The 288,358-nt window shown below is 37.8% G+C and overlaps 7 protein-coding genes across 27 annotated transcripts; 3 read left to right on the top strand and 4 right to left on the bottom strand.

Moving 5' to 3' along the window:
• Positions 1-11,313: 11,313 nt before the first annotated feature.
• Positions 11,314-18,116, top strand: LOC139962789 (D(1) dopamine receptor-like). 2 transcript variants are annotated; one of them, XM_071963116.1, is made up of 2 exons: positions 11,314-11,616; positions 15,357-18,116. In XM_071963116.1, the coding sequence occupies exon 2, from the start codon at positions 15,377-15,379 to the stop codon at positions 16,073-16,075; it is 699 nt and encodes a 232-aa protein (XP_071819217.1). In that variant the 5' UTR covers positions 11,314-11,616; positions 15,357-15,376; the 3' UTR covers positions 16,076-18,116. The 2 variants fall into 2 exon arrangements, with proteins under 2 accessions (XP_071819217.1, XP_071819216.1); XM_071963115.1 differs by having other exon boundaries at positions 14,413-18,115.
• Positions 18,117-20,698: 2,582 nt separating this feature from the next.
• On the bottom strand, positions 20,699-106,241 carry LOC139962676 (protein lin-28 homolog A-like). 6 transcript variants are annotated; one of them, XM_071962850.1, is made up of 5 exons: positions 105,657-106,241; positions 71,748-71,828; positions 40,717-40,961; positions 31,594-31,766; positions 20,699-30,480 (listed from the first exon to the last, which is right to left on the bottom strand). In XM_071962850.1, exons 2-5 carry the CDS (start codon positions 71,776-71,778, stop codon positions 30,276-30,278), a joined length of 654 nt encoding a protein of 217 aa, XP_071818951.1. In that variant the 5' UTR covers positions 71,779-71,828; positions 105,657-106,241; the 3' UTR covers positions 20,699-30,275. The 6 variants fall into 6 exon arrangements, with proteins under 6 accessions (XP_071818951.1, XP_071818952.1, XP_071818954.1 ...); XM_071962851.1 differs by lacking the exons at positions 71,748-71,828; positions 105,657-106,241 and adding exons at positions 61,637-61,790; positions 63,611-65,143; XM_071962853.1 differs by lacking the exon at positions 71,748-71,828 and having other exon boundaries at positions 105,657-106,239.
• Positions 106,242-125,785: 19,544 nt separating this feature from the next.
• On the top strand, positions 125,786-135,744 carry LOC139962893 (vesicle transport protein SFT2B-like). Its single transcript, XM_071963280.1, has 6 exons — positions 125,786-125,991; positions 127,535-127,621; positions 128,228-128,316; positions 129,349-129,466; positions 132,765-132,823; positions 133,909-135,744. The coding sequence occupies exons 1-6, from the start codon at positions 125,920-125,922 to the stop codon at positions 133,976-133,978; spliced, it is 495 nt and encodes a 164-aa protein (XP_071819381.1). The 5' UTR covers positions 125,786-125,919; the 3' UTR covers positions 133,979-135,744.
• Positions 135,745-135,892: 148 nt separating this feature from the next.
• On the bottom strand, positions 135,893-144,627 carry LOC139962567 (WD repeat and coiled-coil-containing protein-like). Its single transcript, XM_071962680.1, has 11 exons — positions 144,411-144,627; positions 143,791-143,908; positions 142,403-142,507; positions 141,352-141,410; positions 140,955-141,127; positions 140,479-140,555; positions 139,151-139,775; positions 138,312-138,428; positions 137,266-137,364; positions 136,525-136,696; positions 135,893-136,091 (listed from the first exon to the last, which is right to left on the bottom strand). Coding segments are annotated over exons 1-11 (1,611 nt in total). The 5' UTR covers positions 144,475-144,627; the 3' UTR covers positions 135,893-136,089.
• A 2,734-nt stretch (positions 144,628-147,361) lies between these two features.
• On the top strand, positions 147,362-209,802 carry LOC139962740 (androglobin-like). Of its 14 annotated transcripts, none has more exons than XM_071962998.1 (43): positions 147,362-147,534; positions 165,445-165,550; positions 166,333-166,386; positions 167,351-167,530; positions 168,170-168,388; positions 168,907-169,046; positions 169,847-169,936; positions 171,860-172,042; positions 175,185-175,384; positions 176,031-176,123; positions 178,013-178,122; positions 178,642-178,819; positions 179,270-179,360; positions 179,981-180,134; positions 180,532-180,654; positions 181,222-181,363; positions 182,962-183,154; positions 183,474-183,537; positions 185,115-185,168; positions 185,627-185,743; positions 186,261-186,294; positions 188,599-188,766; positions 189,003-189,159; positions 189,281-189,395; positions 190,136-190,300; positions 191,095-191,239; positions 191,821-191,859; positions 192,554-192,581; positions 193,136-193,230; positions 194,149-194,242; positions 194,582-194,716; positions 195,582-195,735; positions 196,658-196,845; positions 197,734-197,939; positions 198,547-198,632; positions 199,484-199,552; positions 200,415-200,526; positions 202,727-202,801; positions 205,807-206,000; positions 206,874-207,078; positions 207,693-207,825; positions 208,336-208,525; positions 209,094-209,802. In XM_071962998.1, exons 1-43 carry the CDS (start codon positions 147,377-147,379, stop codon positions 209,304-209,306), a joined length of 5,649 nt encoding a protein of 1,882 aa, XP_071819099.1. In that variant the 5' UTR covers positions 147,362-147,376; the 3' UTR covers positions 209,307-209,802. The 14 variants fall into 14 exon arrangements, with proteins under 14 accessions (XP_071819099.1, XP_071819098.1, XP_071819100.1 ...); XM_071962997.1 differs by lacking the exon at positions 147,362-147,534 and adding an exon at positions 148,353-148,531; XM_071962999.1 differs by lacking the exon at positions 147,362-147,534 and adding an exon at positions 151,246-151,362.
• A 4,681-nt stretch (positions 209,803-214,483) lies between these two features.
• Positions 214,484-225,650, bottom strand: LOC139963094 (uncharacterized). The gene is made up of 10 exons (XM_071963607.1): positions 225,461-225,650; positions 223,415-223,468; positions 222,639-222,731; positions 221,452-221,577; positions 221,069-221,259; positions 220,622-220,700; positions 219,362-219,581; positions 218,027-218,429; positions 217,216-217,323; positions 214,484-216,800 (listed from the first exon to the last, which is right to left on the bottom strand). The coding sequence occupies exons 1-10, from the start codon at positions 225,489-225,491 to the stop codon at positions 216,528-216,530; spliced, it is 1,578 nt and encodes a 525-aa protein (XP_071819708.1). The 5' UTR covers positions 225,492-225,650; the 3' UTR covers positions 214,484-216,527.
• Positions 225,651-226,679: 1,029 nt separating this feature from the next.
• Positions 226,680-280,557, bottom strand: LOC139963093 (uncharacterized). 2 transcript variants are annotated; one of them, XM_071963604.1, is made up of 17 exons: positions 279,171-280,557; positions 267,805-267,993; positions 265,817-266,440; positions 264,893-265,072; positions 252,071-252,368; positions 250,544-250,663; positions 249,891-250,067; positions 245,952-246,722; positions 242,665-242,819; positions 240,411-240,635; positions 237,893-238,069; positions 236,845-237,052; positions 236,040-236,643; positions 235,106-235,511; positions 234,280-234,505; positions 233,712-234,035; positions 226,680-232,935 (listed from the first exon to the last, which is right to left on the bottom strand). In XM_071963604.1, the coding sequence occupies exons 1-17, from the start codon at positions 280,080-280,082 to the stop codon at positions 231,188-231,190; spliced, it is 7,344 nt and encodes a 2,447-aa protein (XP_071819705.1). In that variant the 5' UTR covers positions 280,083-280,557; the 3' UTR covers positions 226,680-231,187. The 2 variants fall into 2 exon arrangements, with proteins under 2 accessions (XP_071819705.1, XP_071819706.1); XM_071963605.1 differs by lacking the exon at positions 249,891-250,067 and having other exon boundaries at positions 279,171-280,556.
• Between the last annotated feature and the right edge of the window lie 7,801 nt (positions 280,558-288,358).

Genomic DNA, 288,358 nt, shown 5'->3' with positions numbered 1-288,358 from the left:
TTTGTGCGTGGAAGGACACCGGCGAATTTCGCCTTCTCTTTTCGAATAGTGCCCTGAAGTAACGAGGCAGGGGTGTATAATCCTGCTCCCGGGACCGCAATTTAACGTCCCCTCCGAAGGACGTGAGTACCGCTTCCACGTGTAGCCACTTTCCTACCACGAGAAAGGAGCGGGGTGAAAATTGGTGTCAGTGTCGACACCGAGGTTTGAACCAGGGACCTCAGGTACTGCAGACGTGCACTCTCCCGTTCTGCCACCTCACCGCTCCTTGGTAGCTTCAAGATGATATGATATGATACACCTCGTATTACGCTTCCACCCGAAGGTGCTTCAGCAGACTAAGGAAATCCTTAGTCGGAAATTATTGAGGTTCCAAGTTTTTGTGCGTGGAAGGACACCGGCGAAACTCGCCTTCTCTTTTTCGAATAGTGCCCTGAAGTAACGAGGCAGGGGTGTGTAGTCCTGCTCCCGGGACCGCAATTTAACGTCCCCTCCGAAGGACGTGAGTACCGCTTTCCACGTGTAGCCACTTTCCTACCACGAGAAAGGAGCGGGGTGAAAATTGGTGTCAGTGTCGACACCGAGGTTTGAACCAGGGACCTCAGGTACTGCAGACGTGTACTCTCCCGTTCTGCCACCTCACCGCTCTGGTAGCTTCAAGTTATGCTCCATGAATATATAGGATCCTCGTCGGGATTACCGGGGATTATGCGGTTGTTGGTGTATTGTTCTGCCGGTGTATTCTCTTTTGCGTCCGTTCTGTTGGTGGGTTTGTAAGACTTTCTTCGGTGTTCGGCTGTTGGTGTATTCTCTTTTGCGTCATTATCAACGCAGACAAACGGACCCTCCTGAACAAACGCCCAGAGCTCATATCGAAGTGTCGCCACGAAAACAAGTTCTACATAAACAACTCCAGTCCAACCACCAAACACCGTCAAGAGAACCACACACACCTAAGGAGCGAGCACCGAAGGAAGGCAAAAAACCCCACCAACAGAACGGACGCAAAAGAGAATACACCGGCAGAACAATACACCAACAACCGCATAATCCCCGGTAATCCCGACGAGGATCCGATATATTCATGGAGCATAACTTGAAGCTACCAGTTGTCTGAAGATCGCTATAACGCGTGAAACTCCGAGTAACAACTACTAGTGTTCCACTAGTCTCATCTAGTATTAACATATATGTATATGTAAATATACGAAAAAGGGATGTACAACACCGAGATTTTTCAAAGAGCATATATATTTCAGACACGCCTTTGTCCTTCTTCAGCGCAAGAGGTGAAGTGAAAATAGAAGAAAAAAACAGTACAGTGAACTTACAAACATAGAAGAGTGAACTTAAAAATCAATACACATTGGAAGCACAGTCCTTAGAAAAAGGGAAATGCACTTAAGACTACCTTATTAGTCCTTTGTGTTAGTAATCAGTTTAAGCATCCATTTGAGTGTAAAGTGGGAAGTAGGCATCATCACCACCACCCCACCATCATAAAAGCATCACACTTAACAACCAACACTAATGAAATAGAAGTACTCCCTCTCTTTACACACAAACATACAGACGCACACTTACACACAGACTCACACACACAAGATGGATATTTTTGTGAAAGTGCATTTTATGGTCGTATGGTGAAATAAGAAAAAGCCACTTTACTTTCATCACGATATATAGATACGGAAGGGCATAAATGGCATCTCGTCATAAAGTAATAAATTCTCCATTGGCAGACAAGTTTTATTTTGTATAATACTCCATAATAGTCCATATATTCCATATAGGTCATGTAGTCCATATAGTCCATAAAGTCCATACTGTCCATATAGTCATATAGTCCATATAGTCCATATAGTTCAAAGACCATGTAGTACATATAGTCCATACTGTCCATATAGTCATATAGTCCATACAGTTCATATAGTCCATATAGTTCATAGACCATATAGTCCATATAGTCCATATATTCCATATAGGTCATGTACTCCATATAGTCCATATGGTTCATATAGTCCATCTAGTCCATCCAGTCCATACTGTCCATACTGTCCATATAGTCATATAGTCCATATAGTCCATATAGTTCATAGACCATATAGTCCATATAGTCCATATATTCCATATAGGTCATGTACTCCATATAGTCCATATGGTTCATATAGTCCATCTAGTCCATCCAGTCCATACTGTCCATACTGTCCATATAGTCATATAGTCCATATAGTTCATATATGTCTACGTCACATGACCAAGTATATACATTCTGATAACCTACATCCTACGGTAATTTATGTCTGATAAGTAATAAACTTATGTTTCGTATTGCTCTAGTTTCCAGAAAAGGGGTGCAAACTTTTTTTTTCTCCAAAATACTGCATATGGCTGTCGAACACCATGCAGGTCGGACAAGTGGGACAATTTACTCTCACATAATTCTCTTTTTGCAGCCTTTCGCGATGATGTGAAAGGAAATCAACTTATTTTGTCATAGGAATTTATAGTATCATAATACGAGCAGTTGACCAAACTGACGGACAAATGTGTTTTGGAAATTAAAATATTACAACCTAGATTTACCAACCACCATGCACCATTATCCCCTTCCTTTACTCTCCTATACTCAAGATCAAGGGCGGCGGAAGCACTTTTAATCTGGGGGGGCACCAACGTCGAAGGGCACTTTGCAGAAATTCGATTGGACTGATGCAGCCTGATATTTAGTACCCTTTATAACTCTTATTGTATTATCTTATTTGCGTATACACATCACTCCATCAACGCCACCCCCCCCCCTCAAGGAAACAATGCATACTAGCACTGCAGTATCTAATGTGCAACTTGGGAAACAAGGAAAAAGACAAAATGAGGTGAAATCATTATAAAGTCCAAGTCCCTGCACACGCGATCGATACATGCATGAAAGCAAATGAAATATTTGAAAATACTGAAAGAAAATAATTTTCTATATGTTTTTCAATGGTTAAACTGATATTATTATGATGATTATTATTGTAACGACTTTCCCAATAAGTATATCCAATTTGGAAGGGTTATAACACGGCAAATGATTGCATGTTATTGGCATGCGATGTATTAACCAACGCATGCCTATATGATATGCACATTAAGATGTTGAACGCGCGCGTAGCGCGCGAAAAATTTTGGTAATATTTTTCGGGCAAGTCGTTACAGCCCCCCCCCCCCCCCCAAATCAAATTGGGCTCCTACGCCTGTGGTAGTAAACATTTAAAACTTCCCGAAATATTTCATTCGACGTGGGTTTCGCTTTGTAAACTCTTTTTTTATTTCGAAATGTTTATGTAGAAAAAGGGCACATTTTTAATCTGAGGAAAAGTGGGGGGGCACGTGCCCCCTGTGCCCCCCGGTTCCGCCGCCCTTGCTCAAGATTCATTAGTTTGTCACTATATACTGAGTGTTAGCTCAGTTGTTAACGCCGGTGCCTTTCAATCATAAGGTCCCCGGTTCGAGTCACTCCCAGATTAATGTACAAGGGCGGCGGAACCGGGGGGGCACAGGGGGCACGTGCCCCCCCCCCCCCACTTTTCCTCAGGTTCAAAATGTGCCCTTTTTTACATAAAAATTGAGGTGTCTCAAGTTAGAAAGAGGCCAGGGAACCAGAATGAACACTCGGGAAGGGCCGTTTCCGGCCATCTGAGGGGTTTGTAAAACCAAACATTTTCTTGTACGCTCCGCGCCAACCGATGGTGGCGCTTCGCTCAGATAGTCGAGCATACAACTTTGCAAATCCTGGCTACGCCCCTGACCTTTATGAATTTCTGTGGGTCAAACTCAAAGCTATTTCGAATGGAAAAAATTGTTAAGATATTAATAAGAAATAAACTCTAATTCGGAAGATTCCTACCTTAGCAACTAGCATGATTTCACCTCATTTGGTCTCAAAAGAAAACTTGTTCCTTGTTTCCCAATTTGCACATTGGATATTGTTGCAGTGCTAGTATGCATATTTTCCTTGAGGGGGGGGGGGCGTTGATGGAGTGATGTGTATACGCAAATAAGATAATACAATAAGAGTTATAAAGGGTACTAAATATAAGGCTGCATCAGTCTAATCGAATTTCTGCAAAGTGCCCTTTGATGTCGGTGCCCCCCCCCCCCCAGATTTAAAGTGCTTCCGCCGCCCTTGTTAATGTATGTCGTCCATTTACAGAGTTGTTGACAATTAACAATTCATAATCATGGACGTTAAAATATGAATGTAAGAGACAGACTTTGGTCAGCTTGCGGCTTTGATAAGCCAATGAGGCTTCTTCGCGAGTTCCTGCTTGCAGGGGGATCTCATATATATATATATATATATATATATATATATATATATATATATATATATATATATAAACATATATACTGCATACAACTGTAGTGCATTGAACTATTTGTGAGCGCTAACAGTATGGTTCAACCAGATAGCGTCTTGTGTGTACAGTATGTAACGTGAATGATAGCAACAATTGGTTGATCAAGTGTGACAACAGACCTGACTAGGGGAGGGGGTGGTTATGATGGATAGGGGTTTAAGCCCAGGGACCCGTGTTCACTAAGTAATCCCTGGTAAATATGGGATAAATAAGAATATATGTATTCTCGTTTTTCAAGATATAATTAAAGTTAATACTTCCAAAAGGGTACTCGGTGACGTAATAATTTTTTGCAGTCAAGTCTTGGCTCTCGACACCACTGTGTATAGTGATGTAAATTTTAGTCTTTCGTTGAGTAAAGTAGACAGTAGCAGACTATTGTAGGGGGGGGGGGGCGAGTTCGGGATCTGCTCTCACGATATATATAGTATAACATATATGTAAGCACTATCTGTGTAACCAAGGGAGACTTAACCATCATGGCAATACACAACCAACTTAATCAGGATAATTCAGATGTAATTTGATTTTGGCATATGAAAGAGGAGGAAGTTAATCTATATACGTGCTCTGGTGAAATTGATTGAATTACTTCTTGCTGTCTTCGAGATTTGTTCATTTGTAGTTTCTTGACACAATCAGCTGAAAATACTGACAGAAACACTCATTGGCAATTTTAAATTATTGAATACATTCTACCGATAAAGATTATAAGGACAACATAGCATGCTGTGTTCCAGCAGACTGTTTTTATCACGCAACAATCAAACTTTGGTAAACAATGCATTTCCCTCAATGCCGTATTCTGTCTGATGGATTTATTCACCTCCAAAATAAGATGATAATGAAATATTTCTACCCCCTAAAAAAAAAGGATAATGAAATGGTATCTGTATTATTCATACAGGTTCTGATGAAGTTCTCATAAAGAGCAGCATCGGTAAATAAATTATTACGGTTAGTTGTCATCAGCTCAAGACAAAATTTTGAAAACCAACTATTCTTTAATTCTGGCCTGTATTTGTGAGGGATTATGGACCATAATAAGTTGTACATCAGAGTTGCTAATACGACATTACCATCCGATTTATTTATCTTGTATGGTAAAAAGAAAACAAGAATATATATATATATATACATGGGCGGCGATCCTGGGGGGGGGGGGGGGAAGGGGGGATATATCCCCCCATGAAAATGGGTGGAGGGGATGTAATACACCATATCCCCCCACCAAATGCCAGGGATAAGAATTTTTTCATGCCTACATTTATGCATCATCGTGAATGTACGGATCTTTTTTAGCTTCATTTCTCGCCTACCATAAACGCAGTGCGTTCTTCTTCAAATATACCGTCTTTATAAAGCAAGAATAGTTGACTGTAGGCTTCATTGGCCCTATAACAACAAAATGTATTATTGCGCCCACGGTATTGATATAGTACATATATGCACCCTCATAGTATTCATATAGGCCCTATAGTAGGCCTACACACGTACATGTTCCCTCGAACAGCTGAGAATCTCATTTTATCAGGGTAATGCTTAATACACGTTTCACCTGGATGCCCTAGCAATCGGTACCTAGGAATGTAACTATGTGTAATTGTGTATTGCATGTTTATAGGCCTATAATAGCCTGCATGAGGCCATTTTCTTCATCGAATAATATAAAAGAGCTCTCCAACATTCTAACGTAGCGCCTGAAACAAGATTGATTTGGGCAATTTTCCCAAAATAACACCCGAAATTAAAAAAAAAGTATTTTGGATCCTGATTATGAGATATTTCGGACATGATATCCCTATTTTAAAGTTGGGTATATGCCGCTTGGAAACCTCGGGAAGTGCCGTTTCCGGCCATCTAGAGGGTTTGTAAATCCCAAAATTTTCTTCTACGCTTCGCGCCAACCCACGCTACGCTTAGATAGTCAACAAGGTCATATCCCCCACTCGGAAGTACGGATCGCCGCCCATGTATATATATATCATATATATATATATATATATATATATATATATATATATATATATATATATATATATATATATTATATATATATGTATGTATATATATTATATATATATATGTATATATATATATATATATATATATATATATATATATATATAAATATATATATATATATATAAATATATATATATAAATAAATATATATATATAAATATATATAAATAAATATATATATATATATATATATATGTTGTTGTTGTTGTTGTTTTGAAGTGAGTCAAGTTACGAAAAAAAACCTTCAATGGCTGAAAATAGGTACACACAATTTTACCTAAGACAGACTAGACCAACAAAAAACCAGCTAAAAGAAATAAGGAAAGTACACTGACATGTAAAGAAGCGGACGAATATTCCCTTAAGATAAAAGAGTACCAAAGTCAGCCAAACGACACACTTATATATATGCATTTACAACTAAAAGTACAACTACCCCCGTTCTGTATAGAGGAAGCTTATGCTGGTTGTGAAGAAGAATTAAAATTAATAAATGAAGCAGCTTCAAGGAACTGGGTAAGAAATAAACAGTTAAAATTCATAGTATATGTACAACACGATCGTTTTGCAAACAAGAGATATTTTTGTATGATCCTGGTTAAACCTCAAATTACAGTATTGTAGTAGTCAGGTTTTTATTATACAGTTTTAATTTGTATAGTATAAACAAATCGCAAGTCCCATGGAAAAGAGGAACTTTTCAGGTTTTCCACAAAATGTGACGAGGAGCAGGAACCGCCGCCCAACTATATATTCATTACTGTTAAATATGTATTTTGCATTATATTAATGTACATATATAAGTTAGTCATTACTAGAGAAATATTTAATTCATTTTGGTAATCTTTGTCTGTTCCTTTCGCTTAGGATTAACATTCACAATACATTTTATATATGGGGACACTTGGATCTTCTTTAATATATATCTATATATATATATATCTACATATATATATATATTATATATATATATCTATATATATATCTATATATATATCTATATATATATCTATATATATATATATATATCTATATATATATATATATATATATATATATGTGTGTGTGTGGGTGTGTGTGTGTGTGTGCTGACGACTCGCGTATAGTTAAATTTGGTCATTTCTGGGGTTATATGACTGGTTCGTACATTTGGTTATATCTTTATAAAATGCTAGTTTTTCCGAATATTTTGGATAATGAATCCAAAAAGTGTTCACTAGAGCGTTTGATTACACCGAAAATCAATTTCCATGCATTTTGGTGGTAAATCATCTCTTAATCATGAACCATTGCAATAGAATATTGTTTGGATTATTAAAACATATTCAGATGTGTGTATTTCTTGATTTTTTGTTACCTTCTGATGTTACTATAACAGTTTTGGCATTGTTAATGGAGAAAAGTGTTATCGATGTCAAGGTTTTCTTCTTTTAATTGTATTTTTTTGTTCTATTCTTATATATTCTTAATCTTGATGTACTTCAGTAAGGACATGAGTGTTTTTTTTTAATTATGTCATTGTCAAAATTATGTGAAAATTTCTAGGTGCATTTGTTACAACAACAAGAAAAGAAGAAAGTATATTGAACCACTGCACAAACTATAAGATTATTTAATTGATGAGACGTCATCTTTAACACAGGCCTCGTTTGTATTCTTGACCTCTCAAAGAACTTTTTCTGTTCAACGATACTAACGTGACAAAAAATAATTGACCGTTACTCTGAATCAGCATCTACATGTCTGTCATGGTAGGCTAGTTAGCCTAACCGGTTCAGAACGATATATATATATATATATATATATATATATATATATATATATATATATATATATATATATATATATATGTTGATACTAGATGAGACTAGTGGAACACTAGTAGTTGTAACTCGGAGTTTCACGCGTTATAGCGATCGTCAGACAACTCTATATATTCCGCTCTGTCCAATGGACATAGAGCACTCTGCGCCAAGATAGACGCCAACCTACTCTCTCCACCTCTCTCTCTCTCTCTATATATATATATATATATATATATGATGTGAAGAACGCGTCATGAAATTAGACACTATTTTTTTTAACTTTTTGACTTCCATTTGCAAATATGTCCATATGACACATGATGTAGTGCATTGTGGGCATATCAGAAAATTGAAACCGACTTGGTTGCACCTTAATTGTTTCATAATTCATGCTGAAATTAATTGTAAACGAATAGCTGTCTGAAAATGCAATTTCCATAAACGAAGGAATGTATTTCATTAGCATGATATATCCTTCACACACACTAGAACATTTTCCTATGGGTATTTGCTATAGCGGCGACGTGGATAATTTTGGTGGACCTTATATAAAATCATGAATATTCATAAATTTACGTATTTGAACGCCACGAGAAGACCTTTTCCATATCGTCCTGTATTATATTGATACTCACAGTACAAGTCCGTTTGTACTCTATAGAAGTATATGACAATGTATACAAACTTAAATATTAAACGCAAAATACTATGAATTTTGTCCCAAAAAAAAATATATAAACAAAATTTAAACAACTTTCCACTCCACCTCTATACCCGACCAAAAGAAGACGTACCATAAAGTCCAGAATATTCATGGTTGTACAGCGGCAAGTTCACTTTCATTGTAGTAGTATGGCAGAGTATAAGTGAGTATGGATATCCTTCAAACTCCGACCCGAAATAAGAGGATGATACATGCATGACAAAACTGTCACGATTTGCTATAGTTATTTGCAAACATTGTTCGGGACGAATGCTGAACGGTTAGACGTCACTTTACGCATGCGTGCAGCAACGCCCGTCGCGTCGAATAGTGTATAATATACGTCTCTGCAAAAAGACAGTCTAGAATATGTACAAAAATACACAACAATATACAACATTTGGCTTGCAGGATGGACACGTATAGTAAAACCATTTTTGGATGCCACATTCTCAACATCATATTTCATCGATAAACGATTGCGCCATGTAACGTGACGTCACTATCAATCTATGCATTGAGTTTGATACAGTTTTATACTCTGTTTGATACGAACATCCCCTTAATGATAATAATAAAGGTCATTAGCATGACAATAGACAAGTATCATTCAAATCATGAAGAAACAATTTATATACAGTTGGGACGTTTTTTTTTTTTTTTATTATTTTATTATGTATATCATTACTAGTTAGAACCTTTTTTTTAACATTTAACGTGGAGTACTTATTGCTTCCTAATTTATGAAGATTGTTGTTTAAAAATGTAGTATTTTAAGCAATAGTTTTCAGACTGTTAAGGTTTCAGCAACGTTAATGTGATTAATATGCGGTGCAGGGTATGGTGAAATTCTTGAAACTTATATACGAGCTAACGCCAAAACCAAATGATTTAAGTTAGCATTAATAATAATTAATTGGTCTTTGATAGAACTAAAACTGGCGTCGGACGTTATGACCTTGGAAAGTGTTACGATGTAGGAAATTCTGAGAATTAACTTAGGCTACGTCATTTGAATTAAAATGGTGTTTGAAATGACACTTTCTGACGTATACATTATTTTTAATATTCTGAGTAAAGCGTGGCGTGACCGTGCAACCTCACTTCCAAATTTCTGTCTGCAGCCATAATTTAATCATTTATTTATCGTATAGGTCTCATTAGTTTATGAAGCACGGACAAAAAAAGGAAAGCACCCACCCCCCCCCCACCAAAAAAAAAAAAACGTTCGTTGTAGCGGAAATGACAATATCAAGGCATATACATGAAGACAGGCTTATACACAAAACATGTTGGTTTTTGCTGCATAGGCGTTTTATCATTTTAGTGGATATAGGAGCCAATTTAAATACCTGAATTTCGAACGGTATTTTTTCGTTTTTTCTTATGTTTCTTCTTTTCGTCCGTTATTTTAGGTTTCCAGCTGTGAAAGATGATAAATCCGGGTTATTAATTCACTCACAATCATTGGTATTTTATAAAGTTTACAAGCCCTATTTAACAAATCGGACTAGTAAATTGATAGTAACGATAACGTATAAATGTGACGACGTATGGGTTTATCAACATGATCTATAATACCAAAATGGTATTTACTATGTACGTGTCCATCAAGCAAGGCAATGGTTGCTTTAAGTTTGTATTATTTTGCCCACATGATCACAATGCCTTTTTGTTTAGTTTAGGGTTGGGGGGGGGGGGGTGGTATAGGTCTTCTTGGTAAGGGCTTTATTATCATGCCCATATCCTTTATACGTGTTATCTTTATTTTTGGTGGGCTTCTTGTACAAGCTACGGCTTCCAAGCCCTTCCACCATTTTCTCTCCGTAATTTCCATTATTTTTCTTTTATATGATTTATTTCTTATTATTCTCTTTGCATGGTATTGTCTTCACCGTCTTATTATTATCTATAAACATTGTGAGGAAATGGAAAAAAATAAATTAAATTAAATTAAATTAAACTAAAACTAGCCTTAACGTACGTAATGTAACATTCGAAGTGGAAAGAACTTCATCACTCCTGTCAAAAGATAAAAAGCTTTAATTGGCACCAAGGAGTATCAATTTATGTGTAAATATTACATGGTTTTGTCAAAAGTACCACAAGTCACGATCCGTCAACACCAGAACAGATATAGAGCAAGGGTTCAGTTTGATTATATTTGAAATTGAGAATTGTAAAATTTACTGTCATAAGTATGACATACATAAAAAAAAATAATATAAATAAATAAATTAAAAATTAAAAAATAAATGAAATTTCAAAACCTACTTCTGGCACACTAAGGTTTCCGTAACTTTTTTTTCACTCCTGTCTTACTATTATTATTTTCCTATCTAATTCCGTAAAGCTTTCGTTTGAACACAAGAAGTTATTAGCAAAATGCGAGGTTGAATTATTTCCGTTTTAGTATGAACTACTGGTCGGACGTGGAATCGTGTTAGGCTCATATAGCCTATACCGCACAGCAAAGTTATATTCATACAGGCATATAAATATGTTGGTATTGTGCACTATTTCTCCTATTTGGAGTGCACTTTCCGAAAGCTGCTAACGTTTATCACTGAGCGGAGCAAAGATTAGGCTATATATAGGCTTGTACAGTCCGATCGTGAAGTTTGATCTTGTAGGACCGTTTTTGAAACCGGTACAAACGAGAGATATGAGTTATGAGGTAAGTCTTAAAGTAGCTTAAGGAGCGTTGAATTTTTGCGCCAAATGTTTTATTTATTGTTTTTATATATGTTATATGTTTTCATAGTTATCGTGAATTAAATAAAGACCACTTTCAAGGTATATTCCACGTGAAATAAGTCAATCAAGAAATAACGTACAGTACTGAATACAAACGACCCCAAACAATGGGACATTAATTTTTCTTATCAATAAAAGTAGGATAATATTAAAATACGGTTCCAAACATTAAAGTGCACTAACAGAAAACCGACATATCTATATGGTCCCGTCTATACTGCATCTCCACGAAAGATGGATATAGATGTGGGGGGAAGGAGGGGGGGGGGGCATTTCCACGCATTTTGCGATTCCAACTTTTAAAAGTCTTCGGTAGCAAAGCCACAATTAAGCGTCCTCAAAATGGCTAAAATTGATCAAAAACACTTTCTTTTTTTTTGACAGTTGATCGACTCAATACGTTTTATGGGCAATATTATGATCATTCTATCATACAATACTTTCTTAAATATAATACCACTCACACCAAGAGGTATATATTTCACGCAAATAAACTCAAACTCAAATAGAAAGTATACTCGTTCTTAAAGACAGCTTAAAACAAATTGGCAAAGAATTATTATATTTTCAAAAGAGTAAATGTATAATCGATTCTTTTTTTTCTCTATATCGGTATATTTAAATATGATTTTCAACAGATGACTCATGGACTCAGTGTTCTGTATGTGTTTCATTTATAAAATGGAATTAAGTTCTTGAGAGTTTAAAGCAGGGTAAATTACCGTATCTCTCTATAACCTGCATAAACTGAATAGTTGTTATATGATCTTGACGTGTATAGCAAGTAAAATGATAGATGAATTTGTTACCGTAATTATGATTTTTAAAAAAACCTATTTTTTCCTTCATTTTAGTAAATTTTCATAAAAGAACATGAAGGAATATTGCGTCTATGATACATTAGCTGACTTAATGAATGCATTTATTTTAACAATAAATTTAATATTTGCTCTGTCGACAAGAGCTGACTTATATTAACCCGTAAAACATTAAGTTTATGTTTTAAGACTTGGATATGTAAAGGAATAAAGTAATAATATATATATACAAATGAATACTAATTTCCGCAAAACTGCCTGATGCTTTCAATCTGGAAAGCATAAGACCTCTTTAATATACTTTAATACAGTAGATATCATTCAAATAGAGTAGTGATACTTTCAAAGTACTTTAAATAATTAGTGTCTACGAATAAGTGCGATAGATTCGAACTTGAAATTTTACTGGCAACAAAAGAGCAAAAGCTCTCTTTTTTATTGCTATTAATGGACCTGAGTTATAAATTTATTTATTTATATATATATATATATATATATATATATATATATATATATATATATATATATATATATATATATATATAAATATATATATATATATTTATATATATATAAATGAAAATCGTAATGAGTTGGAAAATCAAGAACAGTGAAGAAACTTTCAGCCTCCACCGGGATTCGAACCACGGGCCTTCCGCTCTGTACGCGGACACCCTAACACCCTAATGTATATATATATATATATATATATATATATATATATATATATATATATATATATATATATAAATATATATATATATATATATATATATATATAAATATATATATATATTTATTTATATATGTGTGTAATTCGTGTTGTAATTCGTGGGGTTGATCTGCCTGATGGTCACTCAATTCGCTTCGTTAGTGTCGCCAAAAACCTCGGTGTTCATGTTAACCAAAATCTAGCTTTTAATACTCAGGTCAATTCAACAATCAATCTCTCATTGCTTTACTATGATCCGTTATATTTCTAAAGTCAAATATTTTCGTCCCCGTGACCTTGTGAGAAATCTTCAAATTTCCCTTGTTATTAAGAGAATTGACATGTGCAACTCTCTTTATTATGGTACTAACTCGAATCTTATTGCGAAACTTCAGTCTCTGCAGAATAGCGCAGCAATGATTATTTATGGTCGTAACAGGCACGAAGGTGTATCTGACATTTTTAATGAATTACACTGGCTCCCAGTCAAAGATCAGATTTACTTTAAAATCATCTTATTTGTCCATTATTGTATTCACAATGCTGCACCTTATTACTTGAGAGAACTTATTGGGTTTTTTTCTCGTCCTGACAAGTTACTCCTTGTTATCCCGAGTGTCCACACAAATTATAGCACCAGGGCCTTTGCTTTCAGTGGTCCAAAGCTTTGGTGTGCGCTCCCTACCAACATTCGCCTAATTGTAGGCCATGACCCCTTCAAACGCCAATTATAACATATGTTCTTCACAAATAGTCTGCGATTTTACAATGAGATTGATATGGTCTTATTTGTTTGTCTTCTAGCCCATCTGTGCAAGTCTGTGTCGTTGTGGCACTGATAGAAGCTGAGCTTTATAAATACTATCCGTCCGTGCGTCCGTGCGTCCGTCCGTCCGTCCGTCCGTCCGTTCGTCCGTCCGTCCGTCCGTCCGTCCGTCCGTCCGTCCGTCCGTCCGTCCGTCCGTCCGTCCGTCCGTCCGTCCGTCCGTCCGTCCGTCCGTCCGTCCGTCCGTCCGTCCGTCCGTCCGTCCGTCCGTCCGTCCGTCCGTCCGTCCGTCCGTCCGTCCGTCCGTCCGTCCGTCCGTCCGTCTGTCTGTCTGTCTATCTATATATATATCTATCTATCTATATATATCTATCTATCTAAATATCTATCTTTTACTATTTTTTTTATTAATATTTTTAGATATGATGACCGTTTCGTGGGGATAACAAGAACCAAATATCTCAGTGTGAATCGATTTGAGTCATTTATAATAAATGAATTATTAAATGATATATTCACGAAGCGTGCAATGGCTCCTATCAATTAATGATTGCCTACCAAGGCAACCATCAACCAACAACTTAAAAAGCAACGAGTCACCTCTTATGAATAAAAAACATTTAATTATGCATCAGCTCAACAAAATTGACGGATACAAAACATAGATGCATACACGTCCATAAAATGTATACAAACGGTAAATCATAAGTGAATACATTGACTTTTGTAGTACAGCAGAAGCAGTGTGAATAATAAGGGTGAAGTTAATATCTTTGTGACTCTATATACATGATGCATTTGTGATGAATCAGGACGATGAAATAGTATCAAATATCATTCCGTGAATCGATAAAACAATGAAGTCGAATTACTCACTGTAAGGAGACAAAACCTATTTCAATCGCTCCTCACAGCTACATCAGGAAACTATACTTAATGGTGGCACCGCGTTAAGTATAACTACTCAACCACCGGGAATGAATTATATACAGAAGACTGGTATCTTTAATGAAGTTTATTAGCAAGCATATATTCTCTACACAAAATGGCAGTTTCTACAATTGCAAATACAACACTGGTTGACATGGAAACCGGTTTCCAAGGATATACATCGGTTGCGGTAGTCTGCATGGCCAGTATTGTACTTATCATTGGAGTTCCAACCAACTTGGGATTATTGGCAGCCATATTGTTCACTCCGAAATTGCATAATTTAAACAACTTTATCATTGCTAACATAACTGCTTCCGGTTTGTTTCAATTGGTAGCAGTCATACCATGGCAATTTTCATCCATTATAACCGGTGTTTGGCCATTCCCGTTGTGGTTTTGTCACTGCACATTTTTGTTCGCATTATTTACAGTTGACGCTCTAGTGAACAACATGGTGGTGTTGGCCATTTACCGATATTTTGTCGTCGTTCGGAGACAGAACTACTTCCTCAAAACGAAAAGGGTCGTCGTGACAATGGTCGTCATTGCTTGGTCAATTTCGATCCTAAGCAGTTTGATTTTGATCTTGGGCTTTTCTAAAACGGAATTCGTTCCGCGGTATGGACGGTGCATCCAGCAACAAACAGACGTCCAAACGGCTAAGGTATATAAACTTGTAACGGTAGGCGGGATATCTAAAGGCCTAATTCCAATCATATTTGTCTACGTTAGAATATTTTACGAAGTTCGCAAGAAGTCGTTGGTCACCGCCCATACAACAAATGATACCAGGGGAGGTCGAGAGATGGCAGAAACGGCGGCCCAAGGCGGCTATAAAAGACCAGCAACGGCTGGTAGCCTTAGATACCGATCACTTACACAAAGAGAAGTTACAATTACCTTAGTGTGTGTTGTTAATTTTCTTCTTTTCAGTTGTTGCTATGGACCTATCGTAACTGTTTTGGCATTGTATGATAGCAAAGGCATGCCAGTTCCCGGTAATTTGCATAAAGTCTGCACTTTGATGTACTGGATCGGAAACACATTAAATCCTTTAGCATACGCAGTTCTTCAAAAGGAAACACGTGACGTGCTGTTAGGGTACTTAAGAATTTTGTGCAAAGGCCGTAACGCCTGCCATCAATTCTAATACTTAAAAGTTAACAGCAGATATATATATATAATCTATTTTATTATATTATAATATATTATATTATATAATAAATATATAATTAATTAATTATAAATTTAACGCACCAGAAAAATGCCACCTCACGACACCGATTTCATCCTTTTGCGACTCATTAGGCGAAGGTTGAAACAGATCGGACCTTCGTGTCACAGGACTAAGCCCGTACCACAGAAAAGCCTCAGTAATTATATTAGTGAATCAGGGGTAGGGGACCCGCAGTGGCACATATGACTTTCATATAAGACAACTGAGGAGGCAAACCACAAAGTTATCTCGAAAGTGTCCGATAACATGGATTCGTCATACAATTTCCAACATTTGAAGGATTTCCAACAAAAAGGGCCATAATTACATTGGTTCTACTGTTTACAACACAACATGACATTTTTTTAAACACGATTTTTTAAACAAACTGCACCTTTTCAATAAATATAATGTACACAACGGAATCAAACTTTCGAAGTGAGCCAGAATTCTCAACCGTCTTAGATTTTACCTGCCCCCCCCCCACCCCCAACTAGAAAGAATTCTCCATTTAACATAAAATACCATAAGCCTACCTTACGTAGCTTTCTTTAGCTCTGTCTGGACCAAGAACTATCCTCCTCATGTTCCTCCTCCAACAACAACAAAATGGCGGTTGTACATTACCCTGCAAAAAGCTCCTTTCTTTCGCGCAGTAATCCCTTTTCTTTCGTTCAAATTAACTCAATATCTTAAATATTTATGACATCAATGATCATCAAAATATGGAACCTTTATGTTCCAACTCTGCAATGGGCTCTTCACCTAAAGACTGCGACATCTTTTATTCCCGTATCAATATTCTGTACATAAAAAGCACTACATAAAAAGACTAGACTCAGCAACTCTCTTATCAACATTCCTGTAAAATCGTTTAAATTCCAATCAGCATTGTGTCTGTTTCAAAAGGTCCTAACATCTAGAATTCTTGGATTTATATCGTCTCAAAAGCTGTGCATACCATTGTTAACTTTAATCTTTGTTACAAAGATCTGATATTAGCGTATCTTTTGTATCCCGGCTAGTCTTATTTCATCCGTTTCACATAGTATCATACAATAACATTGTATCATTATAATAAAATATTTAAAATCCACAATAATATTGTTGCATATATTATTACCCGTTTCACATTGTATTATACAATAACGATGTACTATAATAATATATTTAACATCCACAATAATATTGTTGCATTTAGTATTACCTGTAACAATGATATAATTTGATAACAATGCTATTGTTTAATTTTTTAATTAATGTTTAATTCATTCATTGTTTTTGTTATGGTAGTATTGTATACTAGCATGTGAATGGGCTGCTTATTCTCCGTGGCAAGTATGACCTTCACTACAGCATGGTTCATAGTGATGTGTGTTTATGACAGTATAGTCTGCAGGAGGGCAAGTGAGGTCTTCTTTGCCTGCCGAAGACTGTCCTAACAAACTGCTTATCCACTAAAGAGCCTGTGAAAGGGAATACGTTAAAGTAAGAGGGCCTGACGTTTCGATACTAGCAGGATCTTCTTCAAGGCTGAATGAAAGTTTCATTATTTTTATTATAAAGCTGAAGTTTTATTATTGCTAACACTTTCTTAGTGTCCTCGATCAGCCACATGTATGTTTCACATTAGATGATGTAATAGACGTATTTCACATGATTGTCTTCTGCTAATATTGATATTCTCACTGTTATATTTATTCTTATCTCTTTGCATTTCTTTAATTGATATGATTTTTTTGATTGATTAAAATAATTAACGAGATCTGTTTTATTACCCCAAAAAGGGACGTATTTAATTATCATGAAAAGAGAGCGTTTTGAATTAAAAAAAAAATTGCTGGCACGTTACCCATATGTACCCCGCCCCGTCCCCCAACGCCCTATCCGATTCAGTTGTCCCTGCAAGAAAGGTAGTCTCTCTATCTTTAATCATTTTAAATACTACTTTGAGTCTTTGATACACGATACAGGGTTTCGCAACGCAAGCTTTTGCAAATAATTATTCACAAACGAATATTTTGCTAGCATACTAGTGTTGCATATAATGCAACCCCTTCCCCTCCCCCCATTCCCAACCCCAACACCAATATATATATATATAATGAAAATCGTAATGAGTTGGAAAATCAAGAACAGTGAAAAAACTTCCAGCCTCCACCGTGATTCGAACCCGGGCCTTCCGCTCTGTACGCGGACACCCTAACCACTAGGCTATGGACGCTGATTGTATGTCCAGACAGAGGTTCGAAACCGGTAAGGAAGGTCGTAATTCCACTGTAGGCGTTTGCCACTTGTATCGAACAATACTAGTTCTTATATATATATATATATATATATATATATATATATATATATATATATATATATATATATATATATATATATTTATTTATATATATATATATATATATATATATATATATATATATATATACACACACATTTTTGAAATGCATGACAGAAAAAAGTACAACGACAAAGACTTTGAAAGAACGTTGTGACCATGAAATTTACATTGCACTCAATCAAGTTAAAACCAAGGTACTGAGTTGACACAGATGTGATTTACTTTTGCCTCTGCAAAAATAACATGATCATTTTAGTTTTTAAGTTCGTGAAAATCAATGAGGTAATGAGCCGACACCGAATTTCCTCTCAGTCATTACGCGTATATAAGGCCCTCATATTTGAAGAAAATTCATGTTGGACATGAGCTGATTTGAATATAAAACCAAAAAAGCACATTGTAGGCTTCTTGTTTTCATGTATATTAATTCATCAAATTATACTCATTTTTCTTGTCTTTTTACATCCGAAGCAAAAGCTTTCGAAATTGCTTTTTCGACACTGCATACGGACACACAAAAATACTTTGATAACATGCGGGAAACATAGATATAACTGTAATATATTTAAGCTTATTATATGGAACTACTTTGAGATGCTGCTCGCCGTGGCGAATATCTAACGTTAATACTATAACGATGTTGTCCTATTTATATATATTACTTGCTAGAAATTCAGTCAGTCAATCATTCATCCAAAGGCAAATAGGTCAATGAGAAAACAAAATATGAAAAATTATGTTTTAAAAATTTATTTCTTGTGACGTCAAACAATCAATCATCCAATTGTAGAGAGGTTAATGAGATCTAACAAAGAAGAAGAAGAAGAAGAAGAAAGTGAGAATGACTTTTAAAATATTTACAACATCGTGAAAGCGGATACATCATGTTAACAGTGTCGTACCTAGAACAATTGGTACCTGGGGCGGATCCTTCCTTTGTCACCCCGTGCAGGGGATGCCGTCCTGGGGGAGGGGCCTTTGAGAAAGGTTTGGTTATGTAAGGTGGCTTAGATGCAAAATGGTTGGCAAAACTTTGAACTGGTTACACAATAATTGATAGAATTAGGGGCTGTGGAATGGCAGCCCCCCCCCCCCCCGTAACTGGTACCCGGGGCGGACCTTCCCCAAACCGTCCCCCGTTTAGTTCTCCACTGCATGTTACTACAACAATTGTATAAGCTAGAGCCTGCCAGCAATTCTGACAGGAGCCTATTCTCACGGTGTTAACGATGCTGATTAAGAGATGGCGCTATATAAATAACATTTAAAACTCGTTGACTAACTTTTTTCCTTTCAAACACATGGCAGATGGCATTTGTATTTCCCGGCACTTGGATAAGTTCGATCCCGTGCTAGGGAGCAACGATAAGACTAGAAGGTTCACATTTTCTTTGGGTATAAATTGCGTATACCACTACTACGATGAGCTGCGCAATTCGTATGTTGGGGTGAGGAAGGGGTAGGGAACGGGGGGGGGTATAGGGAAAGGGTCGGGTCGTGACTTTTTAATGAAAATCAAGACATTATTGTTAGTTTAGTTTAGTTCAGAGACCCAAGGATCGGGAAGCCTTACAGAAGCTTATTTGAGACCCTATCCGTGTTAGATCTTGGATGAACACCAGCTTATTTCAAGCCTTCTCTTTTCGATAAATGTTCAGAGGATAACGAGGCAGGGGTGTGAATTCGCTCCCCTTCCTGCTCCTGGGACGGCCATTTAACGTCCCCATCCGACGGACGAGAGTGTATGCCCCAGCATCTGACCACTTTCTAAAATACTGAGGTAGGCAAAGGCACCCCATTCGACATCACTACAGTGCAGCCATGACGAACAAAGTTGATTCGAAACCAAGTGAAGAATAGCAACAAACCCCTTTCCTCAATTTCACAAGCCAGAAATACCAAATCCACGGAAGACTCCGCACACCACCACTGCACTGCAATGATTTTTTGACTCCTGGCAGACATTTGATCCGGGAACCTAAGGATTGTGAGGCGGACACTCTAACCGCTAGACCCTGCCTTTTTTGTTTGATCCCAAACATCATAGAAATAAAGCAGGTGGGGGAGGGGGAGACAAACGGCCCACAATCTTGCAGTAATCGGGTATATGCAGGTCCTTAATGCACAGCTCTCAGTCCATACGCAGGGTTACAAAAAAAAAAACAGGAGTCGAAAACTTCCAAAAGAAAGAACATAACAAAGAAGACTTGATTTCCACCCAATCATGTTTTATTTGCTGACATTTTCGTTTTTTTTTTCGAGGGTTAAACAGAAAACAGTTTGATCAACATGTGCTACATAAATAAAAAACAAACATATTCCGTGTCATGTTTAATATTTCATATGCCACTGCATGGTTCCTCCCCCCTTTGTATCATAAAGTGAATAACAACGGACGAGAAGCACAACTGTAATACATTTGTTTTTAACTGACGAAAGCGAGCTTATCAATTCAACTCGGTGTAGAATAATTGTTTCGATACCCTTAGCATGTAAGGTTAACAAGCGGTAAAAATGGAGAAAAAAAAATTAGAACAGGGAATACGCATGGGCGGCATAACATTATTTGCATATTATAGCAAGTACTAGCAAGTCGATATGGTGCGACGATGGAACAAGGTATTAGTTTAGCATTTTCGATGTGACTTAGTAGATCATTGTATAGAAATCATCACAATGGTAACGTATTTTCAAAATTTATGCATGAAAAGGAGGAAAAGATAACGGTTATAACAGAGATTGTCAAGGAGATAGCTATAGGCCAATAGAAAATGTTGGTTAGGTTAAACAAAGATTGAGTACATAGGTTTGATCAGTGCACATGGTTACATATACAGATTACCGCACTTATACCAAATACAAACTGAATCAAATCAATATCCAAGATAGATGATTTCAGGCAGTATCTTGTGACACAGAGTAACGCGTATATGCGCGGAGCTGGTAGTGCGTAACAATTAATATAATTACAGGAGATTCCTTTCAAGAAAATTATTATAATAATGCCCATGATTCTGTAATAATTGCGAAATGTGGCTTCAAATGAAGACTTTTCTAACATCATTTTATTTCTCTTCCATTCTCTGAAACAATTTTTGTTTCAATTTGATTCACTCGAACAAATTTTGAACCGTAAACTACAGGTTCGAAGAACCATCGTGCGGCGACAGAAAATCAAACCCGTTGACATGGTAACGCAATGTAGGCTATTTGCTATTTCAATTCTCTTTATGATAGTTCTAGTGATTGATTGATTGATCGATTGGTAGATACTCGTTGGAAGGAGACACAAGAACATAATTAAGAACTTTCGAAAATCAAACACGTTGACATGGTAACGCAATGTAGGTTATTTGCTATTTCATTTCTCTTTATGATAGTTCTAGTGATTGATTGATTGATCGATTGGTAGATACTCGTTGGAAGGAGACACAAGAACATCATTAAGAACTTTCGAGCGAAACGCAAATTTACATCAAAGTTAGTCACGACGAGAACAGTATATTTACTGTGGGGCCAGTTTCGCGACATCCTATGGTGCATATACGTATAGGCTACTTATAACGAAGTGGATCACGGTACGGACAGACGTACACTACATTTTTTATTTAACTTTGGAAACTTCATCCAACCACAAAATCATCACATTTTCGTCATTCCTTTTTCTTTTTCTTATTTTGCGCACCACTAGACCCGACTTTTTTTCAAATGTATTCATTCCTAAACTTTATACAATCTACGCCATCTTGAAAGCGACACATTCAATCAAGAAACTCCCAGATCTGTCCAGAGATTTGGCAGATTAACCTCCAAATGATCAAAATTAAAGAATGTCCAATCAAAATGAAGAAAACAGAAAATGAAAACAAAATTGAAGAAAGAGTAGTATCCTTAAATAGTACCATTAAATTACACAGATTCATAACTTAAAATGGTGCATTTTTTTCTAAAAGTCTACTGTGGTAGTATAAGTTTGTGGCGAAGCTTTTTCAAGGATTAAAACTGGACAAAAGGATTAAAACTTAATAAGAAAAAATAATCCCTGAGTACACAAAAAAACAAGTGCTTGCTAAAGGTGACGTCACAATAAAAAAATACATCCCTGAGAGTTGTCGGGAATCAAAAACAAAGGGAAAATGTATTAGACGGTAGTAGTTTGCACATGCGCAATTCATAACATAAGATAACATGAAGAGGCCAGTCTAAAGAGACCGGTGGATAATAGTTACACAAGCCGTTAGGAATATTTGCTCACTCCCTTCTGAATATTATATTTGTTAGAAAAGCTATAACCTTTAACGAATGACCAACTAAGTCATGTGTTCTTGGGTGTTGGGAAAGTGTAAAACATTTCGTAAGTTAACAGAGGTTGACCACAATAAGTTTAACTAGACAGTCTTGGCATCATGATTTCGTGAAAGAAAATTACTCATTTACTTTTTCTTTTGCATAAATTAGAAAGCAAAATATCACAGCAAACAGATACAAAAACTATATATATATATATCTGGTTTGTGTATTCCAGAAGGCTAGCCTGACGCTCAAATATCCACTGAGCAATGACAAATGGAAAAACAGATGTGATATAGTTACAAGTGCATAAGGGCAAAATCAAAACTGAGTTACTAACAGTTTATATTTCCTCTGTTCCCCCCCCCCCCCCGGCCTCAGCCGTCCCCAAAAGATACTCATTTTCTGATCCTTTTAATGCTACAGATTTGTATATGGAAAATATCTGGGGTGACATGTTCACAAAGGTGAAAGTCATCATTCATTTTGGTTACAGAAATATGGCCGACTGTCTTGATCTGCAATTTGACAGCAAACTTTCTTATGACGAAGTGTCAAACGGATCAAAACAAATTTGTTGTTAGATGTTCTAAAAGAGAAAAAAAGAAGATGTTATCTTTTCTTTCTTTCTTTTTGTCGATTTTTACAACCGACGGATCGAACTATTAATGAATTACCATAATTAAATACTTAACGAATAGAGAACACAGATATACCTTCAATCAACCTTTAACAAAATATTTTCACAGCCAGTGTATTTCTATCTGCAGGTAAAGAACCAACTCTCTTTTTTTCCGGTGGAAAACGACTTTTGTCGGTTGCTTCGTATTAGCTTGTAAAACAACGCATTTATCAGGACAGTGGTTAGTGGAAATAATTAGGGCCTATCCAACATGTTGAACCCATATAAGATAACACCTTTCACACGTTAGGCTTAAAGTTGATCAGGTTTGGCTTAGCCGTCAGGGTTTAAACTTTTATAACGTCAAAGTAGAAACTTCATAACGTTAGACTAAACTGATATATTAGTCACTTACGGGTTAAAAACAATATTCAGGTTGACATGTTAATGTAATACATAATGTTAAGCCGTTAACCCACGGAAAATAACACTACCATATTAGTACATTTTAGTACACATTAGTATGATAAACAAACATACATATTGACCTAACCTAAGCTCCTTAACAAACACGGGCCTAACATGCATTCTCCTTATACTGTATACGAAAACAGTCATAACAAGTTACACTTTCTAAGCTACTCATGCTAGCAACCTTTTGCTCTTGTACATATGCACAATAATTTTTTTTTTGTCTTTTTCAATTTCATTACATTTTTTCTTTATGTGTTAGGCAAATCAAATGATTGTGTTACGGTGAAACACTTTATACCTCGCATCCCGAAAGTGCCAATTACCCGATGGTATTGTGTTTTACCACGGTGGAAACCAAAACAAAGCTATTTACATAAAATCCTGCTTTTTTAGCGAAAAAAAAAGAAAAATGAAAAGAGTTGATAAATTTATTTGAAACTTCGATGCATTAAGGCACCTAAACGACAACCGCATGTCAGTATAGTTGTTCTGACTTCAGGAACCTTTGTGGACAAGGTATCACTTGCGAGGTAGCATTGGTTTTCCCCTGAACACAGAGAATTCTCAGCTTAACGAGTGTTACTCTGTAGTTATTCCATGCCGCCCTCTACCCAAACGTTTTTTGTCCCTTAATGATTTGTCTTATCTTAACTCATCTACAATTAACTGGCTTATAAACTTGCATTGAAGAATGGACTGAGAACATTGACGAAGAAAAAAATTCAGTGATTTGAGCAACAAAAACAATAAAAAGGGAAAAAAGAGAGAGAGTATTCGGTACTACACCTTTAAGTACTACAAAACAAAATGGCGTTTCATTAATCTTAAAAAAAAAAAACACAAAAAAAAAATCTTAAAATTCATGTTAACGGCATTGAAGCTTGCTTAGTTTTAACGCATATATTTGCCCAAGTATAAGGTAAACCAATTAACTGAGGGAACAACTGTAAGGTAATTAATGCCGAATAAGATATGATTAATATTAATAGTCATAGCATGAAGTAAAAACAAAAGACGAAGAAGAAGAAGAAGGCATGGGGGCCAAAAAAAAGAGTCGACAATTTTCACATAGATTTCAAAAATATCGGATTGTCAATAGGGGCAGGTAGATGCTGTTACATCAAATTGGAGCAAACGATAGCACATGAATTAAGAGAAGACTCTTTTATTTTCAAATCCGCAAATCACGTCATAACGAAATCATTTTTTGGGGCGGCAAATTTCTGAAATGACTTTTGTTCGGTGCGCCATAAAACACTAGCCCGCCCATCTTCGGCAACTTTCTCCTACAATGGAGTTTAATTATATTAACTTAAATTTCCTATTTGGTACACTGTTCAATAGGTATTATGATGATTTTAAACATTTTTTTTTTAGATCAAACTAAAAGCAACACCGTTTTTGTTTTCCAAATTAAGGAATGTCCTCTGCACATATTCTAAAAAAACAATGGCAACATTATGGAACGGAGTATACAAAAGGTAGGAGAAACTTCATAAAATACGAAATATTCGTCATGTTGTTAAACGAGAGAACAATTTAAAAGCACTGTTTATTGGGTCCCCGCTTTTTATGGTTGCCAAGGAAACAGAGCTGACCTTTTGAACTTTACGTTATCTTATAAACAAATCGCATGGGTGGACTACTTGAAAAAAAATTAACAGAAGCGTCATTTCTTAACTATTATTATTTTTTTTTTAATGGAGGTGGAGCAATGACGTCATAGGTCAATTTCCTTTAAACACAGTCACAAACAGATCTTAAATACATTGTGGCAAAAACACAATATCGGACCAAATGTCACCCCAACTATGCCCTAATGCGATGTCCTATTACAATAACATGTTCACAACAAAACCGAGAGAGCTCAAATGAGACTACGTCATTTCAATGTGCGCATGCGCTGTGACGAGGTCTGACCCCAAACAACACATCTCAATAAATGGTAAACAAACTTTCTAGTGTTAAGCGTATAATGCATGTTTTGCCACTTATACAACAATATACACCGAAATAAACTGCACGGCTATTGACTGAGAGATGCTTAACGGTGGCATCCATCAATTACCATGAGCGCTAATTATTATACAACAACAACAGAGGCCTCGTGTAATCTCTTTCCATCTGGGGAGATATCAAATTTTTTGATGATCATATCGAAGACTTGAATAAGTCTAAAGGGGGTTCACATATATCTACTGCATGCATTTTCTTAATGGTTTTTTCCCCTTCTATCAGATGTTATGTTAATCAACAAAATTACTATCTCTACTCATACACAGACGTTGATCTCAGGGACATACGTGTTTACATATTCTCAATGTAATGTTGAAGAAGAAAAAAATCACAAAGATTCAGTCAAATTGTTGTATGAATTGATCAAAAATGGGAGCATGACTTTCAAAAATTTTCGACACATAAGAAACGTTAAATTTCATTCCATAACTAATTTGGAAGATAACTTATAAGCATTGGTGGTATTGGTCAAGGAAGGATAAATGTTTGTTTCACGTCTATTAAACGACCATTTTTTTTAAATAGAAATATTTAGTCCTGGTTGATTTTTATCACAGTCTATTAATAAAGGAAAGGTTGAGTGCTTATCATGCATGTTTCTATAGATATTCCGGTATTTTTTTTTTCTTTGATGATATTCAGCTTAACATATGCTAAATGATCTACAAATGCCCTTTGGAGGTTTAAATCGATGATCACGTCAGCCTCCTGAATCCATGCATAACTGTTAATGGTTTAAACCATTTTTACATAAATATTAAATGAAATCGAGAGATGTTCTTTTAACTTCTAATAAACCACAGAGCCAGACTTGGACACTTATGACCATTTTGTCATTCACAATTTTGTCATACATAAAGGTAATTGTAATAGATAAAGGTCTCTCTGTCTTAAATCTATATCCAATTTAGTGTTAAACTTCTAAGAAGCCGACCCTTATGTGCTAGACTTCGTTGTCCAGCCATTTTGATTGATGAGCCTACGATGCTTTTAATAGGGGTAACTTCTCCAACATAGAAAAGTGGCAAACAGTAACAACCAACACTGAAAACAGTGCCTTTCTAATGGTCTTCAACGTATATAAATAATACATATATAAAATACATTGTATATATACCTGCACACTGATTATCATATATGGTCTACAAAAATCAACCCACCTTAATATTCTGGGAGTGATTTGGCGGGACATAACATCCCGGTCAGTATAGTTGGATGTTAGTCATCTGACGGCGAGAGATTAATTTGATAAAAATTAATTTCCTTGACATTTAAAGAAAAATTCCATCAATAAAAGCTCCATCAAAATCAAGCTTAATGTTGGGTTTTATCTTCCCTCGTTCCAGATATAACTTTTATTATCTCTACATAGTCGCCATGTGGGATTTGTCCACGTTCTACTCCTTGTACAACTATATATGGCGACAATAGGAATCTTTCCCGTCATAAAAAGTCGAATTGCTCTGCCTCATGTTTGTCTAGGGAAAAGGTATTTCACGTCAGTATAGAGTTCATATATGAGCGAATATGTGTAAAAGATAGTAACACCAAAAGCCAGATGTATATACATAACATGGCAAGCCAATGGGGACAAAACGACTCTCTCCACCAAAGAAAAAGAAATAGAGAATAAAACAAAATTAAAACATAACATTATCTTTGGTTCAATTGGAGTTGCTGAGAAACTCCTTTTTGGCCAATTTTCTTGGGTTAAATGTACATTTCAAATATGTATAACACAAGCTTTCATTTAAACATTGCCGAATGTGGTTAAGTTTGTAATTCTCTTTATAACCTTTCATCTATAGTGATGTCTTCCTGATATCAATTGAGCGAGTACTAGTTCAGCGATAGTCCAGTAAGCAAAATACCAGCAAACTGTCTCTCAAAACCATTGCTAATAATCAAGTATTGCAGTTTTCAACAACAACAACAAAAACGGTGTGGTGACTGCTTAAATAACAAAGCGACTGTAAAAGTCATAAGAAATTCACTAAGCCATTTCGTTTTGAGGTAGTTAACAATTGACGCTGAAACAAGGCAGCAGAAATGCTACTGCGCTCAGTTAAACAACGAGGTAGAACGGTCATACATTTACAAGTTTCTTTGTTTGTTTTCTGCTTTTTTTGGGGGCTCTCTCTCTCTCTCCACCTCTCTCAATCTTTTCACTTCTTTTCTTTTCTTTGTATCGTTCTGTTTTTGGTGTTATATGGGGACGGGACTTGAGGAAAACAATTTCTGATTGAGGTATAACTTACAATTGCTTTGGATGAAAAATGGTTAAGTTTTTGAGGTATTTTAGTCGGGACAGTGAGAGTACAGTATACCTCGTAATGTTATTATGTAAAACACGTAACGTTATTTGTTTCTCCTCCTTCAAGCTATAGAGACACGCACTTGAAATCTTCAAACATGCATGGTTGAAACATCCATTAAATATAGTCAAATCATTACTCCAGTAGGCAGTTCGTTATACGCTGTTACCAACATAATTGATGTTTTTTTAATTTTTTTTTTATATTTCCCGACTGTGTAACATGGGAGCCTCGTTTATAATCAACGATGTTGTTCCTAATTAAGATCGTTCATTTCGATCATTCAATTCAGATCAAATTCAGATCTTTCTGATCTATATTTATTACTGAATTACAGGTTGGGCACAAGTGAGTGCTACTTATAAATTGACCTACTTTTGGAATTTCTATATAACGTCTTGGCTAAGCTTTTCCGACGTCCAGAAATGTCCAGAAATCCTTGACGAGTTGTTCCCCCCTCCTCTCCCCACCCCCCCCCCCCCCCCCATCATGACAGCAAAAACACATCATTGTTCTGTTATGGATTTCGTCACATTGCATCTGTATCGCGGTTTGTTTTTTATTCTGGAAATTACAGAAGGTAAAACGTTGATATTGATACAGTTGCTTAGCAACAGTTTAGAGGTAGTATTCCGATCTAAGAAGAAAAAATTATAGAAGAAAAAAAATGTGAAGTTATCGTATTAACTGAAGCAAAACTTAATAATTTCAGATTGTGAGCATTGTGCAATTGCATGTGTTTTTATTTTTCAATTATTTACTTTTAAATTAGTAAAAAAAAAAGAACAGAAAAGCAGTCGTTTGACCAAACTAAAATTAAAACCTTTCTAACGTTTTCTAAAAAAAAGTGCGGTAAAACTACGGTAAATGACTAAATTAGAAGGAGAGCATTTGAAACTTTGGCGCAGGTGCATGGACATTTTTTTTGCTAAATTCGTTCCGAAAAAGCAGATGAATCCTATCACAGTTATGAGTCCCTTTCATTAAGCAAAAAAAAAAAAAGGAAAAAAAAAGTGAGAAAAAAAGAAGAAGATTCATTCGGATTGCTAAAGACTAGAGAATTAAGAGGTCGAACTACGATTCTGCTGCAAGTTGGTGACCTTACCTAACAATGACGTCAGAGGTCACCAAGATGCTCCTACTGTCGTTATACTACACGTGAGGTACATATTGGTTTGTCTTGCCTACATCACTCGAGGCATGAATCGAGCAATACACGATTCCCTTTCGCACATAACTTGAGGTAGAGACGGATATATCAATTTCAGTCGTTTCTTCAATTTCTTTCCTTACATCAAGCGAAACCTCTCTTGTTCCACTCCCAAACCAAAGTCTAAGGTCGATGGTTCTAGTTTTTTAAATTTTTTTTTGTTTTTTTTTGACGATTTTGTTTTCTTAGCTTACATCGATTAAAAAAATAGAAAAATGAGGTAGACTTGTTTCGAACAACAAATTTCATCAATAAAACTTGGTGAACACTTTTCCACTTGCATCCGTATTGATCACGCATCGAGCTAAGGTGAAAGTTAAAGTAGTCTTCTATACGATCACGCCTTCCAGCAGTACACATGTAATAAACAGACCGTTTACTATATCACGTCAGAGCATTTGACGACAAAGTTGAGACTCCAGGTTGGGAATGACGTGTTAAACAGATGAAATTGTCCTTTTACGATACCTTAATGAGAATGGCTTTCAAGATATGCGACGCAACAGCTTTGAGATACAAACCAAACCAGTTTCAAATAAAACTATATATATCCTCACGACCAAAAAAAAAAGAAAGCGGTTTCTCCTGTACTTAGTTACACGGGTATAAAACACGCACCATACATTGCTCTATGAAAAGACACAAAGACGAAAATATGATACAAAACAAGGCATTTCAGATGAAAGAACTGACCAACTACTAGACTTTCTAAACCAGTCGTTTTGTCATGAAGCCACTACAATATTTAACCCTAGCTCGATGGATTCAAATATGGATGCAGTTACATGTCGTCCCTGAAAAAAAATGGAATATTTTAAAAACTTATGTATTCAGGAACGGCGCCATCTTTTTTTTTTTCATGTGACGTCAGGTTTGGGTCCTGCTGAAGCGCCCTCGCCGCTGTCAGAAGACTTGGTATCAGCCTGCCCGCTTCCCTGAGTTTGTTTGAATGGACAGTCTGCTACTAAGTGCTCCTCGGATTTGCAATGGTGGCATCGTTTTGGCATCGGAGGTTGGGGGCAGTCTTTCGCATAATGTCCCAGCTCATCACAATTGTAACATCTATTGAGAAAGAGAGCAGCAACAAGAAGTTGTTTAAAATTTGTTTTGGAAAAATGTACCTATATAGAGTTGGGCACCATTCCTCGACATCACTTCATGCAATGACTTGAATACGTTCACCCTAAGAGGATAGTTGAGTTCTTATTTTAAATAACAGAAAAAGTTTCTTCAGAGCCCCCCCAAAAAAAAAGATTGTGAACTGAACAAATGAATTTCGAAAGTTTTGAATGATATCTGTTGACCACAATCACGATTTTGTAAATACCCTTCCAGCATTTCAACTGATTCATTGAACTTATTTGCTAGTGATACAATCTGTACACATATTTTGCCTTTTGGCGCGATTTGATAAATTGCCCTTACTTTCCACAAAAAAATGTGAGAGCCCTTAAGACTGTTTTCAGTCCTGTTTTACCTCTAAAATTCATCGGTTTTTTTTCTACTAATAGAGAGAATGCCTTTCATGGGGTAGAATTATCCAACGTGAACATTTTGAAAGACACATTGGGAGGGGGCATGCTTATCTATCGATATATTGAGAAGTGGCCAGGGGGGTAGCAAGCTTCCAAAAAGTGGGGGGGGACAACATCAGAGGGGCACTTTCTCATTCCACAACCACCACTCGTTATACTATAAACCGATACACACCGGCCATATCACTTAGATATATATGATGTATTAGTATGCTATCAATACTGAGATTGTTTATTGTTAACCGTGCTACAAAAGGCTATGGGATGCCATATTAGAAATAGAATGTACAGACTAAAATTAGAATTCTTAAAATATAATATTAGAATTAACAAAGGCTTAAGGTATCCAAAAGACAGTTCTTCATCAAAGGGGCACGTTTTATTTGCCAGTAGGGAACATTTGCTATTTTGGAAAAGAGGGGGGGGGGCACGTGTACCCAGTGCCCCGGCTCCTACCCCCTGGCTGTGACTGCTGTACTGGGAGCTTATGTAATGCCACTTTTCCCGTAAAATCTCTTACGCAAGAACAACGAAATCTGTGGTCAGCCGGCGTGTAGACTTAGAACTACTCCACTTGAGAACAGACTACCAAGTGTCTAGTGTTTTAAAAAAAAAGGATATGGAATTAATTGTTGGTCACCTGTTTGCTCGCCGTCTGTGTTTAGGCTTCGGTCTCCGTTTGCTACCTTGACAATGAGCGCCACATGGACCCGTAACACCTTCGGCCTCTCTTCCCTTCACCGACGACTTAAACTTGTATTCTACTCGTTCCGCATCGTCGAGACTCCGAAACCCGGCCATCTTTATAGAACTCTGCGGAAAGATACATAAATGATTTGGCATTTTAAAGTATTTGGAAGAAGTATTTTCCTATAGCGTCAGAAGTTTTCGGACTCAAACCTGAGTCAACATATGCTACTCAATAAACTTGACGCATAAAGTAAGTTGGTGTAAGTGGTGCGTACGTTGGTTGCCTTTACACCACTCCCGTTGTCATTTTAGACACCACGCTTACTTAGATGATATAAAGGACGTGTATTCAAAACAGAAGGTTTATAGCATTCTGACTTATAATTACTTATAGGTTAACCATAAATCAATATGCACACGATGGCGTACGCCAATCAGGGAGTTGTAACTCCCTGCGCCAATCGCATAGTCCACTGCAAAAAATGTCCATTGAATTATGTCGACGCAGTTGTAGTGGCGCTCTTCTGAAACGCTAGCCAGGTTGCATCTTATTTAGCATGTTGACATATTCCAAACGCTCTCTCTATAGTTAACGAAAGATCGACTCAATCCTTTCCGCTGTCTCTCACAAAACTGCCGGAAAATCGCCCCGTGTGAAGCGACTGACACAAGGCATCGAAATTGAGGGGAAAAAAATTACGATGAAAAATTGGGATGACTAATTTTGTGCACCTCCCTGCTAAAAGTACGATTAGAAACATTTCTTACGATCAAGAAGCGCGTCTTCCCCCCAATAGAAGGTTGTTTGAGTGGATATCAGGCCTCAACAGTCTAGACGAATTGGGGCTTTACACATTGAATCATCGTCTGTTTAGCTTTCTATTAATGCTCACATCAAAATATACGTTACCACAGTGCACGTAGCATATATGAACAGTAATGAAACACTATATACAGACAAGTCTACAACCCCTGTAGACTATACATTATGAATTCAAAGACTTGGCATTTCTTTGAATCAATCGGTTCGGAACGTTGCCAACAAACCTGTTGACTGCCTACAACAACAACAAAAAAGGTATTTTTTATATAGCTGATATTTCAGTAAAACTATACACAACCATAATTCAATTGATTAAATTTCGAAAAGATGCGAAAGAACATTAACAAAAAAAAATATATGAAACTGAATCATTAGCTTGCTCTAATATAAAAACCATCTTCTTCCATATATTTGAAATTCTGACATCCATGTACACTACAAATCCCAGGTTGCACAGGAGGTTCTTATCACAATCAACAAAAGAAATCGTGATAGCTAGATATACTTTTCAAATACCGGTGCACAGGTTGTATATGGATTACTGAATGGGGGAGGGGGAGGGGGAGGGGAGGGGGAGGGGGAGGGGGTTAAGGCATCGCAACAGAACTCTGATCATGTCCATTTCAGATGAAGGGGATATAACATCGGAATATACCTCTGAGCGAGTCAAACTAAGATGAACGTGGGATATTAGCGTCGCAATAGAACTCTGATTAAGTCAAATGAAGATGAAAGGAGATATCGCATCGCAACAGAACTCTGAGCGAGTCAAATGAAGATGAAAGGAGATATCGCATCGCAACAGAACTCTGAGCGAGTCAAACTAAGATGAACGGGGGGATATTAGCGTCGCAATAGATCTATGATTGAGTCAATTGAAGATGAAAGGAGATATCGCATTGCAATAGAACTCTGATCGTGACAAATTAAGATTAAAGGGTTTGAATCATCGCAACAGAACTCTGATCGTGTCCATTTAAGATGAAGGGGGATATAGCGTCGTAATAGAACTCTGATTAAGTCCAAAGACTATAAAGACGTGCAAGACGAGAGGTACACACTTTCTATACAATTTCACAGGGGTGGAAAAAACAAACAAACGTTGCTATGGGCCTGACGACTTTATGTCTGACGAAACGTTAAGAGAGGTATTAAAAATTTGCCATGAATTTGAAGCACCCACCCAGTAAAATCGTTCTGATTTATCTAAACTTAACAAAATTGTTGTTATATTTAAACGAAACAAACCACATATTCCTTCGAAATATCGAAAGAGACTTATTGACTACGCTCAAATCATTAGACGTTGTTAATGATGAGAAAGATCATTGCACAAGAAAAACGGTTCTGGACAAAGTCTGACAAAATCATAAACAAGTCGAATACTCGCCATGACCGTAGTACAACGCTGAAGTTGAAAACTGTCGAATCATATGCAGCATTGGTAATCATGATGAAACATTAATGATCATATATAACATGACCTGTAATGCAGATGATGGCATGTTGTATAAGCGGAGATGGGGACCATAATTTTGAGTACCACGCTTGGCTTTTGGATCGCGTCAAATCATATACTGTTGGTGACAAAGGCTAATAGTTCATTCACTTCGTTTACGGTGAGGGGGGGGGTAGGGAGTGATCATTGACGCCACCTTCGACACCCATGAGTGTTACAATCTCATCTGAACATATTATGAACATTCTGATGTCCTTCGAATATTTATGGGCAATTTATTTCATTCTTCCTGGCATCCTAATAAGGAGAGAGACGGATGCTAATTAAGTGATGAGTCACATCAAACCCCAACTCTACCCCCTTGGTATCGAATTAAGCCCCTCCATGCTGCCCCACCGTTACTCGTGGTGGTAAAGAGTGTACAAGAGACTTGTTAAAACGAAGGGATAAATCGTCTAGTTTAATTGACTTTCCGTGAGGAATATATCACACTATGTGGATTATATCTTATCTTGTATTATTATATCTGTGGTGACTGCTTTTTCATTGTAATGGGTCTTATTGTCTGTATAGGCCTAGTATATATTATGACCAAATGAAGAAACAAAATGGCCGTTAGGTTTGATTCTCGTTTAGTTAGGGAAACTGACCTTGCCAAAATTTAAAAGTAAAGCACAGCTTGTGCCACATTTAAAGTTCAGTAATGCATACACATAGGAAATGTATAAACTGGTCTAAGAAACGACATACTAATTGTGATTTCTTGGCAAACTAACGCTATACTATATGAACTCTGAGCTTACTCGATGGAGAATTAAATAAGCATATTACTCACATTGTTAAAAAAAATTAAATTAAAAGATTTTGAGTCAGTTGTAAGAGATGGAATGACCATCACATAACCGTACATAGAAACGTCGTTTTTATCGGAAAACCTGAGATACTAGGGTCATCGCATGTGTAATCAAACAAAGATTGGCGAAAAATATGTTCAAAGGGGCCACCAATCCATGTTTGGCTTTTATTTCAGCGCTCTTTGTGATAAGAACCCCCTCCCCCTCCCAAACAGCTACAAGAAATTATGTTCCATGTGGGTGGGGAATTAGGTACTTAGTCTGTAGTATTTTCTTTGATAAATTTATTCGATACACTATAACCTAGTGCAATGTAATTCAACATCCTTATATGACTTGGTTCTGGTCAGATAACCATCAGATGGCACGTTGACTCGTCCCAGGCTTCTTAGGGCGCGATAAAATAAAAAATAAACTTGTAATCTTCACAACAATTGTGGTTTGATTCTGTTACGAATGAACGTATACGTGGTACTGACCAATTCACGACGAAAACAGACTACATCATAACCACTCTATTCTGGTACAGTATTTAACCGCATACAGGAAAAGCCATGCATACCTAGGAAAGTTTAATATAACTACTTGCGAGAGCAATTCGTTCATCCACATCGCTGACAACACCACCTCTACTTTATCGCATGGCCATACTTCATCTACAGCAATTCACTTCCTTCAAAACTTTATTACAGCAATAGCAACAAACTATGCCGCTGCGTTTCACACGTTTGACCCTTGACCAAGAAGGTCACGAGGTCTCGGCTAAATTATTTCCGGTCAGTATCCGCTTTTTAACGAGTCTTTTACAATTCAAAACGTTTTCATTCAAACGATGGGTAGTGGAACAGTCGGTGCAGCTACGACTTGGATTACCAAAGGTATCTAAGTCATGCCCGAAGGCCAAATGGGGATTTTGTGATCTGTTAGTTTACAGGGTCTAGTTTTGTGCATTAATCCCAACTACCAATACCTCACTTGTAATACCTTCGGGAATCAAAACGACCATTTAGGATTAAAGCTCAGGCCTCGAGCACGCGGTATCTATATATAGTGCATGCTCACATACTTTAGGCTAGCCAAAGAAGCCGCACAGTACATTCTTTTGGTGACGTTTCTGAAAACCGTAATCATAACTTTCAATTTCACTCACTAAAACCTGCAACAGATTTTTTGGATAGCCCTTGTCAAATGTATACCTATATAACCACACCGTGTTGAATAACCCAACAACCATCAATGCAATATGAATAGGGGCATTATTGAACTTCTCTGTATGTATTCATTGACATTGTGTGAGAGAGAGTGCCAGGAAGAATACCATAGCGTATCAGTTTGTTGACTGTGTATAAATATATATACTATTTGCATATAGGATCCGCCATTTGAACTTTACGCCATCTCTCCGCACACTGAGTTTAGGTTTGTTGCGGGGATCAAATCTGCTTTGATAATGGCTCTCGAGATAGCTTGCTATTGAATTAGTAATACTGACCTTATTGTAGAGTCAAACAAGACTCGAGCCGGATAGTTTGTTGTGAAATGACCCGAGGAATTTCATTGTTCGATATGGAATTCTATATGGAAACCGAAATATGTCACTTTGGGCAGGCAGGCAGGCAGGCAGGTGTTGGGATGAACTTGGGTTTTGCTATGATTAACTTTACACAGATCGGAAGTATTTTACCACGTTATATTTCAGTATGTATAAGACTATGGCCTTTTGATAAGGCTTTTTGCTACGGAAGGTAATGGTGGAGCTGCAGGTGCTTTACAACGGAAGAAGAATAGTAGAGGAATATTGTATAGGCTTATAATGTTTGTCGTGTGTGTAACGAATGGGATTGGCCTTGCTTGGGTATATATTATGATGCGCCGGGGTTATCAACTGATTTATCAAAGCAATTCTTGTGCGGAAAGTATGAAATGCAATGATTATGACGTATTGCACGAAAAGACAAAAAAAAAACCTTTTTTCTTGGTAGGTGACTGAAAATAGACAGAGTTCAAAGTTGTGAGAAATATTATACGCTACTCTGACATATTTGGGCATATGAAACCTACAGCGGTGATTTGTGTACAAAATTTGTGATCTTGGCATGCGAGACAATTTCTACAGAAAAACGGCTTCCGAAATCTTCCATTATAAAAAAATTGAAATAAATATGTTTTCCAATGGGCTGCAGTATAATCAAATTGATCGTTTGTAATTTTCTCTAATCTTACTAAAAGTTCCCTTCCCTCCCCCCCCCCCCCTTCCGGTTCCCTTCCCTATCTGGGAGTATCGCAAACAAAATCAATTTCATAGTAGAAAGTGTAGTCGTGGAATCAAGTTCGGTATGATTTTAAACAACAACAACAATCATCAACTGCGGTACATTATAGAGGTGATGAGTGATCCCTCTCCTCCCTGATCCCCCATCCCTCGCGCATCCCCTTCCCCCATCCCTCGCGCATCCACCCTCCCCCTCCCCCAGCCCGCCTAGAAAAGTTTAGAAGTTGGACAGAGGGTTATACGATTGTATCCAATTTTCAGTGTCACCAGGGCAGGAAATCTTTTGATTCTGTTCATATTCGGTAGGTGATGGTAAAACAAAGAAAAACTGTGGTTCCTGGAAGCAATTAATGCCAAACTTCATTATCCAATCTTACGGAGAATCTCATAGAAAGTGTCAGCAGAAGTGACTTTGTGACCGCTCAAATGTCAAAGTTTTTGTTTTCATGAAAAACAACCTGTTCGAAACGCCGGAATACGATTTAACTGATATTTAGGGTGGCGGGTGCGGGAAGGCGGAGGAGGGGAAAGGGGGAGAGGTTATCATCGTCAATGGTCATGTGACATTGTTGGGTTGGGGTGTGTTTCTTAAAACTACATGCACCGGAAGCCTGGCTTGGTAAGGCTGTCGTTGAGTGGGCACATATGAAGGAAGCGATCCTATCACCCCATGCAGCCGAGTTATATACAGTGTCATAACGACTGTTTCAATGGATGCAACGATAAACGAGTATAATACCACAGAATTTAGATTAATGACGTGGTGGGACTTCTTTCCACCAAAAGCTTTGTATATACGCACGCTTCTCGTTGAAATGTCAAGTATGGCTTTAATGACGCAAGCACGAACGAAAAAAACAAGTTTTACGTCGATATTTTTGGCATTATTAAAGGCAAGGTCTTCACGGGGGCCTAACAGTGACTTAACCAAAATAGTAAGGAATACAAGTAGAGGTTGAACTTGTCGCCAAGACCCACCCATACGATATTTTGAACTAACATACTGCAAAGATGAAGTAAAAGGGGATTGAACCTATAATTCACTTTACCATTTGACTTTAGTTTCTAAAGAACACAGTTTATGTCGACATCATTATGATCACACATATCAAACAGTCATTTTCCCCGCCTAGTTAGCAATCATGTTGTTCCTTTCAGTTAAATCATAAATCTATGTGAAAGGTTTCTAATCTTTAGTTGTATACTTAAAACTTCATTTCACAATTCCATGAAACCACTCCCATGGCCATAGGCTCCCACCAAGCGTTCGCTAAACTATACACATTAATTAACACAAAGTTTCGATTGGTGAGAAGGACAAAAGCGATGTGGAAACGGACTTGATTCTCAGGATTATAAGAGACATGATATACATATATATATTATCTATAACAGTATAGCCTTGGCAAAATTATCCGGGTCCTAAGTTTTGTTTTATGCCGCGATAGATTTATTTCGAAGAGTTCCTAAAGTGACCTGTTGCCCAGTCTATCACCGCAACGAGAGTGTACAATGGCTGTTTACCGACAGAAACATAACTCTTTATTTACATGACGTTGCAAATAAAATACTTTACGCGATGATTGGGTAATCTCTAATGTAGTAACCAAATTGCTTCGAGAAGTTTATTCGTTACTCGTGCAATTTATCCAACTGATAACGAGTCCAGCTATATATTCGATATCTCTGCCTTTTATAAATCTGATAAACTTTTACAAACCTTGGAGCACACTTCCACAAAAAAGAAACATAAAACGTAATGATAGTTTTTAACATTTTGGTTGGCAGTTTCGACATTGTGCGTGTAGCTTCAAAATGTTCCGTAGCTATCGGTGGTGCATGGGTATGCATGGGCGTGAAACTGATATCTTCCTGACCCTTTAATTCTCCAGCAGAAATGCTTCACACAGATTGTCGGCACGTTGATCTGTGTTATAGAAAACCTTGGAAACATGGCATACCAATACTCCCATGTGGGTGATTCAGGAATTGACAAAACTATGTAGCTCCCTGGTTTACTTTGAATCGTACGGGGACTATACGGAAACCGCACATCTGAATAAGAATGGTAACAACAGTATATATAGAAGGAAAAAAAAGCCGGCATTCATGATAGCATAATCCATGCGCCACTATACCTGAAGTTTTCAGAATAGGAATATTGATTCGTCCACAAGCAACATTGACTCATCATTTGAATTAACTATAAGCATATTTTTATATTGCTCCAACCAACATCCATTTTGGCATATGACGGCCCAGATAAACCGCCTCTAAATTGGTGAATTGACCTAAAAAAAATTGTCGTTGATAATATTCTGGTCGTTTTGCTCAGGTCGGGTGGGGGGGGGGGGGGTATACAGGAGAAAAGAAGCGTGTTGGCCCTGCAGCTATTACCAGTACACCTGGCTTTTTTCGTTGCTTATAATGAATAGACCATTAAATGAGATATTTAACAGCAAAAAGCTCGAGTTAAGTCAACTTCATTTGTTAAGCGGAATTGAGAATCGCGTGCTATTGAGAAATGCTGTTAACCAATTATATGTTGGGCGAGAAAAAAAGCGGTTTTGCAGTATAAACAAATGGATCATAACGCGATTTTACCTATGGTGCGGCGTGTATATATTGTGGATTTGTACGGGAGAGTTATATAGATGGAAGGTACTTTCCACTACTGACAAAACAAATATGGTGCGCCAATTAATTAGATTTTCTGTATTGTGTGGTTGGTGTTGGAATGAGTGCATTTGCAACGAGCAATTACTCCACATATAACGACGTTATGGAGTTCGCTCCAACTCACAATTTCGGTCAATTTTTTTTTGTATCCAGCTTGACGGTTGACATGGTTTTGGCCTATGCAAATATATATGTACAAAAAGTGATGTAGCCAAGTGGCAAACATTCAGATACCCTAGAAGATTGAAAACTGAGTAAATCTGGAACTCAGTCTGGTATGGAATCTACTTCAGATTGTGGATCTACAGCTATAAGAGTGTTAGCTCAGTGGTTAACGCCGGTGCCTTTCAATCATAAGGGTCCCGAGTTCGAGTCACTCCCAGATTAATGTATGTCGTCCAGTTACAGAGTTGTTGACAATTGACATGCAATTCATAATCATGGACGTTAAATATGAATCTAAGAGACTGACTTCGGTCAGCTTGCGGCTTTGATAAGCCAATGATGGCTTCTTCGCGAGTTCCTGCTTGCAGGAGGATCTAATATACATACATGCATACATTCATAAATACACACATACATACAGCTGTAAGACACCATTGAATCATTCCAGAAAGGAGAGTCAATGTGGGCCGTGATTATCACAAACTGGTATGACGAAAGAAATGATAACAACTGTCAGGACTAATGCAACCGAAAACAAGACATACAAAGCTAGGATGCCATAAACCTTGGTTGGACTCGGAGGCCAATTTTATCATCAGTAATCAAGCAACAACAACCTAAAAACACACATATAAGCCTCTCCATTGTATCCTACTATTGTCCGTGCATGGTAGCTAACGATATTCTCAGCCTATACACAATAAAGTATATATGATCACAAAGAACCTTTCAAAGCGGAATTGAACAGATATTTTCTTAATTTTTTGTTAACTTATAGCAACGAGAAGGGGTGGGGAGGGAAAGAAATAATGAAAAGGTACCTGGTGAACAAAAACATCTCCACTACCATCATCTGGGGTGATGAATCCGTAACCTTTGTTGACGTTAAACCATTTGACACTACCCGTATAGATAACCCCCTCAACCGGTTCTGCGGCTTCAGCACCCGATGCCTTTGGAGTCTCCTCCCCTTCCTCTTCACTCGTCTCGCCACTCTTGGCTGGTGTTCCCTTCTCCTCACTGCCCTCACCTTTCTCTTGCCCCTTGACACTCCGCCTAGCTCCATCTGTAAAAAGCAAAATGTCAAAGAACCTCGTGACATGAGTATTATTATATGTACATGAGTATTATTTTATGTACATGAGTATTATTTTATGTACATGAGTATTATTATATGTACATGAGTATTATTATATGTACATGAGTATTATTTTATGTACATGAGTATTATTTTATGTACACGAGTATTATTATATGTACACGAGTATTATGTTATGTACATGAGTATTATTATATGTACATGAGTATTACTTTATGTACATGAGTATTATTATATGAACATGAGTATTATCATATGTATCAAATGCTCTACGATTTTGTACAATTTGTTTTAGCTGGTTTGTCCAGTGACGAAAAAAATATGAAACCAATACTAAATAATGGTATGACTTGATTATTGTCATAATGGACCTTATTTGGGTAGCCGGAAGATTATATCGACATATCCTGCACCAACACCATGCGATGATTCGCCGACGTTTTGTTAAACTTATACATTCAAATTGAACAATAACCAGTATCAGAACCTCCCTGTTATTTTTTTATATAATATTTTTAATAATTATCCACCAGCCTTTTTATATTATTTTTAATAATTATTCACCGGCCTTTTTATATTATTTTTAAAAATTATCCACCGGCCTTTTTATATTATTTTGAATAATTATCCACAGGCCTTCATGTGCATGAACACTGAAGGTAGCTAACAATATACATTTTCATCAAGACATAGGAAAACGAAACCATCAATGTGCAAACTGAAAGCAATTAACGTTTACGAGGCAACGCAAACAAACTTATTACGCAAAATCATATGCTATAAAAAAATATATATATACTTTTATATACACTAAATACCTGGTTAAAATGTTAAATTTATCATAGAGACATAATCGACGAAGAACCTATACCTCATACGTCATCACCTCATGATGTAACAGTGAAATATTGTTTCCTTTCAATTGTGTCAAAGACATTTTCTGGTTCGAATTTTAAAATCACGGGTAAAATATCCAAATGAGACTGAAGTTGAACGAACAGTCAAATCGACACACAGACACATACACATTATCTACTCAGATATAATGTTTAAATCTCAAATTACCACCTCATCTGTCATCGTGTATAGCATTCAGTGGATCCTGGCCATAGTTTTACTTTTAGGTCACATTCCACACTGATTTCTTCAATGTCATGATATGTGTATGGTATATAGATCGTTTTTTTATTAGAGTAATCCACATCCTTAAGTATGTCTGCTTGTCACCTTTTCTCAGAATTTTCATTTGAATCAGGAACTTTGGGTCTAAAGAATTGACCCGTCATATACGCTGTGCAACAACATTAACTATTCCAACCGGGAGGTGAAAGACTATATATAGTACTCCCTGGACAGACGGAAAAGTAAGATAAAACATTCGCAAGAGAGGAACTAAACAACACGTCCAAGCTGATCCGAAACGATGGAAAGGTAAAATGGGGAAATGACTACTTTCCCCAGAAACTGACGAAAAGAAGTAAAAACTTGTCTAATTCCAATCTATCTATATGGCGTTGATAAGGCTCACTTTGTTATCACCTTCACCACAATCTGACCTTGACCGTTATTTTCATGAAGAGGACAATTTTTGCTGCGGACTATTGGCTCTGATAGACCTGTTATTCGTCCTTGAAGTAAGAGGGGTTACATGAAACTAAAATCAGCCCTCTTGAAAGTTAATGTACTTCTTAGTTCAAAACACTTATCTATAACGGCAAGTCAAATTTGCGTTCAATTTATGGATGCCCTCAAGCGCCTGTTTTCTTCCATCCTATACCTTGTTTGCAGTTACAGGCAATTTAGACAAGCTGCTGTACTAGCACGAACCACCACCACATTCACGAATTGCCAATAACTTAAAACAGCTCTCACCCCCTTTGGATCAGATCACTTGCCTCTAAAACGTCAAGGTCACCTTATTCATCATTTTCAAGAGGACAGTTTATGTTCTAAACTTCCAACGCGGCCCGGCTGCTGCACCTCAATGTTAGATGGGAATTATAGATAGAGAAAAGGATATCACCTTCGAGGGCTTTCCTTTTTTTTGACGGATAATTTAGATTGGACATCAAGTGGATATCAGAGTGATTGTTGATTCAAATGATATGTAGATAGCGAACGCTTCCACTCTCCTCTCTGTACAGATTGACCAATCCGCACAATGTTCAGGACGAACAGTGGCTTCTTAGTCGTATGAGTTAGAACTTTCTACGGCAGTGCCGAGAACCAAAAATGCACACATCACAAACTATGGAACTTGTATGTTTACACACATAATGCTAATCTACTCTATTCTCTATTTGAGAACTTTTGTTGAGGCCAACTAATTGATCCTATACTGGTAGACCTACTGTAACACAACATGAGCAACCATATCCCACAATGCTGAGATGATTAGTTCCACGAGACTCCCGTGACTAAGCCACAACTCCGAGTCAAGATCTTTAACAATATTTTAGCAGACAATTATATTTGTCCATAGTTCGTGAGAATTCAATATCGAGTTTTCTGTTCATTCAGGGTATAGAGATAACGTCCTTACCATCCATTGACTTCGTACGATTACAGTTGGAATGCTTAAGTAAATGCCCTTAAATTCAGGAAACATTTTACTTCAATCTTTTACTTCAATAAGAAATATTTTAGATATTGGGTTGACAGACTATTGTGCCAACGAAACAGAATATGACGTTGAAAGATTCGTTTGAACATTTATACATATAGCACATGTACCCTTCTGTACACAAACGAGCGGTTTCCATTTGTAAAACATTCAGTGTGATTGGGGCCCAGTTTGTGTATATTAATTGATGCCTCCTTCTTCGTCATCAGAGCAGTTACGTACGTGTCTGTGACAATATATACTAATAAATTTTGTAGCCTTGCTGTTCCACTGACGATACAGTCCTCCCAATGACATCCATGAACTTCCATTCATCATCGAACATACGTAACATTATGTACAACCGTTACGCTCGAGAGGTGTCCAATATGCCGTGGCTGCTGCCATCGATTCATTGATGCCGAAATTCTCGTTCAGGAGAACCAATGTGCAGCAATTCATGAGTCTCATGGTAATTGCTTTGTAAAGATCGCTCACTATATGGTCGATAGTCAAATTTGTGTACGAGCAACCAGAGCGGAAGCTTGCGACATCATCGATGGATGAACGGTAACGAAATAAAGTCATGAATTACACTTTTTAACTTCAAAGAATAAGAATTCACTCCTTGAAAGTGTCCCTGAATGACGATTACTTTTTTACCGCAGTGAAAGTCAGTCATATTACTTAGTGAATTGTATGTTGATTTTATCTTTGAAATGAGTTCATGATATCACCGAGCTCAATTGGCCACAAGTCATTCTGCGGAGAAGACCGGAAATCACTCCCTGAAAGAATGATGATCCTATAGACACTCTCAAAGGATAAATTCGGATTCTTTGAAATTAGAAAGTGTAGTTCCTGGATACCGTAACATTCTCATCCATCCATCGATGATCAAGTTTTCGATTTCAATTGATAACAAAAAAGACTCTACAACCGATCTGTTGCAAGTAAGGTAAACTACCGTAGTAATCGTAAGCCACGACAAACATACTTGCAAGTACAACGTTTTCTGATGTTTCATCCCGACGTCACTGACGGGGTGGTATGCCAATACCCAGTACACAATGTCATCAGAATGGAGCGAATGCAGCATTTCCTTACTAGGCAGGGGAGTGGGTGTGCAAGCTTCAACACGATAAGCTACACCGCGGTTAGTTACGACTCGGCAAGTGAAGTATGTTGACTAAAGAGATCTTTTGACGCCAATCGATCTAAACTACGATTTTGATTTGTGTCATATTCACCGCAAACTCATTCCTTCCTCGTATTTTATTGCCTGTGTAAAGCCAACTAGTAAATATTTTACACAGAGAGGCAGACGGAAAGGAAAAATACTTTGAATTACTTCTTAAAAGATTGAAGCAAAGTGGATGGGTGTATATTAATGTAATTGATACCATTGGGGTCATGCGGTAGCAAACCGTAACCTAATTGTACAATGTAAAAATCGTTTTGACGTGGCGACGAGTTTCTTTCTTGTACAATTAACCATTATTGTTCTTCTTTCTTTTGGTATAAACCTTGGGTTCCATATATAATAACAAAAACAAAAGGCCCAGAATGATTCAACTATACACGTTTAACATTGATGCAGTTCTGTGGCCATATATAATACTCTGCTAAAATAATCAGGGGCGAAGTAGAAGACAAGAACGTTATAGAATGCATCAACAAAAGTAAACAACCGATAGTTTCGATATCTACTGGTATGACAGATTGTTAGTTGTTATTTTATTATCTTACACGCCAGATACAAAATATAGAAATGCTAAAGGCTATAGGTAGCCCAAAAGATGGTACCAATATGTGGTGCTCATTAACTGTCTTATTTAGATCTAGTTAGCTACGTGCGTAGCAATTGGAATGGGACGATCAAACTCCTTCTCAGAGGATTTCAAATGATATGTTTTGTGGTGCCTATTGGTTTTAACCAATTAAATATCTAGGTAAGGCTGACGTTTTATTAGCGTTGAAATGTTTGGTACCACCACATTGTGGCAATATCAATTCAAACTTGACCTTGAACATTCTTGCCTACCTGAAGAAGATAGGCCTATACCTCATTCAACGCTTAGGTCTGACGTACCACACTATCACGCACGTCTTTGCTCGCCTTACAATGCCGAAACAATTTGTAATGATGTGTTCGTATTTCCGATCGGTCAAACGTTTAATAGCCTATGCATTTAGCAGGTGTCAGTGCATGCCTTCTTTAAAAATGAAAATGAATAAAAAGGGCGGAAAAATATTCCATTTTGTTCCATCAAGTAAGGTTAAACCCTTACAGGACCAAACGTGACTCTTTTCAGATTTACAGATTTGCCTTGGGTAATCTGACATTTTTTCTAAGGCACGATACAGCTGCACACATCTTGTGATGACTTCTCTTAAGAGCTGTAATGTCTTGATTGATACGTCTTTATTGTGACGGTATGCGGATTTTACTCCTTCAACTTCATTTCAAAAAGCAGGGAGGAAATACAGAACCGTTTTCGTATAGCAGGTGTTATGGTGAACTGGCATGTCGGCCGTAACATCATTACTTTTAAAAATATTCTTCCGATCATGTCAAGAAGCCCATACAAAATCGGCTGTGTAAATTTATTTTGGTCGAAAAGAGAGAAAGCGTAGGCTAATACTTGTTAATTCATATCTGTTTATCTTTTCAGACCCAAAGTATAATTTGTCCTCGATTGCGCAACCGAGAAGTTCCAAGAACCTCTTGCCTAGTGACCAATGATTCATAAGTTTCGCAAAACTAATTCACGCACATTCAAATGTGGCGTATCGGTGTCCTCTTTGTTTGGGGGTATTTATTTTTTATTTTTTTGTTTTTAGCAGAAACGAACAGCTGGTGATCGACTTTTAATAACCTGATATTTTCAGAAGATCATGCATTAAATATATAATGATTGTGAAATTCCATACACGATTTAGGGTTATGAAGGCATCTTCGTTTAGTCAAAGATATAAATGCCAATGTCTTGTCAATATGTAAAGAAAGTTCATTTAAGCTGGTCGAAATAGTAGGGAAAACATATCCAAGTTGTGACCATTCATAGCTACAAGTTTTATCAACAAGGTCTTCACACTGACACAGTCGGACATGTGACGTCCACACATCAATGGGACATCTGTGTATAAACACTTACGTGGTCATAACGACTTCGCGCAGGTTCCTATCTAATCTCTTTGAGCAAGTTTGTTTACAATCTTCCCAATAATTTAGAACTTTGATCTCAACTGACATCTACCCAAGGTACATAACTTCTGATACTAACGAATGAGGAGCTGATAGTATGAAGTTCGTTCATAACAATACCTTTTGTATAAAGTGACCCCTTTTGCATTAGACGCAAATGGCATTACGAAATATTGTGGAATTGCATAGCACACTCAAATATATTACGCGCAAACAAAGTTGATGTTAACAACCGCGTTTACAAATCATACAACGTTAACACACATACTCTGCACGCCACCATGGCGGTATATGGAAATTGAAGGCCTATACGGCGTGCAGCTATGAAGAAAAAGTTTTCAATCAAGTTATGTCACAGCGAATGTTATCAGCAGCAATAGGTGGCACAAGCTATATAAAATCGTCATTCGTTTGGCGGTTATAGTATAAGTGATATGTTACGGCATAAGTATATTCTTTAAAACGCAGTACGTTCTGGTAGATGTAACAACATGGACTACTAACAGAACATGTCATTACACCTTACACTAGTTTTGTCAAAGACTATGAGTGTGACATTTGCCTGTTGCATTCATATGCCAGGTTCATAAATACTCCCTCTATAGGTCTCTCTATCTCTATCTCTCTTTGCCCATGTACTCTAAACGTATACTGACTGATCTGCTTACAATGCAAATATGTGACGATATAATTAATGTCAAATGTAAGCGTGTCAAATTATAGTTAACAAGATACTTTTTTTTTTCTTTGCCATCAGGGGTGGGCCCAGAATGGCATACCGGACGGGGTGTGGCCTAGAGGTCATTGAATTTGACTCCGATGTAGGGGGTATGGGCGATTCACCGCCAGAAAAGGTAACATTTTAGTAGACGCCAATTGGCACAGTCCGATCCATATTTAGACTATAAATTATGATATTTAAATTGGTCTAAACGCAAGGCTTTGCTACTAACTACTTCTGGAGTTGGGAGAATGGGTGTACACCTCTTCCTCGGTATCTCCCTCCCCGGAATCTGCGCCTGCTTGCATAGTTACTTCCAACACAATGGGAAAGGGTACAATGACATTGACTGACGTGACTATTTTTTTACACACGAGTGACAAATTTGACTTTGTATTCAACCCTTATCCATCGAATGGGTATAGAACCCATCAAAGCAACGGTGTTACATGATTAGCCACGCATATTGATGAGTGAACGTTTACAATATTGTTAGTCCAGCATGTATACATTCCTATGCGTACATATGGCTACTTTACTATAGGAGATAACAATATAAAAAAAACTATAAAAAACACTATTGTACGTTATCATCGAGTACACACGTTGAATACCGGGGGAAGTGAGGAGAAATGCTGGTATTGCAGAAGAAACAAATTTGGTATAACCAACTGCTACTATGTGACAATTTGAAAGTAACCAAGAGGAACGAATGCAAACCGATGTACACAAGTTTCTATGCATAGCGATACGCACTGCGGCCATTATGAGAAATAATAATAAGGTTGGTAATAATACTACTATATAGTCGTCTAACACAAGAGTTCCGATACACTACTACTATCAAGTCGAAATTCTTCTAGATAGCTTGATAGCGTTGACGACGTGTACGCTAGGTGTGCAGTACACGTGTTCGGCATAGCGCGTAACCTTACGCACTGCAAATGCTTCTCTATGGCATCTCAGCTCTTTTGTGTTGCAGGCTCTAAATTCCGTTGGCGCCGTTGTATTGTGGCATTTTTTCTTTTTTTTCTTTTTTACAAACATGTACAACTATAGCGAGAAATAGTTCTACTAAATTTGAATGAAAGAAAAGGATTGATAGTAACAACCTGTTTTGTTTGCAATATAAAAGTCGGATTAAAATTGGTAGCAAATAACTGGAAACCAAAAACCTGAGGACCAAAAAGGTTAACAGGATAATAACTTCATAAGTTACGATTATTATAGCAGTATCTTTTAATTGCTCGACACTGCCCTTTTCCATTATCAAAAAAAAAAAAACACAGAACAAATAAAGACAAAATATGGTAAATATTCAAACCAATCTGTGGAAATTTATGGCAACAACAATCTTTTACTTCACAATATTCCTAAGTTCTCTCCTGATTAAGACGCCCAGGTGACCCTCTTGGTCTGGTCCAATAGTTATTTAACCAGTTTATCTGTATGTTTAACGCAATGGCCGTCGTTACCCAAGCTCCCACATATCTACAATATAGCACAATCTTATGGTAGCTTGTAAGATGTTACACGTACAAGATTCGTAACTAAAAGTCGACGGTTTTTAAGCAGATTTAAGGATTTTTGTAATTTCCCCAAATCCCCCACCCAAAATTTCCAAATCCCACATACATTGAGGAACGTTTTGGGAAATTATAATATCGCAAACTGGATGAAAATGCCTTGAAGGTTGGTAGTGAAATGCTTGTTATAACTTAACCCAGAGACGCCATTAGCATTCTATAGCATATATGGGGTCAACACTGTTGACCGTTTACTGATGTTCAGTTTTGCTATTTTTCACTAGCTTTTAGAACCAATCTGGTTTCCATTCGATATCACCAGGTTATGTAATATACTCGAGAAGGACTTCTGCGGGGAAAAAACACACATTCGAAGCCATATATAGGTAGGTATGTTCTCAGTTCAAGATCACGTGATGAGTGTGGATTACAGCATACAACTAATCTATCCCGACCACTTGATTTAGCCATTTGCCTTACAAATCAAGACAGACAACAGCCAAAGTCTGTCATGGATGATGTGACATGATCTCACTATTTGTGGGTCCTACTTAAACCGGGGCAATAAAGTCCGTTTAAGATACCGATGTACAGTACGTGAGGCACATCTGATGGCGTAACGGAAAACTTGACTTCGCCAGCAACCCCCCCCCCCCCAATGGTACAGTTAATGATATAAATGATTCAAATATAAACGACTGGCTTCATTTTGCTTTTTTACCCTGTTGAAGAAACGTCGGCTTGGCTCAACTTGGCCGTTGTCTGTTCAAGATGTTTGAATATGTGACGTTTTGGAAAACGCAGCCGATACAAATTCTGAAAGTCAGCCAAAAGTGGAATGTAGAATCATATTAACTAACCAGAAGGAAAATTGCATGAGAAGGAAAGGGGGGGTGGGGGGATAGACACTTTTTCGATAATCAGTTCAGCCAACCCCATTGTCTCTGCGGCATACTTCCTGCAGCAATTATTGGCAGTTAATATTCACAAGGGAGAGAGCCACTTACTATATGGATCTCAAATGGACATGGTTTGTCATTTCATGGATATGATTACTTGGCTGAAAAACAAAAACAATAAAATTTGTAACATGATGGTCGTATATTATCACTTTCTTGCAACTGGTAAATAGCTACACGTCCAACATGCATAATTCACAATACAACTTATCAGTATTGCAACTAAGAATCGTTATCGATATTAACTTTTTGTTCTCTTCAAATTATTGCCTTGCGTCTTTCAATCGATGAATCGCAAAGCTCCAGGGTACCTGAACAGGGCGACATCGAACTGGTATCATATATAACTAGAAAGACCGTGATAAGTACTTTAGCCAGCGATGGTGTCCTAAAATATGTTAGACTGATCAAAGTTCAACAGGTTCAATTCCTCGGGGGTACTCCGGTCCACATTTACCCTTTACTTTCTGTTCTTAACTTTCTCTTTCGACGAATGGTCGAAGGAATGCTAAATCTTGGCAGAAGGAAGCTATCTAGACACGCACAATTTATACTCCCCATTGAGATGTATTTGAATGGTCAGTAATGACCACATATGGGTTCCAACACATTTACTTAGAATTCTCCCATGCAGCCAGCGTTTATAGGTGGGTGGGGGAGGGTATGTTACAACCATACTATATAAAAGCTTTTGATTAAATATAAAATCCTTGGATGTCGCATTATGGAGTAAGTCCTGAAATAATAATACCAGCGTAAAAGTTGCACTTTGCAATGGGTATATTCATGCACTTCCCAACATTCTACAACCACGCCGCGTAATATTAACAGAAAAAAAGAATATCCATAAAACTAAACGATTTATTTATCTATGTACGACATGTTTCCTTCTATTCTTATTATAGGTCTATAGCCAAATATAGAAATTACTGTGTCCAACAATCATATTTGTCACGTTATGTCTTATCGTTTCATTTGTCGATTTTGAAGTCCTCAAGCCTAATTTCATTGTTGTCTCGATTTCATATCTTTGTGGAATGAAAGTAGCAGATTATGTATCTCGGTAATTTATCTCTTAAACTGTTTAATATTCAAACAACAAATTTTTGACCAATGCAACGTAAACATGCAGCTTAAATGGTATTTGTTTATTTTCGTCCATTTAGGCAAATGTCGGAGAGGTCGTAGATAAACAGTAGAGGGACAAATGTCATAATTTTAAAACGACTGAAAACGCACAAGGTATAAACCTCTACATCTTAACCTAGTAATCACAAGCAGGATACTGACATTCCCTTTAAGAGTGTTCACTTCACCAAACTAACAACGCAAGTATGCAATCATAAGGTATTGTATATTGAAACAAGCCACAGTACAACCACAATGTGGTTATATTGAAATATAAACAACCCTTCCCAATCACAAAGCGCAATGGTCAAGTCCTAAGTCAAACCGTGCACGGAATGGACGTGCTCAATGAGTGTGTTTATAGATCGATAAACCGTGCCGATAAGACACCATATTAACTGCTCAAATATCAACCACGGCGAAGTGAAACAATTACCAAGTCTTATCTTAGTTACAAAGTGACATACTTGTTTTAGTTCAACGGAGAAATTGTCAAATTGGAAAAAACTGCCAAATTGGGTAGCCATCTTTTGCTATTATGATTACTGTTATTGTTATTATCATTAATAACTATTTCTCCTTGAATGTACACAACAATTTTGACGATGTCATTAATATACAGGTCTCTTAAAATGTCTTCACATCACATTTTGATTACATTAATATTGTTAAATACATTTCGAACCTCTTCTCATAATCCGGTTTGTTGAACAATTTAGTTCAAAATAACAACAACCACAGCGACCATACTGTGTCAGCAGCATTTCAATTTCAGTGATTTCAATTTATTTCCATCTATAATTGAATTAAAATATATTCGTATAACGTTTTCATAACTGTTTGCGAATCAATGCTCTGTTTCGACTTGCAAGTGATCATAATTATGCCACGAGGGGAGACGAATTTGAAACAATAACGTTATTTCAATGCAAATTGGATATTTAATCCCAAATAACCTGCTTTGATGCCAGAAAAACCGAACTTCAAAGTTTTTTTTTTCAGGAATAAGAAAATCAAGAATATATAGTCTTCTGATTCCAAATGCAAAGTATGCCAAGGGCTAACATTGGAGAACTTAATATCTATTATTTCATATTATTTCAAATAAACATGACATTCTAAATGAAAGAATATGCATGTTGCATCTTCCGCCAAGTGTACCTGGTTCATATATTAGGATCTTGGACCGATGGTAACTATTGATTGCTTGGTTCTGTTTTCCTACATATTTGTAGGGTCTTTACATAGAGCTTCATCCATTAAGGGTTTCCCTTGAATTATAATAATTTATTTATATAATTACAACTGAATTAATTGATATTTGTTTTAGTACGGAATTGGTATGTTAAATTTGATTGCTAACCCGATAGGACAGTTTAATATACTGTCATTCTGCTTAAATTTAGGGGGGGGGGACGCCAATATTTATTTAAGACAGTTTTACTTCATTGCTTTTTGGATGCTTGAATACTTTGAAATTGCATCATGTTTTTGTAAATTATAACATACCGGTACAGTATAGAAAAGCATGAATTGTACAAGAATGTTTATAGAATCTAATCCTTCATCTGTGAATATCAAACAGTTATCATTTCATATTGCAGATAAAAAGCCGTAACCGTAACAACTGTTAATTACTACATGTGATGTATATATGTGTTAATATGGTTCACCATTGCAATCATTTTCTAAGACATCCCATTTCAGTCATTTAGACCCAACTCTATTTACTAAATATATAAACTGATATACGAAAGATTGAACGACGAAAACTGCCGTCGAATCCAGCGAGCAAAACATTTGCCTATATCTTTAAATGGAAATATTGATAGACATCAAGCAAGTGCCATCTAAGTTTCAGTGAAATTCAAACAAAATTAGGGAATTGCCTATGGGCATACATACATACTGAAGGCGAGTATAGGACACTTTGTACCCTCGACTGAAATATTGTCAATCAAACTTCGATAGCCTTCCTTTATGATTTGAAATTTAAAGCAACTTTCTGAGTTAATTTCTGAGTACATTACTCGATGCGATTTAAAACCAAAATCCGAACACAAAGTGGACAATGTGGTTTAGGTTGACTGGTCGAGATTTATTTCAAATAGTAAAAGAACATTCAAAAAGGTTTGAAAAGTTTCCAATTTGCTGTCAACCGTGTATTATTCTGACTATGAATGAAGCTTCCGACAGACGAAATTGCTAAGAATCGAGTAACATTCATTCGGTGAAAATTGTATGAGTTGGTCTAATGGAGAGTCATGTACTTGCTGGTTATGCAGTTGGTATAACGTCAATTAGTGGCACATCAGATCTATAGAGACCTTTCAAAAGTCGCTAAAATTCTTCAACAACAAATATCAATACTCTACTTTATTATGATTACTTTTCGACAACAGAATGAATCTGCAAAGAAGTGGAAACTTTTCATAGGCGGTCAAACTGTAATGGTTTGGCTGTTTCTTTGAAGTTCTACCCAAACTTTGTAATATTTACATATTCTTTACACATACTTCATTACTTTACACATAACTGTGGAATCCATGTAGATATACTACAGCAGGTTGCTGCTCCTAACTGTGCAGTGATTAATCGTTTATTCGAACACAGAAGAAAAAGTAAACAACAACAACAACAAACAAATTAGAACGAATCAGGTCATTAAGTCATTAATGTTTTGTGAAATCGCAAGTTTTATAAACGGGGATTGGCAAAACGGGGAATTGACAAAGCCAGTAAGCCAAACTAATCAATATAACTAACGAAGCTTAGCCTAGACGTGCATGCCCTCGACATTTGTTCCATAGCAACGCCAAATTTTTACCTTGGTAAAGTTTCCAACACTTTTCCTGACTAGGACAACAATAAATATGATTAATCTACCTCCAATACTCAACTATAGCCTACCATTTAATGTAACACTTTTTCAGCATATGCACCAGCACTATTTACAAATTTCATACAAATTACTGGTACTATAGGTAAACGTTGTACTTTTACCGTGTTATCAAAGCTAATACCTAGATAATTATTTTGCAACAGTTCATAAGAAGCAAATACACCAGTATTGTTAGTATATAAACGAAGCTAGTGGATATGATTGCAATATTTATGTGGTTGTTGACATTTTAGTCGTGAAAGTTTGAAGATCACATGTTTGAATGTATACTGAAGCTAATGTAAGGAAATACATGGCATGACGTCTTAGTAAAGGACTAACAGAAATTAGTATCCATGCAATATTATCCACCGTTGAACAATTCTATACTAATGCTTGGGTATACACAAGCTGCCACGTTTGTATGAGGTGCATACTATTTTCACTTTATAGAACGTCATATGTGATGCAACTGTCTTATAAAGTTCAACACTTACTGTTTCTTTATTTCTCATTGAGAGAACTAGCTCATTAATTGAGAAATCACAGAAACAAAACACAAAGATTCAGTCTATGATTTCCAAAACTACTTAAAGAATTCTCCAATCAACAACAATAAAATACTCAAAACTTCGAAAAGAATATCTGCCAAAAGATGAATGAAGCTAGTAATGTTACTGGGGATTTTAACACATTTTGAAGTTTTTAGCCAATAACGAAATTTGCTGGAGAAAACTACCAGCTTTCTTGTAATATATGTATCAATTAACATAATTCTGCAGAGGTTATTGTATATATATTATATTCATGTTATTGAATAAATTACTTTGTATGCTAAATAGGATGAAGTGAAATTAATTTTATCCATAAATGTGCATACCTATTGTGATAAACTTTGACAAGTTAGCAGTCCACTTTGATCCCGTACAATGTATTTCTACCTAAGCATACCTTTGTAGCCCTATCAAGCTTTCCACTGGCATGAGTATCCTTATATCACCTGGTTTACTTTTACAAGTGTTTCTTCCTTCAAACTTGAAATCCCTTTTTTAGATTGTCATATAAGCAAGAATCTACAGCATATCTCAATTGACAAATGCAGGTACAACATCTAGTATACGAGAAGGCAATCGAAACTATTTGGACTTGGTCAAACGACCACAATGTCAACTTCAATGTGTGTTTAAAGTCACACATTGTCGAGATAGCTAAGCAAACCGTCTTGCTTAATTGAAGCCGAAACTAAATTACCTTTCCTTTTTTCCAACGAAATGACGCGTTTTCTTCCCTTTGAAAACACATCTGCTAAACTGAGATAATGTAAACATTATTTATTATGGGAATCAAACTTTAAACCAAGATGTAAACTAAGCAACGAAATTAAATGTATATACAATTAATCTATGGTATAATATAACCAAAACATTCCATTCAGTTAAAGGGAAACCAAAAATATAAAAAACCCATTCACTCTGGCCATGCGATGGAAAGTTCAATGAACTTCAAATCTTCCTTTGGTTTAGGTCGATGTTAAACAAATAAAAATAATGACAATAATAAAACTTCTGTAAATTCTTGTTTTGTTTGCAATCTAAAGAGTCTGTTAGAAATATCTTACATATTACACATGATATTTCTGACAGAGTGGTAGATGTTGTTACCTAACTATGTCTGTAACTATAATCAGAGAGCTGCGAACTGTTTAGTCAAATAAAGAATATGTGTTAACAAAGAAAATGTTTTGTTTGCATCTAAAGGGTCTGTTAGAAATATCTTTCATACTACACATGATATTTCTAACAGAGTGATAGATGTTGTTACCTAACTATGTCTGTAACTATAATCAGAGAGCTGCGAACTGTTTAGTCAAATAAAGAATTTGTGTTAACAAAGAAAATGTTTTGTTTGCATCTAAAGGGTCTGTTAGAAATATCTTTCATATTAAACATGATATTTCTGACATGAGTGATAGATGTTGTTACCTAACTATGTCTGTAACTATAATCAGAGAGCTGCGAACTGTTAAGTCAAATAAAGAATTTGTGTTAACAAAGAAAATGTTTTGTTTGCATCTAAAGGGTCTGTTAGAAATATCTTTCATATTACACATGATATTTCTGACAAGAGTGATAGATGTTGTTACCTAACTATGGCTGTAACTATAATAAGAGAGCTGCGAACTGCAGTTTAGTTAAATAAAGAATTTGTGTTCCAAACATATAAAATAATAATAATCCTTTTTATCCTTTATTCGAAGACCGCTCATGTTTCTGTCTAATACTAACATTTCCTGGTGCGATTTGGAGGCTAAAAGGGACAGATAACTTTGCGGTGGGGTGTACTACAAATATTGTCGAAACTTAAAAGCAAATTACAGGGGAAAAGAAACGTTTGTTGCTGCCATGTGGAAGTGAAAATACAGCCACATAAAGATATAATATATAAGTTATTCCCATTGCACCTTTGTAAGTTTCCATTTTGATGGAGCCACAAATGTAAACTCTTGAATTGCTGCATTTTGAAAGGCAAACCTACCAAAGTAACGATGTTTACTTCATGATAAAGGATGGGATAATAAAATGAGCTTTCCTTAGATTTAGTCATTTAAAGTATTAAGGATTAATTCTAAAATTGGAAAAAATGGAAACCAACCTTAAATAGTAAGTACCAGCCATTCAAATTTCCCGTTGATCTAGTAAACAACTAAGTAAAAACTATTTAACAAAATAGAATAAAAGGCTTACATTTCAACAGTTACTCATCACTGTTTTACAAATTTAGTTCTCGTATGCAAAGATTCGTATAATTTGTCATAATTATGTTTCAAAATTTAACAATAGAAATCACACATTTCTTTTAAACTAAAACCTGATGTGTCGGCGGTATGATTAAATTTAACTGTCTGTATGAAGATTTATATTTATATGTACACAGATATATTGCTATTACTTTGCTGGAAAAAAAAAAGCAAAATGAGTATCCCATTCAAATAACTAATACTTCTACAAACAACCGAATTATGGAAAACGCAAAAGGAGTATCAAAATCGCCACGATTACATAATAAAATCGCAACAACAAAAAAAGAAGAGAAAATCCTTGTCTCCAAAATTTGGTGAAATATATCTGGTCTCATGTTCAAACTTAACTTGAATTGTTATTATTGTTTTTGTTACTGCTTTTTCGAGAAATCTTTCCCCCCTCAAACTGTCAAATTCAGCAAATAAAGTTTGAATTTTTAAGAAATACACAAGAGCAGTGTTACTCACTGACCACCGGTATTTCTGCCGTTGATACACACACACATATAGACACACACACAGTGTGTCAAACTTTTAAACAATGTGCAATGAAATACCGTTCACATTTCTACAATGCGTGTGTGTGTGTGTGTGTTAGCAGCTTGCAGGCTCGCCAACAAAATACCAATGAATAACTGAGGTCGTATTGTTGACCGGGCTTATTCCTTACCATGAAACGGTAGTCACCGGCTAGTTATCAATGCTGTGTAACCGTCGAGCTCTGGTATATATATTTTTTTAGTAAAGTTCAATTATAATATACAGCAGGCAGCGCTCGCTGAAATGGTTTTCAAAACAATTTCCTAGCCTGTGGGGTCAGACGAAGAGTGACCAAGCCTAATAGCATATACGCAGTTCTCTTCAGTTAGAAACCAATGATAAACACTCAGAGAATAGGGTATAGCACATAGGGGGCTTTCACTCAAAACGTAATTTACTTGCGGGTATGAAAGAAAGGTGAATACGTCCGTTCAAAACGTGCTAAAAAATTACCCGAAAAGGGGATATATTTTATTCAACCTAGTATTTTTGGAATATAGTTCTGACCGTTTTTTGACACTACGGCGCTGACAGGTTCAAGCCAAGAAATGTATATATTTTATATAGTGGTAGGATATGTCGAAATTATAGATTCTGATATATATATTATGCAAACTTGGAAAAATGTTCCGAAGAGGATTCGGTCAGTTTGTTGAAGGCGTGTGCTTTTTCGGGGGTCTTTTTTACGGTTAATGTCATAAAAATAACAATGCATATCTCTCGAGACAGAACGTAGCAAACCCAATATATATGTAATAATTAATTCGTTTTACGAAGCAACGCCATTAGCTATAACGGCTTCAGTCACTAAAACTAAAAACCAATTGAAAAGCTTTGATAAATCAAATTTCAAAATTTACAATGACGATATCAAACTTCAACATTTCCTATAACATTTTGAAAAAAAAAATATTGGAATTTATTCTACCCATAACTGTTGCTGGGGTTGCATTTAAAAAAAAACTAACAAGTTGTACCACTTAGTAATACGACAAACTATGAATGTAGTAACAACATCAATTTTCTACCAAAATGCTATACCGAATTGAGTGGTTCTCACCCATCAATGAAATCTACAAAATATTTGAAGAATATGTTGTTTTTTCTTCTATATATTACCTGCCATCCGAAGTCATAGAAGCTACTGAAAGCACTGATTTTCTCGGTCTCCGGTGTGGAATATTCAACCGTAGCAATCACTGTTATAGAAACTTTTGACGACAAAATCGATATATCAAAAGGCAAGTAGTTATCCAGCAAAGAGAGATCAGTTCAGGTAATAGCACTGTATATGGCTATATATATATATATATATAGCCTATATATATATGTAGCCGATATATGTATATATGTGTACTTCGAACGAAATACTGAGTGCACCCCGAAGAAGAGGTAAAACTCTCACTAGCTTATAGTGGCAATCCACTGCTCCCTGTAGTCCAAATATAGAGACGTTTTTTTTTTTACCTGTGTCCTACCTCTTTCGAGGTCCAAGGCCGAATGACTGAGCGACTATCTCATCCCTAGAATATCAATTGGATCGAGCACACCCTGTCGAAATGGGTTTTTTTTCCACTGGTTTGGCTATCGCTTTTTCATGATTTCTTTTAAATTCTGGATTAGCCACGTGAGAGGACAACAATTGCCAACTAGCACACGTGTGGCACGCTTGAGAACTTGACACCATATAGACCGGTGGGTCCAGACGAGAGGGAAAAAAACTCCCCTCTATATAAGAACAATGGGTCGGTGGTTAAAACACCCTTATCCCTTCCTGACAAAGAAAACTATGGGATAGTCTATTAAACCACGTTTTCTTTCTCTCTCTCTCACTTTCTTTTTTATCTTTTCTTCTACTCTCTTCCCTTTTCTTTTCTATGCTTTTGCTTTCTCTGTTTCAGCCTGTCTTATGGATCACCTTTAAAACCTTACAATACATCAAAAATGAAAAACGCGTTGGAAAAACCGTGACCCGCTTGGGACGGCAACAGTTTTCACTAAAATAAAGTGTATTTTCTGTTATGTCTATCAGGCTGGAACCATAAATTATCTGAGCAAAAGCACATCTCTTTACACAACTCAATATATACATGTATACGATCACTCGCAATCACCGAGGCGAAAAGAAAAAAAAAAGAAAGAAACGAAAGAAGTTTTGAACCAAGTATTATAATAACGCAAACTTAACAAAATTGTCTGCGGAAGTCGTTCTCGTCCACGCAATCGCTCACGACGGGCGCAGCATCCAAATCACTTATAGCAAATTAGGTGAAATTGCAGATCATCGGCAATTCATACTTGGTTAAATAAACTATATGTACAACACTTGAAGAGGTGACCGTAACGTCATTCCACTTTTCTCGTTGGTAACTTTACAACGAATAGGTTAAACTGAACGAATTTGCGAAATAATCGGTTCGACTATTTTACAATATTGTCAACTGATCTTATTTTTCAACTTGAGGTAATTTTGTGACCTGTATCAAAAAAGTGCCATTATTTCGAGTATTTCTTAGACTGTTTTGCTGAGTCTGTCTCGACTTGTATCTTCCACTTAAATGCTTTGAACTAAAACTTGTTTTTTTTTTCAATTCAAAACGTTTACTTCGCAACGAGTTTACTTATTGAAATTGTGATCAATGTTTATTAGATTATATGAGAGATGCTATTGAATATTTAATATCCAACGAATAACTCCCCATAGTTTATTGGTTCACGGATTTGTTGATAATTTCCCCCATTCCGTATTCTGTTCATGCCGTGCTTTTTACATAAATCACAAAACAATAAATCCAGTTCGTTAAACTAATGAATGTATGGCAATCAACATTTTTAAGTCTTTCCAACGCAGAACGTGCATAACTGGAAACTGAGCAGTTGGTACAATTTCAAACCATAATGCTTCACAAAAATAAAATGATAAAAGACCAAAACAATTCAAAAAAGTACACAAGTCCCGAAACAAGGTCCCTCTTTTTCTTGTTTCTTTTCATATTTCCATCCACGTATTATGTATGTGCCTACTATTTTATGAAATATGAAAACAAAAAATATGAAATCTTGTTTAAAAGCAAAATTTTCCGCCTTAACAATTACCAATATGAATATTTGATTGATTAATAAAATATTCATTCATATAGCAAGTAAGAACTATTGGCATTAAACTTTTCTGACAGAACAAGATTAAGGAAATATAATTCCTGAGATTGGTGGAAGTTGCTATGAGATAAATAATTAAATATATTGAAGGAAAAAAAGTCACTTTAGAAGACAATTGTTAAACTAATTCTTATAAGTGCACTGAAGAAGTCAAATCCCTGCACTCAAATATTTGAAAAGGCGGCAAAACATACCGTTATTTAGAAACCAACTCAAACCAAAGTTTAACAAGTCTTTTTCTTGTTAAGTTGAATAGTTCAACTTTTCTTCAAAACAGTTTTACTCAAACTTTTACTCAAAACAGTTCAGGAAAAAAGTCATTATGTTAATTACAAAGACCACGCGTATTTTGCTTTCTCATTCTCGAGATTAATGAATATTCATTGTGACAAGTATATAAATACGTTGTTATTCAGATTAATACTAAAAGCATTCAACAGAAGATAATGTACTGATATAATGAAACAGTTACTTTGGATGGCAACAGGGCTACTTGATTTCAGATATTCATAACTTCTTGTACATCTACCTAAGACAATTGAATTTTACAATACTATAGTATGTTTCAACAAAACTTTCCTTCCTGCCAATTAAAGAATCGTGGCACATACTTGACATGGTTGTCATGATTTTGCAGTCAAATAGGAAGGAATACTTTCTTGTAAATGTTATTCATTATTATGTCGACTCTCTCTAGTTGAATTGAGTTGTTCTTGGGTTTTTTTTTCCATTTTATTTAACAAAGTGTACATTGTGTTCTCTGATGTTTTACTATTACGATGACTCAGAAGACAATTAACTTCATGGAAATTGTATGAACCTTATTAAAGATTTACATGCGCCAACATTCGATTTGAGCCAAAGCGTGTACAACAAATGCACATCAAAGAAATTGGTCAGTAAAATTTTATTTTATAAGACTAAGCTTCAAAAAATCACAAGAATTTGCTTCTGTGTAGAAAAAAATATATATAATTCCAAACAGTGTATTTTACTACTCCTCAAAACGGAATCCTTTGCCACCAAAGATTTGATTTATGCCATCACAAAACTTTCACAAACGAGTGTGGTCAGAAACAGGACTAGCCTGTGGACCTTACCTCCCAGAGAATACTGACCTTTTACGTCAGAGGTCATTTGATTGTCTTCATTATTACCCACTTCTTCACCTCTCTGGGCGTCTTATTTATCATAACGTATATCATCGCCCGCCACACACCGGTGATATTACCTTCCTTCGTGTTTTGTCACTGCAATACCTGCAGTACTCAGCTTAAATAGGTTAAATGTTCCCGGTGAATGAAAGAAAGTGTCGTGAGAGCATATATATATATATATACAGCGGTCTACATTTTAATATCCTACAAAATATTGACCCTCTTGAAAAAGAAGAGAAGTGGCATATTTTTTTGTCGGCCAAAAATAGTATTCAAATGACATTTCATGTTCACAAAAATCAACAGGAAATGTTACTTCTAGGATACCTATACTGAGTATGAGTATATATAAATATATATAGATATATATAAAGATATATATCTATGTAGATATATAAAGATATATTGATATAGATATATTGATATATATTGATATAGATATATTGATATATATATATATATATATATATATATATATATTAATATATATATATATATTAATATATATATATATTTATATATATATCAATATATATAGATAATATATATATATATTTATATATATATATATATTTATATACATGTATATATATTACGATTTCAATTATATATATATTAATATATATAAATATATCTAGATATAAATATATATATATATATATATTATATATAATTATATATATATATATCAATATATCTATATCAATATATCTGCATAGTATATATCTACATAGTATATATCTATAAAGATATATATATATACATATATCTATATGAATACCTATATATATATATCTATATCTTCATATATAAATCACCATGAACACAGAGATGACAGCACCAGTTAAGGTATTCTCTATTCTTAGATCATTCTGGTAGGTAAAAATATGCAAGTGATACAAGTTTCGCTTAATTTAGTGGATTCAACGAACATTTTTAATTTCCTTAATTACCTTCAAACATGGAATAGCAGAGGTATAAAATGAAGGTGAATAAAACTAGACAACATTTTCCCTTTATCTTTCATACAAACATCTTGTCACTATTCACCTAATGCTAAGAAGTCAAGGAATAGGCAATTGCAGACTGAAGTATGGATTTAGTTTCTTGTGATTCCTCCCACTGGAATCTAGATCTCGCAAAAATTTGATTATCTTTAACACTTTGATGACTTTGTTGTGACAGTATCAAGCTACTGTTTACCATAACAAAATACAAACTATATAAAATCTTTTCTTTTTTATACTGGTTACATGAAGTAGCTATACTACAATACATCGTCAATAAAAATATAATAATAATAATAATAATAATAATAAATAAGGAGGAATACCAGCTTGAACCATTTCCCATTCAGAATGTAGGAATTATTCCAAAATCTGAGATATGTTGAAGGAAACAATATCATTTCTTCTTTGATTTAATATATAGCATAACCTCAGAATCTTTGCAACTTTACTAATGAAAAAAACACTGCAGTTAGAAACTCACATTGTGTACAAAAATTGTATGTGGTTGTTCTTAACCAGAGTATAGGAAAGTATACGAAGAATAACTAAACACTTAGGCATGGACGTTATTCCAAGTTGGATGATTGTGACGACCTTGGAGAATACCACAGTGAATGTGAATATATTTCTACCGTCTTGGTACGCGAGGCAGGTTATTCCTACTACCGCTAGTACAAGCTAGTTGGTTGCAGAGCATTTTAAGAGCTAAACAATCCAACTGAAATATATTTGATATTTTCAATCCTTTCCATATAAACTCAAAACCTATATTGGTTCATACAAAATATTAGATCACCATTTTGGTTTCTATCAAACGAGAAATGACATAAACGTTTGGGGTTTCGAATACCGACAGTGAGCCTTTTAGAGCCATTGTAGTAGAGTTAGTTGTAGTAGTAGTAGTAGTAGCTGTAGTTGTACTTACACATTCAAGGGCGTCGTGTGTACTCGTTCAGGATTCGCACAGCTTGTGATACTGTTGGAGATCGCAAAAGCAGGCATAACGTGTTGCACGGTACCGACTTGTATAGGCTACCAAACTGACTTTGAGTGTTAAGTAACCTAAAAAAGGTTCTCGCTTAAAAGACCTAGCTGTATGATCCCTTGTCGAACCCTTTTTTGGTTTAACGGTGAGAGATGAAGGTATGTGTGATTTTTCCTCTAACTTTCCGTCTACAATTTATCACCTCTGTATCACTGTAGCAACTTCGTCCAACTCTAGATCAGTCCAATTATGATACTCTAGCGATTCCAGTACTACTTCAACTGCGGTCAGTACGGTTTCTGTCATCAGCTGTGCTAGTACTAGGCTCAGGTTAAGAACGTATTTCCCCATCGTGGGCCTTACTCCGAAGCCAAAGGTTATAGGCTTTTATGCACGCGCTCCGAATTCAAACGCAGTTAACCGGTATAACGAAACAGTGTACAGCCAGCTTTCATTTTCAATGATGAGCCAAATTTACATTGTAAAGGTGGTGTACTAAAAATGGAACGCTCTATAGTGTGCGGTCAAGGCGAACTTCTATGACGCACAGGAATGGGAGAGGAGCCAACTTTGGGGTTTAATGTCTCTTACTCATGTTTACAAGAGGTATTGTCGAATTACAAAAATCGTTTGCGGAAAACCCCGTGACCAAATCCTGTAGACGTTACATATAAGGGCCGGTTTCACGAAATTAGTATGGTAGCAATGTCGTCGGTGGTATATGCAATGTAAACACTTGGGTGAATGTAATGAAAACATTACGGAAGGATCATGCACGGTTTCTCTTCCGTGAGAAAGAGGCAAGAGAGGGCGTGATTAGCTAGTAGTGAGAGGTCTGAAATATTATCGTGGAATGCTGCTATTGTCGTTTAATGACCCTATATACAAATACGTAATATCCTTTCCTAAAGAACCATTTAGGTCACTGAGATTTTGGGCTATGTGTTTACTTTAAAATGTACTATTTGTTATAACCATGGTTATTGTCAAATCTTAAGGATGGCGGATTCGTGACCGTAGCTTCCAAGGTTAAATAAATATTATGGTGTATATAATAGGGGCGAAGTACAAAGGTAGCATGGATGTAATATTTGCTACGTGGTGTGGAAGTAAGGAAATAACGGCGGTGGCATAGATGTTATGTAAATTGCATGATGTGTCAAGAAGACATTTGACGACACATCAGATGTCATCGTTCGTATTACGTAGCACATATGTTGTGTAACAATGACTGACTTAATGTGAGTTCCGTCTTTCATTACACCACAGACAAAGTCGAATTGGAAGGTTGTACATGTTACATGTAGGCTACATGTTACAATCTACAACGGCTTGCGACAAATGCCTATGATATAGGCTAAATTGGAAGAGACTATATACATCCGTATATGGCATGGAACACTTGTAACCTTCTTTCTTTGGAACTGACAGCGCCCATGCACATCATTGTAAACGTCGCTTTTCTTTTCTTTTGCAAGGGTTGGTTTAGTGCAAGCAAATCTTTTGATAGGGTTTGAGCCGGCTATGCGTTGGATTGCAGCGCCCTTTTACAAAGTGCAAGCTATATTGAAGAATAACTAATTTGGCTACAACGGTGTACAAAATTCGGTCTTGCCATTCATGCCAGAATCAAATTTTTTACATCCTTGTAAGGTTTACTGATGAATCAATAAACCTAGCTTACAAACGTCTCAAATTACATATCTTATCATAGCAACATGTAGGTCAAATTAGTATTTAGGTATCCCAAAGTCTTCCGCACACAATCAAATAAGTCACATCAACTCCGAAAAACAGAACCCAAAACAAATAATTTCAGATTTTACAATTATATCAGCTTTCAGATTTCTTCCTATCAAAGAATCACATGACAAAAGTGATGCTCTAATCTACAGTATATGAATGACCAGCATCCTTGGCTTAGAAAATATTGCTGATATGGCAAACAACAACAACAGCCTTACATATTTATTTATTAATCGACCTACGAGATATGAACATTTAGGAGTGAGGTGATTGGTCCACTCTCTGCACGTTACCATGGCTTTGTCAGCAGAATCATCGAAGATGATTGGTGACTTAATGAGACTCGTGAAACACGTCACTTTGACAGATAACAACGATCTTCCTAACTTTTTTTTTAGATCAATATCAAAGCAACTTCTGATTGGATCAATTCTTCAAAAAAGATTATCGTGTTACGCTCGCAATTTAGCGTGACATAATATCAACCATTCGGTAATTGAAAATAAGATTCTTAGTATAACGTTCGCAATGCAATATAGTAATAGATATGTCACCTAGGGTTAAATTCCCCATGTTTGGTGTCAGCAGCTTTCACTGAATTAACACTATCCGGTTCAACACTGTGACGTTATTACCTGTGTGGTGTCACGAACATAGTAAGTGTACCATTCGACCTTGATGGGACGAAATAGAAAACATCAAATATAGGTTGACAAAAATTTAGAATTTGCCGAAAGAAAGGCAAAAATACAGATCGTGGAGTGCATTCTAGGAGGGATCTACTTCCACGAGTCAATCAGAAGAATGCCTAGACAATTTTGTTAAACTTTAGATGCGATAAGTGACATGATGTCGCATTTTCGAGCCGAGGGGGGGGGGGGGGGAGCGAGACGATTCCACGTTTGTCGTCACGTTCTTACGTAATCAAATTTGAAAAGAAATTAGTAGCACGACTTTCAAAAAAATATATAATAAAAAAAGTATGTGTATAGTTATATGTTAGAATTTGACGTCAGACACTTTAATGTCTATATGTTGATGATGCAATTAACTACTTCAGACACTTGGTAATTAATATCAATAATAACTTACAATCCATTAAAAATTGTTACAGATTCTTTATTTCTTACATAATTTACTAAGTTTTAGAGACGTGGTTCATGTATATTGGTAACAGACGTTTTATGATAACCTTACACCATACTTGACTGTTGTTACCGCTGGTACTAGTTTAGCGACATGAGAGTCACATGACTCACTATGGCCAATCAGAGCCGTTATTGGCTCTAATCGTCTTTGCCTGTTTCACCTGGACAATTCTAACGTTAATCTAATGATAAACGACGGAAGGTTCTATAGTTTTTACAAAAAATATACAGAAAGGAGACCCAACTAATCCTAAGAGTTCAGTAGTGTAAACGTACAGTACAACTCGCCCCCCACACCCCCACTTAGCCCCTTCCTCAGAAAGCTGTGTGTACCCTTCCCCTTTTATTTCAGAGTAAGCCAAGACTATCAATTGGGAGTGATTACTTATGTTCATTCCAATACCGATACAGTATAAGCCAACCATTTCTGAAACATGCTTTTTTTTCACCGCAGCGTCGGAAGAATTATCTATTGGCATAAAAACTCTTACGGGGAGTTCAGGGGGGTTAAGAGGGGTGAGGGGGGGGGGGTGAAGAGGTTTGGATGAAGAATGAAAATGATGAGGGGGATGTTTGGATAAGGATTTAATGAGGTTTACTCTTCTGACTAAATTCAATCCCAACGATGAGGCGAGTCAAGAAAGTTCAGTCAGGGGAATCTTCTACCCCCACTTACCCCCTTCTCCGCACCCCCCCCCCACTCCACCCCACCTCCTTTCCGCCCAGCTGGTTACACCACTTAATTGATCATGTTATGATATATTGACTACATTGCCATGATATTTTGCGTAATGAAGCGAACTTCGTTTATATTTTGAAAATCATTGTGCCAACGTTTAATATTTAGGGCGAAGTGTAAGTTATTATTTCCCTGTTCGGTTCAGTAACCGGTAGCATTGGAGCCTGATCTTTTTCACGCAGGGTATGTTTGCCGCGGTTTTGAGAAACCATTATATATTGTGAGTACAACTAATGAAGTACGAGTAGCGATGCCCCACAGATCCAAATATGCTATAGGCCAAATTTGGAATTTGGCCTCGTTTTTGTTTTCCCCGCAAATGGGTCACAGATAAAGTAGTAAACCAGATTTGAATTAATGCTCTTTTAAATGGCTTGTGTATATTAATAAACATCAAGGCAATAGTTGTTCATATGTTTGCCCGATATGAACAGTTTCAATAGTGTGACGTGTTCTACATTTACAAAAACCAAAACTTAAAAAGGTAGGCCTATCTCTTTCTTTATAAGACATTTATCTGTGAGTGGTGACAAATTGGATGGGGATTTCGTATATATATATATATATATATATCTATATAGGCCTATAGAACGAACTTAAAATAGATTTCCCATTTCTGTCTTCCTTGTGTTACTCCGTGGATAAATTTGATATAAACAGCAACAAAAAAACAGAAAAAAAGTGTTATTTTATACATGCGCATATTACGACGAACACAGTAATAAGTCCCAAGCTACGTTAACAAAAATTAAAATGAACAGATATTCGATATTAAATATTAAATATTCGTTTAAATGTTAGATAAGTCCATTTGCATATGTGAAAAAGATTAAAATGTATCTCGTCTTATTCGTTTTTACTACAGGCAGGATCATTAATAATACAACAACTTTAAGTTAGACCTTGAAAAGATCCGAGTATGAATATGAAGCCCGCCCTCTTTATAAAAAGAGGCAAACTTAGCCAATACATCGGTTTAAACATTTGTATGTTTTCTGGTGAAGGACTTCAATTTCAGTTTTCGAAACAAAATATTATTAAAATTCCTCAATGTGAGATTGAAGTATAATACTTCATGTTCTTGAAAGGAATAGTACTCTTCTTTTCATAAACTGAAAACCAAAATCAAATTTGGCAACGAAAAGTTTTGTTAACTCGCTTTTCAACTTTCAAAGTTATTAATAGAACTCATCGAGAATGGCGCGTTATGCTTAAATATTTCTTTCTTTCGAGTTGATTTCTAATGTCAGCGTGAAGCATGATACTAACATAGTCATCCCTACATTTATATATCCAATATGTATTTAGTCATATATATAACCTATCTATTTATATATCTATATATATATATTAATATGTACATATGATATTCATATACATTTATAAATATATGCATATACATATTCATACGCATATATGCATATATACATATTAATATGCATATACATATCCATACACATATATATATATATCTATATATATATATATATGTATATATACATTTGCATATAAATATATATATACATATACAAATATACATATATATATATATATATATATATATACATATAGATAATATATATATATCTACATATATATATGCATACATATAGAAATAGAAATATATAATTTTATCTGCATGCATACGCAATGACTTGAACTGAGATAATGCATAATTATTTTAAAAATGACTGGGGGGTAGGGGAGGCCTTTTAGGGGGAATAGAAATTATAGATTAATTATCATTAATACGACGCATTCAGGAAATTCGAACGCTCTAATAACAAAATCAAAGAAAATTGACGCGCATATTTTTTTCAGCTGATGAGATATAGAGCCCCTCTCTCTCTCTCCTTATCTCTCACTTTCAATTTTTTTTTTTATGTCTTACAAGAAAAGAGAAGAAACTTTAGCAGGATAGGGAAATGTCAAAATTAAAGACTTACTTTGAAAACGGTGACGAACCGATATTCCGCACTGGACATTAAGCATTCTAAGAACTTCTCTCTTGCAAGGTAGCGCTTTAACAGATAACAAACTGCTTTTACTAACTGGCTCACCCTCATCTCCCACTTGTACCACCGATAACTGTTGGCACCAGTCAGAAACCTCCCCCATTTTTTTTTCGCTCTCTTTTTTTTTTTTTTTTTTTTTGACAATGCGATCTGATAATACCTCTAAATATAATTAGAAAACAGATCGAGTGCGCTGCAAGTCCGGAGTTCCTTCATTAGACGCGATAGCGGAGTGAGCTCGGAGGCTCCCGAATTAATAGCGTCTTCTGAGTGGCGAAAAATCGTTATAATCATGATGACGTAGGGCAATGAGGGACGTGCTTTGTTCTCTTTGTTCTGAATGAAAAGTTTTTTAAATTAAGAGAACATGCGCTGGCAGATAATTAATTCGTTCGGAACTATAATGCTCAAAAACAATAGCACAGGTGTTCATTAATTAGATTATCTGATTAAAGCACCCGATTTCAGTGTGTAACGTGTCATTAAATGACGATCGGGGATTTCATTTGGTATTAAGCGATTAAAGGGGATAATTTATGGCGTAAAGTTGCAGTATCATTACTCAATTTGATTTTTTTGGTGGAAATATTAGGATTCCGTGTATGGGATTTTTGTTAACATGTACATGAGAGATTGGTTGCGCGCGCACTTCAGCGGTTAAATACTCCAAACCCCAAAAAATATGATCAAAATGATAATCATGCTGAGATAAATAAGATATCAAACGGTATAGGTAAACGAGAAATAGTTGAGCAATACTAAATACAACTTTCATTAAAGTAGGTCTGGAAAAAATAAATACTATTTGCTATTTATTTGCTTCTTACTATTAGCAAAGTAGCATTGATGTAAGACATGCTGGGAAGTTTAAGATAATGTGATATTTCCACCACACCTATTTTGTGCTATCGGGCTAATCTGTCTCACACCCCCTCAACCCCCTCCCTCCCCCTCCCCCCTATTATTTTCTCTTCCTGTTTTACATTTCAGCCACCTGATGTTCCTGTCAAACATCTTAGAGAAAAAACAGTTTATTTAATTGATCTGTAAACGACAGGAATTTAATTGACAATTAAAAAATTTCCCATATTGCACAATTGTTTTTAATACACTTCAGTCGAATATGCCCAATCTTTGTTCTTTTATCTATATATTTTAACTCGTTAAGTGGAACAACACAATCCTCGAAATTCAACAGCCAATGTTTCCCCCCGAACCCCTGGTTGAAGGTCGATAATATGGCAACCCCCTTGAAAAAGCTTCACTGTGTAACACAAACATACGACTTCACGATACAAACAGCCCATAGCAACCCCAAACGACTTGTAGCAAGCTTTTAGGTGACAGGGAATTACCCCGCAATTTCAAAACGGAACGCTGCACTGCACATCAAGGGGGTGTGCCGCGTGTAGCCTACACATATACAGTGTCGTACAGAATGGGTAACGCCTTCTAAACCTTTCCCTCATAAAATAGAAAGAAAGAAAACACTTGTTAAGACTATGTGTCCTCGTTACATCACAAGGCGTGAATCAATTAACCATAATAATTCAAGAAATGGGATAAAACTATTGCGGTAACAGAAGCTAACACTTGCTGGTAAATACTTCAACAACCGGTGATGGGAACGGAATCTAAAAGTATTTGTATGTCTAATCACATTTCACCACATGATTTTTTAATAGGCAGTGTCGTTATTGCTCAACATACCTATTAGCTCAAAAACACTCACACATACCTAAATTGCATCATTACGAACACCCTATGAAGGTCGCACAGCATGTGTGAAACAAGCAATTGATGCCTGTCAATAATTTTAACTCGAATTCAAATCGCCGGAAAAAAACTAGCGTCAATTTGCGTACCGCATTGCGCATACCGTCTTCTGCGATCAATAGCCACCCGCTGTGACGTTATGATTCTGCATTGTGCAGTCGAGAAATATATAAAAAAGAACCTGGATATGGATCGAGGTAGACATCGCCGTCCGCGCACATGCGTAAAACAGGTATGCAGCATTCATTAAAAGCCAATTAGTGCTCATAGAGAAATTAATATCGCTCCGGTGCTAATTGAACCAAAATTCCTAGAAATCCCCGACGTTTTTTTTTCTTGCCTTTTTTTTCTTCTACTCTCCTACAAGCATTGGAGAAAAAAGAGAAGACCAAAACGGCTGGGTCTCGAATTCTATCACTCTGGAAAATGACCAATAGGCAACAGCAAATGAAAAGAGATGAGAACGACAACGAGTCTCGAGGAAAAGGAGTTTGGGATGAAAGTTAAGAGATATGATTGAAGATAAAATGATAATTTGCTAATTGATCAAACCACTCAGATCTCTATCAAAGTTTTCTCCCAAAGAAAAGACATTACGATACGAAGGATTGGCTAACAAAATTGAAGAGTCGAGAAAAATGGAAGCAACTTACTTGTGGGTTCACTCATGGCGAAAACGGGCATCCTTCGTGTTTCTACGGTCGTTCGCGCGAAACTTCGAAAGTCTCAACATCCTGCGAGTTATGAGTGTTCGAAAAGACAAAGAAAATCATGACACATATACTCTGACCAAAAAATTTCGGACTTTTGCCAAAGACAACAGGCAGCCGGTTCTCATTTTAAACACATATCTTCGATATGTTGCCATCAAACCCTACCTTCGACAAAGCGGTTACATTCTCCCCATCGAGAGAGAGAGAAAAAAATCCCCATCTTTAAAAAAAAAAAAGCCATAATTTGTTCTTTGAAGGATTGGTTAACATAGGCAGTAAAGTGCGACTAGTAAAATTTTATAATAGGATCCTGGGGGTACAGGAGACTTGGGATAAGATTTGGCTGTACGAAACAGGAAGCAAATACATATTTACTGCGTGGAAATCCAAATTGCGGTTACCGAACAGCGTGCTGTATTTTTGAGAGACATCTGTCTCGTTCGCTAATCAGATTGACGGGTCTGCTCTCGGAGTCTCCAATTTCTCTCTCTTGAGAGAAAAGCAGATAAGAGCTGTGAGGTGGTCGCCCTTCTGCATAAGGTAACATGCCACTCATTGTCGCCGGGACGAGTCGTTCAACAAAGGACACATGTCACTCCTGAAGAGGACCTGCGCGATCGTGCGAGCCTGCGATATGCCGGTTGGAATTTACGCCTGCCGTGACGCCTGCGCCGAACGACCGTCGACGGAAAAAAACGGCTACGGACTTGGAGGATTAAAATATCTTTGGCTTGTGCTGAGATTGCGAGAAACCTGATGTTGCTTCGAAGTACGGATTATGTATGTAATGTGAAACAGCCGGTTAGAGCATTATGCCGCGAGCCCACCGCCTCGGCCGATCTCACCTGCGTCAGAAGGCAGCCAAAATGTCGGCGCATGTGCCGGTCCAGTAAACAGAAAAATGTCGCCCCGCGGGAAACAGAGAGAATACTCGTTTCTTCTGTCAACAGATCTAACATTATTGGTCAATTTTCTCCCCGTCTCAGGTACTAACCTACATTAAGCGCAGGAGACATCCGAATGTTAACTCTGTCGCACGACAAAGGGATTTGTGAATTTATGTTCAACGCCTGCATCCCACGACTGCGTCTTTATACCTTTAAGGGCCGTTTTTCATTCGGAGAGACTTTGTTCCCAACATGGGTAGTTTTTTTTTTTTTTTTTTTTGGAAACTCCATAAATTCTGAGATTTTTCTTTTGTCCGAATCTCCCCAAATGCGATAACAGCTTTTAATATCCCGGATGCCGAGGGACAACATAGTCAATTGATGCCGAGCGGCGTCGTGATAGGCCTGTCGCATTTTAGCAGTTTGACGGGAGCGCCAGAATAATTCTCTCGGCCTTAAAAATTAGTTTTCACCGCTGCTAAATTAAATAAATGACAACCTTATCCCAAAAAGGGAAACTAAAATGGTGAATTTAAGAGCGTAGGGTAGGGATGACGATAACGCACATACGGTCTTCGCTGGGGAGTTCGTCGGGTCGAAAGTATACTGACGCAAAGCGTCCAAGAATTCGCATCTGTGTTAGGTATAATCTATATAAAAAATGTATGATTATAAAACAAGCTATTGTGGAAAGAAAGAACAAGAAAATAAACGAAACAAAAGGCAAGAAAATATGAAGAATAAAGGAGCTAACTTGGGGTAGTTTTGGTACAATGACCGGCCTCGTGAGAAGTAACCATGACGACGAAAATTATCACTGTTTCCTTGCAAGACGGAGCCAACCAGAATTGACTTGGCGTCATCTTTTGGTGCCGCCAGATTCAGCACAACCTATACAAAACACAATCTTAACTTGAATCCATTACACAACGATTCGCGGTTAGAGATCTTACTCAACCTCTTTTGCTTTGCACACATGAATGCACACAACATTACGCTCTTTCTCTCCGACTATGTTCCCCACGGGTGCATAATTGCCACACATTAGGGCCAACAATTTTTTCATTTTTTTTATCATTATATTATTTCGACGCTTTTTTTAATCGGTGCACATAGGTTTTGTCGTTACAAGTTGAAATTATAAAAGAAAGAAAAACGAAAAAATCATTTGGGGGGGGAAGAATTAGATGTATATATGCATTATGTGCAACAGTCAATGTGTTTCCGTGTGAACAAAATATTTGTCCGCGTGGACGAGGTTTTACCTTCGTTTACAATGAGCTTATATAAGTGTGATTAATTTTATCCATAGGTTTCTATAGCAGTATTCTCTCTCGCTTTCATCCTATGACCGTCTACGCCGACGTATCCACAACGCGACAACAGATTTAGAATAATAAAAACAAACCACTAATTAAAAATGATTTTTTACTCTTTTGAAATTGTTCGACAGAAACAGGGATACTTTACCAGAATCTGTCAATCATATTTGTTCCCTAAATGTGCCCCCTCGTTTATTGACAGAAAACGTGTTATTACTTAAACTTTACTGAATGAATTATGTCCTACAGAAGAAAAAGTCGGTTAAGCAACGGTGTAAAGTAAAATTAAATTAAGACCATATATATATATATATATGTACATATACATATATGTATGTACATATCTATATATATAAATCACTTCTTTACTTTAAACAAACATAATATATTTATTCGACACAAAATAACATTGCAGTGATTTTGATAGTTAGATAGCACTGCACAAGCAGAAACAAAAGAATACATAATTAATAAAACTTAATTAGCATCATATACTCATGCAAATGCAAATAACTCAACTTGTCTTATTGTTTTCCCCTCCAATTTCATGTACAAACCCAGCAACAACAACAAATGACACACACACACATGCACACATATGCATGTCAAAATTTCACAATTTTGCCTCTTTTCGTGTTTTACGCATAAATTATCTCTCAATATTATACGAATGTGTTTCTTAATACTTGAAAGCGATAAAACATAATAGACAACGGAATAATTTCAGAGTCCAGCGAACATCAACTGATGTATATGTAGCCTACTATTTGATCACTCCACACGCGGACAAAGCACTTAATTGCCGCAGACCCTACATATTTTTTCATATAGATACAGTTACATTACATAAACATCGGCTTATAGAAGAAACATACCATTTAATATCAAGGCATTGGGTGAGCACAGATGGGCTTACTTAATAGTCATGACGGTTGCGCATTTTTATGCGAAAAAGCAAAAAAAAAAAACGGGAAAAAATGGGGGGGGGGTGGGCGGGCAAGTAAGGCATTTCTAAAAGTAACTTTATGTATCAACCTATATTTTTACATTATTGTAAACTAATAGAAATAAACAATTCGGTTGGCGTAAAAATAAATGACAGCGCATATAATACGCGTATGTATTTAATCTTATCATTTATATAGTGAGATTGTGTTTGAACATTTTTTGTTGTTAAATTTACATTTGCGTTTATATTCTTAGACTTTTTTATGCGGTATGTTGATATTTGAATTCCTTCTTCTTTTTATAGTTAGGTGTTCGAGCTGTTGAATATTCATTTCCAATTTAATAGGACCGATTCGTCATCAATTGATGACGTATGAACCATACTATGGCGATACATCATTGACAAGTTATCAATAAGAGTACTTGATTGTAGAAAAGACCGCAAAAAAAGCTTTTTAGTTTTATCACACCTCAACAAAATCTGCACCGAAATGTTGTTCACTGAACATCTCAAAATAAGTTCCTTCAGAATGCAAGATTCCAAATACACGACGATCTTTTCATTTGGCAAACAATATTTACAACGAACGACTGGTTGGAAGCCTAAACTGCCTAGCAACCGATTTCCTGCTTGCTCTAGCAAAATGGAAAATCTAGCGGAAGTAGAAATAAAGAGAAATACAAAATGAAACAAAAGAGACCATGTTCGTTTTGATCGACATATCCCGTTAAAAAAAATGAAGTATAACGAAAAAATAAAGACGAAAGTAATGGACCAGGAGTCTACATTGTAACAGCTGTCGTTAGAAGTAAACGGACGATGTTATCCTTATGTTTTGCCATATAAAAAGGAGTCCCAGACTAGCAGTTCTTGATGGTGTTCTAACACCAGCGTTTTGATAAGTGTATGTAAACATTACGGTCTTAAGGAAGAGAATGACTGATGGTTGCTGTCTTTCTATCAATGTAAAAGACTTTTTTTCGTCTTACTTTTCTCTTTTGAAGAGTTTTTTTTGGGGGTTTTTGTAAGGCAAGTCACCACTAAGTAAGACAAGTCAAAGCCACTGATCAAATATCTGAAAGTACACATAAAGGCGTAGTCACCATTGATCAACGTAAAATGAAAAGGACCAAAAATTGAAACATAGATGTAACAAAAACTAAATTAAGTTTAAGCTCAAAAACAGAGCGAAATAGAAAAAAAATATATATAATTATATTTCTTGTTCTCTTTTTTTTTCCCTATTTATCTCCCAATCTGGTTGAAATTAATCAACTTTGCAAACCAAAGCCGATCAGATTATAGAAAGCTTTCATTGATATCTGAAAATTGTAACTACATCCTTTAATGTCTTGTTGCTTACTTTGTTTTAACGTCTTATTGATATTTCTAACTTTGCCCAACCGTTTTTGTTGGGTGGGGGGGGGGGGGGGTTGATGGTCTTGAAGTACTTAAAAAGCATTCATTGTCCAATATTGAGACACTGAAAATGTGGGTAGCAATGCTCCTCAGAATTTCAGTTATTAAGGAAAGAATCTACCTAGTACAAGGGGCATCGATTTCGTAGGATCACGCAGAAAGCCTCTTCACCGCAACTTTCCGCAATATCATCGATCTCGTTCATAACGCGCATGTGTCAGTCAAACTTTGACCAATCACAAATTAGCTAACCAAGATAACCTAAATTAATTGAATGTCTCAATAGGGTAACGATTTAAGGCACAGTTAAACAGACAACATGAAACATATCCTATATGATGATTCCCAATTATTTATTACTTCTTGAAACAATGACAATTATGCCACACACAGGAAACACTCATCAGAGTGTAAAATATACTATAAACCAACAGTGCAGGCTACAGTTTAATACCTTTTTTCTCTTTTCTATTTGATTTATTCCCCATCAAACATCAAAGGCTCATGAATGAAAGCTGCTGGACCACCGAGTCTAGCATCGACATAATGTTACGTCAGTTCCTCTGAAAATAACACCGTGTAAAAGTAGAGAAATCCATTGAACTTTAATGGTTCCACATAGTACGTCCATGGAATGTATGCAAACTTTCTCACTTTTCGATTTTCATTAATGTGTGCATTCTGTAGTTTATATGAAGATGAAACTAACGTTTATATTTCGTGGAGCAATAGCTTCTAAAACAATAGAGCAGATGATAGTACGGAGGAACCCACGTCATGATCGGGCCTGCCTGAATTTATACATTCCATACATTCTATACATTTAGAAATAAAAATCCTCATAAAAGTTTACTAGAGTAAAACTGATAGAGTAAAATTACCCAGCATGCATTTTCTTTTCGCAATACAATTTTCTGTCCCATGTCATGCCTATTTATGGAACGCGGGATGGGCCCTTTCCATACTGTAAGAGCAAAAACTCTACGCCTTAAATAATCGTGGCAAACGCTCGCACAGCTTGAAAATATTCACCTCATTAGGCAGGCCACAATCGCCGAAAAGTAGGGGTTTTTGAAGGGGAAAAAGGGATGGACTGTTTGTAACGCAACATCACACGTGTGTTATGGTTGTGGTCCACAACTTTATACTGAATGATTCAATATGAAGTTAAGCATGTTGTATATAGGCCTACATTTTCAACCGCCACGGTATATAAATTTTTTTTCGCACGATTAATTTGCCAAACATGAGGCCAGATGCATGGTTTACATGGTCTTACCATGCACTACCGATCCTGCTCGACTTTTCAAACGTAAACAGTCTATGTTGCGCAGAATCTTCGGGGGTTTTTTTAGTGTTTTTTTTTGGGGGGTATCATCTCTAAATTCTCAATATGTATATATTGAAAATTCAATCTAGTCGATTGACTTTCAATCTGAACGGTTTTAATTTTATCGGAAAATATTCACTTGACTATCTCTCTCATGGGTTCCAACTAAATTTATTCTGGTATAAAAGGTGAGAATGGCAGATGGTCATGCAGTCGTTATGGCAGAAGTTACTTCCTTAGCAACCCATGACGTCAGAGAAATCTAGTGACGGAATGTCAATCCACTAACAGATTGAAATTCTTCACTTTCTATCTAAATCAATTAACAGCAGAACCGGTGGCTAATGGTTAACCACGCCCATCCAGTATTATTACACAGAGTAATATTACAAATGGTTCAACTATAACGGATCGACTCCTATAGCTTTGCTTCGCCTTATCGATTTTTGTCAACATCGAAAAAACACTCAAACCGGAATTTCTACAAAGAACATGAATTAGACGTGTTTCTTCATTACTTGACTTTAGAAAGCATTCTTCGTCTCGCATGTACCTTTTTAGGAAGTTTCACCTTTATGTTCATCTTGCACTGCTCCACTATGTGAAGACATTCCAAATGCAACGTGTTCAATCTTATCTTTCTTCCCTCCCTTCTACAACCATCCCTCCCCCTCCCCCACCTCCATCCCACCTCATCCCATGCCGGAGCCCGTTCCAGTCTATCTTTACCCGAGACACAGGTGGGCAAAGTGCGGCACGGTCCGCTTGCATCGACTTTTCCGCGGCCCTCGGGATATTGTTAACGAGGCAGAATGAACCTTATAATATCGAAGCAATGTTTCAACCCAACCATAGATCAACTGAAACAACGAATTTCACAGCACGACAGAAGACGTTAAAAAAAATAAAAAAAATACCTTCAGATATGTTTATATATCTTGATGATTCTGCGGCCTACTAGTGAGTAGATATTCTAACATTACAAGCGTGGAAAATGCATAAACAGAAATCTCATGGCCTATAATGAAATATATTCCAATGTTTGGTCACGGAATTAGGAACCTCCTTAATTCTTGTGGCCCGAGGATTAGGGGTCCAAAATTGCACTGTGCCCTCCTCCCCCCCCCCCCAATGAAAATTTCGTGCCCACCCCTGACCTAAGGTATCATTATAACGTGATTTCCTATCACATGATTTGTGACATGACGTCATCACACCGAGTAGCGATAACACAGGTCCCTTTATCAGGATTGTGTTCTCATACGTTGTTGTGGTAACTGTCTTTCTCGTGGTTTTAAAATAGCAATGCCATTGATGATTACGATAACCTGAATCTCACGTATGGACCAGACTTTGTTTTTTTAGAATATGTATTTAAATGTTGACGCCTCTTTCGTGAAAAAAATTGCCGTCAGTTTGAAGGATTTTTAACTTCGTAACCCCTTATTCTTTACATAATATCAGAAGGAATCTTGAAAAAGAAATTACGTATAGTTTTGCACAACCATTTTGTGACACAGCCTAAAATTAACTATGAAAGCATAAACTCTTGCGATACTTTATCACGTGACCATTAGAATGTGACGTAACAAACAAACTTGTTTATTAAGCCGCCATGGGTCATTACATTTTACATTATAACATACTCTAGGCCTACATGTTTTTCGTGACGTCACTAAAAATGGCTTCATGAGAGATGAAAGCATAACACACAAGTTGACCTACATTTCTCCTCCCAGCAAAACAAATCGACTTCAAGTATAGAGCCACTATGGGACCAACGTCATTTTTTTGTTACCGTCCTATTTCATCCTTGAAACTTAATAGCAGACATTCACCACTATCCTACCCGGGAACCCCAAAACAGCTTCTTCTTTTATTCTTTACATCAAATATGCAACACTATTTATAGATATATATCTATATATATGTACATTCATATACCACAATAAAATATATATATATATTTATATGCCTACATTATGTACGTTAAGATACCCTCATTCAATTTCTACACTTAATGGCCCACCCAATGTTTCAATCATTGGCATAAGTTCGATTCACTGAATATTGCAGTTTTTTTATTATATTTTTTATTATTTCCTAATCTTTGAAACATCCGCTATGGCGTGGTAAAGACACATTGGGACCCCCCTACGATCACAATTCATACAATCCAATATAAAACTACACACTTGTCCTCCCAGTGAGTGGTTATTAATACTTGTCATTGCAATGGGAGAACCAACCAGCTAAAAGCCGGCTTGATCATTTGCAAAATTTAAAGGGTAACTTCCAAGTCAAAATAATAAGACTGACTCAAGTGCGCACGTGTCCGAAGACTCGCAAAGAATTTGGAAGCCTTTTATTCGCTTCTTTAGATATTAAAGCGAATTATTTCTGAAGACGGGACAGACGGGTGTCGCATTAATAGTAATAACAAAACCATATTAATAAAAGACAAGGTTATAATCAATATTATAATAAAAGGAGAAAAATATGATCATTGAATCAAATAATTGTTAAAACGATTGCGATTCGCACATTTCCATTCATATTTAACAATGGATGATTTGCCATTGTGTTAAGTTTGTCACTTCCAAAATAAAACTCAATTAGGCGGAAAAAATTGAAAGTGTGAAGCAAAACATGATTGACAGACTTAAACATTTTTTTTTCAAGTAAGAAAAAGACATTGATAAATAAAAACAGGTTGGGGAAAATGTAAGAGCATTTTAAGGGCCAAAGAAAAAATATTAGCTGAAAGAGATACTAACCAACAGGAGTAAAAGACCAGTACCTATGGGTATATATATATACTTGGTGGAGGGGGGGGGGGAGGGGGAACCTCTCATTGACTCTTAAAACAAATCCTATTTGAAAGGCTACGTGGATCAACCATTGGTTAACCATTGGATCCCCCACCCCCTCCCCATTTCCCATTCACACACACCCTTGTATCACTAGAAAAAAACATCTTCCATGGAAGATAACCTCCTAGCAATAAATTTACCGAAACGTGCAAGAAAGATTCTGATTTTCGGGAGAAAAATGACGAGATTCATTATATAACCCACCCTTCCCTCCACCTGCACCCCCCCCCCACCCACCCACCATTTGCCATACATCTTTTTTTCTGACAAAGACGTTTTACTCACCGAGTAACAATTTGCACTCGGCTCAAGCAAAATAGTAACCTTTATTTCATTCTCGTGCGTTGCCATCATCCAAACTTGAAATATCGTCACGGTTGGTTTACAATTTATTTATATCCTTCTTACCACCCCCCCCCCCCTCCCCACCCCTCTTTAAACTTGACAGGATTATGTCACTCATTCCAGCAGGATTGCTTCAAGATAATTGTTGCAAATATAGTTTTCAAATAATCAGGATAAATTTGCAAACTATTCGTTAACAAGTTGAAAGCAAAACCTGTATTTTGAGCCGCGAGGTTATCACGAGTGTAGCACCAGTTCTTCGCCACCCATCTATTTAGAGAGATAACCAGATACCGTAGGCACGTAACAGTTTAAATCAATTCTGTTGCCAGGTACAAAAGTTCGAAAGCACCCTTTGCCTTTTAAAGTCATTCAAGATTTCAAACTGCCCGGAGAGGAAGAGTAATATTCTGTTAGATCGTTTATAGTCCATTCAGTTATCTCTCTCCTGTCTGTGACATCCCCTCCCCAAACCCCTACCCCAATCCCCTCCCCATAACCATCACCCCCATTTACACTTTCCACACATTCACACACGCTCAGAAGAAGAACTTTCAAAATCCGATGCCATTTTAATAGGGTGTAACTGGGGTACATTCATCGGTGAACATTATAATAATAAGAAGAAGGAAGGGGCAAAGAGTGAACATCTCTCTTGCCTCTATTTAATAAACCGTGCACCACACATCTCCTATGATATATGATAAATAGATAACAGCGAAAGCTCTCTGATGAATCTTGTCGGTTTGAGTTGATGTTTTAAGGAAGTGCCATTTTCATGTTTTAGTTTGCTTTGTATATAGTGTTAACGAGAATACAAGAGGGTATAATTGGGTCTGTTAAGTGGGTTTTTGCGATAATTACGTCGGTTAACTCGGTTTAAGAGGTGGTGAAAAGCAACGATCTGCAATTTGTCACAGTATTATCGTGGTAACCAGGAGATTCTGAAGCTACGGAGTAAGGGCATAGCAAATATTAACAAAAGAGGCAAGCGCAAACGTCCCTAGTCGTCAAATACGATCCGATTTGAAAAGGGTGAAAAAGTGAGGGGTGAGGGGTGAGGGGGAGCATCCGTTGAGGTGAGCAAGTAGAGGGCGTGACGTTTGGTTTGGTTTGTAGGTGGGTGTTCAGCGTACCCAGTCTTATCAATGTTTCATATTGAAGGGCCATATTTGAAATAGACGATGCGTCGGCTAAACTGAAAAGGCGCGAAGAAAAACAAAAGGCTGACATATAACTTTGAAAGTTTATGCTCTATATAGAAAAGGGTATCTACAAAATACGAGGATTTATTGCGACAAATGTACAGGACCATGTTCTTCTTTTGTGAAGGGTGAAAACTTTCATGGGAAAAATAACCAAAAGTTTCTTTCAAACTTATAGAGTAAAAATTTAAATTCCCCCCAAAAAAGTGTAGCGTATTGTTAGTTTACTGCATCTATATGGGGAAGCATACAAATATGTTCGGTTCCTGAGGAAGTCACGTGATTTATTTACTAAACCAATCAAAAAGTTTGAGGAATTGACAATCCACCAATCAACACGTGTTAAGGAAAAACGCAAATGTTTGCATTAGTCTTAGCACAGTATATCGTTCTTACTAAGCCACGCCTACGAAACTGCTTTTTGTTTTCGCCATTTATTTAATTCCGCATTTTTCCTTTCTCTTTTATTTTTGGTCCTTTTTTCTTCTTCTTTTTGTTCTTTATTTCTTTTTTCTTTTTTGAGAAACAAATGTGTGCAAGTATTCTCTCTCTGCATGCTGCAGACTGTGTAGACTGTTATATAGATCTTTTATGTAACATCTAGCACACACTTGGGATCCAAAAACGATATAGCCTTTGTTGTTTGTTACAGACTTTAAATTTCATAACGTTTGGACACTTGGTTACAGTTTATATCACCGAAGGACAAAGACACTGTACCTCTCTCTTAAGATGGGTTCATTGAGCGTACAAGAAAAAAAACCGAAATAATAAAAATCCTCTAGATGTGGGACAGTTTAGAACAGCTGTCAGGATGAAGAGAGACATTCATCGGCAAAAACTAAGCCAATGAGTGTGACAGACTATAGTGAGTTAAGGGGTGGGGCAACTTCACTTGTCACTGCAGGTTTGATCAAAATTAAAACACAGATATGAATAACTGACGCAAGACGAGCTTTAGGTTTCGACGACCTTCAATCAACTTTGAGAACCAATCATTGCTGTAATTATAACGTAATTAAACTACTGCCCCTTCCCCGCTACCCCCTTACCCGGATACATCTGGTTACACAGCCTGTTTGAAAAACTTACCCGGAAGAATATTGCTGGCAATAAGAGCTTGAATCGATGAACATTCTAACTGCCCCCTCCCCGCCCGCCCTCCCAGCGCATACAAGCCTATCTTTTTACTGTATCAGCTTCTTAGATTTTATAAGTATAGAGGTAAGTTCGCAAACATGGCCAGTACATTAATTACCGTGAATAAACCACGTGCCCGTGATCTCCAGCCCCTACCCACCCCCACTTAGTACCCCAGTCTATACATGGGTTGCAATGCAATGTGCCCCCTTTTTTCAATTAGATGAACTTATCAGCAATATTGTGCATGATGAAACTGAACAATTTCACAATCCCTACCCCCCCCCCCTTCCCCCCATGACTTCACTTTTACAATGAAAAGGGACGTTTGCTTTGTGTAGTCATTGCTATAGTGATAGATGAATTACAACTTTAGACAATACACTAAAAATGGCCTAATACGATACGATACTTTTGATCCAACCAAACCCACCCCTCCCCTCTCCCACCCCTCCCCTCCCCTCCCCTCTCACACCCTCCCCTCTCCACCCCCTCCATGACGTAAGAGGTGTAAGAGAGCCACAAGGCAAGAGAAAACAGACTGAGGGACAAACGAACGTTGGTAACCAATGGTGCGCTATGTGTTTGACCTCAAATGGAATTTGGACACTGATTGAGTTTAACCAAGCGGCCTTTTCTTCTTAATATTACAAGATTATCTGTGGTATTTTATCTGCGAAAAAGTGTATCAATAATTTGCTAAAAGATTTACTAGTAATAACCCTTGAAATTCAGCAGGCTAATTAATTCTTACACTGAATTAAATTAAGTAACACCTGTAGAATATACTGTACCAAGAAATAGTTTAATTATAGTTTGTTGTGTGCAGGTACCTGTTATGCGAAATGAAACAGGTAGGGTGTTCATACATGCATTAAGGGGATAATATTATATTACCGTTGAGCAAGTTTATTGGGGGGGGGGGGGGAGTGAGGGTCTATACGGTTAATGATTGAAAATTTGTAATTCAACGGGAAAAACGAAATATATTGCACAAACCCGAATACAAGGAGAGAATAGAGAGAACGATAATTCATATAATTGTAGGAATTTCAATAGCCCCAAGAAAGGAAGTTTTGTTTATGAAATTAACTTTTCCTTGTTAAATGGAAGTAATCTAAAGTAAATATGACCTTGATGGGAAAAAGAATGGCTGCACTATAGCAACAAAGCTGCTAAATGACCGAATCATGGGCCAAATAAGTTGCACTTCTTTGACACTCACAAACATACACACATTCTTACATACATCACGTAATACATTTGTCATAAACCACAAATGTAAATCAAGTTGCACTTGTATCACATGTAAACTACCTTCTCCATATAGCAAACGCATTTGTAAGAGTTTCTGGAATAACCTACAGTTTCGGCGTTCCGTGACATTAAGAACATTTGAATATTACCAAGTCTGGAGAAACAGGCTCGGATGAAGAGGGCGTTTTCCAAAAGTGCAACATGTCCAACGAGGTTCACTGTCACTATCTGCGTCAGAGTGAACAATTTTTTATATGTACTGTTCCTATGCGGAACTTTTTTTTATCATAGGCTATTACAAAATAAATGTAAATAAATATAACAAATAAATAAAAGGAAATAAATAAATAAATACACTTAACAAAATAAATTCTACTTCTTGCGACCTCTGACCTAAACTCACGCCCACTTTGCATATTCATATTGTTCTTTATTTTATTTATTTTTTGCCTGTGTTTCTCTTTACAGAAACTTATAGAAGTAGTAGAGAAAAATATGTTGACAACAGAGATGACCTTAACTGTAATCACCATAAGTATAAATCGCAACGTATTAAAATGAATTTTCACTTGGCGAAACATCGTCATGTTCTTCCGCGTGGATACAGTCTCGATGTAAAAGGGGGCTGGGGTTGAGGGTCGACCAAGTTGTTGGTTTCCGTTCCCAGCTTCTGCCTTTCAACGGATAACTTTCCATAAAGAATACGTAGAAAGAACACAACCTTAAGAAATAATTCAGTTAAGAAAAACTATATATATATATTAAAAAAGGTCACCCAAAATTTAAAAAGAGTCGGTTTAATTACGCAAAACTTCTCAACGAAAAAATTAAACTTGAAATAAAATGGATGACACTGATGTTTTCTGTTTCATACTCTATAGCCTTATCTTATGAATATCGCTCTAAAACCCGCCTTGTTGGGATCTCCCAAGCCCCCCCCCCCCCCCATTCCCCTAACCCTAACACATGACAAGTTTCAGATTGGGTGCTGGCATGAATCAAAAGCATTTTCAGTACTTTTGAAAATGCCGCCAAGCTCGCGTGTAAATTAAATCATTGCTCTGATTATAGACTCGCACAGCTCATATACGAACGCGAAACGACTGTTTTCAGACTAGCACGTCTTTTTATTTATTTTTTTATGTTTTGTTCGACATTGAGAATTTTCCCTCAAGGACAATACATATTGATAGTAAATAAAGCCGAAGCACGAATACAATCGAAATACTTCAACTGACCAATAACAGTTCGCCACCCAATATGTTTGTACTTTGTCAAATAAACAACCTAGGTCAGTTAGTAGTTCGTTAAGTTAAAGATTGCTTTCCATCGCTATTTTATCTTTCTTTCTTCCGTTTGTTGTTTCTACACCTTCTCTTGACTAAGTTTTGTTAGCCAAAGGATGTTTAGTTTTGTAAGTAAAATATAGATAGCGAGCAAAGAGTTACTCAGAAATTATTTACCTACTATAAAAAGGCACAGTATCCAGTAACATTCGCTGCACTTTCATTTGGTCGCCAAGAACCTTTTTTTCATGGTTAACATTGACCTGCATGCTAAATAATAATGATAGTAATTTGCGACACTTCAACAATTAGGGAAGCATTTTCTTCCGTTTTTGGAATCACGTCATGATCACGTCGTTGACTTGAATAAATCTAAAAGTGATATCACAGAGTCAGTGTTACATCACAGACGAAATATTTGATATCGCAAAGCGAGTATAGAGATTTCGCAGAGTAGTTAGTGACATCGCAGAGTACAAAAGTGATATCACACTGCAATTAATGTTGCTGTGCGGGGCCCAGTAATACTACACACCATTTGATGATATCACACACTAATCAGTGGTATCACACATCAAGTCATGATATCACCGATTATTTAGTGATATCATACTGCACCTTGTGATATCGTACAACACCTAGCAACAAATTTAGCAAACATTAGAAGCCTGTAATATAATACATGGAAAGAATTGCTACCATAATATATCCACATTGAAAATACTCATTTTCAAATTTTGTAACGTTTTCCCTCATAGAAAAAGAACAATGGATCGAATCGCTATGTTGACTCGAGTCACTTACCCGACTCGAGGCACTACAACTCGACACGAGTTACCATAACTGGAGCCTTTAAGTCGAATCGACACGAGTCACCAAGCAGTGAGTGATCCGAGTAACTAAGTCGACACGAGTCACCAAGTCGACTCGAGTCACTAAGCCGACTCGTGTAACTAAGTCGACTCGAGTCACTAAGTCACATTCGAGGCATTAAATCAACTCGAGTCACTAAGTCAACTCGGGTCTGTAAGTCGTCTGGAGTCACTAAGTCGACTCGAATCACTAAGTCCTACTCGTGGCACTAAGTCGACTCGAGTCACTAAGTCCGATTCGAGTAACTGACTTGGCTCGAGTTAGAAATATAACTGTAAGTGGCCGAAATGACTCGAATGGATCTTTAAAATAAAGCAAACTCGTTTACAGCTCTGAAAATCACAGAACGACGCATTCTGTATAGAGTTCATTACATAGCAAACAGGTTCGAGGTTTTTGGCATGATTTCATCAATTAGGTTGACCTCCGCCAATTAAATATAGATAAAATTTGGCCAATTTTATGTTTGACTACAGTAATAAAACAATGTACCAAGGTCTGTCTATGGCATGTTGGTACCTATAATCTAAAACGAGGTATGACCGTCACCCTTTGATCTCTATAAGTTTACATCCAGAACGGCCGGAATTCTATCGCTATATCAGTTATCTTCCCCTAACACGTTTATTTGCTTTCCCGTCTTCAGATTGTAGTTTGAATCACAGAGTATGATCATCACAGAGTATGTCCTAAGGTGCTTTCGCCCGAGGTCACCAAACGATTAAAATACGAGTCTTACATTTTGAATTTCTTTTGCATTCTCTTTATATTTCATTTTATCAGTAAACTAACTTATTATATGCTCTGTATATGCTCTGCTTATGTAGTCTTGTTGCAGTGTGTTACACAACTGAAGGTTCAACAGAGAAATATACTTTATACAACCGAATCCATACAGAGATTACAGTAACTATACTATAAATCTTAAAGTTTTGTACCACAGTAAAAACTTCGGCATGAATACGATATATACTTGCCAGACTTTTCATTTACTTTGCTAATTTTTAATGTAACATTTACCCTTTCCATTTCCAATTTGTATACTTGTTATTATTCCAATTATGTTTTATAATTGAATATCAATCATTCTTCTTATAAGTTCGTACCCTTGTACAGGTTAATACAAAGAATGAACTATATTTAACTATATGAATGCATCTCAATTTAGTTTTCCCATTCCTAATTAAAGATGTATACATGTTACTGTTTCCAATTATGAATTTAAATTATTTCCACTAACTTCATTCTTTCTTCCTGTTGTTTACCGTTTTACTGCAACTTTCATACTCTCTGCATTGACATTTACGAAGACCGTACGATATTTCACTTAGGGCCTACTGTTCTTTCTTTCTTTCAAAAAATCGTGATCGGTTCAATGCGTTACGCAAATGATTGCAACACAATCCCATAAGCGCCAGTTTGTTACCTTGGTATGTGCTTTCGCAAAATAAGTCGATTTGAAAGTGTACATGTTACGTCATGCAACACGTATTCGACATTGTTTCAAGTGAAAATCGAGATAATTTGTTTTCTATAATTGGACAACAACCATTCTTCTGATTTCTACATCTATACACAAACACTGAACAACGTACACTTGCTATTGACTTCAATTACTTTGTACTGTTAAATCATCTCATTTTAGTGTTTCCGTTCCCAATGTTACGATGCATACTTGTTACTGTTGCTAATTATGTGTTCTAATTGGACAACAATGATTCGTCTGATTAGCCCTGCCTTTCTACATCTATACACAAATACTGAACAATTTATACTTGTTATTGATTTTCAATTATTTCCCCTTACTGTTAAAGCATCTCATTTGAGTGTTTCCATTCCCAATTTTACGATGCATTCTTGTTGCTGTTGCTAATTATGTGTTCTAATTGGACAGCAACCATTCTTCTAATTAGCTCACACCTTTCTACATTTATACACAAACAATGACCAACGTACATTTGCTATTGACCTCAATTACTTTATACTGTTAAAGCATCTCATTTTAGTGTTTCCATTCCCAATTTTACGATGCATACTTGTTACTGTTGCTAATTATGTGTTGAAATTGGACAACAACCATTCTTCTGATTAGCTCCTCCCTTTCTACACTTATACACAATCACAGAACAACGTACACTTGCTATTGACTTCAATTAATTTGTACTGTTAAAGCATCTCAGTTTAGTCTTTCCATTTCCAATTTTACGATGCATACTTGTTGCTGTTGCTAATTATGTGTTCTAATTTGGATTACAATCAATCTGATTGGTTCCTGCCTTTCTACATTTACACACAAACAATGACCAACGTATACTTGCTATTGACCTCAGTTACTTTTTACTGTTAAAGCATCTCAGTTTAGTCTTTCCATTCCCAATTTACGATGCATTCTTGTTGCTGTTGCTAATTATGTGTTCTAATTGGATTGCAATCATTCGTCTGATTAGCTCCTGCCTTTCTACAATTATACAAAAACACTGAACAATTTATACTTGTTATTTATTTCAATTATTTCCCTTTCCTGTTAAAGCATCTCGGTTTAGTGTTTCCGTTCCCAATTTTACGATGCATTCTTGTTGCTGTTGCTAATTATGTGTTCTAATTTGGACAACAACCATTCTTCTGATTAATTGTACCATTATACATCTAATTAAACAAAATGCTGATCATTGTGTATACTCGTTAATGCTTTCAATCATATTTCTAACGGTTCAAGCAAGCTGTTATTCTTACAATTCCCAATTAACGATGGACACATTTGACTGTTTCCACTTAAGTGTTCTAATTGAATATCAATACTTCTGCTTTATTAAATTTACACCATTCTACAATTATATACAAGTACTGAAAACATTGTATATATACTTGTTACAGCTTCAATTATTTTTCTAAATGCATCTCAGTTAAGTCTTTCCTTTCCCAATAAACGAGATGTGTATACTTGTTACTGTTGCCAATTTAAGTCTTCTAATTGAATAGCGACATTTTGTCTAAGTAGCTCCAATCCTCGTCCTATACATTGATATACAAAGACTGAATATTGCATAATGATGACTACTTTCAATTACTGTTCTAAATTATGACTGCAGTTTCAAATATTTCAATTATAACTTTTGTTATTATTACTGCAACAAATTTCATTCTCTTTTCCCTGTAGTGACACTTAAATTAAAATGTGCGATATATTTTAACAATGTTGTGTGTCTTTCAACGTCCGGTGACTATGCAGGCTTAATGATCAAAGCAAGTGGCCACCACTAATAAACAATAAGCCACCATTTTGTTACTGAGATCAAATAACTTCTTAAAACAAATTGTCCATGTTGTAGTTACATAAACATCATGCTTTTTTTGACATTTCTACAATCGAATATAACCATAAAACTGATTTTAATTTCTTAACTGAAAGTTAAGTCGTTCTTGATCATTTTGTTTTATCTGATACCCAAATTTACTAATTGGTATAATTACAAATAATTTTGTTGCTATAGTCAGTGTTATTTTGCATACACATTATGTGTATGTTAATGGTCTACTTAACATCCGTTTCAAACATGACAGGTAATATAACACTGATGTGTGTTACGGTACCTGTCGAAGTGTATTATCCAATGGCGTTTAAGGGTCGAAGCACACCTGCAAAAAGGATTTTTGATTTGAATTGATCATTTTCAGTACTGAAATCTGATAACCAAGGAATATATGAAACTTAGCAGTAAACACAAAACTCTCAAACTAGTGAAGTAAGTTGGAAACTTGTGAAAATTCCCAAGAAGCATTTGGAATGTAATTAAAACTGAGATGTGAAAAGTACTCTGGGTCACGAAATATCTCGAGCAGAAATTACCAGCTTGTCTTATTTTGATCAATTGCATTCTTGCTTTGGATATTTATCAACAAAAATTAAGATGGTAAAATGTCTGACACGAGCTGAATATTGGCATCACTTTCCCCTATTAATAACACTGTTTTGTCATTCGTTTTGCTTTCAGCTTGAAAATATGAAATAAATCAAATTATAAGCCCTTTCATATCAAAAAGAGAGGGAAAATTGCAGCCCTTTATCATATGACTCTTCGAATCTCCAAAAAAAAAAAGAGTAAAATACTATCTTCAACCATTTTCATTTTTTTGATTTTTTTATTTGATTCTAAGCTTTGATGGTCATTTTTAATCACATGTATATCGAGCACATATGGTAAATGCGAGTGTTGCGTTTATTACTTTGTCTTTGTATTAACGTATAATTAAAGATTTTATCATCATTTTCTGACAATAAAGAATGGTCCTTATAACTAAGTAAACCAAGTGTTAACAGATGTTATCAAGAAGATTAACTTCTCTAAGTTTGATTGACAGACATTTTCTTTATCTTACGTTATTGAAGAAGATAAGAAATCTTTAAAGTTTTATGAATAGCATTTTTTTTTTTGAAGATGCAAAATGTTTCGTATTTGAACGCTTCAAATGGAATGGTCAGGACGTTTGGTCAACTGAAGTTTAAAAGTTACTAGTATTGCAGATAAGCAATATTTACTTCAAAGATTAAACCTTTTAATATCACGAAAATAGCATGATTTTTTTTTGGACAAAATCATCTATACTCTTTACTGCAATATTTTTTGTTATATATGATTTATCATTGCTGACCAAGCCATGTATGACATTGACATATAATTTAGACACAAAATAAGGTTACAGCCATTTGACAGTTGGCAATTTAGAGAGAAACTAAACATTATTATAAACCATACAGTAAAAGTATGTGACTGTCCCACAAATTTATATATTATATAATTCATATAAAACATAACTAGTATTGTTCGATACAGGTGACAAACGCCTACAGTGGAATAACGACCTTCCTTGCCGGTTTCGAACCTCTGGACATATAATCAGTGTCCATAGCCTAGTTGGTTAGGGTGTCCGCATATAAAGCGGGAGGCCCGGGTTCGAATCCCGGTGGAGGCTGGAAGTTTTTTTCACTGTTCTAAAATTTCCAACTCATTACGTTTTCAATATTTTATATATATATATTTTTTATATATGTTATATATATATATATAATATATATATATATATACAGTATATATATATATATATATATATATTATATTTAGATAAGATTTACACATCACACACAGATAACTGCACAAATACATATTATCTTTATTACAGGAAGACCACTTAGAAATTGAATCTTGTCAGATTGGTCATATTCTGTCCTGAAGCCAAGGCCGCAGAGACCAAAACAAATTTTGTCCTCCGTCTCCTATGCACATGCAGTGACAATCATCGCAATTAAATATTCACTCCGAAATGAAATAGCTAAATGATCAAAGTTTAGATAGCTTTCAAATTGTCCAGGAAAGAGAGATATAGAGAGAGATGGGGGGGGGGGGGGAATAGACATGTTTATTAGATTGTGAAATCGAGACATTTTAAGAAGCTATTTTTTCGGAAACGAATTAATTAAAGCTTTCATACATCTTTATATAATTTCTCTTTTTTTTTCTTTTCTCTCTTTTTTTAAGGGGGGGGGGGTTATGATGAATGCAATTTCATCATTTCCCAGGTGATATTATAAAGCCTTGAGTAGTGAGTGAGCAGTGGTTACTTCACATATGACATTCGAAGAAGCTTACAGAAACTTGATACAGTGGTCAAGTGCATATCCACTTTGAGTTTTTGGCCTGAGGCTGACATATTTAGCTGGTAGAGTTAATAGCTCGATGTGAGATAGAGTGAGTCAAGTCTTTAACGCTTGGGACAATCGTCGGTGGTCAGTCCATGTGAATGACCATCCGAAGTTATAGGTATCAGTTCAAGGACATTCTTTGTTGCGCAGAAAGAACCTTGGCTTACTATATAGTGAGTGGTCAAGGTGTACATATTATGGCTTTTGATGTGAAGCAATGCGATGATAGAGATACAGTCTTAGATCTTAGCCACTGATACCTGTATCGTAAGAGACTTAAGCTCCGTTCATTGTATTGGTTACACTGTCACGAAGGTTTAAGATATAATGCATAAAAGGGGAGGGAAGTGGCCGGATGACTGGAGCTATAACATATGGTGAGGCTCTCACAGTATTAAGTGCAAAGTCTTGACGTTACAGGCATGGGGTACTTTTGAGGCGGTACTGTTAAGATACGGTACCTCGTGGAAAAGTCATCTCTGACATTTTGTCATTTGTTGCCCAAAATGTACCTCCACTGTTTTCGTGGAACTGGTATAGGCACACGAACGGGTATACGAATACAAGCCAGTTGGTATACGAAATTATTATATTGACGAACAATGTAACCACATTGGTTTCAATGATCATTAAACGCATAACTATTAATCTCTCCATCTTTTCTGTCTTTCAGTTTTATTAAAAGTTGATTTCAATCAACTTATTGTACAAGGAAAACTTATTGGAAAACGAAAAAATAATTAAGCTGGGCTCAAGGAAATTATACATAATAACAAACCCCGATTCCAATATAGAGTGAAGTCACTAATTCACCAGACTAAGAGTTGGAACCACTAAAAGATTTCGGTGCCTTAATTAATGATTTGTTGTTATTGTTTTGGTTTGTGTTGTTTGTTCGCATAAGTTTAACTTCTCGATTTCTCATTTTATATATATTTTTTTTATTTACTTATTTAAAATGAGATCAGTGAATTTGTCATCACCTGTTTTATTTTTCTTGTCAAATTATAATCAATTAATTATCTCTGTTCAGTCTCAAATTCTCAGGAAAATATTTATAATATAGAATATTTATAGAAGTGATATTCAATGTTCAAGAAATATCATGTTTCTGAATATACCAAAAAGGAATAGAACGATTGAAAGTATCTTTTAAATTGGTAGTAGTATCCAAATAGTGTTTTCTAAAAACAACATTATAGCCAGTTTTGGCATAGATCAAAGTAAAATATCGCTTCTTTCGACGTCAAAAACGACAAAAGTGAGCATAAAATAACTAGAAAATACAGCCTGGTTTTTTCTGGTACTTCATACAATAATTGTTTATATTCACATATAGTATTCATACAACATGGTAGATTATATTCGTTAAATATGTTCCTCTAAAAGTTGAGTCTACATCCCTTTCTCATATTTGTCGATTATGATGCCATATATTGTCATTGAATATAAATTAATACTAATATTGATTGTCCTATGTATAGGATCCACGAAATATTGACAATTGATTCAAATGTATTCATTGATCGCTCATTGACATAAAACCTTGGTTAAATATTTAGCAGGGGGGGGTCCAAGTTTGATCATTTGTAATTTTATCTTGAGTTAATATGTTATAGATTTGTGAAACAAGTACAGACCAAATGTAAGAGATTGCTTCCAATTTGGAATGTATACAGGTTGTTTTGATATTTTGTACGCCACGACTTTAGATTAATTTTTGTTTTTATCTTAATCGAGTACCAGTACATTTTCAATACTACATACCGAACTCAGTCAAGTCTACCAGGAAACAAAGAATGAAATAAATTAAATTAAACTGTGTCAATATAGATTAGGAACGTTTTCCTCTTCAATTAAAGAATACAAAAGACAATGAAGAATAAAACAATTATTGAGAATAATTACAGAAGTAATTAGCTTGTACCAACTGCCTCAACGTTTCAATATCGTTTCGTAACCCCACAATTTTTCGTTTCACACAAAATTGATCAAAAGGTACATTCTTACCAAGTAAGCAAATGTCAATTATTTATTTTATTTTATTTAAAAAAAAAATTTACATAGATTTTTTTCTTCCTCTGTTCTTGATTTTTAAGGTCTGTCTTATCAGTAATAAATATTAATAAATAGTAGTAGTAAAACAAGTTATAAATCATTTAAAATGGATGTAAATAGCATTCACTCACAATGTGAAAAGTGTGACGAAAAAAAGACGCATGTACACGATAAAAGCTGACAGGATAGCCTAGGCACTACGAAAACACTTTTCATAACCTGTATACTGTTAGGCTATATAGAATATGCATGTACAGAATATATTACGTATCCTGAGCATAGCTGCCCTTAAGAATTGTCCTCTTCACATTATGCGTCCAGTTCATTCGCTATTATCATTGATAATAAGTTACCATCGCCTAATTAATTATCATAACATACTTCCTTTCGAGTCACGTGGCCCTTCTTAAGTCCCATTTTGAAAAGTGTTGCTGGTAGACACTAGGCCTATATATATGTAGATATATATATATTTGTATGTAACTATAATTTCATACTGAATTTCTAACGAGAGGGAGAATATTTCAACATACAAACAGTAAAGATAACATGCAAAGTGAAGACACACATATCAGTTTAGACAGGACGTAGAACTAGGCTATGGGATGAAAGAAAACTTCGTGAAATATTGTAACCCCCCCCCCACACACACCCCGCCCCCACCGGCAAAAATATTGTTTTCTTGTTAAGTTGCCGGTCATTTTAGAAAATTAATTTAGCACAGCTATGGAGGAAGTGTATGAAGAATTCATTACAACTTTATTTCATACGTACAGAACTGTCACTGTAGTTATACGAAATTTGTTTAATTGATTAATTGAAGAAACGGTCAATTTAAACTATTTGTGTAATGTGATGTAAAAGTATAATGTAAATATGTACTTACCGACATCCTCACGCTCCATAATCAACAGCTGGAAACTCTCGTAAGGCCAAAAAAATATTTAAAAATACTTGTCGATGTATTCCATTTATCCAATAGGTTTGTTTGCATTCCGCCTGCCAATGAAACGACCTTAAACACCCTAATTGTCCGAACCAAAGAATTTTGTCCGAACGAGGTTGTTCACTATAAATTTACCACGCCATAGTGTGTATAGGGCTGAATTCGTTAGTCTTATGCGCGATTTGTAGGTCAATGTTTTATAATATAGGCTAGAACTGTGTATCGTGTGTGTATATAGGCTATGTATATATATATCTATATATCTACATCCAAGCTAATACACTCACTGTTTGGACTTAACTAGTAACGCGGCCACTTGCCTATAGAAGTGGTTCTACGAAGCAATTAGCCATTCTTATTCATATATGGTCATTGTCCGTTGGTTCGACTCGTGCCGTCCTGCTAGGGACAATATACGGTTATTTAGGACGAGTCCATATTTGTTAATTTAGCGGTGGTTTTAGTAGGCTAGAAGTAAGGCCTTGACCCCATATCAGAGCAGCGCATGTGCTACGGGAAAAAACGCGATTGCTTCTGGCGGCTGGCACAGTGAATATCCTGGTTGATGCCTCTTATCTCGTTCTTAAACGGTAGCAGGACATACTTCGCTGGCCTCTGTTCCGTTGAAAGAATTCTGTGGTAACCGCTTTGCAGTTGACTTTTTCCTATATAGGCCCATACATATATGTCTATCTATATATATCTATATATATGTATATGAAGGGCTATTTTTGATGGCCGGATTTTTCTTGAGCGGTCAATTCATTTACAACTCGTGCCAAACATTTCGCCGCCGGATAAGAGGTCAAATATGGGGATTCTTCGAAATGAATTGTTGTGCAGTGGTGGTCACGTTCAAACTTCAAGAAAATATTCATGAGGGTTTTTTTTTTCTTTTTTTTTCTCGAAACACGGTTTGTGTAACTATAGAAGTTTACATTTAAAAGCTTAATTTGTATGCGAGCTCAAATTCTCAAGTTACGGTAACTCGCATGCACCATGTTATTTAATAGGCTAATGAGCCTATACGTTTGGGGCAAACCACTCAAAACCTAGGCTACGTGTGTAATTAAACTTGGAAGTTCACTGAACCGTAGGGCAAAGTTAATTATTCAACCAGTTTAATAGGTGAGAGATCAATTGCTTTGTATATTGACACTTTTCCAGCCGATCGACCTCCACCGATGAAAATTTTTATCCCTGTGGGGTCTAAAATAGCCTGCCTACATAGAACGATATTAAGGACCAGCGGTATATACATCATACACCGATGTGCATATAATATTGAACTCTATAAGGTATATATTTACACTTGAGCAATATTAATTAGTGCAGGGACTGGACCTTTCAAGTGGCTGCAAAACAACATTGCACAAATATCGAGAAATATGAAGTACATTCCTAAGCTGATGACAAAGTTACAACGGAAAGGGCCTAGAGAAAAACATTTGGTCAAAAGTGCACGCCAATCTGTTTAAAAAAAAGAGGATGTTTTAATCTACAACAAATCCTACGTTGTAGTATATTATTATTATAAATAACAATTAAAAGTTACCGATGATCGATTTAAAATGAATTAGAAAGCGACAAAAATTATGGAAATCTTCTTCAACCGCAAACTCTTTTTTCTCCCGCCCCACCCTCCCCCTCCCACTCCCCCTGTCACGCTCAAAAAAGAAAACATATTCAGTGATGTATAGAGGGAATAAAATACGTCGTGATCTGCTATGTACTTCACACGAAAGGGAGTCGTTACGTCATCGATGTAAGTGTCTCATTTTACCCTTAAAAACAAATCGATTTCTGACTTGTAGAAGAATGCTCCGCGGTTTGTATCATTCCTTCATGCTGTCAATTGGAGACATAACACACATATATATATATATATATATATATATATATATATATATATGTGTGAACATATATACATATATGTATGTGTAAATTATATACATATATGAATGTGTACACGTTACAGCAATTGAGGGTTTTTGTTATTATTATTTTGTGGGGAAATCCCCTAAAGCGTGCCATTTACAACGCCTTTTGTTCAGGCGACCTTTGCCAGCGACCTCAAAGAATAAGAGGCGCTCATCGATATCTACAGGTATGAGATGACAAAAGCAGTGTTCACGGTACAATTGTATAAGAATGTCGAAGTCAAAAGAGAAGCGCATAGATGTAAATAAGACACTGATGCTGGAGGTATAGAAAACTTTTATCGGAATGCGTGAAGAGCGAAATAATAAGAAACGCAAATACACACATGCAGGTTCAAATAAATACTGATATCTATCTATATATATATATATATATATATATATATATATATATATATATAGTTATTATAGTTACATACACACATATATATATATATATATATATATATATATATATATATATATATATATATATATATATATATATATATATATATATATATATATATATAAATTCTTCGTGATTTATGATGAATCAATAATTTAATAGGCAATTAAAAAGCTTTGGCTTTGGCGGGAGACTTTCTGGTGAAGATAAAGTACTTTTTTAAACCAAAACAAAATCAAAATGCCTCGCAGCGCTAGAAGCTTTCTACGTTCGTTTTGGCGCCTTTTTTTGCTACCAGCATAGCTCTGTATTGCTTCAATATATTGAGATGGTCCTTGTATTCATTCTTAAGAGCCCTTCTAATAGACATGAAAATGACTCGATGATTCCAAGAGTTCGTAATATTAAACTGTATATAATAGTAGGCCTATATGATCACATCGCTACAATATATAAAATATTAAGTAAGTTGTGTCATAATAGTACACAGTTATCATATATTCATTTTTCTATTCCTGTTTTTATCTCTTTTCTTTGTATCTTTCTGTCTGTTTTTAATTTCCATATTTCGTTACATTGTCTTTCCCCCCCCCTCCCATATCTAGTAATTATCCTCCTTCTTCTTTGGGGGTGGGGTCGGGCGTGGGGACGGGGTGGGGATGGAGGGTTGCAGGTACTACAGAACAAAATCATTTACAAAGCTGGTACACAGGCCATTGTATCGACTGGGGGAATCAGAAAACTATTAAAGTATACGAGCCGAAAATATGCTAGACAGTCTAATAATGGTCACTAACTGATCGAACAACGGCAAACACTTAACTGCTATACCCTCTAAATATTTACGCTAAATCTTAGATGTTAAAAATTGGAATAATTTGAGGGATTCAAACAAGAGGGAATGCATACGGTATAATTTTTGGAAAATGTTAGCTATTTTTAAGCGTGATTAATATTTAAGAAACAATACTTGAGAATAACCAATGACATTTATTACAACGGTATGCTTATGTACGACTGGCTATCACCTATATGGACTGTAAGAAACAAAATATTGTATTTTTTCTCAACTTCCACTGATTTGGGTGTCACGACAACCCTCCCCCCCCCCAACCCACCCACCCACCCCACACCTTCTCCCACCCCAAACAGCGCACCTTCAGTTGAATTTTGTGTAAATAAGTCTCCACTTTACCAAACGTTTAATAAGTACCGTTTTATGAAGAAGAACAAAATTAACGATAAAAACAGCCAATTAAACATTTTAGTAAAAATGATTCACATTATCAAACATATGAGCTGAGAAATCTCTATGAATATTTAACATCTAAATATGAGTCCGAGTTGGAACGCGTGTAAACTAATTCTTTGTATTCATCGGTGCTTTAGATATATCTTTCTATTTTTAATCAGTTTTATTAATTCATTATCTGTGCAATAACTTAATTCGGCTACAAGACGAAGTTAAAATAGTAGACAAACAGAACTGCCAAAAGAAAATGATTCAAAACATAATAAAACACAGAAAAATAAATAAAAAAGATATTAAAATACTGAGAAAGTGCAGACATGCGAAATAATTTAATTTAAGCTGTATGTTTAATTAAGTTATATTACACATTTAATCAATTAATCTCTTAAGCTGCTAGAATATTTAATTAATTTTATAAACCTTACTATGGATGTTAACTTAACCAATTCAAGCATTAGTCAAAAGGAGAAAAAACACAAACATCGTATTAATAGCTACCGTATATTCCCAAAGATGTTGACAATTGCGACATGATAAGAAACAAGAAAAAAAAGTCTATACCGACTTAACAACTTATTTGTCGACGAACGTTTATGTAATCACTTAAAGAGATAATCCAAAGTTAATCGTTTCGAAGACAAATAGTCACAGGAAATCTGCTTTATACATTTATTTATTGCCACTGTAGAAAGAGAGAAGAGTACAAGGGAAAGGGGGTATACGACTACTTCGTATATATCCCACTTCACCCACATCACCCACTTCACCCACTTCCACCTCCATGCCACACACCCCCACCTACTACCGGTTATAAACAATAATCAGCCGTGGGTACGTTACGATACAGTGAAACGTAATTTTTATGAGGAGACAGGTAAGCGAGCTGCTAAAAACTAGGTATTAACTTAAAGTTGTCGTCCAACGCTCGACCTCGAAAATCTGCTTGACTTAACGAATGGATTTTGCTGATTGCTAAAAATAATAGGACGATATAACGAGGGCTGAGGAAGATCTACCCCCCCCCACCCCACCCACCCACCCACACTCACACTTCCTTCCCATCTCCTGTGTTCTCAAACCCCACCGATGAATTAACGAGGCAAGTATAAATCTTAGCAACGCGCAGGCGAAAGTATAGGCGAGTAGCCCGGGAAAGATCTGCCTCGTGGGCTAGGATAAGGAACTCGTATTTTTTATTCATGAGAAATTTATACCGACCCCCCCCCCCCCCAACCACCCACACCTCCCACCTTCGGAAAGATAAGCTATACCTTTACCAATGAAGAAAATTACGCTATATCAGGCCCGTAAGCTGGCCGGGGCGTGTCAACCCCCCCCCCCCCCCATCCTGCAGACGACTTAAACCAACCCACCCCCCCCCCGCCATAACTCATCTGACCCACCTTCATGTGTACAAAAGGTTCACAAGTTACAGGACTCGAGTATTGTGCCCCACCTTAAGTTCCACGACAACTCGTAATTCCTGGCTACGGGCCTGCGCTTTATCATGCAACCAATAGGAATATGCCGGTCATTTTGTACTGATGGTATCCTTTCTGAGGGAATTTTCGCCTTATATACGTATATGGACAGCTCGACTGTCAATTAAAACACTTCAATTCGTAATTAACTTCCGGTTTCTTCCGACAAGCCTGGCAATGAACGTATAAAGGGCAATAAACTTAAACTGTCAGTATGACACGGTAGTAATATATTAAACATACGATGTATCGCTTTAACAGATGTCCCTATCATGCAATGACCTAATCCTGGAGTACGCGATTTCAATACCAGACGATTGATGTTAAGGACTGTAAAAACAGTGAACGAGTACAATATATATCTATCTATATATATATATATATATATATATATATATATATATATATATATATATATATATATATATATATATATATATATATATATATATATCTATATATATATATATATATATCTATATATATATATATATATATATATATATATATATAGATATATATATATATATATATATATATATATATATAGATATATATATATATATATATATATATACACACACACACACACAAACACACACATATCATCAATGCCATCAATGCGTTAAGGTCCATATAAGGTTAAACACAACAATACCCACAATATTATCAGAATACACAGGGAGCTCGTTCGTTGTTGATTCAGTACAGTTATTTTCGAAAAATCGAGTTTTAAGAATGTCGGTCGCATTAAGCCTACTTGTTTCACTTTCCTATAATGTAAATGTATTAATCAATTCTACACAATATGTAGATAAAACAGTTGGGTTTACAAGATGTTTTGCCACGACACAAGCAAACAAAGAGAAATGGCCATTTCGAATGACTTTCCTTTTCCACCTGAAGTTAACCTTAATGAGAGCACTAAAACGACCGAAGTAAAAGTGAAAGTGTTTCACTATTTTACATTCCTACATTGTTTTGTTTGCGGGGGGGGGGGGGGGGGGTTGACATACATTGTGTATACATTTTGCACACAGGTACAACCAATTACATACACGCTGAACAAATACATAGGATACCACAAGTAATATGTCAGAAGTTAGCGAATATTGTTCATAATCATACTTCCGGCAAGCCTGATGTATCGGAAACAAGCGCGTATTGTACAGTATAATAATTATAGGCTTAAAACATGTGTACAAAAAAAACGGCTTTTCAACTTTACAAAGCAAACGTCTCAAGAAATTACGTGAATATTCGTCATTGAACAAGTAATGAGTGGAGTCCCCAGACATTTAATTGTGGGGGAGGGGAGGGGTTGGGGTGGGGGCACACCAGATTGAGAGTAACATTTGGGCAGGAGGCACAGAACTTGGGATCGGCAAGTTGGCGCCTACGACGTCAGGTGCGAGCACGCGGCGCGAAACCACGTCGGCGTGGGATCAAGAGGTCCGGCATAGGGCCCAGGGTTGAAGTCAATTGGACGAGGCCTCCCTAAAGCTTTGCGGTTTTCATCGTTTCAAGAGTTGATATCAACTCCAAATGTATAGAAGATTGGAGATAGACATAAGTTTATTAAAGTTCACCTCTGTTTCTCTTTTGACATGGACCATAATGGGGGGGGGGGGGCGCAAGTGCACTCCGCGGGTCGCATACATTTTGTACGGCCCCACGAGGTTTTCGTGACCATGTTAATGCGGCCCGCAGAATCAAATAATACGGCGAGATAAAACTTGGCATATGGGTGTACCGTTGGTAAAGAGGTTAAGGGGCTACTCGTGCATGATTGGCGCTGGACAATGCCCATTTACAAGTTACCTTTTAATATTACATAGTATTTGTGATTATTTCACGGGAGTACGAACATCAGTAAGTGAAGTGACTTCGCGGATTGGGAACAAAATGTGTCCCGCAAGATTCATCATATGCAAACACGTGACATTAACAAATGTTGATGGTTGCATGGGTTTGCTACTATTTGAGCAATATTCTTGAAAGATTTGACAAAAAGTTAGCTGAATTAGTGACGACGAAAACGCAAACGTCTGTTTTAAATAAAGAAGAAGATATTTTCGGAGGCAAAAAGTTGATTTTGTCGAAGAAAATTGGCCTTACATATTCACTCTATAGGTCAAAACCATATCATGATAGTTTGATTTGATCTCGAAGATATGATTTTTTTTTTGGGGGGGGGGGCAACTGTCGGCTAAGAAATTTATGAATGAATATTTATAGCGTTTATAAAAAGATATAACTGTGGACATCGGTGAATATAAAACTGTTTAAGATTTCTCTCTCTTCCCGAGTCGACCAAACACCACCAAGTATAGCGAACCAGACTTATATAGGTACAATTATGCACACGAGATGACTTATACAAGGAAAAGGAATACAATTTGACGACGGGAGCTTCAATGACGTCACAGACCACCCACCGTGTCGTATTTCGTGAAGTACTGAAGGGTTTGATATTATGATCTGACAGACATAATTTACATTTCAATCAACCATATCTAAGTATAGTTACGAGATACTGAGATGGTGATCTATAATGTGATATATATGAGGTATATATATGCAGGAGTACATATTAATGTTGCCTTTACGTTGATTCGGGGGTATGGGTGGGGGTGGGGGTGGGGGAGATACGTTCTCACAATTTTCTCAGAGTTTTGGGATAATGTCGACAAAGTTGTGGCATGCATGGCAGTCTTCAAACACCAATTAAGGGTTATAGTATAACAGTGAAAGCTATACCAAAAAACAACAATATTTAGGTTATATTAGCTTGATCAGTTAAAAATCGATTCAAATAGTGAAACGATATTAATTTTTTTTTGAATATTTCAGTTTCTGAATAAATGTGGTGGTTATTAGCAATAAAATATACTACAATGAAATGTATCCGAATGTCCACAAAATGTTGCGGATCGAATCTAATTTATCTGCATCGCATCAAAACCGTCCTTTCGTGAAATCTCAAAGGTTGAGTGATCAATTGATTTTAATCATAATTTGAGCAATTGTTTGATACTATTTTGAAATTTCAAACAAAAAAGAACTTTTGTTTTCTAAGGAGTAAAACTTCACGTAAGTTATAAATTATACAGTAAACAAATACGTAACCTACTATGTGCGTTTGACAAAGTTAATTTTACAAAACAGCGAATATTGCAAGGAATTAATTCCATTATACCTGTATTGCAGTGTTTACAATGTCTATTTGGCAAACACACCCACGCAGAACAAAAAACTGATGTTAATAGTTCGAATCCTGTTCTAGCCATAAATAATCTTTGCTCTTGTCAACAACAACAAATATCCAACAAGAAAATTTGATTTTCGAAGAGGGTACACAATACAAATATGTGAGACAATCGTACTTATTAGGTTATAACTATAGGACATTTTGGATTAAAAATTCCGAAATTAATAACTTTATTGTTGTCATGTTACTGTATAAGTACAATATGTAGTACTATTTACATATAACTATGAAATATCATAATGATTTTTCTTAATTGTTTTTTTCTTAGGGGAGGGTGTACTCTAATGTATGGTTTAATTTGTTGTACGCTCGACAAGATTTTAGGACAAGATAAGGTATCAGTTTATATATTAGGTTACATTTACAACCATGTACAAACTATATGTACAATATATGCAGGTTTGTATCTGTACGCCTGCATATATATATATTTATATGCATACACGATTGCTTAGCTCTGTTTAGCTGGTTTCGGATATGTTAGAATTATAAACTGATGACCACTGAACACTGACGGTCAGTGGAATAAATCAACAGTGAATGTATATTAAGCCTGTATGCCCAATCCTGCAACAGGTTCTTCAAAAGTCTTTCAAAGACAGCCCTTTCTAAGCGAAAAGTATATAATCTTTAAATTTTATGCCACAGTTGTTTTAATTTCAAAATGTGGAGGTGACGCCTGCGACCCCCCCCCCCCCCCCGCCCAAGTCCCCCACTGACTCCCACTGCGCATATCCTGCATGTAAGTCTTCTTTTTTACTTACTAACATGCTACACACATTACTACATATTAATACCACAAATATAATACTTCAAGGATCTAGGGTTTCATAACTTATAGTTGTTATCGTTCGTTCGTTCAACGTATAGTTGATCTGTCGTATACGTCCGCACAACACGTAGGATTTATTGCTGACACTGTATATGCATAATGTAATTATGAATGATATTTATATAACATCATATTTATACCGGTACCACGAGAAAACAAAAATTTACTCGTAAACATGGGCACTTTGTATAAAATGCATGCCTGCAGAGTGTAATTATAGAAATGATATACGGTAGCTCTTGTACAATCAAAAGTACATATACACAGCATATGCGTATAGAAAGGCCTTCGTGCATGATCATGGTGCTGATCTATACGCATATAAACTATAGTCTCCTATGATAATCTACGGTCGGCATTTTAGTCAGCTCCCCAAATATGGAGCCGTACAAGTTGAATGTGGTTTTTACGACGTATATGAACTCTCAAATTCCGGTTCGGACATGGTAATGTATAGAGTCCAGTTTCTTACTTCCATGTACGGCCTAAACATTTTCGTATCGGTACATCAGTTTGAGTAGAAGTATCATGTATCGGAAACGTTCGAGAAGAACGAACAAACAAATATGAAGTTTCCGAATTCCAAAATTCTTCTCTTTCCGGTTACCCAAAAAATCATCTCTTCTGCGATAGACTTCCTTATTTAATACTGTAGATAGGCAAACCATACGTTAGTGTGATACAGTATACACAATAGCGACTTAGTATGTTTTGCATAATAAGTGTTAAAAACGGCTTGTGGAATTATAACTATTCAGTAGGCAATTGAACTATACTGATGTTACACATGCCATGGCTTCATAGAAAAACCTCAATGCACTAAATTGTTCACGTAACTTCGATAGCATTGCGTGTCATTGAAAACATGTTTATTTGCAACGTGGAAACCAAACTCACAATGCATTCCCAAAGGTTCCCTAAAAATGACAAAACCACAACATAGCAGTAGGCCTTCTACTGCTGGTATGCTCACAGTTTGGGCAATCCGCGGTTATAGCAAACTGATACTTTTTACTACGAGGCCTATATATTGCTTCACCTTACGCATTACATCGGCAACAGCTGACCTTATTGCTAGGCCTATACCAGTAACCTACCTATTTTCTCGGCCATGTAACTCCCACCTTCTTAGCCGTTCACCCTCTGCCATTCGGTCGTTCCTTCCATGCACGATCCGCCCCAAACTGGAGAAGAAACCTGTCCTTTAAATTCCTGTCAATTTTGTCGAATCCAAGTTTTTAGCCCGTTCCTGAGGTTTCTTATCTGTCCGTTTTTTTTCGTTTACCTTTTTTTTTTTCTCTCTCTCTTTTCTCGTCAAACGTATGCCACTTTTTAATGTAGTGTTACTGATACTAGTGATAGGTCCCTGTGATCAGCTGTTAGCGTGTGCGCTTGATGCACACTGCCCTAAGAGATATATCCCTGGTTGGCTAGCTGAGCTACGCATACATTCACAGCAAAGAAAAAAAGACCGCGGGATCATCCGCTGTGAATCTTTCCATTTTCAAATAGTGCGCTTCTCAGTGTGTCGTCGTGTGGCCTTTGATGATTATTATGTGCGGTATAGGCTAAGTCTTGTCAAAAGAGAAAAAAAGACCGGATGTTTTGTCTTATTGTAAAGCATTATAAACGTTGAACAGTAGGCCTAGTATCAGCACAGGGTAAGATTTCAGTCAGGACTTTTAATTCTATACCATCGACCCCTCATTGAAATATTATTCCGTTACGCATCGGGAATTGTCATCTATTTCGACCGTCCAATCACATTGCAATAAGAATCTTTCACCGCAATTCATCAATGTGGCTTATCCCCCCCTCCATAATAGCGAAGAATTTCAACTATTAGATGATGTAGGTTTACGTTACAAGTCGTTCCTTTCTTTTGATAGCTATATATACATACATATACACATATATATTATATATATATATATATATATATATATATATAGCCTATATACATACGTTTTGGCACATCCTCAACGAAGCGGAAGCGGCACATGGTTATTGAAATATTTACGGGCCCAGAAGCCTATGTTAATATATTTTAATGAGGCATAATGTATTGCTATATATACGTTGTTTTTCATCGTGGCAAGACAGCGGTTAATAATATCTTAGCGTTCAGCGATGCGTACTAATGTAGAATGATTTCTTAGGTTCGGAAGTGGCTGAGTATATAGTTGGCAGTGTTCGTGAACGCTAGACTTAAGGAACTTTATTTATTGGGAATCATATATATATAAAATTAAATTATATAAAATGTGTTTTTGGAATGGAATATTAGTATTATTATTTTTTTTCTATTTTTCTCTTTTTGCTTTTGTCTTCTTTGTTCTTCTTTACTTGTTCTTTTTTCTTTTGTTATTTTGCTTAATTCTGGACGGCTTTCTTTTCAGTTTTTTTGTATTGTTACCTTTTAATTTCCTTTTCTTTTGTTTTCTTTTGTTATCTCGTCAATTATTTGCTTTTCTATTAGATTAAAAAGTCACTCATTTACAGTCTCAATTTATCAAACCTTCATTTACAATTTATTCTAGAATACACAATCGAGGAAATAATTTATAGAAAATTAGGAATAAAAACAACATAAAATATGCAAATGTCACAAATGTAATAATTTTCAACAAATGTACACATTAGTAAAAAAAAACTTGTATAACAAAGTATCAAATAGAACTGTTAACCTTCCATATTGATTGATTGATTGATCTATTGCGTAACAGTAGAATACACAATAGACTCTACGGTACATTTTGAGGGTACTTATAGACCTGCACGATTCGTTTGAAATAATCAACACAACAACATCAAGATGAAGGAAACCTTGACTGTTTCCATGGAAACTGATTCCGTTCAATGACCATCTGAGCGGTCAACTTGTCAGTTCAACTTGTCAACAGAAATGCGCAGAATGTAAAAGAAGAAGAATAAGAAGAAGAATAAATTTTCATGGAATATGTACAAATTTGCAAAAAACGACTGTTAATTAGTCCAGTGTCCGCGGTGCTCTGTCCAAAGCCGATATTCATATCATTCGAGATCAATGGTTTGCTACTGATGGTGACTGTCTTTTCAAAGGCTCACGAAAAGTGGAAAATACTTTTTTGCATTTCATGATTTTTGTAATCCATACTATTTGTGAGCCTATAGCACTTTTCTTTTCTTGTTTTTGCCAAAGAGATTGTCTTATACAAATATAAATCTAATTATGACGGGAAAATGAGATTTGTCATTTTGAATGCAAGTATATAGCAGTACTGGAATTAACTGGACGTTTTTCATGTATAGGCAACGCCATTATATACCGCAATTTCTGCTCGTTGCCATGGCGACAATGGCGCCTCGATTTCATGACGTCACGATAAGAATGACCTTTCACAAGTCCATTGGTATTTTGTTTACCTACATATGCTCTATTGCACGTTAACAGATCGGCAGAACTGCCCCCTCCCACCTCACCCTCAATTCCTTCCAACTTGCAGGCAAAAGTGCACACAATTATCAAAAACTTTCCTGGCTACTTTTGACCATGTCAATGTTTTTCCCAGACATAGCAGCAAATTGTTCGAGGTTGGCCGACAATTGTATTAAACTTACCAAATTTTGCTCAAACTAAGACTGCAATTGATCAAATAAAATATGCAACCCACTATTGTTCACCATATGAATATTAATGAATAGGTAATTAAAGAATCAATCCTAAAGATTTCGTCGTCCGAAGACTTTTCATATGTTAGAAATCAACTGACACAATCCCGTGGATAAAGCAAAATGGATATTTTTCCCCCTTCATAAATGCTCGACTTTTAAAATCAAACTTTTCTTTTCAAGCTACATTCTTAATTCTCAGAGTGTAAGACATTCACTCTTTGTTGAAAGTTTCCAGAACGACCACTCTTTCGACAAGTGAACTCAAGTCTTCTCCTCAGCGTGACTTTAGCTGTGGAAAAGTAGAAGAAAAAAATACGATAAATAGAGTAGAAAAACTTACTATACAGCGGCTTTAGAGCTTATTTGATATGACGTTAGCCTTTGATATTAAAGTTCACCCCTTTAACAGTGATCACCCGGACAATCTGAAAGGTTGAAATCTCACTCCTTGGTAGCTTAGAGTGAAATGACCTATATTTTCATAGGATTTAATGATCTCTACTTGTTCAATCTACATAGCGTTCTATACTTACATCGTATAGTATGTGTACCCATATAGGCCTAGCCTTTATTGCAGGACGGAAGCTGTTATTGTCGTTAACTATATATAGTATATAAGGCCAATAACCGGCTCGTTATTTCACCTCACTTTTCTTATGGCAAGAATGAAGTCCTTTAGAACGTCTGTGTGGAGCAGTATAGGCTGCACATATACAGTCATATATAGAAACAAGAATGAACCTCCCAAGTAGTGGAATATAGCTTTATCATGTATGACATATCATAATTAAATGTAACCATATTTAGCTGCAATAAATACTGTTAAACCGAGTAACATTGTTCTATATCCATACGATAATCTTAAAGCAAATAATCAGCATTTTCGGTCGAAAAAGTTCGCCTGGTTTCTTATATTCATATAAGTCATTTCATATGAATGAGTATATAGACTATAAGTGCTGTGACCACCCAGTTACGACACGTATTTCTTGCTGTATATATACGTCACTTTCATGGACCGCTTCATGACCCTCGTTAGGCTGACAGTATGAGCAGAATGGATATCATGTTTCTATCGGGCTAGGCACTACTTTTTAAGAAAAAGTCGCCCAGGAAAGAACCTGGGTACGAAAACCAAACTACCGAACGACTGATCCGCTCTCAACCCCACATATCAATTCCTTTCTTTCTAAAATGCACACTAAACATCCTTCAAAATAGCCCTCTTACTGACCAACGCGTATGACTCATCACCTTGACCGAAAATCCTGTGGCTCTGTGCGGACAAGTTGGTTGGACTATTCCATTCATCAAGGGGGTCTTAAACGGTGTTTCTATAATTAGGATTGCATTAGATAAATTAATTGGTACTTACTTGCTTCAACATTTAATGATGCATATTCTACGGTCATTTTCTTTGAAATAATATTAAGTTCGATACAATATGACGTTTTGAAATCGAATCTCGGCTGTGGCATTGTAGGTGAACACTGTGCATTGCGTGGCTGTACCCTATTGCAGAGTACAGGATACACATATTACGTAATGGCGTGCCCACCGAAGAAAGCGAAACTTGTATTTTTCTTAGAAGACATTCGATTGGATTGTACTTAGTCCGATTGAAGATAGTGACCAATGAAAATGAATTTAACATCAATTTAAAGTTAAGAAAAAATCCTTTCCAAAACCGTTTGAACTAAATTTGGCAATGAATATTCAAGAGGATGGTTACGCAAACAAAGTACGGCTATCAAATGGTGATTTTCTTCAGTATTTACTGTGTGTTTTCAATGAGGGTTTTGAGTTTGATATTTATTAACCTTGCATCGTAAATCACCCAAGTCCGGTGGAATTTTGAACTGTATTGTTAAGAAAATAACAGAACTTGAGAGACAACACATTTCTCTGTTTAGTGCCGTTTGAACTAAGTTTTTTCGGTATTAACTTTTCACGTTATGGCTGTTGGAAAATGGTCTATATGGTAAAGTCATAGGCCTAAAACTGCGGCGGTCGAACTCAGTTCGCGTGCCGCACAGGGAATGGCGCTAAGGAATTGATATGGTCCCCTTGAATCGGGACTGTGACTGTGTGATCATCGTCGGGTGTGCATCACCATTCCCCTCGAAAGGGAACAGATACTACACAGGATCTTATACCGGTTATGGGAACTGTTAATACTGTCAGCAACATCTTACTGCCTTATAAATTATTCTCTCTTATCACCTGCAGTGGCACTAGACAGCGTAGTCTTCTAAACTATGATTCATTTTACAGTTACAGTGGAAGACAAGCAGCTTCCATTGGCATGGTTGATCCTATAGTAACGTTTTGTAGTACATGCGCCATTGGTGTTGCATATACTACGAGTCAATATGTGCTCGCCCATTTACTTAATGGGGTACTTTCATACATTGGACCTTTATCTTGATATAAGATAACCTACTGAAGTTACTACAATCCATTCGCCGTACTATAACCTTCGGATGTCGTCAGCAAGGTTTCTGAGAAGGACTCACAAAGATTAAATTAGCATATTCATGGAATTTCTCAATGCTGATTCGTCCTCAGACTAACTTGGAGAGGGGGATACCGATAATAACGTTCAGCTCTGTGGCCAGCAAAATTCACAAAGAGATTAGAGTAACTACTGTAAATCACAGTAAATACTGGATCGTGCTGATAAATCTGATAAATCGGTAGCATGTGCTATAGGATTACAATAAGAACTGAGGATATGTGTTATCCCAACAAATGCATCAAACTGGTTTTACTTTGGCACAAAACTTTAAGATTTAAAGTAGTTACTGTGTTCTCCCATGTGCATCGGGTGAGTATGTGAAGATCTTCTTGAAACGTAAAAAGGGGGAACGGTGGGGTCCACCCTGACTGAGATCACCGTTTAACTTACACACGTATCGTATGTTTATTCTGTATAACCTGCGCATGTACATCCCGACACAACAGTTTAACACCCCACTCGTATATAATAACACCAATGTACACACCAATATTCTATCGTACAATCTTGTAACCACTTCGTCGTTTACTTGTAATGCCTTTACTTCATCACTATGAGGGGTCAACCCGGATTCCGGAATACTCCAAATAGCAAAGCACTCGTAAACATTTAGAAGTTACGAAATAGCCGGCCTAACCGAACGTCACATTTTTGTCGAGACTTATGCGTAAAATATAATCGTATAGCAGCTGACCATCGTACAGAAATAAAAGTCGACTAAAGTTTACCCTTCCTTCGTTTTCCTTTGATGTTTTTATTTTAGTTTCGATTTGTTCTTGCTTGTTTATGAACGATAAACAGAAATCTGAAAGGAGGTCTTCACTGTTACCATGGCCACCACTTCCGAAGATCCAATATGACCGCTAGCACGTTAAATAAAATTAGCATGAAAAATGTCGACACAATGACTTCTTTGCAAATAGGTTTGAGGTCATAAGTCAAAAAACGAATTTTAAATATATTTGAAAGATGGGTATACTTGCACCGTGAACATGTTCACACAGGGCCACCTTTGGCAGAAATTGGTTGCTTAGCGAAATTTGTTTCCTAGCCAGGCAATGTCAAGTTATGGCTATTTTCAGGTATAACCCACTTAATCAAAGTTACGCCTTCTACACCGAGGAAGGAGGGAGGCGACCAATATTACTTCAATCCATTTTCACGCGTAGGTGGTGTTTGATTAAGCTTGTGACTAGAATTCCTTAGCGTGATCTCCTTCCTGAGGAGGGCTCTAAAGGGGAAATTTGAGACAGTTTGTATGGGTGAGGGGCTTAGATGCTAATATTATTATCTTATCTATCATTTTTACCTTCATTGGTATAGATAAGAGTACATGCATCCTTTTTTAGTGTGTTATTAAATAATGTAAGACCCTTTGCGCACCTACCCACTTGGCCTCCCCTCCCTCATCTAACATCTGTGTCGGGTATACCTTCATAGCTCAGTTCAAACCTTTAGTGTGTTTCCAAACATGTGAAGTGTAAAATACATAAAATCAAACATATAAATGAACTTTACACAATACACTTTAAATAACTGCAATCCTTGTATAGTTGTATACCTATTAACACAGATAATACCTAAAGACAAACACACAGAATCAGAAAATAACACATGTAATGTTACAATATGCAATTATACTGAGATCATACATGACAAACTACATCTTCTTCAATTCAGTTTGGAATTTAAAATTTTATCTTGCTTATTACAAAGTTTAATCAATAAACTTAATCGAATTAAACGTCATATTGACTTTATGTATAGTTCAACTATGACCTTGTGTGTGTACCGTTATTTGATATGACGTCACAGGAATCGATACGTGAAAGTTCAGCTCAGCAATACAATGAAATTGAATTTTTTTCAATCCAAGCCATCTTGAACTAAAAATGAAGTACATACCTTGAGCTGAAATCATAACAATGTTTTGTTACCGAAAATACCTTTCTCCTCATCCGTACGCTCCAAAGGTCAATCATTTGACCCACTTTTATGGGTGATGTATACGATCCAATTTGTCATTAAGTTTCAGCCTACGGTATATGATTTCACGTTGATACATGAGCTGTTTCGAATGTGGCATGCTCAACCTCTATTCTTAACCTGAGCACAAAGACAGCAAGGTTTATTATTTTTCATATTTCTGGCGAAACTCATAATCAGGGAGCTGCATGCAATTAAGAGTTTCCTGGTCTGAACTGACGAAGTTTGGCGAAGCAAATTTTTTGAGATTTGCTTACTGTAAGTTTTCTTACAAATACTTTCCCCCCTCTGCGCGGCAAATGTGGGCAATCCCACTGTTTCCTTCTCTCACGCGTTCTCTCTTTCACTCACTTTCTCTATCAGTGTTCGCTGTATTTCTCCTCTCACGTACCCAACCATAACTTCTCATTCCCGCAGGCCCCTCCACTAGTTCAGCAACCACCTATATACTTTACTATTATTATTTTAATATTTATTCTTATAACTAACACAGTTTCCTGGTATTTCGGTAATTCCTTTAAGCTGACCACTAAGGTTAACCTTTTAACCCCTTTACGGACGCCCTTTTCCTCCCGGGCCTTAACTTTTAGCACCTTTTATTTCCCTTCCAACGTCACGAGTTTCTAAACGGTAAAAGAATGTATGGCTAGAAAAGAACGATGCATTCCGACACAATCGGTAGTGTGAGTTATATATGCCAGAGGTATATGTACATAGAAACGTGCGTGTGTGGCAAACAGACGGACGGATGGATGGATCGACGGACAGATGGATATGTATCCATGAGTGTGTATGCTACATTACATTGTTAATACATTAAAGATTGTTAACGGTTATCATATAGTGACGTAAAAATGCTAGAATGTTTACAGACTAACGGTACAACCTTTTAAAGAACATCTTTTCGACAGTTTTGGTATATCGTTTGCTTGGTTTTTCGTATCTTTATGATAATATTTGGGTGTTCAAATGAATGGTGGCATGCATAAATTATGCCAAGGCATGCCACCTCAGTACATTTTGGAAGCATCCGTTACTTCTCTATATGCTGCGAATTCGCCCCTTTAAATTTTCAATCCCTGAATTCTGCTTTGAATTAAGCCAATTTGCGATATTTTCCTCTTCTTCAGTAATTTATTGGAGTTCGTGATCAATTCGACCTCTTTATAGCTTCATGGCAGTATCATTAAATGGACTTTAGACTTTTCTGTTTTCTTTCGCTTTCGTTTTGTACTTTATCGGAATCGACCATGCACATATAAGTGTCATGAACTGTATAGGCCTACGTCCTATATATATATAGTTATTGTGCCACTGTGTAAAGTACCAATTTCGCGACAATGCATTTGAAGTATCCAGATGAGTAGATGTATATCGAACACTTCATTCAAATGACAAACTATATAACCTTCATAACTGAACTACTTAATAAATAACTTATAAAGTCGAAAACAAAATGTTTTTGTTTCCGTCACATGTACATTACTTCACACATAAAATGTTCACTAACATTACGCCGATACATTAAAGGCCTATAATAAAATTCAACGGTGCGTTTTATCCTAGGCTATTATCGTTGTTATGTACATATAGTTTTGTTTCGCTTTCACTCGATTACAGATGGACTACTGTAAATCGGTTGCTATGGGCTGATGAAGGTTAAAGGTTATAACACAAAGTCAATCATCATTGTTCACAATCCGTAACAGGGATAACTGCCATAAACAACTTCCTCAAACAAATGAGAAAACTCTTATTCCAGGTCGGAAGTATCACGGATTTTAATGTTCCCTCACATACGAGACGTACGACTTGATCAAGTCTAAATATGACATCGCTGAGTTATACATGTGCTTCAAGTCTGTGTGTCTGTCATGTGTGTGTGTGTGTGCTTGTGTGTTTCTTTCTTATTTATTGCAACGTTTATTGTCTGAAATGGAGGTGGGTTTTGCAAATGCTGAAACTCAGTTAAATACTGAAGTTGGTTAATATACATTGCAAGGGCGTAGGAACCGGGGGGGCTGGGGGGCGCCAGCCCCCCCCCCAGTGAAAAATGTGGAGGGGCGGAAGTATCATTCCGCCCCCCCCCCCCCCGCTTCGCAAGTCCGAAAACCCCTTTTTCATTTCCAAATGAGGAAAAAATCTCATTTGGAGCACCAAATTGCATCTAAGGCCAGGTGAAAAATACAAAATTAAGTTTACAAAATGGAGTGGGTGTGGAAGTGTGCTATATTGCACCAAATTGCATCTGAGGCCACCTGGAAATGCTGGGTACACCCCTCCCCTTAGACCCCTCCCCCAGGCCGACCATCAGTCTTCAGCCCCCCCCCCCCACTCAAAAGTACCTTCCTACGCCACTGATATACATGACCTAATGATGACATTGGTTTAAGTGTCAACTATAAATGAAACATTGAAAATATGAATATGGAACCAGTAAAAAAAACCAGTAGAAAAAGTAAAACGTTTCAGATCGTAGGGACACTATATGACCAAACAGGATTACAAGTGACAGCTCCCAGACGAGACTTTTAAACTATTGACTATCTCTCAAACATAGCAAGAGTTTTCTTAGATGTTTGGAGGAGTTGTTCTTTGCAAGGATTCTCTATCATATAGCTAAATATATTGGTTGTGGTTTTGTGTCCTCGCCTTGAATAAAGATTAATGTAATACCGTCGATCAGTTGTCAACACTCGAATAATGGTCGTTTAATCGACTTATTTGAGAACCAATGGGTGAACGCTAATAATCACAGTATCTTATAACCGACATCGCATCAATGTGAACGATGACTTTCATATAATTTTTTTTTTAAAAGCTCCGGGCACTGGATGTATCATACTCAACATCTCTACTTATAGTAGGCTAATGACGTAATTACGATGATCTGCGCATGTTCAGTCTTTTATAGCACCATCACAATTATCCGTGACTTCTTTCCACGACGATTCCTGTATACACGTGTCACACTTTTCAACTTCTGTCGCCAACCTGGTCCCTCAAAGAGTTTTAACCGGTTAACTTCTCCACATTTCTATACATGTTGTGTGTTGGTGGCGTGGAAGGTTGCTGGGGAGAGGAATGAGTAGGAGGAGGAGGAGGAGGAGGAGGAGGAGGAGGAGGAGGAGGAGAAGGAGGGGAGTATGCGTGATACAGACCCTTTGTGTCGAAGCAGCACATCTTCGCTCCGTAGATGTGAACAGCAGAAGAAAAGTATGTAAATAGACAAATTTGGTTGATCCCGAAGACGATGACGATGTCGTTGACGATGCTACCTCTATTCAACGTAGTCAGCAATATCGTTTACAATACGTACACGATCCCTTCATATATACGTTACCTCCACTACGAATCATATTTTATTGGTACTATAAGCTCATTTAAAGAGCCAGCTTCAAACCAACAGCGTTTAACCGCGCCACACGCTAGGTTCATATGCTCCAATAGGGAACCCATGGGTTGTACGGTAATTGGTGTTATGTACCGTCAGCGTGATACGTGGATTAGCCCAGTTGGTACCTTTGTTCACGTTCCCCACAGTCAATGGTGCCATCAGTAGTTGGTCAAACAGGCCGGTCGTGATTCTTTCATGTTTCTTTGATACGAAGGTTATTCACCTTTTTGGTAAAGCAATACACGGGTCAATCGAAGGTATGGACACACAAACACACACCAAAGGAAGGTATAACACACCATGTTAATCCATAGAATATTTCTATATATATATGCATATGTATATGCATAATATGCATGACAGTCACAATCAGATGACATTCACCTAATTATCGAGTTAGTATAACCATAATATTACAGTATTGAGAAATATTCCCTCTCCAAACCCCACCCCTCACCCACTCACCCCTCCCTCCAATTTCAAAGGTTTTCACATTTTCCTGGGAAGAACATGGTCTTTCGTGCTGTGGGTTCGTTTACAATAAAAACTAATTACACGGCTACCAAATATAGCACCATTTTGCATCCAAGCACCCTTAATCATATAAATGCCACCCCCCCCCCTCCCCCTCGCCTCCCCTTCCCTCATGCGGTTTTCAATTAAAAGGTTAGTAATAGAAATGAGACTGTAATTTAGGAAGCATGTTAGGAAGCATTTGAGGAAGCATTGTGGGAAGTATTCTATGACGTATATATGAGGACGTTTATTAGGATTTTATAAGTATTAAAAAAGTTTCGTTTTTAAGATTAGGGTCGCAAGTACAAAAGGTGGTGGGGTAAAAGAATACTGGTATGTAAGGATATCTTAACCTGTTTTTATTTAGGGTTATTCTTAGTTTTATGCTGCTTAGAGGACGACACAGAGCAATCGTCTCCAAGAAAATCTCATATTTAGGGTGAGTGGGGAAATTAATTACGACTCTGTCGACTTGAACTATACTTTGTGACAACAGTAAATGAGAGAATTATGAATAACATAACCAGAAAATAACAACGCAACAAATATCTTTGTATGTTCCTTCATTTGCTTTTATCGATACAATAGATGCTCCCACCATCTCGATGACTCCCTGCACCCTTAGCATTTACAATGTCCTCTTTCTTCTTCCTCCTCCTACCACTGCTATCTGTGTGTTGAAGGGAAACATCATGGATAGGTTCGTCTATATGAGGAAAATACGCCTTGATAAATCCGTGAACAAATTGATCGTTGATGTCAGGATCATGCATAAACCAAGAGATGATCTTGTTACAACTTTGTCGAGACATGTTGTTGCGTTTAGCTTATAGTTGCTCAATTGGATTAACTTTCTAAGGCGTGAAGTCACCTAAAGTGAGAGTATACATAAGTTATGATGTTAGAGCTATTGCCTATATACGTGCACCTAAACCCTTTTCTTCCCCAGTTATTTGAAATTGTTCGGTTTGTAAAACGGCGTGTATCATTTTAACCAATTGCTTAACAGCTGGTCAGCTATACCATTTGGAATCTTAAGCCAAGTGTCCACTGGATTTAAACGACACGGGATATTCGTATAGTGACACTTTGGTTTTCAACTCAAGTAAAATACATTTAGCTATGACGTAACACATCTTTGAAAAGGCTCGCGCATTGTTAGAAATCTAACATGCAATTGCGATGATTTTCCAGGTACTGTCAAAGCTTCAGACAGCTATCCTTCTTTCGTTGTGGTATTTGAAACTGATGATTTGGTAATAGGAAGCCTATACAATTCAGAAGATGCGCATGCTTTCGTATGATGATGGTTCAACATTCAACCGTTTATATCCCAGCTTTTACTGTTTGCTTAAACGTCGTCAAATCTACCTCATAGCCTATACGTCCTACTACAGGGGTGGGGTACCTATTCACCCCTAATCCTACTGAGGTCTGCATTCTTCAGTAAACGCACCACCCTTACTGATGTTACAAAGTATGTTCAATTCGACAGAAATCGTAATCAATTTTCCATGCCACCGTAATATAAAATCTTCTTGGAGACGATTGCGGGGTGCTCTGCTCAGTCTCGTCCTGTATGCATACATCAGTTTAAGATATCATTAATACCATAGTAGGCCTACATGAGTGACTTACGTCTTCATCTTTTACCACACCACTTTTCGTACTAGCGACCCTTAAAAACAAATTGTTTTTGGTAAAATCATTCTAAAATACCTCCTAAAATGCTTCCTCCTATACGTCCTAAAATGCTTCCTAAATTAAAACCTCACCTTATAGCCCCTGCGTCCCTATTAGTACTATAAGGTCTATAGACCTTAGTACTAATAGCGGGTGTACATGTTTCAGTAAACGCACCATCCATAATACATGCGTGTATATACACCAGTTGACAATGTTAATCCACTTCGTTTCATATGGGAAGTATATACTTGAAGTGATATACTCTAGATGACATACATTTTAATGCACAAATATGTTACTGCCAAGTAATCGAGGTAAAACCTATGATAACCACAATATGCCGGCATGACGTTACTGTAGCGGAAGGTTGAACAGCTATTCGGTACGGTTTGGTCTGGTACTGAAACTAAACAAGGTTTTTTTTTTTGTTTTTTGGCGTCACTGTTCAGTTTAAAATATCCCTGGCATGTTGATAGTTATAGTGTAGCCTGAATGAAGTTTATTATACAGTATAAAACAAATTGACATTGTCTTTTGCAGTTGAATAGCCGATGGCTTCCAACGCGATTTCAAATTACTACTGCGGTTTTTATACTGACCTATATATAATAGTCATTTTAGGTTATACAGCGGTTTTCCTTTAGCTTATTAAGCAAAGGGAATCTTTAGGCAGCCATACCATCGGAAACCACAGGTATGTCCTAGGTACAATAGGGCGTGAAAGGGTATTAAATGCGACCTTTGATCCTCCCTCCCAGGGACCACATGGGTATAGATTGAAACAACGCGCTGGTGTTTTAAAAAGCACACACGATCACCATATACCTGGCATGCGTGTGAGGTGTTGGTTACGTAGGCTAGGCTATATGTATAGTAAGTAACATCTTATATACCTCCTGGCCTACAGTGTGTGATACAGTGATCAATCAGTGATAACCGTAATTTACACAACCAGGTGACACACCGATGTGCCAGTGAGAAATGTCCACCCAACGATCGACCCAAACTATAGTGATAATGGAGAAATAAATCAAGCAGGGTTAACTTGAACTACGCCGATAGGGAATAGGCTTATACATGGAGAGGCGCTAAATAGTACGAATATTGTTGTCAAGCCTAACACATTTATGTATAACTGTATGAGAGAAACCCTTAAGTAGTGGAATAAAGGCATGTAGGCCTATACTAAATAGTATTCCAACATTTATACGTACACACACACGTAGAGATTACATTATGATAATAACTTACAGACTCGTTTAGTGGTAGGCCTATGTCATGACGTTCATTGCATGGCCTAGTCCATATGAAAGATAAGCAAGTTCCACATTAGACTATAAGACATACATAAGCACAGAGACACAAACATCCATCTACCATACTTGACTTCTTTGACAAAATTCTAATGTTGAACGTTTAACGTTTAACGTGGGGGGGGGGGGGATCAATTTTGTAAGAAAATGAAAACACCCTTTTCATGCACAAGTGAGAATATAGGCCTGAAGGCCTATGTAAATTGTTTTGGTTAAAGCATCGGGTTAATAAATCCTGTTTAATGAGCTTCCCTGCTCCATACCGTCACCTCTTTTCCCATCTCAATGCCCCGAAAACCCTCCCCGTACATCAACCCCATCCCAACCCCCCCCCCACCCCCCGGGAAGGCCGAGCAAGTAGATATTAACTGATGCGTCAGTTGATTTCATTACAACTTCTAAGCTCGTATGATAATTTTCATGGAGACCATACTACAATGAACACAGTGTGCTAGGCTTCAAGGTGTATGCTAGTATTCTTCAATACATATTACCTTCGAAAGAAGTGTGTATTTCTTAAATTGTTATTGAGTTGGAAATCATTGAAAAGAAAATTGCACAAGAGCAGTAATTCAATATAGAATAGGAAGTGTTTTTAATCTAGCAGTGACACCCGTCGTTCTGGCCAGTAAAATTAGCTAGTATTACTAATATGGATTTGCTCAGTTCAAATGGACGTCCACGTAATTTACCGTATACATGCTCAGGGCAGAAATACAAACAGTTTGAAATCAAATATTTCGGAAATATTTCGAACTGAAATGAATGGACGATGACTTACAAGGGGAACAGATATATCCTTTGTAGGCACAGTGGCGTCGCCAGACATTTCAATCTAGGGGCACAGGGGGACACAGGACTTAATAAGAGGGGGGGGGGACAATGTTTATGGTGAATGCCGTCCTGGGGAGGTGTTGTAAGGGAGGGGGTCCTTAGATCCGATCTGGTGCTATATTTTGCAACTTAAGAGTAACTTTTTGTCCAAAAATTTTCGGGCATAGTCTGTCAGATATTTATGTTTTTAATTGAGGCAGATAAAGTGTTTGTTTGAGTATTTTTTTGAACACTATAAAATGGCATCTGGGGGGCACCTGGGGGACACAATTTTTTTGGTAGGCACGTGCCCCCTCCCCACCCCCCAGCCCGGCCACCCCTTGGCGACGCCACTGTGTATGCATGTTTGTGAGAATGTGTGTATATGTGAGTGTGAGTAGATACGTATAGGTGCACATTAAAATGTATCGATATACCATATAAAGCCTAGGGCCAACATGTAATCGTAAAAGATACATTGCCATCCGTTTATATAACATTACATAAGAATTCATGTATGATAACCACATTCAACCAAATAATCGTATTGGAAGGTCAAAAGGTCATGTTTTGTGGGTGACTGACCGAACTTTCTAACCTCGCAGGCCGCCGGGACGGTATATATATATATATATTAGTTCAGTCAATTCTTCCGGTTTTCATTTTAAACAACGGCTATTACTCACATCATAGGCCCTTTACTAAGGTAAGATTTATCCATAACCTTGACACCATTGGCCGTATGGTTTTTTATGATGTTGAAATCACAGCGATCCGGTGTTGACACGGTTGGATAAAACAAAACCGTTTGTTATAGGTGAATTTGTTAAGGTTATTAACTCTTGCCATGTTGAGTTGACAAACGTATAACCCGCAATGTAGTCTACTTGAAATTATGTGAGAAAAGTTGTTTCCTTGTTTACCCCCCCCCCCCCCACCTCATCCTCCCTTATCTTGAGTTTAAGTATTCCCCATAAAGATAGATCGTCGTTAGACTTATGCTGTACAGTATAAGAATAAGAGTGTTATAAGCATGAAACAGTTAAACATATCGTAACCCACTCCTAACGTACCGCCATTTTTATATATATATATATATATATATATATATATATATATATATATATATATATATAAGGGAAGGTCACGTGCTTTTATGAAATAGCATACATAGTGTTGAAGTTAAACAACGATATTGTACATCGCTGAAATTATTCTCCACAACCCCCCCCCCCCCTCGATCTTCCCCGTGTACTGCGCTCTCCGCTTCTCTCCCTCCTTCGCATTCTCTATCTCCACTCAATCTCCTCCCCTCCATCTCCCTCTCCCCTTCCCCTCTATCCACAAACGCTTCCCTTCGGTTTGTCATTTATAGAACTGATGTATTTTTACTTGTCTCTGGTATGGAATCGCATACAACGGGAAACGGTTCTTCTAGGGACGAGAGAAGTAAGGAGGAGGAGATCAAAGGGAATGGGTGCGAACAGGGAGGACAAAAGGGGTGAACAGTGAGAGGGGAGTTCAGTTGCATGATTGCGAGTAGAGACTTTCGTCTGACAAGGAGCCGTTCATAAGATATCATGTTTTGAAAGGATGCTATGATTTGCTGTTGTAATATGTATATCATATAGTGATGCGAGCAACCTTGTTATGGGAACATATAGCAGGGCTACTAAAGGTTTATGAGGTGCAATGTGTTATCTTGTGTGACACAGGGAGGTGCTACAGATAACACCTCCTTGCACCATGCAAGTATATGCATTCTCCATATCTACTCATACTGTAACATAAGAAACATTTCTCGTTAACCAGAACTAAATTCTTCTTCTGGATCCGAGCGAAGTATCATACGGCATGTCAACCCACCGTTTCTGCAAAGGATTACAGAAGTCTAGTTTTGCTATATGTTACAGTCCAAAGACATAACATATTGTTTGTACGGATTATATTTCTATCAATATTTGAAACTAAGCATATTCGTCTTTGAAATATGTATGCGATTAGTCTACTGTATACGCTCCCTTAAAAAAAATACGCGTTACATACGTTAAGTCCTAATTATGACTTTTTTTTATTTGATTTTTTTTTATGTAAGTCATGTTTAATTTATTGAGTTTTAAGTTGTAATTTTTTTAATAATTCTACAGGACGAAAATCTTGCCTCAAAAGCGAAGCATCGAAGAGTGAGATCCAGAACCGTTTATGCTAGACTTTTTTAATACAGTGTAAATATGTCAGCTTTTATTCGAGCTCACAAATTCTTTCGCTTTCGTATTGGCTTTGTTTGAAGTTTGATCTGAGCTAACCTTGGTAGATCAGTCGCTTACATTGATTAGCCTTCGCTGTCTGCTAACGATAATGTCTAAACCAATTACTAAAAAGTTCATATAGAAATGCATGAACCTTAAGTGCTATAGTATAGTCATTATAATTGTAGTTTCGAGTATTAATCTTCAAAAAGATATACCATATATTACTGGATTGACAAAAAAAACAAAGGAATAAATCAACAAACAAGTAAAGTAATATATTAGAAGTCATGTGTGATTGTTTTTCGAACTTAAGTTTTACATCCTTACGAACATACATATAAATATAAACGTAAACATAAACATTCACAAAATTTGAAACAAAATCAGAAAATGAAATTCATCCTTGTATAGCCTTATGTGATTGAATACGTGTTCAGGGAACTTGTTTTTGTTCTCCCTGAAAACGTATTCAATCACAGAAGGCTGTAAGCATAATTTAATTTTCTGATTTTGATCATTTGTATACTTATGTTTATATTTATATGTATATTTATCTTCATAGATCTTCTTTTTTGTACCTTTCTTGTAAAATATAATCACGTCATTTATCGTACATCTATATATTCTAATGGATGATTTTTCGTCTTATTCATATATGAATTCTCATGATCAATGGATCTCTCTCTCTCAGCAATCGAACTTTATACATAGTAAGCATCTCAACAGAATATGAGAGCCTTTCGTTAAAGCGACAACGTATTCCTTTGTTTCGACTTTTTCAATCTTTCGTTTTACTTATAAAAGCAAAATCGGATCTGACCGATCGGTCAAAACTTCTCCGCAAAAAAAAAAATCCTCTGTTTTCCCATCTCTCTCGTCTTGAACCTGCTAGACGGCGCCTTTTGGAAAGGTATGATGGCGCTAGACCTTTTCAAAACTACGGTATCTGCTTCAGAAGCTCATGTATAGCAGTATTTATGTGTTTTATGTGCCAAGATAAGTTGTATGAACGCCTATAGTTGAAGTTTGGCGAATGGCGCCAAGAGAGAGTCATTGGTCTATAGGACAATGACATTCTCAACTGGAACAAAAGAACAAAGGATGCTGGAAATATAAATTCTGTTACACTTTAGTTTGCCTTTTTCTCTTTTGCTTTGTTTTGTGCGAAGTTGGAAACATCTGCTTAATGTTGAAACGCGGTCTATCAAAAGCGGAATTGATTTTTTTTTGTATTTCGTTATGTGATTGGTCAGTTACGTAAAGTCCAAACCAAATACACGTTGACCGAAGAATGAGCATCGATGTATATTTGACTCACAATATACACTTGGCAGGACCACTCACCCCCCCCCCGCTCCCCTTCCCCCTTCCTCAAAATGTTTAGAAATCAGTGAATATGACATACAAAGAAATTAGTCTTACCTATGAGCCTTAACCTATTTGACAGTGCACTAACGTACATCAATTGAACTATTCATATGATATTCAAAAGTAGTAAATACTTAGTCAAAGTTTTAACATTGATTTCATTCTAATCTTCATTCAAAAACTTATCAAACTAGTTTCATATAAGTTTGCAGGTCCCTCCATTATTCCGAGACACAGAGGATCACTGAAGTCCGAACCAATACTTGTCGATTGAGTAGTGAACAGTGATGCTTCCGTGTGTATATGAACATCTGAGGCGGAGGGGGCGTGGGACGGGGCGGGCGGGGGAGTGGGGACGGGTGTTCAATGCTTGCAGTGTGATTCTCGATTAGTATACGTATAAGGAGTGGGTCATAATAAGGAGTGGGTCATAATAAACCGCTCCACTTAAAGCTAAGGAGAAATCAGATTTGATTTGTATGCATATCGATCACGGAATCGGTATATCGAGGTCAATTATATCTATGATCCTTGCTTTTGTGTCACTTAACACAATTATAGTGATTTACTCTACCTTAACATCCCTTTCTCACCTCTTAAAACTATAATGTTGGCCGTCTATTTACATTTACTTATTTTCCACTTTATTACTTGAACAATTAATGATCAGGAGACTGAGGCTGAAGAAGGTGTGCCCGGGATGGGGGTGGGCCCGGGGCGGGAGCGGGCCCGCGGTGGGGTGGGGAGGAGGCCGAGTAAGAGGTTGGTCTCAAATATCTCTGGCAACACAGATGAAAATCGGCTGCGCAAATGTGTTCCATTTATTAAGCAAAATTGATTTGTCCCCCCCCCCCCGAATCCTCTCACAGTCATATGTTAAGGATGCATCCATTCAGGTATTATTGAATAGTTAGCAATAGGCTGGAAACCTTGCACGGGCCGGAAAAGGGGGCCGTCTATTGAAACCTCCTGCAGCATAGGGACTACGGAACAACGTGAACTTTACTACCATCATTACAACTACGCCAAACAAGCTAGCTTACTGCTTAACCTTTGTCTTGTCATGGCCAGCTTGGTTGATTCGGCCGGTTCATGTTTGAATCTGGAATATTCTTTATTGCCAGCACTGTTTAATGGACCGAGGGGTCACATGTGTGTTTTGTACAAAAACAAATTGATCATGTGAAATTTTATATTTACTACACAACGTACTCTCCAAATTTTGTTTCCATAAAATGGACAATTTCAAGTTTTCTACGCTAGGGCAGAACATCCCCATTGTTGGCTTAACGTGAAGTAGCTGTAAATTTTCTCGTAGCTGAAATAGATAAACTGAGTCTTTCCTGGTGGGCTATAAAGGGGGAGGGGTGGGGAGATGTGCGGCACAGAAATATGTGCGTTCGTAACTTCATTGTATGAACCATCGTGTTGTTTTATGAAGGTATGTGGGCAGACACGCAGTCCGTGGAAACATATCACTCACTGTCCTTTGTTCCTCCACCTTGACGAAAGTTTCTTCCAAAACTTTTCAGTAAAAATAAAGCGGTTGCTAGTCACTTTATAGTAAAGATGCGAGAGTTGGAAATTTTAGGGGCGCTATGTCAATTTAAGTCAAAATCACGCGTTCGTACACTATGGCAACGCTGATTATGCTTGTAGCAAGTTTACAAGGTCGATGACCTGTAGACATCCTCCTGTCGTAATGGCCATATGGGGAAATTACCTCACGCAAGCATTCACACGCAAGAAGGCCTATTGGACGTGTTCTCGCCCGTAATGCGCGAATAGTTAAACGTATTATTTAGGGGTGTCATTTAGTGGTTAGTTTATTAATGATAGGTAGAGTTATCTAGCAAAATGGACAAGCTGCGAAAAATGTTGCAAGGGGAAGAAGAAGAACCAGAAGATGAAGAAAACATTATTACACAGGTTAAATAATAATAGATTTTACCTTGGCTAACGTTAGGCTGGTAGTGGCAGCCTAGCTAATTTGAAGTGAATGTGTAGGCTAAGCCTAGTAACACTAAGTTACTTAGGCTAACCCCAACATCAGTAGAGCTTGTCCCAACTTACTTTTTTGCTCGAAATTATAACAAAGTGCAAAGAAATGTATCCGTAGCACGATATCAATACTTAATGCTTATACAGTATGTCATAGCTATATAGTAAAGGCTTCATAATTGACGCACCTTCGTAATTGACGCACCTTCAAATATTACAGCAGGCAACCTTAACTTTTTGTAGCAAAGCAGGGTTACATATTTCATGAGTCTTAATCCATTTCAGCTATATGCTGATCAATTTGTTTTTTTTATAAAGCTTTTAACACCCTCCCCCCAGTTTTGCATGTATTTTGGGGATTTAGAAATCTTACTCCCTAAAAATAACCAATATAACCTCAGCATGATACCACTACTCTCTGGGACCTGACCTGTCTGAGCTTAGGGGCTCAGAGCATAGCAAACAGCATTCAGAGTCAATTGATGTATACTTACACAAAAGTGACAGTTAGCTTATCGAAGAATATGTCAATTTAGGGGTATGAAAGAACTTGACACGACAGACATTTTGTGGACAAATTCTGCTCAATTGTCATTGCATGTGCACAGAACAATAAATATTTTGAGATCATTACACTTCTGAGGAACCACACATATGAAAACACATACAGTTGAGGGATTTGGATTTTTTCTTAATAGACATTGATCAATGATCAAATCCTTAATGGCATCAATTATGAGCCCACCATGCTACTAACATTATATACCTGAAATTTTGAATGATGTACATTCATCAAGATGAAACCGAAATAACACTATGACAGTAACAAGTAACATTAACAGATGCCTAAAGCCCTATGTTACAGTACTTAGTTAGACCTAGGCTAGAGGGTAGACTACAGCACAATAAATTCAAGTTATGTTTTAGAGGATGAAAATTGCAAAAGCTGGTAACCGGTGTGAATACATGAAACATGTTGCAAAATTTTCCTGTGTCATGAGTGCACCAAAATGTACCTAGGCCTAGGCCCTATAAACTATCTTTAGGCATAGCTCTTTGTGATGGAATTGACATAGACTAGACCCCATAACAGTCCCGTTTCAACAGGTGGTGATCAATTCCCCCATCCCCCCACAAGAACAAAATGAAAATGAAATAAAATAACATATAATGTTAATTATAGAAGATAGCAAGTCATGACATTTAAGGTTTAAGTCTTTGTGTTGTTAGACTAATTGTAGTTTAGTGTATGGAAAGGGGGATTGGGTGGGTGGGGGGGGGATGAGGGGGAAGGAATTGAAAAATTATTTTTGTATCCTTCAAGTAAAAAAATATTTTTTGGTATAAATGTTATGTCGGCTGTATCAGCATAGTGTGTTGGTCTTCCTATGTAAGCCATTAAATCGATCTTGCTTAATTGAAACTCAGTCATTTGTAAATACTCATATTTTTAACCTTTCTCACTCTGCAGATTTATGAAGGCACGTCTTTGAGCTGGTCAACTCGAGTTAAAGGATTTACCATTTGCTTTGTCACGGGTTGTGTTTTGGCCTTTCTTGTGAGTATCTTAATCCTTCCCATTTTCCCCATTTCTCTTCTTCACAAATCTCCCTTTAAATTTAATGCACAATTGTCAGAAATAAGTTTCATCTCTCAAGCATATAGACATAAAAGTTTTTCTTGGAATTGTTTTCAAAATTGATAAAACTATATATGATAACATTGATGGTTTAACTTAAGGCTTTTAAGACCTGTATCATTGCTTCAAATCCTTCTGTTTTTCTCTGCCAATTATCTTGTTTTTCTGTGATCAGTGATCAATTCAAGGTAGGTAGTCTGAGCCTAGAAATTGCTACAAAAAGAATGCAAGTGTTTTTTAAAAAATATTTCTGGCTAAAATCAAGTTCTCGTTGGGCATTTTCCTAGATTACAACACACGTTAATAATTTTACTGCATGCTGACCAGAGCAGTCCTGACGTCACACCTGTTTGCTTCAAGTTCACTTTTGGTAGAATATCAGATAACTTCAACTGTCAGTATGTCAAACCTCTTTGACTCCCAAGAGACAGCAACAGTTATTTAAAATGTAATATATATGTATACACTCCTTTCCATCCTCTACTGTGTCGGCTAAAAGCATCCATATTGTGATTATTTCTACAGTCTGTGCTGGTACTTCTCTTTCCAACGTCATCCAATCTGGCAATTTTCGCAGTATTCTATTCCTTAGGTAACATCACCATCATTGCTGGGTAAATATTTTGTTTTGTTGCTATTTTTCCATTCTAATATGCTAGAATTTGGATTTTTGTCATTAACTATTGAATATTCATGGGTTTTGGTAACAACCAATTGGGACAATTTCATATAAATGCAAGTACCACTCTTTACTGTCCTCCCAAATCATGCTTCCAAGCACTCCTACTGACAGCGTGAACAGTTGGACCAATTTAACGTCTATCTGATAGAAGAAGGATATTCATGCTGCTTGTACCGTTAGTATGAGTGCTTTGAAACATGATGAGAAAGTACAGAAAAGATGGTGCCAACTGGGTGTTTGGTAATGGATATGCTGGTAACATAGATTGGAAATCTGTAGCCCGGGTGTGGGGTTCAAAAGTATTGATGTTCCTATAAGGATTGCTCACATTTGTGATCTGTGGCCTGGGTATAAATCGGCTTTAAGCTAGTTTAAGAGGTGTCCCTACAAATCCCAACTTTTCTTGTGGAAGGTTACCGATACTAAATCTGTGTGAGTAGTATAAGCTGTTCCTCTAGCTGTCTAGGAGAGAAAGGGGGGGGGGTGTGAGAGGGAGGGATTTATTGCTAAAGTAAGCACAACTACCTTGTAGCTTTTCTTAAGAAATAATGCTGATCAAATGAGATCTGAATCTGGGCAATCATTTACGAATCATTTAAAGAGCAAAAAAAATTGCCTCTTGAAAAAAATCCATAATTACCGTTTTCTGAATGTATCAAATGATACGGTATATATATATATATATATATATATATAATAATAATGTAAATATGTCACCAAAACAGAACTAGCATTGTTCGATACAGGTGACAAAAGCCTACAGTGGAATTACGACCTTCCTTAACGGTTTTGAACCTCTGGACATACAATCAGCCTCCATAGCCTAGTTGGTTAGGGTGTCCACATATAAAGCGGGAGGCCGGGTTTGAATCCCGGTGGAAGCTGGAAGTTTATCCCTGTTCTGGATTTTCCAACTCACTACAATCGCAAATATATTTCTTTTCCTGTCTACCCTTTCTTTTAGTTCTCTCTTCCTGATGGGTCCCGTCTCTCAAGCGAAGAGGATGTTTAAGGAGAACAGAATCATCGCAACCATCGTCTTCTTGGTGTTTCTTATTCTTACTGTCTGTGCCGCTGTGTGGGTGAGTAAACTTAAGAAGGTCATCGCTTCAGGCTTAAAAAAAATGCTAGAAAAGTTTCTAATTTTTCAACAAGAATCTTATTGCCACTCCCTAATTATGCAATATAGTTGCCTAATTTAAACCCCCCTGCCCTAATGTTTTGGAATAGTACATACTTTTTAAAAAAATTGAAGAAAACAGTATTTATGATGCATTTTCCACCGGCAGTTTAAATTATAACAAATTTTACCAAATATATCGGTTATTACTGAAAATATGATAAAAAACAAAAAGAATGTAAGACACCACTAGATTTTATTTCGGAGTGAATTTCAGTTGACAAATAATTAATGATTCCAAACTATTTGACTCTCAGAGGCTTTTTTTTTTCTTAGACTTTCTGACTGTTTCTTTGTTATTTGACAATTAAAATTGATCAAGTATGATAGATGAGCTGCGTTGTTATGGGATAATAAGTTATGAATCATATCAAACTTTTACCACCATCAACCCAATTCACTGTCTTAAGTGATTTTTGACAATAATTTACCAAACAGACCATTTCTATAGATGTTTCATTGGTGCACCTGCTTATTGATCATAATTTTTTGGATAAAATTTTTCTTCAATGAATTTTTGATTAGTACATAAATGAATCATTTTTCAATCAATCTCACCATTCACCGTAAAACAAAAGGTGAATCAACGAAATATCCATAGTTGAGCAAGAATGTTATCGAAGGCTGGAACCTGTCACAAGGGAATAGCTAAATTAGATTTACAGTGGTGACATCAGACACAAACATCTTCTGTAGTTTAATTGCAGAAATTTTGCAAGAAAAATTAAAAATTAAAAAAAAAGGTCAGCGATAACAGGTCTAATATGTTTTCAGATTGTTCAAAAAATTTCTTTGCTTGCCACCAAAACATTATTTCCTGTTTGCTCTCACAAAAACAACCTTCAGAATAAAGTCAAAGGAGACCTGCCTTACATGATTTATCTCTGTGGTAGTGATAACTGTCATGAAGAACTTTCCCAAACAGCGAATCTGAAATATCATAAAAATACCTTATCGCAGATTTAATGTTCCTTCGACACAAAAAGCTAAATAATGACATCATCGAAAAAAATTCAGGCACTATGACATCACAGATTTACAAAAAGAGAGCTCCCAGTCACGAATTTTAAATGAGGAAGATACCTCCCAAACAAAGTTTTTCTGAGCTTTTTTCAGGGAATTTTGCTTCAAACAGATCTATAACGGTAAACGTGATGATTGTGCTTGTGCCTCCTATAAAGATCCCACTTTTAATAACTACTTAAAGAGTTATTCAGTAAAGAGTACACCTAGCAAATATTTTGTTCGTTTTATATTATGTTTATGAATATATCAAAATAAAAGGAAACTGTTAGCAAACTGCTTATCCACTTAAGAGCCTGCGTTAGAGAATGTGTAAAAGTAAGTTGGCCTGACGTTTCGATCCTAGCAGGATCTTCTTCAGAGGCTGCATAACAAGTAACAGTAACAGAAGTGACAAATGCATGCACAGAATACATTAACCTGTCTGTCTGTCTGTACGTGCATTTTTCCCTTCTTTTACTATTACTTGTCATTCAGCCTCTGAAGAAGATCCTGTTAGGATTGAAACATCAGTTTTCTATTATTCATTCACTTATATAATTACATAAAAAGCCGAATTTCTCTTGAATTCCCTTCCCTGCCCCTGTCTGCATTGTATCGAATGAAACTGGGGCATCATATCCTGGTTACACGGTATGCAAGGTTCCGTGGCTTTCTGATTGGCTCCTCCAGCAAAAGAGATGGCTGTATCGGTATCGCCGATAACTAAAGGCTGGATTTCTCAGTTGGTAGAGGCTGAGCTTGTAAGCCAGAGGTCATTGTTTTGAATACCGTTCTAGCCATAAATTCTCTGCTGTTTTCCACCAATATTTAGGTCATTTGAAAATGAATAAGAAGGGCAGTTCTTAAACAAATGACTGAGTCTGACTTGCTCCTGGAGCAGAATTTTTTTTTTCCAAATAAGTTTGTTTGATATCTTGTGACATGGATATTCTAAGATTGATCATTTCTTAATTCTCTATAAGTTACTGCATTAGTCAGTGTTTAAACGTGTCATTACTCAACCACAGACGGCTAGAATTTTACATCACGTTTTAAACGTCTGCGACGGAAGTAAGTCTACAAAAGCGGCATTTGTCGAGACATGAACAATCAGTCAAAATGTCCGAGTGTCTTAATTTAGAGAATAAAACAAAAATACTGCAGGAATACATGAGCTGACCTAGTTTTTCATTTTGTCTAACATTAAAGGCAGTGTTCAAACTGACTATGATTACAAAATGTCTGTAACCGTTTTTATGTTCAAGAGACATACACAATCCACGAACAGTTGATGGGTTGTGTCCAAAGCCTAAATCACCCATGTGTTGACTTGGTCCGAAATTATAAATATAGCAAATTAATGAGGTCAATTGTCGAATTTGGTACATCATGGTTAGAAATAGCATTATCAAATTTAGAGTTACTCATGATATGATCGGGTTGGGAAGATGTTTCGACATTTATTGATTGAATGATTTATTCATTTATTTATTTATTGTGTTTTATGTTTTTTTTTAAATCTAGTTTAACTTTGCTTATAAAAGGATGACTTTAGAATGTTAGAACATGATGAAAAATAACTACTACCACTCCATGTTGTATACCTATACCACTATTAAATTCTGAAAAGTGGCCCTTTAAACATATGTGGCTCATCAATGAAAGTGACTGGACTACCAAGTCTAGCACAAAATCATTTCTCAGAAACAAAAGAGAACATAGTAAGAAAGCATACATCTCTTATGGCTTTGAATAATATTTGTGGTTCCATCAGAACCTATGCAGTCAAATTGTGATACATGTGTTTGTGTATTTGTATGTGTATCCTGATGCCCTACCTTGTAAACACAGTATTTCATTAATAAAATATGTGAATGATGTCATACTTGATATATATGTTGGTCTGGGTCATTTGATGATCCCTGTTGTGTTTTTGGTGGTGCTATCATACATATTAATGAGTTGGCGTGGCTTAACATTAAAATTCTTCACCCGTATGTCCGATTTAGTTCATACTTGGTATGTTGAAGGAACTATATAGTAAGTACATGTCCTTTGCAACAACAAATTTTTACCTCATTAATATTCATGAGTGGATGGGACTTAAATGGAAATCCTGATTATGACATACCAGGACCCAAACAGTGTCTAAAGTCCTCCGTTCATCCAATTCTTTTCTTTTCTTTTACCTGCAGTGGGGTACCGCTCTTCTCGCTATTCTCTTCTGCGTGATTCAGTTTCTAGCGTTTGCCTGGTAAGCTCATGTACTTCATCCCTAGTTTTCTCAAGCTCATTTTTAGATACCTTTCCTGTAGAAAAATTCTGATATTTTTTCTACCTGGAAATTAGTTAGTGAAGGCGATGAAGAGGATGGATGGTGTGAAAAGAGTGAATTGAGTGGGGGGGGGGGCTGGTAGGGGATGGGGCTAGGGAGGGGAAGAATTTTACTCACTGTTGCCATCCTGCTTCAACTTCATATCAAGGTCGTGCTTAGAAGGAATTTTGGAGAAGTGTTTAGCCAACAAAATATTCATCTGAACATCCTGCTATTGTATGAAGGAAATGTATACACTAGTAGTTTTAGGAGTTCTCCTTGATCATGAAGAGAGTAGGAAAGATTGCATATAATTATACCAATTGAACAAATACGAATTGTTGGAAAGGGGTGTGGGGGAGGGTATTAAGCCTATATATATGCTCATTAGTAAGATTTACATCAGCGTAGAAATGGTGAACTCGACGGATCTCAAATGCATTGTCAGCATACTTCCGAGTTTGTACTTGTTACAGAAATTGACAAATGTGATCAACAAAGTTGTCCCACTTGGCTGCTCCCTTCCTTCAACCGCACCAACTCCCACCACCCACTTACTTGACAGTAGAGTCTAGACCAGTGGTTCCCTAAATGGGGTACATGAACCCCCAGGGGGTGCGTGATTACATACCAGTAAGACATCTCTGAACGTCAAAAATAGAGTACTTTTTGTTGAGCTAACATCTGATAAGTCATATAAGTTAGTAATGTACAAAAATCGTACCTATCGACAAACTCTTTTCGCGTTACATACACACATGTTGCCATAGTAGTACCTTACCATGCATGTGATACTTGATCTTTTACGAAGCCCTGTTATGCGTATTATAATATAATAATGACTCAGATCGTGTCTCGAAAAGTTGGGGGTTCGTGGACAACTCTGACATCCACAGGGGGGTCCGTGGGGTTAGGGAAACCCTGGTCTAGACCATGGTTATGTCACTGTTGACTTACTACTTTCAGGTCACGTTTGTGTTTATCTTATATATATCCCTCCATATTTCTCTGTTTTCTTTACAAAGGTATGCCATTTCCTACATTCCATACGCCAGAGATGTTGTCAAGAAATGTTTCGGATCGATTGTCTCCTAGAATCTCTGACAGAGGTTCCGTATCGGACACTATATATTATGAAGCATTTTGTGTGCTGCGGTCGATGGTTTTCAAAAGTGCAATGGTATGGGTAGGGTCAATTGGCTCGACGTAAGAGAACTTTAAAGAAAAAGCTGTATTAACTTGTGGATGATCTCTGGGATAGGTTTGCGTATAAATGAAGGTAACACTAGTAGAAGCTGTTGTCATCAAGTTCTGTTTCCCCCCTCACCCCCCTCCCCCCTTAACATCCTATTACAAGGTAAGGCTGTGTACTTAATATAATATGAACATTAAAATGAACCAAGCAAAACTGCCAACCAGGATTTAAGCTAATAACTTTTCCATATGGAGGGAGTTCATTATTGACGTGTGCTATATGCAAGCTGGATTTGGTTTCAAAAGTCAATTTACTGGGAAATTCAAACCTTGTCAGAGACTTTGGCGGTGCTCTTATCTCTATTGCTACGTAACAAAGCAAAGAAGGTAGAAAAGTGTGGAAAAATTTTCCTAGTCCAGTCACCACCCTTCTCCAGAATGACTAAACTTTACTTTTTTCTTCTTTTTTTTCACCTGTAGAGAGTCATTCTCATCGACTATAAACTAAAGAAAACTTGTTGCTCTTGTGATCAGTTACAAATTATTAAAAAACTTTTAAGTATTTAAAAACAATTTTTATTGCTCATAGCAAAAGTATTAAGTTTAAAGTCTTCCAAAATCTACAATCATACGCTCTGATGGAAACTGTAATGGTAGCTTTTTCATCACAATTCTCGATGTCTTATTAAACGGTGGAGTTTCTTCACCATGATGATAGAAGTGTTAATTTGATAAACAATTTCATTTGCTGTATAGGTCTTGTGACCCTCACTTCTTGGTTTTTGGCTGAAAACTTTTGGATTTCATGGGTCCTTGAAGGAAACTTTTTTGAAAGGTTTTCACAGAGTATTGTTGTTTAAAACCTAGATTCTAAATTGTTTGGAGTGCTGTGACACCTCTCTGTGAGTTTGAAAGAGAGAAAAAACTGTTTAAAAAAACTGCATGTGCTTCGAAAAAGGCTGTGTAGGTAATGTGTGAATGTGTAACGGTTAGCAAGCAACATGAGTGAAATCCTCCTATACCCTGAGAAAGTTATTTGTCAGTCAGACATCACTCTGAAAACTTTAAAACTTGTGTGTTAGCTGAAATATTTGTAAAATATGTGTACATAACTGATGAGTATTCTATGTAGCTACAAGTGATGTATTCAATTATTCATGTTTTTCTTTGCTTTAGTGTGTATTCCTCCTCCTTTTTAAGCTCTCTCTTTGTCTAGCAGTGTCAAAATAAACTTTCTCTATAATTTTGTTGATTTATGGTTTCATAAAATGGCTTTGCAAAAATGCTGTTTGTTTCAAATTAAAAAAAAAATGGGGGTGGGCTCTTCCCAGAATTATAGTTGTTTCGATGACAAACACCTCTCTCAGTTTCTGTAGATGAAGTATTTCAAATGATGTGGAATATGAGAATTGCGTGGGTGGACATGACCGAGGGTATCTTAAACAATTGGTCAAAATCTATATCATTAATTTATTCAATCTCTTTTTTCTTACAGAAATGTACCTAATATTATAACTGAATATTTAACAAAATCTTTCAAACTGCCTTTATTTTATTATATAATAATAGCCTTGGAAATTTGCGGAATTGGTTATTTTATTTATTGTTGTTTTTCTATCTGCAACGCGAGGTAAAAGAATGAAATACAGAAAATGGATAAATATGAATCAAGGTTTATTTATTTTGCTCATCTTTTTACAACTTCTTGAAAACTCTTGAATCTGAGTGAAAGAATTAAATACTGCCTTGAAGATCATAAGTACTTCACTCCTCCAACTTCCCTTCCCCCCTTCCCAACTTCCCTTCCCCCCTTCCCAACTTCCCTCCCTCCAGATATGCCAGAATGGCAACTAATGGTCGCTCAGGTGTGTCACACAGTTGAACAAACAATAATTTATCTTTGTTTTATCAGCTTGTATCACTTCAATTTGAATCCAGTATTGATTGGATTCAAGTCACCCCTCAGCCATCATTGTATCCACAGTGTGTCTCCAGTAGAGCAAACACTATTTTCCTGAGGAGTATAAAATATTTCAGAATAATAGCTTAAATATGCAGTTCCAAGCAATCTCATCTATAAAAAAAAACAGGTTCAACTGGAGGCATTTTGAATTAACTTTACATGGGGGGGGGGGGGGAACTTTTGAATTAACTTTAACTTCAACACTGTGATCCATATTAGTTTGTTAAATTGCTCCAATGTGAGTTGACCTCCTCATTTTAACAACCATCAGAAGCCACTATCCAACTTACATATGTAAATCAGCCATTCCCCACTATGTTAGGGCCTATTTCTGATGGGAACTAACCATCTTTCCTAGGGATGTGGGAGAGGGGCTGGTGGTGGGACTCCACAAAGAAGGTCAGTCCACTGACATCCTACAATTCTTTAAGACTTCCTAAGACTAAAAAATAGTTTAATGTGAAGGAAAGCATGAGCTACTTACAAGCTTGAGACAGATGAATCTGTTTCAAGTACAAGTCTACTTGCTGAGTGCCTGTTGCCATGGGAAAGATGGCTGCCATAGACATAGTGGCTGGTTTTGAGACTAGCACACTTACAACGTCTTCATGTAAACCACACTGAATACCCACTGGTCTTTCCAGATCGGTAAGATGCTGTAAAAAATGTATCGGAAAAACTAAATAAACATACAGATGAATATGCATACAAATGCCAGTATGTATTAAGTATACATTGCAAAGAGTAGTACAACATTCACATTGCTGGTTCATAAAGCTGTGTCTACACAATGTTATTACGTTATTCATTGGGCTGAACACGTTTCTGTTGTAAAATAGAAAGCTACATGGATAAGACATCATTCTTATTCAACTTACTTCATGAGAATTCTTCAGACTATTTATGTTATCAAATGTAAATATGTTATCGTTACCCAGGGTCGAATGTGACAATGATTGAAATATGCAAATATGTAAAACTTGTGACAATACTTACAGAAGTTACTGTCCTCCCCCCCCCCCCCCCCCCCGCAAATACACACCATCCCATGACTGCAAAATCACTGTTGTAAGTAAATAACTAGCCCTTGTTGTGAACCCAAGGCAGTATACTGTATTCTGCCCAAAAACATATGAGTGGCCTCTCCCACCTGAAAACCCCACCCCAACTCCCAACTCCTTCCAGTAGCACTCGCACAAGAAGATAATGAAAAATGAATGCTTACAAGTTTCTGTTCAGCCATTTCAAGATCCCCATTCTTGACATGAAACACCTGAAAGTGTTGATTACTTCTGTTACTGACGTAGAGGGTGTTGGATCTTGCCTGTAAGAGGGAGAGTGAAGGAAACATATTGCATGTTAGCTAAAACATGTTAGCTAAAAGTGTCAGCTAAAAATGTTAGCTAAACAAGCAGGATGGAGAGAGAGGTTGAATGGGAGAAGGGGTTACCATACATCCTGATTAAATTGGAATTGTCCCTTTTTCTGCCAGGAAATTATATTATCCCAATGGCAAACTAAAATTTTCCCTATTTCCTACAAGTTTTTGTGACATTTAAAATATCACTAACAACAGGTTAGATGTTGCCTAAAAATTGTAACATTGATGATATTGGCAAAATATTCCATTTGTGCAAACCTCCATCTACATATAACCTACCCCTGCCCCACACCAATGCATTCATTTGATACTGAGGTGAAGAAATAAAAAGTAAGGTAACTGGATCACTTCCATACATGTAAATGAGTATAGTATAGTAGTATATTATTGTATAATATAATATAGTATAAATGTAGTATAGTATATAGTATAGAAGTAGAGTATAGAATATTTTAGTATAATATAGCATAGTACTGTATATAGCAGGGGTTCCCTAACTGGGGTGCATGAACCCCCAGGGGTGCGTGAGTCCATTCAAGGGGACGTTTCTGAATGTCAAAACTAGAGTACTTTTTGTTGAACTAAAATTTGATATAATATCATATAATTTAGTATTGTACAAAAGTCGTACCTATCGTCACACTCTACAATATAACACTATGAACTTGATCTTTTACGAAGCACTGTTATGTGTATTATAGTATAATAATGACTCAGATCGTGTCTCGAAAAGTTGGGGGGTTGCGGACAAGTCTGACATCCACAGTGGGTTCGTGGGGGGATAAGGTTAGGGGTTCGTGGGGGGGGGATAAGGTTAGGGAAACCCTGGGTGTATAGTATAGTATAGTATAGTATAGTATAGTATAGTATAGTATAGTATAGTATAGTACCTTAAAGGACACAAGGTCTGGTGACATCATCCCAGGTACTTTAGAGGAGTTTACAATGATCGGTTCCTCCAGCGAGACATCAAGAAGATGCAAATGAGCTGAATCTTCCACATCGATCTGAAGAAAATGGAATTTAAGTTAGTGACCATAACATTATAACTTGAGAGACTCGCCTACACAATCAATGTTAAGAGGTTAGGTTTACTTTGTTCTATACTGTGAAATATTAGGCAAGAGATAATGTAAACTTCATCATCTCCTTGACAACGATACTTTCTAGACACTCACAATGTGCAGCATAAGTGGAGTTAAGGAAATGACAGGCTTCTCAAGTGGTTTTTAATAAAAGGGTTACAACACTTTATCTGAAGGAAAGAAGACAAGTTTCCACAGCCTGGGGGAGCGAGATCTAAGTTGATGAATTACTCCTCTCCTTTTGTGGGAAACATTGTTATAGAGGATCGCCAAAAACCAGCTCGACGAAATCGCGATATGCTAAGACAAGGATGGTTGAACAATTCTTACTAAATTGACAATTGTCTTTCTGTGAAATTGATATAGCTAAACGGGCAAACCACAATTGAGAAAGTTTTTCCACTGTATTTATAACATTTTTGTGGGTATTACCTAAGAAGACGCTCACATATGTCGGTCAACGAGAACACATTAGGGACGACTTGTTCATCTGGTTCAATGTTGATACAGGTCACACAGTGTTTGTGAGAACCCTACGTCTGGATACAGAACTGTGCATGGCGCAGGAATACTCTGGGCTACATTTCATACATAAATTGTATTTCATCAAATGACCTTTGACCTTTCAACAGCACTTTACTGACCTTTTCAGCTTTCTTGAAGATAGGTACGGATGGGGCACTTGTCACACTGCTTCCAGCTAAAACATTCCAACCCGTTGATCCGGTTGCCGCTAATTCTTCCTTTTTCACAAATGTCTCATGCGTAAATAAAGGGCTCGCTCCTACCAACCCTTCATATTTCTCAGCCTTTTCCTTTTCTCTCCTGCCCAAATGTACTTCAAGGTCCTTATCTAGCACTTCTATCCCACTGTTCACACTGACATTCTCCGATTCTGTTTGCTTTTCGTTCACTTTCTTCGCAGCAAAGACAGACAGCATCGCTGTCAAATCCAACGGACCCTTTTCTCGACTCATAATTTCTTCTTTTAAATTGTCGAGGATATTTGTGGATCTGACTTTGCAAGGTTCTCTCAACATCTCCACAGAGTGAAATGTTTTCTTGACGATATTAGTCGTCAAATCGTCGACAGAGTTTCCGCCTATTTCGGTTATTAGCGTTCTTTTACTCGTCGGATGCGAATTTATAATTATTGGTTCGAATGTGTCTTCATTCGATTGGCTAATGACATCCATGAGGGGCAGATCAGTCGCTGCTATGATATGTTGAGATGAAACTGCTAAAATGGATACAACCTTTCCTTTGAACCTGCCATAAAGAAATATATATGACTGTTATGAAAAACAGCACATGGCTTATTTTAGGTATATGACATGTCAGAAGTTAGTGGACTCATCTGTAGGCTTAAATTTCTATTGAGTACCTTAATCAATTCACTTTTTAATAATTGCTTTGCAATGCTTAATCTAGTTGTTTTTTGCATTTATCAGATTCTATGCAAATGTTGTTAATGTTGCCTAGCTACCTGCACTGATGCAGAGACAACAGAATGCTTTATTAAATTTTTTCAGAAAGATAAACTGGATGGAATGATGCAAATCGATGAAGTGGACACTACAATAGGTTTGTCAAACTTGTACTTGATCAAATGACGATTAAAAGCAAGCTACTGCTTTCAAGAAAAAGTAACATCAGTATTTAGTTAGAGGGTCTGACATTAGAAATGTGTCCTTAATTAGTTTTTGCTTCAGCTTGGCTTTGAAGATGGTCCTCTAGCTTATGCTTTTACCTAAGCAGTTTGTTATGATGTTATCACTCTTTCACTCTTTGAAGAAAAGTAGAATATCTAAGGAAAATCTTATTAGAACTTCTTTTTTCTTTGTATTCATGGATCAGCAACTATCCATTTAATAAACTAGTCTTCATACTTTTCTGTTTTGACAGCATTGAACAAATTTCATCCTTAGTCATTCATTTTTTAGATTAAACGGGCAAAGTAAATATTTCTTACCGTGTCATAGTAAGTACCTTTGTTTGTCTCTGTGTCCAGTTTTCTTGGCCTCCATTAATATCATCCCACACATAAACCTACAGAAACACACACAAAGAACATATCTCACTGTTAAAAGCAAATCTGTATACATTTTGATCAATTTTATTTAGTTTACTTCTCTTTTAATATACAAAGGCAATAAAGGTTCTATTTATATTTATTCATTATATTATTTTCATATTGTTATCTTCAAAAAGATCATTCCCATGTACAACAGTCAAAAATACAAAAAATGACAAAATACTTAACGAATGTATAGCAACTAGGCACTAAAAACAGCAAAATTTGAATGGTACAATTTTTCCTTGTAAACTACACAGAAGAAGCTCTAAATTTTTAATTATTTATGAGAGAGACAATGCAAAGTTGTAATATATTTGCATATTTATAAAAGACATTTTCATAGGGATATTAAGAAGAAAGTTTTTCCTCACCGATATGTTTCTGTCTGCAGCTAGCACTAGAGTTTTCCCATCTGGCATCCAGCAACCTGCCAAGTTTTGATGATTGTTGATTTGAACTGACCAATCAGGATCAAGACAATACAACCATGACCCAGATGAGGAGACCAGACAGATTATTGGACAGACCGGGTGCCAGATAATATCTAAATAACATAAATTGTTAAATGCCAAGGATCAGACCCAGTTTTTCTTTAATTTCTGCAATAAATTTATTCATCACAATTATTTCGTTAGACGTAAAGTATATATTTTTAACCATCGAAGGTAAATTTCTGAAAGATTCTGAACATACAGCTGATGATATGAAGGGAGAAAATAAATTAAAACACAAATAATGAAAGGTGTAACTTTACTAAGCAAACTATACCTCTCATATCAGTGACAGCATCAATCTTCTTGTACAATTTAAACTCTGGATTTTCTCCTCTAGAAAACAAACAAGTATTATAAATGTTTGGTTAGATATCTCCATCAGAACTTCAAACTTATTAACGAAGCATTCAACTCCTACGAAATGTGATTCAGTTAAGTCACTCATGACATTTGCAGGTCTTATAAATGAACAAACATTCAAGACAGATCTTGTTATTTCATGTAAATGTCTCTTAACCTCTAATTGTTACACTATGTGACTTAAAGATGATGGTGTGGTCTTGGGAGTCAGATTGTACGTCACACCTCTAGGTTCCCAGTTCAAAAACTCACCAGAAACCGGATTTCATTGACCTTTTCAAAACTGCTGTTGTTCAGTGCATTGCTGTTGATTTGGTAACGAATTTATTGATTGCGAAGTAACACAAACTAAACAAGACTTGTATTCGATCTGCAGTGTCATTTATTGGAATGATATCATATTTTTGCATTTCAATGTTACTCTTTAGATTTAAACTTGATATATTTCCAATTTATTTACCGTAGCTGCACTGCAGTTACAATGAGCTTGGAGGGGGGGGGGGGGCCTTCTACTTTCCCAGCATTTGAATAAATTCAGTCAAATGCTGAGGTACGGTCCCATTCATCAGATTATGATGTTAATGGGGGCCTCAGGGGCAGGTATGGGTGGGGAAATTCTGTGCCTGCCTCCTAATTCTCTAAACACTCATCGCATAGAGGCATAGGCATGATGTAAGCCAGTGTTCTTCCAAGATCATCACACGGATCTAGTGTTTTATATGAGCTTCCATTGACCTGTAATGTGACAAAACACTCAACTAAATGTCATACTACATTATAATGTTATGTTATGATATGCTATGTCATTACATTATGTTAGTGTTACATTACAGTATAAATATATTCATTAGATTAGATTTTTTGCATGGTAGGTGGTTTAACATTGTAATCACTCCACCAAACTAGGATTGAAGAATCTGACTTATTATACAAGAACGGCAAAAGATATGACGTCTTTAACTCACTCGCCAAAGACTTCCCAGATGGTGACCAATTTTGACTGTTGTACTGCCAGAAAACATCTGGATATCCTTTTGGTGCAATGACTCCAAGAAAGTCTTCTCACCTCCCTATTTTGGACAAGGTAAAAAAAAAACTCAATACTTGAAGCTCTAACAGTTAAATTGTCCAAAGTACACTTTAGAAGGAATGTTTATAAATGTTTCATAACTGATTTTTCAAGTGGATAAAGACCGCCTCTGTATGTTTCTTTTACTCCCAAGATTATTTCTAAAGGTGTTAATTTGTATTACTGACTGTTCTTCAATGTCCACTTCAGTACCACAGACACTGATATTTAAAGAAGGTTTCTGTAGCAGGCTTCTGTGTTCAACCCAGAAGGGAATTTACAATCAGTGTCTCCATGGTCAGTGCCAATTTCACAAAATTCAAAAGGTTGTCAAAAGGCAGACAATCTGAACTCCTTTTGGAAATTTTAAACAACGAAAATGGAACTTTTTTGAATTATTTCGGGGTATGACTAATTACCATACCTGACCATATCGGACCATACCGGACCCAACCGGAGGCAAAATAAATGACCATCAGACACCACCGAAGTCATTTTTATCATATTTTATCATTAAAATGCTGGTTATGTGTCAACATTCATCTCAAAATCGGAATTTGGGATGAATGTTGACAACAAATCTGGGTTCCGCTGGCAAATTTACCCAAATGGGGCCGGTGTAACAAGAATCCAAGTGCCCCAGGAATCTACGTCCGCCTTCCTTTGTCCTGACGCATCAAGCCACGGTGTCCCTTTGTGCTGGATTATGTGAGAGGTTATGTAGCTACAGTAGTCAAAGTGAGTTCCATCACTGACGAAATGTAAGGCCGATCTCATTAATTAGCGGTGTATACTTTGATCAAAATGAGTTCCATCACTGATGATTCACTGCCGAATCTCACTAATGTAGGTAATGTCTATACCTCAAAGTTCATAAACAAGTGAATTATTTCACCCCAAATAGACTTCATAGTTTTTTGGATTCATTTAAGGATAAAAAATAAGCATTTGATAGTCCGGTGGTGTCTGATGGTCATTTATTTTGCCTCCGGTTGGGTCCGGTATGGTACAATATGGTCCGAATGGTTCCGGTATGGTAATTAGTCATGCCGTTATTTCGTGAAACAGCCTGTCCCTGAACAGCCTCAGAGGGAGAATTGTGTTGTATGAAAAACTAGGAATAAGCTCTCATCAACAAAAATCCTTAAAGCAACCCTGCAACATAGTGAGATGTTGACCTATTCATGACTGCCAAACTAAGAGCTTTAATCCCTCCAACATTCAAGGGTTATTAACATAATATTAATAAGCTCCTTTCCACATGTGAAGAACTTTTAATCTTACCCATAATCTCCCAGTTTTCGTGAAGTTGCAGCATCCCCAGACATTCCATTTTCTGAGCTTGAGAGTAGGAAAACAGCATTACCATCAGTCCAAACCCAGCCATAATGAGGATGGAATGCTGGTACAGAGGAAGGAATGTAAGTAGGGTCAGTGAAGGAGACCTTTGAAAGTTTGAAATTAATCAGATGTAACTGATAGAGGTCAGAGAGTAACTTATAGTGTTCCAATATAGTGAAGCAGCATATTGTGTTGGTCATCTTGGCCATAATAAAGCTGTTAGGGTATTTTGTTAATCTAGGCTACATTTTTATGTCAAATTTAGGCTAGGATAATCATGCATTGCAATACTATGTAAAGTTAGGCCTAACTCAACCGCCTTGACTAGAGCACTTCTGAAGAGTAGGCCTATTGCATCTACGACTAGGCCAACATGATTAAGACGAATTAGTATGTCTGAACACGACATAAAAATAACGGTTTACTGTGTAAAGTTGGTTCACAAGCTTTTAAAAAACTGGGACCTATTCTCACTTAGGCATATTTCTAGTACATTGTCGCGACGAAATAATTTCGTGCAACTAAGCCCCATATTGTAAGATAGCAATAAACTGATCACTGACTATTCGAAAGCAAATTCCCCGATTTGATTGGTATATGTGCACGCCCGAGGAAAATGGATGCCATTACGTCAAATTATTTTGATTGTTTTTCATACAGCAGCTGATAAACACATCAACGTTTCATCAATGAGACATATAACCCGAAAATTTTAAGAAGTGAATCAGTACGACATTTCGGCTTTGAAGTGCAAAAGAGGGTGCATACACTTAGAAATCAATTCAACCACACAAACTGACAATTAATACACCGTGGTAGGGGAGCTTCGGTGGCTTTTATAATTTGATATCAATGCGTTGGTATCTGGTCTGATTTCAGAATGTTATTAGAGTAAATGGAACTTGGACTTGAATTCTTTGTTCCTTGCCGAAGTTTTAGACCTATCATTTTCCAGCCAGTATTCCATTATTGATTTACATTCATTTTCCTGTACTACAATATACTCTAGAGTAAAATATCAGCACCCTAGTTGTATTAGCGAGCAGGAGGCAGTGGCGGCGGAACCGGGGGGGGGGGGGGGCTTGGGGGGGCTCAGCCCCCCCAATGAAAAAGTTGAGGGGGCAAATGCATGATAAGCCCCCCCAATATTTACCAAGGCTCCGAAACGTGCATCTGCCCATTTTTCAATGCATACTTGTCGATTTGTCCGATGCACACATAAACTATATAGGTGTAATAATTTTAGTAATTGCTGGGGACCCTCGGCCCGTCCCCTGGCTATAGACCACATTGTCACCCCAACCGCGAGTGTGAGTACCGGTAAACGTAACACAACTTCGTCTTAGGCCAATGACTTGCCTAATTTCAGCCAGTTCTCCAACATCCCCTTACTTAGTGGCGGAGCGTCCATATATACAGTCAGGGGGCGGATGCCCCCCCCCCCCCGATGGACTCAAATGGACTGCTAGCGCCCTTTTCAGCTTTTCACTACTTTTTACTTATTCGCGATTATTGACTATTTTATTGCGCTCTCATATACCTATTGACATTTGTCATATTCTGTTGGTGTAATTTTCCGACAAAATGGCGACGACACCTATTTATTCTCCGTTTATCTGAAAATTAGCAAGGCCCGGAAAGGGTCATTTCCTGCAATCTAGGGAGTATCTTTACTCAAAACTTTTCTGTACGCTCCGCGCCAACCTGTGGTGGCGCTCCGCTTAGATAGTGTTGAAAGCGCCCCTACAGACCATTCTTGTCCCCCTGACCAATACCCCTAGCTCCGCCACTGCCCTTACTACACTCAAAAACGTCTTTGCGAGTACATTACGAGTAATAGCTACTCTCTTAAAACACCATCGAATATACAAATTACAATGTTTCTACAGACTTTTACGTGCAATCTGAGAAATTGCAGGCTTGAGACCCATATTTTAGCCTGGCTAGGTATTCGCAGTATAAAACACTCGGGGAGTGCCGTTTCCGGCCATATGGGGGTTTGAAAAAACCCAAAATTTTCTTGTACGCTCCGCGCCAACCGATGGTGGCGCTCCGCTTAGATAGTCTCCACACATTAGCCCCCCCCCCCCCCAATAATTTTTCCGTTCCGCCGCGCCTGGCAGGAGGATCTAAAATACATACATAAATATAATAACTCCCAAACTGAATGTATGCACTGCCTTACATTCATACCATAAGCAGGACGTCATGTACGTGACGTCAGTCGTTTTATTTATTTCAACTTTATTTTAAGAGGGTAGCTCGTTTAGCAATAGCTAATCTTCCACGAGGCCCTCTGATAAGACATATAATAATATAAAAAGTATGAAAATTTAAGAAGTCATAAATACATTGATAAAGCTTAATAAAATAGTTTTAAAAAAAAAGTTTTTAAAAAGACATATAATAAAAAAATAGTTTTTAAAAAGACATATAAATAATATAAAAAGTATGAAGATTTAAGAAGTCGTAAATGCATTGTTACTCAGGTGTTATTCATTGTAGACAGTTTGCCTTCTTGTCACATACCAAAGATTAATTTATTTGCCAAGGAAATGTTTGTCGATATTCGTCCGTTTTCGTTACCTTGGTAACGGTAATGAATTACTTTCCAGCGAAAGGTTCCAATTAACACGATGATGCAATAATCCTCATAGACCACGGCAATGATTTTTCTTCGCTCACGGCTCATGTAGTTTTAGTTCTTTGAAAAGTGACTGACAATACATCCAAGAAACAAAGCTAACACTTGAGATTTGGTTACTTTTAGAAATTCTTTGGTAATGGAACCTAAGTGGTTGTTGATTACATGTAGAACAGAATGAAGTAAAAGTCATTTATTGACATGGAGAACCCAAGTGATTCAAAAATTACCAAATCGCTTAGCGAGTTGGCGCTATATTATTTACATTAGATCCTTAACCAAGTGTGGTAGCCACTAAGACAAATAAAGAGTGTCAAATGTATACGTAGTTTACTGCATGTTTACCATTGACGCAGTGGAAAGTGTTTACAGTCAAAAGTCACTTTCACTTTTAATGGTCACATTTATTCTATACTCCGAACAGTGCGGTGCGGTTGGTACCTGATATACTTCGGACGGTGATGATTCTAGCAACTCGCACACAAGGTTAATGCGTTGTCAAGATTCCAGTCATTCGTTCAATAATACAGTGCTTTTATTAAGGATAATTTAAACGCGATATATTTTTAATAAACTGGATTAGTTGTGCGTTTTTAATGAATTATGCTCCACGGATTCTAATACAATGGTATGTGTCAATTGGCTGTTTAAAATTAAACATTTCCTTTTACTTGAAACAGAAAATAAGAACAATTCCTTTCTCTTTAAGTTTGTATCATTTATCTGTTTAGGATCATTGACTATAAATATAAATGTCAACTTCTGATATCATGTGGCTTTGAGCAAACTTTAAATTTTTGAGAACCAATTTGTTTCCCCCCTATATGAAGAAATATATTTTTGTGAATTAAATGATCCAAGATCGGAATATAATTGTGCTAAATTATGGATCTAACGAAGATGCCAAGACTGAGTATGAGGTTACTAAAAGCAAAAGCTTCCCGGGAAAATGGAACACCGGTAACACCCGACAAACACCAGGACACCAACAGACGACACCATGTAATGAGAAGACAGAGCTCACAATGGGGAGTTGGTATAATGTAAGTTTCATTTTAAGAAATTAAATTACAGGGCTAGAATCGTAACATTCATTGTTTCTGACAATGACAGGGACGTAGGCGCCGGGCGAAGTATGTTTACCCCCACCCCACCCCCCCCCCAAATAGATTAAAATTGCATTCCAATTTCACAGTAATTGTTCTTTCTGAATTTTGAGCTTGAAAAATGTTACAAGACTTATTTTCCAGTGATGCGTCTACCCTAGGCTCCACGAGGGACACCTCCAGGGCACCTTCACCCTAGACGTACCCCCTGCATCCCATGACAATTACAGTGTACTCCAAACCAGGAACCAAACCAGGAACCAAAATACCCTTCTACGCCTCTGAGGGGATTGCCGTCGGGGAGTGGAAATTTCCAATGAAATTTGTCAGCTTTCCATAATTGAAGACACCCAGAACGAAAAGTCAATTAATTTTATCGGCACCATCAAATGCATAGATTAGAATGTTGACGTCGGTTGTACCAAAACCTCAAGTGGTCAAATTTGCGAGAGAGGGGCGAGGTGGTGGGGGGGGGGGGAATGTTTAGATCTTAATCAGTGTTGGCATGCTTTGTGTAAGAAGCCACACTTTATCCCTTACATCTGGTATAATCCCCGTAATTACACGTTAATCCTCTGTTTAAACAGATTAAGTGCCAAGCGGATTTTGTTTTGGTATATATATGCAGGGTTAGTTGTATTGCAGTAGCATTGTAATGCAGTAGCATTATGAATTAAAGTGTAGTAAAGATATCAACGTGCTTGTTCGTATACAATACATACACCTGAATATTATAGTGGAATGCTTTGTGAACCAATCTGGGAAATGAAATGGATCCGGAACCAGCGACAAAAAGGAGATCTTTTTCGTTTACAAAACGTCGAGATTCTGAGAGAGATGAGTCCAAAAGTGGTTTTGACGTCATGATTTCGCAAGATGTTGTTAATACAACCTCGCAAAAACCAGGAAAAAGAAGTTGGAACATGCTGCGAGTGTGAGTAGATGTATATATCTCCATGGTTACAACCACAGTAGCGTATAGGTTCAATGGGAATGTTATAAAAGGGGGTGGGGATTTCTTTTATCACTACCGCAATGTAGAATCAAGTTCGATGTTTATAGGTAGTCAGTTTAGGCCCCAAATTATAGCCCACTATAATTGCTACAAGTTTTTAAAAGTACTTTCATGGAGGACTTTACTCTCCATATTGTTCTCAGGCATTTTTATGGAACACAAGATGACTGAATGTCCCAGTGAGGAAAATTTCCTCAAAGGTTGTAATAAAAACAGTCTACGAATTTTGACCAAAGGTGGCCATATTTGAATGTCTATATATTTGGGGCCCAATACAGCATACCTTTAAGTTCATGTAAGTTTTTAATTTTGGAATGCCCGAGGCACATGTTCTTGCTTAATAACTCAGCTTTACACCTACGTGACAATAAAGCGTTTCTTTTCGTTTAGCAAGGGCGTAACCATTTTTGTTTGGTAGTCTGAGGGGCTAGGGGGGAGGACTAATTTTTTAAGTCGTGCAGAAGAAACCAGATTAGAAATCAGTATCAGATTTGTATTCACGGAATCATGCTAAGTTCCTTTCCAATGGACGAGTGTGTAACCAAGAATTTAAGCAATCCCTTCAATTATAGGACATTTCATATACTATAAGAGGTAAATATACCATTTTACATCATTGTGACCAATCAAATGTTTTAAATCCAACGAACAAACGACGGTTTCTAAACATATATATTGGATTTCAATTTGAGTATGGTTAACGTACAACAGAAATGATAATTAACAAGTTCTTGTTGCACACGTGTTACCGTGAAGATAAGTATGTCAGTATATGGCCCAGCCTGTTATATCTTACTCCCTCGGTACGTGTCATTCAATACATACCGTATCCGATATGGTCTAGTTTCAGAATGAATCACGAATGACCCTTCATTGACCTCTCTAATATATTACGGATGTTGGATTTTGATATTCGATTATCATTGATTTAGATATACACCCAAATGGCGCTCCATATAGGAATGTAAAGATCAAAGTTATACGGTTTTATAAACATTATAACTGATAAACGTTGCAGTAACAAACACATACCGTCTCTTCATCCTAAATAGTAAAAATTCACTCTCTCCAGAGTTTTCAGAATTGAAGACGAAACATTTCATATTTTCATATCCTATAATGATCTCACTACGTTAACGATAATAACGTGTTTTGCACTTGGGTGAGGTTACCGGGATGTAAATGGTATAGTGGGTAACTACTGATGTGGAACTATTAGGTATAGGTCCGTCCCTGGGGGACTCCTATGTTACTGGGTACCATTTTTGCATTCTTCAGTTTTATTACTAAGGAAATGATACACCAGGCTTCCCTTTATTTCCAAGCCTCTCCATGCATTCATTTGACCCCTAATTGGGCCCAGGTCCCAGAGGGTGTATCTCCCCCCCCCCCCACCGCCTCCACCTTCATCTGCCGGTCATCAGGCCGGATTTATATTCACTTAGTAACTGTACCTTGCAAGACGAATATATAAGAACTCGGTATACCAATCTGTGTCGTGACCCTGTCCACTCCGAGCCATCACTTTCGAAATTATCATTACGCAAACGGAACATGTAAGACACAAAGCCATAATTTCATTATACTATGGCCGCGAATGCGAAGAGAGGGGGGTGATCTAACACTATAGGGTCTTCCTGTAGCCCGTTTCGTCTTCTTTTTAATTATACCGCAACCATTTACACAGCGTTACCATAGAGACTCGGGAAGCTGAAATCGACCTTTTGGCTTCATCCAAGTCGTTTCCAGTTTATCAACAAACTTAGTTATCGCGATGCAAACTGTAAAAGCAAATGGTAGCGGTGCAGAGCACAGTTCTCGATGAACGAATGTAAACTTGTTTAACCAGACCGCAAAGGTCAAAGAGTGTTGTTTTATACGATAGTTACTGACAGATTCCGAATGTGTGTTTCTCTTTGTTTGTTGTAAACAAGTGGTTTTTTTCTCTATTCACTACACTCGTATACAGTATCATCATAATGTACAACCTATAAAACGGAAACAACTTTGGTTTCCATGGGTAACGGTGTGATAAGTAGGCCTAATAAGACAAGCGTATGCACCATCTGGGTTGTGTTAGATTTTCTCTTCAACCAACTTCCATATGTTTGCTGTAAATTATTGTTCATTCGTCTACTAATCTTCGTTTTTATGACTTTCGCAAGAGTCAGTTTAGTAACGCAATACGCGATATAAGACCGAAATGATAAACAACCTGACGGATTTGCACAGAAAAAATGCACATATGAATGCCTGAAGAATATACACAAAAAAAGTTGTCGGCACCGTGTGTTGGTTCTATATGGGACTTATTTTCTTTCGGCGTTGATGTCAACTTAACACGTCTGTCGTGAAAGATTTACTGAGGAATTAAAATTGGTCAACAAGCCAAAAGTCAGGTCCCTATGGATCAGGATTTGACGGTTATAAATATTTCTGTATCAGATCATACACTGCCGTGCATGCTTGCATATATATAGTCTATACACATACTCGTTCTGTTACAATTTAGTGTAGCGTATATATTACAGTGAGAATTATAAAAGTGGATAATGTTAGGGTGAGATCTGCAGAGTTGCCTTGCACCAGAAGTTAGCAATACTTGATTTTTTTGGAACTTTTGGTTAAAAATAACTTGGGCCAGAGTGTTTCTTGAAAAAGTAGGAAAACATGGTAGGATCGACGGATCGTGAGCAAAGGACACCATCGAGTGGGACGAAGAGATGGAACCGTCTAGCCTCCATCACAAGGTAGGCAAGAATTAGCGACGTCTATATGATGCCGGTACGTATAGGCTATATGGAGATTATGCATGGTGTACGATTTATGGTGTTTTAAAAGTATATATCGTGTCACTAAGTTTAGTCTATATTACTTTAACATTGTAATACCGAATACTCGTTTTGATTCGCGGTGCTGTAAGCTGAGAATTTCAGTTTGGATTATCATTTATATCGATCCCATTTCAAGTCATTTTGCCCCGAGAGGAGCAAGAGGCAGGAGGAAGGGTCGCATTGAGGATTTTACAAAGTTGGAGGTATAACTTTGGGGTCGTTGAAGCTGCCGAATCCCATGTATTGGACCGGTCGGGGGGGGGGGGACTGCACGAACTTCCTAAGGGAAAAACATAATTGTACACGTTAAATGGTGCAGTCCGATATTTAGGCTATAAATTCGGTCTTCGCGCATGCAATTAGGTTGTGCTAAATAGTAATTAGCTACATTTACTCTTTTTTTTTGAGTGGGTTGAAAAGGGGGGTTGTACACCACAGGCCCTGGATCCGCGCCTCGGAGGCCCGGGGTTGTAATGATCGCGATTACATCCTTTTTTGTCGGATTATTAATATAATATTGCATGAAAAATTGGTATGTATTGCATGTGATTAATCATAAAGTCCCCTTGACCTGGGCCACTTGACCTGGGCCACTAGGCCACTTGAACTCGGGACCCTAGGCACGTAATTGGTACTAGCCAACGTTTCTTAATATTGTAATGTATATTAATATACCCATTTTTAGAAGTTGGAAACTGTACTGTCCCCCTTCCTCCTCCCCATGTATTATCTTCCTCGTCTTTTCTCCCTCTTAAGTTGAAATCATATCGAAGCCAGCTCACGTATCGTATTTGCGTTTTTACATTGTTTTCGGGAAATATGTACATTAGTGTACGTCGTCATAACAATAAGTCGGTCTCCACAGTACATGGTTTATCAAGTAAAAGGTCAACAGTATTTGTACAATTTCTAACACACTAAATATTGCTACAAGTTTTCAAAATTATTTTCTGTAGAATTTCTGATCCTCCAAATTAGTCCAATTTAGGATTCCGTATCTAAGTGTGGTTAACTTCTTTAAACATTTGCAGTGAAACGGTCGTAAGCAATTTGAACTTGGTGGACCATTATCTGATTTCTTGGGGGGGGGGGGGTTGGGAGGGGTAATACTAAAGACCGTTAAGGCCGCATCACGGCTGACCAAAATGTCACAAAAAAGATATTCCATAATCAAAGCACTGTACATGGCGACATATAACAAAAGGTGTGGATATTTAAACCTGTCCATGTTGCAAGGTTCGTGAAATTTGAACAATGAGATACATTGTTCTTTAGAAGTTTACAATTGGCCATGCAGTTGCCATACAGGGTATATAGAATGATCCCTTCTCTGGAATAAACTGAGTTGCAACTAAACGGTTTACTATAGGGTCGATCAAGATCGATGAAGGTCTCATATAAGGCTGTTTCTTTCGTTCCTCTCCTGGACTACTTGAGAGGGGAGAAGATAATTATCCCATTCTTTGGAATTTAGTTGAAGGACCTGTGCCATATCCTTAACTAAATGGATTTAAGGTACGCGTGGAATAGGCCAGTTCATCTTACGTTCTGTTCGGCACCGTATACAGCCTTATAACCAAACATATAGGAAGAATAACTCGTAAAATATATACACCATTGACTTTATAGCCTAGATCTAAATGTTGGATTTTTTTTATATAATTTGTTGATTGGATTTGACATCATGGATTCATAAGAAAGGGGATATATACAGCTATACCATATATAGTATTCCAGAGGTTTGTACATGTGTAATGAGTAAATATTCTACCGATTGAGCAATAACAGCAAAGTTTATTTGTTCATGGAGAGCTTTGCATGCTTCAGGGGGGAAATCACAATTCAGAGGATTGTTTGGAAACGTGCATCATAGACGTTTATTATTCTTTTGTGTCACTTATGCCGCATACTGAGATAATTTACGTTCGCAATGTTGGGTGTACTCGCTCACAATGTGCTGTCAGGAAGTATATTTGCATGTAGAAGTAAATAATCAAGCGATATGTAGACCAACGGTCGACTGAAGGCTGAGATTTGCTATTCCGTGTCCAGAGCCGAAATTTTCCTATAACTGTTTAGATTCTCAAACCTTTAACAGGAACTTAATTATTCTCCATCATTAGCAAGAGTTCAATGTATACTTCTAATATCTTTAAACGACGAGTCAGCTGTCAAACTTTCATACCGGTAAACGTGATCAGTTTGAGATGAAGAAATACTCATTTTATCGCCGATATATATATTTAGCAACTATGGAAAATTCTTGTTTGAAATAGAAGATTTTTAGTATTCGCCAAAACGATGTTGATAATGTTTTTACTTTGGATTTGACTATTGGATATTCATTAATTAAACGAGAGGTTTTACATGCATATTCCTGTCTATTGTACAGGTTCTGTGTTGAAGCCTTTTTGTTCATATTATTATGGCATGTTCGCCACCTAAATAAATAAAAATTTAAATATTGCTTTTTACAATCATGCACTGCAACTCTACACAAAATAACTTGCTAAATTGTTACTTCGGCAAAGTGTGAATACCTTTGACAACTGCAGTCAGCCTCGGTCACTGCAATTGGTTCACACTGGTATGTAAATATTATCACGTCGATGCGTTTGTACCTGTCCTATATCCTTTACCTTATAAGTATACGTTTTAGACAAACTGCAAAAAAATGTCACCTTTCTTACAAAAGTCACGTTGGTCTGGTACCTTACACAAAACATTTATTGACTTTTAACTTTTAATGCCAATCAAATTTCAGTTTTGTAGTCAAACCCATGCAGTACCACAGTTGACTTCCTTCACATTATACAGGATGGAATCACAGGAACAATAATATTTTCATTTTTTTTTCACGGAGATTTAACTTCATTATTTCCTCTATAGAGGCAAATGATTTATATAACTGACACAAGTCAATCAATGTCTCTTGGGGGAAACATTACAAAAGATTCCAACGTTTAAATAGACATAATAAAACTCAAGTGTTTCGGTTTGTTGATACGACCATTTTGGAGAATGTTAAATCCTAAATCAAACATTGTTGTGCTATTTAAGCGTCATTTGGGTAACTTACCAACTGAAAGTTGTACCACTTGAGCACACAGCATATATATATATTGCCAATTACAGCTGCCTATAGCGAGTAACATAACTTACGCCTGTGCCCGACGGCGGTTGCTAACAACATCGTAGAAAGGCCTAACCTCGAGGACTAAATTCTGGCCCGTTTTTGCACGGTGGTTTTTGATTGCATTCTATATTTTTTGGTTTCTTCTGACAAGCGATATTTATACTTTCATAAAGTTGATTAGACGTTTTTTTTTTACGGAAAGGACACGCAAAAAATGGCCTATTTACCATGGTCTTGGATCGAACTTGAAACACTCAACATTTTAGAGTCCACGATAAGAACAGTACAATGTTATATAATCTACGCGTAGCATATATTGTATTTAGTTTGTGAAAATAACAGCCTCGATTTTCTCAACAAGAAATGGCCAAGTATAAGAGAGAACTATCTTTGCCTACTTATCCAATATCCCTGGACGAAATTTATGACCGAGCAGACAAATATTCTCAAAGTATGTTACGGCGTCCCATCTTCTCGGTTGAAGAAGATGAGGATGACATTCTACCTCAGCTTGGGGGAGACTTTTCTAGATTTGCTGGTCTTGGATCCAGGTCTCGTTTGACAGAAAAGAGATTGTCTGTAGCTGTATCTCATAGACACACTGCAAGAACTTCCCCTCGAGATAGAAGGCGTTCCGTAGCTCCAGATTTTCAATCGAAACGAATGTCGATCTCACCGTCAACGAGAGAAAGTGAAGATGTTAGGAATAATGCAGCTGTGAGTTTAATGGATCAGCTTCCTAGCGAGCTATTAAAGAAATTGCCGAGTGGACGGTAAGCAAAGAGCGCATTATCATATCTAAATCAAATAGAAAGATATAAGAAAATCATATACAGTACATATATATTGATATATAAAGAGGTATTAACTGACGTATGGCGCAAAGCCAGTAGGCCGGGGTGGGGGCAGGCGCGAACCCAGCGGGTCGAGGACGGTGTGAATACCTACCCCCCCCCCCGCGCCCCCTGCTTAATCAAAATTGAGTCTGGTTTCCTGGAACACTTTTTGCTCCTTCAAATTGGTCGTGTAGATTAACGCCCGGGGGCGGGGAGGGGACATTGAGTTGGACCGACAACTGCTCCCTCGATCTGCCAACCCCACGCGACCTCACATTTCTCAGTACCCTGTGGATCTAGTGTATACGCCATGCTATGTTCTAGACATGGATTAGAAACTATGAAAACATATAAGCGGGACCCCAATGAAACTTGCGACCCCGTCCAACACTCCTCCACTACTCTGGCTGAACTCACCCTTCGTTCGTCCCTCTCTACGGTAATAGAAATGCAAGAATGGTGAGTTTAAACTCGTCATTCTAGAGTATACGGTACAATTGTACCGTATATTTTAGCCTATGCGGTAACCATTCGCCTTTATTACTTACATATTAGTATGAGATATGTTATACTCTCCTCTGTAAAAGCATTCTTTCATTCCGAGTTGAAATCATATGAAGTAATATGCCTATATTTATATAAGTTAAAAAATTTTCACTGTTATTTATGAACCCAGCCAAGCCAGACGACTTATGGCATGTTGGTATAATCTCAATCTTATGACAGTGCCTGCTTTGAGCTCATCATTACTTTTACGTTAACTTTGTTCCCTAATCTCTAAACAAACGTCTGGACAGTCGAGCCTAGTATAAGTGAACTTCTGCTTGACAACCGACGCATAGAAACACTACGAACTAATGTATTTCACTTAACAGGCAGACGGCGTGTTTTCGTCTAACTAACCGATATGACTTCAAAACAGGCCAAGGAAAAGAAGTCGTCGAATAGAGTTAATTCTGCAACCAATAAAGAGTAAGATATTACCGCGAAGTTAGTCAGAAAGTAGGACAGGCAGACGGTAGTTGAACGAACGATTGACCTAGTGTTATTTTTGTGTAGGAAATGATAGGTTAGGATATGTGTACGTACATGTATGCAAGAGTTACTGCGCTAAATGTGTCGAACAGTCGATCGTGTTTTCGGGAACAACCTCAGCTTATCGGCTGACAAAAAAACTAGGCCATTAGTTCACACATAACACCAAAAATAAAAAGTGCCTAACGTGAGGCCTAAAACACCAATTTTGTGAAGTAGGCTAGGCCTAACTTAAGTTGGGTACCATTACTTTCCGCACACGTACCGTTTGTTAGAGGAGCAGAATGGCTGAACGATATTATCACGCACTTGGATATAATTTAGGAGGATGGAGCAGGATATAAGTTGGCTCCGGGACTGCAGATTCTAAGGATAGTTTAGGTTCTGAAGATAATAAATTATCAGAGCTGTATACACGGCTTTGTTATGATAAAACACTTTTAAACAGGGCAACTTTATTTAGCTGTAGTTATCAATATGACCTGAAAAAGGATAAATCGAGCTGCACAGGAACAGAATAATGTGGTCTTGCTTAGTTTCATCAATTATGGAATAGCTTTTTCAGAAAGACCAATATACAGTAGCTTTAACAAGTGATATATTCTTATGATATTCCAATATATTATATTTATTATATTCTAGGCCTAGGCCTACTCACGATTACAAAAACAAAAAACAGGACACCTTAAATTGAAGAAGATAATAATGTATGTACATTTAAGTGGAAAAAAAATTGTTTTCTGCACTAGATAGTTGTCAGCGAAAAGTGCTCAGTGGATAGTACAGTGTGGGAAAATAACTGAAGCCCTTAAGTTAGGCTACTGAATTGTGATGAGCCTAGGCAAGGCCCTTACAATTTTCATCTGCAGATTGACCAAATGAGCTGAATACACCCCCTAATGAAATTATTCATATGATGATATGTGGTATCTTTGTGATGCCAAGAAGAGAAAGTTCTTAAAATAACAGCAGTAACTAATACTAAGGAGTAAGGACAATCTGATTTTGCTCTATGGTTTAGTTTAATATGCCTGGCCTATGAGATTTCATGAATGCTTTCATCATACTCTGCCAAAATTGGGTAGCCAGCCTATATTTATATATGATATTGTCTCAAATCAATATGCTCCAAGCAGGGAGAAATTTCCTTTCAATCCCAAAGAGATGATGTTTCCCTTCTTTGAGCAATTTGACTCATGACAATTACAGGTATAATTCTCTCTATTTACGGAGGAATTTGGTCAAACGATCAATGCAAGCACATACCTGAAAGGTAGAACGAATCAACTGAGCAAAATCAAGCTCATCATTACCACTATCCTTTCAAAGAACATTACTCCCCTTACTATCACAAATTTACCGTACACCATCATACATATAAGTCGTCCTTCTGTCTAATGGACCTACATTGATCATTGTTAAGAAGTTAGTGATTACCCTGTACTATGTAAGTATGAAGCATATTGTAGAATCTTGCACATTGCAGAATACAAATGTTTCTAAACTGTCAGAATAAACGGAAACGATGATGCTTAGAAAGAACTGAGGGAAAAATTTCATTGGAGCTGGCCTTAGCAAGGAGACAATTAATCACAACGTTGATTTTACTCCACACATGCATCATCTGAGAAACAAATCTAGCCTAGGCCTAGTAGCGACAGTACTACTCCTACTTCTTGGCATATATAGTTAAAGCACTAGCTTAGTAGAATATGCCTAGTCTAGTCAACTAAAAAGGCTAGCTTATTACTACTAATGAACCAAGTGCCTGCCTGAGGCCTAGGCTAGTATTAACACTGTATGCCTAGGCTCTAGTGATGTGAATTGCCTCAAACATTGCTCCCAGGTACCTATCAATTACCCACATCAGGTAGACCTTAATGTTGTTCAGTGTATCATACTATAGCTCCAATGTTAGGCTGTCTACAGTGCGACCATGATAAGCAGTTCTTTTTTTGTGTTTGTACAGCTAGTTGTATTGCCATTGGGCTCTACATACTAGTTACTGTTATGCTGTGATGTTCATCCATTCATCTATAGATGGAAAAGTTGCAACCAATGACTTCATTTCAATTGGCCTGCAAGCCATCAATAAGAGCATCAGTTAAAGCGGCAATTTCTCTCGTTGAGGAGGAAAAGGAGCAACAACTGTAGATCCTGAACTAGAATAGAGAAAGTGGGTGGGGGGTTTGGAGTGGTAGCAGATGTTTGCACAACTTTTCAGCAGACTAAGGTGCATGGTTCCTGTTTGTTAATGTTTCAGTTGTTCTATTCCAAGTAATCTACCAATTAGGTTTTAATGGATCCAGTTTTAGGAAGATGCATCTAGAGAGATATTGACCATGTTGGGGGATCATGTATGTTAAATCGAGGGTCTCTTGACCATGCTTTGAAAATCTGGATTATGTAAAGTAGATTATTAGAGATTTAGAGGAATAAAAAATCAGTAATAGTCTTCATTCTTTCCTTGCTTTTACAAGGTTCTACAATCAAATCAGTAATTTTACTGAAACTGTGTGTAAGACTATATTCTGACAGCATATATATATGGTGTTCAGCCATGACAATGTTAGTGTCGAAATACACTTAAATTAAAAATAAATATAAACTTAAATTTGATTTGGTACAGTCGGTTATTGTTCACATGATACTGTACTATATAATATATGATATATCTCATATGATACTCAAACCTGGTAGGTTGATAATTGTGAATATATACAGTGTCACTCTCAGATCTCTTGAATTCTTCCTCATACAGTGTAGTTCAAATCCTTTGAAATTATGCTAAGAACTGTTATTGTTACATTTCAATTGTCATCCGCATGTTGCTACTACATGAAAACTGGTTTGACCATGATTGCACAAAAGTGAATATATTCTAAAGGTGATTATAACGCAACGTGTAAGCTCTGTATCCAATATAGGAACGTGAAAAAGTAAATACAAACTGGTATACTGCATCACAATTTTTTGTTTTCAAGTTCAAATAAGCAGTTTACGATGTTACATTTGATGGATATTACATTTCTAATCCCAATATATAACAAAGCATTCATTACTCCCAAATAATATCCCATAATCTCATCATGGTTAAAAGTAGCATAAGTTTAATTCTATTGCTAAAGACTTAACCACTTCCACGCTAAAACTCCCACCACCTTGCCAGATCTCGAGAAATGTCGTTCACGTGTTGCTAAAAGCGGTTGTGTGTAACAGTTTCCATAAATGAACACAAGGTGATAGTTCAGCCAGTTGTGACAATTTGCAAATGCTAATACCTCTCTAAACTAATCTCCAATATCATGCTTCAGAGCACTAGTATTGACAGTAAAAACAGTTCCTAACCTTGATCTGATAGAATCATGATATTCATACTGCTCGTACTGACAATACAAATGCTTTGAAGCAGGACATAACAATACAGTATAGAAAAATTTGTCCCAACTGGGTGGATAGTTTCTCTGCTTTGAATACCATTTTTAGATCTGTCTGGCGCCCTCTCTGCCACCTAGTCACAGATGAGCAGATAGTCTAGTGAAATTCCTCTCCTTTGCTGCGCCATTCTCTGAGCTACTGATTAAATAAAGTCCAGGAATGGAGAGGTCGAACATTGATTGGATTATTTATACAGTTTAAGCCCTTCTATACATTGCTGAAAAAGATCTATCCCGACTTGCATAGAATGTCAATAAGGTATTGATTTTCGGCACCTCTTTGACAAGGGAGTGTTGACATGCTATTGTTTTCTTGACCTATCAGACTTACCCTTAGCTGCTTGTTGAGTCTCTCCCACCTGCACAAGGGAGATTTATCAATTAAATGTACACAAAGGTGTATAAATATTACTGTTACCATGATAGTTATGCATTTGCTAATGATACCCAATTTGATCAAGGAGCAAGCGATCACATTATGCAGCATACCCAATCGTGACTTCAAACGTACACCATGACACCGAGCAGGAAAAACAGTATTCGTGTTAGTAATCGTAGCGCTAAATCTCAGGGGTAAGTTAGAGGGTTAAGACTATCAAGGCACTCTACATTAATGAACTAGGACTTGTAATACTAAGCCAAAATTGCACCTACAGTAGTCTGCAGTACTAACATGAAATTATACCAGACAGACTTAGCCCAGGTCAGTCATATTCAAAAGTATTATTCCCATTTAACTGCCATTTGGCCTTTTCTTTGTGTGTGTGTGTGTATGTGTTTGTGTGTTTTGACCAGTGACTGACTGAAGTTCTGATAGAATCTAAACCTATTTTGCAAATTTGTTATTTTATGGAATTTAATGCTTATGGTGGATTGGTCCTCCATGAGTGGCAGACTTGCAACAAGTAACTTCATTTTATTATCAAGTTATATTATTGTCTATCTATCTATATCCGTTATATCTATTTGTCTGTCAATGATGACAACTTCAAAAACTAACTTCATCAAATCACTATTAAGTTTTGACTTTTCCTGAAAAATGGTGAACTTCATCTTCGAAGAGCTCTCAGGCTGTATTTTCCATAAGGTATAGTAAACTTTGTTTCATTTTGGCAAAGGTTTGTAATATTCATTATTCACACATAGTAAGATACTCCCTGACTGTACCTTAAGAGATGACTTAAGTCAAAGCTAAAAGGTTGTCCAGTTGCTTCTTCCATGATACAGAATATTGAAATTTATACATCTCAGAGAAATTATGTGGCTTTCTTGTATTTAAGGGATAAATTTGATGCGTATAAATGTAAAACCCTTGACTCAATTTAAATGACCTTTGTTTAAGGTTTAGTCACAGCTTTTCAAGATGGATTCAAGTACATGTACAAATAAATAAATAAAGAGGACATGATTAGCTAGAGCTGAGATGAAGATTTGAAGCGATTACATCATGAATACAGTCATGTGACTGTGTTACATGAATACAGTCCTCTGTTACATGAATATAGTCCTGTGTTACATTAATGCAGTCCTGTGTTACATGAATACAGCCCTGTTTTACATTAATACAGTTCCGTGTTACATGAATATAGTCCTGTGTTACATTAATGCAGTCCTGTGTTACATGAATACAGCCCTGTGTTACATTAATACAGTTCTGTGTTACATGAATATAGTCCTGTGTTACATTAATACAGTTCTGTGTTACATTAATACAGTCCTGTGTTACATGAATTAGTCCTGTGTTACATTAATACAGTCCTGTGTTAATTAATACATGTGTACATTCCTGTGTTACATTAATACAGTCCTGTGTTACATTAATACAGTTCTGTGTTACATGAATACAGTCCTGTGTTACATAAATACAGTCCTGTGTTACATTAATACAGTCCTGTGTTACATTAATACAGTCCTGTGTTACATTTACAGTCCTGGGTTACATTAATACAGTCCTGTGTTACATTAATACAGTCCTATGTTACATGAATACAGTCCTGTGTTACATTAATACAGTCCTGTGTTACATGAATACAGTCCTGTGTTACATTAATACAGTCCTGTGTTACATTAATACATTCCTGTGTTACATGAGCACAGTCCTGTGTTACATTAATACAGTCCTGTGTTACATGAGCACAGTCCTGTGTTACATTTACAGTCCTGGGTTACATTAATACAGTCCTGTGGTACATGAATTAGTCCTGTGACATTAATACAGTCCTGTGTGACATTAATACAGTCCTGTGTTACATTAATACAGTCCTGTGTTACATAATACAGTCCTGTGTTACATTAATACATTCCTGTGTTACATGAATACAGTTTTGTGTTACTTGAATACAGTCCTGTGTGACATTAATACAGTCCTGTGTTACATTAATACAGTTCTGTGTTACATTAATACAGTCCTGTGTTACATGAATATAGTCCTGTGACATTAATACAGTCCTGTGTGACATTAATACAGTCCTGTGTTACATAAATACAGTTCTGTGTTACATAATACAGTCCTGTGTAACATTAATACAGTCCTGTGTTACATTAATACAGTCCTGTGTTACATGAATACAGTCCTGTGTGACATTAATACAGTCCTGTGTTACATTAATACAGTTCTGTGTGACATTAATACAGTCCTGTGTTACATTAATACATTCCTGTGTTACATTAATACAGTCCTGTGTTACATTAATACAGTCCTGTGTGACATTAATACAGTCCTGTGTTACATTAATACAGTCCTGTGTTACATTAATACAGTCCTGTGTTACATTAATACAGTACTACCTCAAGATGCCAACTGTTTTCTTTTCTGGAAATCGTTGTCCTGCGCCTGTCTTGGTTGATTTCTATCGCTCCTGACCGTCACCTTTCGTAAAAAATAGTCGCCAACTCTAAGATCAGTCAACTCCACCTGATTGTTCAATTGATTAATTTAAAACCAGTCTTTGAATTGAATCCCTGTTTAATGACTGTGAGGGGGAATAGGTAGACAAATTCAATCAGCTCACTTCGGGAAACATTTACATTGGAGACACAGTATGAATCTTAATAGCACTGAGCACTGGTATACATAAAGTGGTGAGCTCACTTCGGGAAACGTTTACATGGGAGATACAGTATGAATCTTAATAGCACTGAGCACTGGTATACATAAAGTGGTGAGTTCACTTCGAGAAATGTTTACATGGGAGATACTGTACAGTATGCATCTAATAGCACTGAACATTGGTAATGTCTGGTATACATAAAGTAGTGACAGTATACAGGTATATACTACAATGGTATTTAAAGTACTTCATCTGTTGCTTGTAAGTGGATGACTATTTTGCAAAAGTGGCAAGTACCTTTCTCACCATCAAATACAATTTAATGACATTCTTGGTTTGTTGGTACTGATGCCTTAAAAAATGTCCACAATCTTGAGAAAATCTATTGATAAAGTTGAAATTGACAGAAGATTAGAATGATCTATCACACTTTAATTGCAGATGTCAATGTTAAGCAATGCTTGTAGTATACAAAGATTAAGGGCTGAAAGTTTTCTTTGTAGTTTAGCTATTGCAGCAAAATGCTAGCTAATTGCACCATTTTGGCCTTGAAGGAAAACTTCATAGAGTTCATTTAGAACACTACCGTTACCAGAGAAGTGACATTGATGGGAAGGAATACAACTTTAATAGCTAGAAGTCTGACATTTCCAGCTTACAATATATGCTTACAGTAACTCTCTTTGTACATCAGTACTATTAAAAGCTCTACACACTATACAGTTGGTGTTGAAATGTGATCAGAACCATCATATTAAGTCAGGACAGGTTACCACAGTTGTTCATATCAGGTATAAAGCCTTAAAAAATGTTGTCCTGACATCACTTTACACAACTTCTGAGAATCTTGTAAAATTTTGAGCATTCTCTTTTGCAATCTCTCACTTCTCTGTATTGCCCTTCCCCTAGTACTTCAGTAGGTCAGAATTATGGCCTCTTTCAACATGCTAGTTACAATGTCCTCGAACATATATTGGATTAAATCAGGGAAGTTCCCCGCAGTGTTTAACTGTTTGGTTGTTATCTTATTGGTTATTGTCCTTGGTAACGCAGAAATGTTAAGACATCCATGATAGAAAATCTATAATTCACAGGGTCACCATTCGCAACATTGGCCTCTACAATAAATTGGTGTTATCTCACTTGCACCCCCTAGCCCCTCTCGCTTTCCTCCTACTCTGGTAATATTCATTTAAAAATGTCTTCCTTTATATTCAGCAAAAGCAGATTCAGAATATCTTTCAAACTAAAAACAATGGTTTATTAATTTACAAGCAAGGTCTTAATAGCTGTCAGCTATATGGTTTACTTGTTTACAATGGCTACTTATACTCAAATTTTTTAATTGGATACAATTCAATTAAGAAATTTTGTAAGTTCAGTTTTGTAAGGCCCATCACTTTATTTATTAAAGGACCTACCCCACCTATATATTGGCTTTTGATCCCCTGGTTGGGGGGGGTTATAATCATATGCGATAACCCTAAGTACCTCATGTTTCCATGGGGTCGAGCAATGTTTGCAATTGGTTTCTCTCATAAGGTGTATTGATTTTATGTTCAAGGTCCCTCCTTGGATGATTTCTACCAATTGCCTGCAACCATGTTTATTGATTTTCCTTTATGTCTTCAAGTTGTCAGGAAGCTTCCAACCTTTACAATCCTTTATTCACTTTTGCTGTCTTATCTTTGACAACCCTTTTGTGTTTGTTGTTATTAAGTGTTTGACTCTGCTACAATGTGTAAGCATCACATATTGAACAGTAGAACTGTTATATTTGTTAAAGCCAGGATCATCGAGTTGGACGCTCAGTAGACTTCCAACAGGAATTTATGCTTTGCAATGTAATTTCATATTTCCATTCATGGATGCATCCATATGCATCTATTGGATAAAAGGCATCATGTGATAACAGTTGGAGTACTACTTTAATGAGTATTCATTAGACAATCTGAATATTGACAAGGAGATTTGCAAAAGCAATTTCTTAGGACCTCAAGATGGCTTCAAGGAAGCAAAGTTACCTAATCTCTTCTGTTTTGTGTACTTTTATTTGACATTCAATGGAAGATTAAGCAATTTTTGGAATAGAGTCTGTGCTAAGACATTTATTCAGTTTGATTTGTACGTTATTTTTGGCAATGATGCAAATGTTCTTTTTCTCGATTCGCATACCCCATGGGTGACCAGGAAGGATTATCTAGTAGGATTGGGCATTGGAGAAAGGCTCGACTTTTCGTAAGGTGTGGTGTTAGTCGTTATATCTTTCTTAAATATATTGGATTAATAAGTATGATGTCCATTGCCTCAGGTGCTTGCTAGGAGTCTCTTATGCAATGATACAATGTATCTGAAAATAAAGTTTGAAGGTCTAATAACAAAATGTGTTTTCTGAAAATAAAGTTTGAGGTAAACTTACCAGCCAGAACTGATAAGGATATCGTATCATTTTGGTTCATTTATCCTTTGCTTGATGTCAAATTTTTTCCGATTTCATTTGTTAGAGCTGCCTCTATTGCCGCCAGTGTTGTGGGCTCTCAGGAGGGCAAAAAGCAGAAATTACTGATATGGCCAGAGTGGAGTGACGCGGATATCAATGCAGAGAAATGGGTAAGAAATATAAAGCAAATCCATTTTAGGTAGATATGCTGAAAAACTTTCAATTCATATTAGTTCTTTATGAAAATTTATCACATAGAAAGCAACCCTTTTGTGTGCTGACCATTTATTGACAGTCGGGCTAGATCCGTATCAAAAATGCAATTCCAAGTTAGACATGAAGCTTCTTGTCAATTTGTTGGAAGGGTACGATTTGAACCAGATTGAACTTCAGGGTATTATTTATTGTTAAATATTTGTATTATAAAGAGATAAATCTCTGCATGTTACTTTATCTATTTATAAAGAGTACTACTGTATGCTTAGAAAATGTTTTGTTTGATACAGATTAATCTATATACAGTCTACATAAATGACAGTGAAACTTAAGGGAAAGGGATATAGGACTTACAGAATATGCATTAGTCTGAAACCTTCCCCTTCCCCATGCCACACCCCCCCCCCCATCCCTGAAAACAGAAAAGAAGACAATTTGATAGGGAACTGTTGTCCATACCTATAGTAAAGAAGCTGGCTACAGCACTATGACAGCAGTGTAAATCCATGAATCCTTGACTCTTACCATCATAGATTGACATTGATCAAGTCTTTTAATTAGGATGTGATGACTCAAATCCATAATATTTCATCATTGATTGCTCAATTAATTGAATATTGTCAAATACTTTGGGTCATGTGTCTCTTGGTAAGTAAGGTACGCATGTACACGTTTATTGGATCGGAGGATTTTACGTTTGCACCCATTAGCTAAATTCTGCTTGTTTCTCTCGCAGGACACACCACACAAGGCAAAGGAAAAGGAGAAAGGGAAGAGCCCTAGCAGCATGGTAGGTTATAACCAAAGGCTTCTTTCTTCCGGTAATGAATTTCCATCAAGGTTTTTGATTGATTTTCAATCGTTTTGGGACAATTAATTTTTTCCCCTTCTGTACTGAAGTTTCATATCCCACTTCAAAGCAAATAGTAGTGACAGTAAAAGTGGTTGGATATCATGTTTCTATCAGGTATAGGTTATGAACTGTTCATACTGTCAGTATGAGTGCTTTGAAGCATGATATGATAAGACAGTACAGAGTGGTATAAACATTAGAATCAGATAAAGGTTAGGAACTGTTCATACTGTCAGTATGAGTGCTCTGAAGCAAGATATGAGAGGACAGTATAAAGTGTTATTAGCATTAGGAAATTGTCCACACTGGCCCGTTGGTTGCAATTCCAGTTTGAGAATCTGAGAATGTGGATCTGAAGAATACAGTAGTCCATAAATAGATTTAACAGGAAGAGCTGTGTGAAGTGGTTATTCTTAGCAAAATGCTTTTTGTTTACATAGGCTGCTGTTAGAATTAAATAGTTCAACATTAACGCACATTTCATTGGTAGGAGCTAGTCAACAGCCACAACTTCACGACTGAAACAGTCAATCATCAAATAATAATATTTTAGGCATAGTTAGGGGAGTGAATCTTTGTAAGACCAAGCAAGGAAGAGAACATATTTTTCATCCTTTGCTGCACTTTTAAAACGTCAAGCAAGCTTCTACCATGATATAAAAAGAATGATACTGTCTGGCAGATAAAGCAATGTTATCTAAACAGCTCTAAAAGGTTATCGATAACCTTTCAGAGGTGTTTAGATAAATACGGCTTTATCATTCTTTAGTTTTCAAATGCTATTTTTAAAAGAAAAAGGTTGGCTTTAGACATAATATCTAGTGGTAAAGCAATAAATATATCATAATAATATCTCACATTCTGGAATAAATTCATTTCTTTTGTCTTTTTTGATCTGTAGCAACACTTTTTTGATGACCCTGATGGTAAAATCCAAATGCCTGCATCGCTATGTCATAAAGTAGACCATTGGCAGAGACCTCAAGACTTCATCACAGATAAGACACCGGTGATCTACGACCAAGACAAAGGCCATGAATTTGACCTCTTGGTCAGCTATGATGTAAACCATGAATGCGAGGTAGATTAACATGGTTTTGTTTCCTCCCCACCCATCCCCCTCCCTCTCCTTTTAGTTCCTTGTCATTTTTTAGCCATTGCACAGAGTACCTGTGGTTAAAGTTATGTTTGTTTACTTCATTGGCCTGTTTCATTGCTTATTTGGGACAGAGAGGTTCAGTAATGTGTCCACGTTGTGCTCAAATTTTGAACAGATACTGACAGAGGGCCTTGATGTATCTACTTTAGTTCCTCAAACAACCAATGCCACATCCTCCAACTTTGCTGCCAAGCCCTCTAACTTCCCTTCCCCCCCCCACCCTTCACCCATCCCCCTTCCCTGATACCCACCTGCACATTTCCACGCAAAAATTAACGTAATTTGGCGAGAGAGCAAAGTAAAAGTATGATTAAGATTTGGCAATTGTACAAACTGGGAACATAGATCAGAAATCAGAAAATTTGGCGGATTGCGAAGACCTGTCGGTTCGACTAAAGTCTTTTCCAGGAGGATATGATTCCATCTTAAAAGCGTCTTCCATCATCAAAATATTTGAATCTTGTACTTTAACGCCCCTCAAATGTTTAGAAATTTCAGGAAAGTATTCTTGATTTTTTTAGCAATTTCACGATTTCTTCTATTTCTCAATGTAACTTATAGGTGACAAGGTGGATAGTGGCTCAGATTACAAACCTCTGGAAGATCAGTGCCTTACCAGACTCTGAACAAGGGGACCCTTCATTGCAAGGGGTACCGGGAGCTGCTACCCACTCGTGGAGACCCTGGGATCATATCTTTGCTCTCTGTAAAGTTGGCAAGGGACCTCACCAGCCACAGTACAATCCTCATGGCAAATATATCATAAAGTTGTATTGGTTGGTGAGTAAATGTCAAAAAATGTCACTTATCAGTATCATTTTTATACTGTAACCCATCCTTTAGCCAGCTGCATACATCTCTGACTGAATGAGTTCCAACTCAACTTAGGTCGTTGTCACATATTTTTTTTGATAGCCGTTGAGACTCGTCATCTTACAACTGACCCCAGTAGACTAAAACATTGACGAGGGCACACAACAACTGCTCTCTGTTAACGACCCGATGCTCGTTTAGGTCACATGGAAAGTACTACCCATTGATTGATTACATTTGCTGGAATTGGGCAGTTTTGAAAATGTCATAAATTGATGGCCAGTCTCTACTGTCATAGTCTTAAAAGCGCATGTATGCACACTGATCGACTATCCACTATTTTTCTGTGTCATAGAAAGTTGAGTCGCCTCGCTCTCGGTGAGAAATTTTGCGGCAGGCTTCATGTTAGTATCTTTCACACTGAAATTTTTTATTAGTTTCCACAATTTGCTCAACAGTTGCATTATTTTACATTGTTATACTAGGGGTGCTGGAGGAAGATCATCGTGGATGATTCCATCCCGTTCGACGACAGCGGGAGAATCCTTCTGCCTACCACCGGCAGGAAGAACGAACTTTGGCCGATGCTGCTCGCGAAAGGACTCATCAAACTGATGTCCCTCGAGTGAGTGTTCAAGATTCATCTTTTCTCCACCAAACAAAGCTTGAAATTTGTTTAAGGTCAAAGTTTGCCTGTATCCAAAAAGACTATAAAAATATATTGTGAATTGTCCCTTCAGAGTTGTAGCATGCATCTAAATGTCCCTGGAAATCCATTTTATACTTTTCATTAGAACCATCCACGTAGCAAAGGTCTTGTAAGGCACTTTATACTTTTCCACAATTCCTTACATCAAAGATTTTCAGTTCACAACAGATGTACCATTTGTATATATACAAGGGTGATGGGTACCTGTTAGTTACACCTGTTTTGTGTGTCAAAGAATTATTTCATAACATTTGTACAGAAGATAATGCTCAATGCCTCCACCCCCCCCCCCCCCCCATCAAAAAACAACACAATAGCAAATATAATAATCTGTAGCAAGTTGGGTAGAAGAGTTGCTTAAATCTTAATAAAACCCAGCACACTTCTTTAAAGTGTGAAATTGCTTCAAGGCCTTAAACCTTTAGCCAGTGATATTATTGCATAAGTACTTCGGCATGTAATGATTGCTTTTTTTTACTTTACTTTCAATTACACCCCACCCAATGGTAGTGATTGCATTTTTGTATCTAACTTATATTTTCAGTTACACCCCACACAATGGTACTTGTAAGTTTGGCTTGAAACCCTTTAGCCAGTGATATCGTTACATAGGTACTTTGTCATATAACGATTGCTTTTTTTGTATCTAACTTTACTTTAGTTACACCCCACCCAATTGTAGTGATTGCATTTTTGTATCTAACTTATACTTTCAGTTACACCCCACCCAATGGTAGTTGTGAGTTTGGAGACGTCAGCGTGATCCATGCTCTCACCGGCTGGCTCCCCGAGACGATACCCCTGCAGTAAGTTTATTTCCATCGTTTCAGATTTATTATAAAACTCTCCTTTTTTCACCACTACATTTCTCATTAAAACATTTTCAAGCTTCTATAATCAACAATATGTTTCATCAAAAAAACATCCACAACCATCAGTCATTATTATATGCACAAACCAAAGCAATTGCACAACATACCATACACATCATGCCAAGGCATAATTTGCTTTATTTTCTGTTGAATCCGATTATTTGAATATTATGCGATGAATTTGGAATAGTACGTTATAAGTTTGTCTGTTTCAGTGAACTATGAAATACTTCATGTCGATGCCTTGTAAGATCCACCATTATCTGGTGGTGTAAGTTCCATGGCATATCAATGAAGTTATGACTTTGATTTTGAATTAATTTACTAAGTTTAAATGCCGAGATGGTACGGGATCATTGAAGTGCGCCCCTTTCCTCTCCCTTCTTCCATCCCCTATCCCATTCCTCTTTCTGTTTGCCACCCATTGTAGAAGTTTAAAAGAATTTTTGTGATTAAAAAATACCATGGATGGTAAGAGACATCTGCCGATACTCAATTGGTAAACTTTCAGAGCAGTTTAATAAGTAAGCATTGTATTTCTAGACAATGTCCTTAACTTTAACTTGTTCTTGGAGACGATGGTCATATATGTGATGATGAAAGAGATACTGTGAAATAATCAGAATACCATCTATGTACTTGTCCATTGGATATGCAAGAAATACACTGTGTCAAAAGTAGGTGACTGAGGGGGCTGCAACCAGACTGCATAGGACTTAATGTGTGGTGCTATGCAGTTTCACATAAATTATAAACTGCAGAGATAATCTATATTGTCTGATACTGATTCAGCCTTGCTGCACAGGATCTTGCAGCTGCTGTAGTTTTCTTATTGGATATGGTGCCGAAGGTTTCTTAAAAGTAATTTGTCCTGAAATGCATTATGCCACATAAAATTACGTATTTCTTTTGAAGATACTATGAATATAAATGGCATATACCTTAAATATCATATTTTGATCCTGTTTTACCATGTAAACTTAAAAAAATAAATATCATGTCAAAGGAATAAGGAAATGGCAAGTGTGGGTAATATTCTATTCTGGCAACCTTATGGAATGGCCGCAGGTTCTGTTCTAGAAGGCAGACATGTTTTTTTTTGTCAGTCACACTTTGCATTGTACAGTCCTATACAGTAGAAGATTACATACAGAACTGTTCATTAGTATTTTTATCACCTTATAACCCTGTCCAGCACTCATCAAGAGTGTTTTTCGCTGTTTAACACCCTTCAACACTGTTGAGCGATATGCGTGATTGTTTACTGCTGTTCAACCCTGTCAAGGGCCCACTGGACAATAATCATCTCTTTTAACACTGTTGCACCCTGTCCAGCACCCTTAGACAAATGTTGTGACTGTTACTAGTGTTTAGCACTATTGAGGACTACACCAACTGATCAAGTTTAAACACTGTTCAACAACAATTAACATTGTTACCTAAACTGCGACCGCATTCAGTTATTCGCAGGACTTTCAAACACTAAACGACAGTTGCTCGTTTTTCATGCCTACTTTTCTAGTCAGGTCTGCACCCTGTTCCAGATTCTCCAACCTTGTACAAATACTGTTTAGTACCCAAAGCTGTAAAACATAACTTGAAACCCAGGTTTTGTGTCATACTTATGGTTATAGTACTACTAGCTGCTAAGATTTCATCTATTTTGGATAAAACACTTAATTCTGCTTAAACTTTTTGTTTCAGAAACTAGGATGTTAATTTCTTCTCTATTTGGTTTTGCATCATACCTCACTCATTGTTGTGCCCTGCCCCCCTCCACTTTTTTTACCGGTACATTTTCCCTTTATGCAACTTTTCCCTCCTTTTTTGCTACTAAATCTTTACTTCAATTTTAAGGCATCTCTACCTCCAAGCTGCCTCTGAAATGCTCCTATCTGATCAGCTAGACCCGAGCAAATCATCCGGTAAAACCCTTGTAGAGCAAGGGGAATTCCCATCGGGGAAAGGCGATTCTAATTCTACTGGCACGTCAAACTATCCGAGAGGCACGGCTACGCCAGAGGCAACACAGCTCGTCGGGTATAAAAAGTGCTCTTAGCATTTTAAACAGCATCGTAGAATTGCCATCCAAAAGTTCATCGCCGCTTGGTTGCATGTTGTTAGCTATTATGACATTTGGCCTGTTTGTTTTTTCTTTTTCGTTTTAACAGTTCTTCCACTCTCTTCGTGTGTGGTATTTGATGTGGACTCACAGCTTAATTTCTTTCTTTGTTTTCTCCTTATCCTTGTTTCCCATTTTTGTTTTCTTTTCATATTTTTTTCCCTTTCCAAGTTATGTTACTTGTTTTGGTGTTTTGACAAAGGAAAAATGTAATATCTGTGATGATAGTCTTTGAAATGTCTCGATGGAGGGATAGATACAGATGTATTAAACATGATAATTGATAATTAATTGGACAAAAGTCTACTTTTGTGGGTAAATTTGTAGCAATTTGGGTTAACTTGTTGTGATTTGTGGGTCGATTTGTTGTCATTTCTGAATTAATTTGTAGTAATCTTGAAACATCTGTTACATCTGTTAATACATAGAATGACAGCAGTTAAGTTGACTTCCCATGTAAATATCATCTAATTGGTTTATTCTATTTTTTCGCTTGAAAATGTGCTTATCAGTCAGTCATGATATCCATGAATGGAAAGATTTTAGTTAGTTTGAAATCAGGCTTTTAATATGTTCCAGCCATTTAAAATGATTCCAAAGTTGAAGGGGAACCTGAAAGTATGTGAGGTCATTTGTGCACCAGTTTAAAAGTTATACCGTACAAATTTTGCTAGTTGGACTTGTTACATAAAATAACGCACTGTGTAGGGGGGAGACGAGTAAGTACCATTGCAGTGTAATAACGAAGTTGTAGTTAAGAAGTTATAAGAATTTCTGGTACAAAATGAAGAAAAAGTCTTCACATACAGAAATACTCTAGAAGTATCCATGTTCACACCTTTCCCATGTATAATGTACTCATTTCTTGTTCACACATTCATGAATTCATCAGTTTGACATTACCAGCCATTAGAATCATTCAGTCCACTATCCATACATCACATGACCTGGATCAGACTGGCTGTGACATTTTTTTTTCTGTCTGCAGCACTTTTAGTCTGTGGGAGATAAATTAAGTTAACCAATCATACGCAGTAAAATGTTAATAAGGGTTGTGTAGAATTACACACTCACACAGCAGTATGTATTGTGGTTAACCAATAATGTGGTAGTGAAGTATGCATGGTTGGAGAAGTTTATGACAGAGTATAACTTTAGTGCAACGTTCCTTGAACGTAGAGTACTGCATATTCCAGTTATAATACAAGTTACATATAGTATGTAGGTACCAATGTCACAGTTGCAAGTGCTACCTAACTTGCATGCACATAGTTTATCTAAATATATATGTCACATCAGACTCGCACGATTGGTCAATATGTCTTCAGTGGACTAACTGTACATCAGAAAACAATGTAGCCAATTCACAACCTGCCTTTATTGCCAGCTTCATTCTCAACAACTGTTAACCTACCTTGATATGGTCTCTTACATTCACCTATATATGTATATGTATTTGTGTAACAACATTTTAGCATATAGCCATTCAGAATGTTATAACATTTTTCACTTTCACCCCTTTTCCAACCCCACATCCTATATTGTGTTTTATCAATAATGAAATTGCCATCCACTTTTTTTATTTTTATTGATCTGCTTAAAACCCTTTTGTTCATTCAAGTCAAGTTTGTCAATCTTTGCTTTGAGCTTGAATATTTCAAGCCAATGTGAATTCAGTTTACTTGCTGTTCCATTTTTTTTTTGGGGGGGGGGTTCCTATTTTGGCATTTCTTTATTTCTTTATTTTATCACTCATGTTTTATATTAGTTTTATGCTTAGCATGGTTCGATGCGCTCCTTTTATCATAACATGCAAAATACAAAATTGTGTTGTCTTGTTATTTAGTAGTGCTGCAGATTTAAATTTAAAAATGCTCTTACATATTAAAAGCTGAATGAACACTTACTTTTAAATTGCAGTGGAAAATTTGTCAAAGCAAGTTTTAATATTCATTTCTATTGATTGTGGTATTAATTTAGACTTAGGCAACCGATTTGAAGGAGACGTGCAATATCTGTGGTGTTAGTACTTAACGATGATCTAGAAAACCTGATTACCAATTCAGGGCAAATCTTTTTAAGACTTTTTTTCCGGATTTCAGGCATTAGTTTTTGTTTTTCCGCCCATAAAATTTGCTTGTGCCCCCAAAAATGTAGCAAAATAACAAAGAACGACCAGTAAAACTCCCATTCTGGTGAATGCTATATAGGCCAACCACTTATTATTTTACATTTAATTATTAGATACCTCCAAATGAGATAGCAAATTATTATTTTTACCTGTTTAGGGGTCACAAAGCAATCTGAATTTAATGTTAGCAACAATTATCAATAAGCCAGACAATGCTCCAATGCAGATATTGGTTGTCAGACAGAAAGATTGGTCGTCTGGGGACAATCGTTAAAATAGCCTGCAATAATTTTATTAGGTATACCTCACAGCATGTACCAAATTTTATATGTACATACTTGTGTTGGCATCACTTGTAACAGACTTGAAATGAGACAGTTATCCAGATTTTCATTCTAGCGTATTCTAGCTTATTCTAGCATAATCAATGACATAGTGGCCTGTACTCATAATCATCCCACATGGATCTCTACTCCTGCTGGTACTCTGATCATTTTGGAAATCTAATCTAGGTTCTAGAGTAGTACACAATTTAGTATGTGTACTCTAGAACTAGAGCATAGAGCTATGTACTCTGTACAGACACCGAGGAGAATTGTACTTGTAGTCGCGCAGTTGTACGCATAATTGGGTTTTAAGTCTGTTAGGCATAACTGTAAAAGAATTATGATATTTCTTTATTATGTTCTTTTTACTCACAAATATAGAGAATAAATACACATAGAATAAATGGCTAATTTCACTCTACCTATGAATGAAGATATTAATTTTAAAATGAAACCAAGTTAAAGAAATAGCATGCAGATATGTGTAGCCTCTGGCAGGAATGTTAAACATCGATGGCTTCATGATATGTTTTTGTCCTGGTAGTCTATAAATGGTTACTTTGTTGATCATTCCATATGAAAATACATCTTGTTTTGTGACAGATATGGACACTTGGAGAAAGTTTGGAACTTAGTCAAGGAGCTCTTACCGGAGTTTAAGCTGCCCGAGATGGTCGGAGAGAATGCAGAAGGGAAAACAGACAACGGGAGCAAGGCAGATGGCAAACAGGACGATTCGACTTCGTCGAAAGATTCCAAGAAGGACGAGAAAGTAGGCAAGGAGAAGGACAGAGAGAGTAAATGTGAGTGAACATTACAGAGCTGAGTAGGACTCGGGGGGGGGGGTGGGGGGATGTGGGGTTGGACTTCAAGCTTCAAGATTCCTGATAAGAGGCATACACAGTAACATCAGCATCACACAGGAACATAATCTGTATTCCAAGGAAGTAAACCTTGCTAAATTATTGAAAAATTAAAGAAAAGTTTTTTGGCCTTGGTATGGTATTTTCCATTGTAATCATTATGCCAGAAAATTTAATAGTGGCCTCTCATGTTTCATCTTTGATGAAGTTTGTAAGTGCCATCCTCTCAAAATTCATTTGTGCTCACCTTAGACTTCAGAAAGTCCTCCATTTTCTAAAAAAAATCAGTATTTTTTCTTGACTCGGCCATTTAATTGTCATAACGCATTCTCTAGGAAGGTAGGTTTGATACTTATTTAGCAACTTTGAGCATAATTTCACAATTTTGACAAACAATTTGGAGGAAGTATTCCGGGTTTTCTGGAAATGCTGTGCATTGCATTCCAGACTTATGGATAGTGATAAGAAAGAAATCAAATGATTTGGTCTTGGACTAGCTTGTGAAAGTTAAAAGGCAGGCAATCTTACTACCGGTAAGGAACTCAAAAATGTAAAATGAAATCAAAATGTGTTAATTTTTTTTCAGCTGAAAAAGGAGACAAAGAAGGAAAAGGTGGAAAAGATGGAAGTCATCACAAGGAAGACAAGAAGAAGGACAAAGACAAAGATAAAGATAAACGTAAGTAATTCTTGTCTTGCTTTAATCTTTCATAAGGAATGTGAAGTGCCCCATATCAGAGTTTAGTTAGAGCAGTTCCCAGAGTGAAATTTCCAAGATGATTTGCTCTGAAGTCCTCAAAATTATCCAAAATTTAGAGTTAAGATACAGGCACGGTTGTGAAACGAATGCTGTTAAAAAATTTATTTTGTTACTTTCTCTTCTGGTGTAGGAGAATGTTTTTTTATGTCGAAAACCTTTATTTTAAAGTTTTTGTTTTTAGATATCACAGAATCAAATTAATATGTCTTTCTTTTATTTGCATGAAAATTAAAAAAAAAATTGCAATGGCTTTGATTTTACAATATTTAGGTACTTGTTTAAGCCCTTGTAAATGAAGAACATGCATTTGTCGAATGTCTTGCACCCTAATTAACCTGTAGGCACTATTTGTTGTATTCCTTAATTCTCCATAATAGAAGTTGTTAACATTGAAATGCATACCTTGTTATGTTTTCTGCACAATTGTTTTATCAAGCCTATTTATTGTTTTTATGTCTTTTTTTGCACTCAACCCACTTACTTTGGAATGGACATTTAATTTAATTTTAATTTTAATTTTAAAATTCATTTCCATGGTAACCCTTTCACCAGTATCCCCAGATCCTGAATCACCAATAGGTTTGTCACAGCATGTAGTCACATGACAAAAGAAGCATGAATATGCATGTTTGGTGACATGAATTTGCATGATGCATGATGTGACATTGTTTTACAACTTTGCTTTCACTAGCTCCGGCATGCTTAGTTTGCATGTGGATGTTATTTGTTTGTTCTTGAAATCGCTTTGTGAAAAGGAACAAATTTTCAGATATCTGGGCAATAATTCTGCTGTCAATGCTCTGGTGAAAATAACAAAATAATTTGCATGTGTGATTTTCTTTTCTTCATTTATTGATTGTTTCTCTTCCTTTCTGTGTTACATTTCAATAAATCTTTAGTTTGATTGGTTGATTGCCATGACTAATTTGGTGTTTATATTTGAAAAGTGATGTTGGGGGATGCCAGGGGGTGTATCGTAACACTGTCTGATTTCATTGAGATTGGTTGTTCAGGCTTAAATTGGTATTTATTAAAATAATTATATGTTTCATTTATTTATTTATTTTAATTCTTTTTGTAGAGAACTTTTATTGCATGATGCATGGACATTACTCTACTCATCTTGACACTAACACCTGTTTGTTTTTTATATTGAAATTGTTATGTTCTGCATTTGATTTCTTTCTTACTTGCATGTCAAAGGTCATCTAAGCCTAGACTAGAATAAAGCCTCCAAAAATGTTATCATAACAGAAGTATTATTGAATTTCAAAGAGCTAAGGACTTGAAAATGTTGTAAGTTTTTCAAGTTGTAAGAGTTTAAAAGAAAAGCCATCAGTTTAGGAACTGCCAGTATTTTTTTTCATTAAAAATCAAAACAGAAAGGTGTCGAAAACCGGAACCTTAGGTTGAATTAAATTTCAGGAGGGTGAAAGCTTGTTATTTCCAAAGAATTTTAATTAGGCATGTTATGACTAGTGTACTGCAAAATGGCTTATTAAGACAACTTGGTAAAATGTCAACAAGTCACTAAAAGCAAAATGTATATGTATGACTTACATCGTTAAGTTATAGTTTCCTTTTTTTTTATATTTAAAATATATTCCCTGTCGTCAGATACCCTTACAACAGTTAATTGCAGACTCTGAAGGTCCGTCAAAATCACAGCAAATTGTGTCAAAGAGTACAATAACATGTTCCTCGGAATATATCGTTAATATTTCCTCTCTTTCATGGCCAAAAAGGGTGAAGGGTCAGCATTTCGTTGTTAAATCTTCACACATTGTTACAACATTTTGCTTTCATAGATAAAGAAGCACCCCCTCCCCCCATACCGGATCACCCACAGGTCGCAGTATTCGTTAGTTATGTTCATCCTCCTAAAGTTCCTGTGAGGGTCTCGGTTCTCGGAGAAATGGTGAGTACATTTCAAGGGAATGGGAGGGGAGGGGGATTCCGGAGAAATATTAATGTATGACCAGTTGCTTCAAATGTAATTTCAAAACTGTTTCTCAGCATTAATGGATCTCTCTTTGTTTTCAGCACAATCTAATTTAAATGAGGTTAGTTTTCACCCTTTGATAAGTTAGCTTAGTCCATGACAAGAAACATTTGCACTCTTGAAAAAAAGTTAGCTTCCTGGACAAGCCATCATCCTTGGACCAAAATTTTTGAAGAAAGTTACGGTCACTGAAAAACACAAGAAATGAAATGAAATTACTCCATGTGACATCAGTTATTTTGTAAAAATGAAGCTTTTACATACAAAACATTTTATTATTAAATTTATCCAAATTAATGCAATGTAAGTAATCATGTTAAATTTATCCAAATTAATGGTTCACCTTACAGAAATGTCATAACTTAAAATTGATTGTTAAACATGAAAATAAAATAAAATTTTCTCTAAATGTATCCCATTTTGTCATTTTTGCAGGCTGATGCCTCAGAGAGACTCCGTCAAGCTGGCCTCTCCCACGTGTACCCTCACCCTCTGTTGCTCACTCAAACCCGCTCCTGTCCACTGGTTGCGCCCACTCCTCCGCCCGTGATTCCAAACTGGAAGTTGATCAGACCGAGGAAAAAGAAAACCACCCCTACCGATGAACCTTCTGGTGAGTTTCATCGGATAAAATCATTTAATTCTCTGTTTTGAAACACAATTTGAATGATTCAGGGTTGTTATAAAGTTTGAAAGGTTGTCATGTTATTAACAAGAAATATCCTTTGTGTAAACAGATTTTATCATAAGCTATTGATATATAGCTTATGATAAAATCTGTTTACACAAAGGATATTTCTTGTTAACAACATGACAACCTTTCAAACTTTATAACAACCCTGAATCATTGGTATACTGTATGAGTATATTCTATACTATATAAGTATACTGCATATGTATACTATATTGGTATATTGTGTACTATACAGGTATACTAATAAGTATATTATATAAGTATTCAATACTATATAAGTATACTATACCACATATACTGTATCAGTGTACTATTTACTTTATAAGTATCATACATTAACAATAAGAGCAAACATCCTTTTACCTTCAGAATCAGAGGTGAAGAAACCAGAGCAGTTCATTGAGCTCACGTCCCCCTACGTGAACTACAAAGTCAGCCCGATACCAATACCCACTGAAACGTAAGTATGATTACCTAGGTCATCTTACCAGATTAAATTTGAACTATGCTTATAATTGCTAAAACTTTGTAGAATTACCTTCTAGGAGGTTCAGAACCCCTTCCCCCTCCCCCCTCCACCCTCGAAATAGTTTCAAAATGTTGAGTAGAATGAGGTCTCCTTAAATGTCCCAGTAATTAAAATTTCTCTCAGAGTGGTCATAAAAGAGGTCTAAAAGACTCTTTTGCCATTACCAATTTTAGCCATTATAGCATATTTTATGTGAGAAATTTAATGACCTAAGAAGATAATCTGTATCATTCAACTTATGCCCCAAAATTAAATAATGGATCTTCAAACTTCAATAAGGAGTTAAAATACATACCTTTGAATTGTTTAAATGTCATTTAGATGTTTTAAAATGTCTAATTAGTTTTCCCCATGTCTGAAAATGTGGTGTATTTAGTACCGTCATTAATGTACCTTTAAAATATAAATGTTAGATAAAGGAAAGGCAAGGTCTCTCGAAATTGCAATTTCAAAAAATTCTGCATTCTGATTTAGGTTTCATAACATGTTCCATTGTTGAAACATTGTGTAACTTTATTCATTGTTTAATGACCTTTGACTAATCTTCCCAGTAAAAGACCCAAATCCTCGCTTTCAAGAGGAGGGTCTAGACCAAGCACTGCGGTGATGAACGAAATTTCTGAAGTGGACGAAAATGCAAATGAGGCAGAAGAGGAAGACAAAGAGAAAACCGATGAGGTACCGAAGGAATCTATGGAGACTCAGGTGAGCGATATTAAAGGAGGGGGGTGTGTAACATGTTGTCATTACATTATGTAACAAAACTTTTCTGCTCGACTTTTGAACAAATTCTGAAGCAGCAATCATCTAGACTACAGATGTGCAAAGTGCAATCGTAAGGCCATCATGAGAGAAAAAATTACGTAATATATCAAGAAATAAGAGAGTTAAAACAAACTTAACTGTCACCGTCTGTGGACTGGATACCAAAAAAAAAATTCGCTGCTGCTTGCAAGATATATTTCATGTCTAACCACTGATTTCGACATTTCTTTTCAAACTGCGAGCTGGTGTGTTTTTTAAATGATACTTTGAACCCAAATGTGCATGTACCCATATCTCAGGTGACCCTCACGAATTGTCTCTTTTCTTTTCGTAACAGAAACCGTTGGATTTATTATCGCCGCCAGTTACCGCTAATTCATCTCCTAGAGAAAGACGCAAGTCGGCACAATCCAAACGTGAAAAGAGTGCTGGCAAATCGGAGAAATCTGATAAGGCTGAGGTATGAATAAATGTTTGTAACCAGAAAGTAGTGGCAGTGAATTTCTTCCCTTCTTATTTGTCTAATCAAATAGTAATGGAAGGGGAGGGGAGGGGATGTGGAAAGGAGATGTGTAAATACCTAAGAAAGTAGTTTCTTTTCGTGTAAATATTTCAATACAATAGTCACTCTAAGGCCCCCTCTCCTTACTCCCCCCTCCCCTCCCTCCCCATTGCTGTTTTTTCATCCTAGGCAAGGTACCAGTGTGAAGACCTTCCAGTTCAAGTCTATGGGTGGGCCTTTTGATCACATTGGCTTCCAAACTTTAAACAAGTATGACGAATGAGAGCATTCCTATAAATACCATTGTTTTATTTAATTATTCATTTATTTAAAAAGAAAGTGTTATTTCATATCAGATGCTTTATTTGTGTCATAGGTACATGCTTTCTTGTAACCCTTTTAAGAAATTCATTTGTCTTCGTCAAAATTATACTAATTTATCGTATTAAAGTTTATTTTCATAAAATAATTGTGCCATGTCATGAAATATTTTATTGAAATTTTTATTTTTAATTTGATATTTAGGATAAAAGCGCCAGCCCAGCACCAAAGAAATCAGCTAAGAAGGGAAAGGGTGGTGCACTACTAGTGGATAAATCTGCAGAAGGGGGCAAGGGTAAAGGAAAAGGTGAAGCTAAGGAGAAAGACGTCGAGAAGGGGAATAAAGGTAAGGGACAATGAAGGAGGGAACAGTCTTCTTTTGCCACGCTGTGGGTCGTTTCTGACTGCATTGATGTGTACAGTGGTTTACTGTGGTAACTCTTTGGAGTAAATGTTTACACTTTGCCTTCAGTCTGTCTGTCTTTCTATCTGTCTGTGTTCTGGCTTCTGGTGATCTTACAAACCTGGACATTTCATGAAATGTGAGAGGAGTACTTACGTTTGATGGTAAAAGCTGAGGGTAGGGAGTTGGAAGGGGAAGGGGGTAAGGGTGGTAGGGAAATGTGTGGGATCATATTAATCTTCACATATTGAATAATTGAAATAATATCAGGGAACGTTTGCCTAGAGCCAATCCAGGGACCATCAGACTGAATCTAGTCGTCAAAAAGACTGACAAAAGTTTTAACCGTCGATCGTGGAAGATGTTGAAAAAGTTGTGAAATAATTTTTACTCTGAAAGTGGGGGAAGCAGGGAAATGTTATATGTTGTGTCTTGTGCTGATTGTCATACCATACTTGTACATAGTAGCTTAGTTCATATTTTGGTGATACATGACAATTGCATACACTGCATGGGTCATCTTACCAATTCCCTTTCATGGCTAACTTTATATATTTATATATATATTTTTTGTGATGGGTAGTTGGGTCACTGTTGAGAAAAGGTAAGGTTAGGGGTCAGAGATGGGGTCAGAGATGCATGTCATTTCATATGTAGGAATGTTCTCTTCTTCCTTGTCTTCTTCTTCTTTTTCTTCTGTTGGCTCCATCCTTTCATCTCTCACATCCTCCTATTCAGTTCCATTACCCTCTCTTATTTTGGTAACCCTTTACAGTATCATACAGTTAAAATCTATCATACAGTATGTAGATGCATATTTAAAGTGATCCATGTATATGACATAAAACCATTTTCTTTCCTTGAAATGATCTCATTTTGCCTGAGTAGCAAAATATAAAATATGAAAGAAAACAAAATCAGTGCTATCGAAATGTTTTTCAATCAAAATAAGATTAAAAAAGTAGTAAATTTGGACAATAATGCCTTACTAGGATATGTTTGTTCTGTATCTTGCAGTTTTTTTCTCATTGCACCATGTTCATTTAAAACCCATGGGGGGGGGGTGGGTACTTGAACAGTACCTCAAATCCCCCCTTTCAGCTTTGTTTTCATTGTACCATGCTCCCCTCATATAATATGAGGTAACATTTGAATACCAGCTCATACCTTTCTTCCCTTGGCTTTGTTTATAAGGCACCGTGCTCCTATGTGCTTCCTAAGAATTTCAACCCACACCCTTCTTCCCCCAACTTTGTACAAATTACATACCCGTTTAAACCTCCTTACTCCTTACACATCATGCTCCTTACACATCATACTCATTTAAACCTAGATAAATGAAGGAGATAAGATTTGAAAACTTCTCGTACCCTTCATATATATATATGAATCAATCGTTCCAGGCTCCTATACCAGCTGTCTGAAATAAAAAAAGATAAAAACAATGGAAAGGATTTTTTCTTGAAAACTACCCCACACCCTTCATTTTCGATCTGCTACTCATACCAACATCATCATTGTCATCATTATCCCTATCCCAGACACCACCCTCAAGCCAACAGAAGGAGATGATGCTGTCTCCATGACAACGGATGTTGTTTCCCGTTCAGGAATCGGAGAGGACGGATTGCCCGACGGGGAAACCCAGCCCGAGATCGTCATCGATAGAAAGGACTTGGAACCGATGAAGAAAGATATCTGGATGGATTTTGAAGATTTCTGTAAATGTTTCAAGTGAGTCTGATCTAGAAGAATACCTTCATATTCTATTTAGCATTCAGCCCTTTCTTTCCCTTCATCAAAATTTATAAAGCTATATCGAAAATCATTCCTACCAGCTCCAAATTGAAAATTCTCTCTTTGCAGTGATCTCTTTGCAGATCTACACATTACTTGAGTAAAAGTTACGGGATGTTGTAGATGTGAAGATAATAATGCCACACCCAATGCTGATCTCCCCTGGTGGAATTGCACTTACTTGTGGAGGTCGTCAATATATTTGTCAATAAATTTAATTATGATTTTCTCTTTACATATTTCTCTTTATTTTCAGGACATTGTACATTTTCCACAAACCTAACACATACCCCACCAACCACAAGTATTCAGACTTGAAGGTAAGTTAAATAACTTGTTATAATGTTGCTTGTGATACTAAGTTGTGATTTAAATTGTAGTTGCTCATTCAAATTACGTAATAAGTTGCAACAAGTACTAATTTGATGAGAAAGTTTTTAAATTTAATTTTAAGATATATGGATTGTTACCTTTTTTTATTTTTCCAATTCCTTTTTGCATATCTTTTGAGAAGATTAGTTCAAATATAAGTGAAGAAAACAAATATATAGAAGTGAAGGAAAAAAACAGTTTTTCAATAATAAAAAAATGTAAACAAAGCACCTTCTTTTCGCTAATTTTTTGTTCGCTGTTCTGCCGTTCTTTGTTTTCACTTATTGCTGCGATGAAAGAAATTGGAGAATATGGTGTGGACAAAACAGCAGGTTTGTGCAGATATAGTGTGTAACCCATGTGTGCCCCCTCCCTCCCCCTCCCCATGAAATATACTAAACTTTTTATTAAAACTGATCCCACTGTTTTGATGTAACTGAACGTTTCATATCTCTATATCTGCACGTGTGTCACCACGTTTGTATTTTTTAGTAACTTGTTTATCTTTTTTATGTATTTGACTTTGTTTAACGTTGATTTGGCGCAGTTGCCCTTTTGCATTGTTATTAGCAAAATTACTTTGCTTGCATTACATGTCACATGTACTTGAAAGCAGCTGGATGTGCTTGTGACATTGTACCACCTCTTGTACTAAAGCTAACACAGTATAAACATTCATGTTATTTACATTCAAAACAAGCCTCAAGGTCTTCATATCAAGGCCTGTATCTCTGACCCACATACTCATATAGCCTACTTTGCAAAGAAAGAGTTTGGGTAAATTCATTTATTTTTGAAATCGGACATTGCTCCATGCAGTTTTACCGTTCTGAGCAAGAACAGCAGGGGTTTTTCCCAATAGTTAGCACGGGAGGCCAAATCCAACCTTGGGAGGAATATCAATTTAAACATAATCTTGCACTCAGAGGGCAGGTAGGCCCTCAAGGGCTCTAGCTTTGAGCACCCTACCCGGCCACATGCTCCAACGAATGTTACCTTCTCTGAACAGTTAAAGGCATTGAAGACTCGCCCCAAACCGTGTGCGGCCATCTGAAAAAGTTAACTTTCTGTTGCTTGCAAGTGACGTTTTGTTCGTGTCGCTACAAAATGCAGACAGTAATGAAACGTGATACCTTGTTATCTTTAGCTGGACCTGAGATGTCCATTGCTGTATTGTTTATACACTGTGCTGTGGGTATTGACTGCAGCTGTATGTACTGACTGTACACTAATGTCTAATTACCGACGGTAGCAAGCTGTGTGTGTATTTTCTGGGATCGATGGTGGTGTCTAACACTTCTGTTACACCTCATTCAAAACTAGGTCAGATTACCGGCATTACACGTTTCTTTTTGCGCTAGTCTTCACAAATTGGGAAACCCGCGATGTATAGGATACACACACAGAACATTGGAAACTTTGTCACTCCTGTGAACTTGTTAGATTTGTTTCTCATTTTTAGCACTGTTGTTACTGTTTGTTCTTCCCTTGCTTCTTCCTTCCGTCTCTCTCTCTTCTCTAATAGTCGGCTCCTGCTCGTGTGAAGCACAGTGTCACCGTAGAATCTCTCCTCGAAGCTGTAGGTTAATCTCACCCTTCTCGCTACTAAACACCAAACCCATCTTTCACAACAACTCATCGCTTTTACTTTCATTACTTTACTAACAATTTTATGGAGACCAGAAACGGTTGCAGCATTTACTATCTTGTATTGCAATTTTATTGATAGCTCTGTACCTTTGCCTGTTTTTTTTTTGGAGGTAGGAAGGGAGGGGGTTGTTTCATGGGCAGGAGGGACAGAGTTGTGTTTTTTGGGGGAAGGGGGGTGTGGTTTTTTTTTCTACATGATACCACATCAACAACAATGGAAAACAGTTAAACATTTTACTATAGTAAGTGTGTGTAGTGATTTTTGTTTCTATGTTTCAAGAAAAGTAGGTGTTATTACTTTTGGATATAACTATCATCTTTTCAAAGTGTAAATAGCTTTTAGCCATCATTTTAGGACTGCATCATCTGTATTTTACATGATTTCAGGTCAGCCAACCAACTGGAAGCAAGAGATCGGCTGCCCCAGGTGGTCCCTTCCCAAGTGCGTCCATTACTGCACAGACACCAGCAAGAATACCCTTCAGCCCTTCGCCTCAGTATCATGTGAGTGTCACCAAATAATGTGAGGTGCAAGAGTTTCCTTGAATACCTCAATTTTTTTTATGATTTTTTCGTTTTTGCCATCTTTAATGAGGGTAGTCCTGCTCAGTGCAGAAGCACTGCTTTCCAGATGAGCCCTCAATAAAATTGCTTTATCAAATAAGTAATTTAGAAAAGTTCAAATTTCTAACTTTCTTTATGCTGATTGATAAAAGTTCTTGTCAGAAATAGTGTTGCTTTGTAACAAGTCAAAATACATTGACTGTACTGTTTGAAAAATGCGTAACTATTTAAAGTAACAAAAGATTTTATTTCATCGCAAATTTTGATGAAGTTAGTAAAAGTTATATTTTGCAAAGTAAAATTGTTTGAAGAGCTGGTTCGATTGAACTGACTTCAATGAATTGGTTGAATTGATTTGATTGAATATTTTTTTTAATTTGTGATATAAAGCAACTTTTTTCATTTGATCAATAATTGTAATATGCTTAATATTTTTTTCTTATTCTGTTTCCATCAGAGCTCGACTGAAGACAGACCCCAACAGTACTTGTGTATCCTTTTACCTAAAATCAAATCTAAGTGAACTTTAAGGTTCAACCAAAGTACCTTCACTTTAATATTTCAATATTCCAACTGTGCATGTGTATTGTCATAACCCTGGATCACTTAGAGTAGCACAGACTCACAGCAGATATCACATCAATACAACCTCCCATTATTTTCCTAAGTAGCTCCTTTCTCTCTTAAAGCTTCCAAATTTTTGTACTGCTTTTTTCTTCAACCTCATTTGTTACTTTAAATTGCTCAATTGTCTGTTTTTCATCATCCTAAAAAGGAAAAGATAAAAAACAAGTTCCAATTTACCTGCAGGAGCCGTGTCTTGCACGGCTCGAACAGGTCTGTCACTCTGACCATGCACATCAATACACATCAATAACAAATTCAGGATTTACTCTCAATTCTCACTGTCTTTGTGAGTGATTGCTTGTACAAACAGGGTTATGTATGTATGTATGCGTGCGTGTATGTATGTGTTGTGTCAAGAAGCATTTTGCCCCACAGAGGTCAGTATTTTTTAGATCCTCCTGCAAGCAGGAACTCATGAAGAAGCCTCATTGGCTTATCAAAACCGCAAGCTGACAGAAGTCAGTCTCTTAGATTCATATTTAACGTCCATGATTATGAATTGTCAATTTTCAAGACAACTCTGTAACTGGACGACATACATTAATCTTGGAGTGACTCAAACTGGTTATCAGGCCATCATTCTAGCAGTGGTGTAGCCAGAGGGGGAGGGAAGGGCAAAGTGCTCCCCACAGAGATGAAATGTTCGGGGACAAAACGGACAGCCAAAGAAAAAGTTGGCAAAAGAGGATAAATAGTCATGATATGTAATATACTGTATCAGTTACTTGTCTTAGTAGCATGGTGTGATCTGCTTCTCAGGTTTTCTTCATTAGCCATATTATGCATAGAAGGAGGATCAAAAACTTCTGTGTGTCGTATGGAACTTGATTGTCGGCTTTAATGTCGATTTTTCTTATCCTGTCTATCGTATTATCTGTATATACCCACATTTTTACATATTATATATTTACATTTGATATCCGTTGTAGTTGTTTTGTAGTGTGAGTAACCAAATTTCCTTTTTGGAGAAATAAAATTTTACTTACTTAATGAAAACACATCCGATGAATCTGAGTTAATAGAGAGATATGTGATACCTACCCACATGTACTATTAGCCATTGGTAAAAGTATGATATCATTCATATATACAGGGTCATAGCCACTGGGAGCATGGCAGCACATTCCTCCTTCACTCCCCATAAATTTGATTCTAAACAACTTAAATTTTATAACACATCCATACAAAATCCTATACACAACTGTAGTTAAAGTCTACCCCCCCTTCCTGAAACAAAATTTCTTAAAGGGGACGAGTCATCTCCTTTTAGACCCCTTACCAAATTGGAAGTTAGTGACATTTTGTTTCTCTCCCCCCCCTCCCACAGGCAAAAATTTGAATTCATAACAGGGGGGTAGAGCCTTCATATTGTCACAAAAAGTCATATCAATGCAAGCATTAATATAACCTTCATTTCCCTTACTCTCGAAATGTGGATGAAACTTTGGCTCTGCCTCATCTCACCACAAAAGCTAGCTACTGCCTGCATTCTAAGCTCCCAATTAAAGGTAGTCTGTATAGGCCCCAAATTATAGCATGCTATTATTGCTAGAAGTTTTCAAAAAGCATTTTCCTGGAGGTCTTTACTCTCCAAAATTGTCCTCAGAAATTTTAAATGAACACACAAGATGTTTGAATGTTCCAGTGAGGTAAATTTCCTCCAGGATGATAGCAAAAATAGTTTAAGAATTTTGACCAAAGCTGACCATATTTGAAAATCTGGCATATTTGAAAATCTTGGGGCCAATACAACATACCTTTAAAGGCCTTGAAGACTAGCCCCAAACCGTGTTCGGCCATCTGAAAAAGTTAACTTTCTGTTGCTTGCAAGTGACGTTTTGTTCGTGTCGCTACAAAATGCAGACAGTAATGAAACGTGATACCTTGTTATCTTTAGCTGGACCTGAGATGTCCATCGCTGTATCGTTTATAGGCCTACACTGTGCTGTGTGTATTGACTGCAGCTGTATGTACTGACTGTACACTAGTGTCTTCTTACCGACGGTAGCAAGCTGTGTGTGTATTTTTTGGGATCGATGGTGGTGTCTAACACTTCTGTTACACCTCATTCGAAACTATGTCAGATTACCGGCATTAGACGTTTCTTTGTGTGCTAGTCTTCACACCCTTTAAGCTCACATTTAACTTTCCTTAATGTGGTGTCTCAGTCGTTGATAACCTTGAGTCATCTGAAATAATTGTGTCCTACTCGTCCCTGTCTCGCTGGTTTGATCCGCCGAGCGCTGAACCTCCAAAGACGTCTCACAGTCACAGGGATAAACAAGAGAAACAGAAGGACAATGAGTCCATCGCTGGGTCCAGCAGCATTGCTGAAGGTGAGGATGATAATAATTGCCAGAAGTTTTCAAAAATCACTTTCCTGGAGGTATACAAGTTTTAATGATCTAAGCAGTGACACAATTGCTCTGCATATTTAAATATGCAGTCCCCATCATTGCATAATATACTAGTCACTATCTTCTTCAAAGACTAATTTTCAGTGCTTTGTCGAATGTTGAACACGGTGATGAAGATGATCACAGCTGAACTATATCTATTTATATTTATTTAGCTCCTGTAACCAAACCGCCAGACCTGCCAATCACACCGGTGCCACCCGGTCTGTTGGTAGCTGAGCCTTACTCCTGGAAGAGTTTGGTGGTGGGACAGCCTCTATTAAGAATCAGGACCACCTCTACAAAAGTGGCTGCCTTGACGTTACCACCAGGGTAAGTTGTTCACATCATCACTTTGTTGATTCCAGGGAATGATTTGTTTGAAAATAACGTACATAACGTTACTCTTTTACGGAAGTCAGAGTTGATAATTCTCCATGCCCTTTATTTTCAGACGTCACGTCCTACGATTCATGATGACAGCACCGATGGGGTACCACATCCATCTCTGTTCCTGTGTGCCGTTTGTCTTTGGTGATGAAGAGACGGTGATGCAGCATCTAACAAAGGTATATACATCGCCAAAACCTCCCTCCCTCTCTGTTTGAGCTGATATTGGACAGGTTTCATATTAGAATTGTCTGCCAATGTCTGTTCATATTTTGATGAACTTGTAATACTTTGATGTAAACCTTACTTGAGTGATGCAACATCTAACAAAGGTATACATTGCCAAAACCTCCCTCCCGCTCTGTTTTAGCTGATATTGGACAGGTTTCATATTATAATTGTCTGCTCATATTTTGATAAGTAGTAAAACTTTTTTTTTATGTAAATTTTAGTTTAGGGCTGTATGCATGCGTGCTTGTGTGTGTGTATTCTTTTTTTTGCGGATGGGTGGGGTTTAAATTTCCATCTAATTCTGCTGTTTGGTTTTCCATTTATGGTTGTATATATGTTAATTTAAACTAACTGCCTTCAATGTTGACTGTCATTCATAACAATTACTATAACATTTTTTGTGGGTGTGTGTATATGTAGATATCGGGGACTAATTTAACGAGTATCGAATCGCAAAATGCTATCCAGAATGGTCAGGTTGGTGTACAAGTGTAATGGTGTATAGCAGTGTGGTGTACAAGTGTAATGGTGTATAGCAGTTTTGTGTACAATTGTAATGGTGTATAGCAGTGTTTGGACACTGGAACCATAGTATTTTATGAGAGAGGCAAACCTCAAAGCCGTCTAAACTGCTATTTGGCATATTGTAAATCTTTGTTTAATCGCTGCTAAATTTTCTTGCTCTCAGGAGAGTTGCCGATTCGTGGACCACGCCATGACCATAATGAAGTGCTTAGAAAATGCCATCAATATGTTTGATAATGCAGAGCTTTGGGAACCGGCCATGAGGGAATTGGAAAATGCGTATCAGCCTGTGAGGAGATCCAGGAAGGAAAACTGGCAGAATTATGAAGTAAGCTTCAATCAGAGTTTAGTTAAAATAAAATAAACAGTGCTACATAAGCAGAAGTTGGAATCACAAGTGGCAGCCTGCAGTTTCCAGTGTGGTGGCAGTGTTGGTCATGATTTAGGATTATTGAAGGCTCAAAAACCAATATTCCAGGTTAACAAAATACTCTTTGTGAATGCTGAAAAAGTTATTAGAAATAACTCGAAATTTGTTTGAACTATTTCACAACCTGGACAAAAATAATGTGATACATGTCAAAGATGTTATAAATCACAGTGACTTTCTTTTTGGTCTTTTATTTGAGTTTATATTGATTTAATATTGATTTTTTATTCTTTCATAATACTCTTACTAATCTGACATGAAAGTGAATGAACAATTTAAAACGGATTGGGAAATTATAAAACAATGGAATGAAGCAAAGAAATTTTATGACTAGAGTATGATTCATCTAAATTTGATGGTATTTGGTCAAAGCTGGAATAGTCCTTTTTGTACAAAAGATTCTCCAATTGGTAGTTTTGAGGTCTATTAAAAACAGCAAACAGTTGAAAAGAGATGGTTTTCCACTTTTTACAAAATAATGACAAAAGTGTGACTCTTTTGTGGTTGGGGAATATATTCCGCCCCTACCCCTTTTTCATTAGAAATATACAAATTATTTCAAATATAAAATGTTATGGAAATATTTTGAATGAAGTTTATCCATCCTCGTAAAAACGTTTCCTGTATAATAACTGTTTTGTTGACAGAACCCTAATGTTAGCTTTACTCGGTGTTTTCTATTTTGCCACCAGATTTTCAGAGAAGCATTGTATTCCACTTTGAGAGACGTATTAGGTATGAACTTCACAACAAGAATGGCCTTTGCATGGAGGGTGTTTAACTTTGACGCTACCACACGGAATATAACCGGAATATCACATGGTGGCAGCAGACCTGGTATGTATGAATAGTTCATTCAATATCATACAACAGGTCAAAGGTTGAATTTTTCAGTCAAAGGGCTGAAGCACTCGGGCATGCGACAGTAAAGTATTTTTGGTTTTTTTCCCATCTTTTTAGTTTCACAAGGAGCGTGTATTTATAACAGTTAGTGATAACTTAATTATCATCGCCCTTCTCACCCCCACTCCTCACCCACCCCTGCCCCAAAATAAATTTGATTTAAATGAAAAGCTTTGCCTGCGAATATTTCAAAAAGGCTGAAGCTTTCGGGCATGTGTGATAGTAATGTATGTTGGGTTTTTCTTTATTACCGTTTTATTTTCACAAGTAGTGTGTTATTTATAACAGTTAGTGATAACTTAATTATCATCATCGCCCTTCTCACCACCCCCCACCCAAACCCCAGAGAGGCCTCCCCCATCCCACCTCCAAAAAAATTGGTAGATGTCAATGTCTTGAGGTAATCATCTTCCTACTTGCCTTAGAGATATTTTGTAACATACACTATCATAAGTTTTTCATGTCCATCCACATAACAACACAACCCATCTTTTCCTTGTTTTTGCTTCTTGCAGCAACTGGAGCCTCAAGAAAATCTGGGAAAACAAGGAAACGTAAGCTGTATTCTTTAATAATAATATGTCATCAGTCAGGGAAAAATGATCTGTTACAGAAGACCAAATTGCTTTGCCAAAATGGACAAAATTTGCTACTTATAGCAAGTTTTGTGCACTCAAAACCTAAGTATTTTCACTATTTTAAGATGCAAAAAATTTGCACATTAAAACATCCTATTTCAAAATTGGAGTATAAGATTACACCATGAGTACATATTAAACTTGTTGCAAAAATAATAATCTTTATGTCTGTTGAAAATGTGAGGCAATTCAGTAAACTTGTAAAAAATACTAGCTCTTTCACGCTTTCAAGTAATTTCTGCATCATTTTGTGTTTGATGGTTTGTACATTGGTGTTTGAAGTTATTTTGTCAATATTTATTTTTTTTTATACTCGGTTTACACTAAGGGTGGTCCTTTTCCATATTTGACATATTTGTTATCCAAAGCATTTTAAATTTTCCATAGTAAAATTTGCAAAGAAAAATATTTTGAGTGATTGTTCTCCATGGTAACATTGAATGTTTGGTGATCCATATTTGTCGTTAGATATTCGCTAAAGGCAATTGGTTTTGGGAGAAGATATCAAATTGTTTGTCAATAGAAACAGTGATGTCATTGTTGAAGGCTGGAAAAACTGGTGTAATGGCCTAAGTTCATCATCTTTCTTTCTTCTTTATTTTTTCCCTAGCTGATGTCCCAGAAACTATGGCTAACTGGTGAGTGTGTAACATTTCTATAGTTTTCCTGTTTTTATTGTTGTTGTTGTTTTGTGTTTTTTTTACCGTCAGTGGTCTCTATTGAAGCCTGTTAAGGTGTAAAATAATACTTTGTTTTATTTATTGTCATAGTATGAGCTCTGAGATGTTATTTCAGTAATCATGGAGCAAAATTTCTGATCTGTATTGTTTTAAATCAATTTGGTACATCATGAAAATAACTGAGTTGGATGGGTCTATTTGATGGGGTGGGGAAAGGGGGTTCTGGTTGCAATATTTTGAAGGAGGGTGGCCAAGGGGTCCGTTTGCATCCGCAGGCTGTCATTTATCAAGAAAAATTCCATCATCAGTAATTTGTCACGACTATTGATTATGTTCACTGATTAATTTCATTATTTATGTCATATTTAAATTTTGTATGGAGTTTTCCAGTACACAGAGCCAGCCACTCTCCTTCTTTTCTTTGGAAAAACAGTGATGTTTTACAAATGCATTCTTTTTATCATCACAGTTACCATGATAATAGTAACTTTTGAATGACTTCCTCAATACAGGGAACCATCCGAGCAACAGATTTCGGCATTCAGCAAGCTCACCAGTATCCTTAGGGGAAGATTTGTGAGGAAGCTTAGGGCTGCCAGGACACAGGGTGAGCTTTACATAACAGTACTTAATGTATTACCAGCACTCCATCTGTTCTATACCAAAAACAGCAGGAAATAATTTAACTGTTACCGCATAGGGAGATGCTATGCAAACTGGTCAACTTTGCTATACAAGGGCTAGTGTTTCTTTTTGTACACAGGAAATGAAAAAAAATTACAACAGATCAAAATTCAGAGCCTTCCAAACCTGCTACACAAACTTGAAACACTACATGATTCCCTAAACAAGTGCTTGATTCCATACCCCTAACAAACAAACCCCACACAACAACACCCGTAACCCCCCCCCCCAACCAAACCAAACCCCACACAGCATTACCCAGAAAGCTATTGTGTGTCTTATCCATGGTGTCTCTTCTTGTGTACTACTGACAAGTGTTGTTATTAGATATTTGTTGCTAAGTTCATCAATAGTGGTTTATTGCCATGGTAAACATATTCCTCTGACTCTGAAGCCCAGTTATGAAAAGAAAGAAAGAGAAAATTACAAAATCATTGTTTTTGTAAATCAACCCAGATGGACAAAACATGTTGTAACCACGGTTATACCAGAATTAGAAACAATTCTGAAATTTAATCACAGTATTTAATGTGAGCTACCTTAGAGTGATGTTGACAGTTTCTTTCAGCTTTATAAGAATCACACTAAGAAGAATGCACAGCATGAATGATAAAGAGGAGTACATTGTTTGGAAATATAAAAGAAATTGCAATATTTTAATTTGTGTTGGCCAGCCAGAAATCAGCACACAAGGTTATTTAATAATTTCACTACTTGTTGTATTTCAAAATAAAGCACTGAATTCTACTTACAACTTTCCCTACCATTTTTTTTTTGGGGGGGTTGATTTCTATATTTTGGGGAGAAAAAAATCATCATTAATTTTGGTTTCCCCTCACAGGTACGGAGGAAAACAAAGAGGTGAAGAAACAACTGCAAGAATGTTGGGAAAAGTTGGAACCAAATCTTGAAGAGCACAGTCTACATCTATTTAGGTAAACTCTTCAAAATATCTTCTTTCTTTTTTATTTCACAGCAGTTTGCTGTAGTAATAATGTGATCCCCCACCTCCCCCTTTCTTGCATATATACCTGCAACATAGTATAGTGTTCTCGTCGTTATATAATTGCCCGAACATTCCTCAATCTTGGTAGGTTTTGCATCTTTTGTTGCCATCTCTAATTGGAAGTTTATAGATTATATTTCCTCGTTAGTAGTTTGTTTGTTTTTCATGATATCTCTTTGGACTGATGAGATTTAAAAACATCCCCTTAACCATGAAGGTATTGTAATGACTGCATGTTCAATCTTTCTCATTGTATTACATACGACAGGTCCATGTTTAAAGCCGACCCAGATCTGATGCCTCTCTTCCCGTTCTCCCAAGACGAGTGGAACAAGATAGCGTATGTTGATTTCCAGGGTACCTACCAGGACCAGCCCAATAATACCTGGTTTGTTGTCTTTAGGTCAGTGTAACCCTTTCTTCTTTTCTCCAATTCTTTTTGGTCCAAGTTGATATATAAACGCCTACAGTGGAATTACGACCTTCCTTACCGGTTTCGAACCTCTGGACATACAATGAGCGTCCATAGCCTAGTGGTTAGGGTGTCCGCATATAAAGCGGGAGGCCCAGGTTCGAATCCCGGTGGAAGCTGGAAGGTTTTTCACTGTTCTGGATTTTACAATTCATTACGATTTTAAGTATATATATATATATATATATATACATAATTGAAAATTGTAATTTATATATGTATATATAAATATAAAGAATATAAAAATATATAAAATATATATATCTATATATATATATCTATATATATATATTATTTGAGGTATGTTTGTTTATAAGAGAACACCTTGCCTTGTGAGAATGCAGTGAATATAAGTTAAAAATAGAGCTCATTGCACTATCAATTTCAGGTGAAGTCCCTTATTGTCAGTTACACTGGAGTGAGGTTTATCGTCTAACCTTTCTAAACATTGAAAATAGTAGTTAAACCCTGCCACTGTTCCGTCCCCTCTCTCTAAAGGGAAAACTGTTGTAAATACCCTCAGTTTGTTAGTTTGTGCCTTCATCCTATCCCATGCCCATACATGTCAACCCACCTCACCCTCACTATCAGCCTTCCCATTTTCACACCCCTCACTTACCTTCTTACACTCACTTCTAACCCTCCTTGTCACTCCTCCCTCCCCCCCCCCCCCTCTCCCACCTCAACCCCTCATAAGATAGTAACAAATTATAAATTTGAACTCTTTGTGCACATATTTCTTTCCAATACAAGTCTCTTCAATTATGTCAACTTGTATATTTCTTTATGTTTTTAGGGACGTATTTTACGTGCAAGAGCCCATGCTGGTAGTACCCAAGCTCTACGTGTCCATTCCTACATGCATGCTGAGAGTAGTCAACAACGACACTGGCGAAGAAATACCAAGGGTGTTCCAGCGAGTCGCTCCATATGAGTATAAGAGAAACAGGGTAAGGATGTCGAGAATCAATTTTCCTTCCTATCCTTCTCCCTAAACCCTCCCCATCCTCTCCCATCCCCCCTCCTCCCTCCCCATCTTCTTTTTGAAGTTACATCCAATCTGTGGTGATTAAAGAGGTATAGAGTTAAAGCACCATTGTGTGTTAACTTATAGTACTACCCTCTCTGTTTCTTTGGACTTGTGTGTTGCAGCTTGTGTTATCTGTCAATATGAACTGTTCTGAGAGGACAAGGGAATTGGATAGCTTTTCACAATCTATCATGGAATATTTCACAACATTTTTGTAAGTTCCTCCATTGAAATGGAGAACACTGCACTTTTGTGTTAAGATTGGTTTGTGTTTTAAATTTTATGGGTTTTAAAGGCATTAAAGACTCGCCCCAAACCGCATTCCACGCTCTGAAAAAAGTTAACTTTGCGTGCTTGCAAGTGAAGTTTTTTCTTTGTCGTTTCAAAATACAGTCAGTAATAACGTGATACCTTGTTATCTTTTATCTCGACCTGAGATGTCCATCGCTGCTATATGTACACTGTGTTGTGGGAATTTACCTTAGCTGCATGTATTGACTGTACCCTAATGTCTAATTACCAACGGTAGCAAGCTGTATGTGTATTTTCTGGGATCGATGGTGGTGTCTAACACTTCTGTTACACCTCATTTGAAACTAGGTCAGATTACCGGCATGAGACCTTTCTTTGTGCGCAAGTCTTCACTCCCTTTAAAGTTTCACTCTATAAGCTAACATGTTAGTGCTATACATTACACCCCAAAGTTAATTTGCTACTTTCTACTTAAAATAATGTGTGCTTTGATGACCTTCGAAAAAGGAAAGTTATTGAAGAAAAATATCTTTTAACCAAAAAATTGCTAACATATAAATACAATTTTCTTTTTATTGTTTTGCATGTAGTACGGCTACACATTCGTAGGCGAGGCTCGGTCGACAGATTTCCCACTGAACGGGGGTAAGTGGAGGATGCGTCTGATTGGTTCATCGACGCCACTCCCCCAACCGTCAAGAGAGAACCTACATAGTAGCTTTACTGTGAAGGAGATCAAGGATTACTACATACCTAACAAGAATTTTGTCATTCTCAGGTCAGTGAAGTCTGCTTGCCACAATTGCTTGCCACAACTTGCCACAAGCTGCTCTTGATTGATGTATTTTGTCGCTTGCTCAAGTTTTGTCTTGCAAAGATTACAAACATAACTTTCAAAAAGATTCTCAATCTTCAAAATTCCTCACAAATGTTGTAGGGGCTGCAAAATGAAATATTCTTGTGATGAGAAGAAAAATGCACTGTTGGTGAAAGGGTGTAATTGTTTTAATTTTAGGTGGCCATGTTGTTCTAATTAGCTTATTAAGAGGGAATTCTGATGACCTTTAATGAAAGGGAAAAAAAAACATAACGTAACCAAGCAGTTTATCTACTGAAAAAATTGTCATGTAGGTAGGAGTATAAAAGTTAGAATCTAAATGTAGAGATTGAAATATTGAACAATGAATAGAGCAGAATTAGACAGAATAAAGGGTAACGAGATTACAGGTAGTAGAATCAGGTTAAAGGGGGGGGGTGACATGAAAGGGCTGCGGGTGTTATAAGGGCTCCAGTGGTAAAATTGGGTGAAGGGATGTAACAAAAAAAAGAACAATCATTACGGTTAGACCCTCTTTTGAGAGGCTACTTTTTTATTTTCCTGCAGAATAATTTCTGCCAGGCAAATTAATTCCAGAAAAGTTTTATAATTGTTTATTGTATAAGTAATACAACAGGAGATTTATACCCTGACAAATTCTGTTGTTCTTAAAAATGAATATCAACTGGTTAGGCTTTAAGCTGACAATGCTTGCATATCAAACCCTCATCTCTATTCCAAAATGATCATTTTCAGTAAAAAAAATGTCTCTCTGTATTATTTTTTCAAATTTCAGTTTCTTGTTGTTTTTTTGCTATTTTTTTGTTCCCTCATTGTTTTTCCTCTCAGATATTTCATCAAACCTTCAGAGGATCATATTGCCAGCATCCAGTTTTGCACCTCTAAGCCAGACGTTTACATTAGCCTACAGATTCTAGATCAAGAGGAGGAAGTGGCCAGCACAAAGGGCAAAGGTCACGCAGTCATCCCTGCATTCAGGTTCTTGAGGGACCGAGAACCGGGAGAAGATGAGAGACGTTCGGGAAGCAGATCATGTAAGTTCAGAAAATATTCGTAGCGAAGCAAAATTTTTAATGTTTTCATAGTTTGCCGGATGTGAGGTTGTCAATTCTGCTAGTAACATTTGTAAATTAAAACAGCGTTTTTGACATTGGTACATGTTTTTGAAATCGTTGATAATTTTTGTCTAGCTTTGTTCATGCCAAGCTTTGAAATGCATGCAGTGTAGACACAATCTTGTTTTATTGTGTTTTTTTTGTTTTTATTTTGGCGGTTTCATCCAATTATCATTAATTTTGGGGTAATCAGCTTACTATCAACATTGACAAACTTGTCAGCTGAAAGTTTGTAAATATGTAAATATTTTGGGCCATATGGAATGAAAAAAACATGATCTGAGGTATTAATGAACAAGCCTATAATGGAATAACAGTAAAGGAGACTGTGTAGAAAGATGTGCTACAATTAAAATTTATTAAGTTTAATGAAGTTCTTCTCAATAATGTACCTGACATTATTATTATTGTGTACTTTTCAATTATCATTGTATTTTCATATAATCATTCTATTCTGTTTTATGTATTATCATGATTTACATTTACTTTATCCAACGAGCTTGTGTATCTTTTGGGGTTTTTTCAGCTGCCAAGGGGCCTAGAGGAAGCTCAACAAGTCTTGGATCTGGGAAGAGAAACAGATCTGCTAACAGCCATGATGGAAGGCAGTCGGTAAGGACTCTGTAGCAGGACTCTGTAGGTGTTTAATGGGAGAGGGGTGAGGGCAGGGGGGGCGAGACTGTTATCTGGACTCTCTAGATATCTAATGGGCGGGTGGTGATAGGGCAGATAGGAGGGTCAGCTAACTGGATCCTGTAGATCTGGGGTGGGCAACTTATGGCCCACTGGCCACATGCGGCCCGCCAGTGATTTTTTTGCGGCCCGTGAGATGTCTCAAGAAAAAGAAAAAAATTGATCTATTTTACATCATCACAAAAAATGAGCTAGCTGCTTAGAATTTATCGGCACTAATGATGCTGCCAGGTAGGCCTATTATCCCCATTAATTATCAACTGTACTGTGTAGAAATTATATTTTTTGTGAATACAGATTAAGTACACACACCTATTGCTTGAAAGTCCTCGGAATCAAATGTTTGAATTCAACAGCAGGTCGTTGGTTAGGTGAGGCCCAGTCAATTTTGCACTCCTTCTATCTGGCCCATTCATTCAAAAAGGTTGCCCACACCTGCTGTAGATGGTCAATGAGAGGGAGGTCCAGGGATCAGGTAAAAGACCATCAGTAAGTTAGCTAGATGGCCTGATGAGAGAATGTCAGAATGGTAATGAAAGGTGGTGAGGAGGGGAAGGGTGAGGGGTCAAATTTATCTGGACAGTTTTGTGATGAGAGGAAGGAAGGAGAGGATCTTCACAAGGACAGTGCCACAGCTGCTTGGAAGGAGAGATCAATTATAAACATTTACTGGGTAACATTGAGCTGTTTAGTTTAGCATCAAGAATTGAAACATTGTCATTTGCTGTGTTGAACTTTTCATTCATATGCTATGTTTTGTTCTTTTGTAGAAAGTCAAAGGAAGTGGCGGTGATGTTTCAAAAGTCGATGCCGGGGAGATTGACGAGAATGAATTTAAGGTACGTAAAAGATAACAGATGTATGGTATCTTGAGAAAAGCTCTTGCTTTTCAGAATAAATGTCAACACTCATCCTACCACAGTTTCTTAGCAGAGGTACCCCACCTAGCCTATTTTGCACGTTAGAATGGCAGCTGAAACAATTTGTTATTGTCTACCACCCACCTGTGGTTCTCATCAATGAAAAGGAAAACCTTGGATACTCTGTATCAAACTTTTTCCCCTTTGTGACCCCAATTTTCACCTTCATTATCTTGGTTACTGTGAATTGATGGATGATTTGTCATGGGAGAGGTCAACAGGGAGGGGAGATATACCTTCTGAGCAACCCTTAAATGGATTGTTACCCCCAATTTGAATATGTTTTTCTATACAGACAGGTTGGGGGTACCTCCAGTTAAAGGTAGTCTGTATAGGCTCCAAATTATAACGTGATATAATTGCTAGAAGTTTTCAAAAATTAATTTCCTGGAGGTCTTTAAGACTCCGAATTGTTCTCAGACATTCTAAATGAACACGCAAAGAGGATGGAATGTCCCAGTGGGGTCAATTTCCTCCAGTTTAAGAATTTTGACCAAAGGTGACCATATTCCAGTAACTGGCATATTTGGGGTCAAATACAGCAAACCTTTAATGGACAAAGGGGGAATGTCATGATGTAAGGAAACCAGTTACATTAAGACTGACATAGAATAGAAACATTTCTGAATTATAGAAATGAAATGTTCCCCCCTTTAGACATGTATGTCGAGAGTTACAGGAAGCAGCTGCCTTCTTTTTTTTTAAATTATTTTAATCAGTTACAAAATAAACTTAAATCATTGGATCTATCTTACAATGTTTGCCATTTGTTCTTCTACAGCCCCACAAATATGTCGTACAAGCCAAGGTCCTACGCAAAAGCTGGCCTCTGTCGGAGAGCAGCTGGGCTTTTGTCCAGGTCTTGAAAGAGCTAGAACGCAATGATTTAAAAGGTAAATCTCTTTCATTAAAGGTTATCAAGTTAACAAGGGATAATGTGTAAAGAAAAATGCAGTGAAATAGTCTCATTTCATAAACGAGAGAGCGAGAAAAGAGGAAAACTGCTCAAGCTGTTGTGAAAATAAATGAAATGAAAGTGTCATATAAGCTATAGTCTAATATGTGCAAATCTACTTTTTTTACTTTATTTCTTGGGGAGGGAGGGGGTGGGGGGGCATTAAGGAGTGGAATGGGAACTTCACAACTATCGTTTGTATTGTATATTTGTGGTATTGAATATAATATCAATGATATAATATTCAACTGTGATTTGTTTTGGTCCAGAAGTAGGGCTGTTACACTGTTTGCATCAAATGTTAAGGATTTGTATGACAACTCTAATGCAGTCCATCTCGATGGACAGTTTGAATTGCTGTTTTCTTGCTTTGAAGATGCTTTTATTCAAACATGACAATACTGACCAACCTTAACACCTTTTTATTATATTAATCAATGTTGTGCTGCACTTGGGTGAGAGTTTAAGTTTATTTTATTCCAACATTTACGTAATTATAATCTTCTAAATCTGTCGAGCTCAATCGAAACCTCTCCTATCGTAACTGTCAATTTTCCGAGTAACGTTTAAACAGACAGTTGTTAAGATTTAGTTTTATTATTTGAGCAGAAATGTTTATTTTAACAATAGCCTTCAGGAAGGAAAGATTGCTAGATTCAACAGCGGCGCATACTGAAAGAAAATACGGTGATACTCAGATTGGTCAGGGGGAACAATTTCTAACCCCAGATTATGAAAGCAGAGGAGGAGGAGGTCGAAGGAGAAAAGGCATGACCCAACTAAAAATATTATTGTTCCAAATATCAAGCCGACATTTCAGTCATGCATATTCAATGTCCATTCATGAATATAAAATCAAACTTGAACTATGAGATATCCCAATTGGCAGATTCAACGAAATTCACATTGCATATTCAGTGGTTGTGGGACACTATAGATGTCATATAATAGAGATTTATGTTACACTTGTCATTCATGAATAACATCTAATGTAACAATAATAGATGGTATGTCCTTCTTATACATAATCAACAATGTATCATTAATATTAATACATATTCAATATTGTCTTGATGATATATGTTTTTATTTAGTTCAGCAAAAACCACAAATTTTCAAAAGCCCACTTTTCAAACTGATCAAGTTGGTTGAAAAGATTTTTTAATTTTTTTTTATGTTCGATGCAGGCAAACTGACATTTCTACATAATATTTTTACAATTTGTTAAGCAGCTGATTTTAATTGGTTGAATGAAGGAATGACAGGTGGAGTAAGCGCATATGGTTATAAATTTAATACAGACTAGTTGGAATAAGACAGTAGAAACGTACCTACTTCTAAAATAAAGTGTTTTCGAAACAGTAGAGCTTACAGTTATTCAAAAGTAAATCGGGCGAGTAAAAAAAAAAACAGAAAAGATATTCATAGTAGATGAGTTTGATGTATTTTAGTTTCTAGAGGGCGCTGTCAAATCAATGTTAATGTGTTTGATCTGTACTATTTAAAGATCTCTGTGTCAGAGTAACACGATCTCATGAAAGCTCTCACATGCATGCGAACGGGTCGGATAAACTTGCATACAGGCGCGATTGGGTGATTAACTAGTCCAAGGTTCCACTTGTGCAGTTTGGCTGAATGAATTGATTTAGGAAACATATGTTCAGGTGACTAAAACACTTAGCTTTGACTTGAAAATTTGTATATATGTTTGAAAAGATCTCTTCTTCAATAGTAATTACCAACATAAATGCATATATATTACTAACGATAGTACAGTTATGATCTACAGTCAGAGATGCAGCTTGTCAAGTTTTGTAGAACTAGAAAGATAGGAACCAATGTGACAGTGTCCTCTGTTGACTTTGGGGTGTGGCTGGAGAGAGCCCCACTGTGTACATCTTTAAGGTGACAGAGATCACATTCTCGTGTAGTCTCTTAAAGACCGATCATTTCAAACTTATTGCCTCAGATAACGGAGATGATCAGATCACTAACAGTTAGTCGAGTGAACTTTGCTGTAATAACATCATCATTCTCAGAGGAAGATGACTGAACCAAAAAGATTGAATTTGATCTTTTTTCTGGCAATGATAAGGGATTTTTGTTTTTCTTTGTAAAAATAACTTTTACCGTTACAGCAAGGAGTATGAAGCAGCTAAATGGTGAAGCAAATGTCAGTGTCGAGGAGGACGACACTCACGGCTCAAAGAAAGGCAAATAACCATGATCCCTAATCCCGACCCACTACCGCTAATCTCTTTCTCTTTCTTAATCTTGTACGGCTTTGGAGTGAGATACCAGCAAGAAGCAAAGCCAAACTCAAACTTAAAATCAAACACAAAGAGTAATTTGTGGTTTTATAATATATATGCCGGTTAAACATGGTGATATTCTGTCGCATGGGAAATAATCAGTCTTGCATGTAATTTTCACAGGCACATAGGAGGCTTTAAATATATCAGTGAAGATTCTTTAATGGTTGGTGGAGGGGAGGGGGAGGGGTGGGGTTTGGAGATAAAATACTTTTAAACCTGAGTTAGTGTGACCATAATGACCTTTCATACGGTGAACTTTTAATAGAAAGAAAAAGAAAAAGCAACTAATGTCAGATATTCTAGCATCATATCACATTTTTTGCTAATTATGCTTTAGGATGAACATAGTACTTGGAGAATTACTGATAGGTCAGCACGTGACTTGTTATTGTAATTGAGGGAGGAGTGGGATATATACAGTGAGCTGAGGATAGACTTACCATTGTCATTAGAAAATATTACAATGTTTGAAAAGTTAAACAGTCACAAACCTTAGGCTTATAATATTATGTTGGGTGTGGGAAGGGGGGAGGATGGGAGATGGATGGAAGGTTAACCCTGTTTAGCAGGGAATAATAAAGATTAATAGATTGATTTGATACCTTTGCTTCAAGGTGGTAATCACTCCAAACCAGTTGCATGCCTAGATTTACCTTATGACTAATGTAGCAGATCTATACACACTATACTGTAGAATAGTGTACTCCTCTTCTCTTCTCTTCTAGTGGAAATAACACTAACAACCAATTTGATGGCCAGAGTTTATACCCTGTTAAGTTTACCTGATGATTACCCCGAGCATAACTCCACAACCTGCCCATAGCACACCTCCCTGCAAATCCAGTATATATGCAGCATATAAATATGTGTATAGAAATCGTGCTAACCTATTACTCAAGCTCCTCCCTCTGGTTACGCTTATTACTTTTTCATATACTTTGAATGAGACCAATCATGTCTAAAGACTTGACTGACTCGGTCAGTTGAAGTTTCATGAACTATGAGAAGGGTTCCATGAGTCTGTCACACCCTGATTCCTGTTGTATAGAAACTCACTTCCTGCTGCTGTCCCACACTATGGTCCCTTTTGCTACATTTTGAAATCAGCTCTATACCTAAAGATATCTTAGAATGGTACCACTGGTCTTCCAGAAAATGTTTGTCCCAAATTTCACCCCCAAATACCCCCCCCCCATCCCTTCTCCATGGTTCAACCAATAAATATGCACAATTTTCCACTTGGTTAGTTCCACACTAAACATGGATGATAATTTCTGTGCTCCAACCCTAACAAGTTTCAGGTCATGTTTTAAAATGGATTTTACTGTGTGATTATAATCTACTGTAAGTTGATGTATGCAACTGAACAATGTTGAAACACCAGCTGTATACTCTTTTCTGAGTCAGAAGATACATGCATTGGTGACCTTTGTTCAAACAGAATCAGACTGGTTGACCAATCTGGCAGATTACTAGCTATTTCCTTGACCAGACACCGACTGTAATGGAAACATCCTCAATGAAAGCACCCAGTGGGTGTTCGTCCTAATCTCTAAATATCTGTGAAATTATTCAAATAGTTGACTTTCTTTTAAGGATATTTCTGCAAGAAACATGTACCAGATTGATAACTAATCCACTTAACATATCATATTTAACATTATTAAGGTATTATAATACAGTAATATCACATCTCATATTTAAATCGTAATCCAAACTTTAATCCATGTAACTCATTACAAAATTGTCAACTACTGTGATTAATATTTATTTACCTATAGTTTACTTTCTACTTTCAAATTTATTCATTTACATTTTTCTTTTTATTGACAAAGTTGGTATTAAAGATTACCTACCTAATTTTGATTTATTAATGAAATGGTAACATTCAAGCTATGTGATAGTGATTTGAAGTAAATTTTTAACCCAAGATTGTTTACACTTTGGAGGGTGTTTTTTTTTTTGTACACATTACTTTTAGTTAATGAAGAATTTCAGGAGATTCCAGCTAGATCAAAGTTAAAGGATTGGTTCAGGTGTCTAACATGTCTATCTTGAATCAAAGAGCTCAAAAAGGCACACAGAACAGTGAAGAAACTACCATGATAGCATGCTCTGTTTAGGAGATATCACGCTTTGAAGATATCAAAATTTCTTTGAAAACGACTGGTGTAGAAAGACTTACTGTGAGGGTGTGATGTCACATCCTCACTTTCTTAACATGTGTGAATATATTTCAATAAAAATTTATTACATTTTTTCACAAATCTAAAAAAAATAATCAAAAATTCTTCAGATGTTAAATCTCTGATACTTCCCTTGACAAATATGAGATCCACATGACATATCTTTTGATTGTAAGTCATAACATCTCACAAAAATTTTCATAAAATAACAAAGACTTCTCAGAAATGTGAGGATGTGACATCACAGCTAGTCTGATTTCAGCAGTTTCTACACAATCAGATAGAACTTTAAACTTGAATATCTCCATAACGGAATAAGATATTTGAACAGATTCTTCATCATTGTGTTTCTTTTATGGTCTTCTTTCATATAAGATAAACATGTATGACACCTGAACTAATCCTTTATAAAGTAGGAGAGAGAGACAGAGTACAACTAGTCTGAGAAATATTTATGAAAGGTTCTTAAACATACAATATTCTGATGTAAAGAGAAAGTGAAAGTTTAGAGAACTTTAGTGAAGCGGAAATAATTCTGAAGCAGAATAGGAAGAGCTTCATTGATATAGCGAGTAAATTTTATTTAATTATTTACCTTTATTTTCTAATCAAATAATATTCACACAGATTGTGTTTTAAAGAAAAACTTGTTTTGATTCCTTAACGAGGGAATATTTAAAGAGATTTTGATGATGTTCTGTTCTGTTCCCTCCACAGCGAATAGAGAGAGACCAGTCTCACCTGGGAAAGGAGACGGTAAGAATGTCTCGAGGGGCGAGAAAGGGAAAAAGGGGAAAGACAAAGGTAAAGAGAAGGAGAGAGAGAAGGGCTCCTCAAGGCCACCATCACAACAATTTGATCACACCAAAGCCTTCTGGACTCTACGGGTTGTTCTGGATCAGACCCCGACTGTAAGTGTCGTAGTTTCATGCATTCTGAGGACAGTCAATGCATTGGTGATTGCCCTTAAAGGCATTGAACACTCGCCCCAAACAGCGTGCCGCCAGCTTTAAAAAAGTTAACTTTCCGTTGCTTGCAAGTGACGTTTTTCTCTTGTCACTACAAAATGCAGACAGTAATGAAACGTGATACCTTGTTATCTTTAGCTGGACCTGAGATGTCCATCGCTTTATCGTTTGTACACTGTGTTGTGGGTATTGACCGTAGCTGCATGTATTGACTGTACACTAGTGTCTAATTACCGACGGTAGCAAGCTGTGTGTGTATTTTCTGGGATCAGTGGTGGTGTCTAACACTTCTGTTACACCACATTTGAAACAATGTCAGATTACCAGCATTAGACGTTTCTTTCTGCGCGAGTCTTCACTCCCTTTAAGACCCCATCATGGTATCAATGGATCTGTGATTACCTCTACATATATGCAAATAATCTTGTCCAATGGATTTGTGATAATAGTTTGGCGAGCAATTTAGTTATGATGATGGACCACCATATGCTGTTATGCTGGGTCAGAGCCTAACCACAAGTCTGCTGTTTCATTGTTTTCTTTGTATACGTGGGTCCAGGATTGCCACTAATAATTTGATTGTGGTGTTGCAGCATAACCACTTGATGTAATGTATTGTGTAAACTTTCTAGCTTTTTTCTGTCGACCAAACTTTTTCATATATTTTATGAAAATACAGCACTTTTTATCCCATATTTTTCCAGCCCCCTCACTGACCTCAGACCCAGCATTGAAGCCTGCCTCCCCCCACCCCTTCTTGTGAGACCTGGATTTGTATTTATATATCAACCTGTTCTGCTGTTATTTTTTACTCAGGATGAAGTTGAGATTGTGAAGGACACAGAGAGACAGGATGAGATCCGGGCCATGAAGCAAGCCTGGGAAGCAGCGGAACCGGGACGAGGAGCCAAGGCCCAAGCTACCCGAGAGAAGTTTGTCAAGGATCACACGATCAAGGTGGAACCGGAGGAAAAGACCGACGAACCCAAGGAGGAGGTTGAACAAGTGGATCAGTTAGAGGGTAATGTGATATACACCTACATCAGAAGCTCTCAATAGATGGCCCATGGGTCAAATTATGGCCCATGAAAAAATAATTGTCCCTAATTATTGCACTAATTAGGTATGCAAGGTCTCAAGACCTTACATTTTACCACCCTGATGGCCTCAGTCTAGGTACAGGGAGATTCATTCTGATCGTCTCATTCTGGCCTTGTGGGAAATTAATTTAGAATCCTTAGACTTATCGACTCCATGGATCTAAATACATTTGGCATTTTGACTTTGAAATATGACTAATAAATGTACATTTTTGGCTGTCTTTTCATCCTATATTTATTTAATAAACTAAAATATTAATAATAATCAGGCACGTACTTGTTTGGAATGTTGTAGATTGTTCTTGGATGCAAAACCCACCTTACACTATGACCCGGCCAGGGATTTAACCCTGAACCTCCCGATTGCCAAGCCTTATGGCTTCACATACCGCTGCCTTTATCCACTTGGCCACGGCACCGGCTTGACCAACAATTCATATATATTGTTGGCAATTAATGTTTGGTCATTAATATAACTGGTTGGTATCGTTAAGAGCAGTCCATCACATTTTCTATCTTTTTTTTTTCGTTCTAGCTCCTGTACCACCAGAAACCCCTGCCTCTGAAGTGGATCTGCCCCTCAATGACACAGTCCTCACCAACCAGCCACCCCCTCCCCCACCTCCAAAGGAAATACTCAAGGAAATTGACATTACCCCATTCATCCGGTAAGTTCTTTTTTCTTGTCAATTCAAGTGATTTATTGTATCATAATTGAGCTAGGTACCTATTGGTTCAGGCCATAAGGTGTTGGGTTACTGGCGCGTAGCGAGGAATTTGCCAAGGGAGGGGCGAAGCCTGTAGGCAAACTATCTAAGCATAGCCCCACCATGTGTTGGCGCGAAGCGTACAAAAAAATTGCCCGAAAATGCCTCCCAGATCGCTGGAAATGGCACTTCCCAGGCCTTGTAAGTTGCATCTAACTTTGTTTATTTTGAAATAACTAGCGATATGGGAAAAAAACGTGCTCAGGGGGCGGCGGTAACCCCCTCCCCTCCCACCCCCTTTGGCTATGCGCCTGGTTAGATGCTTATAATTTCCATGACACCAGGGTTTGAGTTAACAGTAAATAACGATAGTTTTTCTGTTGTCTTTCCATGGATCTCTAGGCATGATCAATGGCTGCAGAAATGATCTGTAGTTGCCATAACGACTGTTTAAATTTTACTTTCTTTCAGTCCCATTGGCTTTGAGGGCAAACCTCGTCTCAAAGATGAGGCTGAAATCGAGAGACAGACTCTGGAGAAGCAGGAGATCATCCAGAATTATAAGGCCTTCAGGGAGCAAGTGTTGAATGCCAGAGATGAAGACAAGCTGGAGAGGAACATGACCAAGGAGAGACAGCTGCAACAGTTGATTGAACTGCAGGTTAGTAAACCTCAATTACTCGTTAATTAAGTTTGTATTATGTTAATTAAGTTTATAAATTAAGTTTGTTAATTAAGTTTGTTGTTAATTAAGTTTGTTGTTAATTAAATTTGTAATTAAGTTTTTGTAATTGTTTTTTTGTAATTGTTTTTTTGTAATTGTAATTGTAATTTTTGTAATTGTACTTTTTGTAATTGTTAATTAAGTTTGTAAATTACGTTAATTAAGTTTATAAACCTGCATTAATACACCTTGTCAAAGAAAGAATTTTGGGGGAGTGGGGGGGGTGGGGTTGGTATTTCAATGTTCAATTTTTATGGAGATGTACAGCGAAATATTTGAAATGCTGGTTTGGTTACACTACAATTTCAGCAGAGGATCTTTGCAACGTCATCCACACTTTTTAAACTGTTCATGAAAAGTGAAAAGTAGAAAATCATTGTTAGAAGAAGAGTGGTGGATATATTTTCATGCTTTACCCCCCCCTCCCCCGCCCCCATGTTCACAAAAACATGATACAATCCTGATGACAAACAAAGACCTTGTTTGCGATTTAATTTGCCTACAGGCTTCTCTAGATGAACGTAGGAATGTCTTGAACCAGCCCAGAGAGGCTTTCAGACAAACATTCTTGGAGGCTGAAAGGAAAAGATTGGAAGAGATCGCTGCGGCAGAGGCTGCTCTGAAAGCAGAGCAAGCCAAGAGATCGCCGTCTCCTAAAGGCAAGAAAAGTCCAAAGGGGAAGAAGAGCCCCAAGAAGAGTGGAAAGAAGAAGAAGTAGATGATATATCGCAAGCAATGTTTTCAAAGGTCTTGAAATCCGTCCAAGCAAAGGACCCATGTCGGCTATTTGTTATATTCTAGCCACAATCTAGCATTCCATCATTGCACTTTTGGCATTGATACCATAGCAACTTGAATTGCAAAGTAGATTTCTGCTTTTCTGTCAACTTCAACTTTTGATAATATTAGTGTTAATTCTGCTTATTTCTTCAGGTCAATGTCTTTCTGGGGGATCTATTTTGAAATGTTAGTACAGTACCTACTACTGTATATGAAGTCTTCCACAAGAAAGTGCCCTTCTTGTCTTTTTCAAGATTAAAAATTTTTAAAACTGAACATTTCAAAATGATCGACTGAGAGGCCCAAATAAATCTTATTTTTGTGGTTATTTATTTTTTTGTAAAGATGTTAAGATAATACAGATTATTAATACAGATTCTTATGTATATGAGCATTATTGTTTAATATATTTAAATAAAGAAGGTAAAAACCTGCAGGGTTTGTTTCTTCATCTAAAACATTAAATGCAATTTGTATGGTATTTTTACATGATAAATTTCTAAACTGAATACAAACAAATGAAAGGTTACTGCACATTTTTGGTTTCGATGATAATCGTAACCTATAGATGCATTCATGCAGGCTGAGAGTGTGTGTATGTATATGTGCGTTTGTTTTGTATTCTGACCAAGGACTTGAACAAAAGAATTCCAGGTCCTCGGCTGTGATTTCTAAATAATCACCACGTCCTCGGAAGAATTCTATTGTATGGGGTATTGTTAGGGTTAGGGTACGTGGATTTGAACAATGGAAAATACAATGGGGTCCTCGGTCTGAATGTAATACAAACATGTGTGTGCGTGTGTGTGTGTGATGCCTAACTTGTAAACACGATATCTCAAGTAGGGAAGCTTGGACCAATCTTATCTTTGGAGTATATGAGTACCACATTGAGTAGATGAACCCTATTGTGTTTGGTGCCTGTTAAGGTCACCAAAGGTCAGTTAGAGGCCCAAAACCAAAATATTAAAACAAGCAATAACTCCCATTGGCAGGGTCCGACATGGTTGATATTTTGGGAGTAGTTTTGAATGGGGTAAGGGATCGTTTCCAAACATAACGGTCATGTGATGCAAGGTCAATCAGGGGTCAAAAACTATTATTTTTGCAATAATTTGAGAACAAAATGTCCATCAAGGTTGGGAGTTACACTATTGTAATCCAGCAGTGGATCCCCATCTAGGTGACCTTTGACCTCCAGTGACCTGTATTAGTTTCTTTCAAGTTGATTATTTGAAGTTTCATGGCCATATTCCAATCTAAATTGTCCATAAGTTGACTCCTCTGCAACCTTAATGTGCAAAGTTATTAGAGATCAAGGTTTGGTTTTGTTTTGTTAAAATTCTTAATAAGTACAGTTATGATGATTCTGTGAGTTCCGTCAAAAATGCCGACTCTTGCACATATCAGACACCTGGTCCTCAACAGGTTCTCAAAAGAACCAACGGTGGATTTATGATATTTTTGGCAATAATATTGTGTGTGTACATCGGACCACATGACAATTTTAAGACTGCTGCACTCTTGTAAATATTCCTTACAGGCAAGGAACCATATTGCTCTTGGGCTCTTGTTTGTGGAGGTCAAAGGTCAAACGGTCTGAGTTTGGCAGTGAGTTCACAAGGTTTTGTCTGGATCGGCTGTTGATGTCAATTTGTGTAGTCTCTTTCACCAGTTTCAGCATAGCTAGGCCTTAAAAGTATCGTTCGACTTACGTCACATTTATGATTATGGGACAACTTAAACAAACCTGGGTAGGCATGTGAGCAATTTTATGTTGTCTAGGCCAGCAACGGTTGGCAAGAATATGGTTCGTTAACACAACAACGTGAATAATACCAGTCAGAATACCAAAACACTTAAAGGCAGTTGAAGACCCGCCCCAAACCGCGTGCCGTGCACTGAAAAAGTTAGCTTTCCGTTGCTTGCAAGTGAAGTTTTTCTCTTGTCGCTACAAAATGCAGACATTATCTTTAGCTGGACCTGGGATGTCCATCGCTGTATCGTTAGTACACTGTGCTGTGGGTATTGACCGCAGCTGTTTGTACTGAGGTACACTTGTGTCTAATTACCGACGGTAGCAAGCTGTGTGTGCATTTTCTGGGATCGATGGCGGTGTGTATCACTTCTGTTACACCTCATTCGAAACTAGGTCAGATTACCGGCATTAGACGTTTCTTTTTGCGCGAGTCTTCACAGCATTTAAGTGCTGTTTAATTGTAATAGTAAACACCTTGTCTAAGGTTCAAACCCCAGAAGGTGAAATCTTAATATTCTGCCTTTCCTCCTTCCACCTCCACCAAAGAAATTATTTTGATTGTTCTGCTTTTTTCCTACTTCCATGCACTCCTTGAGCATCACCCTCCGTTCCAATTTTGAAGAGAAACTTACGATTAAAACATTGAACACTTGTATCGCTTAGCATGCATGCAACTTCCGAGGAACAACACAAAACCAGAAACATTTATGAATAACAAAGGTTTGATTTGACTCCTTTAAACAAAACGTAAACACACCTCTTGATTCTGATCCCACAGTTATTTTCTCCCAGCAGATAAAACAGACCATCACTGATATGTACCAGCGGAACCAGATCTCTAAGAAGGCTCTTTCTTTCCTTTCTCCCACAGACTGTAAGGCAGCCAGGTTTTATCTTCTGCCCAAAATTCACAAGCCTGGTAACCCTGGTAGGCCTATCATCTCAGGCAATGGGTCCCCCACAGAGAAGATATCCTTGTTTGTGGACCACTTCATCAAACCTCTAGTTCCTCAGATTAACTCTTACATCCATGACACTCCAGATTTCCTCAGGAAACTTGGAGATATCAAGAACCAAATCCCTAGTACAGCCATCATCGATACTTTCGACGTCACTTTTCTTTACACTACCATCCCTCATGCTGAAGGTATCTCAACCACCTGTGCAGGCCTGTCTAAGAAGGTCCACCCTTGTCCACCCATCTCTGACATCAAAATTCTCATGCAACAGGTTCTCACCAAAAATAACTTCACGTTCACGGACAAGCATTACCTGCAAAGAGACGGGACTGCCATGGGTACCAGGATGGCTCCTTCCTTTGCATGCCTGTTCATGTCTAGCCTTGAAGAACGCATGCTCAGTACAGCTCCCTGTCGTCCTCTAATCTGGTGGCGCTACATTGATGACATCTTCTTCGTTTGGACCAGTCATGAGGATAGCCTGCTCACCTTCATCAATCACATCAATTCTTTCCACAGCACCATCAAATTCACCTCTGATTACCCTCACCAACAGGTTAACTTTCTTGATGTGACTGTTCGCAAGCAACACGGTTCTCCCTCTACAGACTTAAACACCAAGCCTACAGACACACAACAGTAACTCCATTCTTCAAGCTGCCATCCCCGTCACTGCAAGTCTGGAATTGCCTACAGTCAAGCACTTCGTCTTCGTCGCATTTGCTCTAACAATTCCTCTTTCATTCGCCATACAGATGCTTTGGCAAAACACCTTACTGCCAGGGCCATAGTGCCAGAAGGGTGCGTGAAGCCATTCAGAGAGTCCGCTCCCTATCCAGATCATATACTTTGGCAGTGAAGGACAAAAAGGGACGAGATTGCAATAACAAGCTCCCCTGGTTGTTACTTTCCACCCAAATCTTCCTCCTCTTCAGCAAATCACCTCTAACAACCACAACATTCTCCTCACTTCAGATAGACTCCAACGAGCCGTCCCTGAAAAACCCATCATCGCCTACAGACGACCCCGCAACCTACGAGACCTTGTGCATGCTGCTGTTCCTCCTCTAACACTTCTAACTTCTAAACTTCTAACACCCATTCAGCATGGTACTTTCAATTGTGATCATACTTCGAGATGCATCATCTGCAGCCACCACATTGTTGAATCCAATTCCATCACCAGCCACAGCATGCAACTCACACACAAGACTAAGGGTCACATCACTTGCACAACCACTAATGTCATATATCTGATCTCTTGTAGAGTTTGCGTCATCCGGTATGTTGGCGAAACCAAAACCACCCCCAAGAAGCGATTCTATGGTCACAGATCCACAGTCAACACCATGAAGACTGAGACCCCAGTTGGAGAACACTTTAACCTTCCCAACCATACCATTAACGACATGTCCCTACAGGGGATTGAATCCTTAGGTAGCCGTCCTGACCTAGTACGAATCAGCAGAGAGAGGCTGTGGATGCAACGCCTTCGCACCATTCAACCTCATGGGCTCAACATTCAGGAAGGACATGACTAACTTTTCTTCTGTTCCCCCTCTAGCTCCCCTTGTCCCCCCCCCCCTTTCACTCTTCTCATAACTCTCTTCCACCCCTTTTCCTCCACACCTTTCTGTCTTTGTCCTCCAGTTTATAACCTCTCCCCTTCCCTTAATACTCCCTTTGCCCCTCCACTGTTTATCGCCTGCCTCTCCTCTTCCCTATTGATCCCCTCCCCCTTCCCCTGTTTACTAATCCCCTTTCATCCATCTCTGTGTTAACCATGCTCATTAACCTGTCTATATTTTATACGCGTGATGCGTGATTTGACTGCTTTGAAGTCACGTATCACTGGCAATATGCGTCGAGCGCCCTCTCGCGGCCTCATTTTTGGTCAGTTTTTAACTTTCGAGGAACAATAGAAACCCGAAAAACTTTTTGGACGAACAAAGGTTTTGAAAACCTTTGTTCGTCCAAAAAGTTTTTCGGGTTTCTATTGTTCCTCGAAAGTGAAAAACTGACCAAAATGAGGCTGCGAGAGGGCGCTCGACGCATATTGCCAGTGATACTTGATTTTAAAGTTTTTCAACAACTGGATCTTTAAATATTTAAAAAGCTTCGCATTTTATTGTCATACCTTATGGTCTAGTGTTACAGAAAAATTTCGGCAATCTAAGATCTCCGGCTCAATCCCAACTTATGCTTGTCTTTTACAAACACAAAATAAAAGCACACACAATTTATTTTTGAGTAAATTTGCATTACAAAAATGCATCCACTCATATCGCATTTATTTAGACCAACAAGACAAATTAATTTAGTACTCTTACACCAATTCTTCAAATATAATGCTAGAGAAAAATAACATTCGCTTCAAATATGTATTACTGTTTTTGGGATAATTTAACATTGGTTAATCTTTTCCATGCCAAATCGGTTCATGGGAGGGTTTTTTTCTTCACCATAGTTAACATCCTTGAACTACCTGTCCCATGAGTCAAGTTGTCCCAATCAATATATGCTAATAGTAGACAACCAAGTAAAGAACAGACAGTGAACTACCATTGACCTTTCTAAGCAAACGACAGCATAATAACTTCTTAGCAACAGTATTAATACAGTTAACTGTACACTTTTTAACATTTTGGAACAAAAGGGAGCTTTTTTGGTGGGACTGACTTTAAGGATTTACTTGTAAGAAATAGTTACTCACCATTGTGCCTTAAATTTAACAACACAAATGATGTTACAGCAATACAGATTCATTTTAATTTATGATTCTAGACATACCTGTTGCACATCCAATTTAAAGGACTCCTAGAATTAAATGTTTGCAGATAATATCAATATTATTGTGTCAAAACACACAACCCCCTGGCAAGGAAAACACAGTGAACATACAGCAACCTGTGGGCTATCTAAACCAGAAATGCAAACATTGCATGGTGGTTCTTGATGATATTATTGAATACATCTCTTATGAAACTAACATATCTAAACAGGTACAAGCTCTCCACAGATTAAATGTTTCAGTGAGTTTCACTGACTTGAACAGTGGTGATAATGTTGCACTTCAACTGACATTTGTAAGATTACAGACACTATGAATGAATAACCATTCTACACTGTTGCTTGTCTTGACTCTGTACTCTAGCAAATAAAACCCAATCAGTAGCATCCATAACCTTCTCTTTGAAAGCAGAACACTTTCAAAGCTTTTCAGCTTAGCTCTGCTTTGAACTGAAATGTCTCTGGCCTCCTCTTCCCCTTTCTCGTTACTTATATTATAATGAAGTCTTGACCAATATTGACCTCAAGTGATCAGCATGGTTCTAGAATATGGACCTACCTATCAAGTAAAAAGTTCATCCAAGTTCCCCCCCCCCCCCCTTTTGCTTGTTATTGAAGGTTTTCAAGTGACCTATGCTGACCTCCACCAATTTATAAGAATTAATTTGCAGACCAAAGGGATCTACATACCATTTATCAAGTTTCTACTAAGCTTAACAAGTCAGAATACAAATACACTTAAGATGGCAAAATATCTGCTTAATTATTTCTTAAGGAAATTATCCTCCTGGCTATCAGTCATATTTCGCAAAGTATTGAACAATTTAAGGAGATCTGAGACAAGTTTGCTGTTGTTGCTGCTAGGATATTTGGAAGATAGATGCTCTTACAACCTCAGTGTTTCATTGCGTAAAATATGGCTTTGATTTAGGCAGTGTAATGGAATAATAGCGATTTACGTTTTCACGAACCAATCTGCAGCTAAAAGACAAGATAAATAATTGGGAAAATGTATGCAGTCGCTCTAATCGAGCAGCAGTTCAAAGTAGCATCTATGTGTTTACCATGCCATAGAGTAATTGTACATCAAAATAGTGGTTCTGGCCATTTATATTGTAACAGCTACTTCTGGTTATTGAAGTCATCGAAACCTCAATGCATTTTGCATTCTGGTCAATAAAAAGTTTGTACACCTGCTATGGACTGAAGTGTTGGAAAATTGTATTACTGCCCTGAAGTGGTTAGTTTCCTTGAAAAAATATAAATTTGAAAGACACATTGACATTGGACGGAATGTTCATCAACAAGTTAAAAATATAAATAATAGCTGCACCGACAGATAAGTCAGCATGAAAGCAGTGTCCATATAGGAACCGCGCTCCGGCATTTCCTCACCTGAAAGAAAATTGGCTGATTAAGTACTCATCATCTTCTGTTGTTTGAAGCACCACTAAATAAGTTATGGAAAATTACCTCACCATGCTATTATAACATTACTAAAATTGCCACTACATGATGTTACGTTCAAAGAAATCAGTCAAACCATTCCTGGACGTCCTAACACACCCAGAAACTACTACCTGTGGGCTGTGACGCTTATATTTGTCACAAGAACAATTACCAAACATTGATTATATCAGTCATGACATTTTCACCACATCATGGCTGCTGTTATCTTTCTAACCAGAGACTCCACATCCTGTTTTCTCTCTGAGCATAGGTTTCTTGCGTATTTGATCCGTGCCCGATTTAAATCTACGATATCTTTGATCCGACGACCCTCTTGGGCATTTACCGATCCATGCGATTGGATGTGTTGGTGGATTAGATCAGGGCATTGATCAATGATGGTGCTGTCCATTTTGTCCAAAGTTTCATCTGCAGCTGAAAACTCACTGGCAATCACAGAGCATGACACTTTAACCTTTAAAAAAAAAAAATTGGGGGGGGGGGGAGAGAAAAGAAAGATGTATTTGCATTTTGGACTTGACTGAGATATAACACTGTTACTTTAATGTAATGATTCACTTCAGAAAAGAAGCAAAATGGCCTGACCAGCCTTTATAATTAACAAGATTAACAACATTTCTAGGCCTGCAAGAAAAGAAGGTAAATTTTCCACTTAATGTGACCATTGTCAGGGATCACAAAGTTGATAGATAGGCTGCATATATACCCAATATTTCAATATTGTTAACAGGTTTTTGCAATTCTGAGTCCATTGCTGATTACAATGCAATACATATTGGGGTCATTTTACATACATTACAGCAGACAATGAATTTAAGTTAATGAGCCATGTTTTGTTCTGTCTTCTTCCATTTAAATGAATTCCTTACCTCACTGTCAAATGCCTGGAGTAATTCCTTCATAAACTCATTTTTCTCATCCTCCTCTTTCTCTTCCCCTTTAACAGCAAGTTCCACAAAACCATCCTTCTCCTCCACCTGAAACCAAAAGTGTGGTAAAAATTGTTTTTTCCCCTTACCTTGAAGTTGGGGTGGAGGGGGGGGGGGTGAGTAGTCATGAAATACATTAAGGTTAAGCCTGTGATGTCCCTTTCTACATTCATTAAAGGCATTGAAGACTCGCCCCAAACCCCGTGCCGCCCTCTGAAAAAACTTTCCGTTGCTTGCAAGTGAAGTTTTCTTCTTGTCGCTACAAAATGCAGGCAGTAATGAAACGTGATACCTTGATATCTTTTATCTAGACCTGAGATGTCCATCACTGCTATGTACACTGTGTTGTGGGTATTGACCGAAGCTGCATGTATTGACTGTACACTAGTGTCTAATTACTGACGGTAGCAAGCTGTGTGTATTTTCTGTGATTGATGGTGGTGTATAACACTTCTGTTACACCTCATTAGAAACAAGGTCAGATTACCAGCATCAGACGTTTCTTTGCCAGTCTTCACTCCCTTTAAATGTCATTGCAACTTTTTTTCACAATTTGTTTGTTTCAAGAACCTTTAACTTTTACTTCAGCTTTACTGTATCAGTATTTTATATATTTCAATTATTTTACCAAAGATGAAAAAGAAACAACAAAAAACATCAGAATTGAGACACTAAAGCACTAAAGCTTACCAAAATAATACTAAGAATACAAAGTGCTGCTTTAAACCTAGAGGCTTTCCTCTTGACTTACTACAAGCTCCAGCGTTTCATCCTTCAAGGCCAGTCGTATTCCTTCAATGCAGTCTTCAATCGAACACTTACGGCCTTCCACAATCTCCATATCCATGCAAAGCTGTTTGAAGTGTCTGACAGATTTCTGGTAAGCCATGTTGGCCTCGTGGACGAGTAAAAGGTGAGAATTACACTGGAAGAACAGTTTGTCCAATTCCGGAATCTTTGTCAACTCCAAGGATTGGAAGGCGTCCTGTTCCAACTTCTTAGCTTTTTGGCGCTTCTGCTTTGACCTTTTGACCTGGACGGCCTCCATCTTTTGAAGTGCTTTGTGTCTGAGCCTGTGTTCAAGGAGATGACGTACCAGAGCCTGGATGGCGATGTGAACGCCACCGTCCGATTCTTTGGCCGAGACAGCCACACTGAAATAATAAAATATATTATATAAAAAAATAAATTATATATATTATATATATATGATATTATATAATATTATATATTATTATATAATATGATATAATATAATATTTTATAATATTATATATGTAATATATTATATATATATTAAAATATATTATTATCAAAAAATATTTATAGAAAATATCTTCCTGTACACAAAATGTGTGACTTGCAGTATTGTGTTTTATTCACCATAACAGTGAAACACTAGGGGCGTGGCATGTGGGTTTACCTTGGAGGAGGAAAGAAAATGCCAATGAATAATCAACCTATGGTGGTAAAATCTTTGTAGCCAGGGAACAGAATTAATAATTACCAGAACTACCAAGTAGAAGTAGTTCCATTTCAGATAAATATTACAGAAATGCTGCAAGCCATTACAGAATTTCACCCCTACGGTGTCACTCTTGGTGCCAAGCGCAGAACAAGGTGTCTCCTAGGAGGACTACTTTCTTTGTTCAGTGTGAGCAAAGTTGGAAATAAATTTGCATGAAATGACATGGTTGCTGATTTAGAACACATCTGATTTAGAATACGATTTAGAATATGTTAGCTGATTTAGAATAAGAACATGATTGGCCAGCTTATGACTATGATCTATAAAAGGTCAACGGTTATTCTTTGTATACTAGAAATGACCGAATTTTGTAAAAAAAATCTGTATTAAATTTCATGTTTTGCATAAAACAGTATATTTAAAGAAATCCTTGAGATACGTTAACATTTATAATAGCAGTAATAGATACCCTAAGCAAGTATAATATATTGCATTACCATACATCTACAGACCCACTATCCCCCCACCAATGCCTCCCCTGCCCTCACTTATACCACCCCAACCCCTCCCTAAGTAATACCACAAGTGTTCAAACAGGACATAAAAACTTGACCTCACCTGCCAACAAAACCATTTTGCTCACAGCAAGCCTCCAATTGTAACACTTCGGCTGGTTTTTCATCTTTAACACGTTCTTCTTCGTATTTCCAAATGTTGCCCTCGCTGCCTTCCTCATCTTCACCAGATTTCTTCTCCCCATGACTCATATCTGATTCCTGCTCGGCTTTATCCATTGTCTTTAATAAATCCTGCTCGTTACCTTCCTCTCCATTCGTATCTGCAATTGTAACATGAAATTAAAAACAGCGACCCATTCTTGTGAATGGTTGCAAACCTAACGAAAAGATATTGTTTTCAAATTGTGTTGAGTAATAGCAACAAGATATCAGCATAATTATTAAACACAACCAAAGTCAAAATTGTTGACAGGAAGAATCTTATACATTCGTTCAATATGATTTCAAAAATAATTTCAATTAAACTAGGCAATGGTACAAAGTGTTTGATACACAAACCATTCAAATACATAGACTAAAATGGCTTATACTGATTCCATTACTAAATGACTGTTGTTGGCCTATGACAGAGTAACACTTACTCTGTCAAATTTATTTCCCAACAGCAAAAATGGAATTTGGGTAGGATCTGCCTTTTCAAACTCCACAGAGACTCGATTTCAAAATAATTTCACCTTTGCATTTGAAAGGGTCTTTTGGCTGGTCAGGTTTGTCACCAGGTCCCGAAATATTAACAGAGTTAATTTCAATTAAAAATGATTATGGATAATAGTCCGGTGCATTTCCATGGCAACAGTTTCTCATCATATTAATACAAATTGAGTATGCACAGTGACAAACTTTACAAATACTCTGTAACTGTAATGTAACAACAGATCATTAAAACATCGTCACTATTAAAGGCATTGAAGACTCGCGCACAAAGAAACGTCTCTTGCCGGTTATCTGACCTAGTTTGGAATGAGGTGTAACAGAAGTGTTAGGCACCACCATTGATCCCAGAAAATACACACACAGCTTACTACCGTCTGTAATTAGACACTAGTGCACAGTCAATACATACAGCTGCGGTCAACACCCACAACACAGTGTACAAGGCAGCGTGGACATCTCAGGTGCAGATAAAAGATAACAAGGTGTCATGTTTCATTACTGTCTGCATTTTGTAGCGACAAGAAAAAAACTTCACTTGCATGCGATGGAAAGTTAACTTTTTTAGAGGGGGGATGTGGTTTGGGGCGAGTCTTCAATGCCTTTAATCCTGTAATTTGTTAAACTAAACACTTAACAGTTATCTCACCTTTGCCTACAGGAGTGTTCGATTCTGTCTCAGCATCTTCTGTGAGGGGCGGGTTCAATCTTGCTAATTTCTCCTCAACCTAAAATAACCAAAATAGTTATATTTGAAATTTAACGGAACAGAAGGAATTCAGTAATACATATTGAAGGACGTTAGAGAAACAATGCTATATCAACACATTAAATTTGCTCCTTCCCCCTCCCCTCCCCCAAAAAAACATTGAACAGGGGACCTTTCGATGCTGCAGCCAGATACAACATAGCAAATTTTCATTCATTCCATTCATGTTTTTTTTCATTTGTGCACTGAACATTTAAAAAGGATCAAACTAGGCAATGGTGTCAAGTGTTTGATAAACAAACCATTCAAATACATAGACTAAACTGGCTTATACTGATTCCATTACGAAATGACCCTTGTTGGCCCAATGACAAGAGTCACACTTACAATGTCAAATTTATTTCCCAACAGCAAAAACGGAATTTGAGAAGGATCTGCCTTTTCAAACTCCACAGAGACTCGAGGACCTTCGGGCGTTTTCACGATTCGTTTCTTCGAGACCACTGCGTTGTTTAGAATATCTTGTCTCCAAGTTCCTGCTAGATCGACACTTTCCGGATCGGAAATATCCACCACGACTATGAAAAACAAATTTTGGAAAATGAAACAGTATAAAAAATAAGGCCAGACAGAGAGACACATGCATGGTCAATTTCAGAGCAACATTTCGTACAATTTGAGAAACCAATCATGCTATCTTACTTGAATATTAAATGTGGTTAATGATATGCAATCTGAATATTCATCAATATGTAAATTTGCATAATCACCTATTGCAGCATCGACATCCTTGTAGTAGCTCTGTCTCAGGTCAACCTCTTCCCTACCTGGCAGATCCCAGATGGAGATGGATGCGACTATGTGCTCTGGAACATTCAGCTTCTTCACCACATTTTCTGTTACACATGAAAAAGTTTTGGTGACAAAAGAAAAAGAACATAATTTCAATAGATTATAAATATAGCAATTTTATTTTTATTCCCAAACACCACTTTCTTCATTCAATCTTGCCTGTACAGCAAGTGATAGTGACTATACCATTGGCCATCTCCCAAATGAACTGTGTAAGACAATAAGTAGTGTAAGCTCACTGGTTAACGCCGATACCTTCCAATCATAAGGTCTCCAGTTGGAGTCACTCCAAGATTAATGTATGTCGTCCAGTTACAGAGTTGTTGACAATTGACAATTCATAATCATGGACGTTAAATATGAACGTTAAATAAGAGACTGAATAAAAGACTGACTTCGGTCAGCTTGCAGCTTTGATAAGCCAATGATGGCTTCTTCGCGAGTTCCTGCTTGCAGGAGGATCTAAAATACATACAGTACATACTGTACATACATTAAAACAACCAAGACCTAGATAAAGTAGATACAGGAGAATCTGTTTTCATTTTAAGTAGTTTTTGTTCTCATGCAACTCTAAAAGCTGTCCAAAGTTTGAAGGTCTATATGATGCTACGTTCTCTTAACTGAGAGACACATGCATAACATTTACAGTTTCAAAACCCTGGTTAAAGATGGAAAATCAAAGTAATAAAAATATCATTTCTGGGGCAATTTGACACAGGAACAGAAAGGGCTGTTATTGTAGGAAAGGAATTGAAATAGCAATATAGGAGTGGTCGAAAAACTTTGCCAAACCATATTTACTAACCGGGTTCATGGAAAATTTACGATACTCGTGGAAATTCACTGCCAGCAAATCGGGAGTGGTCCATTGTTCGATTCACAAACAACAGAGGGAAATAACTGGTTGGAGCGAGCATATTTGCCCGAAATTCAAAGTGTCCCACCCTGTCAACCATGCATTTGGAATGAACTGGTTGATTTCTTACCTATTCTACCAAAAGAACAGAGGGAAATAACTGGTTCTAGCAAGCATATTTGCCAGATGTTCAAAGTGTCCCACCCTGTGGAACATGCTTTTGAAATGAACTGGTTGATTTCTTACCGATGCTAACAGTCGTAGTTGGTCTGTAGCTGTAATCAAACTGATTCTTAAAGTATCTCAGAAAGACGCTCGTCTTACCAACTTGTGCGTCACCTGTAGATTTTTAGAGAAGGATCACCATGGCAATAATTAAATAAGTTAAATTAATATGCAAAAGGGAAAATGTCTACAAAACTGAGTGAAAACATGCACGAATGTTTTCCTATTCAAATTCAGCCTCATGATAAAATAGTGCTTTACACAAAACTTTCAGATTACCTAATTCCCTAAAGTTTAAGGCAAGCTTTATGAAATGTAGAGCGGGTATTTACTTCTACTCACAAAACATGCACGAAACATGATTTTGCTTTTAAAATAGTGTATCAACATGTCCCTCCACCAACCTCCTCCCCCCCCCCCTTCCCCCTCCAAGTGGAAATCCACATTTGCTACACTACTTGGTTCAATCAGATTTGATGCATAAAAGTTGACAGTTAATTCCCAATAAACTTAAACTCTGTATATAGCATCACAATTTCAATGTCAACCCCAAGTGGATTTTACAAAATTGTTTTGGTGCCCATGTTTACTGTAGTTCAAGAATTAAATGAAGTTAAATAACATAAGAACTGATAAAAAAAAGTGAAGCTATCACCTTGTTCACTCTAGGCACAAAGCCATCAAGGACCTAGGTGATATTACACAATCTCATCATACAAAATGGTTTTTGTAAAAAAAAAAATTAAAAAAAAAAAACAGTTGAATGTTAAGTTACAACAAAATTAAGACAAACTTACCTACCAGAACAATTTTAAAGCATGGTACCTCATTGGTGTTGTTGATAAGAGCATCTATACATGAGGGACAAAGGAGGGAAAATACAATATTAAGAGATGAAACTTAAAGTACATAGGATCCTTCACTGGAATTATCTTTAAGTGAATAAGATATGTATGGCAAGAGTGTCCATGTTGAAAATCATTGTAGGCCCATTGCAGACTTGCTCTAAAGCAATGATAACACAACCATGTATACAGGAACTTTAACTGAGTCACTAGTTAAACTGTGGAGACAACTCAGGGAATACACAACTGCACACCAAGTTAGGGTCACAGAGACAGATGACAATAGTGTACAGATTATAGAATACAACATATAGAAATATGTAGAAAGAGAGAAAAAAGAGAGAGTAGAAGAAAAACACCAAGACACCGGGAAGAGGAAGAGGAACAGTCATAATTACAGCGCTGATTCCTATTCAGGGTAGCCAGTGACGGATTGAGGATTTCGGAAGGGGCGTGCGTCTCAACCTACCCCTTACACCGACAACTCCATTTTTGAAGTTTCCATTTTTCCTTTCTCACTAATGTATGGTCTATCATAACACGTGTGTGTGTATGGACGCCTTAAAAAATTGTACAGCTGTACTATGAAACCTACTGTGGCTGGTCTCGAACTCGACCAGGTCGTCGGGGAACATGGCGCATTTCGGTATCAGACCAGGATCTGTATGCGAACTGCACTAGACATGTGTCCTTCGATGCAACACTGCCATCCACAGATAAAATGTTATACACTCCGACCTGAATGCTAATTGTTACCCTAAGCCTAGTACCGTAACTCATACAAATAATCTAAATATAAATTCCGCATGCGATTGGAGAATTGAGCACATCTCCTGTGAATATCATGTAGTGGATCCAAGGGTGTATATGGGCGGGAGGGGGGGGGGGTCGGACACATCACTTCTTGAGATTGTTCCCATCTGCATGAAAATGCGCCCCACAACCCTACGCCCCACCCCTCTAATCGCTTCCCGATGAGTTACGAAACTTAATTAATGACCTTCGCCCGTAGTACCAAGACCTTGACAAATCCGGCAACACACCATTTCATCGATAACAAGTGATCGGGTTGTGTATTAGTGACGTCTAGAGGTGGTGCACTGACCTACATGGAATGTGACCACTCCTGATTTGCAATTTCCCAACATCAGGCCCTGAAAAATTCCAAGGACACTGTAGTGACTGTACTGTATGGATATCTAGCAATATCTAGGGATGAAAATCCCCAAATCTTCCCTAAACTGAAGGCAGATAGAGAACCAAAGCCTTCAGTGTGAAATGAACTTGAAATGTGCGTCTTTCCAAATGAAAAGAATGTGGGGCATTGTAGAGTAAACAGATAAAAGTTATTTATTTCAGTCTCATTTCAATTATTCAAATTTTCACCAAAATATTTGGTTGGGGGGCTGCAGCTACCCCCCCCCCTGCCTCCTACGCCTATGTGTGCAGTGTTCGGTTTCGGAAATATCTGGTATGTTTTCCTTTCCTTCAACAAAGTTTTATAGTAGCCGTAAATAAGAGGTTTTAATATTTGTAGGCCTATACCAATAAATTAACTGTGTCTGAATTTTCGAAAATTCCCTCACCAACATTCTTCATCATACTTCCCTCTACTCTTGCAATTTTGACCAGTCTGTTAGGGGTTGAAGGAGGTTTGTCTATATTGGTTGTCCATAGATGAAATTTTGTGCAACATTATGGGTATGTTTTGAAGTGAATTTATTCACAAGATATATTTGCAATTCAAACACATAAACTTATGCAGAACTATGTTTATCAGTATAAACCATAATACTAACTTCCATATGCAATGTACATGCAATAGCGAAGTGACACCAAAGGATAAGTTAAAAGACTAAGTTAGGGGTAGCCCTCATCAATAGTTTGTTTAATTACCTATAGTTAGGCGTTACGTTAGGCTTAAGGTCGTAAGTAGACCTGGGCTTGGCCTAGCCTACAGATTGACATAAGAATTCTCGTAGCCTACTCGTTGTTTACCTCCTGACAGACCACTGCAGCCTCCTCCCATAATATGGTAGTACGCCAAACTTCTTTGGATACACGATTAGTTCATGTCTTTCACACCTCGTTATTGTCACGACATATAGTTGTCATAATTTTATCTCAAAGTGACAACTTCGGCTAACTGACACTGCCCAGCTTGCTTAGGCCTTCGTCTTGTTACCCGGGAAATACAATCCTGTTTACACTCTGACGTCAATGGTATGATGCAATACTACAGAATGATTTAAAGAGCGCTTCTCGGCCAGCTTTCGGCTAAGATTATGTGAAGTATTTGTTTTCTTTCCAAGGGACACATTGACGTAACATCGTCATGATCAAACATCCAGTCTCATAGAGTGAACACCTCGCTTCGTCAAAAGAATTTTACGCAGAGATCTATTAGTTATTGGAATTCTTTGCCAGAACATGTTGTTAATTCTCCCTCTTTGAACTGTTTTAAATCGAGGCTTGATTCATTCTGGAAGGATATACCTGGAGTGTTTGATTTTCAACAGTAACTTCTGGAGTTTAATTTGTGGAGTTTAATTTTCTATGGAGCGATGAAATGGCCTTTGGCCAACAGCATCGAAGTTGATGATGATGAGTCTCGATGAAAACTGGGACTGGGTTGATTTTCGTGCCCAGGCTCCATCTTCGGTGATTTCTCTTTAAAAAGGTATTATGTAATACGATTAAATACCTCTGTGGGGCAAATTGCATCTTGAAATTTGAGCACGGGTCATAATCTAACTTTGTAGCATATTTGGGGACAATACTAATTGACTTTAATTAATCCTTTAGCATGTGTAACTATAGCTGCTTCGAAGCCACACGTAAGGTGCAAGAAATTCAATTGTTGTGACACCATTCTGCTAGCAAACTCGGTTGCTTTGGAGGCTAAGGATCGTAGCCTAAACAAACACTAGACCACAGACAGGCCTGACGGCAGGTGGATGGACACTACATACCCAGAGTCAAAGAGGGTGGGGGGGGGGTGGGGCTGGCCGCCAGGTTAAGTATGGGATGAATAATAATTTATTCAACTTCTCTTAATATGCTTCAGGGTAAAGAGGGGGGGGGGGTTCTATGACATATATTGCCACAGGGCCACCCCCTTCCCTGATCCATCAGTGGGTAGTTGTTAATCCTAATCCCTTGTTAAGGAAAACTGAACAAAATCGAAACAAATATTCAAACACAAAAAGAAAGAGGGTTTCATAAGTTTTGACAAGACTTGTATTTACACGTTTCTTGTAATGGTACAAATTTCAACGGAGTAGAAATCCAACCTATAACTACACATATAATACAGTTGATATACCATACAATTCATCCGAAGGAAGTTCCCCAAAAAATCTGCTATCTTTTCCATCTTTTTTTCAAAATAATAGAAATAACTTTACATTATCTTCATAATATTCAACTCCACTTGGTTTTCTTTACGCATAATTCATTAACAAACATATAAAAAAAAAAGTGTGAGCGATTTTCACACAGAACAAAAACCAAAAAAAAAAAAAACAACGAAAAAGACCAAACAACAAAAAATCTTCTCTATTTGCAAACATGTCAAAGGGCTTTTTTGCAGGTTGGGCAATGTCTGGGTCGGGGGGGGGGGTAAAAAAAAAAAGTCCACGAACACTGATTACAAAACACACAAATGTACAGTCAACGTGAAAGTTGTCACGGAGGAAATGGAACAAAAATATGGAAAGAGATAGAGAAATAAAATAGAGACACGGTCCTTTTCTACAAATCAAGGCATGTCGTACATCCTCCGGTAAATATACGGATGCGAACCGGTCGCAACCTTCGCACACTCCTCGTTAATGACAGCTGGCATGGTACAGACCAGATCGTCTATTTAACTTTAGTTAACGTTAAAATCAGACTCGATAGAAGACAATGTTGCATGATCGTGAAACCTAGCAACCAACATCTTGATAATGAATTTAAAGATTTTAATTGAGATTGACCTCACTAGAAAGGCAGATAGTAGCACCAATATTTTTTTTTGTAAATTTTTTTAAAAAATTTTTTGATTTTTCACTGCCCTACCCATCCTACCCCCCTCCCATCCTACACCCACCCTCCCTCCCCCCACACCATTTTGTACTAACAAAAAATACATAAGTAACGTGTAACAGGGAAAGAGCGTAAGGAAACATTCTTTTCCCAACATGTCTCCGGCTTAATCCTTTATAAATTGCAGCACTGCTTATTCAAAACTGAAAAGGGCTCATTATGTTCCGATGAAACTTCTGCCGGTCCGCAGAGGATCGAGTGATTTTCTGAGCCAACGAATAAACCTGTCACATCTTGCAATTAATTATTAAATCCCGGCATTTCTCTTCAACCCGGTATAAAAATTAACAGACCGAGTAATACTGAACACTTCTTTCACACCACCAGTCCGTCTTTAAATCCTGGAAAATTTCACGGTTTCACCAGTGTCGACATTCTGCTCATTGAAGTTCAGGTTTCAGGACACACTCTTACTTAAACAGGTCATATTCACCACAAAAAAAAAAAAAACCAACTTCTCAATTCTAAGAGAGAGAGAGAGAGCGATCTTATCATTTCCTTAAGTTTAAATATTCAAGAAAACAGAAGTTAAAAATTCATCTTATTCATTCACTGCAGGAGTGTTCTTGATTATTTTAACGTCCCAGATTCTCAGATCAACTACTTTACACCCCTGGACAATATTGACTCTCAAGGTATTCACTCATACTTTGTCTTTGATGTACATTATTGTGCAAATACACCAAAAAATACTGAACTGAACTCCAGATAAACAGGTAGCAATAACGTGAGGTTCGTGCAAGTGCACCCCGTCCAAGTAACGTCCACACTTTTCACCTTTTTTTCCCTTGGATCTTTTGAAATAAAGCAGAATCTAGGGGCGACTTTTCTACTTGAAGAATGAAATATTTTTCCAAGGTTTGAGAGTCTACACACTTGCAGGCGATTGAAAACCGTCCAGACGAGATCATGTCAAGAAGTTCGTTATTAATTGAGTAATAAATTAGGATTGCTCCATTTATTAGGGGAAAAAAGGGGGGGGGGAAGGGGGATTAAACTAGTACCCCATTGGCAACCGATTTTGATTTACAAACATATTTCAGATATTCTGGAGTAATCAATACTTCCTACACAATAATAGAACTAACAAAGGTATGCTTAGGCCATCAAAAGTTTGCATTAAACCGTACCAACACTCAAATATATGATATATGTCTGCAGCTTGTTGCAAAGTTTTCTTGGTGAACGCTCCAGTTTTCTTCGAATCACCGAGAAACGTCTATCCACCATATTCAAGGTAACATATTTTCTGTCTCAAGATATCAACGAGTTATTACTTTCCGTAAGCCTGTATTCGATTTATGATGTATGAGGCACCACTTCAGTGGGTACAATGACCAAATAACTCACATTTTGCATACTACCCTCCCATCCCCCCCCCCCCCCCCCGCCCACCACCTCCACAATCCCAGGGAGTTATTATTACAAGTTTATAGAGCTGCAGACCAAAAAAACATAAAAAGGGATTTAATACAAAAATAAACTTTGTATAAGGCTAACTGGGTCTGACTAAACTTTGTATCACAAATTTTCTTCTAATGTACTTCCAAGTATGTGATTCACTTGCATATTGCTTAATTCCTTTCCCAAACGTTGCCAATTGTTTGAATACATGATCGAGACAGACCAACGAAAAATAATCGTTGTCTGTCTGTCATGAAATTCTGTTACATGATTCTGAGCAGAATGGACGCTGGGTGGGTTGGGATAGGGTGCCAGAAAAGTGAGGGGGGGGGGGAGGAGGATGGAACATGGCTGATATAGCTATCCATAATTCCCTGTGGGTATCTTAAATCCAAGCATTTAATTTCATAACACTATTAATTTATTACATGTATGTCTCATTTCATTCAACCTTTATAGCATCAATATGACCTAAATTTTCTTTTTACAATTGTTCCTTCACTTTTCTCATCTACAGTTTTAAGTCCTCTTTTGAAAAAAAAATGTCACATTCAAAATATTACTCTCTCAATAAGAAGTACCATTTTCAAACCCTATTTACCCCCACCTATACATGCCTTCAGCTTCACAAACAGTTCATTTTCATAAAAAAAAAAATCCTTCAAAAATGTTATTTACCCTTTTCTTGTTTTTTTTTCTTTGTTGTCTCTTTGTCTAAAATATTTGTATCAAATAAATGCAATTTCAATTTGTTTACGATCAAAAGCCAACTTTCCTCTTGAATTGTCCGCGTATACCGAAAGTCCACTCTGCTTACAAAATGGATTGCAATATCAAGTAAGAAAGTAACTTTTAAAACATTCTTCCCATTTCTACTACAATCTCAATGATATTTTTTATAGAGATAAATCCATTACACATTATTCTGTTCTTTTAGAGATAAGGTATTAATTTAAAAGCAACTTCATTGTACCATTAGAAATATCAAATTTGTGCTGCCCCAATATCTTCTCTGAAAGTTTGAGGGGGGGGGGGGGGGTGCACAACCACTCATTTTGTTATAGGGCAGCTTAAGATGTGCTGTCATGGTGGAGGGGTTCGAGTTGAGAGGGTTCTACTCCCCTGTTGGGGAAATTTTGGGCAAAAATTCATAGTAATTGGATGCTAAATGGTGCTATATCTTGCAAGTTTTGAGGGGAAAAAATTTGGAGAATTTTCAACTGTTCGGTTGTACTGCACACATTAGTTACATGTATAATGTACTGTACATTAGAATTTGTTAGTGGCCGCAGGGTGTTGGAGGAGATTCTACCCTTGATTTCCTTCTAGAGTAAATGTGCTTGCCCCCCCCTCCCCCCCCCCTGGTTGAAAGATCATCACAAAATCTTTGCTTACAAAAGAACTGCTGCTTGTAACATTATTTCCCATCTGTATTCATGTTTCACAAAAAAGAACCATGTTAGATTTGGCTTAAAAAGAAAAAGCCTTCTTGCATGCAACCCCATATCTCTCAGAGTCAACCACCAACATATTATTACTATTAACCTGGACAAACACCATCTTGGAGTTAAGAACTGATCTGGCACGGACGCAGCAAACGGTCACATGACAAACGTACCACTTTGCTATATTTTTTTCTAAGTTGGTCCTGTCACCGTATCCATATTTCAATTGGAGTTTTCCTATGCTGTTTTTCATCTCTTTAAAACCTATATACCGATATACATGATTGCAGCTGATTTGCTCCTAACCAGAGAAAACTTTTCTTTAAAAAATTTCAATTTTGACACAAAAAAAAAAAAATCAACTTCTCCTGCTGAAGTTCTCTATTCCCTCATTCCAGCTGACGCGACTTTGTCGCCAAGGTCATAGACGGCTTCGTCATCTGTCCTGACTTTTCGTTTTATAAGATTATGCAGCTGTTCCAATCTGAAGATCTTAGTTATTATCTGTGCCACATTGCCCTTACTTTTGAGAGATCATTTTCTCTCCCCTCTCTCTCTTCTTTCCGACCCTGAATAAGCCTCGATTCTGAATTCCGACAAGGTTTCGAACTCGACTGACAATCGAATTCTTCTTCTTCCGACGAATTTGCCTGGACGCTGCGATGGTTCTCGTTACCCTCTTGTTTTCTTCGTCGTCGTCGCCTGCACGGGAGAAACTTCTTCTCTTTTGACACCAGCACTTCTTCGTGATGATCCAATAGCACTTTCGCTCTCTGCCCTTCTCGTTTTAGCTGCCGGCGCTGCCCAGGTGAAAGAGCGCCGCAGCGATCAGTTCTCTCACCGAACGGTCGACGAGCGGAGACATGGAGAGGTTCAGAAGACGGGTCTGGTGTTGCAGGAACAACGGATGGTTCTCGGGGACCTTGGCTAGACTCGCCAAGGAGGACGCCGCCCTTCTCATCATGTTGTTGTTCGGAGACTGGATGTCACTCCCCAGGAAAAACTGAGCTGCGTTCTGGTCCTTCTCCAGCGACTTTGCGTATTCCGAATCCTCCAGGTAACAGAGGAGGAACGAGACGGCCGACTTTTGGCAAGCGATGGACCTGCTGGCCACGGTCTCCTCCTGGGCCAGACTCGACAGCAACACGATCGCCAACTCTCGGAGCACTGGCTCCTTGCGGTCCCCCACGTACTGGGTGAGGAACCCGAACAAGCGTTCTAGCCGCTCAAAGGGCGGCGTCGCTAGGATCATGTCCACGTTGTTCTCCTTCAGACTCAGCTTGGCGAGTGCCTCCACCGAGAGCCGCTTGGGCGTGAGGGGAGAGTTGGCGGAGAGCAGCGGGAAGGGGTCCAGGGCACTAGCAGATAAGCAGACGGACCAGTGTAGCAGGCCGTCCAGGATGGGGAGGCTGATGGGCTCCGGGTAGAGAGCGAAATCTAATCGCCCCGAGATATTGTTGATGATGACCAAGGCATCCTCTCGGATTGAATTCAGACAGTCTAACGACCAATTGTCTCTGCTCACCGGCTCGCTGTCTTCCGGTTCCTCCTTCACCTCCAACTCATCTTCGTCGTTTTCGCTGTCGTACTCCTTGTACTTCCTCGAGGTGTCCTGCCGCTCCGCGTGGGCGTGGTCCAACAGGAGTATACGCCCCAGCAGGGCCAGGAGGCCCGCGTGGTTGGCAAAGTTCTGCGAGTTAGCTGGAATGAAGGACAACCCACGGAGGATGTTGGAGATGCACTTGCAGCGTTTGGAGACGGAGACTTGGGCGTCGTTCTTGGTGATCATCGACGGCGTGTCGTCGCGGAGCTCCTCGTCCTCCAACACGACAACATGCTCGTTGGGACGCCGCCTGAACTGGGAGGTGTAGACCAGCTTGGTGTTGGACCTCCGCTGGTCCTTGACCAGCCGGAGTTCCTCGCTGCAGTAGCTCTGCCACTCTTCCTCTTCTTCGTTGTCCGGGTCGGCTTCTCTGATATATTTCTGTGAAAGACTCTGCGTCGGTTCGACGGTGCCGTCAAATTGATTGATTATCCTGAGAGGTAGGGCCTCTCGCATTGACCAGTGTTTGCTTTCACATTCCGCATTCTGTGAACTCTCTGAATAAAAACTAGTTAGGGGTGAGTATCGGGCACGTGGGTCCGCTTTCACAACTTTCGACTTATCGATCCCCCTAAACTTCTCGCAGTCTCCGCTTTTCGTCCTGTGCAGAGATTTCTTTCCGGTCCGCGCTCTCGTCGCGTTTTCACAGGCTCCTGTTCTCTCGGACGTGGTGTCGTCTCCCTTTCTCCGACGGGGAGAATCCGAACATAAAGAGTCAATGTGATAGTTTTGGAATCCGCCAAAGATGAGCTTCAGGACCGCCTGGTAATATTCCACAAGTAATTCTAGCAGTCCCTTCAGTTCCTTTAGGTCAAACGATACGACCGTGCTGTCGTCGTAGAGTAACACGCTCAACACGTCCAGGGCCCAGGTGCTCTCTGCTATAAGGCCAGACTTCAGGGCCATCATAACCCTCCAGAATTCCACGGACCCTGCCGCAAAACCAGAGAGAGAGAAAACAAAATCAAGTAAAACAGTCATAAATCTCAACAACGGTAACAACAGAAATGATATCGAGTGGCAGGGGGCTGTTTGATGAGGAGGCATCAGAAGATCAGAAAAGCAAAAAGTAAACATTTTGGTGAAAGGCAGAGAGAAATTTGACAAGGATCCTCTGACAACTACCAGTTTATCTATGGTTTTTTATCTTCTTCTCATAGGTGACAGGAGGGATGGGGTGCAGAAATGCCATCTAATATGTCAAGCTCTGGGAAAGTACTTAATGGCCATCTTTAATTTCATGATATGCTAAAAAAAAATTCTACCACCATCACAGACAAGTCTGAGAGCACTATCTTGAGCAAAGAGAACCCAACTATGGTGGATGAGGGAGGGGGGGAGGGCTGAAGTCGCTGGTGATACTACCTATCTCTGGAGGTCCGTAGATCAGAAAAGGTGACAAACCTATGTTTGGTCTAGCCAATGCTACTGAGACATGTGGCATTTAGCATCTAGATGAAAGCAACAGGTTTAGTCTGACTATGTTAGTGACACCAATCTCTGTCACCTTAACTCATTTTGCCATGCATATGAAACTTGTACACTAAGGGTAGATCAAAAGACCATTTAAAATTTGTTCTATTCCCCCCTCCCCTTCCCTCTCTCTCCCACCCCTCCTCCTCTTCATACGAGACCGTGGTAACCGGTAACCGCCTCTGACACCCAAGCCCCAAACCTCATACATGTATTATAAAATCCCTGGACTCACCCACATCTTTTCCAGTCTTCATATGTACTTTCATCATGGTAGGCTGAGTTGCCTCAACAGAATCGGGCGGGAACACTACCTCCTTTTTGTGCGGTGACATCGTAGGAAGTTGCGAAGACTGCTTCACCGGCTTGGAGGGTGGGTAGCGCTCCCTGGGGTAGTTTCCCATCAGGGCCTGCTGAAGGGTTCCTGGACCCGAATAGTTTGGACCACGCATGCCGCCGCTGGTGGCTTGCAGGGTCCTCGAAGGTTTCATGGCACCCCATGATGGCAAGTGGTGCATTCCCATGCCCTCGTTGGTTGAGAATACATCCCGCTTCATACCTACACAGGAGTATTGAATCAGACAAAGGTTTATATAGATAGGTACAAAGTTATTAAATTGCCTTCATTATTTCACTTGTTTACAATAACTCAAAAGTTGCCATGTTCACTTCTGCCATTTATCTTCAGAATTGCGTATTAATTCCAGACAGGCATTCCACTTTGTTAATAACATTCAATCCAATCCAGTATATATATCTACCACATTTATCCCATCGACTGACATACAAAACCAAACTCTCACCTTGAGGGTGCACCGGACCAGGTTGTGAACCTCTCGATCCAAATGGAAAGTTGCCCGGATGACCAGGAGCGTGAGGGGGCCCACTGGTAGGATGTGGCCTCTCGCCTTCTGGAAAGTAGCCTGACTGGCTGAACTGTGGCATGTTTGGTAGAGGACCGTCGGGCATGGGACCCTGTGGAGGTCCCGTCGTGTCTAATCTCTTCGCCACTGGACTGAATGAGTCCGCCTGTAAGAGGGGGAGGAAAGAAGTAAAGTTACTTTTCTTTATTAATTCCCAAGTAATCAAACACTGACTGATCAAGCAAGCCAGGAGTATAAAGCATATGATTTGTAGTCCTTGAAAGATAATGTCTAGGCTCTACTCCAGCTGTGGTTTTTATTCTTAAGAAACCTTGTGGAAATCACAGGTCTTTTCTTCCGGATATTGTCCAAAATGAACAAAATCAACCGACCAACACCTGTATGTAGCCTTGACATAAACGCTTGCTTATATCTCTCGCTCCACGAGCACAGTGGATGATGCTTCTGTGACACCATCAAAGGTACATGTTCTCAATATTATTTTTTTCTTTTTTCCCTCTAACAATCCTTCTCTTTATTTCATTTGCAAACCTGGTGCAAAGAGCTTACGACTCAAATGCCGTTCGTATACGGTCGGCAAATCGTAATCAAATCTCCGATATTAAACGTCTCCCGAGGTTGTGTCTATTTTGTGAAGAATTACGACTCTGTGGGTTTCTTTCTATGCCATCTGCTAGATAAGAAGCCATACGTTACTTCTGGCATCGAACCAGACATTGGATGATGATGATGATGATCAACTTACGGGTCTCTTCTGAGGGAATGGTGACGAGTTAGGATCTGGGAATCTGGTGGCTGGTTGAGATGGAGCTGCCCGAGTCATGGGAGCTCCTCCCTGCTGCTGAGTTGGTGGTGGTGGTGGCTGTTGCAGCTGCTGCGGCTGACCGCTATACTGCATGGCGACAGCTCCGGCCCCACCGACGCCACCGCTGTACGGAGGGGGCGGGTATGTCTGCGAGCTCGGCGTAGAGGCCCTCGCCCCCATGCCTTGAGCCCCGGGGAACCTATAGTTGACAGGCTGCGCCATAGGTGGCTGGAGATCCTGAGGCATGGAAGAGCTGTTGCTATTGGCCGTCGCGGCGCTGCTCATGGGTGGTGGTATCGCAGGGCCTTGCTGAGGTGGATTGTTTGGGCTCGGCGTGATGAACGACCTGGAAAGACGACACGGGAGAGGAGGGTAACGTCACAGAAGACGACAGAACGTGTGGAAACTAAGAGATGGGCGATGCAATAGGATGGGCAGGATAATTACACTGTGACAGATGAGTTTTAGGCAGAATTTCGGTCTTTATATGGACTGTTGTTAGTCCCAAGAAAAAGACAAATCTGAGTGTGATATTATTTGTCCCGGACTAACTTGACAAACTGCAACTGACAGAGGGGTCATTTCTCAAAACTTAAAAAGTGACATAGATATACAATCTGCACTAATAGCAGTGCTTTACAACATATCAAAGTGTCATTTTGTCATGCTTTTAATATATCGCAATCAACATATATCACAATTGTTTTTAAACTTCATGAGTTTTAAACTTCTTTCGCTAAAAGAAGTTAAGGGAGCAAGAGCAGCAGCTGATCAAAGCTACAGGTTAGGGAGGTGATGGTGAATACACCACAGGGAAAATTCATAGCTTCTGGACGATGACAGAAACTTAACAAAGAGGCACCGACCATCTCACCTGTCATGACTCCCTTGTTGATACTGCTGAGTCGAGTTGACATTCTGTACCATGTTGACGGAACCGGCCTGGTTGGGCCCGAGGTAAGGGTCACCGCCGGGCATCGGAGACCCCCTGTTGAAAGCCTCTGGTTTACCTCCGACCACTCCTGCTAATTCCCTCCTTCCCATCCCGTATGGGTCGGAATTGGCGGGCATGGCGCCACTGTTCCTCATGGCGTACATGTTTTGATTGTACATTTCGTTACTGGGCATGCTGTTGGTCCGATATTGCCCAGGCCCCATAGGTCCGCCGGGAGGACCCACGTAGGCATTGTTCCCTATGTTGGCATTAAAAGCAGCGGGGTTACCGGCAGGTGACATGTGGGTCGCAGTGTCCATCTCGGCGAAGGGATCCCTCACGGTGATGTTGTTGCCCATGTTGTTGGGCATCTGCGGGACTGCATTGTTGGACATGGGCCCCCTGGGCGGGCCGATGGGTGGGTACATGGGCATCTGGTTTGGATACGGTGCATACCCTGGCTTGCTGTGCCTCTGGCCGTACTGATCGTACGGAACGTTGTTGAACATCTGACTGCCGATGACACCAGGCTGAGCATTGGCTCCTGTAAGTGAGAGAGCAAAGAGCAAAAATCAATCTCAGAATCTATTGTAACTACCTCAGGGCCCGTACCACTACATTCTCCCACACCTTTCATTACTAAGCAACACTTGCAAAATGTGCTTTCTTCTCTTTCTCTCCTTTTATTCCCCCCCCCCCACGTCCTCCCCCAACAGGACGGACGTGGACCCCCTACCCCCCTTACCGATTTTCTTGTTCTTCTTATCCTTCTTGTTTCCGCTGGTGTCAATCTCTGCTATGATGTGGCTGGGGTCGAGGCCGTTCCTCTCGTAGAAGCACTCGTAGGGTAACAGGTAACGGATGTAGTTTTTCTTGAGGGTGTAAGCTGCGCTGTTGGAATTCCCGATGGCAAGTGTGCTGGCTATTTGTTTCCACTGTTTGCTCTTTGAAACCTGCATCCAAATAAAAAAGAATAAAAAATTATTTCAAAGTCATGTCTGAACCAAAAAAATAGCTAAAAAAGTAATATATGTATGAAATATGAATTTTTGTCTCAATGTCTGAACTAAAAATAGCAAAGAAAGTATCATAAGAATGAAAATATGAATTTTTGTCTCAGTGTCCGAAATAAAAATATAGCAAACTAGGAAAACATATGAATGAAAATATGAAAATGAAAATATGAATGGAAAAAACAAAACCCCCAAAATGGGCGAACTGTTTACAAAGGGGCTTTTGACAATAGAAGAAAATCAAATAATGGTTTCAAAACAAGTGACAAGAATATAATAGGCGTAAAGCAAACACAAGAATACAGTATAGGAAAGGACTGACAAGAGGAAGAAAAACGGGCGAGAGCGGACTTGGATCAAGATGGTAGAGCTAGAAGCAGAGGAACACATCCCGTACCACAAACACCAGTGAAGATTGAAATGCATATCAAATGTTACAAGACATCTCGTGCTCAATCTAGCTATCTAAATTAAGGTTGGAACTTGGGAACCTCAATCAACCTTGGGTATACCAAACTCCTTTTTAACACATCATTGTTTCCAGAATTTATTTCACAACCAGCAAAACCTATTTCTTAATTTATTTCTGATGTACAAATAGCTCCTAAGTGATGTCACAGGATCGACCTACAGTATGGAACACATACAAACCCCAAAAGGGGTGGACTTGGGGGGGGGAGGGGTAAGGGGGTAGGCATGGCTGCTTAATCTTCCAACAACAGGACTGTTAAATAAAGAGAACCCTTCAAAACTGTTTTTTTAGTTGTTAAGAATACATACCTTTACGACTCCTCCTTTCTCCTTGACCAGAAAATACAACCTAAACAGATCTAAGACGTGCGATGCCACTTGTGGAGTGTTTTTGATGGGTTGCCCTCGGTCGTCCATGAACTTCAACAGGCCATCTAAAAAGACTTTGCGGTTTGGATCGTCCGAGAGTTCGTAGAGTTTCAAGACCTGCAGGGAGGGGGGGAAAAAAACAAAAGACTTTATAGTTGAGGAATAGCAGAGAAGTAGCGCTATGCTGCAACGTTGCATCGTTGTGTCTCGTTTTTGTTTCTTTCAATCACGGACGAATAGAGATGGAAAAGGTCTGGATGAAATCGATGAGTGTGAAAACTAGCAACCGACTCCCAACCCACGAATCTCTCTTGTAAAAGATGTGTCCAGGCGACCCGAACGTTTACTTTTTGGATACACCATATTTTACTCTCTCACTCGGTGCGAACAGTTCGACAGATTGTCCTTGTCTCATTTACTGCCATCATATCTGGAGTCACTGTTGGTAGGTTTTGGAAAATGCCAATCGAACTAACAGAAAGAAGCTAGTTTGAAGACGCTTGCCGACTGTCTGACATCCCCCCCCCCCCAAAAAACGCACCACCAGACTCAAAGATTCCCACAATTCTGATGAACATGATAAGCTATGGCTATGCTTCACACTCATTTTTTTTCTCTCCACCCAAACATGCACATTTTAGCACATAACTTGACCACAATCCCTTGGCAGACAATTAACCATCTATGCGTTATTTTTTTTCACATTTATGACAAAGATAATCGCGAACATTTGCAGGATACATCAGGTGTGCAGCACTAGACTTATAAGGGATCGGTATTTCATTTTCACAAGTGACAACATATTTACTGAAGGTATCAAGGACCGGAACTATTGCCTACTAATTATGCTAACTTTATGCTAGAAAGTCAACGAATGGTCACAAATGTTCTTACTCCAAAAACCATTAACCATGGCAACCATTAACCATGGCAACCTCTCAGTTCATACATAACCCTGTTTCGAAGCAATTTCATAATTTTTCTAATTTAGCACTGACTGCTTAATAACTCGGGTGGCTCCAAACCTCCAGAAACTTTCTATCAAAAAAAGTTTGAGCAATTTTTAGTTTTTTCAAAACTTGTGCAGGCAATGTTAGCAACAACCCATAAACATGTAAATGCTATGGTAAGGGACAGATATTATGTGCTAGCGTTCGGCACGAAGGGTGACGTCAAGTTTTGAATATAAACCAGCTGCTAAAGCCATTCCACATCAGAATGATGAGACTGACACACTGGATCATGGAGCTACGAGAACTGACGTCACCACTGGGAGGAGACAAGTTGGAGAGCAAACTTCCACTGATTCATCATCGCAAGAGACGTGATTGCTTTATGACTCACGACTTGCCTGCAGCTCCTCATCAGATTTTAAAATAACAGTGTATTTTTACTCGCCTGTCTTGAGATTAAACCGAACATACCGAGCATGGCTTAACATGCCTCCGAGTGAAAGGGCTTTGTGGAATTGAGACTGACATTTCAGTCACTGAAGGGACAAAAGAAGGGAAGAGAGGGTGGGGGAAGGGGGGAGGGAGGACACAAGATCTCCCTGTGGCGAAATAAGTGTGTCCCAATTTGGCAGAGAGGTACACCAACAATTTTATTTGTCACGCATGAACATTGTCTTGTACTTCCACGCCACCGTGAACTTGACATAATTTGCTCCACTTTCCCCCGATGATTGTCTTTCATAACATTATTTCACTCTCTACGACATGCACAGAACAAATACAACGATCTCTACAGAAACCCAAATGGAAACACTCCTACTAGTCCAAAACGACATGCAATCAGCTGATAACTAGCTTGAACGGTACATGACACCTACGACTCCCGCCCCGATTCTTTTATGCTAAACAGGCTAACACAGGGTACATCTGTACTGACAGTACTGCTTGGTTCAGACAAATATCTCATGTTGCCTCTTTGAAAAGCAAAACAAGGTATAAAATCCAGATACAGCTTGCATCATAAATTCACAACAACCCCACAAAAAAATATGACACAATTCAGTCAAATGGCCTAAAGTATGCTGCTTTCAAATATTTTCAAAGCATTCTGAAGGCAGGAAAGTTGGTTCACAGCACGGATACATGTCTTAAAGAACATGACAAGACAAAGTGCTCTGGCTGTTAATAAACAGTGATTTTAAGGTCGACAGACAGAGACATCCCAACAACTGCTAATCTCTGCTGTGTTCTCTTCACCGTAATATGCACTTGAGAAATGAGAAACCATCTCGTCAGTTTTGTTGCATCTTGTCAAAACGGATGTCTAAAATCTTGGGAAAATTTGTTACATTTGACATCAAGGTTATACCCTTGGGCTTCACCACACATTCATAGCACATATATATACATACATATATACTGATCTAATTAACTGGCCATTTGTTTCTACTTGTTTTTGAACGTTCAGATTCAAGTTATTCTATCCATGCCACCCAGTCGCTTACCTTCCTGTTCAGCACAAGTCCGTTGCTAGTGCCGTCAGTGGTCTTCTTCTGTTGAATGACTTGGTTGATCGGCCTGGGGGTGGGCGTCCCCACGCTGGGCGGGATCGGACTAGCTGTCCCACTGGTGACGTCCTCTTGCGAGGACTTGCTGAGAGTACTGGGAGACGCCATGGGTGACGGCTGGTTCAACGTGGGAGGAAGCTGTGGCAAGGAATTTGCTTCCATCTGGAAATGGTTGATATGAATAAAATATGAATTTATGGAAAAAAATTTACCAGAGTTGGCTTTTTATGTCTGTCACATCCAGTTTATAAATCAGTCAAAAATCTGATCCATACAAGTTACAAATTGTCTTGTTCAAAGCAAGATCTGATTGATATTATTTTACTGTTTGCCAATAACACAGGAAGGGAGTGAGACCACTGACCATTATGGATAAAAAATAAATTCATCTGCCCCCTCCCCTTCCCCTCCAACAAAACAAACTCACCCCACCCACCCTCTCCCCACTTAGTGTTCTTGCTTACACACTTCAGAATTTTGTTAAAACTTTTATTCCCCCCCCCCCTCATCAATTTGTGGTGTTGAGTGGGGGGAAGTGAACTAAATTACACTGCTACGCCTTGGTCAATTTACCTGCCAGACTCTGTGCCCAAACATTTTACTCACCGAAAGAAGGCAGCTCAAGGCCATGTACTTCTTTAATAAATGCAAAGAGTACACCCCAACCCATGTCTATAATGAACTACAGAAATCCATTCGGATTATCTAGAATCCAAAGGTTTTCCAGAAGCGATACTCGCCCTACCAAGTGTTGAAGCAAAATACTGGCACAATTTACTTTATTTATTTTTCTTTAATTAATTAATTAATTAATTTTTTTTTTTTTTCGTTGTGAGAAAGTAAGTTAAAACATGGATTTCTGACATTCGAAAGTTTGATCCCTGTTGAACTTGTTATAAATATTTTCCTGGAAAAATTGACAAAAGTATATACAAAAGGTTGATCACCCTAATACAAGCATAATCATGTCAGCCTGCCAAAATTAAAACTTCTTTTCAAACGATTAGGTTTTGATCACTCTGTCACTTTTAGTCATTAATGGCCAGCCAATAATAGCAACTTCCTTGCCAAGTCATTCTTAAATCAATCTGCTTCTCCGTATATTACAAACATCCTCTCTTTTGAGTCAAATTGTTGTAAAAGACTCCTTCTTCTTATAATTGTTAGGGATGTACAAGAAGGAAACAAAGAAACCATTGTTCATTTTATTCATTGTTTAGAGATACACAAATAGAACACAAAGGAAACTAATGTTCCTTTCAAAAACAAAATGGACAGCTACAGGTCGGGTTCTGATAAATGCTTTTTGTTCACTACACGTGGACTTTTACATCGTCAGTCAAGACAAATGAAAAAAAAAAAAGTGGAAATTTGAATAAATTTGGATAATTGGATTTTTGCCACTCTCCAATATGAAGGGAATTATCTTGTCTCCGTCAAACTTCATTCCAATTAATGGGGTAAAAGCAGAAAATCGTGGTAGCGAAAATAGGGAAGGTTTGAACTTTTCAAGTTTGCACATGAACTAATAATGAGGCTTGTTTTAGTCTGATCAATTGTAACCTCATTTTTACTACTACAAGCTTGATAAAATTTACTTTGATCAGTTCGATCAATTTGATAAAATAATACATGTATGCTTGATGCAATTGTTTAACCAATTGAAATTGTTTGCTTGATCAAACTGAATTTGATAAATTCGATCAGTGTGAGCTAGATCGACTTTGTTGACATCATGTGACCTTTGACCTCTACAAAATCTCGATAGGATTCTTGCACTCACCAAGCTGGATCAACATACTACGTATCAAGTCCAAGAGAAATGTACCTCTTGTGTTATCTTCTTGTGTTTACAAGATTTTCAGACTTTAAGTTAAATGTTGACTGTACAAAGTATGAAGTCTATCCACCATTAACTTTTTTAGTTACGGTATTTACAAGCAAGTATTCACACACACACACACACACACAGACGCCATCATCGCAGAAAATTCCTCTTGCCTCCGGCAAGGAATCAAAGCTTGAAAATTTAATCCCGGTCAGACTGAGTTAGCCGTGTTTAGTTTGCCATGTTAACGCCTCAGTACGTGGCCCATGGGCTTCATTTCAATCGAAAGTTCCCGGATATAGGAACCCTGGCTCTCGTGGACCACCCCTCGACAACTCCACCTATTACTTTGGGTCTACTCACTTTGATTTGTTGCGGCCCATCGTCGTTCTCTGTCTTGATGATGGAGGTCGTGGAAGGGGACTGACTAGGAGGTAGCTGTTCGCTCATGCTGTTCACCGTATTCGGGGTCGACACTGGCATCGTGATGCTCTGCGTTACAGACGTGCTTCTCGTGTCTGTCAAAGAATGAGGAAGCGAAATGGAAGATTATGCAATGCGTCTGCGATTAAAGGGTTTTTTTTCTTGCCTTTTCTCACCTAGTTGGGACAATTTTTTATATACTGTGATGTCATGTCCTGCTTCAAAGCACTGGTGTTGTCAGTACGAGCTGCAGTATGAATATCATGTTTCTATCAGATCAAGGTTAGGGAACTGTTTGTACTGTCAATACCAGTGCTTTGAAGCATGATATTAGAGAACAGTTTAGAGAGGTATTAGCATTAGGAAACTGTCCCAACTGGCTGCTTTTCTTGTTCACCAACTGAATATTCATGAGTCTCCAGACTATACTCAGAATAATTTTTGGCACGTTTTACTGTTCATTGTCTAGCATAACCACAGGTAAAAATAAAAAAGCAAATGGAAAAATATTCCAAAAACAATCGCCTCCTGCTTCATTATTTGTTACTACTAATGACCCACTTTGAATAATTAAGAATAACAAAGCAGAATTGTAAATCATAAAATGGGATTTTGAAATGACAAAATCTCTATATACTCATCAAACATCAATGAATAAATATGATCAGAGTCCTTATGGGTGTGTCTGGACACTAACTGTACCCTACGTGAGTACTGTACAGACGATTATGTACGTCCCTCCCAGAAGCAATACAAAACATCGCTGAGCGTAGACTTTTGTATTTTCTAGAAGAAAGTTTATAATGCGTTCCAAATCTGTCAAGGACACACGATGGTCGATTTCAACCTTGGATGGCTTTCTATTCATATTCCACTACTTCTAAGAATCTTGGAAAAAGAAACATTTTTGACCCAGTTATTTCCAGAGCTTGATTGGATCTGACATACTGTATATAATAAACGGTTAAAGCCGAGATCATTGAGGAACCCACATAACATATCAAATTTTGCCTTGAACGAGCACGACAGACAATGCAATTTACTAATTCATTTCTTAACAACAATCTATATTAACACAAAAACAAATAACAAAACAAAAATTGTACAGTTGCATACTTATTGACGTATGGCATATTATCATGAAAATATTTCTGTCAGGAGTTAAATCTAAGTTACATCTGAGACATTTGAAGATTTCAGTCTACCACACGTAGTGGTGAGGTACACTATATATATAAGATTTAACCACAACAATTTATCGTCTAAACAGCGGAAAATGCTATTTTCCCAAAAACTGATCAAGTTGGTGCAAACTTTTTGCACAAGAATAGTACACAGACAAGAGTGAAGAAAACCAATATCATTTCTGTCCACGTTCCAAAATGAAATACCTTTGTTTTAAAGCTTCCTAAAAAAAACTTCCCATTCAGAAATTTATACTCTATATAATATTTCCATATTGCATTAAATATGACACTGTCCAGTCACTAAACGACTGACTTGAAAAAGAACCATGCTGAAATAATGAATTACATAAAATAACCAATAATACCATATATGCAAACTATTATAAATGAAAACCTTTGAAATTTGCATTCATGTGCCCCCGTCCACCCCACCAAACCCCCACACACAAACGTTCAACCCATTTAATAGATTACTGAAGATATTTATCACAGTTTGAGAAATAAAATGCATAAGATCTGCAAGCAATATTTGGCACAAATCAAATTTATTTGTGATTTGGGGATAAAGCTGAACAAAATGTAGTTGACCTTGGATACAACAAGTTTTAAAGTTGCAAACCGTCTATGTCAGAAGAAACATGCCATTGAAAAAAATTGCTTAACAAGACAACCTACTGAGTGAAAGCCTTTCTGAATGCAAAATGTGATATCAATTATGCTACGGGAGGAAACAAAATTAACACAAACATGTTCAGATTCTGGTCAAAGACAGAGGACAAACTGTTGTGACGCTGCGCTACCTCTTTAAACACAAAACGCTAATCAACTGCCAGGTACCACTACTGAAACCTGTAAACTCCCACTTGAGTGCTTATACGGTATTAAAGTGCCCATCGTAGTAGATTCAAACTCATTCACGAACGGTATCGGGATCCCATCACTCCCTGCATTCCATTATAAATACTCACAGACCAAAAAACCCAAACTTCAGACTGCTTCATTGATCCCTGTCAGTGCTGGCAGGTATTGTTATACCAGCACATTATAAGGTATGATGAGATCAACTTCTTCCAAATATTTTCATATTTTTGTATAACTGTAGCTCTTTTGCAAAAGTAAACATGAATATCTAGGGTGTCAACATGTAACACTGTACACAGGGGTCCTTTTAGTAAACACAGCCAGAGGAATCATGAGATTTCGAAAGTATAACTGGGAATATATGTGCATGCACTGGTGGCTATGACCTGCTGTCAGTTAATGGAGACTAGTACTACTGTAACTTAGTGCAGCCAAATCTTGGCACGCTAAAAGACAGCTCTTCAACTTTTCAAAAGTACTACTACTACTACCAGGGTTATGATCCTACAAAGTTTTCATTAGTTTTAATTATTTAATTAGTTTTAATGGAGACATACACTGTTTCCATGGAATGCTTACAATGCTTCAATGGTAACTGTGCTCACGCAAATTGTGAAGTCTGAATCCAAACTCAAACACTAAAATATAAATCTCCATTCCATGCACCAAAGCGCACACCAACAAATGTCAAATCCAAACCAGGGAATAAATTTATGCAAGTTTTGCATCCCCAAATGCTATGCGAAAATTGTCAAATTTGCTATACATGTCCAGAGAAGGTGTGTATAGCATACTTTTTTTCTTTTTACAATGGAACATAGTTTTTTATATGAGAGAAAATTCTGAGCCTCCAATAGCTGATACACGAAAGTTGTAACCACCTGATCTCTTGAGCCATACCTGTTTACTGTAGCTCCTCCATATACACATAGTTATATACTTTTGTACATAACTAACTTACATGATATATCAGATTTAATTCAACAAAAAGTACTCTCGTTTTGACTTTCAGAAACGTCTCACGAAGCCCCTGGGATGGACTCGCGCACCCCCTGGGGGTTCATGCACCCCAGTTAGGTAACCCCTGATATTCACAATACTGATCACATGACAAAGTGCTAGACAGCAAACATTGACCAAACATACAACATACAAAGGTCCAAAGAGATTCCCACTCACCAGTGATGGAGTTGCCGGTGGAAATTACCGTCGTGCTCGTGTGTGTAGAGGAGCTGGTTAGATTCTGGGTAGTAGTACAAAGAGATGACGTGGTGACAGCAGGCTGCTGGTGAGGCTTCTGCCTGTCGAATGCTGCTGCTGTTACCCCTGACCCCGCTGGGAAAGAATTTGTTTGTTCGTATGGCACTTCTGATTTGAATGGTTGCCCCGGCACGTGGTGCATCGGACTCTGCTGCTGTGGGTTGGAGTTTTGTTGCGAAGGTGGCCAGGGTTGCTGCTGGTGCTGCTGCTGTGGCAGAGGGTAGGGAGGAAGGTAACTGCCGGGTTGCCTCGAGTCACCGGGCATCATGTTCGGCTGTCCTATACTGGACGGAGGCATACTGGGAGGACCCCTCATACCAAACCTTTGTGCATTCGGGCCACCGTAGGGCCCGTCCAGTCTCTGAGGTACATTCCCATGTGCATTTGGCATTTGGGGCTTGTAGCCCATACCACCCCCGCCAGGTCCCCCTCCACCACTGTAGTTTGGAGGGAAATGATTACCACCTGAATTCAAACTGATATTCCCACCAGCCGAGTTCATGGCCCTCATGGAGGCAGCTGGATCCGGCCCAGGGCCTCCCATACTATTGGAGTTGAATTCATTACATTGTTGCTGCGAGTTGCCATAGTGGTCCCCCATGGCTCGTATTCTGTCAAAATTTCCCATTGCACTTGAAGTTCCGTACGGAGTGGTCGGTCCACCTCTGAACCCTGGCCGGCCCATGGCACCTGCAAGCAAGGAAAAGAGGAGACGGTTTATAGATAGGATGCGGAGACTGACAGAGTATTTCCAACGACTCCACGTAAAGAAACTTCAACGAAAAACTGTTCACCAACACCTCCCTGTCTGAACAACTTTTTACATTTTATTTTATAATTTTAAAAACAACAAGCCAACTGTAACATGATGCAACTAGTCAAGACATCAGCAAATCATAAAAAAAGTACTTTTCGGGTTACCTCCACTCGCCCCCCCCCTCCCCTTTTCTGCCTCGCATCTCTTGTATCCCTGGTGCTTAGCAACACTCTGCAACATTCTACATTTCCTATCTTTCCAATTTCACCCTTGTTCTTATCGGGGATATACAGGACTTTTGAAGAGAACTTCTTCCAAAATGAGTCACCATTACACCTCTGTCAATCAAGGGTCAACAAAGCAGCTCATCTTCATCACAAATTTGAGACGAAACTTTTATTTGTAACGCTGCAGTAAAATCTAGGTACTTTGTCGTGGGATTAAAGCATCGAAAAAAGTCCGAAAACCGGAGAATGATCCCAGACGACTCTAATGATATCCAAGTAAACTGCATAGTCACTCTCTGTTCATAAAATAATACACTTATCAATTCCTTTCAATATAGTTTTTGTATTTAGCTATCTGATCCATAAAGACTACTTCAGTGTATACTGCAGTTATTTTGAAAAGAATATACCGCCTCTGCTCTACTCACAATCAATCTTTCAACCACCTAATTGACCCTCTCCAAATTTGGGGGAAAAACAAATTTTTTTTTTTATCGGTGATGATCCTGGGACCCACAGGATCAGTAAAAGTTCATCAAAAGTACAGATTCACACAATAGGACTGATACGGACAGCGCCCTCTTTCCAAACGCAGGACAGAGCCCCATTGTCCTTCCTACTGACCTAACTTTCTGCATAACAACATGTTCCTCCAACCGTTTGAAACGTGAACAGATAATTTCCGTAAATCGACAGTTTTAATGAAATTAATTTGCAATAGTTACAGTGAATTTGTAGATGGCAAAATACGATTGAACATTATACGATGAAGACGGCGGCACATTCCTCCCCAGTGAGATGTGATCGTGACTGCGTCCTTGCGATGGGTGGATTTTAGATACTGTATTTATTACATTTGCAAAAGCAGCACTGAAACCACAGATTGCCACATCTATTATTACAGAGCCTGCACCATCGTCCCCGTTCATTCGTCTGAAAGATTCTCATTCGGAACCATCCTCCGGGACGCTATGCGCGAGGCATGCGTGTTACGCTAATTTTCCATGCCTCCTCGCTGCGACCAAACAACAATTACTTGACGTGCGTGCTTGACAGCGACCGACAGGAAGGGAAATCCAATTATTTTCCTGTTTCATGATACATACTGTATGGATACATGCTATATCTACTGCCTTCTACAGTATTAGAATGTAGGAGAGCAGACTTCAATGATTTCTAGCTTCAGCTTTTTCGTCATTTAGCAGCCTTCTTGCATTTAGAACTTTAGAAATTTGTTGGCAGTTTCGCAAGCTGACCAGCATTCATTAAAATGATTGAAACTGATCAAAATGAAGGGTCGGTCGGTCCCCTTATGGAGTTTTTTCACAAACTGAATCATTAGAGATTCACACCTGAAAATGTCATGACCCCGACACTTCTTGCCACCAGGACCAGAGCAATCAACTCAAAAACTTTTTGAATCCCCCAATGGCCTCTTACCCTGCCCACTCACCCCCCAAAAAAACAGGACAAAAAAAAATGTTTTCACTGTTTAAACTGCAAATTGACTGGTAATGATAGTCAACTGAATTGCTAAGGGATATTATTTGCAAATTTTACCCCATAATAATGCAGAACTGCTTAATTAAGGTTAGCCATAGTGGTTGCAGTAGCCAGTGGATGAATTGTACAATTTACGATAAAGCATACAACGTGCAGGGCCAGTGAAGAAACATCAAGACTTCAAGCCGAGACCTACCAGACTGCAACATCCCAGACGTACCAAGCCTATCACACTGTCATATAGCAGACGTACCAAGCCTACCAAACTGTCATATAGCAGACGTACCAAGCCTACCAAACTATATAGCAAAAGTACCGAGCCTACCACACTGTCATTTAGCAGACGTACCAAGCCTACCACACTGTCATATAGCAGACGTACCAAGCCTACCACACTGGCATATAGCAGACGTACCAAGCCTACCACACTGTCATTTAGCAGACGTACCAAGGCTACCACACTGGCATATAGCAGACGTACCAAGCCTACCACACTGGCATATAGCAGACGTACCAAGCCTACCACACTGTCATATAGCAGACGTACCAAGCCTACCAAACTGTCATATAGCAGACGTACCGAGCCTACCACACCTGTCATATAGCAGACGTTCCAAGCCTACCACACTGGCATATAGCAGGCATACCAGGCCTCTCCCACTTGGCACGTAGGAGTTGTCTGAAACTGACATTGTCACAAACTGTCTCAGGGTTAAATAACCAAACTGATTGCACCTGTCTTGCGCGAGTTTTGTATATTTTTTTCACAGAGCGTTGCAGCCACACAGAACGAGAGAAAATTGTTGGGAGAGTAACGTGGTTATGAAACACAAACGAAGAAGGAATAATGGGCAAACTACGGGATAGAAAAACGGGCAAAGATACAAGAGCAACGAGAGTTGCCCGGGGAGCAGGCTGCCGACGGTTACGATAAGTTTAGACAACAACGTGCGTGCATGCATGAAAACTGATCATTGAAATTATATGAACTGAGGAGGGATAAAACTGACATGGGATTGGGGAGAGGACATGTATGGTAATATTGTGACGAGCATGGAAGATTACTTCCTTGGCAGTTATTGTATTAAAAACAAAAATTCAAATGTTAGGCCTCTCATTTGGACAAAAGTGTCGTTATTTGCTTACAACCAAGCGGTGATCTGTATGTGCCGCTGTCCATGCAAGTGCAAAGCAGATTATTTTTTGTTAAATATTTTCTTCTCTCTTGTCTTCTTTCAATGATGAAAAGAGGTAAGACATTGAGGGGGGGGGGGAGGGGGGTGACTGACCCTAATGAAACAAAAGAGATTCTACAGGTGGGGAAGGGAGGGGGGTGGGGGGAAAGAGACAGAGGGAATAGTGTTTTATTACCTGGCGAACCATAAGGATTCTGTTGGTAGTTTACAAAAGACACCTGGTTCTGGTTGCATCCTGGCGATTGATTTGGGTACCTAGTCATACTTGAGTAGGAGGAGTAGGAGGAGCTGCCGTATGGTGGGGGCCTACTGTTCTGTGGATAACCACCGCCGCTCATCGGCATTTGGTTCCCTGATTGGAACAGAAAAAGCACCAAGGTTTCAGCATGAACCATGACTACAGATGTGTAATCCTAACCAGGAAGGATTATTTTTTGCATTATCCCCACACTTCTCCCACCACCACCCAACACCTCTCCCCTTCCCCCATCCCAAAATAAAATCACACACACACACCACATCAGGAGTGTCACCTGTTGCAATCAATTACATTACAAACAAATGGCAATTTTGAGTCGCTTTTGGAAGGTAAATGTACACCTCCACCATTCTGACAAAACTTCCTTCCCACTAATGGTGATGTCTGGTTTCTTCCTCTACACTTTTTTAAATTTTTTTTTTTTTTTTTTAAATTTAATGTTTATAATTTATTATTTTTTTATTTTTTTTTTATTTAGCAAAGATGGTCAGGGTTTGACTCTCTCACTAAGGCTGGTTAGCAAAAACCAACAAAAAAATGCTTGGTATTTGTTTAATTTTATAATGTACCTTTCATATCAGGATGTTGTTGCTGCACACTGGGACTCTGGCTGAGTCTGTCTGCTCCCTTGTTGTCTTGGTGATTGCCAGGAGGCAGCGTCATCTGAGGTTGTGGAGTACCAGATCCACCTGCAGAAAAATCAAGGGTACGGAATATTAGTTGAAGCAAAATCACTCCATTAGCGAGATGACCAAACACTTTTAATGTCTGCAATTCCTGGAATATTTTGAATTGATACTTGATCATTTGGAGAAAGTACCTGAAGTTGGACTACCCAGATTTATATGTTAAGTGCTGTGTATGCCTGTCATCATAATTACCACAGCAGTGCAAAGAGAGCCAGGATGCACATCTTGATGACATCTTGTCACCTCAGTCCCTCCCACCCTCTCTCCCTCCCACACTCACTCCTCCCCTATCCCCCCCCCTCTACATTTACAATATGATCATCCAACCACCATTTTGACAATATGCTCTAAGCTCTCTGAGCAGCATCAATAATTTAGTATTGTTCTCCAGTGGCAGATTACGACCGGCGGTATCGCTTCTTCTTTCGTGCTTCAGGAGTAATTTCGGAAGACTCAGTTCAAGACAAACCGACGCTGGCCTTATTAGAATACTACCTACAAGAGTGCTTTCCACTTTTCCCTAAATTCGAGACACAAAGAGGCATTAAAGTCTAGCAATCCACCATAAGCAGAGAAAAGTGCATCGTTACGTCAAGATACTGTTGATATATTTAGACGGCTGAGTGGGTGCTCTTCGTTTAAGCTTTCCGAGGGAAAATGTCACCGGTAAGCGAATACTCCTTACAGAGTGTTCTGCAACCGTTACCAAATTTGGTGTGACCGCAACCGATCCATCTTTATATCCGCGGCGAGTGTAACGTTATCCTGCATTGATGATGGCACAGTTAGCAGTTTTATTTAGAAAATAGGTGCAACATTATAACCCAGAAACTGATTCATATTCTATGATATCCTACACTATGAAAAAAAAAACATACACATATGTTGCACACCTTTTGGAGAAAAATAAATAAAATTTGATGAGGTTGATTTATAGAACATTGCAATTAAAAAAAAAAAAAAATTATGAGGTAAATTTATTTCAAATGCAGACATGTATAATAAGAATATGATGTTGGTATCCTGCTGAAACTTTCATTCATATCTCCCAAGCCATCTCCCAGATATATGTTTGTTATAGCAACAGTGAACTCATAGCAAACAAATGTCGCAAATGTAGAACTATAAAGATATCCTTGCTTTAAGAAAATTAAAACTTTGAGTTTAAATTTCTGTTTTACAGGTGGTTTCCCCTCCCCCCTCCTCTTTCTGTACATTAACACATTCGTGCTCACTGGTATCCCATATATATGCCTTGCATGCCCTGTAGTGATAAGTTAGAATCATACAGTATCTATTGACATAGTTCCTGCTTGCTTCAAGTTCACTTGTCTTTAAACCTCAAATGATCATCTCAAAAACCTTGACAAAACATGTCTCAAAAGCCTGGTTAGGGAAACAACTTACTATTGGCACTTGCTGGCGACTGAGATGTTCTGGATACCAGGCTGGCTGGCGACCCCACCGGAGAAGGGGCGGGTTTGACCGCGGCACCAGACGATGGCGGTCCTACCGGGGTCGGTGGTTGGGAGGGTGGATTACTACCTGGTTCCACTTTCGGCTTGGTGTCTACGGGGGCCACAGCCGATGCCGTCTGATCTGATGAGTTCGGTACGGGCTGGCTATTTACAGGTGCAGCATTTGACGACGTTTGGTTACTTACGTCGCCCTCTGTAGGCAGGTCGTCGATACAACCCGACAGATCCTGTCAAAGGCAAAAAAAAAAAAAGAACTCAATGACGTTACTTTTCAGAGTTCTGAAATAATCGTCAACAGAAAAAAACAAAGTGGACTATAATGACAGAAAGTACATACAAAAGGAAGGGGAAACCCCGAAGACCTCAATAGGGTGAACTAATAGATGTATTCTACAAAAAACAGCAGTCTATCTCTACATACAGTCAATACAGTCCTTTACGGAAGAGTGATTTTGTTGTTTTATTATCGTTTTTCTTTGCCCAGTCTGACAGTGACAGATCTATAAGAACTGTGTTCCATTCTCCATTCAAACTGTTTTTTAAAATTTTCTTAAAAATAAAACACATTTATTGATGCCTGGATACAGTGTTTTTGAGTCAATCTGGAAAGGGCAGGGTTAAGCTGTAGTCAGTCAATTGAAGTTCTCGCTTAAAATACATCTCACAAAAATTTAATTTCTGTACGATATTACAGAGTGAAATAATTTATGATGTTTGAATACTGGAAATTCATTTTAAGAACAAATCAATTTTCAATTGACAAAAAAGAAAGGAAAAAAAACAGTTATGATATTTTGCCACATCATGCTGACCAAACTCCTGTCCATAATATAGAGAGAGAGAGCTAATTGCCAACAGTGTCAGCAAATTTAACAGGACAATTTTACTTAGGGAAACTATGGGGCTAATTAAAGATCAATTTGGTTAAAGAATCTGGAAGGTGTCGATGTTGTTTAGGTTTGAATAAGGGCATTGTGTCCAAAAAGAAGGACACTGAGAAGGCTGCAGCAAAGCTGCGTAGGTCACCGAGGAGGCTGCAGCCAGACTATGTAAGACATACACTTGTACTATTGCAGTTTCACATGCGTGCTGGTCTGCAGAGATAATTTCTATGGTCAGCCTAGCTGCAGGGGAGTTTCACAGCTGCTCCTGCAGCCTTGCTTCCTTGCCACTGTGCTGAACAAACAAAGTGTAATCAGGTTCAGTACAAAACTCTGTAAGGTATGGTCAAAATACAGACAAAAACTGACCAAGCTAAATCATTCATTTAAAGTTACATGCCAATTGGTGGACAAAAACTTTCCACACAGCATCTTGCCATCGACCGAGTCACTCTCTTAGATTTTTCCATTGAGTGAATGGTAACAGTGTAAGCCATTTTAGAAATTAAGCAGAACAGCTTCGCAACATTCCGTTGCCCGGACACGACTCAAATTTTATTTATACAGTATATCTCTGATGGCTTTCCAAAGTTTCTTTTGAAATGAAAACTTAACCAAAATCCAACAGCTCAACTTCAAGTGTACCGGTTAATGGAAAGTATGGATCGAACAACATCAAAAAAACATGTTCAAAAACTAATTCAAAACGATACTTGAAAGGAGGAACAACAATTTCCAACGAGTGCTTTGTTGAAATTTATGGGGAGTTTGAAATCGCTCTGAAATGGTTTCTCCCACTTGAGTCCGTTTCTCATCTTCTACAAATTTCGTCTGCAATTTCAATACCACCGATTTTCTTGTCCTCCCTCCCCTTCTTTCGGTACAGCGGAAAATCGGTTGTAATCACATGACAATCGCGATTCATGAGGCAAGTATTACCTAGAGTATTAAAGTGCATGGAACATATGAAATGGCCCTACTGTACCTGAAGAGAGTAACAAGTTCTCTTTACAAAGGGTTTTTACAATGTAACTACACTGTAAATGCTATTCAAATGTCCTCTATAGGAAATCTGAGGCTGGCTGGAAATTTGCCAACTACAGTATTCAGACACTGGTTGATGATGATGTTGGTTTAATGGTGCTCTCAAACTGACCCAGTTCACTATTACAGAGGAGACATTTGCTACCTCTTTCAAAGCCACGATATTGATCTCTCCAGTAGATATATATATATATTGCAGCCAGATGGTACCTTGAATACACAACTGTACAGGCTGGCAAATGTTAAAGGTGGGGGTGTACTCTGATAAACAAATATAGCTTCTCTGGCATCCACAGATAAAAAGATGGTTGCTATGGACAGTGTCCATCCCTTCTTAACTGTGTGGTAAAGGGACCTTATTTTATGTACCATGTTTGTCCCTTTATAGCACCCCAGATAGGATGACACGACATAACTACACACCACCTATAATAATAGACAGTTTAATTTAACCAGAGTGCCTGTGCAGTGCAACTACAGTCTTGTTCACATTGGAGAACTCTGAGGGGAGGGAAGGGGAGGGGAGGGAAGGGGAGGGGAGGGGAGGAAGGGGAGGGGAGGGGAGGGGAGGAAGGGGAGGGGAAGGAAGGGGAGGGGAGGGGAGATCTCAACAAGGATTTTGATCTTACATGTTTGCAGTTTGAACACTTAGGGATGACAGAAAATGGGCCAAAACGTTTGGCAAGAAGGACATTCTCATGATTGTGTTTACTATGCCATAGTCACTAATGAAAGGTTTCTTCTGTCGAGACTGGAGTTATACTGGTTATTTGGTTACATTTATGTTCCAACAGATATGTAAACATCTCTTCAAGACGGACGGAAAAGTGCATTATTCGAGCAAAGAACCGGTGAAAGAGAAGTGCGGTATATAAACAAGTTTAATTGACTTGAGACAAGTCAAACCCAATCTCACCGATACGGATGCACCTATCCTACTTCCTATTTGAGACTCAAGGTTGATTTCTGTCATTAACTGACAAATCTAATTACAAACCAAACTGAACCTTTCTTCCAGTGAGAGATGAAACATTTTGCAACCTTTTCACCACAACACATAGCACTTACCTATCTCTCGTGGGAAATTCAGTCACATATTCATCATAGAATCACACGGTATGTTACCATGTTACCCGCACAACCGGCTGCTTTAAGGAAGCACTGATTAGCCAATGTTACTTTCTGCCCTTCCCACTCTAATTACATCATGTACACATCTCCATATTTGCTTTGTGGTGGGTTCCCATAGATTATTCATAAACTAAACGACGACATGAAAACCGTTCCCAGGAACATTTGAAATTTATGCAAACAACTGAAACATCATTGAATAACTTTGAAATAGTCCAGGCTACATAATGTGGTAGTCCGAGTGACCCCTAAAACAACATTTAATCAATTCGATTATCAACACAAACAAAACGATCCATTATTCTACAATCCTTATAGGTACACACACCTTCGTATAGCAAAAGAATCACACCATCACTACTACCATGTACTTTCCCCAAAAACGTTTAACCTGGACTCATGCAGAGATCTAGTGAACGAAGAAATTCAAACCAAAACAAAAGCTGTCCCTTTGTTATTGTTTTGGTCGAGATTGAAAGCATTGATCATCGGGTCATTGGCAGTACATCGACGTGATTGTGTGACTATCATTCATCCACAATAGCACTGGGGAAAAAGAGATTTTTTTTCTTCTTATCCGTCCGAGATTGAATGCATGATGGTGCTTAAATCGGTCAACCATATCGGGATATTGGTTACATCCTAATCTGTGACCCACAGAGTCACTCTCTCCCTCTTGGTACTGGAAGAAATTTTGGCTTTCTTGTAATTATGGGACCCTCTTTGTCATGTGTACATGCACACACCACCATTGGAACCGAATCAAACCTACTTGTAAAAGAAATCTCCCATTTCGTTCAATGCTTTTGTTTCCTTCAAACAACTATTTCTTCAAAAAAATCAGTGGAAACTATACCAATGTCTCACACAACATTCAGTATTTGGTCAAAGTTTGGTAAGTACTCTTTAAAACTGTTTTGTTGTGCTCGACAACCTTCCAATCGCTAATCTACTTTCAATCGGCTACTTTTTCCAGCACTTGGATCAACCTGTACCATACCAGGGAATAATTCAGCATTAACATATTCCAAGTTTATAACGAGAACCTCCTCTTCCCCTCCTTCCCTCCCCCCTCTATCCCTCTCTCCTCTGCCCAACCCCTCTTTCAAAAAACTTTCCATACCACCATCTCATCTCCGTTTGAATTGGCCATCCGGTGACATATTTACCGATTATTTTTAACTCAACAATTGCTTTTGGTCTGAAGTAAAACAAAGCAACAAAGACCACAGTTTTTAAGAGATTATCTCATAAATTCCCCCTTTTCCTATTTGATTACTTCCTAGCAGGCTTCCTGAAGTGCTGAGTTAAAATGTTAAAATAGTTTCAAATGTTTTCATCTACTCCCGACAATTGGTTGAAATGTGGCCATCCCCATAGGCATTCATAGTGACTAACATTAGATCTAAACAGAAGTACAGTAGTATGAGATACTGTATCATCTGAATTATGCAATTCATAACTCCAATTTAACTCTCATTGCCTCCACCCTCACTCTTCATTCTCCTTTCACCCGTACCACTACTTAGCCCCCCCCCTGTCCTTCCCCCTCTCATTCTCCTTCTGCCCGTGGATCTAAGTATATCAACCATCCAAACTAAATATTATGCTAAGGAGTACTTCCGAACAAAAAGAAAAAAAACATGGGCGGTAATTTTCATACACAACATAATATGACACGACTTGGATGGCCTTGAGGCCAATGAAGAAATAATCTCCAAAATTACTTCTTATTAAATTTGGTTTCTTCAACTTCAAAAGTAGAAACAAAATGGAGACACCTCATAAATTTATGTTTCTCCATTTTACCAACCTAGATTTATAAGCCTTCTATATAGTTCCCACTCACTTAAGCCCCAACACATTATTATGCCATATTTCGCCCCCCCCCCCCCATTCCAAAACAAAAACAACAAGGCAGACAAATAGTAGGAATAACAAAAGGTGTCTTATTTCCAAACTACTATTAGCATCAAAACAACAGAATGGGAAACTTCCAAAATGACAAACTATAGTAAAGTCCTCTCCACAGTCAAGAGCTTCAAACCAAACAACAGAAGCAATTTGTCAATATTCTAAAAATAGTGCAATCAGAAACTAAACACCTGAACAAAAGAATTGGGGCACACATATTGTTAACTTTTTCATACTACAAAGTTAGTATTGATCATATTTTTAAAATTGCAGGGTTAGACATGGACATAATAGCTTCCTTTTTACTTTTTTACTTATATATTTTCAATTGTTGTGACACTTTCCCACCCCCCCCCCCATTAAATCTGTTATTCTTTCCCTAAATGTTGACAAACTTATTAAATAATGACCTCAGGTTTTTATGTATTACCTGTTTATTTTATTAATTTTTATGTGATTTTTATTGATGGTGTTTGGCATATAGTTGCATTTTATAGGCTCCATTGTTATCACATCCATTTGTCAAAAGTTGTTTTTCTTTCTTTCAATTCATACAATCACTAATGGTGATGTTGTATTTTCCTTGTAACCACACAAAAACCTAGTTTAAACCTAACACCCGTAGGACACTTTAAATACTGAGAAGGCAAAAAAAAACAAGCTGGGTGAGGCCTTGCCACATACACAGTCTAAAGCAAAATTTCCTTCTTTCTTTTTTTTCCACTGTGTAAGCCATGCTGGGAAAAACTGCACTCCACTGCAATAACACAATAAAAAGCCCCTATACAATAACCCTCAGTGTACACAGTGCCATCCAGTCAAGCCACACTGCATTGATATATTGGCAAATGGCTCTAAACTCTTTCTGGCTGGCTGTGTACACTCTATGTGAACAAAGTACTGCACAGATAAACTAAGTACCACAGAGGCTTATATACTAGGAACGTAGTACATACAGAAATGTATGACTAACAGTGCGCACACAGAAACACTGTGCAGATGTGGGCATAGATATGGGAAAAGTAGTTCCGGCAATTTTGGCTTTATCAAAAGCATCAGGCTTGTGCAGTAGTGTGTGGGTATGTATGGACAATATTGCTGTAACAGAAAAGGTTAGGGGAAAAGAGACTTGCTTCACAATTCAGTCAGTACAACTGTGCTATCGCTATGAGTCTTATGTGTGTATGCAATGTGTTATCATGTCTGTTTGTAAAAAACAACAAAACTCATCCTGAGAAAGCTGAAAGTAATGCGTCACCACTCGTGACCACTAACCTCCTTTCTTGGCTTTAAAGCAAATCGCTGATATTTGTTTTTACAAAGATGGGAGGGGGGTAACTTTAGAGGAAAACTTGAGACCTAAATATGAGGAACATTTTTGGGATTGTTTTTTTTTTTTGGCAGTGGGTGAAAATCTGAACCCGTGGAAGGGTGTGGTTCTTTCAGTCTGTGTGTAAGATAGTGTGGCAAAGGTTGCTGCAATGTGCTATAGTATCATAACACTCAAATAACACTCGTCTACTGCAAAATTCATTCTTTAATTGGCAGAGGAGGTAGTAGGTTCCCTTGTATCTCTCTCTCTCCACCTCTCCTTCTACAAGCTCTCAATGGCAGCATGTTCATCATCAATATGCTACACCTTCTATATATCTCACTGACTTTCACAGACGACAAACAATCATCCCAGTTTGTAACAGCTCTCTTGACCTTTCCAGGCAAATCATGTTTTATTTCACTCCGCCATAATTCAGAGGAATTGTAACATTACCCGCTCTCCAGTTCCAAGCCGTAATTCAATCATCCAAACGGCAATACCCATTCATAACATTTTTTTTTTTCTCTTCTTACATTCTTCCCCAAGGTGACTGTCCTTTCTTTTTGTTTACTACTATCCTTATTCTCTCTCCCTCAGACTGTCGTTTCTCCTTTTATTTTTTCCTCTTCTCTCTCTCTCTCTCTCTCTCTCTCTCTTCCGTTGACAAAACACCGCTCTTCAATCTTGTCGTGACAACATGAAACCCTTCATTCATCAATATTCATTAGCATCACAGGTAAACATCACTTGCAGGGCAATGAAGATGAGGGGGAAAACACAGAGCCTCCTTGATTTTAATCCCAATCTCTCCCTCTAACTTTTACTCTCTCCTTTACCACTCCCCAACCCCCCCCCCATCAATTTTTTTTTTTTTAAAACAATTTTTGAATGATCTTTGCATGTTCCAATCAAAGTGCAATGTTCCAAACATTACTGCCGGCTTAAGTGGGATTCTGTTTATTTTTGTCATTCAATTTCTTTGACCTCATTAGCAGTGTTCACCTATTCAATAGTATCATTATACAAACTTGGAACATGTCAAAAAAAAGCTGTTTGACAACACAAACACACAGACAACAAAAAAAAACAAAAAAAATGTGTCAATATTTAATCAATGGCAAAATAAAAATTTTCACACCACATTGAACAAACCAATAAGGCATAAACACACCGGTACTTTTTTTTGAAGGAACCTTATTTATGTTATTTTAACACATCTCATAAAATGATGTCAAGTGTAAACGATGAATTTCTCTCCAAACCTCTTTTTTATTTTTTTCCCTTCTTTTTTTATTATACAGCATGACAATAGTTCCCCTGGATTTTTTTTTCTTTTTTTTTTCTCTTTTTGCCAGATCAAGAAAGTAAGAAACACAGAAAAGATGGAAAGGAGGCAAGACCAAGCAAGGATAGTAATCAATAAAAGACTCCAGTCTAGTCAAACACAAACAATGTCATCAACAAAGTTTCCTGCTTCCATCAATGAGAGAGGCCAGAGTGACTAATACCTTGTCAGACAATCTGCTCAGAATACATAAAACCCTCCCCCTGGAATTTCATTGAGGCCAATTGAAAACAAGACCTCAAGTGGCTATGGGCTATTTTTAGCAACACCTTCAAAGGGCTTTCCCCTAAATATGTGTCAATAGTACAACCATGTTGACCTAAATCAATTGCAGGCTTTGAGGTGAGGCAAGGCAAAAAGAAGAAAGAAAAAAAAGAGAAGAAGTTAAAAAAAAAAAAAAAAAAAAAAACAACCTCCAAGTCATGTGATAGATTTCTCAGACAGTGGTCTGCACAAGTTCATTGATGAACACTTTACAGGTAGCCTGGATGTGGCTTGAGGGTCGTTGCTATGGGTAACGGTGAATATTTACACCTGGCGAATTATGAGGGGATATTATAACAATTGAGACATGCCTGAACAATTGAGGATAATGAATAATTCCACAAGGTAACTTAATATCATAGAGCATGGATGAATGAGCATGTGGAAGGGAGGGAGAGCTTTTGAGGAATGCTTAAAAAAAATTGACATAACCCTGGAGGGTTTTTATTCCATAATGGGGGGGGGGGGGGATGAGGAGGAGAGGACAGATTCCAGTTGATCTCATATCATGGATTCCATACAAATATATTCTTTATAAGCCTTACTGGTTGATTAATACCACTTCTCAGTATGCAGGAAAAGTATCTGTACTTATAATGGATAACCAAATAGAGGCTCTATCTAGCCAAAGAAAGGGCTGACATATACGTAAGATGCAGTCCGATTAATCTGGCCACCATACATTGCGTTAACTCCTTAACTGTCATATATCTGTATGTGTGCCTGTATGTGTTACTGTATGTGTGTATGTTGGTGTCTTTCTTCAATGGCAGGCTGTATCTCAAGATACTAGATTGCCCTTCATTGTCACCTCCTAGTCAATGATCTTGTTCACTCTAGCAATCCTAACAAGGTGTTCAGTGGATAGAAAAACTTCTTACTCAACTGAAGACCCAACACTGAACAAAACTAATTTAGACACATGTACTGTACGGTTTAAAACTGCACATGAACATATGGTACAAAAACCACACACAGATTGGTGAAAGCAGGCTGCTCTGACAACAAAACAAGCAATACATTTCACCTGTTACAACTAGCATTAGCATTTAATCCATCCATCTCTCCCATATAGCATTTCATCTTCTGGCAAAGCCGAAACCAGACAAAACAGACTGACCGGCCGTTGTTCGACACAATTCTGCAAATGCCTTCCAAATCCAACCGAAGACTGCTAGTTTCAACCACTAGGAACAATTTCATAGCTAAAAGTCTATGAATAATTTGTACAATTCCCGAAGTCCTGGGCACACGGCGTACGGTATCAGAATCATTGTTTACTCGTCAACAGCATTAAAAATGGAACCTAAGCCTCCAGATTCGTTCAAACAATTCGGTAGAAGCCGCTCAATATTTGAAAAACAGGACTGCTCACGCTGGCTGACGACAGCATTGCTGCTTTACTAGAAAATATGCCTAATGACGTCACCACTGTTTACAAGCTGTGATTTTGCCCCACTTTTTTTCTTTGCAATCTAGTGTAACAAGGGGGCACCTGAAAACAATTGTGTTGATCTTTGATTCACAAGATTTCACCGGGGGGGACGATAAACGAGGCATTCTCGCATTGGCAAATGTTTGCAAGTGAAAGAATGAAAGCATTCTCTTTAAAAGGGTGAATTTTAGCTCATTATGAACAGACCAACAAATCTCTTCGATTTCTGCTTCTCTTTATGCTTAATTCAAAATTTGAAGATGATATTTTGGAAAACCCAAGTCGATGTTCTGAGATACAAATCTGCGTGGAGTACGTGTAGGATTTTCTTTCTGAATGGTTGATTCGGAAGGAAGATGGAAGTAGGCAAAGTAAAAAAATAAAAATATATATTTTCTTTTAAAAGCACTTTAATTTTTTTTTTCAAAGGTTTGGTATTAAAATCTTTGCACAATATTCACACTTTTGTGACAATCTTTCCATTTGTACCATTTTCATGATTGTCTTAATTTTTTTTTGATCACCATGTGATGCTTATTCACTACATACAGTAAGTCCCTTATAAAGAAAGGCATGACATCTTACTGTGTGTGCTGTGATGAATTCACAGGCTTGTGGGCCATGTACTACACAACTTCCACAAAGGATGAGGTCACATGACACCTGTCTGCTCCAACCTCATATCTCCCTATGGAATTAAAACCCTACACTATCTGTGAGCACCAGTTTAAGGAATTGCAACAAGTTGATCTGAATACTTGTTTACTGCAAAATATCCCTAGACAGCTTGATGATAGCAATCTGTTGCCATAGTAACTTGATTATCAAAGCTGGTCAAGTAATCCCCTGTCACACTGAATCCAGAAACCTGCAGACTGTAGTCATGTAAATTAGACCATTCCAAATTTTAACATGTGAGCAGTTTTTGCTGTTGACATATCTCCTGAAAGGCACTACGAACACGTAGATGCTGCGAGTACAGCTGTGTACATATGTCGATGAGAGCTATAGTAAAGTAACTGTACTACAAGGATCATAAATGCCCCCTCCCTCCCACCCTCCCTCCCCTCCTTGTAAGGCGACAGAAGATGGAAACGGATGGGATGAAGTTCTCTACAAGTTACAAGTGCTGTACATATCATCCAATGAGGCAAGACCTTGTGTTATTACGGCACAAAACAATGCTTTTTTCTCTTCCAAAATATTTACACGATCCAGGACTTGGGATTTTTATTGGATAAATTTTGACAATGAATAAAAACTTAGGAAAATATTTGAGCAAAACAAAACTTAGCAACCTAAAAAGGGAAAACACAGTGTACCTGTAGGTACTTGAGGGGTAGAAAGAGAAGACTGCCTGACTGGATGTAACCAGTTGCTAAGAGTGTACACTTTACAGTACCCAAAAGGTTTTCAGATCCCCAGAGGCAGGATAGAAATAGAGTGCTTAGGTTGTGAGGAGACAGGTAAACTAGGCAGCTCTGAATTCCAGCCTCTTTTCAAGAACCTGACAAAATTTGCTTGAAACAATCTGGGAAGATTTGTTCCAATTTTGCAAAGAGTGAGTTACATTTCGAATCACGATGAACATTTTATACCACAATGCAGCTCTCATTGAACATATGAAATCGCATGACCCTGCGTCCCGGGCACAAGATGTACCCCAAGACTTAGGCAAAGACGCAATGTTTACAAATTGCATGCTTTTTGAAAAGAACAAGTAGAAGAGGGAAAAAACAGCAACCACAAAAATATGCACTTGAAAGTTACACAATACTTGTCAAAACATGTCCGGCTAAGACCAAAAAATTGGCTTCTTAAAGTTAGCAAATCTATATATCTGAAAGGTGAAATGTTTGCCAATACTGAACAGCAAACTTTGATGCATCGGGAAGAAGGCTGCACCACCATTTCTATGGAACAGAAGCTCTGCAGTCTAACAATAGTCTACAGTGCTCTTTCATATGTACAGAGGGTTATGTAACCCTCGCAAAAATTATCACATTTTATGGAGGAGGATTTGACAAAGAAACAAAACAATGAAAAGAGAGTAAACTTGTTGGAAGAATATGGTGCCATGAAAACATCACAGATAATCAATCCACTGTGAGGCATTTTTAAGGGGGGGGGGGGATGACAAGCATAAATATAGCAAGAAACGTAATACTTTAGTGTTCAAAATTCAAGGCAACAAGTTTTGAAGGCTCAGAATTTTGCCCCCTTATATCATTTTTTTTATTATTTAAATTATGATTATAATGTGTCCCATACATCTTTGAACTTGTATACCATTTTGCATAGCATTTAACATCTGACATCGGATAAAGTACTCCCTGTTCCTTTCATACCCAGCATTCCTTGAGAAAGTAACCAGATATTGAGAAAGGATTTATTCCGAAAGCTTCAGAAAGTCAGAGGGGGGAAGGATAGGGGAGGGGCGTCAGGTAACCTCCCGAAGTGAAATTAAACGACGAAGGCATACACACCATGCACATAATGCTGACAAAGGCAGCAGCCCATTTTCACTATTCTAAAGGATTCCGTACTGGGGAGTGAAAGTGTAACAACAATGCTGTGCTCTATCCCTCTCTCCTCATCTACTGAAAAACAAAAGCCCTTGTAATAAGAACGGTAACCGAAAAATTTCCTGCTGCAGCTGCTTTCTCTTTCGGTGGCCAACTTTTTGAAAATAGACTGTAATGACTGCTATTGCAGATAATATGCAAACTCGGCTCTTCATCTGGGTCTCTATCAAACTGGCCACATGAAAACCATGTGATTGCCGTCGCAATGAAAGGTCGTAGGGGTAGTGGTGGCACACAGAGATTGTAAGGGGGGAGAGAGAACAGCCATGAGAGATCAAAGTTTCAAAGAGGCTATCACTGCTATGGAACAGGGTAGGCTTAGTTTGTTGGTTGGTGAACAAAGCAAAGAGATGCCTGTAATTTTTTTTTGGGGGGGTGGGAGGGGGGTGGGTTGGTTTGGTTTGATGGGTGTGTGGACCTTCTAAGGTGCATTTTCATCAATCATAGGATGCACTTTCACCCAATATAGGATGCACTTTCACCCATTTGTTGTTTTGCTTTGCTCTGTGTCAACATACACATTGTTCTATGTACATGTATGAAAGTGACTTGCTCTGCTTCATGTGCCATAAAGTGGGTGGGATGAAGGTGATAGGATTGGGGAGGAGGGAGCCGGGTTACGAAGATGTCATCATTGTGTTTTGTTTGGTTTTAAGTACAGTAGGTGTGTGTACTTGAATAACTGTCTCATAAGATATTTTTGTAACATGTATAACCAGACTGCCGTGCCTCATGGCGCCTCATCCTACCCCTTCCCTCATCCCCCAACCCTCTCCCCCTCCCCCTCCCACCAAAAAACAACAAAGGACAGAAGATGGTTAAGTGAGCTGGACTTACCGGTAGACTAGAAGGTCTAGTGTTTGCATTCTCCTGATCCTGAAGTTGTGATTTGGCATCTTGGCTAGGAGCTGAGGAAGCCTGAGGTGGTGCAGACAATTGACTTGCGGGAAGGGCTTGGGGTGCCGGAGGTTCATCTTTCATGGGTACTTGCGAAGGGGTCTGACTGGAGGGCACATCCTGCAATGGGGTTACACATGACTACTTTGTTATATCTTTATACTTCATTATAAAAAAATGGATCATATGTTCTATACCACAACAGTGGTACTGTAAATACCCAAAAACATTGTTCATGACAAAGGGAATCTCACATATTCAAATTGCTCAAAACCCCTCATTTGAAAGGGGACTTTCAGAACTTGGATCACAGGGTTACAGAGATCCACGTCATCCTTGAACTGTTTCTCATTTAAAGTGTTTCTTTGGTTTCATTTTTACCTCTCTTTTCAATTTGGACATAGTTAACGGAAGCATGGTGATATGCATGTCGAATTATCAAGACACGTACAATTATTGCAGAAAGTGTTATCTCCGTCTGCCATCAAATCATCATTACGCCCCCCCCCCCACCCTACCTCATTACCAAGAACAGAAAGGTAAACAATGGTCATAATACATGACACTTATACTAACTAGTGCAATACCTTACATTGACAGTTTCACTTAAGAAAGGCTATTTATTTGTTTTGTTGTATTTTTTAATTCAAAGGGAAATGAGTAAGGCCCCCCCCCCCCCCAACCTCCGTGTGTAACATCACAGATTAAAGTATATTCATAATATAGGCCTGTACACCGCTCTCATTGAAAACAAATAATAGTTAAATGAGTAGGACAAATGAATTCTTTAACATTCGACTGAAACCTGTCAAACAATTAGGAAGAAACATGTCAAGAAGAAGTCAAAGGCTTTAAGATCGTTACCTGTTGTTGTTGATTATTATGCGGCGGCCAGTTCCCTTGCTGTTGTTGTTGTTGATCAGTTACTGACGGTGACTGCTGGGCCTGCTGCATGGATGGATATGATTGTTGTGGAGGAGTCTGCTGCTGCTGCTGCTGTGGTCGAGGTGGCATTTGCTGTTGTTGCTGTTGTTGTTGTAGCTGTTGTTGTTGATGTTGCAACTGTGATATGCTTTGTTCTGGTTGTTGTTGCTGCTGCTGTTGCTGTGACATCGTCTGTGGCTGTTGCTGATGTTGGGATATTGGTGGTTGTTGTGACTGTTGAGCTGCAACCTGTTGTGCTGCAGCCTGTTGTGCTGCAACCTGTTGTGCTGCAACCTGTTGTGCTGCAGCCTGTTGTGCTGCAACCTGTTGTGACTGCTGTTGCTGTTGATGTTCCTGCTGTTGTTGTTGCTGCTGTTGTTGTTGGGCCAACTGTTGCTGAGGCTGTGCTGGGGTAGTAGCCCTCTGCTGAGGTACGGGGGTATTAGCCTGACCGTACGCCTCCTGAGAAGGAGGTTGAACGTGAGAACCGAAACCAGCAGTAGGAGCTTGGCCCTGGGCAAAGGTCATTCCCTGTGACTGTGGACCATAAGGCGGGGGCATTGTCTACAGGTGCAGAATAAAAAATGATGGTTCTTAGGAGAGACGTGCCCAGAGCTAATACTAACCCACATTGCATCGACAGTCTTACCAATCTGTTACTTTGTTTGTCTGTAAATGTTACTGAAGCCCTAATTATGTTTATTCTTAAATCCAGAAATAATCTTGCCCTTCACAGCAATTCAAAACAAGAATTTAAAAGATCACAAATGGTATTTGCGAGTGTTGGTAGTAAATGCATATTCAACAGTAACTGTCAGTCTTTTTGACTGCAATGACACCCACATTGTTAGTGCAATAGGTTGCCTATTTTAGGGGAAAATTTAATTCGCGACGAACATCAGAACATGCTAGTGTCAGTATACTGCCACATAGGGTCTACTGAGTAAACTCTATGAATAATTCTTACCGTTCACTGTTAGAGAACTACTTGAATCAACACTACAAACCACAACTCTTACACAATTTATTTCTTTTATTCTTTCATTCCTAGTTATTAAACCGCCCTGTAATGATGTGTTGTGACTGTATGTCGTTCTGACTAATGCGGCAAATTTTTAACGGGTGGTTGGGTGAGTCCGAGACGACCAAATTTCTGTTTGGACAGCTTTGGTAGTGGTCTCTTTGGAAACACTTACATAAAACAGAGATAGTCATGTAGGCCTATGATCCACCTCATGGGACTTTCACTTAGCCAAAGCTGGTGTTCTATCCACCAAACCTTCATCTCTCCTACAGTTTTATCATTTTGCTACATTTTATGGGACGACCAAATTCACTGTTTGGACAACCAAGAATGTAGACCTGGTTGTCCTGGAGACTACCAGAGCAAATTATCCTTAATTGCCCTGCTTTCTCATGCACAGGGAATAACTTATCATCCCGTATCTTGTTGAAAAATGCTACCCGAGACGAGATGGTCAAAATTGCTATGCAAGCAAGTGCAGAGATGCATTGCAGATTTGAGTACACAGGAACCGTAGTACTTCATAGCCTGAGACAAACTTCAAACCTGCTACACGAAATTTGAATACTAAATTAATCCCTGCATGCTATGTTCTTATATACAGTAAGTAAATAAATAAGTGATATCTTTCCCGGTTACCATCATTTGGTTTCTCCTAGGATCAGGGAGTTATTATTTATAATTTATTCCAATGTGCATTAAAACTTGGTGTGTCACACATTATCTAATGTCTGTTTTAGTTCATTTCTACACCTGAAGTCTAAATTCCGGTAGAACCTGAAAAAATCAGTTCAACTTTTCGGGTCTTTTCCTCAACAGTCCAGTACAGTCGCAATTGAACACAAAATACATATTTTTAGAGGAATATTTGCAAAGATATAGGAAGAAACATGAAAGTACTTACTTGAGGCCCATAATGCCCTCTGCTGACAGGGGGTCTATGCATTTGTTGAGGGGCATACATCTGAGGGTACTGTCTGTTACCCATATACTGAATAGATTGCTGTTGGTTATATGTTGGGCCACCTGGTCCCATGGGCGAAGTACCAGAATAAGGCCTTCTGGATATCAATTGGGGATCTGCTACATTTATCTGTAAAAAGATATAAAAAAAAGTTACATTTCAATGAAAACTTTTGTCTTTTTCTTGGTACCCAAAACTACAGTATATGGATGGGCCACATTGGGACATGTCAGAGATAGTTTGCCTACATGGTGAAATTCAACATACAGTACAAAGCACCTCTTGAAAATGTCTAAACATCTTAATTTTGCACATACAAACATATATACAGTTATACATATAAATAAATAAATAAATATAGACATATATGTACATATATATGTACATATATTTTAGGGTGGAACCGCAAATAAATTTAATTTCCAAAAGACCTCTTTGGACAGTTAATAATCCAGACTCTAATAGACACAATTTAGACAAAACAAAAGGAAGGGAATGAAGGAGGATGGAAGGAAGGAAACGAAATATATAGAAGAAAAAGACAAAACCATAAATCCAGGCATTTGAAGAATAAACTGATTAAGAAAGTATTACGTAAGAAACAGAAAAGCTTGAACAATCTTGTTCAGACTGACAACGCAAGTTAAAAGTTAAAGTTGAAGGTTTACAGTCTTGTAAAAACCTTCAACTTTTAGGAAACCAATCGATTGATTGATGTGGGAGAATGCATCATAATAAGGACTAGATTACCAAAGGCTCGCTCTAATTCTCTCTAAATTCTCTCTAAATCCCAGTAGGACCATGCATAGGGGAAGCAAGTGAACCCAGATTAACATTGCACTGAATGCTATATAGATTGCATACATAATGGTCACTATGTATGGGCACACACTGTCCACAATATACGTATGGTAGTAATGATACACTAAGTTCACCTTGTTTTGCACTGGTGCAACCTGCATGTAATGAATTTGACGAAATAAGCCTTCCACATAGTTGGTCTCGTAACATATAAGTAGATATGTGGGACCCCACTGGTACATTCCTAATAGGGTACAGTAAATAGCAGCATGCACTGTAACAATATAATCTGAACACAACTCTTATTTGATTAACTTGAAGAAAGGCCTGCCCCTCCCCACCCTCCCCCCAAACCCTCCACCACCCCTCATTAAGCTTTCAAAAAATGGGGAAAAATGGATGTTATAAAAGTTGTTGAGGAAACAAAATGTCATGACTGTCAATATCAATTATATATACAATGATATCTGAATCAAATTTTACATAAAACAGATTAAATTTAAAACAATGCATAAATTAATCAACAAAGAGTTAGTCTTAAACTTCCGGCAGTTGGCCATTTTTACGTAACTAACTACAGTAGGCAAATTGATCATTTTATTTAATTACTAATAACACCATTTAATCCGATTTACGACATCTCAGTGTTAAAGGAGAAACTGTAGGCCACAAACTTCAAGTTTTATTCACTTTATAACCACCGTCAATGTTGCTCCAGATTCTGAATTAAAGTACACAATATAAAGTACCACGACACAGTATAACACAAACCTGGCATTGTGCAAACAACCATTCATCCTGTTCCTTTCTTTATATTTATTTATTTATTTATTTTTATTGTTTATTCCACCCTTGCATTTTTCTCTTCTTTTTTATCTTCAGCCTACGCACAATACAAATATCCACAACGACTCTTTTCAATACCTGTACAAATTTAAAAAAAAAAAAAAAAAACCTTACATAAATAATCATCACAGCTCTAGAAATCCTGCTTATTCAGGGATTCCCCAAAAGAAGATGACAATAAAAGAGTCATTGTTTGTGGATAGTACTATTTCCATTTCATTGACAAGCTCTGCTTTATATAAATGCTTTTGCCAGGTAACCCAGATCTGAGGCCAATCTAAAAATAGTAACACTCCATTCCTTGAAAGAGATTCCCTGACCAATTATGTCATGTCAATAACCTCTGTAAACATATATGCATCGGATTTCCCAGGGCTGTGTGAACTTGCTTAATCTCCCAGAGGGTGAAAAACATTGATATTTTATGACTGAGTGAGTGAGTGGCTGGGAATGTTTTGAAGATCAGATGGCTGATAGTAAGTAAGAAGTACCCACCGAATTATAATTGGATCCATTGGTGTCCAGAGGTGAAGGGATTTTTCTCTCTCTCTCTAGCTCTTTATGAATGGAAGGGCTCCAGCATATATTATTACTACAACCAATTAACAACTAAGTAGGTCATTACAACAATATACCAGAAGAGAGGTACAGTTAAGTTCAAAGAGCAACACATACACACACACACACACAAAACGGGAACCATAATTATTAAAAGTAATAAATAGCAATATGACTGGTTTATATATAAAAGTGCTGGTGCCACCAAACATTTTGGCTCACAAAAAAAAGTACAGGCGGCATTTAAAACTGTAAGCTTGTGACTGATGGTCTGGATAAGAGACATTCATCTTAAATCCGGCTACGATTTTTCCCGGGAGAGTAACTTCCATGCTCTGTTTGTGGTTAAAAGTACATACCGAACACCCTGACGATAATTAGACGAGCGAAATTAATTTCTGTTTCTTCATGATACTGGTCGACGTTATTATCAATATGTCAAAACATACACCAGAATAAGATCTGTGCACGACTAGCCGAAAGAGAGCGTTTCACAATCTTGAACCGAATGTGTGCATGATAAGGGATCGAAACATGCGGCGGCGTCGACCAGCTCATTGGTACCTCTACATGAGGTACATACAGTATGTTATGCAATCACAGATTTCTACACTCCCTCTCTCTCAAGTAACTGTTGCGACAGAGTGAACCTTTTCGAAGGATACACTTCGCTGGCAGATGAATCCGAGACTATATTCTGAGCACTGCAAAATCAGTACAGTACAGTGTCTAGGCTACCTTTGTTTCTCACCTTTAGGTATCGAGGGTCATAACATCCTCATAACATCCTCAAGCAATATGAACTGCTGTGACAAGACCTTAAACCAAGAGTTCGCTTTAAATACTAGTTTTAACCTTTAATGATATGCAAACTGCTTATCACTAAAAAACAAAAACTATTTTATACATGGGAAACAGTCCGCACATAGCAAGGCACCTTCATTTCATTTGCAAGTGCTGACAAGCTTGAAGAAAACGACCAAACGCATATATATATAGAGCTAAGGTCAAGTCCGACAAGCTGACCCATTTTTCAAAAGTTTTCTTGTTTGGTAGCAGACAAAGTTGCCATATATAGGAAAGAGTCTTCACAAATTTACAACTTCCTTTCTTCGCCTAATAGTCATCAGCCCCCCCCCCCCCCGGACCCAACCCCATTTTGTTTTACTTTGTAGATACATTGTCTCAAGGACATTCTTAAATGACAGCTATGTTATGTAACCCATCTCCCCAAGTTATTTAGGGATGACTATAAAGAATGCACTGACTTTTCAATATACCACACAGCTGTTGTTGTCATCCCCTATTGTGAAGTTATTTCCTACTTCTTGACAACCACCAAAGTAACCTTCTCAATGATCAGTACAGTAACAGTTTGGGGAATTCTGTAACCAGAACACTCAAAACAACTTTGCAGAATAATCCATGAACCTATTAATGTCAACAAGACATTATACACTCAGACAAATCTCGGAACCATTACAGTTTGATAAATATTTAAAGAAAATACTAGTAATGCCCATGTACTCTAGCATACTCTGCAACATAATTGGGTATTAAAAAATCCCATGTAATGCCCATGTACTCTAGCATACTCTGCAACATAATTGGGTATTAAAAAATCCTACTCATTCACATCTAAAGACTGTCGACACATTGGCTTTCCCTTAGCTGCATGCAGCACACTCATGAATTCCAGCAGCTCTGTACCCTCTATATATAATAAACTCTATACAATACACCACCCATGTGTATACATACAGTGTGTGTACATTATTGGCCAGCACAGATAGTCACACACATCAGTCGGCAGTAGTACTACATGATAATACAGGTTGTATATATGTAGTGGTAGTACTAGTAGTAGTAGTACACATAATATAGTGCAGACCCCTTTAGCTACACAGCAATGCTGAAGCCAACTGCTAAGTACACACAGAACACAGTTTCCTACTGCAGGAAACCACATGATTCACAGGTCAATTTTTAGATACCAGCCACATGTGTGTGCCGAGGCGCTCTCTCTCTCTCTCTCTCTATCTCTCTAAGCTCCTTGGTCTTGCTTTGTTCAAAACAAGCTGGTAGTCAAAAATCACATTGACACATTGCTGTATCATCATCGTCAACCCTCTATTCATGCTGCACACATTCTACGGCCTCCAGGCAGATGGTGGGAAATGGCTAAAGATTAGGGAATTTCCCCCATTTCTGACGATTGTTTGGACAACATTGTTGTTATTACTATGGAATGTGCATGTGCTTGTGGATCATGAGTGGGCTTAAAAAAAGTCTTGTGCCCTCAACAAGAAAAAAAAAACAAGAAAATAAACAACCAGAAAGCAACCGTGTGCTGATCAAACAAATAACCCAAAAAAATTACCGTCTTGATGATTAAGTCTTTTGCAAATTGTAACAATTTGTATAAAATTACACACGGTTTGTTACAAATATAAATGAACTGTAAACTTAACGGTATTATGATGATCTCATTCCAAAGTACTTTGAAGGCACAAAGTACATAATTTACTTCACACGTTGCAAAAAAAAAACTCTTTTTTTTTTTGCATTTCAGCATCCTCTATCATACATCAAAATTTCTCAAATGTGAGGGTGGATACGTACTCCCCATGGGCCCCATAGGTAGTGCTATGGTTCAACCTACAGGAACTGCAATAAAGGTACAGAGTTTATGCAGGACTTTGTTGTAAGATAACTGCATGCCGGTGATTGGGCCATCGAATTCCAGTGACCTGTCACTACACCATAAATGATAGAATATTCTAGCACCCAACAAAAGAGAAATCTTGAAGTACGAAGAAGATCAAGCTTTCCTTTCCAAGTTACACAGACACAATCACATAAATTTGTTCACATTTGAGAATGCGAGGCAAATTTGATACCACACAGGCTAGCGACTGGGTAGTTATGTACTGTAGGTCTCAGACCCCACAATAATGCTCTCCCTTTTGGGGAAAACCTAACCTTCAAAAGGGCAGGCGAAGAATAAACAAATTGTAAAAGCTACCTAGCTAACTAACCTAATGTTGAAACTATTACAAAACTTGTATCTCCAATGACGTGATCATGATCATAAAGAAAACCACTGCGAATTAAATTTCAGTCGTCGGTCCTGGAAACGTCTAGCTGGATCATATACTGTATTAGAAGGCAACCACTTTTGTCAACCAATTTTGGCTCCTTTTTTGGGGGGGGGGGCGAGGGTAATGGGTTGTACTAACGGTTACTTCAATCATCAAGGTAGCATACTGTACTTGATAACCTCAGGAACACCTGGGACAATCGGGACAAAAATCCTTAAAAACTTGCCCTGCAACAAGAAAGCTCAAAGTTCCTTCTATGAAAATTGGTAACATGTGATTTAGAGTAGTTCCACACTGTATACTGCAGGGAGCTTTTCCACACTGTGATCTAACAAACTTACACACGATGGCATCCCATTGTTGTTGTTGTGCTGTGTGCTATATATGCATACTTCCAACACATGCATGTACAGCTAAAGCCAGAAAAACACTACCAACTTGGAAAACACATGGGACATATTGCAAAGCCTTATAATAACATAGTTTGTCCATGGTCTTCTTCTATGGCATAAAAGACAAAACATCCACTTTACATTGCAGTTATCCTAGAATAATTCAGTATTAAGCGTGTGGCTTCCCTGGGAACCCAATCAAAATAGTGTCATTAAGTGACCTACATTCTACTCAAGGCCAATCAAAGACAAAGCTAATCACCTAAAACCACAAAGCATTTATTAATTACTTCCCAATATCGCACGGTGAAAGTGGTAGAAGGAACACAATATTTAACTTTATGAGAATTGTTGCTTTCGTTCAAAACCACCCCGATAAATGAAACAAAATCTCAAGAAATAACGTATTTAGAAAAGTCGGTAAAATAACCATTATTAACTTTTCACTTTATCTCTTTGGCCTTGTTTTTTATTATGATCATTCATCTCAATTGGAATTTTTTAATACTGGAAGGAATATATCAGCCTGATTAAGACCCATCTCCACTTCTCACAAATCTTTGGTTTGAACGGCTGGTTGTTTCATTACCATATTCTAGCTTCCTCTCAATTCTTGGCATTGATTTTTGAATAATTTTTTATAATATTGTTGATGTTTTGCTACTTTTATAACAATGTTTAAACTCTCATAGCAATGTTGTTCATTAGCTTGAGTAGTCAACTCATATTTTAAAATTGATTAAAACAAACATTTGGAAAGTTTTGGAAAATTTCTGTTAAGAATTTCATTAACATTTGTACGAAAATTCTTTGGGTGATGAAACTTTGGAAAATTAATGAAATCAAATTATTTAATCACTTCTTCGTTGACGTTCCGCTTGGTCAAAAATTTACATTGTTGTCTTTGATTGTCTTAAGTTTTAGTAATATTGAACCTGGATCTTATTGGGAGTAATTAATAACCTATAGATCTGGTAAAATTATTGATCAGAAGCAAGGAGCTACTTTGAACTGAGGTCTTCTAAGGAATCTACAATATTATCTTGCAACAAGATGCCTAGAAATGAATCCCTATGGTTGTTAAACAAACCCCTAATTTTTAAGTCGAACAGCCCAACAGCATTTATTTTAAGATTATATTTATCTCACTGGTATTCTCTATCCAAGGGATAACTGAAAACATCTCCACCTCTCACAAATGACTGATTGGAGTAAGCTGTTTACTGCAGTCCTATGATTACCATTGTTTCATTTCGGGAGGTTGGGTGGGGGGGGGGGGAGGAGGGGGAGGTGGATTTTCTGTGTACTTTCGCCACTCTGACCACATGTTCAGTAGTCTATATATTACCGCTGTATAGGCCTCTTACTATAGTACAGGAAACACTATTGTCAGTGGTTTATCCTAGCCTAATAATGATTCCCATAACAAGCTGAAATTTCTCTGACAATTTTAGAGGTTCTTGTCAAGAAAATCAGCTAGAATTTCAACTGGTGTATAAATCTTTGTGGGGAGTTAAAAGGCATGAATGCCTAATATTCGGTATCACGTAATAAAAAGGCTGTAGCCTGCATGCGTAGGCACATAAGCGCTAGCCCTGATAAACGTTTATCGTTGTGAATGTGCGATCTGAAAATGGCAACTCTTTTGCAGAGCGGTAACAATCTTGATGCAATAACAATCAGACGTTCATGTAGTAGGTGATGATTATCTAATCGATATTTAAGGCAATGGAAGAATGAATATGAAGCTCATCGTTACATAGATTAACAAATTTCCGTTGTACAGTACGTAATATATGAGTACTGTACAGTAATTGGAATCAATAACACTAGGCCTCAAGAAATCAGGGGTTCGGATAATATGGCTTCGGATAATGAGAGTTTTACTGCACACTGAAGCTAACCACCGGTTAGGACAGTGTTGGTGGTGTCATCTACTGCACATTGTGAGCAAAACAGGCTCATGACTTAATTTGTTCAATAATATGGCAAATTGCTGTGTTACACAAGGGCGTAGGAACCGGGGGGGCTGGGGGGCGCCAGCCCCCCCAGTGAAAAATGTGGAGGGGCGGAAGTATCATTCCGCCCCCCCGCTTCGCAAGTCAGAAAACCCCTTTTTCATTTCCAAATGAGAAAAAAAATCTCATTTGGAGCACCAAATTGCATCTAAGGCCTGGTGAAAATACAAAATTAAGTTTACAAATGGAGTGGGTGTTGAAGTGTGCTATATTGCACCAAATTGCATCTGAGGCTACCTGGAAATGCAAAAAATTCCAAAGGGGAGGGGACACCCCCTCCCCTTAGACCCCTCCCCCAGGCCGGCCATCAGTCTTCAGCCCCCCCACTCAAAAGTACCTTCCTACGCCACTGGTGTTACATGCTTTCTCTAGTCCCAATCAAAAAAATGCCTGACTTTTCTCCTGTTACTTTGGTTCTGGCTTGTTGGCTAAGAAGTGAGTGACCCACTTGCTTTACTAAGTACCAGCTGACAATTTTCATCAACCAAACCTAGTGTTTCTAGGAAGCGCTTTTGAGATAAACACACCCAATTTACGATGCACAGATCACCGAAATGAATACTGCGTTACTTATTGTATTTACCAGGGTTCTGATTCTTGCAGTTAACCATTGAAACTTGTTTGTGGTAACGGTAAAGTGGTTTCAAAAATTTGCAGAAACCAAATCGAGCAACCACGGTAGCAGTTCGTCGACATTGACGGACCACTTCAAATGTTGGTTTGAGAAAAAGCGTCGGGTAATCCCCCGTCGTAATGCCTTCATACATTAGATAGTTTGATTATCACATGTATGGAACTATTTGGAAATAGCAACAAAGTTAAATGTGCCACCTTTAAAACCATTTGATAGTTTATTTATCCTGCGGAATGGCAGGCTGCACTGACTAACACACATTAACCTTTAGTCCACCTAAATGTACATTTTCAACTTGGCTGTGATCTGGAGGTACGGTACACAGTAGAGGGGTCATCAGGGTCCAGTGCCTAACTTTTTGGTTTTGGTAGACATTAAGAATTGTTTTTTGAAAGCATTTAGTGAAGGGGACAAGTAAGTAACTGGACCGAACTCGGTAAATAATGGGATTCTAATCCTGCCTGGCTCTGGAACAGACTGAAATTACACAGCCTCGTAATTAACCTTTGACCCGTATACCACAAACGAAGGAGAGTGTAGAAGGAGTAAACCCTACCATCATTATAAATGTCATCAACAACTAAATTCAAACAGTTCAGAAAAGCTTTAATCCACTTTGAAGATATCACAGATCTAATGTTAATCGCTACACAAAATCGAAGAGGACTCGATCAAGTCTAAATATGACATCGAGCGGTAATGTGCTATATTTTCCGTTATCTTTTTCTTTCGTTTATTTGCTTTAAATGCTGAATGTTAAATATTGAAGTTCTTTAACATGACCTAATGATGACAAGGGTTTTTCACTGTCAACACTGTTACCATTAATCAGTGGAAAATATGAAAGGAGCAAACAAAGAGAAAGTAAAAAGGTTTCAGATCATAGCGGTAGCAATATGACATCACAGATGTACAAAATGACACAGCTCCTGGCACGACTCATTCTAGACAGTGGCAGAGCGTCCATACAGTCAGAGGGGGTGGATGCCCCCCCTGACGGACTCAAATGGACTGCTGGCGCCCTATTCAGCTTTTTACCACTTTTTACTTATTCGCGATTATTGACTTTTTTATTGCGCTCTCAAATACCTATTGACATTTGTCACATTTTGTTGGTGTAATTTTCTGACAAAATGGCGATGACACCTATTTATTCTTCGTTTATCTGCAAATTAGCAAGGCCCGGAAAGGGTCATTTCCGGCGATCTAGGGAGTAACTTTACTCAAAAAATGTCTGTACGCTCCGCGCCAACCAGTGGTGGCGCTCCGCTTAGATAGTGTCGAAAGCGCCCCTACAGACCATTCTCGCCCACCCTGACCAATACACCTAGCTCCGCCACTGATTCTAGACTATGATATCTCCAGGCAAAATAAGATATAAACTTAGCTCTGTTTGAGGGAGTCGTTCCTCACAACGATCTCTATCATATAAGCTTGCCTGACTATGGACCTTCTTATTTTAGACTGCATATATTTAGAAAGTTTTTATTTTTGAATTTTATTACATCAAGCTCACTCACTTGAACACATTCTCTTACACAGGCTCTTCAGTGGATAAGCAGTTTGCCAACAGTTTTTGTTTTATTTCAATGTCGAAACACATTTAGATTCCTTTACAAATGTTTCACAGACAAACACCTTAACATTACAGAAAATCCCCAGTCTCGGTTGGCCACTGGGCCCCTGCCATCTGGACACATATTTTTAGAAAATTAATTTGTGAGAAAAGCTACCCGCTGCGTTTGCTTTCCATAGCTAAGGAACAGTGCGGATATTTTAATCTCAAACGCACAAGTTTATGGAAAATTTGTACTATAACAGTTCGGTTTTTATCTTGGAAGTGTTTAGACAACATAAACTCAACTGTGGGAAAAGCATTCTCTGACCATAACTTTTGCAATGAGTAGATCGTAGAGAGGTCGTAAATTCGTAATTGGAAGATTAAGAATAGCAATCTTTTGGGAAAACAGTCCTAGCGCATAATCTTGGTAAGCTTTTCCACTGAAACCCTGGTCTTTGAGAATGAATGAAAGAAACCACCAACCTTAGTAGCTCAACATAACAAATGCAAGTACTAGATCTACATCCTAGTTAATTGTTTTTGTAAACAATGCGAGTAGGATTGTAAAAGTCAATAAACTTGAAACTGAACAACCCTCTTCTCATTAGTTCAATCCGATTAAGTTCAAAAAAAGGTTGCTACATTGTTTTGAAATACTGCAAAGTTTTCACTCAACCACTACTAAGCATTCTGTATATGGGATGAGGGTGCTTGTGTGTGTGTTGGAGGGGAAGGGGGTGGGGATGGGTGAGTTAAATTAAATGATAGTTGGCACTTGCTCCATGAAAATTGTAACAGAATAAAGATGACACAGAAACCGATAACAAATATATGTATGCTTTATTTTCCAATAACGATTAAGTGGTTACATTTGTCTTCACTGCACAGTGTCCGACGAAAGAGCTTGGTAGGAACATGGACAATGCACCACCTTCGTCATGTCAATGCAGAAACAATAAACATTGGAGAGAAATTTCAACGACATGCTGGGCACAAGTCACTATAGAAACGACATGCTGAAGATGCACCTTAATGGCCAGATGGTTTAACTAACCCTGTACTGAAACATCAACAAGCCATACCACTACAACAGTAGCACTACGTAGCTCTTGGAGAGAACTGTTTGTGCGCATAAGGACACAAGATTGTCACAAGAAACCTTGCTGCTGAATGAAGACAGAATATTAAGCAAATGAAATGTACAAGATAGCCTAGCATTATGGAAAAGGAAGAATAGTAAACAATGAACGTTGAACATGACTATAGGCCTAGGCGATAGGTGTTAGTATGTAAGCTCATAAAAGTACCTAGCATAGCATTTAATAAGCATTCCCAAAAGGAGTGAACAAGCGATAATGAAAATTGAGCTCTTAGTCTTAACTTAATATGCCTTACCTGACTTCTGTTAGGATAACTAACTGGCATCTGGTTCACCATTGAGGGATTGCTCCTAGAGGGTCCACCCCAATATTGATTCGGCAAGCTGCTCGCATCTGGGCCCCCTCTTCCAGAGACATCATTTTGTTGCGAAAAGTTATTTGGGAAATATGGAGGCTTCTGTCCTTGAAGAAGTTGTGAAAGCGTCGGTGCTGAGCTAGATATTCTATCAGTTCCAGGAGCCCTCTGACTGGTGGAGGCACGTGGCTGCGGCATACTACTCGGTCCATACTGCGGCACGTACCCCCTCGACACCGGCGTCGACGTACTAAAGTTTCGAACAGAATTCATTGGATCATATTGACTATAGGAACTGTTTGGCATTGGATTTGATGGTGCTCCTGGTCCTTGATACATTTCATTACCAGGAGGCAATTGATTAGACATGCCGGTGAAGTTCGGATTACGACTATAGTTATACCCACCTACATTACCAAAAGCATCTCCCCCTGCTCCTGGCCCCATACCATACCCCATTCCTCCTTTGTTCATTATAGCATCCGGAGGAAGATTTACTCCGTCCGAAAATGGGTCTACATTCGGCGCGGGAGGACCGGTTGGTTGAGGATTCATTGTTCCACCAGGCACTGGGCCGTTGTTAGGTGAAGTTGAATTGAGCACATTGCTAGGTCTAACGTTAGGCCTATGCTTTGTTGCTGACGAGTTTCCAGTTGGATCCATACTATTATTCATATTTTCGGCACTTCCATTGTAAGGAAACTCCTTCTCTCTTTTGAAATTATTTACGTTGGGTCCACTTCCTGTAAACGATGGGTTATTTGGTAGCACGTCGAGTCCATTAGAACCTGAACTTGGAGTAGGACGGGATGTGTTATCATTATCAACATTTCCCACTTCAGTTGTTGCCATTGCTCGAAAGACCAGGTCCAAAAAATTCCTCCTCTCTCTTCTCGCGAAGAAATTTCACTCTCTTCGACGGTACTCCAGGTTGGACAAGTACTTTCCAAACTTAACGTTGTTTCCAATGACACACGTGTGTAAAAGTGTTATTTAGAAAATAACACTGTGAAACTAAAGACAGAGCCATCGGGAAGTACAGGCCATTATGCTCGGCTTATGGCGTATATGCATGAAACGTACATTACATACTATCTGGCATTTTCAACGAGGTATTTTCGCTCAGACAGAAATTAATACGCTCTTAGAATCTACTAAAAATATTCCTCTACATATACTTCTTTTCTTCCCCAAAATGGCACAATTAAAAAGTTTCAAAACTTGCTCAAGTCACGCGGGTGATAATGGACTGACAGGAACAGTCTATTCTCTGATTATTTGAGAACTAATTCCTCCTGCCTCGGTAGGACATTACATGCCATGGCGGTGGAGTGTCCCAGGCATTCTTTTCATCCTGCTTTCGATTAGCTGTTCTATCAACCATACATACACATTTACCGCGCTAACATTAAGGCAAAATTACGATTTTTACTACCCATTCCTTGTATTTTTTCACATAGAAAACGATCAGGGGTTTGAGTGGGAAAGTTTTGACAACATTCAAGGTGTTATCATATTTAGCGCAGATCAAAATCATAAGAAATATAATTTTGTCACGTTAGGGAGTAACGATACTGCCCTCAATTTTTTCATTTCCACAGAGTAATTGAAGTCTGACGTCAGCAAGGCCGCATTTCTATCTGGCCTTTGTTTGCACTCGAGCCGCTGTGAGGCACGTTTCACAGATGAATAATCTGTAAGGCCAGGAAGGTTGTTTTCTTCTATGGCTTTGCAAATTTATAATGTACATTCGCTGTACACACTCACACACAGAGAGGCAATTGCAGCTAGAGTGTGTTAGGGAAGGAAAGAAAAAAAAATCCAATGAAATCCTTTAGTCGAAAAGCACTGTCGCCTAGGCAGTAAGTGTGATTTGTGTGGCGCTTGTTAGTAGCCTACGTGCATGCATTTCATAGCGGCTCATTTTAATGCGAGGCACATACTAAATAGAGAGCCGTGGGGCAGAGAGAGAGAGAAAAGCGCTGGGCAAGAATCAGGAGTAATAATGTAGAAAAAAGTATTGTTCCGCCTGGCGCGGAATTTGTTTTTTATTAATGAACTGATTTTCACATGGTGAGGGTCGGTGATAATGATGAATTTATGATATATTGGTAGGGAACGGTTGTTTGAAGTACTTGGGGATTTCCCCCGCGAGATTAACGTAGGAAACTGTGTTTTACGCTCTTTGTTTCCGGATCTGTGGTAGAAATGTTTTGTTTTGGTGGTCACTCTGGTTTCAGTTTGCTGAACAATGAAATTTTATCCCAATTATTGATTGGCACTTGGTTGACAAAGGCAACCTGCTATGCTTTCATGTCGATTATAGGTTACCTAGTTATTTTTCCCTTCTCAAAATAAAGCAAAAAAATGATTGGATTATGCTAGAAAAAAATTACTTGAAAACTTCAGTGGACTTTGGTCTTTTTCCTCCAGGCCCATAGCCAGACAAGTGCACGGGGGGGGGAGGAGGGAGGGGGAGGGGAGGGGTGTGTGTACATACTATCTCACTCTTCCCCTCCCTGTCCCCTCTGTCCCCTCCCTCTCCCCCAATCAACACTCACGAATGGGAATGATCATCGTTAAAGGAGCCGGTTTTAACGTAGGCCAAATGTGATCCTCTGTATTTTTAATAGCCGTTAAAAAGTTGGGCAAAATAGGAGCCATTAGTCAAATGAATCGGTATAGTGACCCAAATCCAGTAATAGAAAATGTAAAAATGCCGCCCGGTTAAACTTTTAAGGAGGCTAAGCTTTCAGTTGTTCATTGCTACCCTACCTATAGGCACGGGAAGGGTCGGAGCAGGCTGAACCATCCTCAAGTATCTTTTAGTTGGGGCAGAGAGTCGCCATGTTGGGGTCTACCTAATTGTATAACAGTGAATGACGGAGCCTAGAACGCCTAGGCTTCGGTCCTTAAGTTTGTGACCAGAACAATAGACGTAATTTTCAAAGCACGACGTACATACAGCCAATGATATTGTACTCCGGCCCAGTCATATATACCAGGGCCTCGTGCACCTCAGTGGAACAAGTAAATATAAGTGATTACATTTATTACTAAGTAGGTTACATATATTTCAAGTACTCTGGGCAAACAGGACCTTAAAGGTATGCTGTATTGGCCCCGAATTACCGAATATGCTAGATATTCAAAAATGGTCACCTTTGGTCAAAATTCTTAAACAGTTTTTATTACAACCTTTGAGGAAATGTTCCTCACTGGGACATCATTCATTCATCTTGTACGTGTTCCTTAAACATGTCTGAGAACAATTTGGAGAGTAAAGACCTCCAGGAAAGTACTTTTTGAAAACTTCTAGCAATTAAAGCGTGCTAAAATTTGGGGCCTATACTGACTAAACCTTTAAAACGAAGCCGGGTGTGCTTTTCGCCCAATTTACATGGACCCGCTTTTGGGCTCACCACTTGGGGCCATGTAGAGCACAAACAATGATTTCAATCGGTGTAACATATAGAAGGGTCATCGAATGCACTGTAAAAAGTTGGCAAATATTTTTACCAACTCTAGTCACGTGGCTTATGAGGCGACCAACCATTTTTTTGCTATCACTTTGTACGTTATAAAACCTATAACTTAGGAGCCTACGATATGATTGTCAAAACGTGATAAATTGGTCAAAATGACTACATGTCACTCAGAAAATCAGTGGCGTAGGGAGGCACTTTTGAGTGGAGGGGGCTGAAGACTGATGGCCGGCCTGGGGAGGGGTCTAAGGGGAGGGGGTGTCCAGGTGGCCTCAGATGCAATTTGGTGCAATATAGCACACTTCAACACCCACTCCATTTTGTAAAGAATTTTGCATTTTCACCTGGCCTTAGATGCAATTTGGTGCTTCAAATGAGATTTTTTTCTCATTTGGAAATGAAAAAGGGGTTTTCTGACTTGCGGAGCGGGGGGCGGAACGATACTTCCGCCCCTCCATATTTTTCACTGGGGGGGGGGGCTGGCGCCCCCCAGCCCCCCGGTTCCTACGCCCTTGCAGAAAATCTTATGGTCGGATGCATTAACGGTACCAAGATATAGGTGAGCTATCTGTCTATCTTTTCTTAAACAACACTCGGGCCCGGATTAACCGTATGGAGTAATGCTAAGGGGGAAGAAAGGTTCTAATACGTATTTCGTTCAGATGTCATAATCCAAATGAAGGAGGAAATTAATTTTAAGGTTCTCTTTGGCTTGATATTTTCAGGAATGTTCAACATAACCCTCCCAATAAAAGGAGGCCTACATTTTCCAAATTTCCCTGTATCTTGCAGATCCTTTTTTTTAGAAAAAAAGGATGTTTTATACCGTATTTTTGCGCAATTGGAAATGCAACAAAGTGACGAAAATTTTTTACATAGAAACATTCTCCATCCCATGTGCCATACGAATCTGAATATTGCGGTCCTCAAACAAGTGAGGGCCTAAGACTGTAGCCTTATTAGCCTATACCGTTGGTTATTCCGCGGCCCTGAGTATACAATATAGCTCAAAGAGCAACATGCAGGGTGAAACCACAATTTTGCTCCTGGTGCAGGGAGGAGGGGGAGATGTAATGTCGTTCAAGGGAGGATCTACTATATAGAACATTTGTTACTAAAGGGGGGGGGGGGGGACGCTTAGATGCAAGATGGTGCATATAGTTTGGAACTTTTGAAACAACTGTGTTAATGTTGTATATTGATGTACTGCACACTAGGACTTTATTTTCAATATTCTGTCTACCTGTGGGGGAGGGGAGGAGCCGTCTTGATTTAAGCTCCCCCCCCCCCCGCCGCCGCCTGAGAAGTATGCGTGGTCACGCCCCTGGCCACATGGGTGGTGTCGATTCGGGTCACATACGGAACTGATGTGAAGTTCACCATGTCCGATATACAAATTTTCTCACCAATCAACTTTACTCTGTGTGTTTCATGTATGAATCGGGAAGAATTTGGTTTTGTCATTATCTCTCAGCTTATGCTAAGTGTTAATTAGATAGTATTGATCTTGTCGGTAGAGAATAACTTAAGCAGAATTCACGAACAAACACCCAAACCATATTTAGATCACCCTACATGTGGAAATTAAAATATTTTTTATATATAAGCTGATAACAAAACCAACAAATAAGCAAACGAACTAACAAGCAAACAAGCAAACGAACCGAGACGTACAGGCCTTCTAATGTTATAAACATTGATCCTATTCACTCGCTTTAGAATTGCTTTCAATTTGATCCTATTTGTATCCTTCTATAATGAAACCTAGATTTCCCCTCCTCGTGGTCTTTCTCCACCCCATCCATACAGCCCCCCCCCCTTCAACCCCCCTCAAACCCTTTATGTATGCATCACATTTCATTTCTAACTGTAATAATACTGTACGGCATTTGTCACCAACGATTACACTTCCAACTTAAAAAAAAGTTGAACCCTTTTCAACACCCCTTTGAACCAATTCCGCCGCTTGGTGAGACCGTGTCCCCCCCCCCCCCTTTCTTCGTTCAAGCGTATTTTCGTCCCACACTAATCGCGTTGCAGCTGAACATATTTTTTTACCTTCCGTTCCCCTGGTTACCACTAAACCAAATGAACGACTTCCATTGGCGCTTCTTAACGCCAATTAACACAGAAAGTTTGAGATCCTATTCACTCTGAATGTTGCGTTTAATTTGTCATTGGCAAACCTTTCTTAAGTTTTGGTGAATAAGAGGATCAAAATAATTTGAGGACGTCCAGCTTAAAATGCAACTGTAAGATATAACTGCAATACAACTTATAGTTTATGCATAACGATTTTAACTATGACAATATCAACAAAAAAACAAAGAGGGAAATGTTTTTTCTTGTAACACCAAGTGACACCACATATTGGACAAAACGGCGACCTGTTCTTTACCTCCCCGTGGGCTCAGTTCCCGTAACTAAATTTAAAAGATTGGATATCCGACATTGTGACGACCAAACAATATTTTCTACAACTCTGTTCATCTGTGGCGTTTCCTTGAAGAAGGGGGGGGGGGGGGCACACAACAAACTGAGAGCAATATTTTTTTTGGGGGGGGGGGGGTTAGAATACGGGTAATGAAAGCTTGCGCCAAGCTCGCGCAAGCCATGTAGGCGTTTGGGCTCCCGCTGAGGCTTTGTGGTTTTCATCATTTCCAGAGTTTATATATCAGCTTCAAATCATCAGAATTTTGAAATTAAATGTAAATATATAACAGTCAGTAGAAGTTAAAAGAGTTGGGCATCATCCTGCCTTTTTGGTTTGGATATGGAGGGGGCATCAGGGGCATCCGACATCCTCCCCTCCCCTTGGCGACAACGCTGTTGTCCATGCGCATATAGCTCTTCATATGCATATATTAATCGGGAAGCCTTGTTATTGGTCCATGCATTAACCGACCAAGCTAAATTTAACGTTACTGCATGAAAGGAATGGGGGCCCCACATTGAACTATTTACACCCTTCAGTACCTTGCGCATGGCAACGTTCGCTAAGGATGGGATCACACTCCTATCCTACCTGTCGAGGTCCTTCCCATATTACTTGAAACAGCCGAAGAAGCAAACCAAATTCAACGACCATCATTTTCCTATCGTGTGTAACACTTTGTGTCATATCTAACTCGCTTATTTAATCTATATTTAGGCTATAAATTAGGTTTATCATGTTTAATTAGGTCACAACGTACGACTGCGCTAATAGCTTCCTTTAACATTTCTTGAAAAGGGGGCGGGGGTGTGTTCACCCCCGCACCCCGAGATCCGCTCCTGACTAAATGGGACGAATCCTTACGCCTGCAGTAAGTTATACAAGGAAACGTTCGGAAAGCACATATATCGTGTGGTGCGCGGGCAACCTGTATAATGTAAAAGAGGGCGTAGATAAACAACATAACCGGAGCCTATCACGCAGGTGCCTAGCACGTGCAAGCGTTACGTCCGAATCGTTACAGGTGTTTCTTGCAAGACATAACGATGCAAAGGTAAATGTGTCACCTCTACTTGCCAACCATATAAATCGGCCTTCTGATTGGCTGCTTATATATACGTGTATATATTCGAATTAATACGCGTATATAGTATGGCATATTTGTCCCAAAGGGCCTATACCATAGTCTTCACTGCTTTGCCAATAGTACGGTTCTAGGCCTTTATAGGTTTCCCTTTTCATATACGAACTTCTATAGTACATTTTGAGATAATGCTTGTTAATTTTGGAGGACCTTATAAGTTAACGACACGTATATTGAATTCAGTTCTGTACAGTATACGGTAATGGTAGTTGTGTACCTAGAATAGTTGGCACTATAGGCGTAGGAACCCAATTTGATTGGGGGGGGAGGGAATTGTAACGACTTGCCCGAATAATATAACCACAATTGTTCGCGCGCTCCGCGCGCGTTCAGCGAGTTAATGTGTATATCAATTCAGACAATCATTTGCCGTGTTATTACCCTCCATACTCGTTATAATTGTTGGGGAAGTCGTTACAATAATAATGAAGTTTACCATTGAAAAACACATTGCAATATATTTTCAGTAGGTGCCCGAAAAATTCTCAGCATATTGCCCGAATTTTCACAAAAATATTTAGTTGGGGCTGCATCCCCCAGTACCCCCCCCCCTTCCTACGCCTATGGTTGGCACCCGGGACGGATCCTTCCTATGTCACCCCGTGGAGGGGATCGATACCGTCCTGGGGAGGAGTCTAAGGGCATACCCAGGCGAGCCGCCCCTTTTATTGTTTCGGGCTATGGCATGGCATCCCCCTGACTGGTAACAGGGAGAACCCCCTCCGGCCCAACTTAGTACGACACTGGGTATTGGTCATTGAATATAAAAGCGACAAACTCTTTGAAAGAACACCATTTCCCTCCAATGTTGAATTAGAATTCTAAAACTACACCATGTCATCTGTCAAACTTCTGGCATGAAGAAAGGTGAGTGTTCTTTTTCTGTTTTGAGCGGTCAGGTATAGGGTCAGGAATGGGGAGGGGGTAGGAAATTGGGAAGGGGCATGGGAATTGAATATCGAAAGTTCCTATCTTAGAATAACTCGACAAGGAAAATGACGCTTTTACAATAGCATGTTGAAGGTCAGAAAAACGAGCCGATGGGACTCGTGGGGGGGGGGGGGGTCTTTGTCGAAGTAGTAGTTCGTTCCTCATCGTTCTTGCAGAAGATTTAAGTTTCGTAGTAAGTCTTCAAGGAGAGTAATAGTCATTCGTCCAATGAGTGGCCGTTATTTATCAAAAGTCATATAATTTCTAGGCCAACCGCTCCGATACAGTCCGCCCTCAGCAGAGAACGACTGTGGAAGCAACTCCTTCGCACCATGCAATCCAATTGTTTTGAAATCCAAGAAGTGAATTGCTAAACATCCGCTCGATCCTTCCCCCCTCCCCTCCCCCTCTCTCATTCTCCATACCTATATCCACTTCCGTCCTCCTCCTCATCTCTTCAGCTCACTTTCTGTCCATCTGCAACATTTTCACTTGTCATTTCCTTCCTTCCTAATACCACATTTAATTCTACTCATTCGCCTCGTTTTACATCATGAACACGTATTATTACAGCCTTTCTCCACAGTTTATCTCCAGTAATTAGTTGATTCATCTCCTTGGTTACAGTCGTCTGATTTAGACTCTTTTCGTTGTTCATTGGTCGAATCTAGTCGTCTTTCTATCCGATGTATATCTAGTTTAGTAATTTGTTCTCGTTGCAGGTTTTCTCTGAAGAATATCCTGTTGGGATATGGAAACGTCAGATCCCATTACTGTTATACATTTGACCAGAACTGGCCGAATAGTCCCTTCATGCGGCGGACCATATAGGTCAATATTTATTTATTATTTATTTATGTATTCTCGTACATTATAATTGAATTATAATGCCGTAAACATCCAGTGTGGGTAATGTGAACATCGTCGCTACATTCCAATATTTCTTTATAGTGCAGCAGAGAAAGGTCTTACATTCATATTACAATGCCACAAAGTAGACAGGGTTTACCCGTAGTTTATAGCGCTTGTGTCGTTGCTTTTTCTTTTAATTCATGTCCCAACGTCAGAAAGTCTGGACCTTCAAAATTTTGGAAAGAAACAAATGGGTGGGCAGTTATCATTAATACAACGTCTT

Source organism: Apostichopus japonicus, chromosome 21 (genome assembly GCF_037975245.1).
Source record: "Apostichopus japonicus isolate 1M-3 chromosome 21, ASM3797524v1, whole genome shotgun sequence".
Taxonomy (NCBI): domain Eukaryota; kingdom Metazoa; phylum Echinodermata; class Holothuroidea; order Aspidochirotida; family Stichopodidae; genus Apostichopus; species Apostichopus japonicus.
The sequence above is the reverse complement of the archived record's forward strand: the minus strand, read 5'-3'. Positions and strand labels throughout refer to the sequence as shown.

Coding starts and splice junctions, on each gene's coding strand:
- LOC139962789 (XM_071963115.1), top strand. CDS start 15,038: ATGGCAGTTTCTACAATTGCAAATACAACACTGGTTGACATGGAAACC.
- LOC139963094 (XM_071963607.1), bottom strand. CDS start 225,491: ATGGGAGGAGGCTGCAGTGGTCTGTCAGGAG. Junction 223,469..225,460: donor CTGCAGTGGTCTGTCAGGAG/GTAAACAACGAG, acceptor CCTCATGTATAG/ATGCTCTTATCAACAACACC. Junction 222,732..223,414: donor CTTTAAAATTGTTCTGGTAG/GTAAGTTTGTCT, acceptor AAAAATCTACAG/GTGACGCACAAGTTGGTAAG.
- LOC139962740 (XM_071962990.1), top strand. CDS start 154,946: ATGGCCAAGTATAAGAGAGAACTATCTTTGCCTACTTATCCAATATCC. Junction 178,123..178,641: donor TCTCGGTTCTCGGAGAAATG/GTGAGTACATTT, acceptor TCATTTTTGCAG/GCTGATGCCTCAGAGAGACT. Junction 181,364..182,961: donor CGTCGAGAAGGGGAATAAAG/GTAAGGGACAAT, acceptor TCCCTATCCCAG/ACACCACCCTCAAGCCAACA.
- LOC139963093 (XM_071963604.1), bottom strand. CDS start 280,082: ATGGCAACAACTGAAGTGGGAAATGTTGATAATGATAACACATCCCGT. Junction 246,723..249,890: donor GAATCCTTATGGTTCGCCAG/GTAATAAAACAC, acceptor CCTTGCTTGCAG/GTGCCATGGGCCGGCCAGGG. Junction 234,036..234,279: donor TGGTCCGGTGCACCCTCAAG/GTGAGAGTTTGG, acceptor ACTCCTGTGTAG/GTATGAAGCGGGATGTATTC.
- LOC139962676 (XM_071962849.1), bottom strand. CDS start 69,421: ATGGGGGAGGTTTCTGACTGGTGCCAACAGTTATCGGTGGTACAAGTG. Junction 40,962..69,249: donor GGTTCGTCACCGTTTTCAAA/GTAAGTCTTTAA, acceptor TGCTTTTTACAG/ATGGAGCTAGGCGGAGTGTC. Junction 31,767..40,716: donor GAGATGTTTTTGTTCACCAG/GTACCTTTTCAT, acceptor ATCTTTCCGCAG/AGTTCTATAAAGATGGCCGG.
- LOC139962893 (XM_071963280.1), top strand. CDS start 125,920: ATGGACAAGCTGCGAAAAATGTTGCAAGGGGAAGAAGAAGAACCAGAA. Junction 129,467..132,764: donor CTGTCTGTGCCGCTGTGTGG/GTGAGTAAACTT, acceptor TTTTACCTGCAG/TGGGGTACCGCTCTTCTCGC. Junction 132,824..133,908: donor CAGTTTCTAGCGTTTGCCTG/GTAAGCTCATGT, acceptor TTCTTTACAAAG/GTATGCCATTTCCTACATTC.
- LOC139962567 (XM_071962680.1), bottom strand. CDS start 144,474: ATGGCATCCATTTTCCTCGGGCGTGCACATATACCAATCAAATCGGGG. Junction 142,508..143,790: donor CGAAAACTGGGAGATTATGG/GTAAGATTAAAA, acceptor TGTCCAAAATAG/GGAGGTGAGAAGACTTTCTT. Junction 141,411..142,402: donor ATCTGGGAAGTCTTTGGCGA/GTGAGTTAAAGA, acceptor TTTGTTTTCTAG/AGGAGAAAATCCAGAGTTTA.